We start from the raw sequence: 288,358 nt of genomic DNA on the forward strand, positions 1-288,358 counted from the left end.
CTATTCTTTTCCGGAAGATTTCACAGAGAGTTGGTATGTATTTTGTATAACAGTGTGTGGTAATTACATGACGGACAGGATTGCGCTACGAACGTAACTTCTTTGGGTGAAAATTGAATCGGTTGGTTGTGGTTAATTTCCTCTTGCATATGTTTCAACGTTCTTCGTGTGTTATTTTATGAATGCAGTGTTGTATGCAGTCTCCCAATCTTGACTCCATATTTAATGTGTTCCGTAAGATTACAAACTCACATTTTCACAGTCCTAAATAAGGCACCAGCTTAGTTATGATTCAAGTTTAATATGCTGAAATTTCAATGATAAATGTTAAAATAAATTTCCAAATGTAAACTGATTTATTTCTTTTTATTTAAATTCTCTTATATATATATATATATATATATCACCAGTTATCGTATGACTATTAAAATATTATAATTAATGTTAGTCTGGTTGGGAATTTGGTAAGCTAGACTGGATACTTGGTGAAACAGTTGCTCAGTAATGCAAGGTTAACTTCCCCAGACAGCTCACAGCTTTTAACCCGCTTTTATTGTCTATCAGCACCGCTTTCATAGCAAATTAAAGCAACAACGTTACAACGTAACATCAAATATGTAGTATATACTTACATTAAACTAATAATAAAGCATAAAACCTATTAAATACGCGAATGTTAGGAAAAAAATTAGCCTCGCGAGACACGAACCCTCGTTCTACCATCAACCTGATCGTTGACACTACTCACTACGCTAACGTGGCAACAACTTATGCGTGGATAATTCTGATACGTTACCACACGCTAAATGCTTTACTCGTAGCTATGTTACTACCTGAAATTTAATTATAACAAATTGTACTAAGAACAATGGATTCTTTGTGGATCCTCAGTGTGTCGCTACCTTCAAATGACATACTCTCATAATGCGCAAGTTACAGTAATTCTTTTGCGAAGAATATGACGTTTCTCATTATTTTATTGCAACGAATCACACAATTAATCAAGGGGCTTTCGAGTGATTCTCAATTTTCTGGGGCTCAGAAACGGCATATATACGAATAGGCTTGAACTACATGCCAATATGGCACCTCTCACCTATGTACTGAATGGAGATGGCGTGCGTGTGACGTAAGTGAGGTTGTGCCATCTGATTGGCCAACGCTCAGACACACGCTGAGAATATCTGACATGCTAGATATTGCTCTGCACTTTCGGAAAGACTGTCGAACGTGCTATTCCACGCTATGACGTCAGAAACTCGGCACGCTCAACGCTCAACGTTCGGATGCACGGCCCGTGTGCCGACGGCTTTAGGCTTCTGCGGCCAGAGGCAGTAGACATAAAAGTTTTCCGGGTATGCTACCGCGTCATAATGTATAAAACTACTGCTGCTGGAGAAAAACCAACGTTTCGGCCACGTTTGCAGAGGCCTTCTTCTGGGTCTTGGTTTTTCTCCAGCAGCAGTAGTTTTATACATTATGACGCGGTACCAAACCCTGAAAACCTTATGTCAACAGCGTAAACATTCCACTGCAAAGTGAGAGATTGATTCTGGAAACAATCCTCTAAGATGTGGCTGAACTATTGCTCTGCAGTGTCTTTTATTCCAGGAGTATTAATGTAATAAAGTACCCAGGAGAGCTTCTATGAAGTCTGGGAGCCATGGGAGAGGTGTACAGTTGTGTTGGCTGGTCTTGAGACATACCTGGATAGATTAGCCGCCACAACCGGTACCTGCTAGATTCCAGTTTCGAGTGCAGTCTGGCAGACAGATTCATTCCAGAGAATATTCGACATAGTACCTTAGAAGCAAGGAAAGAAGATTAGGGTTCAGTGTCCTAATGGCGATGTCACTACAGACGGAAGAGAGGGAAGTGTTGGAGAAGGACTGGAAAGGAATTTGTCCGTCCCCTAATGTGCTACGGTGAGTATTTATGGAAATGAGAGACATTCTGAATATGTGTGGCTGCGTAACGGCGTGGATCTAGGCAAACGGGCTTGAGGCCATAAACAGGGCGACTCGTAGCAATACGCCGGCAAAATATTGTGCCACAGCAGCCATTGCCGCCCACTTGTTAATCAGTGTTCGGCCAGTTGCCGAAACCAGAGACCATTCGTCATTCGACATACGTGACGTTTGCGGCAGCAACACCACAATAAAACTGTTTTGGCATGTACAAATACTGGTCATCCGGCGTGAGGTACAGTGCCGGCTTCCGGCGTGACGCTACTCTGCTCCACTGTCATCATATCTTGAAACAAGAAGTTGAAACCTAAGCTATTTGTATCTGTAACTCTAGGATTTGTACTTGCAGGTCAGCGGTCACAAATTTTATTACAACTCATGGAGAAGTGACACCACTGTGCTCCACTGCCATCTTGACAGGACCGCCTGATGGGCTGATGGTCCAACTGAGGCCTTTCCTAGCTACAGGACTATTGACATCGCCACTCGCCACTAGCTTCCGATTTCATACTCAGTGGGCGGTGTCAGCCTATTGCATCAGTCGTAACGTAGCTCGGTAGTCAGCAAGGGATGTTGACTAAGCAAGGCCGCTCCTGGCCTGGGCCGCGTGAGCGTGGCAGCTGCAGGTGATCTGCTACAATGCCTCGCCGCCAGGTCAGGGGTCGAGGCTCACCTTCCAGTGCTGTCAGATGTGGACTTTAGCTTGTCATGAGAACTATTGGAGTGATAAAGGGATTACACTGCCTTCGAAGGGTTTCTGACTCACTTCAATCTACTACCCTCCACCAGAGCACACTGACATCCTCTTCAAGTGGAGTCAAAAGAGGGATTGGAGAAAGAGCTACGATGGTCGACAGTGGAAATAAGTACATTCTATAACCATATGCAGGGTCCTTGTAACTATTATTCCTGTGTTTCAGATGGTTCAAATGGCTCTGAGCACTATGGGACTTAACATCTGAGGTCATCAGTCCCCTAGAACTTAGAACTACATAAACCTAACTAACCTAAGGACATCACATACATCCATGCCCAAGGCAGGATTGGAAACTGCGACCGTAGCGGTCGCGCGATTCCAGCTTACAACCGCTCGGCCACATCAGTCGGCTGTTCCTGTGTTTATCCTCTTGCTACAGAGCTATTTCATGCCTGTTACAACTCAAATAATAACGTAACAAGATAATGCAATGACAAATGGCTCTGACAAATAAAACACTTTGTGTGTTTAAAATTAGCCCTTATTCTAATGAACATGTAGTAATTGCTGAGCTTTTGCTTCCTAACGGTTTTAGTTAACATTTTTTGCTAATACAGTTACATCTACACGAATACTCTGCATTCACACTTAAATGTCTGGCAGAGGGTTCATCACATCACACTGTTTATCTAACGTTCCACTCTCTAGTAACTCGCGGGGAAAACGAACGCTTAAATCTTTCCGTGCTAGCTCTGATTTTTCTTGTTTTATTACAATGATCATTTCCTCCTATGTAGGTGGTTGTCAGCAAAATATTTTCGCATTCGGTGGAAACGTTGGAAAAGATTTCGCAGCAAGGAAAAAAGCCTGAATTTGCATATCATATCAGTGACAAAACGAGCTGCTCATCTTTGAACTTTTTCGATGTCCTGCGTCATTCCCATGACGTGCGAACCCCCTACTGCACAACACAGTACGAACTAGAGTACTGTAGGCAGTGACTTTAGTAGACCTATTGCATCTTCTAAGTTATTCTTCCAATTAATCTCAGTGTATGTTTTGCCTTACCCGCGACATTATCTATGTGATCATTCCTATTTAAGTTATACGTAATTGTAATTCCTAGGCATTTAATTCAACTGAGAGCCTTTAGATTTGTATGATTAATCATGTAACCGAAATTTAACGGACTCCTTTTTGTGCTGATGTGGATGGCCTCACATCTTTAATTATTTATAGTCAGCTTCCACTTTTCACGCAACACAGATTTTTTTTTTTTTTGAGTCATCGGTCATCTGACTTTTTTGATGCTGTCCGCCACAAATTCCACTCCTGTGTCAACCTCCTCGTCTTACAGTAGCACTTGCAACTTACGTCCCCAATTTTTTGACGAATGTGTTCCAATCTCTGTCTTCCTATACAGTTTCTGCCCTCTACAGCTCCCTCTAGTACCATGGAAGTAATTTCCTGATGTCTTAACAGATGTCCTATCATCCTGTACTCTTTGTCAGTGTTTTCCACATATTCAAATGGTTCAAATGGCGCTGAGCACTATGTGACTTAACTTCTGATGTGATCAGTCGCCTAGAACTTAGAGCTACTTAAACCTAACTAACCTAAGAACATCACACACATCCATGCCCGAGGCAGGATTCGAACCTACGACCGTAGCGGTCGCTCGGTTCCAGACTGTAGCGCCTAGAACCGAACGGCCACTCCGGCCGGCTTTTCCACAAATTCCTTTCCTCTCCGATTCTGCGCAGAGCCTCCTCATTTCTCACCTTATCAGTCCACCTAATTTCCAACATTCGTCTGTTAGCACCACATCACATATGCTTCGATTCTCTTCTGTTCTGGTTATCCCACAATTAATGTTTCACTGCCATACAATGCTGTGCTCAAAAAGTACATTCTCATAAACTTTTTTCCTCAAAGTAAAGGCAATGTTTGATAGTAGTAGGCTTCTCTTGGGCAGGAATGCCCTTTTTGCCATTGCTAGTCTGCTTTTGATGTCCTCCTTGCTCCGTCCCGCATTATATTACTGCCTAGGTAGAAGAATTCGTTAACTTCATTCACTTCGCAACCATCGATCCTAATGTTAATTTCCTCCGCCGGCCGGGGTCGCCGAGCGGTTCTAGGCGCTACAGTCTGGAACCGCGCGACCAGTACGGTCGCAGGTTCGAATCCTGCCTTGGGCGTGGATGTGTGTGATGTCCTTAGGTTAGTTAGGTTTAAGTAGTTATAAGTTCTAGGGGACTGATGACCTCAGAAGTTAAGTCCCATAGTGCTCAGAGCCATTTGACCCATTTTTTAATTTCCTCCCTGTTCTCATTTCTGTTACTTCTCTTTGCTTTTGTCTTCCTTCGATTTACTCTCAATCCATATTCTGCACTCATTAGACTTTTCGTTCCATTCACCACATCATGTAATTCTTCTTCACTTTCACTCAGGATAGCAATGTCATCAGTGAGTCGTATCATTGATATCCTTTCACCTTGAATTTTAACTCCACTCCTGAACCTTACATTGATTTCCATCATTGCATCTTCGATGTACAGATTGAACAGTAGGGGCAAAAAACTACATCACTGTCTTACACCCTTTTTAATCCGAGCACTTCGTTCTCGGTCGTCCACTCATATTATTCCCTCTTGGCTCTTGTACATATTTTATATTACCCGTCTCTCCCTGTAGCTTACCCATATTTTTCTCAGATTTCGAACATCTTGCACCATTTTACATTATCGAAGGCTTTTTCCAGGTCGACAAATCCTACGAACGTGTCTTGATTTTTCTTCAATCATTTCTTTTTCGATTTCTTCACACATTTTTCTTGCGGCCATTTTGTCTTTGCTTCCCGGCACTTCCTGTTTATTTTATTCCTGAATTTCCCTGAACATTTTTGTACTTCCCTCTTTAATGATCAACTGAAATATCTCTTCTGTTACGCATGGCTTCTTCGCAGTTACCTTCTTTGTTCCTATGTTTTTCTTTTCATCTTCTGTGATTGGCCTTTTTAGAGACGTCCATTCCTCTTCAACTGTACTGCTCACTGAGCTATTCCTTACTGATGTATCTGTAGCCTTAGAGAACTTCAAATGCATCTCGTCATTCCTTAGTACTTGCGTATCCCACTTCTTTGCGTATTGATTCTTCGTGACTAATCTCTTAAACTTCAGCCTACTCTTCATCGCTACTATATTGTGATCTGAGTCTATATCTGCTCCTGGGTACGCCTTACAATCTAGTATCTGATTTCGGAATCTCTGTCTGACCATGATGTAATCTAACTGAAATCTTCCCCTATAACTCGGCATTTTCCACGTATACCTTCTCTTCTTGTGATTCTTGAACACAGTATCCGCTATTACTAGTTGAAATTTATTACAGAATTCAATTAGTTTTTTTCCTCTCTCATTCCTTGTCCCAAGCCCGTTTTCTCCTGTAACCTTTTCTTCTGTTCCTTCGCCTACAAGTGCATTTCAGTCCCCCATGACTATTAGGTTTTCACCTCCCTTTACGTACTGTATTACCCTTTCAATGTACTCATTTTCTTTCTCTAAATCTTCATCTTTAGCTTCCGACGTCGGCATGTATACCCGAACAATCGTTGTCGGTGTTGGTTTGCTGTCGATTTTCATCAGAACAGCCCTTTCACTAAACTGTTCACAGTAACACATTCTTCCGTACCTTCCTACTCATTACGAACACTACTCCTGTTGTACCATTTTCTGCTGCTGTTGATATTAACCTAGACTCATCTGACCAGAAATCCTTGTCTTCTTTCCATTTCACTTCACTGACCCCTACTATATCTAAATCGAGCTTTTGCATTTCTCTTTTCAGATTTTCTAGTGTCCCTATCACGTTCAAGCTCCTGAAATTCCACTTGTAGAACGTTATCCTTTCGTTGGTTATTCAATCTTTTTCTCATGTACACCTCCCCCTTCGCAGTCCCCTCCCGGAGATCCGAATGGGGGACTATTTCGGAATCTTTTGCCAATGGGGAGACTCTCATGGCATGCCCTGCGGATACACGTTATGTATCTTTAATGCAATGGTTTCCATTGCCTTCTGCATCCTCAAGCAGTTGATCATTGCTGATTCTTCCGTCTTGAGGGGCAGTTTCCCACCGAAAGGAAAAGAGAGTGCGCTGAACCTCTGTCTGCTCCTCCGCACTCTTTGACAAATCCGTTGGCAGAATGTGGTAACTACCACACAGATATCTTGTCTAAATCATTTTGCAATTGGCTTGAGCTTATGTTGATTTTACTAGACAGAAAAAGACAGCAGCAACTGCAAAAAATCTAAGACGGCTGCTCAGATTGTCTCCTGAATCGCTTATTTGGGTTAGGAACAGCAGAGTGTCTTGTGGGACGCAAGATATCTGTTCTGTTTTACCCGAAAACTTTCCGTCAGTTCCTACGAAATGAACTCTCATCTTTCTGACAGGAAATCATGAGTCCTCACAACTGAGATGATAGTCATTAGGAACACGTCTTGATTATAAGCCACTTGTTAGGAACTATATCAAAAGCGTTCTGAAAAACTAGAAATATGGAATCAATCTGAGATACCCTGTCGATAGTCCTCATTACTTCGTGAGAATAAAGAACTAGTTTTGTTTCACAAGAACGATATTTTCTGAATCTATGCTTACTATGTGTCAATATCTTTACATTCTAGATAATTTATAATGTTCGGAAACAGTATAGGTTCCAAAATCCTAATACAAATCGACGTTACTGATATCGGTCTTTAATTCATGAGATTACTCCTATTTCCTTTCTTCAGTACTGGCGTGTCATGTGCGACTTTACACTCTTTAGGTATACATATATCGTCGAACAAACGGTAGTATATGGTTGTTAATTAAGGAGCTACTATGTCAGCACACTCTGAAAGGAATCTCATTGGAATACAATCTGGACAGGAGGATTTGCATTTATTAAGTGATTTAAGCTGCTTTACTACACCGAGGGTATCTACTTCTAAGTTACTCAAGTTGGCAGCAATTCTTTATTCGACTTGTGGAAGACTTGCCTCATCTTTTTTGGTGAAGGGATTCCGAGAAACTATATTAAGTAGATCCGCTTTCGTGGCACTCTCATCGGTCTCATTACCTTCGCGACGCGCAGTGAAGGTATTGATCAGGTCTTGCCTCAGGTGTACCTCAAATACGACCATATGAAGACGTGACATAATATTTTTACCTAAATCAACTAAAAGAGATTGTGGGAGTTCTACCAGTAAGTCGTATAATAATCTATTTGGATGTACAGAGGTACAGTAATGTTCAAATGGGAAAGGTCCCTAGAAGACCTTATAACGGCGATCAAACAACATATCCAACAGAGCTGGTATTGAGACTAACGTAGACGTCCCGCAAGCCTCTGACTCGCTGCCGCTGAGATTCAAGACTGTTGTATCTTGAATGTGAGCACGACGTAACTGAATTTCTAATAAACATATCAAGCAAGTGGAGCAGCAGTGGTTTCGGGTGAAAGACTACGCAAGAACTAATTGTGACCTTCTCCGGACCTTCTGAAGCCGCAGAAGTGGCGATGGGTGACGTAAACGTGCACAATCCTGCATTGGAATTATGAACTTCTATACAGATAGCCATGCCGTGCCAACTGTGGAGAGATCGGTGCCACACGTCTGGTGCAATGGTCCCTATAACTTGGTCACTTTCGTGGGTCTCTGCGCAGAGAGTGCACATGTCAGAGATATACCTGAGGATACGAGAAGTAAACTAGAAATTTGCCAAAGAGTTAATCTACATACAAAGATAGCTACCGACGGTGGTGGGTGGTATGGCTCTACAACTACGCGATGGCATAGAACCAACGGATATACAGTATTTGCCATCAGCGTGAGGCGTTGCGCTCACCATCGGCGCAGTCCGCTGTGTGAATCTGCATGATCCGTTTGGTACTGCTAAGCGTCGAGAGCGAACGCTCTATTACTCTACTGAGGGAGCTCCATTGTTTCAAGGCACTGCATAGCACTTCGTGGTGAGCGGGGAGTTTTACAGTGTCTTACCCCCTAAGGATCAGATTCCTCACCATGTCCCACGTCCAACCCTTCATGCTATTGTCAGGGACCTCGCTTTGCATCATACTTGGACACTAATCCGCGTAGACTGACGCGGATATACACACTTCACCAGCCACTCGGCCAGCAGGATGGACAGGATTTACGTTTCCTGAGGTCTTCGGGCAGCGACTGTCGGTGCCGGACTGCGGCCCACAGCAATTACCGACCATCAAGCCTCCATCTGCTCCGTGACTCTGCCACGACAACAGACGAGCCGCAGTAGAGGACCTTGGACTCTCAACGTCAACATTCTCCCAGAACAGGATTGCCGTGCAGCTGTCCCTGATACCTGACACAAATGTGAGCTACGAGGCCATAGCTATGATTCCGCGACTCGATGGTGGACACACTGCGAAAAACCAAACTATTCGCTGCACGCTCATGGCGTATGGACGAGACAAGGAGCTTTGGCTCCGATCGACCTCTGAGTTTCACTACACCGTCTTGCGAGAACCAGCGTCGCAACAGCCTTCGCCAGAGCGCCAAATGACAGTCCACCAGACACAGGCACGGCTTCTGCAGATCACGGCTGACGGATTGGTCGGCACGCGGGTTCGAGCGAGACTGCAAGATTCCGTCCCAGAGGAACGTGCATCTCTTTATCGCCTCGTCAGAGAACGAAGACATTGTATGTGGAGACTCATCACAGCGGCTAATACGGCGGATTGGCAACGTGCAGAGACACACACCGCCATCTGCGTGTCCTCACAGACTGTTGTCGTATTCTCTATCTAGCAATTCAACGGCCTGACAATGACGCTGAGGACGTCCTGCACGAACTGCCACTTTCGGGTAGAGCGCAAGGCCATCACAAGAGAAAAATGTGCGTGACACTGTGGCGGGGCGCGAGAAACAAATCCCCTGAACATGATGGTCTTCCGCTTGAATTTTATAGCACCTTAAGTTTGGCGGCTGATCTGCTGCAAACTCCCGGATACAGACTTTCGCCCCCTCCCCCCCCCCCCCCCACCACCACCACATGAATTTTTGGCGGGCATGATCACCCCTGTGCCAAAACAAAACAGGGGTTGCAGACTGTAAGACTTCCGGCCGTTGACATTAGTGAATTCGGATTACAAGCTGTTTGCCCACATACTTTGTGCTCGCCTCCTCGCTACTGTAAAAATGGGGCCATTCACGCCGACCAAACATGTATGGAAGGTGGCAATAATACAAACAAGGCGTTAATCCGTCATAGAGATGTGGTGGCGCTCGTGTCGGCATGCCGCTTCGAAGGCGCTCTCGTGGCAGTTGACTCAGACCACGCATTTGACCGAGTTGAGCACCATTTCTTGCAGGCTGTCTTAGAAAAGATGGGCCTGTCCCAAGTATCAGCAAGCGTGATTCTCCGTCTCATGCACGGAGCCGCTTCCACAGTTCTGGTCGATGGCTACCGCTCGCCACCGTTCACTATTGAGCGCTCAGTGCGACAAGGATGCCGTATGTCAGCCTTTCTCTTCGCCGTCGCTCTAGAGCTGCTCTTCATGGTCTACGACAGCGTTTGGAGGCATTCACCTCCGCGATGTGCATTTTAAATGTTGAGCCTGCCGGCCGGTGTGGCCGAGCGGTTCTAGGCGCTTCAGTCTGGAACCGCGCGACCGCAGGTTCGAATCCTGCGTCGGGCATGGATGTGTGTGATGTCCTTAGGTTAGTTAGGTTTAAGTAGTTCTAAGTTCTAGGGGACTGATGACCTCAGATGTTAAGTCCCATAGTGCTCAGAGCCATTTGAACCATTTTTTGTTGTGCCTACGCAGACGTAATTTTCTTGGCGAGGTCGGCAGAAGATATACAGAGTGTTACAAAAAGGTACGGCCAAACATTCAGAAAAGATTCCTCACACACAAAGAAAGAAAATATGTTATGTGGACATGTGTCCGGAAACGCTTACTTTCCATGTTAGAGCTCATTTTATTACTTCTCTTCAAATCACATTAACCATGGAATGGAAACACAGTGCAACAGAATGTACCAGCGTGACTTCAAACACTTTGTTACAGGAAACGTTCAAAATGTCCTCCGTTAGTGAGGATACATGCATCCACCCTCCGTCGCATGGAATCCCTGATGCGCTGATGCAGCCCTGGAGAATGGCGTATTGTATCACAGACGTCCACAATACGAGCACGAAGAGTCTCTACATTTGGTACCGGGGCTGCGTAGACAAGAGCTTTCAAATGCCCCCTTAAATGAAAGTCAAGAGGGTTGAGGTCAGGAGAGCGTGGAGGCCATGGAATTGGTCCGCCTCTACCAATCCATCGGTCACCGAATCTGTTGTTGAGAAGCGTACGAACACTTCGACTGAAATGTGCAGGAGCTCCATCGGGCATGAACCACATGTTGTGTCATACTTGTAAAGGCACATGTTCTAGCAGCACAGGTAGAGTATCCCGTATGAAATCATGATAACGTGCTCCATTGAGCGTAGGTGGAAGAACATGGGGCCCAATCAAGACATCACCAACAATGCCTGCCCAAACATTCACAGAAAATCTGTGTTGATGACGTGATTGCAAAATTGCGTGCGGATTCTCGTCAGCCCACACATGTTGATTTTGAAAATTTACAATTTGATCACGTTGGAATGAAGTCTCATCCGTAAAGAGAACATTTTCACTGAAATGAGGATTGGCACATTGTTGGATGAACCATTCGCAGAAGTGTACCCGTGGAGGTCAATCAGCTGCTGATAGTGCCTGCACATGCTGTACATGGTACGGAAACAACTGGTTCTCCCGTAGCACTCTCCATACAGTGACGTGGTCAACGTTACCTTGTACAGCAGCAACTTCTCTGACGCTGACGTTAGGGTTATCGTCAACCGCATGAAGAATTGCCTCGTCCATTGCAGGTGTCCTCGTCGTTCTAGGTCTTCCCCAGTGGCGAGCCATAGGCTGGAATGTTCAGTGCTCCCTAAGATGCCGATCAATTGCTTCGAACGTCTTCCTGTCGGGACACCTTCGTTCTGGAAATCTGTCTCGATACAAACGTACCGCGCCGCGGCTATTGCCCCGTGCTAATCCATACATCAAATGGGCATCTGCCAACTCCGCATTTGTAAACATTGCACTGACTTCAAAACCACGTTCGTGATGAACACTAACCTGTTGATGCTACGTACTGATGTGCTTGATGCTAGTACTGTAGAGCAATGAGTCGCATGTCAACACAAGCACCGAAGTCACCATTACCTTCCTTAAATTGCGCCAACTGGCGGTGAATCGAGGAAGTACAGTACATACTGACGAAACTAAAATGAGCTCTGACATGGAAATTAAGCGTTTCCGGACACATGTCCACCTAACATCATTTCTTTATTTGTGTGTGAGGAATGTTTCCTGAAAGTTTGGCCGTACCTTTTCGTAACACCCTGTACGTAACGGTGATCGCGTGGCTTCAGCGATACGGCGAGGTAAATAGTAGCAACAGCAATTGAAAGATTCATACCTCATAAATTGGTAAGAGATGGAACTGATCCCCCATGGTACACAAAACACGTCCGAACGCTGTTGCAGAGGCAACGGAAAGAGCATGCGAAGTTCAGAAGAACGCGAAATCCCGAAGATTGGCTAAAATTTACAGACGCGCGAAATTTGGCACGGACTTCAATGCGAGATGCCTTTAATACGTTCCACAACGAAACATTGTCTCGAAATTTGGTAGAAACTCCGAAGAAATTCTGGTCGTATGTAAAGTACACAAGCGGCAAGACGCAGTCAATACCTTCGCTGCGCAGTGCCGATGGTACTGTTACCGGCGACTGTGCCGCTAAAGCGGAGTTATTGAACGCAGTTTTCCGAAATTCCTTCACGAGGGAAGACGAATGGAATATTCTAGAATTTGAAACACGAACAGCTGCTAGCATGAGTTTCTTAGAAGTAGATACCTTAGGGATTGCGAAGCAACTGAGATCGCTTGATACGGGCAAGTCTTCAGGTCCAGATTGTATACCGATTAGGTTCCTTTCAGATTACGCTGATACAATGGCTCCCCACTTAGCAATCATCTACAACCGCTCGCTCACCGATAGATCTGTACCTACAGATTGGAAAATTGCGCAGGTCGCACAAGTGTTTAAGAAGGGTAGTAGGAGTAATCCATCGAACTACAGACCTATATCATTGACGTCGGTTTGCAGTAGGGTTTTGGACCATATACTGTATTCAAACATTATGAATCACCTCGAAGGGAACGATCTATTGATACGTAATCAGCATGGTTTCAGAAAACATCGTTCTTGTGCAACGCAGCTAGCTCTTTATTCGCACGAAGTAATGGCCGCTATCGACAGAGGATCTCAAGTTGATTCCGTATTTCTAGATTTCTGGAAAGCTTTTGACACCGTTCCTCACATGCGACTTCTAATCAAGTTGCGGGCCTATGGGGTATCGTCTCAGTTGTGCGACTGGATTCGTGATTTCCTGTCAGGAAGGTCACAGTTCGTAGTAATAGACGGCAAATCATCGAGTAAAACTGAAGTGATATCAGGTGTTCCCCAGGGAAGCGTCTTGGGACCTCTGCTGTTCCTGATCTATATAAATGACCTGGGTGACAATCTGAGCAGTTCTCTTAGATTATTCGCAGATGATGCTGTAGTTTACCGTCTAGTAAGGTCATCCGAAGACCAGTATCAGTTGCAAAGCGATTTAGAAAAGATTGCTGTATGGTGTGGCAGGTGGCAGTTGACGCTAAATAACGAAACTCTGAGGTGATCCACATGAGTTCCAAAAGAAATCCGTTGGAATTCGATTACTCGGTAAATAGTACAATTCTCAAGGCTGTCAATTCATCTAAGTACCTGGATGTTAAAATTACGAACAACTTCAGTTGGAAAGACCACATGGATAATATTGTAGGGAAGGCGAGCCAAAGGTTGCGTTTCATTGGCAGGACACTTCGAAGATGCAACAAGTCCACTAAAGAGACAGCTTACACTACACTCGTTCGTCCTCTGTTAGAATATTGCTGCGCGGTGTGGGATCCTTACCAGGTGGGATTGACTGAGGACATCGAAAGGGTGCAAAAAAGGGCAGCTCGTTTTGTATTATCACGTAATAGGGGAGAGAGTGTGGCAGATATGATACGCGAGTTGGGATGGAAGTCATTAAAGCAAACACGTTTTTCGTCGCGGAGAGATCTATTTACGAAATTTCAGTCACTACCTTTCTCATCCGAATGCGAAAATATTTTGTTGAGCCCAACCTACATAGGTAGGAATGATCATCAAAATAAAATAAGAGAAATCAGAGCTCGAACAGAAAGGTTTAGGTGTTCGTTTTTCCCGCGCGCTGTTCGGGAGTGGAATGGTAGAGAGATAGTATGATTGTGGTTCGATGACCTTCTGCCAGGCACTTAAATGTGAATTACAGAGTAATCATGTAGATGTATATGTAGCTGTAGGTGGTCGGGAGCCGTATCAACCCGCGGAAGTTGCACTACGTGGATATGCGTAGAGGATGAATGTGAGTACTCCACTGCCCATTACCAAGTTCCCGGCGATGATATGTTTGAGGGTGACCTTCCGTGGGAACGTGCAGCCTACAGCAGAAGCTACGTATCGCAAATTACTTAATGCGATCCGAACACAAATTCGTTTCCATACCTTTCGAAAACTTGACTTGATCATGCGGATACATTTTGTCAACGTCTGCCTTGCTCCGAAAATTAATCATTATGCACACGTTCTCCCAATTGCTGCTACGGTAGCTGCGAAGTTCCAGGCTGCGTCAGGTTATTTCGTCAGCGATAAAAAGATTGTTGGAAGGATTGACTCAGCTGTGGGAAGGCCAAAATAACTTTCAGTGAAATTAAAAGTAAGGGTAGTAACGTTAAGAGGGCAACGTGAATTCCACTGTTCACTGTTAAATGCAGGGGAAAGAGCAGATAGTTGGAAAGAGTACTTTGGAGGCCTCTATGATGGGGCAGATATGTGTAATGTGATAGAAAAAACAGGTGTGCACATCTACATCTACATCCATACTCCGCAAGCCACCTGACGGTGTGTGGCGGAGGGGCCGGCCGCGGTGGTCTCGCGGTTCTAGGCGCGCAGTCCGGAACCGTACGACTGCTACGGTCGCAGGTTCGAATCCTGCCTCGGGCATGGCTGTGTGTGATGTCCTTAGGTTAGTTAGGTTTAAGTAGTTCTAAGTTCTAGGGGACTGATGACCACAGCAGTTGAGTCCCATGGTGCTCAGAGCCATTTGAACCATTTTTTTGTGGCGGAGGGTACCTTGAGTACCTCTATCCGTTCTTCCTTCTATTCCAGTCTCGTATTGTTCGTGGAAAGAAAGATTGTCGGAATGCCTCTGTGTGGGCTCTAATCTCTCTGAATTTTGCCTCATGGTCTCTTCGCGAGATATACGTAGGAGGGAGCGATATACTGCTTGAATCCTCGGTGAAGGCATGTTCCCGAAACTTCAACAAAATCCCGTACCGAGCCACTGAGAGTCTTTCTTGCAGAGTCTTCCACTGAAGTCTATCTATCATCCCCGTAATGCTTTCGCGATTACTAAATGATCCTGTAACGAAGAGCGCTGCTCTCCGTTGGATCTTCTCTATATCTTCTATCAATCCTATCTGGTACGGATCCCACACCGGTGAGCCGTAATCAAGCAGTGGACGAACAAGTGTACTGTAACCTACTTCCTTTGTTTTCGGACTGCATTTCCCTAGTATTCATGCAATGAATCCCAGTCTGGCATCTGCTTTACCGACGATTAATTTTATACGGTCATTCCATTTTAAATCACTCTTAATGCCTACTCCCAGATAATTTATGGAATTAATTGCTGCTAGTTTCTGACCTGCTATATTGTAGCTAAATGATAAAGGATCTTTCTTTCTATGCATTCGCAGCGCATTACACTTGTCTACATTGAGATTCAATTGCCATTCCCTGCACCATGCGTCAGTTCGTTCCAGCTCATCCTGCATTTCAACACAATTTTCCATTGTTACAACCTCTCGATATACCACAGCATCATCTGAAAAAAGCCTCAGTGAACTTCCGATGTTATCCATTCACAATATACGTAATTGACCTTGTGGTCAATTACCTATATTGTGAATAGCAACGGCCTTACGATACTCCCCTGCAGCACACCTGAAATCACTCTTACTTTGGATGACTTCTCTCCATTGAGAATGACATGCTACGTTCTGTTATCTAGGAACTCTTCAATCCAATGACACAACTGGTCTGATAGCCCTTATGCTCTTACTTTGTTCATTAAACGACTGTGGGGAACTGTATCAAATCCAGTTTCCATGTTTGAACTTGCTTCAACCGTGACCTTCACCCAAATTATTTCACATTTCGGATCTCCGTCAATTTCCTTCGATATTATTGCACTTTATCACTATAAACACGCCTCCCCCTTCACTGTCCAGCCTGTCTCTGCGGTATACATTCCAATCTGAGTTTAGAATTTCATCCCTGTTTACATCTGGTTTCAACCAACTTTCCGTCCCTAGTACTATGTGGGCATTGTGACCGTTTATTAATGAGAACAGTTCTGGGACCTTTCTATAGACGCTCCTGCGGTATACCTCATTAATATTGTCATTCCCTGTTGCGTTTTGCCTACTGCTACCTTGTTGCGTCTCAGGAAGCGTCTTGTCGGGCCTAGGGAGGGAATTTTCTAACCTATAAAACCCACATGTGCACTCCACACGTACTCCGCTACCCTTGTAGCCGCTTCCTGCGTGTAGTGCACGCCTGACCTATTCAAGGGTACCCTACATTTCTTCGCCCGATAGCGGAGGTCGAGAAATTTGCACCCCCGATCTCCGGAGAATCCTCTGAGCCTCTGGTTTAAGCCTCCCACTCGGTTCCAACCCAGAGGACCGCGATCGGTTCTGGGAATGACACTACAAACAGTTAGCTCAGAATCCACCATGCGAGCGAGGCTCCGCCTTCACCAACTCCGACAACCGCCGGTATGAACTGAGAATGACCTCGAACCCAGATGACAGGAGTCATTGGTGCCGACATGAGCAACAATTTGCAGTCGGGTGCACCCAGTGGTTTCTATCACCGCCGGCAGGACCTCCTCCACATCTCGAATGAGACCCCTCGGCAAGCAGAAAGAGTGAACACTGGCCTTCTTCCCTGACCTTTCCGCTATTTCCCTAAGGGGCTCCATCACCCGGCTTACATTAGAGGTCCCAATCACTAATAAAACCCTCCCCCCGTGTGCCTGCTCGGACCTTGCTGAAGGAGCGGCCACATGTCCACTCGCAGGCAGAGCGGGCGATGCCACACGGCCAGCCTCCACACTGACCCTCCGCCTCGGTTTAGAAGAGATAGGATCCAGTATTAGAGTCAGAATTTAAAAGAGCTTTGGAGTACTTAAGACCAAATAAGGCACAAGGGACAGATAACATTCCATCATAATTTCTAAAATCACTGGGACAAGTGACAACAAACGACTATTCACTTTGGTGTGTAGAACGTATAGGACTGGCGACATACCATTTGACTTTCGAAAAAATATCATCCACGCAATTCCGAAGACTGCAAGAGCTGTCAAGTGCGAGAATTATCGCACTATTAGCCTAACAGCTTATGTATCCAAGATACTGACAAGAATAATATACAGAATAATGGAAAAGAAAATTGAGAATGTGTTAGATGACGATCAGTTTGGCTTTGGAAAGGTAAAGGCATCAGAGAGGTAATTCTGAAGTTGCAGTTGATAATGGAAGCAAGACTAAAGAAAAATCATGACACATTCATAGGATTTGTCAACCTGCAAAAAGTGTTCGACGATGTAAAATGGTGCAAGATGTTCGAAATTCTGAGAAAAATATGGTTAAGCTACAGGGAGAGATGAGTAATATACAATGCGTACAATAGCAAAGAGGGAATAACAAGAGTGGACGACCAAGAACGAAGCGCTCGGATTAAAAAGGGTGTAAGACAAGGATGTAGTTTTTCGCTCCTACTCTTCGATCTGTACTTCTAAGAAGTAATGAGGGAAATAAAAGAAAATAAAGAAAAGGTCCAGGAGTTGGATAAAACTTCAGCGTGAAAGGAAATCAACGATACGATTCGTTGATGACACTGCTATCCATAATGAAAGTGAAGAGGAATTACAGGATCTGCTGAAGAGAATGAAAAGTCTAATGTGTAGAGGATATGGACTGAGAATAAATCGAAGAAAGACGAAAGTAATGAGGAGTAGCAGAAATGACAACAGCGACAAACTTAACACCAGGATTGACGGTTACGAAGCAGATGAAGTTACGGAATTCTACTACCTAGGCAGCAAAATAACCAATGACGAACGGAGCAAGGAGGATATCAAAACCAGACTGCTGTTGTTGTTGTGGTCTTCAGTCCTGAGACTGGTTTGATGCAGCTCTCCATCCTACTCTATCCTGTGCAAGCTTCTTCATCTCCCAATACGTACTGCAGCCTACATCCTTCTGAATCTGTTTAGTGTATTCATCTCTTGGTCTCCCTCTACGATTTTTACCCTCCACGCTGCCCTCCAATACTAAATTGGTGATCCCTTGATGCCTCAGAACTTGTCCTACCAACCGATCCCTTCTTCTTGTCAAGTTGTGCCACAAACTCCTCTTCTCCCCAATCCTATTCAATACTTCCTCATTAGTTACGTGATCTACCCATCGAATCTTCAGCGTTCTTCTGTAGCACCACATTTCAAAGGCTTCTATTCTCTTCTTGTCCAAACTATTTATTGTCCATGTTTCACTTCCATACATGGCTACACTCCATACAAATACTTTCAGAAACGACTTCCTGACATTTAAATCTATACTCGATGTTAACAAATTTCTCTTCTTCAGAAATGCTTTCCTTGCCATTGCCAGTCTACATTTTATATCCTCTCTACTTCGACCATCATCAGTTATTTTGCTCCCCAAATAGCAAAATTCCTTTACTACTTTAAGTGTCTCATTTCCTAATCTAATTCCCTCAGCATCACCCGACTTAATTCACTACATTCCATTACCCTCGTTTTGCTTTTGTTGATGTTCATCTTATATCCTCCCTTCAAGACACTGTCCATTCCGTTCAACTCCTCTTCCAAGTCCTTTGCTGTCTCTGACAGAATTACAATGTCATCGGCGAACCTTAAAGTTTTTATTTCTTCTCCATGGATTTTAATACCTATTCCGAATTTTTCTTTTGTTTTCTTTATTGCTTGCTCAATATACAGATTGAATAACATTGGGGAGAGGCTACAACCCTGTCTCACTCCCTTCCCAACCACTGCTTCCCCTTCATGCCCCTCGACTCTTATAACTGCCATCTGGTTTCTGTACAAATTGTAAATAGCCTTTCGCTCCCTGTATTTTACCCCTGCCACCTTCAGAATTTGAAAGAGATTATTCCAGTCAACATTGTCAAAAGCTTTCTCCAAGTCTACAAATGCTAGAAACGTAGGTTTGCCTTTTCTTAATCTAGCTTCTAAGATAAGTCGTAGGGTCAGTATTGCTCACGTGTTCCCATATTTCTACGGAATCCAAACTGATCTTCTCCAAGGTCGGCTTCTACCAGTTTTTCCCTTCGTCTCTACAGAATTCGCGTTAGCATCTTGCAGCCGTGACTTATTAAACTGACAGTTCGGTAATATTCACATCTGTCAACGCCTGCTTTCTTTGGGATCGGAATTATTATATTCTTCTTGAAGTCTGAGGGAATTTCGCCTGTCTCATACATTTTGCTCACCAGATGGTAGAGTTTTGTCAGGACTGGCCCTCCCAAGGCTGTTAGTAGTTCTAATGGAATGTTGTCAACTCCTGGGGCTTTGTTTCGACTTAGGTCTTTCAGTGCTCTATCAAATTCTTCACGCAGTATCATATCTCCCATTTCATCTTCATCTACATCCTCTTCCATTTCCATAATACTGTCCTCAAGAACATCGCCCTTGTATAGTCCCTCTATATACTCCTTCCACTTTTCTGCTTTCCCTTCTTTGCTTAGAACTGGGTTTCCATCTAAGCCCTTGATATTCATACAAGTGGTTCTCTTTTCTCCAAAGGTCTCTTTAACTTTCCTGTAGGCAGGATCTATCTTACCCCTAGTGAGATAAGCCTCTACATCCTTACATTTGCCCTCTAGCCATGCCTGCTTAGCCGTTTTGCACTTCCTGTCGATCTCAGTTTTGAGACGTTTGTACTCCTTTTCCCCTGCTTCATTTACCGCATTTTTATATTTTCTCCTTTCATCAATTAAATTCAGTATTTCTTCTGTCACCCAAGGATTTCTACTAGCCCTCGTCTTTTTACCTACTTGATCCTCTGCTACCTTCACCACTTCATCCCTCAAAGCTATCCATTCTTCTTCTGCTGTATTTCTTTCTCCCATTCTTGTCAATTGTTCCTTTATGCTCTTCCTGAAACTCTCTACAACCTCTGGTTCTTTCAGTTTATCCAGGTCCCATCTCCCTAAATTCCCACCTTTTTGCAGTTTCTTCAGTTTTAATCTACAGTTCATAACCAATAGATTGTGGTCAGAGTCCACATCTGCCCCTGGAAATGTCTTACAATTTAAAACCTGTTTTCTAAATCTGTGTCTTACCATTATATAATCTATCTGATATCTTCTAGTATTTCCAGGGTTCTTCCATGTATACAACCTTCTTTCATGATTCTTGAACCAAGTGTTAGCTACGATTAAGTTATGCGCTGCGCAAAATTCTACCAGGCGGCTTCCTCTTTCATTTCTTAGCCCTAATCCATATTCACCTACTATGTTTCCTTCTCTCCCTTTTCCTACTCTCGAATTCCAGTCACCCATGACTATTAAATTTTCGTCTCCCTTCACTACCTGAATAATTTCTTTTATCTCATCATACATTTCATCAATTTCTTCGTCATCTGCAGAGCTAGTTGGCATATAAAATTGTACTACTGTTGTAGGCGTGGGCTTCGTGTCTATCTTGGCCACAATAATGCGTTCACTATGTTGTTTGTAGTAGCTTACCCAAACTCCTATTTTTTTATTCATTAGTAAACCTACTCCTGCATTACCCCTATTTGATTTTGTATTTATAACCCTGTATTCGCCTGACCAAAAGTCTTGTTCCTCCTCCCACCGAGCTTCGCTAATTCCCACTATATCTGACTTTAATCTATCCATTTCCCTTTTTAAATTTTTTAACCTACCTGTCCGATTAAGGGATCTGACATTCCGCGCTCCGATCAGTAGAACGCCAGTTTTCTTTCTCCTGATAACGACGTCCTCCTGAGTAGTCCCCGCCCGGAGATCCGAATGGGGGACTATTTTACCTCCGGAATATTTTACCCAAGAGGACGCCATCATCATTTATCCATACAGTAAAGCTGCATGCCCCCGGGAAAGATTACGGCCGTAGTTTCCCCTTGCTTTCAGCCGTTCGCAGTACTAGCACAGCAAGGCCGTTTTGGTTAATGTTACAAGGCCAGATCAGTCAATCATCCAGACTGTTGCCCCTGTAACTACTGAAAAGGCTGCTGGCCCTCCTCAGGAACCATACGTTTGTCTGGCCTCTAAACAGATACCCCTCCGTTGTGGTTGCACCTACGGTACGGCTGTGTCGCTGAGGCACGCAAGCCTCCCCACCAACGGTAAGGTCTATGGTTCATGAGGAGACCAGCAAAGGCAAAAAGAGCATTCCTGGCCAAGAGAAGTCTACTAGTATCAAGCATAGACCTTAATTTGTGAAAGAAATTTCTGAGAATGTACTTTTGAATCACAGACATATACGGTAGTAAAACGTGGACTATGGAAAAACCGTAATAGCAGAGAATCGGATCATTTTTGATGTGGTGCTACAGGCGAATGTTAAAAATTAGGTGGACTGATAAGGCAAGGAATGAGAAGATTCTGCGCAGAATCGGAGAGGAAAGGAATACATGGAAAACACAGACAAGGAGAAAGGACAGTATGATATATCTGATAAGATATCAGGGAATGACTTTTATGATACTAGAGTGAGCTGTAGAGGGCAAAAACGGTAGAGAAAGGAAGAGAGTGATATACATCCAGCAAATAATTGAGGACGAAGGTTGCAAGTGCTACTGTGAGATAGAAATTGGCACAGGAGTGGCGGGGCGCATCGAACCAGTCAGATGAACAGAAGACTGACGAGGGCAAAAAAGCATCGGAACACGTTCATTACGATTAGTAAACAGAATACTGGGCGGTCCATTGATCATGACCGGGCCAAATTTCTCACGAAATAAGTGTCAAACGAAAAAACTACAAAGAACGAAACTTGTCTAGCTTGAAGGGGGAAACCAGATGGCGCTATGGTTGGCCCGCTAGATGGCGCTGCCAGAGATCAAACGGATTCAACTGTGTTTTTTTACATAGGAACCCCCATTTTTATTACATATTCGTGTAGTACGTAAAGACATATGAATGTTTTAGTTGGACCACTTTTTTCGCTTTGTGATAGATGGCACTGTAATAGTCACAAACATATGGCTCACAAAGTTTCGACGAACGGTTGGGAACAGGTAGGTTTTTTAAATTAAAATACAGAACGTAGGTACGTTTGAACATCTTATTTCGGTTGTTCCAATGTGATACATGTACCTTTGTGAACTTATCATTTCTGAGAATGCATTCTGTTACAGCGTGATTACCTGTAAATACCCCATTAATACAATAAATGCTTTAAATGATATCCGTCAACCTAAATGAATTTGGCAATACGTTTAACGACATTCCTCTCAACAGCGAGTAATTAGCCTTCCGTAATGTTAGCACATGCATTGACAATGCACTGACGCATGTTGTCAGGCGTTGTCGGTGGATCACGATAGCAAATATTCTTCAACTTTCCCCACAGAAACAAATCCGGGGACGTCAGATCCAATGAATGTGCGGGCCATGGTATGGTGCTTCGACGACCAATCCACTTGTCATGAAATATGCCATTCAATACCGCTTCAACCACACGCGAGTTATGTGCCGGACATCCATCATGTTGGAAGTACATCGCCATTCTGTCATGCAGTGAAACATCTTGTAGTAACATCGGTAGAACAGTACGTAAGATATCGTTATACATTGTACCATTTAGATTGCCATCGATAAAATGGGGGCCAATTATCTATCCTTCGTCCCATAATGCCGCACCATACATTAACCCGCCAAGGTCGCTGATGTTTCACTTGTCACTGCCACCGTGGATTTTCCGTTGCCCAATAGTGCATATTATGCCGCTTTACGTTACCGCTGTTGGTGAATGACGCATCGTCGCTAAATAGAACGCGTGCAAAAATCCGTCATCGTCCCGTAATTTTTCTTGTGCCCAGTGGCAGAACTGTACATGACGTTCAAAGTCGTCGCCATGCAATTCCTGGTGCATAGAAATATGGTACGTGTGCAATTGATGTTGATATAGCATTCTCAACACCGACGTTTTTGAGATTCCCGATTCTCGCGCAATTTGTCTGCTACTGATGTGCGGATTAGCAGCGACAGCAGCTAAAACACCTACTTGGGCGTCATCGTTTGTTACAGGTCGTGGTTGACATTTCACATGTGGCTGAAAACTTCCTGTTTCCTTAAATAACGTAACTATCCGGCGAACGGTCCGGACACTTGGATGATGTCGCCCATGATACCGAGCAGCATACATAGCATACGCCCCTTGGGAATTTTGATCACAATAGCCATACATCAACACGATATCGACCTTTTCCGCAATTGTTAAACGGTCCATTTTAACACGGGTAATGTATCACGAAGCAAATACCGTCCGCACTGGCTGAATGTTACATGATACCACTTACTTATACGTTTGTGACTATTACAGCGCCATCTATCACAAAGCGAAAAAAGTGGTCCAACTAAAACATTCATATTTCCTTACGTGCTACTCGAATATGTAATAAAAAATGGGGTTCCCATTTAGAAAAACGTAGTTGATATCCGTTTGACCTATGGCAGCGCCATCTAGCGGGCCAATCATCGCGCCATCTGGTTTCCCCCTTCAAGCCAGACGAGTTTCGTTCTTTGTAGTTTTTTCGTTTGATGCTTATTTCGCGAGATATTTGGCCCGGTCACGATCAATGGACCACCCTGTATAAAACGCTAAAATGTTGCTAAGTACCTATGTATCCAGCACTACCAGAAATTGTGCTTCAACCGACATGTAGAACAAGTCTGCAATAATTCCATCTCATTGTATAATATATGAATAACAATTGGAAAGAGGAGGTTTCACCTCCCTCCTGCAGGAGTGATACGTTTGTGTAACTACACTTTACTTGAAAGGCATTCCACGGCCCTTCGATGGTTTAGTGCAACGAAACAGAACAATGAAATCGATAGGTGCTTGCGGCACTACCCCAACAGATGTACTTTTCTTAATTATGGGGTTATGTTCAGTAGACTTGATGATAAGACAGAGGGCCGTAATTTATTAGCTTCAACGTTTCGAGTTTATCAGAGTAGAGCAGATCAGGGGCACAATGTCTCTAAATATTAGAGAAATAAAAGATCGCACATTACCTGTTTGGATACAAGAGTAGGATAATTCAAAAACAACACGCGTTGTTTGTGAGCTATTGCCTTTCTGTTAGAGAAAGATTAAAATTATAGCATCTTATACCAGAAAAAAGGTCTCGTGCACTTCTTGTCCGGCCATGGAGCCTATCCCGTGCAGTTTCACAGGATAGGGAAAAGGGAAAATGCACAATGCGAATGCTGGCATCAGGTGTGCACCGCAGAGCATATCGTACTCCGGTACCCACTGGATGCGCAGTCGGCAGGCTTCGACGATAGAAATTATAGAAGACATTATCAGTAGCCCCAAACAACTTGTGATACTAACTGAATTAATAGAACATTGTCCTTAGGAAAGCAGCAGTCGGTAAAGTTACATTAAAATTATTTCATTTAAACAGTATTTATCGCATGTATGTTGTAAATCTTTTGTTTCGTGTCCGCCTGTTTAGGTGAATGGTAACGTGTTCCATACCCAACCGGGTTGGGGATTATCTCCGCTTGTGGACTGCGTGTTGTGTTGTCATCACCATCACCGACACGCCAGTCGCCCAATGTGGCATCACCTCAAATAATATTTGCAACCCACCACCGAACTTCCCGGATGGGGCTTCCCAGCTAACAATGCTACACGATCATTTCATTTTTTCCTTTCCTTCGATGACCAGTTTCGGTCTTTTATAAGACCATCATCAGACCGTTTTTTACTCCTTGGTAAGAGCAGAAGCCGGTGATGTGAAGCGGGCCGCTATGGAGGAATGTGGAACACAGACTACTTTAATGAAGTAATTTAAATTAAAAGAGAAAATCTCCTACGCAGCTGGAATACCAGAGAAATTTAAGGCTCCACGAAATGTAGGAGAGAAAAGTCGTGTGTGCTGAGACGGGATGGCACGCCGTGGCAGCAACGAAACGGACAACAAACTACATATTTCAATGACCATCGTTCTGGTTAGCAAGGCGACATTGTCTGGCAGTCGCCAGGAGACATAATAATCCTCAGTTCCATTATTATCTTGGAGTGCAGTGGAAGTACGGAATAAAGTGATTTTACAGGTGGCTGGATATATTAAAAGTACAAGTAAGTGTAAAACTGTACTGTGAATTAACAATATAATATTGAATAATTAGTAACTGTAGAACTGTTTAGAGAGCTGACAGTGATCACGCAGATGGAGTCCCCGCTCGCCTCTCTGTGCTAGAGACGTATACAGGCCCTGCTTGGAGTGTTTGCCAAGTGCGGAATATTGTAATTTAAATGATAAGTTAACAACTGTAAACGCTAGATCACTGCAGAAGAATGTAATAAATAGCTGTTGTGTAGCAGCAGTAGTAGTCGATCTATTCTTAGAATACATAGAAGAAAGACCACGTTTGTAACTAATTAATGTAAAAAGAATTATATGAAATGTCGTATTTCATGATATCAGGTATAGTTTCGGTTGGGGTACCTGGAAAAGGCACAAGGGATGAACCAGAGAAACTAGTTGTATTTACGCAGTGTAACCTACCAAACCATAAGGCTACACGCGACGATCACATGGCGTGGTATGTTGCGTACGCTGGCAAAGAGTGAATTACACCGGACAGTGTAAGGAGAATGCTTGGTTGAGACGCGGAGATCCGTGGGTACTGCGGAAGTTTAGACCAATGTAGGTAGCAGGCGACTGATGGCATAGTTTGTTTTAAATAGTGTTGTGGTGCGAATTATGAATTTACTAGTGCTGCAGGAATCTACGGCAGTAGAAATGTGGTTTGACGCCCTCAGAGCGCCTGAGTCGTATGTTAAGCTTTTCTGTTGCTTTCAGTTTCCGTGCCTCACTCCCTTTGCTTACTCAATTCTCTAGTGTCGAAGCTGTAAACCGTGGTAAACACTGACTATAGATCAGTGTCGTGATAGTATTTTATGGCTTGGGTTTTTTGTCTTTCCATCATGCGACGCTGGCTCAGAGCGGCATAGCAACGCACTGAGATACCATGGATGCGATAATGTCTCAATTGTGTTTGTGCCATCATTGTCAACTGAACGGAGTCTCTCGGAAAATTTTTAGAAGGTAAAGATATAAAGACCAAGTTTGAACCTTATTTTGGAAGATACAATTCCGGTGCGATTCGAAGGAGATCATGTCATTGCTCAGATCAGCTGTACTAAATGTACATAAAACCTGCGGCAGCAGGTGTTCACTCACGGTGCTGCGGAGACTGACCTCTTTATTGTGCAGTCAGCTAAATTCATTTTGGACCGTAAATCAACGGAGAGGTGCTCTTCACAGACGAATCTCTCTTTAATCAGCATGAACAGTTTCATCGCAAATTCGTCTGTATTCGTCGAAACAATCTCCAAACCTTCGTGGAAAGGCAACATTTTGGTTGTGTTGAGCTCCTGGAGTAAGGAGACATCATTTTATACTGGTGGAAAAAAAATCGCAGCACCAAGTAGGAGTTGAGCGACGTAAACGAAAGTTGGTAGGCGTGTTTGTACAGCTGAAAGATGATGTCTTTCAAAATTTCGCGCCAGTCGCACGAGAGACGCTAGTGGCGCCACTATAAGAATGCAAATCAGGTTTGCTTTAAATACACGCTGTAACGGTCCTGAGCGTTAGTTACCTTTTAGATTGAACTTGGGGAGCTGATATTAGTCAAGAACGCCTTTAAGACGACAAAGACGTCATTACCAACACTCATTGAGTTTGGACGAGGTCGTGTAATAGGGCAATGAGAATCTGGATGTTCCTTCTGAGATATTGCAGAAAGACTTGACAGAAATGTAGCCACTGTACATGATTGCTAGCAGCCGTGGCCACGAGGATGTATAGTCGCAATAAGACCGGTCGCCCGATGGTCACGTGGCACTACCGAGAGGGAAGACCATCGTGGTCGGCGTATGGCTTTGGCGCACCGTACTGCATCTGCAGCAGCAATTTGAGAATCAGTTGGCATCACAGTGACACAACGAACTGTCACGAAACGGGTACTTCCAGGACAGCACCAACCAAGACGCCCTGTTGCGTGCATTCCGCTGATCCCAAACCACCTTTATTTGCGACTTCAGAGCTCAATGGAGAGCAGAGGTCTGTTGTGTAGTCTGATGAAAGCTGGTTCTGCCTCGGTGCCAGTGATGGCGATATGTTGCTTAGAAGGAAGCCAATTGCCCGGCCTGCTTGGGTGCTAGGCACACTGGACCTACGCCTGCGGTTATGGTTAGCGTGCGACTTCGTATGACAGCAGGAGCGCTCTCGTGGCTAAGCCACACAATCTAACAGCAAATCTGTGTGTCAGTCCGGCGATTCGACGTGTTGTACTGCCATTCATGAACAACAGTAAAGTGGTGTTTTCCAACAGGATAACGCTCACTCACATACCGCTGTTGTAACGTAGCATACTTTATAGAGTGCCGACAGGTTGCCTTGGCCCGCTCGATTATCAGCTCTGTGTCCAATTGAGCACATATGGGACATCATCGGACCACAAATCCAGTATTATTCACAGTCAGTGTTAACCGTCCCTGTATTGATCGTCCAATTGCAATAGGCATGGAACTCCATCCAATAACTTTACATCCGGCACCTATGCGACATAATGCATGCACGTTTGCATGCTTCCATTCAGTATCCTGGCGGTTACAATGGTTATTAATGCACCAGGATTTCACATTTGAAACGGCTTATCTCGCGATCTGCGATCTTGTTTATCACTTACATATGTTACCTAGACAAATGTATTTACGAAATTGCATTATTCTACATTAATTATTGTTTTATGTTGCTTTTTTTGTTAGTGTATATTTCATTGAAATGATGAAACCCTCACTGGGATGTAGTGATCGCAGTACTGTTGGTAATATAAAAAAATTCTGCCTCGATCTCAAGTTATTTTCTTAATATGTGACAGTTTGAATGAATTATGCACGTGTTTCCGTTACAGGATGCTTGGCTACGAATAATACGTCAACGTGATCTGCAATATCTTAAAAAACAGCCGCGTAACCAAGCACTCGATATCTGATGATAGCGTACAGGGTGTAACAAAATGGTATGACCAAACTTTCAGGAAACATTCCTAACACATAAAGGAAAAAAACATGTCATATGGACGCTGGTCCGGAAACGCATTGTTTCCACGTTAGAGCTCAATTTCTACTTCTCTTCATAATCATATTAATCACGGAAAAAAACAAAAACAGAACGTGCCAGCATTACAAAGAATGTTTCTTACATGGTATGTTCAGAATACCCTCTTGGTTATGCTTGGTTAGAATGCACAATATGTAGTACTTCTTAGGTTCACTGCCAGTTTTTATTGTTCCAAGTGAACGAAGTTATTGTTAACATTTGGCTCATTTCACTGATTTTGTGGACTTGCGCTAACTTCACTGCTCTACAAGAATAGCTCGCGACAGATGGATATTTAGCCGGGGACCAAATTCTTGGCCGCCACGCTCTCCGGACCTAAATACACTAGAGTGTTATTTGTGGCCGGCCGGTGTGGCCGTGCGGTTCTAGGCGCTTCAGTCTGGAACTGCGTGACCGCTACGGTCGCAGGTTCGAATTCTGCCTCGGGCATGGATGTGTGTGATGTCCTTAGGTTAGTTAGGTTTAAGTAGTTCTAAGTTCTAGGGGACTGATGACCTCAGGTGTTAAGTCCCATAGTGCTCAGAGCCATTTTTGTTATTTGTGGAAGCATTTGACAGCTCTTGTGTGCAGAAGAATAATTCGTGACAGACGGATATGTAGACGGGGACTAATTTCTTGGCCTCCACGCTTTCCGGACCTAAATACACTAGAGTGTTATTTGTGGAAGCATTTAACAGCTCTTGTGTGCGGAACCGCGTTACTAGACATACGCACTCTTCGTGTCCGTATTGTGGCAGTCTGTGAAACAATACGCAGTTCTCCAGGGATACATCAGTGCGTCAGGGAATCTGAACTATGGTCGGTTGATGCATGTAACCTTCCTAATGGAGGGCATTTTGAACATTTCATCTAAGAGAGTGTTTCGTACTATGCTTTTCCTGCGCGTTTCCTATGGTTAATGTTTTTATAAAGAGAAAATGAGCTCTAATACAGAAATAACGCGTTCCCAGACCAATGTCTACGTAACGTATTTTCCTCCTCTATGTGTGACGAGTGATTTCTGAAATGTTGGTGATACATTTTTATTATAATATTAGTAATAACGGGAAATCCTCATATACTTTGAAGAATCGAATTCCCATGTATAAAACAGTTTCAAACGAGTGATTACTTTACAAATGAGTTAACGTATGAAATATTTGACGTTAAGCATGTAAGCGAGAAGTTTAGAAAAAGTTTGAAATTATGTTTAAAGTTTGTTGGTAGTAGGTAAGTGCTGAACTACGTATCGTAGTGTGATACAGTTTGCGGGTATTTTCAGTGGTATACGTGGATATTGCCTGGAAAATGTGTTACGAATGGAGTTAGCAGTAAATAAGAAATAAATTAAAACGTCATGTCTAATACTGAAGTGTCACTGCATGGACAGCAAAAATGTGGTAAGCGACAAACACTTTTTTGCTTTCAATATTTTGTACGGGTTTGTCGGGGAGAAAAATTTACGTAAAGGTTTGAAATTATGTGTAAAGTTTGTTGTATGTCGCTAAGTGCTCTGATGTTCATGTAGTGGATGCATATAGTCTTGGTATTTGTGCGCAGTGAGCTAAGCTGACTCCGGACATGCAATTTCTAACCGCAATACTCACAGTGTCGAACCTCTAACGTAAGATTATATCTCCTAATGAATAGACTATGCCAGCATTTTAAACTTCTAAATTCCCCCGGTAATTACGAGAAATACTGAAAACTAAAGTTTTGTTGCCCCTGGAAGCTGTGAGATTCGCAACCTGCTGTTGCGACTGGGTGACACGAAGCGGGTTAGCCGTCTAGTAATACCTTCCTATGGACACAGAATATATTTTTATGCTATGAATTACAAATTTTCGAAGTGAAAGCCGCAAATAATTTTTTTAAATTTTGATTATTTCACATTATCTTGATGATATCTGCTACGAAGTAATACAAATACTTAAACTATATCACTTACTAAGCTTTATGGCATAATGTCTTAGTTTTATGATCTTATTTCCTCTTGATTATTATGAAGATGTAGTTATTTTACCTACACGTTCTGTATGTTTTATCATTTACAAAAAATATTTCAACGGTATGTTGTGTGCTTAGGGCAATCACACTAATCAAGAATGTTTTTATGATATGGAGATGGCTTGTGTGGCACTGAAATTACCAAACAAAATAAAAATTCATTTGTGATTTTGATTCAAGGTTTTTCAATCTTTAATTCAAAATTTAGAGAGATGGGTTGTCTCCAAAGTTGACGATGTCAACAAATATGAGAGAACATATCTACACTACGGTAACAAATATTCATCATTTTGATTTGCAGCTCCTTGTGTTGGGCGTGTTTGCAGTTAAAATTTTTGGATGTGAGGTCCGCCAGTTACGCAAAACACCGTTTTTTCTCAGTACCCAAACATGTTTCGGCACCACTGTGCCATCATCAGTGGATTTTCGTTTTTATTTATTCTGCAATGTGAACATTTTCGTTAAATGGTTATAAAATTATTTGCATCTTTAGTTCAAGCAACAGATCGTTTCTTTTTATAATGAAACCACAAACTTTTCACATGGCGAGGCACTGAAACTCGTACAGTGAAAGCGCTGCCTCCTGTCCTGTGCGCAAGATAACTGTCGTGTGCATTATAAGAGTGTTATCATTTTCAAGACTCAACATAAACTTGTTTGAAACGACTGTTAAGATATTGATTATTCTTTGTTAGAGGTGATTAAACAGAAAATATGCGTTCCACAGTCATTATTTATTCATATCATATTCATGATAACGCCACTATCAAAATAAAACATTTTTTAACGTAGCCCATTGGGTCAGATTGGCAGGGACAAGTTGACGACTTTATCTTCTATTGAGCACTGCTATTCTGCTGGAGTATTAGATTATTCTTCGTGTTTTACTGCTCTTTTAATATTTATCGCTAAAATGGAAATCACGGAAGACTAATTTGGGATCACTCTGTCGAATGGGAACGTACATTGTCAGTTGTTTCTAATGGGAAACAAACCTATGCTTTCTGTCGACATTAGACGTCGTATGAAAAATGGTATGAGCACTATATGTTTGTGCTCACAACAGGTACACAATGAAAAGACTGAATTGTAAACATTTGCCGCAACACCAGTGAAAATGAGCCTGACGACACTTGGGAGAGAGACCCTGATTGCCCGTACCCGTTCCAGATAATTCTTAAACGATATTTCTTTCCGCAATAAAATTAAACAGTTAAAGCCGTTGTTTTGATGTTACTTTGTTATATTACAACCAGCTTCAGAGATTTAATACGCGATCTTCATGCCTTAAATTACGCAGAGGTGGTAAAGTCCAGTCGTATACACGATCCTGTCGGTTGGCTATATCTATAAACTGGCTTATGTAGAATACTGGAAAGGCGATGTCGTGTCTGCAGGCATCGACTACTAATGTTGTAGCCGGTCGGAGTGGCCGAGCGGTTCTAGGCGCTACAGTCTGGAACCGCGCTACCACTACGGTCGCAGGTTCGAATCCTGCCTCGGGTATGGATGTGTGTGATGTCCTTAGGTTAGTTAGGTTTAAGTAGTTCTAAGTTATCTCGGGACTCAGAGGGAGTGGGGTGCAACTTCACCGATCTTGACAACGCACCTGATTTGACCGTAGAATAAGTTTAGTTGTAGGACTTAATTTTTAGACACTATCTATAGAAACCTGCAGCGATCAACATCTTGGCCTGCCCAGTGTCAGGGGCACGCTCATTGGGGTTAGCTCAATGAGCAAGGCTCTATAGTAGGTTTATATTTCAACTGACACATATGTAGCGCTGTAGGCCTTAGTAACTAGTCTATAGTTAGGTTACCTGCTTAGTAGTTAAATAACACACTAATTTGCCCATTGCATTTATCCCATAGCTCACATACTGACTAGTTACAAAAATATAACTTAGAATAGCTGCAAGTAAAACTATTGTATCACCATTTCGGCCCACTAATCACATAAGGTAGTGGGTAAAATGGCTCTGAGCACTATGGGACTCAACTTCTGAGGTCATCAGTCCCCTAGAACGTAGAACTACTTAAACCTAACTAACCTAAGGACATCACACACATCCATGCCCGAGGCAGGATTCGAACCTGCACCCGTAGCGGTCGCGCGGTTACAGACTGTAGCGCCTGGAACCGCTCGGCCACCACGGCCGGCAGGTAGTGGGTTAAATTGTATAATTAATAAGTTTTTGGAAATAAAGAATTTTTTAAAAAAAAATAAGTTATAGGGGACTGATGACCTCAGAAGTTAAGTCCCATAGTGCTCAGAGCCATTCGAACCATTTTGAACTAATGTTGTAGACACAGCATTGCTTTTACGGTATTCTATGGAAGGCAGTCCATAGATGTACGCCACTGATGGGGTCTTGTGCACGGTTGGAGTTCACCGCCGCAGCGTCAATGAAGTCCTGAAGATGGTGCATTGAATCACTGAAACGGATTGCAATAATAACATCAAAACAACGGCTGTAGGTGTTTAATTTTATTACGTAAGTGAATGGCGCGAGTCCCACATACCGACAATCACAAGGATGGACATACAAAACCTTTCTTTCGTATTTCTTTTTTTTTCCAGTAACTTTTGCGCAACTGCTGTGCCTGCGCCCTTGCCCCCCCCCCCCCCCCCCCGCCATCCCCCCAACCATGAATGGCAGTGGGTATTCCGCGCAACCTCACTGAGAGTGCCGCTGACAGACATCCTGCCTGCCTAGCACAGCGCTCTGGCCGGTTCTGCCGCCAGAGGAGGACAGTTCCTTTGCTCTTCTTCTACAGGTCCCCCTGCGGAACAGCAGATGAAGGGGCTTTTGCGGCACGAGAGCGCGCGGGACTGTCTAAGACAGAGCGGCCGGCCGGAGAGCGCACAATGCGGCCTGGACGCGGACCTCCCCTCTCCCCTCCCCATGCTCGGCTTTTAATCCCGCTGGGCGCTAATCAGCCGGCGCCATTGTGCCGGGTCGCGCTCCTTCTCTTAATCCTGGGGGCCCCCGCGACCCGACTGTTGTCTCGGCCTGTTTGCGGAGCGGACAATTCCATATGACATTTAATTCCGCATACATCGCCGCCCCGGCACGAGGACTTGATTAAAATCCCGGGTCCGGCCCCTCGGCCCGCGGGACAAAGCGCGCAATTGACCCTGGCGCGGCCGTAATCTCCGGCCGGGCCCCGCCTGGCGCCGGCTGCGGCTGCCCGCCCGGCGCACAACGGCTCAGCTCGGCCGGCCCACCACTCGCTGCTCGCCGGCCCGGCGGATTGTCCGGTCGTTATTGGGTTACAGGCGCAGGCAGGCAGCACGGCAGCGCGCCCGCCATTCCGAGAGCCTCCCGCCTTTCCCGATATTGACGTGAAGAGGAACTTTTCTTTCCGTTTTCTTCTCGTCCCGTTGTGCCAGCCGGCTCCCCGCTCCGGACACACCGAGATTAAGACTGGCCGCGGGCCACGCCAGATTAGCTCGTCCCGTTTCAGACCGCCCTCGCTCGCCCCCCCCCCCCCCCCCCGACCCTGCCACCGCCGCCACCACCATTGCGACCGGCGGAATTCACCGGGAACTGATACAACGACGGCAAATCCAATCGCGCCGTCTGTGCTCCTCTTCCTGAGGGAAGTTGCTCGCTGAAAAGCTACCGGGCCGTCGGACGACGCTCAGATCTTTTACTCGCTAGTTAGAATATTCCGACCTCGTCTTCTATATGGCGTTCGCTGAATGCAGCTTTGTGTGAGAAATAGGACGTGATGGTACCGTGTGCCGTAAGATGAGTAATCAGATTTACCTTCCATAACTGTATCTATCACAAATATAAAAATTTTCTGCATCGAAATCGTTTGTTGTCTGTTGTCATGCCTACCTGAAAGATACCAAATCCTAGAACAACCTATACTACTAAACGGCTAACCCTGTCCATCGTTATGGTCCACAGCCCCACAATCAGGTTTCCTGTCTAACTGCTTCCAGTGGCAGCAAAAATTTGATTTTCAGTGTTTGATACAATTATTGATCGACTTTAAAACTTTTAAAGTTTGTCATAATCGCATCATTAAGAGGTACAGTGAGATTAAAAGTCACCTCCTCTCGCCCAGCGTAGCGCAGCAGCTCGATGTCGCATGGACGCAACAAGTCTTTGCAAGTCCCCTGCAGATATATTGAGCCATGCTGCCTCTACAGACGTCCGTAATTGCCGGTGTGCGACTCTGTGCTCAAACTGACCCTCAATTACGTCCCATGAATGTTTGATGGGATTCATGTCAGGCGATCTGGGTGGCGAAATCATTCGTTCGACTTGTCCAGAACGTGTGACATGGTGAATTGTCATACATAAACATTCCATAGTTGCTTGCGAACATGAAATCCAAGAATGGCTGCAAACGGTCTCCAGGTAGCCGAACGTAACCATTTCCAGTCACTGAATGGTTGAGCTGGACCAGACAACACAGTCCATTCCATGTAAGCACAGCTCACACTATTATGGAATCACTACCAACTTGAACAGTGCCTTGTTGACAATCTGTGTCCATGGCTTTGAGGAGCCTCTGCTACACTCTAACAGTACCACGAGCTCTTACCAACTGAAATGTGTGCTCCCTGCCGCCGTTGGATAAGCAGCTGCAGCAGCAAGTCGTATACTCCTAGCTCACTCATTTGTTACATAGTTTAATTCTTAATTTCTTTGCGTGTTTTTGGTACTTGCATTGTTTAATTCATAAATTTCGGGCGTATTATAGTATTTGAGAGTTGTAGCATCGCGTTTTAGTACCTGAATAGTGTAAATTCGCGTAGTCTTCTGTCTTCTGTTTTTGTTTTGAACGGCCAGTGTCGGTTGGTCACAGTCAGTGTGCTCCCTGCCGCCGTTGGATAAGCAGCTGCAGCAGCAAGTCGTATACTCCTAGCTCACTCATTTGTTACATAGTTTAATTCTTAATTTCTTTGCGTGTTTTTGGTACTTGCATTGTTTAATTCATAAATTTCGGGCGTATTATAGTATTTGAGAGTTGTACCACCGCGTTTTAGTACCTGAATAGTGTAAAATCGCGTAGTCTCCTTCCGCCGCCGAGCAGTGTGTCAGCAGTGCGCAAGTAGCAGCATTACTGCACTTACTAGGCAATCTTGTATTTTAATAACCGTTTAAATTTTGTGTCGATTTGTCTGCGCTCTCTGTAGATTAGTTCAGACGCTCTTTGCACAACAGTTTTTAGCATGGATAGGGACTGCAACTGCTGTGTTCGGATGCAGGCTGAGCTGGCATCCCTTCGCGCCCAGTTTCAGGCAGTGTTGGCTTCGGTCACACAGCTTGAGGCTGTTGCCAATGGACATCACTGTGGGGATCCGGATGGGGGTTTGTCGGGGACGGCCAGCTCGTCCCACGCATCCCCCGATCGGACTACGACTGTGGTTGCCCTGGATACTGCCCGCATTGAGGCTGATCCCTCACCTGTGGTAGAGTGGGAGATCGTCTCAAGGTGTGGCAGGGGGCGAAAGACATTCCGGAGGGCTGAACGGAAGGCCTCTCCAGTTTGTCTGACGAACCGGTTTCAGGCTCTGTCTCAGGCTGATACTGATCTTCGGCCTGACATGGCTGCTTGTCCTGTTCCAGAGGTTGCCCCTCAGTCTGCAAGATCCGGGCGGTCGCAGAGGGTGGGCTTACTGGTAGTTGGGAGCTCCAACGTCAGGCGCGCAATGGGGCCCCTTAGGGATATGGCAGCAAGAGAGGGGAAGAAAACCAATGTGCACTCCGTGTGCATACCGGGGGGAGTAATTCCAGATGTGGAAAGGGTCCTTCCGGATGCCATGAAGGGTACAGGGTGCACCCATCTGCAGGTGGTCGCTCATGTCGGCACCAATGATGTGTGTCGCTATGGATCGGAGGAAATCCTCTCTGACTTCCGGCGGCTATCTGATTTGGTGAAGACTGCCAGTCTCGCTAGCGGGATGAAAGCAGAGCTCACCAGCTGCAGCATCGTCGACAGGACTGACTGCGGACCTTTGGTACAGAGCCGAGTGGAGGGTCTGAATCAGAGGCTGAGACGGTTCTGCGATCGTGTGGGCTGCAGATTCCTCGACTTGCGCCATAGGGTGGTGGGGTTTCGGGTTCCGCTGGATAGGTCAGGAGTCCACTACACGCAACAAGCGGCTACACGGGTAGCAGGGGTTGTGTGGCGTGGGCTGGGCGGTTTTTTAGGTTACATGGCCTTGGGCAAGTACAGAAAGGGCAACAGCCTCAACGGGTGCGGGGCAAAGACAGGACATGCGGGGACCAAGCAGCAATTGGTATTTTAATTGTAAACTGTCGAAGCTGCGTTGGTAAAGTACCGGAACTTCAAGCGCTGATAGAAAGCACCGAAGCTGAAATCGTTATAGGTACAGAAAGCTGGCTGAAGCCAGAGATAAATTCTGCCGAAATTATTATAAAACTTCAGACGGTGTTTAGAAAGGATAGATTGCATGCAACCGGTGGTGGAGTGTTCGTCGCTGTTAGTGGTAGTTTATCCTGTAGTGAAGTAGAAGTGGATAGTTCCTGTGAATTATTATGGGTGGAGGTTACACTCAACAACCGAGCTAGATTAATAATTGGCTCCTTTTATCGACCTCCCGACTCAGCAGCATTAGTGGCAGAACAACTGAGAGAAAATTTGGAATACATTTCACATAAATTTTCTCAGCATGTTATAGTCTTAGGTGGAGATTTCAATTTACCAGATATAGACTGGGACGGGTGGTAGGGACAGAGCATAGAGTGACATTATACTGAGTGCACTATCCGAAAATTACCTCGAGCAATTAAACAGAGAATCGACTCGTGGAGATAACATCTTGGACCTACTGATAACAAACAGACCCGAACTTTTCGACTCTGTATGTGCAGAACACGGAATCAGTGACCATAAGGCCGTTGCAGCTTTCCTGAATGTGGAAGTTAATAGGAATATAAAAAAAGGGAGGAAGGTTTATCCGTTTAGCAATCATGCAGATTTCAGACTACCTAACAGATCAAAACAAAATTTCTGTTCCGACACTGACAATGTTGAGTGTTTATGGAAAAAGTTCAAGGCAATCGTAAAATGCGTTTTAGACAGGTACGTGCCGAGTAAAACTGTGAGGGACGGGAAAAACCCGCCGTGGTACAACAACAAAGTTAGGAAACTACTGCGAAAGCAAAGAGAGCTTCACTCCAAGTTTAAACGCAGCCAAAACCTCTCAGACAAACAGAAGCTAAACGATGTCAAAGTTAGCGTAAGGAGGGCTATGCGTCAAGCTTTCAGTGAATTCGAAAGTAAAATTCTGTGTACCGACTTGACAGAAAATCCTCGGAAGTTCTCGTCTTACGTTAAATCTGTAAGTGGCTCGAAACAGCATATCCAGACACTCCGGGATGATGATGGCATTGAAACAGAGGATGACACGCGTAAAGCTGAAATACTAAACACCTTATTCCAAAGCTGTTTCACAGAGGAAGACCGCACTGCAGTTCCTTCTCTAAATCCTCGCACAAACGAAAAGATGGCTGACACCGAAATAAGTGTCCAAGGAATAGAAAAGCAACTGAAATCACTCAACAGAGGAAAGTCCACTGGACCTGACGGGATACTAATTCGATTCTACACAGAGTACACGAAAGAACTTGCCCCCCTTCTAACAGCCGTGTACCGCAAGTCCCTAGAGGAACGGAAGGTTCCAAATGATTGGAAAAGAGCACAGGTAGTCCCAGTCTTCAAGAAGGGTCGTAGAGCAGATGCGCAAAACTGTAGTCCTATATCTCTGCCATCGATCTGTTGTAGAATTTTAGAACATGTTTTTTGCTCGCGTATCATGTCATTTCTGGAAACCCAGAATCTACTCTGTAGGAATCAACATGGATTCCGGAAACAGCGATCGTGTGAGACCCAACTCGCTTTATTTGTTCAGGAGACCCAGATAATATTAGATACAGGCTCCCAGGTAGATGCTATTTTTCTTGACTTCCGGAAGGCGTTCGATACAGTTCTGCACTGTCACCTGATAAACAAAGTAAGAGCCTACGGAATTTCAGACCAGCTGTGTGGCTGGATTGAAGAGTTTTTAGCAAACAGAGCACAGCATGCTGTTATCAATGGAGAGACGTCTACAGACGTTAAAGTAACCTCTGGCGTGCCACAGGGGAGTGTTATGGGACCATTGCTTTTCACAATATATATAAATGACCTAGTAGATAGTGTCGGAAGTTCCATGCGGCTTTTCGCGGATGATGCTGTAGTATACAGAGAAGTTGCAGCATTAGGAAATTGTAGCGAAATGCAGGAAGATCTGCAGAGGATAGGCACTTGGTGCAGGGAGTGGCAACTGACCCTTAACATAGACAAATGTAATGTATTGCGAATACATAGAAAGAAGGATCCTTTATTGTATGATTATATGATAGCGGAACAAACACTGGTAGCAGTTACTTCTGTAAAATATCTGGGAGTATGCGTACGGAACGATTTGAAGTGGAATGATCATATAAAACTAATTGTTGGTAAGGCGGGTACCAAGTTGAGATTCATTGGGAGAGTGCTTAGAAAATGTAGTCCATCAACAAAGGAGGTGGCTTACAAAACACTCGTTCGACCTATACTTGAGTATTGCTCATCAGTGTGGGATCCGTACCAGGTCGGGTTGACGGAGGAGATAGAGAAGATCCAAAGAAGAGCGGCGCGTTTCGTCACTAGGTTATTTGGTAACCGTGATAGCGTTACGGAGATGTTTAATAAACTCAAGTGGCAGACTCTGCAAGAGAGGCGCTCTGCATCGCGGTGTAGCTTGCTCGCCAGGTTTCGAGAGGGTGCGTTTCTGGATGAGGTATCGAATATATTGCTTCCCCCTACTTATACTTCCCGAGGAGATCACGAATGTAAAATTAGAGAGATTAGAGCGCGCACGGAGTCTTTCAGACAGTCGTTCTTCCCGCGAACCATACGCGACTGGAACAGGAAAGGGAGGTAATGACAGTGGCACGTAAAGTGCCCTCCGCCACACACCGTTGGGTGGCTTGCGGAGTATCAATGTAGATGTAGATGTAGATCAGTGCCCGCAGACGGCCACGGAGTACTGCAGGTAGCCTTGCTCGGGACCTTACCGCAGCCACCGGAACAGTCTACAGACGACTGAAAAGACATGGTTTATTCGCCCAAGGACCTGCAAGGTGCATTCCACTGACCCCTGGTCACAGGAGAGCCCGTAAAACCTGGTGTCAAGAACACAGTTCATGGTCATTGGAATAGTGGTCCCAGGTTACGTTCATGGACGAGTCCAGGTATAGTCTCAACAGTGATTATCGCCGAGTTTTCACCTGGCGTGAACCAGGAACCAGATACCAACCCCTTAATGTCCTTGAAAGGGATCTGTATGGAGATCGTGGTTTGATGGTGTGGGGTGGGATTATGATTGGTGCACGTACATCGCTGCATATCTTTGACAGAGGAACAGGTCATGTGTATCGGGACGTCATTTTGCACCAGCATGTCCGCCTTTCAGAGCTGCAATGGATCCCAAGTTCCTCCTGATGGATGATAATGCACGGCCCCACCGAGCTGCCATCGTGGAGGAGTACCTAGAAACAGAGGATATCAGGCGAAAGGAGTGGCCTGCCTGTTCTCCAGACCTAAACCCCATCGAGCACGCCTGGGATGCTCTCGGTCGACGTATCCCTCCACGTATTCAAACCTCTACGACACTTCAGGAGCTCCGACAGGCACTGGTGCAAGAATGAGAGGCTATACCACAGCAGCTGCTCGACCACCTGATCCAGAGTATGCCAACCCGTTGTGCGGCCTGTGTACGTGTGCATGGTTATCATATCCCACTCTGATGTCGGGGTGCATGCGCAAGAAACAGTGGTGTTTTGTAGCACCTGTGTTTCGGGACGGTTTTCTAAACTTATCACCAATACCGTGGACTTACATATCTGTGTTGTGTGTGTTCCTAATGTGCCTATGCTATTAGCGCCAGTTTTGTGTAGTACCACGTTGTGTGGCACCACATTCTGCAATTATCCTTAATTTATAAGCATGAGTGTACATCATTTCCTGCCCTGGCCCTGCTGTGAAATCGAGTTTATATCCTATTACAGGTATGATTCGCCCTGGTCCCCGCAATCACAGTGGTTACAATAAGGATGGAAGAGGATAGCACAACTCTGGTTAAATAACAGTCGATCAGAGACTCAGTTAAATATGTATGTTTTCGTAAATGCTCACAGACATATTAACACTGAAGCTAACAAATAGAAGAGGGCGAAAAGGCACTGAAATGGGTGGCAAAAGTGCCTGCATAAGAGAAAGTATTACTAGATCGGTAGACAACGTTCGGTCAATCAAGAAAACCCACAGACGTAATTAGAGGACACAAGGTGAACAAATAAGACACGTAACTCATACCGAGTGAGAAAGATACTGTCTAATGATGGAACATGGCAGTATAACATGGTAGATCACCTTAGCGGCAGCATAGGAACGTCGGTGATCATGATACAATCATGAATACGCATTATCGTAATTCCGGATGATCTGATTGTCGCAACTAGGAAGCAGCAAAATCATTAACAGTTTCTCCGACTAATCGGCAGTCTCTTATCACCCCATCTGGTACCTATAGCGCTCAGTTAAACTGTCTCAACATGGTACCTAAACGGTACGACCATATGATCTGAAGACCGTGCGTCTTTGTGGAACTCAGGTCCCAGTGTGCTGTAGCTGTAGCTATTGGGGTTGTTATAACACCTTGGGTTTCGAAGGAAACGGCCGACTACGTGGAAGACATCAGTTCTCACAAGCAACCTAACCGTGCTCGTTTGCATAGCTTTGTGGTGGTGGCTTAGCTGCATTATTTCTTCTAACAGCGAAAATCACTTCTCCGGCGCTTCTATGGTGTATTCATACCTGAAGGATCGTTCAAATTCAACAAAAAGGACTCCTTTACACCATATTGACAAAAATGCTATTTATGAGTTTACACATTGGAGACTGGCCTCAGTCACCCTGAATGTGATAGTAGGACTTCTGGTTTTAACAAATCTTTCGAAAGTCACTGTGGATGTAGTAAATGTGTATGAAATTTCATTTGAAACAGTGAACTTGGTTGATCCAATATTACAAATATTACTCTGAAATATTAAAATTAGCAGGTATACGAATTGTTTTTGTGAACCAAGTTTTTATTCCGAAGAAAAGTTTGTATACATCGTTCTTAGACACTATTTGCCTGAATGTGATATGGTCTGGAACATTAAAACGTACAAAGAGCTATGTCACAGTTTGGACACCACCAGGATTCTTCTTCTTTCCGTTTTGGCCATCTGAGCACGTTAATTCGCGTCGCCTTTGTTTCTTCTGGTCTCCTTGGCGATCATTCTCTCAAAAAATGTTCAAATGTGTGTGAATTCCTAAGGGACCAAACTGCTTAGGTCATCCGTCCCTAGACTTACACATTACTTAAACTAACGTAAACTAACTTGTGCTAAGAGGAACGCACACACACCCATGCTCGAGGGAGGACTCGAACCTCCGGCGGGAGGGGCCTCGCAGTCCGTGACATGACGCCTCAAACCGCGCGTCCACTTCGCGCGGCGGTCATTGTTTCATTCTCATACTTTGCTACCTTCTTCGCTCTTCTGTCCACGACGATTCTGTTCTAGGTCAAGTTCCGTCTTGGAAACCTGTCAAACACTGAATTTTTAATTTAAAAATCACTCAATTGTGTATTCCTGGTTCTTGTGTTCTTCTTCCAGATCCCTTTGTGCTATTTGGATCCAGATTAATTTTGTCCTCTTTTTCACAGGAAACTGTGTTATTTTCTATGTCAACCTCACCTGGTCCAATCTTAGCATGTGTCGGAAGAACACGTTTCTTCTTTTCCTGGCGATGTCCGAGATTCTTTCTATCTAGAGTCCTAGAGTGCTCGGTTCGCTCGTCTCCTAAATTGACCGTCTTCTTTTCTTCGAGGTCCCAATATCCTCTTGATAATCTCAGATCTAATCTATTAAGTACTCTGTTCTTATTGCGCTAAGAGTTCCTGGTGCGTATAAGGCTTCAGGGAGGATCACTGATAGATAATGTCTTAATTTGTCATTGATCGAAATATTCTTTTTATTGTAAATGTTCGTAGTTAGTTTGTATGCTAAATTCATTTTATTTATTTGGCCCTTTCCTCAGACCATCTTCAGGATTTTCACCGTCATTAGGCTGCTGGTTGCGGCAGACGAAGTGCTACCACCAGCAGTGGCCCGAAGATGGTCTGAGGAAAGGGCCGAAACCGGCTGCTAACAAATAAAATCTGAAAACATGATCGAGACTGCTTTTATTTGATTTTTAGCATTTTATACCGATCGCTGTGATCCAATCACAGAATGCTTCCTAAAATAACATCTAGGAGCTGCCTTGATGTTGTTTTTTACTGCCACTTCTCGATGAGCGCTAGAGGCCTGCTTTAGCCACTTGCCTCTGTAGTTGCGTAGTTTGGTTAAGCGCTTCTTCTAATGATTCCAACAATATCACAACATCGTCAGCGGATTCTAGACAGTCTACCCATACTCCTATTTTTATTGCACCCCTGTCTGATTTCACACACTCCTTCCATTTATCACCGCCGTTCTCTGGTCACCTTGCCAAATACACAGTTAAAGAACAAAGGAGTGAGTCCATCTCCTTGTCTGACTCCGGTTTTAATCTTGAAGGCCTCTAAAGGCTTTCCTCTGAACTCGGTCTTAGATGGTGTGTTGTTGAAGGTTTGTTTAATCAATTCACTGGATTTTTTTTACCAGACTCATCTCCTGTAAAATTTGGGCCAGTGCTTGTCTATGTAACTGAATCAAAAGCTTTCTTGAAATGTACGAATGTGAACAATGAATTCCTTCTCCTCTTTTGTTGATATGCGATTACCAGTTTCACATCCTAAATTTTTTATCACGCATGAGCACCCCTCACTCAATCCTCGTAGACACTCAGCAGTTTGAGGATTTAGTTGCTTTTCCACTCTGTACATCAATGCTTTTGAGAATACTTAATAGGTAACCGTTATTGACGATACTCCTATACAGTTCCCAAGCTGCAACGTATCTCCTTTTTCGTAAAAGTGCTGAAGTTCTAAAGCCATAATTTAAGATGAACAATTATATTAGTGAAATGACGGTTGGACACTGTGCGATGTATGCAGGAAGCAAAGAGTCCATAATCTTGCAGAGAGATATAGACAATACTATCATCTCTGAGTTATATATAACCTTTTTTGTTGTCTGGAATGTTAATTGTTCTGACTATTGTTCTTCGAACTATTGTTTTTGTTAAGATTATCTTGCAACTACTACAGCTCAATAGGTACAGTACATCGTGTCGTTTTAGAATAAATAAAGGAACTCGTCTCAACGGATTAATAGGTAAAACTAGAAATGAATTATTCTACAATTGCATTCTCATGAATATCTAGAGAGTTCCAGATACCTACGTTTACGTGCATTTTGAAAGACGCTGGAGACGTGGTGAACGAACCTGCAGTCACACGGCGACTATTTATAGACTCAAGAACTCGCAATTAAATAGCGTTAACAGCGCTATACCAAGATTTTGTCACTCAACATACTACGCAAACGAGTTTAGTTAACAGTACAAATCAAAATCTCGTCCATATATTAAACGAACACAACATAAAACACCACAACAAATAAAATAATATAACAACGTGCAAGCTTCTGGAAGCTACTCTATTTTCCAACTTTTACTTGTAATATGTGTCAGTTCGTATTCTCTGTAGCACAGTTCAAGAGTTCTGCAATGATCCCGTATTCCACAGGAGTTTTATTATTCTTCAAGGTATTTACGATGCTCCTAACCTCGTCTGCAGTTATTGGTTGTGAGTCGAGATTTCGTTCTTTCTCGTTGTAGCTGAATTTCTCAGACGGCGCTTGACAATTCAGGAGCTCTTCAAAGTATTTGGCCAAAATCTGTTTTCCAGGTCTGCATATATTAGCTTTCCTAGTTTGTTGTTAAAGCTGGGGTTTGGGCGATCTTATCTGCTTAAGTTAATTTTGAATGTTCTCTAAAAGTGTCGTGTACTGTTCTTCCGGAAGTCTTTTCTTATCGTCTCTCCTTCTTTTCTCAAGCAGAACTGTTTCCAATGTACAGTTAATTAGTGCATCTCTTAACTGTTCCCATCCTTCTTAATCCTGATTCTAGTCCGTCTTCAAATCTTTGCTATTTCTAAGTCGTTTCTTTTTCGGCATTTTTTTCCCCACTTGTAGCTCCTATTGACATTGGAACACGCATTGTAAACACATGTTGGGCCCTTACGACATCACGATCAACGTGTTGTGTGCAATTTTGTATCATGCTTCATTCTACCAGAATTGTTTTACGAATATTTATTTTGGCGATACGATATTTCAAACGTTTCAGTGCGTTATGTGCTTTTATTTGTTGCTTAGCTGAGCATCCAGTAGCACAGTAATGTGTTTTAACATGAGAACTGGAGTCGCCGATTTCTTGTTCCAGGGCACTGAACACATGGCTATCGTCCATATGCCCAATGACGAAACAGTGTAGGCCGCGGGTAGTGGCCAACAAGGATTCTGACAGAAGACGAAAGCAGTATGGGTTTCAGCACAAAGTAAAACCATACAACACGCATTTGTGGAGCAGAGATAGCTCAGAATTGGAAAAGTACGTGATATGATAATTGAGAGACCCTGCCTTATGCAATTTACATCGACAACAATAGAGGGTAGGAGTTGCAGGGTTAGCTACGAATTTTTACAAGACTCGGGCGCCCCCGCCTGACTTCCGCTGATCGAGTCCTACCCGAGATCCGTCCATAACGTGTTAATTGAAGTTACCTACAGTACCTCTATACTGAGGCATCATTACTGTCTATATGGCATCTGTTATTCGACCTCGCATCCCGCATAAAAGCACGATTCAAACTATAGTGAAAATCGGTTAATATCATTGCTAGTCTGAAGGACTTATTAATCTCTAGTTAACCTAATTCTGATGTGGTAACAGTAGTTTGACTCCCTGAAGACCGTAACACCACAAACTCATGTTCGTGCCGTCTGTGCCGCTTCAAAGGTTTTCGTGACATTAGCCGGAATTTGGATTAAAAATAAATCGACGGTTACAGGCGAAAATTTGTGTTGGTACGGGACTCAAACCCGGATCTCCCACTTATCGTGAACGAACGTCTTAATAGCCTCAGCAATCCCACACAAATTCCCAGCCTGTGACACACTACAAGCGTAGCGTCACCTACTGGTAAACCCCTCAGTCGCCATTTCGGACTTCCGCAAGACATCGGGCTTGCTGTGCACCCAGACTGAAAGAATGGAGCTTTGGTCCTCGCACCTTATTGATGTTACCGGCATTGTGTGAAATCCAGCAGCCATTTTAATGCCTATGTAATGTACAGAATGCCTAAAATTGAACGTCGGAGTATGAAAAACTGACATTTTATACATTGCTATTGCAGGCTGTGTGGCTGTCTCAGCGTATTGTAAGCAGCAGAATGGTTCGGTACTCACGTCGGGATCAAGCGTCTCTCTGAGAGGACCCATGATCAAGCAAACTCCCTAAAAGGGCTTAAAATGTTGTGTGATGTCGCACGTGTCTGTGACGGTACTTGTTTTGGTATAGCTGTGGTGCTGCTCGACCGTTCGAATCTGCTTGCCCATACACAAACACCATCTCGGCTTGTTCCCGACTTGAGTACCGTTCCATTCTGCTGCTTACAGTACACTGAGACAGCCACACAGCCTGCAACAACAAGGAACACACGGCACGTGATCAGAGGAACTTTCATTCGTCAGCGGCATCTACCGTGGCAACGATGCATTTCCGAACTGGCATCGGCAGTAATATTCGTTTCTCAGGGCTGAGCTTACAGAGTTACAAAATGTTTTTAGGACGGTGGTCGGCGGCCGATAAGCACGTGCCACGTAGGAGTGCTGACGCCTCGTCAGCGTGGCGTGACGTCATCCTACAGGTCAGTGAACCTGGTTTGCGTAATGTGCTGGTGGAACCGCAGGGATGAGAAAGCATCACCCACCCAGAGGTTCTGAAGTGCAATGCGGCTCCTACCCCAGCGTTCTCGAAGACGTTCTGTCATATGTTCAGGTGAAGACAGCGAACTGTGGTCCAGGATGTCAGTTGTTTAGTTGTTACGGAGACTAGGTCCTGAAGATCCACCATCGATCGACCAAGACTGCAGCAGGTGTTCACGAGTTGGCCATGAGACTGTGGGGATGCGCTGTGCCTGATAGGTGTGGAGACAACAGCTTGCAGATCATCCATGATGACCCTTAGTGGAGGACGGCTGGTCGCACAGCAGTCTTATCTTCCAGTAGATAGCAACGGCAGACCATGGCTGTGGTATGCACCAGGTTGGTTGAAATCAGCAAGCAGGCAGCAGGTAGACATCACCAGTAAGCTTATCGTGGTTTCACTGAAACTCTACAGACAGTAATTCACTCTGGTTTTAGCGATATGGACGGAGTGGCATCACAACTGAATGGGCCTTTTCAGCTCCAAAAGCCTCATTATTTACAGAGCCTACTACGCGGTGGCAAGCTACATGGATAGAATTGCATCACAACTGAATGAGTCTTTGAGCTCCAAAAGCCTCATTATTTAAAGGGCTTATGATGCAGTGTTCCATGCGTTTTATTAAGCAACCTTCGGCGGGCCTGATGAAGTGATATTGCGGATCGGATCCAGCCCATAACTGCAGCTTGGTGACTCCTGATCTAGACAGTAAAATTTCCATGGCTCTGTAATTGAACGGAACAGGTCAGAAAGGCGCCAATACTGGTACGAATTACCTTCAGCCAACACACTGTAAAGGGACTTATTTATGTAGGGGAGAATGGAGCAAGTTAGTGAGCAGGGAAAGATGACCGATCACTTAGTCTTGGTTCATGCTTTAAGGTAGCATGATGATAATGAAACCACTAACTTTTCACATGACGAGACACTAAAACTGGAACGGTGAAAGCGCTACCTCCTGTCCTGTGCGCAAGATAACTGTCGTGTGCATTATAAGAGTGTTATAGTTTTCAAGATTCAACATAAACTTATGTGTAATTATTTATTCATATCATATTCATGATAATACCACCCGCAAAATAAAACATTTTTAACGTAGCCAATTGGATCACGTTGACTGCGGCAATTTGGTGACCTTGTCGTCTATTGAGCACTGCTTATTTCAGAGCAACTATAGCCGGTACGGCAGTTAATGCATTCAAATAATGTAAGCTGGAACGTTATGATCTACCTTTTGTTTAATTGGCATCATTTTGCTGTAGTGTAAATTACAGATCATGTCATGCTTACGGACAATGCCAAAACTGATAATGCTCCTGTTCAGGTTGCAACACCTGAAGGTCAACCCAAAGAAACACTTGATGAATATCCTAATGAACATCAAGTAGAGGTCATTAAAGTACCAGATCTTTCAACATGTGCTTTTTCCATTAAGCCAAATCAAGGCCAAAGTATTTTACATTTTGTACCGTTTCCTAAAGAAAGGCCGTGTATGAAAAGAAAAAAATCACAAAACACAAAGGTCAAGTGTTTTAATAAGCTCACTTATTAAACCAATATTGGTGGATAAGAATGCACACAAGATAAAACTAAATCATTTAAAATGACAAGTAAGACCTTTCAAAGAAAGTATAATGCTGTGTCCTACATGTGGGGAGTTTTAGTTTGACCCTCAACGAGGAGACTGGACAGAATGTTGCAAATGCTACACGTGGTGGGACGCAGATAGCTCGGACTCTGATGGAAGAAAATCTGTGCCTGATTTTTGTCGATGAAAAAGACTGATCTAGAGTTCTGTTAATTGTCACTGCAATAATCCTTTCTTTAATATTGTTCAATAAGAAATCCATAGCAATGTTTAATTAATATATTGTCTTCAGCTTTCCAGTGATAAAAATGTATCCAACTTTTAACATTGCTCTGAACTGTAGTCTAGACGGCGTAAGAAGATCCCTGAGAGGTTGCAGCACTGATGCCAGCATTAAACAGCGAAGCACTGACGAATACAGGTGCAAACAGTAGCCATCTACACACCTGTGACAACACTGAAGCGTTGCCATAGAGACGTCTACAAAATCGCGTTACGCAACCGGTAGCTGTGTAAGAAAAACGAACTACAACCAAAAATAAATTTATTGAAAATAGTTAACCACTAACATTGTTAAATTGCTCTGATCTCCATTGCGTGTAGATGTACGCATTTAGATCCATAATAAATTCATTTACAAGCAGTGGCGGATACAGAAAAACCTCAAGGAGGGGGCGCTAAAGATATCTTGAGCTACCTTTACGTTTACCATAATAAAAAATATTCAAGTCACATGCAAAGTTTAAGAAAGTTTTATTGAAACTGATTATACACATATACAAGACAATGCCATCTTATGATATAAAAAAGTTAGAATTGTGGTTCTCTTCGTTAAATGATGAATTCTATGCGCCTATTCTTCTTGGGAAATTGGTTAAATACATAGTCAATAGGACAATCAACGTCAGGGTGAGTGTTCAGCAGAGCTAAGCCATTAAGTCGATCCTCGTTCATTGCTGACCATGTCTTTGTATGCCGCAATGTTGAAAAACTACTTTCTACTGTAGCAAAAAATGGAGGTAGACAAGCAAATATTTTGTACAGCGTGTGCAAAGTAGGACAGTCAGATACAGGACAAAGAGACAACGCTTGCATAACAGATTCACGATCTTTAAGGGATTTTATGCTCGTTTGCTTGTATTGAAAAATCTCTCCCATTACTCTCTTTATAATCAAAAACAGTAGAATATTCACTACTTTTCTCGAACAAATGCCAGACAGAATAACGTATCGAGATCACTAGAATGGGCGCGACTTTTCTCGTTGGTATGTGTTAGCTATGTATGTGCCATACAGAAACGTACAAAATACAATGACGCGGACGCGCTTGCTACATAGGAAAGTACAACTACTCGGTAACTCGATTCAGTCGAGTCGACTCATGAAAGAAACGAACGAATAGCGTGCCGGCTGACTCGCGGGGGCATCGCGGATGGCAATGCAGGCGGCCCCGCAAGGGGGGGGGGGGCGGGGGGGGGCGCCTCGTATGTGTCCGCCACTGTTTACAAGTTCAAAAAACGGCTCTGAGCACTATGGGACTTAACATCTATGGTCATCAGTCCCCTAGAACTTAGAACTACTTAAACCTAACTAACCTAAGGACAGCACACAACACCCAGTCATCACGAGGCAGAGAAAATCCGTGACCCCGCCGGGAATCGAACGTGGGAACCCGGCCGTGGGAAGCGAGAACGCTGCCGCACGACCACGAGCTGCGGAGTTTACAAGTCAGAAATTATCTGTTTTGTCTCTCAGGAAACATACTGATAACGAAACGAAAGACGACAGACAGAAGGCCGAAATACTGATTTGGATTTCCAGAATTGTTCTACTGCGGAAGAACGTAATGCAGCTACTCCTTCCAATCATCGCAAGAGCGCCGAAAACGCAGGTATTCAGAGAAGTGGCTGCGGAAGAGAGATTCGGCTGAAAATAACAATGGAAAGGCATCCGGTCCTGATTAAACAGATGTACGACTCTATACGGTGCATTGGGATGAACTTGCTCCTCTTCTGGCAGCAATCTGTCGTAGGGCACTAGAACAAAACCTGTTCTTAGTCATTGCAAAATTAGCAGGTTATTCCCGTTCTTAAGAAGGGATACCAGACATAACTATAGTTGTACATCGCTGGCGTCGATCTGGAGTAGAATTATGGAATACATTTAATGACTGCGTATTAAGAACTTCCTGGAGACCGAAAATTTCCTCTGTAATAATACATTGATATTAAATGGAGCAACCTCTGTTCGTTCATGACGCCCAGAGGCTGGAGATAATGATGTTCATGTTGACGCCGTGTTCCTTGGCTTCCGGAGGTAGTTCGATTCCGCCCCAGCTGTCGTTTAGTGAACAAAATACGAATTTGAGAAACATCGGTCCAATATTGTCTTTGAACTGAGTATTTTCTACCATACGGAACTCAACACGACTATTCTACATCAGTCTACTTGTATTCTCCGCAAGCTACCTTCAGGTGCATGGCAGAGACTATTTCTCGTGTCAGTAGTACGAGGGTTGCTCAGAAAGTAACGCACCGCATTTTTTCCTTCAATAATTCTGTATTGAACATAATGAGAATTACATTCACGAAAGAATGGTGTTTTATCTACACAACCTATTTTTCCACGTAATCTCCATCCCGTTCTATGGCATTCCTCCAGCGCGAAACAAGGGCGTGTATGCCCTCTCAGTACCAATCCTTGTCCTGGTGGCGGAGCCGGTGCTTCACTTTGTGAGTCACCTCCTCATCGTCCTCAAAATGTCTTCCACGAATGCGTCTGTCCTCGCGAGTGCAACATGTCAGGTGTGACAGCCGTGGATGGTCTCCCTGACCGCTGCAAAACGAGGAGCGCCGCCGAACCGCCTTCTGATAACCTCACCCTCCGTGTCCAGAGACTAACTGTACTTCTGTCGACAGCAGATGCTCCATAGACTTTGGACAAGCGTTTGTGAATGTTCGCCGCAGTTCCTTTCCCTGCAGTGAGAAATTCAATGACAGGACGTTGCTTGTAACGTGCGTCACCTACAGAAGCCATTTTAAAACTGCCGTGCAGCTACGCTATCTGTCGGAAGCAGCGAAAACTTGGCACACTCACTCAGGAGACTTCAAATAGTGTATCCGTAACGTTTCGCATTCGTAGCACTGATTTCGGCTGAGAAGAAAATGCAGTGCATCACTTTCAGGGCAACCCTCGTATGTTTCCCCTTCGTCATTCTTAACCGGACAACATCGTCAGATGAAAGAGAAATTTCTGGCTTACTCCAAGGGGGTTATGCATTTAATAATGATTTGAAAGGAAACATTGCAAGCTCCATGAAATAGTTCACTGACGTTGGCGTTGTACATAGGAAAGTTGCAATGCAGTGAAGTGCAGGAAGATCTGCAGAAAATTAAGGTTTGTTGCACGATCCTTGCTGGTAACCCTCAACGTAAATAAATGTAATGTTCAAATGGTTCAAATGGCTCTGAGCACTATGGCACTCAACATCTTAGGTCATACGTCCCCTAGAACTTAGAACTACTTAAACCTTACTAACCTATGGACACCACACACACCCATGCCCGAGGCAGGATTCGAACCTGCGACCGCAGCAGTCCCGCGGTTCCGGACTGCAGCGCCAGAACCGCGAGACCACCGCGGCCGGCAAATATAATGTACTGAACATTACTTTTCTACTACACAGTTGCTGCTAAATCATTGAAAATATAAATTACCACATAGTAATTAGGACTATCCATCTGTGACGACCTTAAGTGGAATGACCAACCAACACCAGCTTTAGAAGTAGCAGACGCCCAACTGGAAGAATGCAATTCATCCACGGAAGAAGTTATATGCAGATCGCTCGTTCGACCGATTCGTGTGTATTTCTCTGGACTCCTTAACCAGATAAGGCTGGCACAAAAAATAGAAATGACCCAAGGAAGAGCAGCACTTTTGATCGCAATTTTGTTTAGTACGTCTAAATTCGAGAGCGTTATGGAGATGCTCCTCAAACTCCACTGTCAGGCGCCACCTGATGGAAGTTGTGGATTACAGAGAGCTTTGCTGTTAAAATACTGAGAGCATACGTTCCAAGAAGTCAGGTACTTTGGATATCACGTCCTCTGTCTTTTGACAGTTTGCACATTCGGCGAGTCGTGACTGAGAGGGTACATCCCGGCAGTAGTGATTAAAAAGCTTTTTTTTTTAAAAAAAAAAGAGAAAAAGAAAAGAAATTCAGAGGCAACTGTGTGCGCGCATCTTGTCGTAAAATTAGCAACCAAACCGGCAAGTGTTTGAAAGCTGAGGAGGAGGGCCGACTGAGCCATGCAGGGCTCAGCACCTGCACGAGCTTTGTCGGGTCTTCAGTAAGCGGCAGCACACTTTGAAGCGCAATGACTCACAGACGCTCCGAGTATGAGAATTTTAGACTGCATGTCAGGTAAATGGAGGCCTTGGCCACGTGGTCGAAAAGACACGGCCGTTGGAGTGCCATGGCCGAATTAGCAGAGCAAAATAAAATAGCAAATAAGACTAAATCTAATAAAAACTGAACCATACTAGTGACAGAGAAGCCAGCAGCATGGTTACAAATTAAGACGAGTGCCTGGGTGAAAACGTGTTCTCGGTATGAAGAGTAGATTTTAGGTTATTTCATTCTAAACGTTTCAAGTATATGGCGTACTTAAGAAATTTTTATAAACAAAGTGTCCACAGATACGTCCCAGTAAGAGCTGTCGAAGTGTTACAGTAGATTCTTTATAAATATTGTCTATTTTGAATTACAGGCCAGCATGTGCATTACACACATAAAAACCTGAATTTTCATAAAAAAGAGATGTTAAATACTGAAAGTAGCAGCAGCACTACTGATGAGATGTAATTAGGGACTTAAGAGTGTGCTTAGTTTTAACTGTCTATATTTATTAGTAATGTAACAACAGAAAGTAGCGTTCACATGGACAAAAACATTATTTGTGAATAAACTATTTAAGTTAGAGAGAAACTAAAAATAACGCAAGAAAGTTGAGGAAATTTGTGAGCAAATTCATATATGATACATGTATTTATTACCAGATTTATAGTTTTAAGTATGTTTTGGAAATCAGACGTGGTCTGAGGCGTCTTGTCACGGCTCGTGCGGTTCCTCCCGTCGGAGGTTCGAGTCCTCCCTCGGGAATGGGTGTGTGTGTTGTCCTTGGCGTAATTTAGTTCGAGGTACATTAAGTAGTGTGTAAGCCTAGGGACCGACCAAAAAAAAAGTTCAAATGTGTGTAAAATCTTAAGGGGGCTTAACTGCTAAGGTCATCAGTCCCTAAGCTTACACACTACTTAACCTAAATTATCCTAAGGACAAACACACACACCCATGCCCGAGGGAGGACTCGAACCTCTGCCGGGACCAGCCTCACAGTCCATGACTGCAGCGCCTGAGACCGCTCGGCTAATCCCGCGCAGCTAGGAGCCGATCATCTCAGCAGTTTGGTCCCATAGTCCTTACCACAAATTTCCAAAATATCAGACGCATGTGAGCTGAATTCACGTCATTGTGAGGGCTTAAATAGCTGCGGCCATTTTTGTGCAGAGGTTTTAGGTTTTTTGGCATTTGTCTGGCGGTTGGGACTGAGAACTGGGACAGGACATATGTGCAGCAGGAGGGCGCATCACGAGTGAATTGTAATAAGGACTTGTCATAGTCTAGCGTACCACAGTCGAGGTTTCTAAAATATTTTCAACGTGTGGAGTTTTAACATTTTCCATTTGGCAACCTAGTCTGAACTATTAAAACTTTTCTGTGGTTAATTCTGGGAGTGATCTACACTCAGAACTGAGTTCACAACTGTATAACTTCAACTCTATATTGGTGCTAAGAGAATTCTAATTCTTTTTCTGTGATATTTCGAAAGTTTACATGGACATGTGATACCGTTTCATTTTATTTAAGATTTCACTCAGACTATCATTATTACAGTGACGAATAATTAGTTATTGTGGTAAGTGTTTCTTTATTTGAAACATTCTCAGTCTTGCTAAAATTTAAAGTGCTGTGAGTAGTGAGCATCATTTTCACCACAAATTCTTTCCTAGATTTATTGGAGTTTGTGACTGAATTTTTTTAGGGTTAATGTGACAGATGCGATGGCTGGTCCCTAGACTGTGGTTTGCCCCTGGACTGCAGTATAAACAATACCTGAAAATCCAACCGCATATTTCAGAGGCCATATTATGAGTGACTTCTTGAGTTACAATTTTTTTATTCAAGCAGGTGCATGAGTGGACTTATGAGCGATTGAATGCACAGTTATTTGATGGAAGTAACAAAATTTTGTTTCTCCATTCTGTAATTATTTATCCATCGAGTCTCAAATGTTGGGCTCATCCAGTATCAACAAGAGTTAACAATGAACAACTTGTTTGCATGATACATGTAAGTGTATAAAAAATTACCAGAAAAATCTGTATGTATAGAAACTTCAGTTTGCATTAGTGCAAATGACATATGTGCCAGAAGATCTCACAGTAGAAAACTCTCCAAATTTTGTACCTAGGGTTGACAGAACAGAATCAATATGCACAACGGCCATAGTAAGCCAAGCTTGCCTAGCAGTAACATCAGTCAATGCAAATTCAATGCGACGACCAAGAAACACACTTCGACCGTGTAGTACATCAACAATTGCAGCTGTGCTGACATTACAGTCTGTTTCCACATCCAATATAGTCTTTCAAATGTTAGGATACCATCTGTACACACAGTGAATTGCACGGTGCAGAGGTATCTTAGTGAATGAGCAGTTATGTAACCGAGAGTGTGTTTATACAGTAAGCAGCAAATATGATGATACCATACTGAGCGATAAGAAGGAAGTGGTCGAGCACGTGCAGTCTCTTGTAAATCTGGAGAGGCCACTTTGTTCACGTGCTTCCAGAGCTCAAGGACACCACCTTGCGGTAGCTTACGGAAGCTATTGAGCACCCAAAGAGGCGTGCAAGGAACAGGACACTGTGCCGAGGGCCCATAGTAGCTACAACACTAAGAAGAAATCGCTTCTCGGCTTCAGACAAGATCAATCTACATCTACATCTACATCTACATATATACTCCGCTAGCCACGAAGCGGTTTGTGGCGGAGGGCACAATTCGCGCAAAGTCATATTCCCCCCTCTGTTCCACTTGCGGATCGCGCGAGGGAAAAACGAATGTCTGAACGCCTCAGTACGAGCTCTTATTTCCCTTATCTTTGAATGATGATCATTAATCGATTTGAAAGTTGGTGGTAATAATATATGCTCTACATCCTCGGTGAAGATTGGATTTCGGAATTTAGTGAGCAGCCCCTTCTGTTTAGCGCGTCGTCTATCTGCAAGTGTGTCCCACTTCAAACTTTCTGTGAGATTTGTAACGCTCTCGCGATGGCTAAATGTACCAGTCATGAATCTTGCCGCTCTTCTTTGGACCTTCTCAATCTCTTGAATCAGACCCAACTTGAGAGCCGGCCAAAGTGGCTGAGCGGTTCTAGGCGCTTCAGTCTGGAACCGCGCGACTGCTACGGTCGCAGGTTCGAATCCTGCCTCGGGCATGGATGTGTGTGATGTCCTTAGATTAGTTAGGTTTAAGTAGTTCTACGTTCTAGGGGACTGACGACCTCAGATGTTAAGTCCCATAGTGCTCAGAGCCATTTGAACCATTTTTGAGACCCAACTGGTAAGGGTCCCACACAGACGAACAATTCTCTAAGACTGGACGAACTAACGTATTGTAAGCTATTTCCTTTGTTGAAAGACTGCATCGCTTCAGGATTCCACCAATAAACCGCAATCTAGAGTTCGCCTTACCCGTTACTTGTGTAATCTGATCATTCCATTTGAGATCATTTCGAATAGTCACACCCAGATACTTGACTGATGTTATCGCTTCCAAAGACTGATCATTTATTTTATACTCATACAATAATGGGGATTTTCGCCTTGTTATACGCAGTAGGTTACACTTACAAATATTGAGAGATAACTGCCAGTCATTACACCACGCATTTATTTTCTGCAAATCCACATTGATTTGTTCACAACTTTCGTGTGATACTACTTTCCTGTAGACTACAGCATCATCGGCAAACAGTCTAAGGCCGCTGTCAATACCATCAACCAGATCGTTTATGTAAATAGTAAAAAGCAGAGGAACTATTACGCTGCCCTGGGGCACACCTGAAGTCACTCTTGTTTCTGTTGAAGTTACCCCGTTCAGGACGACATACTGCTCCCTGTCTGTTAGAAAACGTCCTATCCAACCGCATATTAAAACTCATAAAGTGCTACATCAACACTCACAACATGTATTAGCCGTGTGGAGGAGAGCGGATGGTTATTATAATATATTTTACAGAATCCTCTTGATGTAAGCAAGAGTCGAAAACGTCTATACATACACCATGACCCTGGCTATGTCTCCCTTACTTGTACAGGTTGCAGCAGAAAGAACTTCCTTATTTAAGAGCATGCAGTAGGCAGCGACAGAGTAGAGTGATGGAGGGCGTGCCCATGAATAGCTGCATACCTGCCGTTGTCAGTGTAGACCATGGCTTGGTCAGGAGAACATCACGCTTTTGTCGTTCAGCAATTTATTCAGAATGACAGATCGTCAATAACTACTCGACGTGCCTTCCGCATTCACTTCGAGCTCGGTCGACGGGACCATGTTCCCGATAAGAAAACCATTTACTCGTGGGTTTAGAATTTTCGAGAGACAAATTCTGCATTGGAACGTAAACCACAAGGTCGACTGCTACAGGCCCAGAAAATGTTGATGCAGTGAGAGGTTCAGGTCAACAATTTCCTCAATGTTCCACAAAATCCATACAACACTGTGTCAAGACATGCTTCGGAACGTTCACCGAGAAGACGCGATTTTCTCAGACAAGACGCATTTGCATCTGTCAGGTGCAGTAAGCCAACAAAACTGCAGGCACCGCTCTGGAAATAAACCCCAGGAACCCCACCAGTGACCACTCCATAGTCCCATAGTAACAGAGTGGTGTGCTGTAACAGTGTGGTGTTCTGTTTTTAATTTTGGTCCGCTTTTCTTTTTGAAGAAAATGGTGAGTCTTACAATAAACAGAAATCTGTACTCTGCCGTGCTCTGTGCCTTCCTACGGCGAAAGATGAACTGTTTGATCACCTTGAGAATGTGTGGTTCCAACAAGATGGCGCTACAGCCCACACAGCTCATCAGTCACTGGCGCTGGCGAGGGAAATGTTTCTGGGACATGTTATTTCTTTGCCTGGTGATATGGTCGCCACATTTGGCACAGTTGACACCATGACACTTTTTTCCGCAGGGATATCTCAAGTTCACGGTGTATCAACAACGCCCTCAAACCTTAGCAGACCTCAAGGAAATGATTACTCAAGAAGTTGAAGCAATCACGCTCATCATGACTCACAGAGTAATGAACAACTTCATAGAACAAGTCAATGAATGTGTCAACAATGGAGGCATCCATTTGAGTGATGTACTGTTTAAAACACATTAATATTGCGTTTTCTTAAACTGCATCATGTAAGTCTTATATAACAAAACTGAAAATGTCCTATCTTACTTAGTTTCGTTTCTCATAATTTCTCTGCTAGGGGAGATCTTTCAGCCACGCCATGTATATTATGTGGCGCAATATGTGTATCCATATGTGCTATAGTATACCAGACCTTTTGATATGGAATTCTCATGCTGTTTATGCCACTGCCATATACTCTGAGATAAAATCAGTATTATTTTGATCCAGCATTCATACAGACACACACATATAAGCAATATGGTCAAAATAAAACTGATCTGGAAATTATTTTCCAGGTCAGTTTTATTTTGCCCTGGCTGTTTGTATACATACACTAAAACTATTTCTTGCAGATATTTTAAGTAAAGAAGGGTCTAGATGCTACTGTCCAGGATGAGCACATGGTATGTAGACAATGTCGAATCGTTTCGTATAGAATTACATCTGAAAAGACAGGATTACAACCATCAGGTGTACCAGAGAAAGAATGAATATCTGTCTTCCATCAAAAAAACATTTCACACACTTAGCCATGCAGGAACATTCTAGTTCACAGGTAGCTAGTTCAGTCACAGTGGCAGAATTCTTATCATCAAACTAACTTCACACATTAAATGCAATCTAATGCAAACATCAAGCAAATATGCCTCAGGAGGTTGACAGCAGCTGAAGGAAATGTGTTGCAGTCAACTCTTCCTGACTTTAGATAAAGAGATCAGTTTCTTCAGTTATGTCTGAGAGCATCCACCAGTATCTTTTGGAGAAATAGCAGTGTTCTTGATAATCGGTGAAAGACATAGCCTCTATTGCAACGCGTGTTCACTTTCATCCCCATAATCATCAATTCATCAAACTGAACTAAATCATAAAATTACACTTAAAATTCACTTAGTATCATACATAGAATTACTCATCTGCCACATTGCATTTAGGTTGGGGAAAAGCAGTGGCAAGCCAACTGTAGTAAATTTCTACACTGTGCTGAGAAAAAAGAAAATTCTGTATCACCAATGATCAGCACTGAAACAAGTAGTGGCAGAATTGCATGCCAGGTAGCATTTACGAGTGAGTGGATTTTATTGTACTGTACCTATATTAAAATAATTGTTTCAATAAAAATAAATTTTTGATATGAGTTGTTTTAAAATAGTGTTAAAAAGTATAAAATGATTTCTCCTAGCCTCACATATTCCTAGCCTCATACTGACAGGTTTGAATATTTGTGATTGTAAATTTGTAATAGCTATGAAACTACTTGAACATTTATAATGAAGTATGTGGGGTACATGCAATATATAAATAGTTCACATCACCTTACAAGTATTTTCATAGCTCTTAAAAATTAACAACCACAAATTTTTAGAACTATTTGTTTGGGATCAGGAAGCTGTATGGGGCTAGGAAAAATTATTTTATACCCATTAGTCTTATTTAAAAATGTATAACATTAAATATTTAAATAATTATTTTCTCCTTTTTAATGATAATTAAATAGACACCCTAGCTGCAAGCAGGCGTTGATACACTTCATTGGGGACATGTTGAAAATGTGTGCCCCGACCGGGACTCGAACCCGGGATCTCCTTCTTACATGGCAGACGCTCTATCCATCTGAGCCACCGCGGGCACAGAGGATAGTGCGTCTGCAGGGACTTATCCCTTGCACGCTCCCCGTGAGATCCACATTCCCAACATGTCCACAACACTATATTCATAGTGCGCCTAATAGATGTTTGCCCATCATACTCATTACTCGTGCCAGATTAATCTACCAAGTCCCGTACGAGTTCGGGCATAGCGTGTGCGTTCGCACAAGAAGGTCAAAGGCCGGGAATCCATATTTTTAACTATATATGACGGTAGTATCTGTTCCCGAAAGAACAGCTAGGGTGTCTATTTAATTATCATTTCATTTCTAGCAAAGCTGCATGGTCATCCACGGTAACTGTTCTTTCGGGAACAGATACTACCGTCATATATATATATATATATATATATATATATATATATATATATATATATATATATATTTAAGCTTTTTGATGGGATCGTAAGAAGGCTGTACATTATATTTCAGGATTATTTCAGTGTCTTTTACCTCATCATAGCCGAAATATAAGTTTCGTGCCTACGTAATAATAATATATCAGTCTCTTTAGTTGTTATTTTTCTAAAACATAAAGTAAAGAAGGATGCAGTAATAATTTTGTATGATTTTATGAGATTTTCATTTTTATTGTTGCAAGCTCTTGTGACCGGAATTTGACAAGGATCGGAAGCGAGGCCAGAGCTCGGAATTTCATGTAAGGCGTAAGGTGGGCTAATTATGTCACATTTGTGTTAAATTTCACTATAATTATGCCCAGCGCCAGCGTGGACGAGTTACATGGAGGGAAGGTCGTCGTACCCCGTCTAACCCAAATTTCACCTCTTCTTTTGACGCCTCTACGATAGCGATGGAAATTAGAACAGTGGCGCCCGACATTAAAATCATGCGTTTCCTTACCAGTGGCTGAGCAAGACATTTCAGACACATCGCTGCTCAGAATCGTCACGAGAGGCCTCAGTGGGTGGCATAAAGGGTGTCAATGAGACCATTCCTTCAGTTGGGGTGTAGATTCCCATGTACTTCGCAGTCAAAAATGGCAGTTGGCAGTGAGATGAGTAACAGGACGATGTTCTTGACAATCTTTGACACTGATCACACTCCCAAATGATTCAACCCTTCTCTAAGGACAATGTGTTCCAGCAGCCCCACTAAACATGACGTCACCCCTTTGAAGTGTAGAGTGATTGCAATTTTTGCTCTGGTGTACAGTGTGGAGCCACTAGGGACCATTCAAAACCATTCAGAGAAATTTGAACGCGATTCGGAGCAGCAAAAACTGTCTGTACTTTTACAACCCTCCTTTGGCGTGGTTACAGAGAGGTGTGCAGTGACACATTCATGAATAAAAAAGAAAAGGGTCCTTCTAAGACCTCCTAGTTCGGCAACATTCTCGGTGCTAACTATCCAATTCGTTTACTTTAAAAATGTATCTGTACAGAGCTAACCCACGATGAGTGTCCTAGGTACTTTTTGGGTACGCAATCCCTTCGCACCCCTCCTTTTCTACGTGCCCACTAGCAGGCACAAGAGCACTATCGTAGCCTACCTGCAGTCGTCTAGGACTCTCATCATGTGTTGCCTCTGTGTAGGTACATCCTTAAAATACTCAGTGTGAAACCTCTCTGTGGAGTCTTTCATAGACGCTTGTCTCACTGGATTCTGTGCATCTTATTCTGTCCACCGCCTGATTGCGGTTTAATTTATTATCTCTCCCAGAAAGACTGAGCAATCAAAGTAAGGCTTATTAAATTACATTACGTTTGATTTTTTTGTGTTTCATAGATTAAATTAGATTAGATTTACTTTCTTTCCAATTGATCCTTAGTAAGGAGGTCCTCCAGGATGTAGAACATTTCAGAAAAACAACAATACATGACAAATATTTACAACTCAAGCAAATAAGCTAATGTACCATTCCATAGGTCCCAAGTGGAATGATCGCCATTTTTTAATGAACACTATATGAAAGAATCATTTTACTAATACTAATGCACTGAATTTAAAATAAAAAGTTTTTTTATTTATTTATAAGGTAATAAACGTGTAGTACAACTACTATAATACTTATTTACAATGGACACATTACAGCACTGAAATGGTGCAGAAGTTAGATTGTACTTACACACACACACACACACACACACACACACACACACGCACACACACACACTTATTTACAATGAACACATTACTGCACTGAAATAGTGCAGAAGTTATATTGTACTTATATATATACATGCACAAATCAGTTGGTTCTACTGAGAAATTCATCAATGGAGTAGAAGGAGTTGGCCACCAATAAATCCTTTAGGCGTCTCTTAAACTGAATTTCATTGGTTGTTAAGCTTTTTATAGCTGCTGGCAAGTTATTGAAAATGTGTGTTCCTGAATAATGCACACCTTTTTGTTCAAGACCAAGTGACTTTAAATCCTCGGGAAGATTATTCTTATTTCTAGTATTGATTCCATGAATTGAGCTGTTGGTTTGAAAAAGTGATATATTTTTAATGACAAATTTCATTAAAGAATAAATGTATTGGGAAGCAGTAGTCAGTACCCCTAGTTCCCTAAACAGGCTTCTGCCCGATGTTCTTGAGTTCACACCACATATAACTCTTACTGCACGTTTTTGTGCCCGGAAGACTTTAGCTTGACTTGATGAATTACCCCAAAAAATAATCCTATATGACATTATGGAATGAAAGTAAGCATAGTATGCCAGCTTTTTCATTTTTATATCCCCTATAGGAAATCATGACCTGTATTTATTACGTGTTTCCCTTCACGCTACCCTATGTGTGCGTGAATTTGACTGAATGAGTGTTTTTACGAGTGGTTTCGGGTTTCTTTTGTGGGGGACGCTGAGTTGGTTGTCGTCTGCTAGGAGCAGGTGATGCTTGCTTCTCACTCCTTTTACTCTGAGGTTGGTTTGTCTATCAGGTTGGTGGCGGAAGCCTACCCCTCTGGTAGCTTCTGTTGCACCGGTAGTTAAGCGAAGCTCGCTGGAGAAAGGACACTCTCCAGCTAGCGGTTGATGAGTACAGTTCTTAGCTCCTAGGGAGGCTTTCTGCTGATAGGAAGTAAGTTCAATTAAAAATTCCCTATGTTAAATTCATGGCATATTTAAGTACTTCAGCTTAACTGAAGCGGGTGTAGTTATGTATTTTCGGAATGTGGCATAATTATTTTGTTAAAAATCGGCGATGATGGTGGTTGAAATTAAAAGTGTGGAAGTTGCTTTGTTCCTTTAGGACAGTCGTGGGTATGTAGATGGAATTATTGAATTATTGTGTTCCACATCCCTTTTGTGTGTTTTTCCTTTTTAACTGCGCAATTCTACCATTTTTCGCGAATTATTTAGTTAAACTTTTTTATTCAGGCACTAGTCATGCGTATTCATAGAATGTGCATCAAATTCAGCAATGAAATAAATGTGCTACGTAAAAGATAAACTCTGCTGCGACCTTTACCTTTTTCACTGATGCCAGTTTTCAAATTAATTCTCTATTCTCTGATTTTTATTTAAGTTAATCTGCTTGCTTATGATGAACAAAAATGGGAGTAAAAAATCAAAGAGAATGGAGTACTGTCTCAAAATTAAGAAATTATCACATTTAATTAAGCTCATTGATATACGACATAAAACGCTGTTCAACTTGTTAGTTTCTTTAAAAAATTGCATTCTTATAATTAAATTCTTAATTTAATTAAACTGATAATTTCCAGTTTGGTCTTTTCTTAATTGTTAGGAAGGGCTTGGGCTGGTGGCGACCCTGTAATTTTTTAATTTATAATTGTCCTTGTGAGGTGGCTTAACCAAAAATTGCGAACAAGGGTTACACTCCATTATTCGTGGTACGTTACGTATGTCCAGCCTTAGCTAGGATCCGTTTACAGTTCTACAGACATACTTTACAAGTGGACTGGACAGGTAGCACAAATTGTGTTATCGAAGTGGGACGGGGTAGGGGGCCCCTTTGCCATTTTATTCTCGCATGTGTCAATATCTTACTGCTCCATAGTCACGCCACAGGAGGACACGAAATGGGAGGGTCGAAAAACCATGGCCACTGATTTCTGCATTGTATAAATTTCGTTGAATGGCTTTGAACGCTCTCTAATGATTCCACCCTGTACACCAGAGCAGACCTCATGATCGCGATACACTCCAAAGTTGTGAGATCACTTTCAATGAGGTTGCTGGACCACGACGTCCTTAGATAACAGTTGAATCATTCGAGGGTGTCAGCAGTGTCAAAGGTTGTCAAGAGCATCGCCCTGTTGCTCATCTCACTGCGAACTGTCATTTTCGATTCCTAGGTATATGGGAATCTACACACCAAGGCAAGGGTGGTTTGTTTGACGCCCTTTATGTAACCCTCTGAACCCTTTTCATGCCAATTCTGAGTGGCAATGTGTCTGAAATCTATATATCAACAACGCCCTCAAACTTTAGAAGAACTCAAGGAAATGATAATTCAAGAAGTTGAAGCAATCATGCCCAACATGATTCACAGAGTGATGAACAACTTCATAGAACAAGTCAATGAATGTGTCTACAATGGAGGCAGCCATTTGAGTGATGTATTGTTTAAAACACATTAAGACTGCCTTTTTTTAAACTGCATCATGTATGTTCTTATATAATAAAAATTAAAATGTGCTATCTTATTTGATTTCGTTTTTCATAATTTCTCTGCTAGGGGAGTTCTTTCAGCCACACCATGTATATTATGTGGCGCAATATGTGTATCCGTATGTGATATAGTATACTTACCAAACCTGTTGATATGTAATACTCATGCTATTTATGCCATTTTCTTATACTCCTCGGCAACCCACAATAAAACCCCGTTATATCAACGATGGGTGTCATGATTCTGACCTTTATCGCGGAGGTGTCAAAAGAAGGCGTGAAATGTGTGTAAAAGGGGGTGTGGGGACCTCCCAACCATGTGACACGGTCATGGAGGCATTGGGAAAAACTGTCGTGAGATCTGATACGAATTTAAAATTGTTAACCCACCTTACACCTCAAATGAGCTATTGGGCTCTTTTTTTTCTATCTGTCGGGTCTTTGCTGTTTGAATCTTCGCCGAGCCTGAGAGTGATGGCGCAGCGCGCCTTGCTTTTGTACCATTGCAGAGGGAGGTTGCCGGCACCTTTGCGCCAAATTTCAAACTTCTGTATAGCAAGTGGAAACAACTACGGAGTTTCGAAAAAGTGATGTTTTAATTGTATTAACCAATTACACTAGCCCCTCTCCTCATGTTCGGTCTGTGGAATCGATTCGTCAGTATTTGATGTGGTTTACGAAATATATCCAGCGGTAACGTTAGGTGAATCACCCTGTATTTAAATCATTTACATCTACATGATACTCCGCAAGTCGGAGGGTACTTTTGTACCACTAACTGATTCCTCCAACCCTATTCCACTCGCGAATAGCGGGTGGAAAGACTGATTTTAGGTAAGCCTCTGTACTGGCTCTGTTAAGTGCGCGTGTTGAGTTCTGTCTGCAAGGTAGTCTCAAATCCAGTAGCAAGTTGCTCCGATACTCGATAAGCTCGGTTTTTTCCCCCCTAGCCGGCAGTGCGGGACGATGGCAAATGCTTTCCTGAAGTCAGGGAACACGGCATCAACCTGAGCGCCGTTGTCTACGGCGCTGTGGATCTCATGGAGTAACAGGGCGAGCTGAGTTTCGCAGGATCTCTGGTTGCGGAATCCATGTTGATTTTTACAGAGGAGATTTTCATTCTCCTGAAACGTCATAATTCTTGAGCATATAATATGTTCTAGAAGTCTACAGCAGACTGACGTAAACGGTATAGGTCTAAAATTGTCTACATCTCTCCTACGGCCCTTCTTAAAAACGGGAATGACCTGCGCTTTCTTCCAGTCGCTAGGTGCGCTTCGTTACTTAAGCGATCTACGATAAATAACTGCTAGAAGTGGTGCAAGCTCTTCCACACAAGCTTTGTAAAATATTATAGGTGTCTCATCTGGCCCTGACGCCTTTCCACTAGTAAGCGATTGTAGTTGTTTTTGTATTCCGCGATCGGTTATCTCAATATCTGCCATTTCGACGTTCTTACGACTATTGAAAACAGGGACAGTATTACGAACTTCCGCGGTGAAACAATTTCGGGAGACCGAATTCATTATTTCGGCTTTCTCCCTGTTATCTTCCGTTACGGTGCCAGTATGGTCACTGAGTGAATGAATAGATGATTTCGACCCACCTACTGATTCTACATACGACCATCAGGTCGTTTGAAAATGTTTTACTTTCAAAGTCATTGAAAGCTTCTTTCATTGCTCCCCTTACGCTCATTTTCGCTTCGTTCATCTTTTGTTTGTCAGTCAGGTTTTTACTTTTCTTGAATCTGAGATGAAGTATGTTTACGTAGCAGTTTTCTAACACGACTATTAAACCATGGTGGATCTTTCCCATACCTTACGACTTCACACGGGACATACTTGTCTAGGGCATATTGCACGATGCCATTGAATTTTTTCTATTTCTTCTCTGCATATTCGTCCTCGTCACCGAGTATTTGATAAGGACTGCTCAGATACTCTGCAATTTGTATCCTGTAACTCTTGCTAAGCAAAAATATTTTCCTACCTTTCTTCTCATTCTTTGTAATACCCGTTGTCACAGATGCTACCGCAGCCTTATGATCACTGATACCTTACCCTACGTTAATTGATTCGATAGGTTTAGGTCTGTTGGTTGCCAGGAGGCCCGAGACGTTACCGTCATTAGTTCGTTCTCTATTTTCTATTTCTAAAATTTTCCTCAGCATTTGAGACAGCTGGACTGTATCCAATTATTCACCAACTGCTCTGCTTCTGGTGATATCTTCTCCTCCAGTAGGTCCAAATCTTTTTCTGCATACGCATTTGTAAAGAATGATATTAAGTGAACACTCACCAGTTTACCTGTGGGAAAAGCGACATCATATGGATCATTTCGATAAAATATTCAAAATCCTTCACAAATGAGTCTGTCTTTGCAACTTGGTGTCATAATTTCTTAGACAGGCGTCGTATCAACAGGTAAGTGGTGGGTTGATTCCACTTACAAAGGGACACATCCTGTGTTATAGATCTCGGATAGGCCTAAATTCAGAATTGTACAGCAATTATGGAATGAAGCAGTGAACAATACTTCAAAATATTCGACGTAGGATTGGAGTTTACGTTGCACTACGTAGAACTTGACACGAATTTTAGAGTAGAAAATATGTTCACAAATACTCTTCTAGAAGGAATACGTGAATCAGTTTGGCGGAGAAAGATTCTCTTTTTGTGATAAGTTACTGTGAGGAAATTGCGTAATGACTGGGGGTAAGACATGTGTATTACGTGAGACTTTGTTAACGAAAGAACAGTCCATGGCGTGGAGGCAATCATTCTCACCCCACAACAGTACTGGAACAGATTGGAAGCATTGTTGGTTCATTTTTACGGTTCCAGGCCTCAATCTGTAAAAACGGAACCGTTACAGGTCCCTTGTGGTGTAAAAATTTTAAGCCTCTAAGTCAATGTAATCACAAATTACGACAATTTATGTCACATATTTTGACACTCGAAAAATCACTCATCAAAACCTATAGGGTACTTCCCGTTGACCTAGAATCATGAAATTTGACAAGAAATTACGTTGCACAATACAGTCTTCAGTTAAGACCCCTTTCTCTCTGGAAAAGTTTGGTATATCAACTACACATTTTTGTCACGTAGTAAGGTCTTTGGTTCCTTGGCGGCGTAAAAAATTTAAGCTTCTATGTTAATAAGATGAAAAGATTCCAGCATTTATGTGCCATATTTTGGAACTCGTAAATTCACTCACCAAAACCTATAGCCTATAGGATGGTTCCCATTGACCTAGAGTAATCGTGAAATCTGGCAAGAAGCAACGTTCCATACTACAAGTAAAGGAAAAAATCCGAAAATTGTTGATTTGTAATTATAACACACGAAAAAAAAACATTTTTGTCATTTTTTATCCATCTGTCTGTCTGTTCGATTGTTAAGATCCCTTTTCTCTGGAACCAGTTGACGTACCACGTTCCATTTTACATCATATATAAAACGTATTGCCTCTTGGAGGTGCAAAAAATTTAAGCTTCTAAGTCAATGCGATGAAGAGATTCAGCTATTTACGTCACATATTTTGAAACTCGTAAGCCCATTCATCAAAACCTCTAGGGTACTTCCTGTTAATTTAGAGTCATAAAATTCTTCAAGAAGGAAGGTTTCGCAATATAGGGATAGGAAAAAATTCCGAAAACTCTTAATTTGTTATTATATCATACGAAAAAATATTTTTGTCTGCTTGTCTTTTAAGACCCGTTTTCTATGGAACAGATTGGCGTATCAAACTCAAATATATGTCAATACTTAAGTTTATGGTCCCTTGGCGGTGATAAAAAATTAAGCTTTCAGGTCAATATAGTCAAAAGATTCGGTCATTTATGTCTCATATTTTGATACTCGCTAACTCAATCATGAAAACTTATATGACACGAAGCAAGGTTTCACGACACAAATAAAGTTAAAAAAGAAAAACTGAAACTTATTAAATTGTAATTATCTCATATAAAATACATTTTTTTGTCATTTAAACATACATTGCAGTCATCATGCGTCGGAAGCTTAAAGACGAAAATTACTGTATGCAGATATAAAATGTAAGTTGTTGTCATGTTTTACTAAGTAAATAAAAAATGTTTTCTTAAATCTTCTCTCTCTACGTATATAAATTGTAGTCCATGCTCTTAGAATTCTCGGGACCAACTTGCCAATATCGATATTGACAATAGGCAACAATCGTTGGTTTATATACAGGGTTATTACAAATGATTGAAGCGATTTCACAGCTCTACAATAAATTTACTGTTTGAGATATTTTCACAATGCTTTGCACACACATACAAAAACTCAAAAAGTTTTTTTAGGTATTCACAAATGTTCGATATGTGCCCCTTTAGTCATTCGGCAGACATCAAGCTGATAATCAAGTTCCTCCCACACTCGGCGCAGCATGTCCCCATCAATGAGTTCGAAAGCATCGTTGATGCGAGCTCGCAGTTCTGGCACGTTTCTTGGTAGAGGAGGTTTAAACACTGAATCTTTCACATAACCCCACAGAAAGAAATCGCATGGGGTTAAGTCAGGAGAGCGTGGAGGCCATGACATGAATTGCTGATCATGATCCCCACCACGACTGATCCATCGGTTTTCCAATCTCCTGTTTAAGAAATGCCGAACATCGTGATGGAAATGCGGTGAAGCACCATCCTGTTGAAAGATGAAGTCGGCGCTGTCGGTCTCCAGTTGTGGCATGAGCCAATTTTCCAGCATGTCCAGATACACGTGTCCTGTAACGTTTTTTTCTCAGAAGAAAAAGGGGCCGTAAACTTTAAACCGTGAGATTGCACAAAACACGTTAACTTTTGGTGAATTGCGAATTTGCTGCACGAATGCGTGAGGATTCTCTACCGCCCAGATTCGCACATTGTGTCTGTTCACATCACCATTAAGAAAAAATGTTGCTTCATCACTGAAAACAAGTTTCGCACTGAACGCATCTTCTTCCATGAGCTGTCGCAACCGCGCCGAAAATTCAAAACGTTTGGCTTTGTCATCGGGTGTCAGGGCTTGTAGCAATTGTAAACGGTAAGGCTTCTGCTTTAGCCTTTTCCGTAAGATTTTCCAAACCGTCGGCTGTGGTACGTTTACCTCCCTGCTTGCTTTATTCGTCGACTTCCGCGGGCTACGCGTGAAACTTGCCCGCACGCGTTCAACCGTTTCTTCGCTCACTGCGGGCCGACCCGTTGATTTCCCCTTACAGAGGCATCCAGAAGCTTTAAACTGCGCATACCATCGCCGAATGGAGTTAGCAGTTGGTGGATTTTTGTTGAACTTCGTCCTGAAGTGTCGTTGCACTTTCATGACTGACTGATGTGAGTGCATTTCAAGCACGACATACACTTTCTCGGCTCCTGTCGCCATTTGTCTCACTGCTCTCTCGAGCGCTCTGGCGGCAGAAACCTGAAGTGCGGCTTCAGCCGAACAAAACTTTATGAGTTTTTCTACGTATCTGTAGTGTGTCGTGACCATATGTCAATGAATGGAGCTACAGTGAATTTATGAAATCGCTTCAATCATTTGTAATAGCCCTGTATATATACATACAAACGAATATACTGCGTCGTACAATTAAAAATCAGCTACGTTTGTTTTACTCAATACAATGATTTCCCTCGTAGAAGTATTGTAGCTCTACGGCTAATTACATGTTTTTGACTGAGAGACATTTCATCCTTCTAAAACCACGCCATTCCCTGACCGACTGTCATATCTTTTTGCACCTGAAAGCTTTTCTCATTTGTAAAAGATTGCGGGATGACGAATCTCTTACCACAAGGTTATCAGTAAAGGTGGCATCGTTCTTCGATGCTGCGCTATCAAATGTTGAGTCTCGTTACAACCAGTTTGTCAACACGTGTGGTAATTACGAGAACAAGTCAATAAGTAAGGGAAATTTTTCTCTGCTCCACCCACTGACAGCCCTGACTTAGCGATGACATGCCTTGAAGCCACCGTTCTTCTTGTGCATTAACTATTCGTAGTGCATTCAGAGCACATTATTATGAGTGCCCCGTTGTCCGTTTGCTCCAAAGAAGAAATGAGGAGGGCGATATTTTTTTTCTGTAGTCTGAGGCTGTGAATATTATTCGCGGAATGTAGCTGCAGTATGGTGATCGGCTGATGCCAAAACTATGTTTAAAGAGAAGTTCTGCAATCCTCGACTTGAACCGGAGGCAGATTACAGTCATGGCAAGTTTAATGAGTGGCCAAGGGAATTTCAAGAAGCTCCTACGCACGATGGGAATACAGAAAGAAGCCCAAAAAAAGTGCAAACTGTGTGATCAAGGGGATGAAACAGCATCACATTTAATAAATTTCTTGTGGTGACCATTTCCGCAGCAGCTGCATATAAATTGCAATAGTTCACAAGAAAAACATCTCTTGCATTGTTCCACATTTAATCTTACAATGCGAAGCACTGGAGGCCAAAAGACACAAAATATTTGGGGTCTCTAATTCCTGAGGATACTGCGCCTAGTCTTCAAGGTTACTGGCTGGCTGTATTAGAATGGCAGGGAGAGATACAGCAAACTTAGTTTTGATGTGAGCAACAAGGGGTTAAGTCCACCGTTCTTTTCTCTCCCTCGTTAAATCAGATTAATCAAACGGGTAATAGCTGCTTTAGTACAAAAAGAATAATTGGTCAGTGAATAAATCGCTTTAAAAATGAACAAATAATTTATTGCGACGAATAGCGTTCTGCTAGGCTATCCTCTTCGGAAACGTACATCAACATCGCGACAGTCGTCTTAGAACTGGTGATGTTGTGAAAATTAGCCGCGATTCCGTATTTTCAATCGTCCTTGAATCTCTACACTACGGTGGCGTTTTTGTTCGTTGATTATTACGTCAACTGACAGACAAACTAAAACTTTTGAAAATGTCGGAAACGCATTTAGGGCGTATTGAAGAGGGAGGGGAAAGACTTCGTCAGTTACATCGTAGCCACTGATGGAACACTGGTCCAGTATTACGAAACCACAAAGCGAGCGGCAGAGCACATTGTGGAAACATTCATCTCCACCTTCAAGCAAGAAAGTTCAAATCCAAGCTTCTACTGGAAAGCTGACAATGACATTATTTTAGGATATGAAAAGTTCACTGCTGATTCATTGAACTCCTACTGACAGCTAGTGCTAGATCTGAAAATCAAAGCCAAAATGAAAAGGAGAAGTAAGTTCTCGAGAGGTGTGAGTTTGCTTCAGGGTAATACTCGCCCTCATATAGTTGGGAAACAACATGATAGATGCAGAATCTTGGTTTCGAGCTGCTGGAGCACTCACCACACAGTCTTGCGTAGCTCCAAGCGATTTCCATCTTTTTTTACGATGAAGGAGCACCTGCGTGAACCCAAGCTTTCGTCGGTTTTGGAGGTGGTGCGAGAGAACATGCATGATGCCACAAATTCTTCTTCCCAGATGGAATTAAGAAGCTCATGAAGAAAGGAACCAAGTGCATGGAAGTTAATGTAAATTAAAGAGCTGTTATACGAACAAAAAAATATACTATAAGGGATTTCTTAATAAAACTGGTAGTACTACACAATGAAGCGAATGGTAACACTCTAAATCTGTTACAACAACTGGAAATATACTTTCACAAAATCAAAAAATCGGAATCTATGTTAAATGAACAAAGATTTCGTTAGTCATAGTTATTTCAGTAATTTCAAACACTTGTTTTAAACGTTTTCCTTGCATGTGTAAACTTCTTAATACTCAGCTCTCTGACACTACGGAATAAGCTTCGTCTTAAAACATCTGTGAAGTGTTTTTAAAATATGTAAACAAATGTGTATCTTGAGTGACATGATGTGCGACGACAGAACGAATAAATCATTGTGTAATGGCCCCGAAAGATCATAAATTTTCTTACTTGTTTGTTAGGTAAATTTTCACTGTTTCTCCAGTGTTTCTCACATATTTTTTGTAGTTTATTCACGAAATATAAAACCTAAAATCTGCTTTTCTCATAAGAAGAATATGCATTTTATCTAACTCAAGAGGAAACGTAAATTATGAATTAGATACATTCCCCCTTAAGATGGGCCCACGAGGCTCGAAAGCCATCTTGTAATTTAATAAGACACGAAAAAATTGTAAGTGAAGGCGTTTTTATTCAAACTTCCTTTCACGTTTACAGCTGCAAAATATGGATAAAATTACAATAACGGATTTTGTTTAGGACGAGAGGTGGTAGGGTATGGGTCATGAAGGGCGACCAGGTGATCGATACTAACAGCCACTGTCCACTTAACTGCACGTGTGTGTACTCTTACCGCGATGCATATCTACGCACACACGGTCAATGCCCTGGCTGCCTGCAGTTTTAAACCCGGGCAGACGTCTGCGGAGGCGATGATAGTGTAACCAAATCTGATCCAGTGTGGAGAGCCTTTATTCGTTGCCTGCGCCCTCGCATGGGATAAGCTGACGCGGGAATGTGCGTACTGACGATTAGAACGCCACAAGTGCCATTAACCTGATTTCCCAGTGGAAGAGGGGTCAAAATAGGCTAACATGTATCTCGACATACCAAGAAAACCATGGTCAAAGCTTTCGAGGTAACTGTATGTGCCTTTAGCTATAAACAGTTCAGGCAAAGCGGGGGTGCAGTGGCTATTGTCGCGGCCCACACTTTTGCGCCCCCTGTCCGAATCCGAATTTTATTTTTATTTTTGTTTTTCATTTATCTGCCCACGTATGTAGAGGTTTACCATACGAATGTTTTCCAATATATTTTGTAATAACTTATGGTATGGTATGGGTGAGATTCAGACGAAGAAATGTCGCTGTGGCAAACATGCCTTCGTGTGATGCTGGTGCTAGTCGAAATTTCTCTGTTGCAAATGTTTCCACGATCGCTTTCATCCAAGGCAATGCAGCAAGCTCAAATGGCTCTGAGCACTATGCGACTTAGCTTCTGAGGTCATCAGTCGCCTAGAACTTAAAACTAATTAAACCTAACTAACCTAAGGACATCACACACATCCATGCCCGAGGCAGGATTCGAACCTGCGACCGTAGCGGTCGCTCGGTTCCAGATTGTAGCGCCTAGAACCGCCCGGCCACTCCGACCGGCAATGCAGCAAGTCTTCCTGAAGAACAAACATAAGAATAAAGTATATGAATTAAGAATTTATATAAGAATGAAATGTGAGAATACGAGAATTTAAAAAGATTATAAACCCTGAAAATACCACACATACGTATATAATAATTGTATGACATAGTGAAAATCAGATTTGTAGATTCACAATTAATATAACGTCCTTGTATCCCCCAACTTGATAAGAAACAATTGTGTAGTAACCTTCTACGGGCATGAGAAGATAAATGAAATATATAAAAACAGTAATCGAGTTTCGAACACGGGACGCGAAAACGAAACATAACTAGACTAGCCACCAGTTGGGCTGAGCTTACTGCGCGGTGAGACATCTAAATTACGTCGAAAACTTTAGCGGCCGTTTTCTCAGAAACGATCGAGTGTCTACGGATAAACTGAGACATGTGGTCGCTTAGTTTGACTCCTCTCCCACTGAGCGAAATTTATGGAAAATCTGGCATTGGCGCTTGCCGTTATCTCCTCGTGAGCGGTTCGAGGCGAAGACTCTCGCATCCTATTTTATTATATTCCTAAAGCTCTTACAGCATTTACTTCTTTATACGCCGTCATATTTTGTAACTGCACTTTGTTTGAGAACAAATTGCATTATTCCATAATTTTTTTTGTTTCTTCAACTCGCCAGCGGAACCTACTTTCATTATACCCATCGCAACAAGTGCTGCCGTTTAGAAATGTGTCCACACGTTTGGTTCGTTCTGAAGATACATCATTCTCATTACGAGTGTCTCTGCAGAGTGTGCCGACATTAGTGGATACGAGGAGCCCTGAACGGGATGTGTAGCTACTAACAATAATTTAGCAGCTGTAACTTCTCGGACCCCGTCAGGCGCTTACAGACCAGCGGCTTATGTAAGGACACTCGAGTGGCTGCGACTTATCTAAGCCGACAGGCCGTTCTCTGCACGAGGCCGTTCCTGTGACGTGTCGCCCAGACAGGACCCAACGGCTTCGATTATTCCGCGAGTCTTCCGCGGGGTCCATAAAACGGGTGCGTGTGCCAGTATGACCGCGCACGGACGTGCCGCATTAAGGCGAGTGGCGTTTCGACTAATCTCCATAAACCAATTGAGCGAGGCCCGGAGGCCTCTTTACGGCCCGGCGCGGCTATTTCTATTTTTATTTCTCGGGCGGGCCATTGGCGTCTCTCCGGGGGCCGTTTTAGCGGACTCCTCGCGCCGCGGCCTCCTCCAATCGCAGTAATGGAAGCGCCGCCCGCCGCCGGCCGCAGTCGTAAAGCGGATTTGCATGCGGCGGCCATTGTGGAAGGCGAGCGTCTCCAAAATAAAACAAGGGCTGCCGGGTAATAAGCGGTGAAAGCTTTCCCGCGTCCCCGCGGCCGAATGCATGCAAATCCGGAGCGCCGGCCTCTCGGCGCGTCCGCAATGCGCATGCGCCGCGCCTGCCGTCCGATTGGCTGCCGCGGCTCGCGGCTCCGACGTTGCCCGTGGGACACGCTTTTACGAAATAGAAAAAATAAAACCGGACAGCTGTTGGAGCACTTCTTAAGTGATCACACGCGACATCTATCTTCAGCGTTGCCAGCTCTTTTTAACGCGTCAGTTTAAAATTGCATCATTTCATTCATTCTGGAATTAAATAATTGTGCCTGATTTACGATGATTACACTAGGGCCTTCGTGATTTTTGTTTTCTGGACCGTGATCTAAGGCATAGGAGGACTGATCAAAAAGTATCGGGGATTTTTCGATTTCGCGGACTTTATACACCTGTTTTCAATTTTTTTTATCTTGTTGGTACACATGTTTCTGATGTATGTTTGCGTTTCCAGCAGTTTTGAATATTTAGTTCATTGATGACAGTCGAAAACGTTATGCATGTTCTCGTGTGCTAGGTTTTCAAAAAAGATATATCAAAGAATTTGCATTAAATTTTGCGTGAAAAATTGAATAAACTGCAGTACTGGATTCTAAATGTTGACTGTAGCCTTTGGCGAATCTACTGTGAATAATACAGGAGTTTACAAGGGGTATAAACGATTCAAAGAGGGCCAAGAAGATTCTTCGGGCATGGAACGTGTAGCATCAAAGTTTGTTCATAAATTGTTGAATTTCGACCAAAAAAGACGTCGCTTAGACATCGCTCAAGATTTGCTGAATGAAATCGACAACGATCCAAAACTTCTACAGGAGGTTGTAACAAGTTACGAGACATGGGTATGTGGGTATGACGTCGACACCAAAGCCCAATCGTCCCCATGGAAATTGTGAAAGACAGAAGACCATTCGACGAGTTCGATCACATGTGAAGGTTCTTCTCACTGTTTTCTTCTATTATAACGGGATAATGCATCATAAGTTCCTGCCTTATGGTCGTAGGGTCAATGAGGAATACTGTCTAGAAGTTATGCGTGAAGCAATCTGAAGAAAACGACAAGAAGCGTGGTAAAACCACTCGTGGAAACAGCGTCACGGTAATACTCCCGCTCACACCTCAGCGCTTATTCGTGTTTTTGATAAAAAAACAAACCGCAATGTCGTCTCAGCCATCGTTTTCGCCGTACATCGCCCCCTGCGACTTCTTTCTATTCCCGAGGCTGAAGAGAACTATGAAAGGACATCGTTTTGCCACCACTGATGAGATAAAAACGAAGTCGCTAAAGGAACTGAACACCACAACGAAAAGTGAGCTGCAGAAGTGCTTCTAAGATTGGAAAAAGCGTTGGCACAAGTGTATTACAGCTGAGGACGGTTACTTTGGAGGGGGAAGAGTTGATGTTGATGAATAAATAAAGATCTTCAAGAAAAACAAAAATTCCCCTTACTTTTTGACCACATCCCGAATTTCTCTGGCTGATGATTCGTCTTCAATGCTGTAGACGTCATGAGTGGATATAACGATACAGAACGCAGTTACAGTCTTAAAGAAGCTCAACAAGCCGAACAGTTTATGTGTATCCCGCAGCAGCCGGTTCGTGCCAACATCACATCGTCGCCTAAGATCGCCGATTCGCGTCGACGTGTGTTATAGTGCTTGTATTGGGAATGAGTCCACCCTGTTTGATTTATTTAGCACAGCTTGTTTAATTTTTGTCTTTCTCCTTTTCTCTTAAAGTTGTTTCTTTACTTTTGAATTTATCGGTCCTCTATGTACATTCTAGCAACGTAATCTTGATCACACCATAGTATCCAAGAAATCAGTTTGGTGGCTCCATGGTCCCACTACATGCGTGCTGTGCTACTGTCGATTTATCCGTGGTTTTCCAGACGACAATTGTTCTTGTAATCCTTGAGGCGAATGTTAATGCTTCTTTTTGTAGTTCCTATAAAAACTTGACCATATGTACAGGGGATTTTATATACTGCCTGCTGCAGTGTCAAGTGGGGTGCGGGGGGGGGGGGGGGGGGTGAGGTCTTCTGCAGTGTACAAATAATCGCGTACCTTTCTTGTACGTTTGAACACTGTGTCAATACAGTGTCTTCTAGGTACTCTGCTGACCTGCTGATTGTTTTTACGAACTGGAGGAAAACTCTCCCTTCAGTTCGTTCTCTTTCATTAGAAATTCCGTGTCATTTTGGGCGTAGTGCCCAGTTTATCTCTTTGCCAGAGTCACCGTTTCTTCTAAAAGACGGTACTTCAACGATAGAACTTGGCCTCCAAATACTGTGGTTCACAGATTCTCATAGGATTGTCCACTAATGTTTTGACCATTCCCCTTTTCTGCTAGGGATGGTGATGGGAATTTCTGTGAAGCTACAAATCCTTATCAGTGGGCTTTCTGCAGGCTTCGCTCCCTACAGTTCCGTCAGGTGTTCTAAGCACCTGTACATCCAAAGATTTGACCTCATTTCTCTTTTTCCGTGCTAAACTTTACATTAAGATTGATATCGTTCACAAAATTTAGAAATTCTGAGAGTTCCTTTCCTACATGAGGCCATGTAAGGGAAGTATCAACTACCGATACCACCCCTTAGAATAGACGTTGTGTGATCTCCCTCAAGCTCTCTGACGCTTAATGCCTCCTTGGCAACTGTACGTCACCATAGTCTGTGACAGCGTCGATGGCCTTTGAGCTGGGGATGCGCAGTAGATAGCTGTGCAGCTAGCTAATCAGCATTCAGTCAGTTTCCGTGTTCCGTACTGTGTAAACTTCCGTTTTATTTGACAGTTCTATAGTGTTTTACGTGAACAAAACTACGATTGACTGATTTCTGTGGTATTCTGTGTGTTCTGTGAGTTTTCTCATAATGGCTGAAACCTCTAGAAGGCGCCAATTGTTTCACAAACAGGGAAGAGACCTTATTTTTAAAGTGCCCCCGTTCTTCAATTGTGAGACAGATTAAGGCGAGCCGGTCTACGACGTTGCCAAGTTGCAGAAACGTAACGCACTCGTAATTGCTGTCTACGCACTTTCAGCTGAGTTGACAACGCAGCATTCCTTGTGAGCTGTGTGGCCTAAGGCCACTAACGCTGTCGCCGACTATAGATGTCAACAATTTAGAAAAGGTGCACATGCTGTGCTGTGGGGCAATCGTTGTGCTTGAAGATGAACACACTTCATACGCCGCGATCGCAGTGTAGACACTTTTATAACTCCAAGATGACCGATTTCAACAGTCTTATGTTGCAATCATCTGATCTTCTGGAACTTGCTATAAAATTTCCGTGTTACATTAGATGAAGTCAAAACTTAAAAGGCATTCCCCACATATACATGTCTTGATAAAATACACACAGTTGATAAAATGCATACAAATGATAAAAAGTGCACAGTTAAAATTCGTGTAAGCTGGTGGCGATCATGATTCTGACAAGTCTGTTGCACAGCTGCCGGCGAAGTGTAAACGTAGATGTGGCATACCTGCTACAAAGTTTATCTCACTTCTGGATGGCGATGCATTTTACCAGCTGTGTGTACTTTATCAACTGGATCTTTATCAAGACGTGGGGAGTGTCTTCTACACTTTGACATCATATGATGTAACATGCAATTTTATAGCAAGTTCCAGAAGATCATATGATGGCAGAATAAAACTGTTGAAACCGGTCATCTTGGGGCAATTGAAGTGTCTACACTGCGATCATGGTGTTTGAAGTGTGTTCATTTTCAGTTTAGGAAAGGAGTAGAATAGCAGGGTAATGGGAAACTGTAGCTTGTCTGCAAAATCATTCCAAACAAAATACAAAGGGCGTTCAAAAAGTTTTGCATAGTTGTCTCTATTTTTTTATTTTTTGCAGGAGGAGAATGAAATACTTTGTGAACATACTTGGAACATTTAGCTATAAGTTGGTATATAAAAGTATTTTCTTTTATTTAGAGGTGAGCCATAATGGACCGTGAAGTATATGTCAGGTTGTGACAACGGTCGGTGCTGGAGTTCTCTTCAAGACCAGCGATGACTCTGCCAGATCTATTGGCAGGAAGTGCTCCCTGTTTATGGGGAGGACACAGTGGATCGCATCAGTATCCAGCGGTGGTTGCAAAGGTTTAAAGAAGGTGATTTCTCTCTACTGGACAATCCATGATTCGATAGACCATCGACAGTAGTGAGTGGTGTGAATAAGGAGACCATTGATCAAATCATCCAAAATGACAGATGTGTGACGACACGACAGCTTGCTGAAATGACTCGTTTGTCACTGGGTAGCGTGGTATCACTGGTACAGTCACTAGGGTACAGACAAATCTCAGCGCGTTGGGTGCCTAGATTATTGACAAGAGAAAGGAAAACGATGAGGAAGAATGTGTGCGAGGGTCTCATGAAGACCTTTACTGAAAAGTGGAATCAATGTTTTGTCGGCGTCATTAGTCAGGATGAAACATGGTTGTTTTTGTCCGAACCTGAGAGCAAAACCCAATCCATGTAGTGGCGTCACCCGGGTTCCCCTCGGCAAAAGAAACCGACTTTCACGAACAGCAGGTCAAAAGGTGATGGCCTCTTCCTTCTGGGATCAGTGTGGTGTCATTTTGATTGACTTTTTAGAACCTGACTCCACAATTAACCGGGACCATTACTGTTTGTCATTGGACAAGTTGCGACGTGCCATCAAGACCCACAGACCACAGCTTCAGGGGCAGCTCATCAGACTACACCATGACAATGCCAAACCCCATACAGCCCTTATGACGCAGGAGAAAATCAGGATAATGGGGGAAAGTTGTTCCTCAGACTCCCTACATTCCGGACTTGGCTCCATCTGATTTTTACCTCTTTGGCCGTCTGAAGGCCCACCTGCGCAATAAAACGTTTGATAGTGAGAAAGACCTTATTTCCTGTGTCAAGCGATCCTCAGAATTTTATCAAAGTTCATTTACATCTTGAGCAGAACGTTGGGCCAGATGCGCCACAGTTGATGGAGGCTACATTGAGCAGGCTCAATATATAGCTAAATGTTCCAAGGATGTTCACAAAAAATTTCATTCTCCTCCTGCAAAAAATAAAAAAATTAGATGCGACTTTGTAAAACTTTTTGAACGCCCTTTGTACTTGTACAGCCCATACTACAGTACCGCATTTCAGACCGACAGCAGGACGGTAAGGGTAGTCACACGATAAATGTCGCAGGAATGTTGAAAAGTCTTAACACGGAGAATGACTTTGCTTATACTGCGAGGACCTGCTTATAAAACATCAAGAACCATTTTACAAGTGAGAAACTATAATTATTCTTCAGCCTCTTATACATCACGTAGAGATGACTGAGTCAGGTGTCGCAATTGTTAGCAAACGGGAGCATGTGGGAGGAGACAGTTGAAATCCCAACTGACCATCCACTTACAGGTCTTCTGTGACTTACCTGAATCGTTTAAGGGAATCGCCAGGATGGTTCCTCTGAAAGGGCGCAGCTGAATTTCTTGTCCATCCTTCTCTTATCCGAGCTTGTGCTCCGTCTCTAATTATCTCATTGTTGACGGGACGTTACATCATAAAATTCTTTCCTTCCATACAGACGATGGGGATAAAAAGACAAACAACAGCTCATTCAAAACGCATAGTTAGTCATTCTTCTCGGGCATCAAGTGTAGAATTTTTGAAATATGATACAGTAGAAAGCACCATCTGCCAAACACTTCAGAGTAATGCGTAGAGTATACATCCATACGAGGAGGCTAAGAGACGATTACGTATGTATACGATCAGAGGAAGATCTACAGTTTTTTATAAAGACATGTGTAAAAGTGGGAAAGGAGTATGAAATGAAAGTAAATTTGTAAGTAGGCTGTTTAGGTTTCTATGTTGGTAACGTCATGTAGTGCTCTATATGAAAATCACTGACTGTGCTGTGTGCAGTCTGTGGCTGGTTTGCATTGTTGGAATTTGCTATTGTAGCGTTGGGCAGTTGGCTGTTAACAGCGCGTAGCGTTGCGCAGTTGGAGGTGAGCAGCCAGCAGTGGTGGATGTGGGGAGAGAGATGGCGGAGTTTTGAGAGCGATTGATCTGGACGTGTGTCCATCAGAGACATTGTTTGTTCTCTATCAAAATCTTTCATTTGCTAACTATGCCTATCAGTAGTTAGTGCCTTCAGTAGTAAGAATCTTTTATTCAGCTGGCAGTATTGGCGCACGCTGTATTGCAATAGTTTGAGTAACAAAGATTTTTGTGAGGTAAGTGATTCATGAAAGGTATAGGTTATTGTTAGCCAGGGCCATTCTTTTGTAGGGATTTTTGAAAGTCAGATTGCGTTGTGCTAAAAATATTGTATGTCAGTTTAAGCACAGCCATTTATAATTTTTCTAAGGGGACGTTTCATATGTTGACACTTAGACGAGGATACCTCACTGGAATCTTCTAATTTTTTCTTGTAGTTTGTGTAATTAGTGTAGCTATTGTTTATTGCTAGCGCATAATTATAGAGAGAATTTCCTTTGTAGTTGTAGTTTTTCATTATTGTACAGTAAAACAGTTGTGGCATGCATGCAGATTTGCACCACGTATTTCGCAGCTGCACTATCAATTAACGAGATATTATTTTCAGTGCTATGCTAATGTGTTTTCTTATTTTGCTCTTCAAATTGTGCTTTTCTGTGTTATCGTGTGAAATATTGTGACAATAATGGCGTGTGAAAAACGTAATACTAGGCTCCAAAGTAAACTGAGAAATGATGGTGAAGACGAGAGCAGTGTGTTAGCGCCACCGTGTAATGAATTAACTAATGATCAACATAGTAATTTGGAAATTGTGCATAGGGAAATGGAGCGGGCGGCAAATAATGGCGTAGACAGTGAAAGAATTAGTGAACAGGGATACATTATCGCTCGATCGGTCGGCGACAGCTCGCCTCAGGAATCCGAAATGACAGGACACAATCTCGCAAATACTGTAGATTCAGGTTTTGGGTCCTCACCGTTTTCTCAAATATGTCAAGACACATTTTCTGCGTTTCAAAATGCGAATATTGCCGGTTCAAATGCACTGCCGAATAGCACTGAGGAACATGTTTCAGACACCAGTGCATTGTTATTACAATTAATGAAACAAATGGGACATAAGCTTCAAAAGTCATAATATATATATCAGTTCATGACATCCAGTCTTACAAATTTACTGTCTCTGATGGACTCACGTCCTGAACATCCGCTCTCAAAACTCCGCCATTTCTCTCCCCACAACCACCACTTCTGGCGGCTCACCTCCAACTGCGCAACGCTACACGCTGTTAACAGCCAACTGCCCAACACTACAATAGCAAATTCCAACAATGCAAACCAGCCACAGACTGCACACAGCACAGTCAGTGATTTTCATATAGAGCGCTACATGGCGTTACCAACATAAAAACCTAAACAGCCTACTTACTATGTTTTAAAGTTAACTATCCAGTCAAGAATCCAGGGAACTTATTTTGACAAGTAATTACAAATGCATCGTTATAGTGAACAGAGGACACAGTGGTACTGTGTGTGTACATTCTTGCTTGTTAGTTGCACTATTACGTAATGACTATAAGGCTTACATACTTAGAACATATACTGCTAATAAGATTTTAATGCAGCATTTTGGTTTACTTGAAAAGAAGTACTTTCTGTGAGATTAAAGATGACTTAGTATTTGATTTTTTTTTTTTTGTTTTTGTTTTACAGCTACACGATTGTGTCACGACGCTACTGAAGTGTGGCACAATTTACATTGTTGCTTTTGTGCTGTATCTGTTTGTAATAACTTTTGTGGTATAGCTACAATGAGACAGCCTTTTTCGTAGCACAACAATGCGTTACAGTATAGTACTTTCTTGATCACGGTACTGTACGTAATAACTACGATATCTATATGCAAAGCATTTCACTTTTGTTTAATACGAGGTAAGTACATTGACTTCTACAGAATTTTGCTTATGGATGACGATAATTACGACACTTGGCACATTTTTTTACCCTTAAGTAATGACAGAGTTTATCTTACAACAAGACGCACAGTTTAGCGCTACAGTACACGTATTTGAGTGATTAATTTTGTACTTAAAACATTTATTTTTAAAGATTTTTGAATTACTATGATACAAAGGTTTTCCGTGATACATTTCAATCCATTGCTGTAATCTGTAACACCTGAGGGTATAGTTACATTAATCCTCAGGGGGGTACACGCTTACTTTGTGTTCCATGTGTCTGGCAAGTACAAGGAGCCCTAGCTAATATGGTATTTGCTTATACAACTTTACACATCGGTACCATCCTTCCCTGACACATAAATTACACAGCTATCTGATCATTTAACTGAGAGAGACAAACATTTATTTTACTACATCAGTGACAAATGTTTACGTAATTACACAGTTGGATAACTTCACACTTATGAAATTGTATTTTGTCTGTACTTTGTGAACTGTTCATATTTTTTCGGAACCATTGTGATACTATTAGAGCATTGAATGATGTATTTGGTGTGGGATCATGATTTTTAAAGTAAATTTGAGGTAGATGACACTATTGAAATAAGCAGAGAACTTTTTTCTTTAGGTTTTGAAATTATTACAGAAAGCTACAACGTTTTTGAGATTTGACTGAGGTGTTATGATGTTATTATTATGACGATGATGTGTATCATGCTGTTGAGGTATGTTTATGATCAATGACCTGATGCTATATGAGGAATTTGATTATGCTATGTATTTATTATGATGAAATATTGAAGAAGTGTCAACAAATATATATGTGTGTAATAAGTGTGAGGAATAATGAGTAGTGGTTAGGGACTCTGATTTGTGAAAAAGGATGTTGGAAACCAAGAATCGTACTTTAAGAGTTATGAAATGTGTGTAAATGTGTGAATGTATCACAATGCCCCCGAAAATTTTTTGGACTCTGTTATATTTATAGGATTTTGTTTCTACACATTTGTAACGCAAATTCTCGACCTGTAAAATTTTTTATATGAGACTGTCACTGTAGCACAAACTGCTGTCGTAAATATTTCGGTAAGAAAGGTAAGTGACCTTGACGTAATGCGTTGTGGGCGCCCAGCTGAGAGATAGTCGCCTGAAAAAGACAGCTATTAGGTGGAGGAAAAAAGAGGCCATTATCCTCGCTATTGACATTTCTTTGTAGAAAGCATTGCAAATACGACACGCTCAAACTTGAAAACGTATGATTACACTGTGGAGCTCTTAATTTATGATATTTACTAAAATGCCTAATGAAATGATGAGAAACATTTTTACATCTATTGTCTTTCTATATGAGAGATTTTTCTAGTGCCTTTGGAGACGCCATTTGCCTAGTGAATGACGTTTCATGCATTGCTTTGTATATATACTTGCCTATTTTGTTTAATATCTAGTTTCTAGCTGCACTGCAGCATTGGTTAAAATAAAATTTAATAGCTGTACTAATATAGATATTTCATGCCTACAGATCCAGTAAATAATAATTTTATGATCTGCTTCCAAATAAAATGAGGGAGCACAAAAGACATTTCCCTTCACAGGAATTGCATACATAATTTTTGTCAATGACTGGGTAACTTGTTTCATAGAGTAAGTCAAGATGATACATCACTCTAGTGTTAAGATGTGACATAGTTATTAAACATTTCCTATCTTTACTGTAATATTTTTTCTGCTTGAGCTTTGTCATGTTTAAGTATAAGTTATAGCATTTGCTGCTGCTGTTTGCCAGGCATAGTGCTACTAAATTTCACTTTGTATTACTCTGTTAAGCCAGTTTTACTACTGATTTATTTTTCTTGTTTGCTGCACAGTGCCTTATATTAGTTGTAATATTGCAATTGCTTTACTAATTTAGATATACTGCTGCTTGCTTTGCCAATTTGCATTTTTTTGTCATTGCTGTTTGTGTTAATTGTTTTGTGCTGCTGTATTGCCTCGTACCTTAGTATACATATCTGAGCTCAGTAGATTTAAGTTAGCTTAAGAGGGGGTAGACTATTTAAGCAACTAACCATGAAGAATAGGGAAAGAAAGCATTGAGAAGTTATATGAAAAAGATTTGGGCAAAAATGAGTATTGTGCAATGAGCAATATTTATTTTGAAAGAGGATACGAACAAAACAGTAGGGTTTAGGGACAACAGGGTTAGATAGGATTTTTTTTTTTTCTTTGCAGGAACAGATGTTGAAATAAGAGGAAAGATCTATGGAATGAGGTTTTGCGTTGGACTGCAGTACCAAATGTTACACTGAAAACAAACCCTGTCCTTTCCTTTTGTGTTATTCCGCTATGTGTTTGTGTACTCTTGTGTGTTTGTGTTTTTCCTGACTTTATGTGTTTAGCTGATACGAGTTATGTTGTAGAATTTTTCTAATAATACGTTATTTTCTTTGTAAAGACGTTTAGACATTATTTATTCTGTTCTGTTTTAATGCTCATGTGTGAAATTAATGTTTCGAAAACTATTCTCATTATTTTATATATTTACTAATGTCATAATTCCTGTAACACTGATGTATATGTCTATTTCTGTTCTTTTGTAAAGTCTGTATTACTACAAATGTTATCTGTATTATTATGTTTTAATGATGTTTTCCTGTATCTTTGTAATTGTATTCTCATGTTACAAAATTGTAATGGACATCAGTTCATCAAATTAAGTAACTTGTAAGCATACATTTCACTGCACACATTTCTGTTGGTCATAGTATATGCACAACATGTGAGAAGTTGGGACTGTTAGTGTTTGCATGTTTGTTAATACACTCCTGGAAATTGAAATAAGAACACCGTGAATTCATTGTCCCAGGTAGGGGAAACTTTATTGACACATTCCTGGGGTCAGATACATCACATGATCACACTGACAGACCCACAGGCACATAGACACAGGCAACAGAGCATGCACAATGTCGGCACTAGTACAGTGTATATCCACCTTTCGCAGCAATGCAGGCTGCTATTCTCCCATGGAGACGATCGTAGAGATGCTGGATGTAGTCCTGTGGAACGGCTTGCCATGCCATTTCCACCTGGCGCCTCAGTTGGACCAGCGTTCGTGCTGGACGTGCAGACCGCGTGAGACGACGCTTCATCCAGTCCCAAACATGCTCAAAGGGGGACAGATCCGGAGATCTTGCTGGCCAGGGTAGTTGACTTACACCTTCTAGAGCACGTTGGGTGGCACGGGATACATGCGGACGTGCATTGTCATGTTGGAACAGCAAGTTCCCTTGCCGGTATAGGAATGGTAGAACGATGGGTTCGATGACGGTTTGGATGTACCGTGCACTATTCAGTGTCCCCTCGACGATCACCAGTGGTGTACGGCCAGTGTAGGAGATCGCTCCCCACACCATGATGCCGGGTGTTGGCCCTGTGTGCCTCGGTCGTATGCAGTCCTGATTGTGGCGCTCACCTGCACGGCGCCAAACACGCATACGACCATCATTGGCACCAAGGCAGAAGCGACTCTCATCGCTGAAGACGACACGTCTCCATTCGTCCCTCCATTCACGCCTGTCGCGACACCACTGGAGGCGGGCTGCACGATGTTGGGGCGTGAGCGGAAGACGGCCTAACGGTGTGCGGGACCGTAGCCCAGCTTCATGGAGACGGTTGCGAATGGTCCTCGCCGATACCCCAGGAGCAACAGTGTCCCTAATTTGCTGGGAAGTGGCGGTGCGGTCCCCTACGGCACTGCGTAGGATCCTACGGCCTTGGCGTGCATCCGTGCGTCGCTGCGGTCCGGTCCCAGGTCGACGGGCACGTGCACCTTCCGCCGACCACTGGCGACAACATCGATGTACTGTGGAGACCTCACGCCCCACGTGTTGAGCAATTCGGCGGTACGTCCACCCGGCCTCCCGCATGCCCACTATACGCCCTCGCTCAAAGTCCGTCAACTGCACATACGGTTCACGTCCACGCTGTCGCGGCATGCTACCAGTGTTAAAGACTGCGATGGAGCTCCGTATGCCACGGCAAACTGGCTGACACTGACGGCGGCGGTGCACAAATGCTGCGCAGCTAGCGCCATTCGACGGTCAGCACCGCGGTTCCTGGTGTGTCCGCTGTGCCGTGCGTGTGATCATTGCTTGTACAGCCCTCTCGCAGTGTCCGGAGCAAGTATGGTGGGTCTGACACACCGGTGTCAATGTGTTCTTTTTTCCATTTCCAGGAGTGTAATTCAGAAAGGGACTGCTTAACATCATTGCTGGTCCTAAGGACATTTCAAAACATTTTTTGTGAGTGCACAAGTGGTGGTTCATGGACTTGCTATATTGTCTGCAAGACTCTTCGATGGTGATTGTGCACCTGCACAGTCGCGAGAGATGGCTGTTGACCGTCTCTACAAGGACTGCAGTGGGTCTGCACCTCTGGTGGCCCACCAATACCGTAATCTCTACCAGGACTACAGTGGGTCTGCTCTGCGATGACCTACCTACCAATATTCTCCAAAACTTCGACTGACTCTGCGGTGTGTTTGCTCTGTTGTGGGCCATTACCTGTCTGCATGTCAAGAGTCAGCACTGTCTTTCCGTTGGAAGGACAACACTACTACTTCAAGACTGCATGAAAATCCACTACTTCCGTGTGCATTTTCTTTTACTGCTCAGACTTTGAGAAAAAAAAACATTGCAATTTTACTGTAATGAATGATCAGGACTGTCTTTATGGACTGTGAGAAAATTTTAGCTTTTGACTAATCTTTTTTGTGGGGAGCATGGGGGCTATGTAAATAGGCTGTTCAGGTTTTTGTGTTGGTAACGCCATGTAGCGCTCTATATGAAAATCACTGTGTGTGCTGTGTGCAGTCTGTGGCTGGTTTGCATTGTTGGAATTTGCTATTGTAGTGTTGGGCAGTTGGCTGTTAACAGCGCCTAGCTTTGCGCAGTTGGAGGTGAGCCACCAGCAGTCGTGGATGTGGGGAGAGAGATGGCGGAGTTTTGAGAGCGGATGATCTGGACGTGTGTCCATCAGAGACAGTAAATCTGTAAGACTGGATGTCATGAACTGATATATATATTATGACTTTTGAACACTATTAAGGTAAATACATTGTTTGTTCTCTATCAAAATCTTTCATTTGCTAACTGTGCCTATCAGTAGTTAGTGCGTTCAGTAGTAAGAATCTTTTATTCAGCTGGCAGTATTGGCGCACGCTGTATTGCAGTAGTTTGAGTAACGAAGATTTTTGTGAGGTAAGTGATTCATGAAAGGTATAGGTTATTGTTACTCAGGGTCATTCTTTTGTAGGGATTTTTGAAAGTCAGATTGTGTTGCGCTAAAAATATTGTGTGTCAGTTTCAGGACAGTCATTTATAATTTTTCTAAGGGGACGTTTCAAATGTAAGAAGAGGAAAAATGGTGAAGATCAGCAAACTTAAACGTTCCGTCAATGTTTCGCAAGAAAGAAAGCCCTTGAAACAGGCAATATCTTTTCTCTTATGTGCCGTGGAGATTGGACTATCGAAAATGTTGAAATATGAAGCAGAACATATAAGGATTTATTTTTAATCGACAGGACTCTCGACAAAAAAAAGTTCGATACAACTAGGAGAGAACTTCGTAATAATGTGTTACCTGCAATATAAGATTATATGGCAATAATCATTAGTCAAACAAATAGAAAAGAAATTTTCGGATCGTTTTGAAAAGTTGTTGTGAAGAAAACTATCAGGTGAAACGGGATGATTCATCTAACAGTAAGGATGCCTTCCCTTCCTTGATGTGTTGATCATAAGGAAGACTGGCGGTACGTTGGGACATTCTGTTTATAGGAAGCTTACTCACACTGACTTGTATCTGCGAGCTGATAGTTGTCACCATCCAGCTCAACGTGAAGGAGTACTTCGTACCTTGGTTCACAGGGCCCACGTTATCTCAGACCCTGAAGTTTGACAGCTGAGCTATCACATCTCGAAGTCACCTTCCGTCAGAATGGTTATAGTGAGAGACAGATCAAACGTGCGTTGCGCTATCAGCCTTCTGTGCAACGGGTGAGCAACGAAGTGGCAACTAAGTCTACGGCCTTTTTGTCTTACGTAGGAAGCATTTCCAACGGGATTGGCCGTATTTTGCGGAAATATGATGTGAAATGTGTTTTTCGACCACCTTCTAAGATTAAGGCCCTGTTGGCGTCCGTAAAAGATGATCTTGGTTTGCGTAAGGCTGGAGTCCATCGCATTCCTTGCAGTTGTGACATGTCATATATTGGTCAGACAATCAGGACTGTGGAAGACCGGTGTATTGAACATAAGCGTCACACACGCTTACAACAGCCGAGCAAATCCGTTATTGCAGAACACTGCCTTGACACCGGTCATCCTATGGAATACAACAACACGGATATTCTGGCTTGCACGTCCAGCTATTGGAATAGTGTTATTAAGGAAGCTGTTGAAATCAAACTATCAAGCAACCTTATTAACAGAGATGGTGGATATTGTTTAAAGGCTGCTTGGAATCCGGCTCTGTCTCTCATCAAAAAACAGAGGGACAGGATTAGTGCTACCTCACCTGTTGATTAGTCAGTATCGATATTTCTGGTGTTGGTCATCTTTGTTTGTGTTGACACTTGTTCTATGTGTGGTATCTTCCTTGTTTCTCCTCTGTGAACCGAGGTATTAAATTTCCTTGCACATTTCTTCCTCCTTGCATTTGTGCCTTGAGAATGGCAGGGTGTGCTCCTGTCGAAATATCGGCAGTGGTCGACGACGTCACCCGGCAGCAAACCCGTAAGTTGTTTGAACATTCAACTCGCCGAGAAAAGTTAAGGTTTCACAATAAGAAATATTTGTTAAAAATGGGAGAAGGAAGAAGATTAAAGAGATTTGTAGAAAAGTGGAAAACATCTTCGGTGGTATATAAATTGAAGAGAAACTGAAATATTCATCGAGGGAGAATCCCAGCGAAGAGCGGGAGAGGAAGAAAAATGACTGTAATGTTGGATAGGATAAAATCCACGAAGTTCGAAGTAGAATAAGGAAGAGGCACAGGATAGTAGAAATTGGACAGCATCCAGTAGAGACCTATGGTGAGACAGAAATACTGAAGAAAAAGACTACAACTTTCCTTCCTAATGTCTTCTGTAAGAGGACCTTCTAGCTCATCTACTTAAAACTATACTGTCACAGTCATCAGCAATGTTTATGACGGAGCATAGAGAAGACGGGATCTTTTAGGGATGGTATGGGTTTCCCGAAACTCCAGTTCTGAAGGTTTAGCAAGGTGTCCTCAGCAATCGGCGACTCACTCGCATAGACATAAGTAATGTTAGCTCCCGAAACGAGAACGTCCTGAAGAAAATAACTTAACCCCGAGTTTCCAAGTGGTTAAAATCAGTAATTCCAGTAAGTCGTGTGCTGTGGAAGTGGCGGTAAACGATCAACAGTTAATTAAGTAGCATAGTTAAAGCTTTTTATTGGTTTTCCTTTATTATTTTATTCTTAATTTCACTAGTTATTGTAAAAGGTTAAACGACTGTTAAATCACAGTTTTATACAACTATCTGTTGTTACATAGAAGTATAATGTGCTTTAGATTGTATCTGGCGGTTATAAAATTGTAAAAAATTAGTATAATAATACCGTCCGGGATTAGCACTCTCGGAAGGTGCTAGATACAAATCTCTGTCTGAAATACAGTTTTAATTTAGCAGCATGTTTCAAACCAGCACACACTCCGCTACAGAGCGAAAGATTCACTTCTGAAGCAGAATTATATTTGAAGAGCGCGTTCCTCCACGCAGGGTTCAACCTCGACGTTACTGTCTCCCAAGTAAATGGGCCACTATCTGCACTGCCGTATGTGAGGCCCTCACTAGCGGATATTTAGCATACTGCTGTATCCTTAGTCGATAAGCAGAGCAAAAGTGTGGGTTCAATTCGAGGAAGTTTTCCAGGATGTTAGGATATGTAACACAAAGCAAACAATTATTAATAACTTGTATTAAGAGAAATAAACAGATCACGTAACTTCTGATATGTTGAGCGGAGCAAAGTACAGGATACAATGTTCATAGATAATTGGTTCTTTTCCGCTGGCTAGCTGGTGTACGTCTGCTGTATGGCTCGTCGTCTTCTCAGCAGGAAGACTCGGTGCTCTTCTTTTATTGGCTGCCGCGTTGCGGGGCGCCCTCGCAGCCCGCAGCAGCTTTGCTGCCGACCTGCGTTTCTTCTCGTGCCAGGCGCAGTATCGCAGCTATCGATATTGCACATACCAACTGCCTGCTCCAAACCTCTGATACACAGAATGACTGCAATTGCAACTCCTAAGGCACCAGCTCCTAATAAAACCATTTCGGACAGACTTCATTGAATTCTGTTGTGCTGTTATGATCAATCATGATTACTCTTGGTTGACTCTGTTTTTGCGTACGAAAAACATTCTCTGTCTTTAAACCTTAGCCAAAATCTTGAAATGATATTTCGCACAACGTTCAACGCTTTCAGGGGTGCAGTCTCTCTCTCTCTCTCCCTCCTTCAAGGATTCTGTTAATGCTATACTGCAAAAAACGCGTCCAAATGGCTTTTACGTGCCATTATGCTTCCCGAAGAAATTAAGAATGTACAATCACTATTGAGACATTATGGGAGTGATGCTATATTTTGCGGTTTTTTTTTTTTTTCATGTTCCGATACAAATAAGAGAGATTAGAGCACTAGCGACTAGCTTCTTTTTGAAATTACAGTGAAATCCAGATCTTTAGCTGCTTAAGCTGCTTACAGTCGTTGATAAATATCAACGGGGAGAGTTGAAAATCTGTGCCCCGCCCGGGTCTCGAACCCGGAATCTCCTGCTTACATGGCAGACGCTCCATCCGACTTTTTTTTCTTTCTTTCTTTTGCATTTTGTTCGTTTTTTTATCGTTGTGTTTGGTCGTTGCGTACGTCACATGACATCCGGTCAAGTTCGTATGTTGATACTTCCACTCAGTTTTTTTTATTACAGAAACCAACCAGCTCTCTGACCGAACACGCTACCGTGCCGGCTCATACTGAGCCATCGAGGACACAGAGGATTGTTCGACTGCAGGGACTTATCTCTGGCACGCTCCCCGTGAGACCCACACTTCCAAGTTACTGTCCACACACTACATTTGTAGTGCCCCTGCCCACTATACTCATTACTCGCGGCAGTCAATCTACCGATTCCCGTAAGAGTTCGGGCAATGTGAGTGCATCTGCACTGAAGAAGATCATTGGCCAGTAAGCCTTATCTATATGAAGATGATATCTGTTCTTTCGGACATGTCCTACAAGAACAGATACCATCTCCATTTTGGTTCCTTTTTGTGCAGATAACGTTTGTGCGTAAACCTCGACAGTCATTTACAGTAGTTGTTCTCCTTTCTCTGTTTCTTGTTTTCCTCTTTTCTGGATGCGCTGTGAATGGCAGAGGCTATTTCGTGCTACATTTAATCACTCTCCGTATTATTCCGTTTACATAATGAATGTGGAAATAATTAATTTCTGTATGCGTCCATATGCACCCAATCTATTTTGTCTCACTCTCATCGTCCTCACGCTAATCGTAGGATGGATTTAACTGAATTGTTACGTAATACAAATATCGGCTTCCTAAATTTGCCAATAGAGTTTCATAAAAACAATGTCGCGTTTGTTCCAACGATTCCCATTCTATTTCCCTGAGCACCTCTGTTAGAGGCCTAATTTCGTATGACGATATTGATCAGCTACGATCTTAGCTGCGTGAGTCCTTCGATGTCTTTCGTCTGATCGGCGTAACAACAGTATTAAACATTGTAATCGGTTCCGTATGGGTGATTTCCTTAACGGAAGCACTACACTTCCTTACAAGTCTTCAATTCGCTTTCCTTACTATTGGATTAGCGTATTTGTTCTAGTTTATTTCGCTTCGTAGTGTAAGCCTTGCGTTTCCCAACCATATAACAAGATCGAGAAGCTAATATCTAGTGTTCTAATATGGCCCTTCATGTTTGTAGATACCAGCGTCCTCTGTGAACAGTTTCACAATTCTCCAGAATTTGGTTGATAAAATAGTTTCACATATTTATTCAGCCCGCCGACAATAACAAAATTTAGGTATACAATTGTCGGCTGCAGTTGCAATCTACACTTAGCTTCTGATTCAGTGTTACGAGGATTCTTATGTTACAACACTGGAGCTAAAGATAACTGTAGATTTCACCTAAATATGGGAATAGTATAAGTAAGATCTCTGGCTTTGGGTCAAATGAAGGCAGAAAAAAAGAATTATTGCATGGAACATGGCGTTCTCCAAATCGACTATTATGCTGCATTTCACAAAATCGTTTTGCTTCCACCAGTCATCTTCAGCAAGTGTTTTTTTTTTAATGGATGACTAAATTTTCGAAAATATCTTTGAATGTAACTTCACCATCACATCTCATGAGAAACATTTATTGATAAAAAAGTATTCCCAATAATTTGCTTATTCTTATCAACGGAAAACATTTGTAACCGAGCAGGGCAATAAAGCCAGTTGTGCAATGTGCTGCTGGTTTGGCCAGTTTCATTTCATTTTAACCCTATAGCCCTAACTATAATAGGCTTTCAGCTTGACTAATTAGAACAACAGCTGTTTTAGAATGTACACTAGGTAAAATGTATAACTGTTTAATAACTAAATGAGTACACTTATCTTACAATTTTTTTGTCTATGGTTGTTCCTTCTTTGTTTTGTTTTCAGTATTTTTGTAACCGTTAATGTAATCTTCAAGGTCCATTACCCTTTCTGAAGAAGACAATTTAAAACTGTCGAAACCTAGGTCAAGGTTCCAAAAAACATTTATTTTCAATTGGTTGGCTGATTGGCTGATTTTTTTCAACCTCGCCGTACAGTAGGTGAATTTACAGCATATATATATATATATATATACGAACTGACGAAATAATGTCTATTATATTAAAAAACATAAAAATAGTTTCACATACTATGTACATCATATTATATAGTTTTATAGTGGTACAGGTTCACACGCCACACACACCATCCACAAAACTCTTTCAGATCTTGGTAAAGGTACCACCCCTTAAATCCTACCAAACTCTTGATATACTAACAAATAGCAGCTGGGATTGGGTGTTCTGGCTAAAATAAATTGTTGTATTTTGGTTACAATAAATGGTTATGTTCTGGTTATAATAAAAGGACGCGACTGCAGCCTCTTTAAATTTCTTTAGAATCTTTGTAAGATGGCTATAATTTCGCACCTTACAAGCACTCATCTACATACTTTGCCGTGATTTACAACCGGAATTTGGGTATCATTTCATAGGTTGTACATCGTATATATGATGATTTATAGAAGACTGACATTGTCACGTACACCTTGTAAATAGTTGTTAACGCTTATTGCATGAAAAGTGATGGAGTGTTGGTTGGTTGGTTTGGGGAAGGAGACCAGACAGCGTGGTCATCGGTCTCACCGGATTAGGGAAGGAAGTCGGCCGTGCCCTTTCAGAGGAACCATCCCGGCATTTGCCTGGAGTGATCAGAACGGCGTATTAAATGATTGCCTATATTAGTAGAGGTTGGAACGCCAGTGGAAATGAAACGGCAGGCGTAACTCAGGCCCTGGGTGGAAAAGCCCGGACAGACACCTGGCTTTTCACCCAGGGCCTGCTTAACACAGGATCAACAGACACCTGGCAAGTGACACCAGTGTCTGATTATGTCAAGAGTGTTCACAAATTCCAAGTGAGCAGATGTAGTAGGGTCATGGACAAAGTCCAGGACAGCTGGCCCTAGGTGAGCTGGGATAATGAACAACCATTTGTAGTACATTGGGAGTCCCTCTTATACAATGTTTTGCTAATTAATTGGAATTCTCCTTTGGTCATCTCCTCCATCTTAGAGGCTTCTGTGGTTTTCAGCAGCCCTGGATGTTTGCTCTGTTCAGCAGCAGTATCATTTAAGGCTGTGATGACTGACACTTTATCCACGCTGCGGTGATCCAGCAAATGATCCCTTGAAAGGAAGTCGATGTCCTTGTGTTTGTGTCCGCCTTTGTATATCACTGTGACATCATACGCCTGAAGCTTCATTGCCCATTTCATCAGTTGATCTGTTGGGTCCTACAGGCTAATGAGTCAGTGGAGAATGGCAGTCCGTCACAACCGTGAATGATTTCAAAACTAAATACAATTGGAACTTGTTGATAGCCCAAATAACTGCAAAGCATTCTTTCTCGGTTTATAGTAATTTATCTCGGACATGGGGAGTACTCCGAAAGCATAATCTATCACGTTTTCAGCACGTCCTATTCCAAAACCGCTAGTGTTGGTGGGAAGTCCTGTCTCGGCGGTTGTTTAATGCAATGTTAGAACTGGGGAAGACGTTAGTGCCTCCTTAAGGACAAGGGAAGATCTTTCATGCCCCTCGTTCCAGGAAGATCTCGTGTCTCCCTACAGCAGTCCTTGCGAAGGACCAAGGGAGTGCCTTGGTATAGAAGTTTTTTTATGAATCGACAGTAGAACGAGCATACTCCGTGAAAACATCTCGCTTTACGAATTTGATAAAGTGTCGGAAAATCTGTAATAGTTCTTATTTTTTCTGGGTCGGGACACAATGTATCGCCATGTACTAGGTGCACCAAGGTTTTTATATCTTATGCCATGAAGAGGCACGTTCTTCACATTCAGGCGAAACCTGTAGTCTGAATGGGCTTCAGCTTGATTGTCAGGTGACTTAAATGCTCTTCAGATGTCTTCGAGAAACGATAGTGTCATCCAGATAGCAAAGACACATAGTCCATTGAAAGGGTCGAAGTAGGTTGTCCATCATACGTTCGAAGGTGACTGTCCAAGCCGTGTAATATCGAACTCTGAAAGGCCATCAGGAGTTATGGAGGCAGTCTTTCCCTGCTGAGCCTCGTCAACCGTGATTTGCCAGTAGCCTTGTCTCCTTGCCCATAGTTCAGAAATACTTTGATCCTTCTGAGCAGTGTAGAATCTCATCACTGCATGGCAATAGACATTTTTCTTCGTAATTTTGTTCAGTCGTTAGTGATCGACGCAGAAAAGCCATGTGCTGTCCTTCCTCATCACAAAGACCACAAGGGACCAAAAACTCTCTGAATGCTGAGTTATGTTGTCTTGCAGCATCTCCTCCTCTTCTTCCCAGCTTATGCATAGTTCAGCCATCGATACCCCATATGAGCGCTGGGTAACTGGAACATAATTCCCAGTGTCGATAGGGTGTTTTATTACAAAAGCCACTTTGTCTGTCTCTTCTTCACTGCTGATTTAGGAAGCATCTGAAAATTGACGCAGAACGGTTATCACTCGTCGACGTTGTTTCTAGGTCAGGTCAGATCCCATTGGCAGTTCTTTAGAAGCTTCCTCCCTCGCACTGTCTGTTATGGTAGCAGAACACGATACTTCGTTGATGATACTAAGCTACCCTTCCCCGATTAGTTCGGATGTCCTGATGCTCATAGCTTTAGGGATGATTTGTGGCTGCTCATGACAATTAGTGATCCAAAATTCTCCTTGACCATCTACAATCCTTACGATCGGCGCTGGCTTGTAGATTTCTTTTGTCAATCTGAATAAATCTTTGCTGTCGACGAAAGTTTCCATTTTAATTGAGAATTTCCATCAATGACAGTGACATAACAACCTCTCCAACGGCAGACAGCTGCCCAGAGCAGTATTTGTTATGTGTTCTTTTTTGAATGGCTTCGTCAGTCTGGAGCCCTAATGTTCGACAGTCTATGATTGCTTGTAATGTTTGCATAAGTCCCATCCAGGAATAACATTCTGTATACATTCTGATAAAACGACAAATTCGCACGGCTGTGTTCTGTCATCGATAGCTATTCTCAATACGTGTTCCTGTCGCTTCTTTAGCTGACGGCGGGAAGCATCTGGTATTACAGGAAAAGAATCCTCTGGATCAACTTGCTCCTGGGTAGTTGGGCAGTCGATGATGACATCAATGAGATTTTCCGCCATCTAGGTCACTGTCGTCCATGGAAGATTTTCATCTGTTGTAATATCACCTCCATAGGCGGTCACCTCGCTTAGTTTTCCTGAATTCAGTGGCTAGGCGAGTGGGTGGTACCTCTATACGACAGTGGTAAGCAGCTACCGTGTGTTGGGGAGCGACCTTGTCCAGCGTACGGCAATGGTTACCATCCCAGAGGTCGTCTATAATCGCTGCAGTCGACTGACGTGGATAGGACTGTCGTGATAATTGACGTCTTGCAGCGTAATAGCCATCGAACACTCGTCTTCTCTTGCCCAGGTCGTCCACAGTGAAAACAGATCAAGATGTTTTTCCCTGTTCCCCAGATGTCTGCTTTTTCCGTGTGACGTTCTACTTAGCGGAAGACTTTGTTATACCTGCGTCGGCTGGATGCTGGTTTGCTGTTTGACGGTTGCGGCTTAAGTCTGAGCTGGCCAAGCCCATTCTTCATGGCCCGTTCGACTAGCGGCAGAGATTGATGCCTATAATCAGTACACCTCTTCTTCAATATTCTCTAACCCTTGGGTGTCTACAGTGGCTAGCATAGCACCATTCTCGCTGCTGTTTCCTCTCTGAGTGCTTATTTACTCACTACTTCTTTTGGCTTTACTTTAAATTTGTTAGTTTTCAAATCAATTATAACCTGTTAATATTACAACTGGCAATGGCAGAATGCAGAATGAAGCTTTGTTTACATACAGAAGGGACCGCAGGTTCGAATCCTGACTCGGGCATGGCTGTGTGTGATGTCCTTAGATTAGTTAGGTTTAAGTAGTTCTAAGTCTATGGGACTGATGACCTCAGATGTTAAGTCCCACAGCGCTTACAGCCATTTGAACCATTTGAAGGGACCCAAGGCGTCCGACAATACTCGACTCTGCATAACCGACGCATTTGAACCGTCATTATACAGTCGCGTTACAGTCATATTGCATTGATACGTCTGCATATTCTTAGCGTCTTCTGAAATGGGTAGTCATCGCGCAATATGTTATCGATGAGTATGCTCAGTTGGAAAACGTTTGATAAATAACTTGGTTCAGTTCTGTCGAAACTAAAAACGGATATGTCTTCTTCGTTTTAAAAATGCAGAAATAGAACATTTCAGGTTGACAGGTAACAATGAAAGAAAATGAGGAACTGCGAAGAAACCTGCATTTGTGATCTGAACCCTGACTCCAGTTACTTGATCGTAAAACAAAGGTTTTATTTTGATTTCGTATGCTTCTCTATAGGAGAATGTGTCGATTGCGAATGTATTACACGTTCATTTCAGTTAATAGACAGTAAAACAATAGCTTTCTTTTTCGTTTGCTACACTTTCCTGTGGAATAACATATTAAAACCGAATGTATCGTTGTCTCCTAAAATGAGCACAGCTGCATTGTTCGACCGCAGAACAAGTTTTATTTTCCTATTGTTCGTTTCGATGCTTTTTTTTTTTTTTTTTTTTTTTTTAGAACAATGTGTTAACAGAATGTATGTTTGTACATTTTGACTGAATGCAGTCTTTTCGCTCGTGGGTCATTCCATACAACCAATAGCAAAACACGTCAACTGATCATAGCGCGCTCAGCTAAAATGGCAGTAGTGAACAGGTTATACATAAATGAGCGAATAAATTCAATAACATAGGTAATGTTTTGAACAAAACCAGGTGGCACAGACTGAAAAAACTTACAGTCAGCATCGTGAGCTTATGACTCCTGGTGTCTTTTCATTTAACTGTATTTTTCTTTAACTTCTAGCTTCGGTTTGTATCAACGGCGTACGAAGAAGAGAAACACCAGGCAGCTATACACTCCACATAGCAGGCGGCAGTAGCAGCGCATGTGGCGCGCAGCTGCCAACCTTGTGGCGGACAATCTCCGGTATATCTCTCGTAGTTTCTCGAGAATGAAAAGAATGATCACTCTCCGTCAAAAACAATTTTGATACGTTAGTGACATATCGTATGCAGTAATGTACGGCTCAAAGCGCATCAAACGTAAACTGGCCAGCGAATACTTTTTTCACTGAAAACTTTCCAAAATACATGCTTTAAAGCATTAGAATAACTAATGGCCATGACGAAATCAAGCTTCAATGTGTAGCTACAACATGCGGAAAAATAATTTTTTTCTTACCTTCTACTTTTCTCAAAATCGATAAGAAAGATTGCATAGGGGAGAACACCCGTGAATCCCAAAACAGTGATTTTTATTTTTTACGCGGAAGGTAAAAGTTTTACTGAGGAACTAACTACAGAGATAGATGCACTTACACAAAGTTTTCTTTATTTGTGGCGCTGAAGTGGTACCGAATTATCTCGCGTGCACATTTCTCTGTTTCTTTTTCACACTCCTTAAGCTTGGAGTTGTTTTTATCCTTTTGAAGTTGTTTCCACATGGAACACTTATCTCCAGCAAATCTCTTCCTTGATTTTTTCCAAGGCATTTGACCATTTCGTCTTTCATAATTCTTTCATGACTGTTCTGATTGTTTGGATATTATTCTTTTTTCATCTTCAGTAGCATTTTCTAGTCGATTTATTATATCAGCTTGCGTTTCTGACATGAGGGGTGGATACCTGTACAATAACAACATTAGTTTGTGCATGAGCATGAACAGTAGATATCTGTTCAATTTTAGTCAACATTTCCGTTTTCGCTCCGGGTTATGTAGTCAAAACATTGTTCATACAAACAGGTGAAAGTTTCAAGTTTCGTAAAAATTTTGTTAACTTGATCTGCGGGAAATATGACAGTCTGATCTCCTTTTGTCCATTTCTACTGAAAGTAAAACTAAAAAAATAATAAACAGTCACTATATTGTAGGATTAATAAAACAGTACTACCCATAATGTAACGATTCCTGTTAAAATAGTCGTGTAACGGCTGTCGATCTACATGGAACAATCTCGGAGAGCCTTGCCTTCTACAAGCTCCACGCGCATTTTTCTCCGTCGTTACGTGCAATAATGAAGAAGGTAAGTAATAACGAGTTTTCATATGAAAAATACTAACTGCTATCTGTACACGTCATTTTAAATACTACTACTCTGTGCAGTAACCCAAACGAATGATAATAGTTCAGGTGTGACCCGTAATATTTCCAGAGGCGAAAGTCGTGTTCATCTCGAACACCCGATTGGAACTTCTCTGTTTTAGTTTGTCCTTGGTTTGCTTCCTTCCTCTGTCTCACTCGTTTCCTTACAATTTTGGTTCTTCCATTAACCATGACAAACAGGAAAACACATATACTACATATAAAAAAATTTACAATGAAATTCTTTTACATTATTTATCACACACTTATTTTTAGATATCAAAGGCGGTCACCAAAGACGAAGTGTCCGTCAATTAAATATAGTATAGTTAAACAATAGATACAGTAAACTGTTATTTCTAATGAACGGAATTAAACTGGACCATGCTACGGAAAGAGAGATAAACTCACATCGTATAAAACAAGCACAAGGCGGCAGATTCACATCAGCGATTCAACATCATCTCTTACGAGGATAATACATTTCCAAACAGAGATCAATTAATCAAGTTAAAATTACACAAATTTACTTCAAAAATGGTGCTGGATGCCATAATATCTACTTGGGAAAGCAAATTAAAAATATCCTCTGTTAAAAACAGTTCATGATTTCTAGAGTTCCTTCCTATTTTGGTGATATTTAGTATTCACACTACTCTATTCTCTGAAAGTTCTGAAGAAGGTGGCATTGGTTTGCTGTTACACGCGTGACTGCATAGGCTTACTAGTTACGTTTACACACTCGCCGTTAACGTGCAACTGGACTCGCATTCGGGAGGACGACGGTTCAATCCCGTCTCCGGCCATCCTGATTTAGGTTTTCCGTGATTTCCCTAAATCGCTTCAGGCAAATGCCGGGATGGTTTCTTTGAAAGGGCACGGCCGATTTCCTTCCCTATCCTTCCCTAACCCGAGCTTGCGCTCCGTCTCTAATGACCTCGTTGTCGACGGGACGTTAAACACTAATCTCCTCCTCCTCCGTTAACGTGCAGAATTCGATTTTCATTATCGTAATGGCCATATAACATTTCTGTGCACTTTCACTCAAGGTTTTCTGATGTTCTGATGCGTAAAATGAACATGTCGACAACATCAACAACAACAAAAATCTCGTAATGAAAATGAATCTCATAAGTTAGGTGACTGGCCACAAGCGCCGTTTGCAATGACTGCTGACGAATGTGACACTCATGAGAACATGGAAAGCGTGACAGAATTCGTTCATTGGCTGGTCGTTGCTATAGTAGCTGATCTGTAGCCACTCTAGCTGTAATGTAGTCTGCTTTCCGATACAATATAGGTGGCACATTGTTAATTTTTTCATCAGTTTTCAAACTGGTTTGGGGTGGCCGGCAGCGAGTTCCTCTCCTCTGACAATCTCTTCGTAACAGAGTAGATGCTACTCCTGTAGAGACCCAGGGAGCTGTTGTCTCTCCACGTGTGTCTCTCCATAGTTGAAGTCGTCAGATGAAGAACAGGTGGCACGGGATGGAGCAGTGTCGACATGGATTGTCTGTAACTTACAAGACTCTCATACCGACTGACGACACTTGACTGACTACTGACGACGAAATGAAGACATCCATTTCATAAATGGTTAAGGAATTCAGTATTCTGAGATAACACAGTGTCAAAAAAGAGAATACCAAGTTTCAGGCATTACCTCTCACCACGGACAACGCAGTGGCCGACAGCCTTCACTTAACTACGGAGAGCAGCGGGGCTTTTGCAGTGTTGTCATTGCTAACAGACAAGCAATACTGCTTAAAATAACGTTATAAATCAGTGTGGGAGGTGGAATGAACATGTCCTAACGGGCAGTGCAGCGAAATTTGGCGACAGTGGTCTATGGCAGCAGACGACCGACGCTACTGCCTTTGGTAATAGCATGACGTCGCCTGCAGCTAGTGACAATATCGGTTGGCCCTAACCGACTGGAAAACCCTGGCCTAGACAGATGAGTCCCGATTCCAGTTTGTAAGAGCTGATGGTATGGTTCGTGTGTAGCGCAGACCTCAGGAACCATGGATCTAATTGTCAACAATGCACTGTGCAAGCCAGTGGTGGCTCCATAATGGTGTGGGCTGTGTTTACATTTTATGGATTGGGTCCTCTAGTCCAACTGAATCGACCATGACTGCAGCTGTTTTATTTCGGCTACTTGGAGACCATTTGCAACCATTAATTGATTTCATGTTCCCAAACAACAATGCACTATGCCACTGAACCACAATTATTGATTTGAAGAGCATTCTAGTTAGTTTGGGTGAAAGATCTGGCCACCCAGGTCGCCCGACATTAACCCCATAGATTATTTATGGGACATAATCAAGAGGTCAATTTGTGCAACACTTCCGCAACAATGGACGGCGATAGAGGTACCATGGCTCACAATTTTTGCACGGGACTTCCAATGACTTGTTGAGTCCAAACCTTGTCGAGTTGCAGCACTACGCTGAGCAATAGAAGGTCCGAACGATATTAGGAAGTATCCTACGACTTTTGTGACTTCAGTGCACATCGCACTGTGGTGTCCAAAATTTGGCTTACAGATCTTCAGCTCAGCATTTCATGCCACGTCTGTGTGTTCTGGCGGCGCTCTTGCAAGTGAGTTACGCGGTCTTGACTTCATCCTGCGGTGCTGTTCGGGGCTCAGGAAAAATATCGAGCCTGCAACGAACTTGTGACGTCACACCAGTTGGCTAGTCCACCAAGCTTCGTGAACGCTAGGCTCAGTGCAGGGCTTGCTTTAAATCAGTACGTAATTGGAAAGTTGTAAGTAGACTGTTGAGGTTTTTATGTTGGTAACGCCACGTAGCGCTCTATATGAAAATCACTGACTGTGCTGTGTGAAGTCTGTGGCTGTTTTGCATTCTTGGAATATTTGCTATTGTAGTGCTGGGCAGTTGGATGTGAACAGCACGTAGCGTTGCGCAGTTGGAGGTGAGCCGCCAGCAGTGGTGGATGTGGGGAGAGAGATGGCAGAATTTTGAGAGCGGACGATCTGGACGTGTGTCCTTCAGAAAGAGTATATATACATATATATATATACATTGTTCTCTATCAAATTTTTTCATTTGCTAACTATGCCTATCAATAGTTAGAATCTTTTATTTAGCTGGCAGTATTGGCGCTCGCTGTGTTGCGGTAGTTCGAGTAACGAAGATTTGTGAGGTAAGAGTTTCATGACAGGTATAGGTTATTGTTAGTCAGGGCCATTCTTTCGTAAGGATTATTGAAAGTCAGATTGCGTTACGCTAAAAATATTGTGTGTCAGTTTAGTGTTGATCAGAATAAGTAAAGAGAGAAATGTCAGTACGTTCAGTTCTGCTCAGCTGTTTGAAAATCAAATAACGTAAGAGGTTTATTAGCACAGTAATTCATAAATTTTTCTAAGGGGACGTTTCAAAGATACCCACTTAAGGTCTTAACTTTATCGTGTGCTGTAGAGAGCTTGCGTGCATTTAAAAGGGGACATAAGAATAATTAAATTCATCTGAAATAGTTGCTCACTCCCCGCCGCAGACGGCTGCTAGCATTCGTAAAACCTCCAGTATCACGTGCTGTGACGTACGCGCCGCGGCGTGTCTTTCTCGCGGGCCTCGGTGCTACCAGAAAGACATGTAATTGTGGTCTGCACCTTCTGCTTGATAGTTGTATGGTAATTCCCCAATTGCAGGCCTCGTTATTTACAGTATTGGCTTTTCTGCCCGGTTCATTCTGATTGAGACACTCCACTTGCGCCTGTCTTGGCTCGGTTCTGTGCTTGCTGATGAAGAACTTTAAAAATGTTACGTTCGCCCAGAATTCTCTTCTGCGGTGCAACACAACAAACATGCTCTATTATTTCAAACAATGGGAAATCCAGGATGGAATATAACAATATGATAAAAAGGATAGTTGCTATTCACCGTATAGTTGAGATGCTGAGTCGCAGATAGGCACAACAACAACAACAAACTGTCATAAATAAGCTTTCGGCCAGCAAGGCCTTCGTCAAAAATAGACGACAGACACACACACACACTCGCGCAAACGCAACTCAAAAAAATGGTTCAAATGGCTCTGAGCACTATGGGACTTAACATCTGTGGTCATCAGTCCCCTAGAACTTAGAACTACTTAAACCTAACTAACCTAAGGACATCACACACATCCATGCCCGAGGCAGGATTCGAACCTGCGACCGTAGCGGTCACGCGGTTCTAAACTGAAGAAACGCAACTTACACACACATGACTGCAGTCTCTGGCAACTGAAGCCACCAGGCGTGAGTGAGTGTGTGTGTGTGTGTGTGTGTGTGTGTGTGTGTGTCGTCTGTTTTCGACGAAGGCCTTGTTGGCCGAAAGCTTATTTGTAACAGTCTTTTTGTTGTGCCTATGTGCGATTCAGCATCTCCGCTATATGGTGAGTAGAAACTTCCTTTTCACTATACTGATACTCTATTATTTGTTGTATACATTCCAATCTCTGTCTTCCCCTCCAGTTTTTGTCCTCTAAGGCCCCCTGCAACACATGTCCTATCATGTTTCCCTTATCTAGTCAGAGTTTTCCGTATACTTATTTCCTCGTTGACTCTGTGGAGAACCTCTTCATCTCAACAGTGCACTTGATTTTCAGTGTCCTTCTGAAATACTGCATCTCAGACGCTTCAATAATCTTCTTCTGGTTTCCCACAGCCCATGATTCATTTTCTTACCATGTTATGCTCCAGAAGTAAATTGTTAGACATTTATTCCTCAAAATGAAATCAGTATGTGATACTATTGGAATTCTTTTAGCGGGGAAAGCCTTCTTTGGCTGTGTTGGTCTGCTTCTTTCATTCCTGCTTCGTCTGTCAAGAACTATTTTGCTTCCATGGTGGCAGAATTTCTTCACTTCGTCGACTACTTGGTCCCAAACTTTGATATTAAGTTTATCATCAGTTTAATTTCTGATACTCATCAGTGCTTTTGTCTTCCTTTAGTTTACTCTCAGTCTTTACTCCTAGTCCCTATTATGTCATTATTCGACTTCACGCTGCTCAACAGCTCCTGTAATTCTCTTTTTCTCCGAGAACAGCAATGTCGTCATCGAACCTTATCATTTATATCACACCACTCTTTACTTTAATCCCACTCGCGAATCTTTCTTTTGCGGTCGACATTGCTTTTTTGTATGTACAATTTGTGTAGTAGAGGAGAAAGGCTACATCCTTCACTTAAGCGTTTCTATGTAAATGGTCTTTCATTCTTATCGTATGATTGCTTTACATATTTTATATAACCAACTTTTCCTATACCTGATACTTATGGTCCTAAGAATTTCAAAGTATCGCACCATTCTACGTTGTCGAATACTTTTTCTTGGTTGACAAATCCTATGAAAGTGCCTTGATTTTTCGTAAGTCTTGTAACGTCAGAAATGCCTGTCTCTTGTCTTTACATTTACTAAAGCCGAAATGATCGCAGTCCAATAGATCGTCATTTATCTTTGTCGTTCTTCAAATTATCCTTGTCAGATCCTTCGCTATCTTTGGAATTCTGTGGATGATTTTCTTTCCAAAGTAAGGTGGTATGTCTCCAATTTTGTAGACTGAACAATTGTCTGGTTACTGTTCCCCCCATTCATTAGCAAATTAAAGTCGTCTTCAGGAGGACGCGGTTAAAAATCCTGTCTTGATCCCAGGATTTTTGTTTTCGGTCATGTTTTATTGTGCCTCTCTATAGTTAACCAGTACGACTCAATGCCACTGATCAGATGACTATAATGGTACAGTCAATAGTCTTTGAAGAAAGTACCGTATTGCAGTATCGCAGTACCCAGCTGTGGAGCCCCACCTGCATCAAATATACTGAAGTACTACTTAATTCTGATTCCTTAATTCTCAGTTCTGCATGAGAATGAACAACTAAATTTAGACGACTTACATGTTCAACGTAAATTAATCTCATTTATTTTCATCAAAGACCAAAGCTGGTGAGGTTAAGCTGGCGTATTGCCAGAGGGGGTTGCGAGGAGTGGAGGAAGCAAGGCCAGCCGCCATGTACACCACGAAGGGTTGAGGATTTGTACAGGAGGAACAGGCCACGCCTACATTCCGCGGTGTCAACACCTACATGCTTCTGCGACAGCAGGTGTCACACATGAGGTTAAAGATAGCTTAAATGTTGTATGTAATCGAGACAGAAATCATCGTATGGATTGACATGTTTAACAAAGATCTTAACTGCAACAACCACGAAGGGTTGAGGATTTGTACAGGAGGAACAGGCCACGCCTACATTCCGCGGTGTCAACACCTACATGCTTCTGCGATAGCAGGTGTCACACATGAGGTTAAAGATAGCTTAAATGTTGTATGGAAATGAAATGAGCGTTTGGCGTCAGTGGCCGGGAGGCCCCTTCGCGGGGCAGGTCCGGCCGCCATATCGCAGGTCTTATTACATTCGGCGCCACATTGGGCGACCCGCACGCCGGATGGGGATGAAATGATGATGAACACAACACAACACCCAGTCCCTGAGCGGAGAAAATCTCCGACCCAGCCGGGAATCGGACCCGGGCCCAGAGGACGGCAATCCGTCACGCTGACCACTCAGCTACTGGGGCGGACAATGTTGTATGTAATCGAGACAGAAATCATCGTATGGATTGACATGTTTAACAAAGATCTTAACTGCATCAATTACACATATTTATCACTAGTAAAGGAAACAGTACGAAACGGAGTGAAGTGCAATACAGTAACACAGCAAAAAATAATTGCTAACTGGTGCAATACTGTAAGCTAGTTAATGTTGGGTGCATCTAGAAACAAAGTACTACCAGCGAAAATCTTCTGACTTATATGGACTGTTACCAATTCAGCACTAAGGAGCTGATCAGCCAACTTACAGTTAACACACTGTAATGACAGTTTTCGTGTTTTTAAAAAACAATTACGAGTTGTACTCACGCCCCAGAAAATCCTGCGATCTACGTGAAAGGATTCATGCACTTTAACTTACCTTCGAGATTACACACATTCACGAGCACCCGAGACAAGAAAGTTGAAAGACAAACGAAAAGAAATTTGCTAAAATTTCCTTAATCAGCTTTTGCAATTACATTTAATGTACTTATTCGTTTATGGTGGTGCTGCAGCTGTCGAAACGTCCCTTTCGGGCTGTCAGGCACAAAAAATAATAACACTGGAAATCGCCACTGTAGCGACTGCTGCATTGTAAAATCACTTTGAAGAAACTTGAATTACTGTTATTTTATACGACATAATTTGCTGAGATCGTTTTTAACATTCATTTTACGAGGTATTTTCTATGGTAGTTAGGTCAGATGACAGTAGTTTCGATTACTGACATGTTTTGAGTGGAATCTTCATTATATGTCAATACTTCAAAGAGACATCGAATCTAAATACAACGAAGAATCTGTTTCTTAATTTGACATTTGAGTAAGATCGGTGCTTTACTCCTTTTTTAATCTATCTTTCCAGGCAGACCTCTTTCTTAGGAGCTCAGTTGTATTTACAAATAAAAGAAGTTTGATTTATTCTACTCAGCTTTCTTTTTTATGCCCTTTATATTTACAGAAAGTTACAGATTTTAACGTTACATAATTCCATCCGCAGAAGAGGAGGATTATGTGTTTACGGTGAACGACCCGTCGACAACGAAGTCATTACAGACGGAACACAAGATCGGACAGGGAAGTGTGGGGAAAGGGAAGAAAATCATCTGTGGCCTGTAAAAATCAGCAGTCCCGCATTTGCGTTAAGTGATTTAGGAAAATCGCGGAAAACGTAAATATGGATGGTCGGACGAGGATCTGAACCGCCACTCTCCCACATTTGAGTGCAGCATCTTCCCACTGCCCCAGCTCGCGCGGTCCCGTACCCAGACTTCCACACCACTGTTCACGGCCGACTGATTTTGGGGCCATACGCCGTTTGAGGATAAAACTACCTGACTGTGAAATCGATGACACAACCTGAATAAGAACATCATAAATTACTTAGTACTTTTATTATTATTATTATTATTTATTTTGTTAGTGACACTGTCTCAAGAACATTTCTGAATTTAATTTGTTGCACTGATCATCTTCAAACTCTAACCACACCCCTAGCATATCATGACACCTGGTACTCAGTGCGCTGACCGCTCCTCGGTTGAAATCGTTTACTTTGTGAAACGATCTTGTATCAATGACAGAATAGAATGAGATTTTCACTCTGCAACGGAGTGTGCGCTGATATGAAACTTCCTGGTAGATTAAAACTGTGTGCCGGACCGAGACTCGAACTTGGGACCTTTGCCTTTCGCGGGCAAGTGCTCTACCCACTGAGCTACCCAAGAACGACTCACGCCCCGTCCTCACAGCTTTACTTCTGCCAGTACCTCGTTAGAGCACTTGCCCGCGAAAGGCAAAGGTCCCAAGTTCGAGTCTCGGCCCGGCACACAGTTTTAATCTGCCAGGAAGTTTCATATCAGCGCACACTCCGCTGCAGAGTGAAAATCTCATTCCGGAAACATCCCCCAGGCTGTGGCTAAGCCATGTCTCCGCAACGTCCTTTCTTTCAGGAGTGCTAGTTCTGTAAGGTTCGCAGGAGAGCTTCTGTAAAGTTTGGAAGGTAGGAGACGAGATACTGGCCGAAGTAAAGCTGTGAGGACGGGGCGTGAGTCGTGCTTGGGTAGCTCAGTTGGTAGAGCACTTGCCCGCGAAAGGCAAAGATCCCGAGTTCGAGTCCCGGTCCGGCACACAGTTTTAATCTGCCAGGAAGTTTCAATGACAGAATAGGTCAGTCACAATCTCTGCTGACAGAATGTCGGTTTTTTTCCAATGTTCTACATTTCAAGAAAGCTATTAGCAACCTGAGCACTTAACATTCTTAAAACTATCATTAACTGGTTTTCCGTGAATGGTCTCGCCCTCAATTTTAAAAAGACACAACATACTCAGTTTTGCATATCTAGGAGTACTACACCATGGTAATCATAACACATGGTGAGGAAACAATAAACAGGGAGGAACTTCAAAATTCTCAGGTGTCCTTATCGACGAGAATTTAAACTGGAAAAAGCACATTTTATAACTCCTAAAACAGCTTAGTTCAGCGACAGTTGCACTTAGAATCCTTGCAAAACCTGGGGAGAGACAAATCAGGGTGTTGATGTGTTTTGCATATTCCGTTCAATAAAGTCATATCGAATGATGTTCTGGGGTAACCCGTCTTTAAGAAAGAATGTCTTCATTGCTCATGCACATACTGTAAGAATAATATGTGGTGCTCACTCACGATCATCTTGTAGATATCTGTTTAAGCTGCTGGGCATTCTAACCACTGCTTCACAGTACATTTGTTCACGAAGTTCGTTGTGAGTAGTCCACCACAGTTCAAAAGGAACAATGATGTACATAACTGCAATTCCGAAAAGAAAAAATCATTACTCCACGTTAAATTTGACTTAAGCGCAAAAAAGGGTGCACAATGCTGCAACAAAAACTTTTGGTCACTTATCCACTGGTGTAAAAAGTCTGACAGACAGCAAAGTAAAATTTGAAAACAAACTGAAAACGGTTCTCCGTGACAACTCCTTCCATTCCGTAGAAGAATTTCTATTTTTGTAGTGATGGGCAGCAAAAGTAACTCACATATGTAGATCTTTTTCGTTAAAAAAAAAAAGTCTTGTAAATGTTCAGCACGAAACCATATGTACAAATAAGTTTGAGATGTGGATGTAATATTACTCGTGCCGCGTCGTTATGACTTATATTGCAAAACGATCCATGGAACACGAAGCTAACTAACTAACTAAGTAGCTGCAGAGTCAACACTTTCCGGAAGTGCAACAGAGTAAGCTAGTTACTATTAAAAAGAAAAAGGCAACGAAGTTTAATAATTTGTTGTGTGTTTGAGGTGATTGGATGTAGTTTCGATCACTCACTGTAGTGAGTGGAATTTTATCATATGTGACTTCCGTAGGGTGTCAGAGATTTGTACGTAGCGGACTCGCGCGAACCGCCGCTATCTCGGAATGTTGACCAATACCTTGTGTCAGTACAAGAGGACGCCGGCCGCATAGCGGCTCCAGACTGAGTCGCTGGCCAGCTACACGCAGTAAAGCTGTCGTAACTAGCGTGGCTGGGACGCGGAATAAGTACCTTAATCTCCTCATAATGGAGCGTCTCGATAAGTCCATAATTACCCGGGGCTAGGGTAACAGACACAGTGATGACAGGACGCTGTAGCGTGTGCTTTACTATAAACTACTTTCGGGAATAAACTGGTGACGATTGCTTACTTCGTGTTCACGTATTTCTGTTCGTGACGGACCTAATGCCTACATACTCTGATAACCAGTAAGATGGGCCGTGTGGCTAGGAGAGCCATCCTATTCGTTAATACATTCAGTCATCAGTACCAAGAGGCATCTGAACCAAATATATCGAAGAATCTGTTTCTTAACTTGTCATTCCAGCTACTCTGAGAAACAAGGGGTTCGGAACTGTAGTTTTTTCCTATCTTTCCAGATAGAGGTCTTATGCGTTCAAGTACCGTATGTTTACTTGTAATACGTTTTTGGAATATTCCATGCAGACATCTGACAATGAAATTATTTAACTCAAAAATCGATGACGTAACGTAAATACACTCTAAGACCACAAAACGACGCACCACGAAGGAATTATGTGAATGGGACGGAAGTAACTGGATCTGATATACGTACGTCTACACACGAACAAATAATTACAGTTTCAGAAAAATTCGTTTATTCAAGAGAAAGAGCTTCACAAATTGAGCCCACATACAAGCAGTTAATTAGCTTCCCATTGATTGACAGAAATGTCAGATGTCCTCCTGACGGATACCGTGCCAAATGCTGTACAATTGACACATCACATCGTCAAAATCCCGAGATGGTTGGAGGGCCCTGTCCATAAACTCCAAACGTTCTCAATTGGCGACTTTTCCTGCCAAGGTAGGAGTTGGCTAACACGAAGACAGCCAGAAGAAACTCTAGCCGTGTGCAGGCGGGCAATATAAGAATGAAATGTAAGCCCAGAATGGTTTCCATGAAGGGCAACAAAACGGGACGTAGAATATCGACGACGTACCGTTGCGTTGTAAGGGTCCACTTGGAACCTCATTGACTGGAGTATAACTATTTTCAGTGATGCCTCTGACCTCGAGGTGAGCCCCGACGACGAGCGAAGACGTCTCTGGAGACGATCCGAACAGTGGCGATGTACCAGCCTGGCTGCCTTCCGCCACACGGTTCGTCAACCAGGAGTGATGGTCTGGGGTGCCATTTCTCTTCATATCAGGCAGGACCCCCTTGGTTGTCATCGTCGCCGGATCTTTGCCCAATTATGAACCTTTGGTACATTAGGGGCAGGGCTTTGGTGCATTATGGACAAGGCTCTCCTACCACCTCGGGTTTTCGACGATCTAAGGCGTCAACTGGACGGAATTCGGCACGATATCCCTCAGGAGGACATACAACAACTTTATCACTTAGTCCAAGCGGAATAACAGCTTGCATAAATGTGATTACGTAGGCTTTCCCGGCGTAATAAATCTTGAAAGTCTCTTCGGGTTTGCTGCCGGATCATAAAATCAACTTGACTCGATATTTCGGCGGTCCAACTGTTCGCCATCTTCAGGAAATGCTGCTTCTGCTTATGAGTCCCGCTGAGAACTGACGCCAGGTTGCAAATCGACGTCCTATATAGACCACCGTTCAGTACACGGCGCAAACGCCGCCCATCACAGATTCTGCCTTCCAAAACAGGGAGGTGGCGCCGCCCTTAGTGAAACACTGCTGGCAACGATGTATCGCAATGAAGGCCGCACCAAAGATCGTTCAGTTTTTATGCGAGATAATACAGGATTCCACGTTTTACTAAGAGGAAACCCATTGTCTCTGTTGATTAAATTATCAGCCAACGTAATTTCAATCGCCTCTTTATAGACACTGTTCCAAAAACCGGAAATGTTGGCAACCACAACAGTTTCCTCAAATTTCATTTTGTGTCCCTCATTTAGGCAGTATTCTGCCTAAATGATACGGGGTTGAAGACAGTTGAAGTGGTCCAAAAATCTGTTAAGAGCATCACGTCCATGCGGCCAGACGAAAAAGGTATCGTCCACGTATCTCCAGAGGAACGTTGGTTGCAAAGCTGAAGAACTTCGAGGCCATGACACTGAGGACTTCAGCTTTGCAACCAACGTGCTTCTGGAGATACGTGGACGATACCTTCTTCGTCTGGCCGCATAGACGTGATGCTCTTAACAGATTTTTGGACCATTTCAACTATCTTCATCCCCGTATCAAATTTACTATGGAGGTTGAAAATGATGGGATGCTTCCATTTTTAGACGTAATGGTTTATAAAAAACCAGATGGAACGTTGGGACACAGTGTTCACCGAAAGCCGACACACACAGAATGGTATCTGCACCCTAAGAGTTGTCATCCACCACACCAACGTAGTGGCGTCGTTAGTACTCTGTTACGGAGAGCATATGCCATTTCCGACGCAGACAGCTTAACCCAAGAACTTGAGCATTTGTTGACCGTTTTTAAGGAAAATGGATACACCGAGAAACAGATTCGTCGGGCTATGGAGTTTGGACCATCTCCGGAGGTGTACGAAGAGGAACATAGATCTGTGGCCTTTCTTCCTTATGCTGGAGGCTTATCGTTTAAGATTGGACGAATTTTAAGGAATTTTAACATTAAGAGTGTGTTCCGTCCACCTTCTAAGATTAGGGCTCTTCTCGGCTCTGTGAAGGATGATTTGGGACTTAGGAAACCCGGGGTGTACAAAATCCCGTCTCAATGTGGGAAAGCTTACGTTGGCCGTTCTATTCGTACAGTGCATGACAGGTGTGTGGAACATCGCCGTCACACGAAGCTACAACAGCCGGAAAAATCGGCGGTAGCAGAACGCTGCCTAAATGAGGGACACAAAATGAAATCTGAGGAAACTGTTGTGGTTGCCAACATTTCCGGTTTTTGGAACAGTGTCTATAAAGAGGCGATTGAAATTACGTTGGCTGATAATTTAATCAACAGAGACAATGGGTTTCCTCTTAGCAAAACGTGGAATCCTGTATTATCTCGCATCAAAACTGAACGTTCTTTGGTGCGGCCTTCATTGCGATACATCGTTGCCAGCAGTGTTTCACTAAGGGCGGCGCCACCTCCCTGTTTTGGAAGGCAGAATCTGTGATGGGCGGCGCATGTGCCGTGTACTGAACGGAGGTCTATATAGGACGTCGATTTGCAACCTGGAGTCAGCTCTCAGCGGGACTCATCAACAGAAGCAGCATTTCCTGAAGATGGCGAACAGTTGGCAGCCGAAATATCGAGTCTAGTTAATTTTAGGATCCGGCAGCAAACCCGAAGAGACTTTCAAGCTTGCATAAATGTCAGAGATGGATCAATGCTTTACTGACTTTCTCAATTTTCGAAGCTCTTTCTTTCGAATAAATGATCCACTTTTTCTGAAATTATTATCATTTGTCCGTATATGTACATCAAATCTACCGATTTCATTCCCATTTCGGAATTCCTTCGTGGTGCGTCGTTTCTTTTTTTGTATTAGCGTGTATTTAGGTCATGTCATCGATTTTGTAATTAAATAATTTCATCATTATAAGTCTTTGAGTCTATGACACTATTTCAAGAACAGTTCTTTTTTGTTTTTGTTTTTGAGTGTATGACACTGTTTCAGGAACAGTGGAGAATGTGAGTAGTTTCAACAACAAATTTTTCATCTTTGGACTCTAACTACATAAAGTACGTACAGTGACACCAGGTGCACTGTGTACTCACTACTCTTTGGCTGAAATCGTTTAAATGGCGGAGCTCTCTTGTGTCCGTAACAGAATTTGAAAATGTATAGTAAGTGTATCACAATCTTCAGTAGCCGAATCTCGTTTTTGACAAAGGTAAGTCGACAGTCTCCTTTTGAAACTTCAGGCAACCAATTTGGAAATTAAAACTAAACTAAACTCCTCCCGAACAGGCCATGAAGGCCCAACGGAAATTAAGCTGCAGTGTTAATATTTGTTCTAAGCGTACACGGGCAATAGAGAAAGCTTGTTACAGTACTAAGAAGAAGATACCGTACTTTAACAGCGTGTTGTGTGTCGAAGCAGGCTCACTGTTGCGTGATGTCAGATCTCGCACAGTGTGCCCCCCTGCGAACGAGCTTCCGAAATTCTCACTCCCTGTCAGGAGATGTCAGAGGCCGCGCGTTTCAAACCGTCTCGGCTCGAAAGGAAATCTCGTAATTCTTCGCACCCAAGAAGCAACAGGAATGCGTTTCCGCTGCGAAAGACACCGCCCCGGAAAAGGAAGGGGGAAAAAAAACGCAAGACTGGATAAAAATCACGGGGCGGCAGAAAACGGTTCCGCTTTGCCGCTCGGCCGACCGCGAGGGCGTTAATCACGCGAGCAGCGACGGGCCCCGCTCCGCGAATACTCAATAACAACACCTGCCGGCACACGACTAGGCGCGCTTTTTCCGTTTCCCTGTACGGATGACTCCTTTCTTCTCCCGTAGAGACGGTTTCCTTTCTTCTTTCTCCCCGCCGACGCGGCCAGAATGCGCACAGTACAAAGGATGAGGGAGAGAGAGAAAAAAAAAAGATGGTTGAGGAAATATGAAAAGCGCACAAAGAGCCGCGAAAATAAAAGAGAAAATAATAAATGAAAAGGAGGGCTGTTTTCGTCAATTCCTTTTGCGGGGCGCGGCTGCCGCCCGATGTTTGTGCCGTGTTTTCGCGGCGGACAATGACATTCCGCACTCGCGGATCGCAGCGTAGCGTCGCGTCGCGCCGGCGCCACCAGAGGCCGCGCCGCTGCGGCAGGTGGAGGAGGAGGGGGAGGAGGAGGAGGAGGCGCGAGAAGTCGAGCAGGCGCGCTGTCGCGCCCACAAACAACCCTTGTCCGTAATTAATGCGGTCCGCGCCGCTCCGCGCAAATTACAACAGAAAACAAACGCGCTACCCTTTTTAATTTTCCTCCTTTCGGCAAGTATCTTGAGCCACACGGCCCCAAACGAGCGACGCGCACTGCAAGAAAGCAGAAAATGCGGTTCTCTCCTCCTCAGCGGCGCGTGCTCCGTGCTCCACGCCCCCACCTCGAGCTGCAGAAGAGGAGAGGGGGAGAGGCTACCGCTTACTGCGTGGCAAACCCTGTCCCCCCCACCCCAACCCCTCCTCCCCCCCCCCCACCACCACCACCAACACCACCAACACTTTCCTCCCCTAGCACCCTTTCCCGTCGCATAATGGAGACAAAGCCATCTGCCTTCCCTTATACATAGACTGCGTGCTGAGTAATTTTTGTACTGTAGGTGGCTCGCCGGCTCGGAAGGATAAAAGGACACGCAATGCCTCGCTGCTTTCGTGCCGCCTTGTCTGCGAGAATATCAGTCACGTTTTCTGGAGCGACGCGCGACTGGAATATTCTCGTTTTGAAAAGAGGTGCGAAGGTGCCGGCTCCGAGGTGCGATGCGCCGCCTCCGGAGACCATCAAATTCTCTTTTGATTTCGATGTGAAATGACTCCACAACAACACGGTCTAGGTGCACCGCATTTTTTCCACTGTGCGGACTAAAATCCTTAGCAGTGCCACAACCACAGCAGTGAACAGTGCTGTGATTCCATTTCTTTGCCAAGACAGACAGGGCGGAACATTGCAGTTTAACGCTAAATGCTGTGACTTCCACACTTGTACACCGCTACTAAAAGTTCCTGATGGCATCGGGTACGCAAATAATAGTAAAGTGTTGTGTAAAACAGCCTGTTATATACAATACAGAGTGTTTACAGTGGTATTCGTTTGTGCTCTTTCACACATCTATGGATCCATAAATCGTGCATGAAGAATGTACAAGTGATAAACCCGCATTGTGAATGTGGCTTTGTTCAGTGCAATGGATGAGACAGTCCAGTCAAGAAATATAACGCCAGTACTGAAAAATTCGTCTCAGATGCGCTGCAAGAAGAACTCTTAATGGTTAAAAACTATATTAAAAATATTGAATCACTAATGAATACACTGAGTGTCGATATAAATTTTACGTGTTTGAAAAACGAACAAAGTCCTATTTACAACATCTGTACGGAAACGGTTTGTGCTAGACAAAGTGCTTCAGTATATGCTACAAATACGAGCAACACATTTTAACTCCGTACGCACGAGAAACATACGCAAAAGAAGACTGAAACCGCAAACAGCTCAAGTATTTTAAGTGATGTACGCGCGGCACCGAAAGTTTCAAAACAGAAGCAAACGAATAGTATACAGAGCAACTCTAAAGGCGTTAGAAGTGTAGTAAATGGCTTAAAACCCAATTTATGGCCAGAAAAACAAAATAAGTTACTGAGAGAATAGGCAACAAAACCAAAAATTAGCATTTTCTCTGACAGCCATGGGCGAGATTTGGCCACTGTCCTTATGAATAATCAATCGGATAGTTACAGGAACTGTAAAACCCGGGGCTCCCCTCCAGGAAACAGATGATAGATAAACTCAATTGGAAGACTCTGCAAGAAAGATGCTCAGTAGCTAGGTACGGGCTTTTGTTGTAGTTACGAGAACATACCTTCACCGAGGAGTCAAGCAGTATATTGCCCACTCCTCCGTATATCTCGCGAAGAGACCATGAGGATAAAATCAGAGAGATTAGAGCCCACACAGTGGCTTACCGATAACCTTTCTTTCCACGAACAATACGAGACTGGAATAGAAGGGAGAACCGATAGAGGTACTCAAGGTAACCTCCGCCACACACCATCAGATGGCTTGCGGAGTATGGATGCAGATGTTGATGTAGAAAGACTGCAACTCACATCCAAATGGTGTCTGTGTAGTTATTGCTGGCGCTAATGATGTATATAAAAATGAGTCAAAAAATGCAGTCAGAGCATTGCGCCAAACGCTGGAAAGAATTTCGCAACAAAAAGCGAGCGTCGTTAGCATTCCATATAGACATGACATTAAAAGTTCATGCGTAATACTGAAACTAGTTTCACAAACAGAAAGTTTCGAAAAATAGGTAAAGCATTCAAACATGTCAAGTTCTTGGACATTAGCTCCGAAGAAAGAAGCTACTTTGCTCGCCATGCAATGCACAGAAACCGCCGAGGAAAACATGTACCTGCTAATGCATTATTAAGAGAAACGTCAAAGCTATATGAAAACACCACTAATCGCACCTCTGCCTAATGGAACTGTACTGTTGGAAGAAAAAGAAACAGCTGTGTCAAAATATCCACTTGCAATTAATCAAGAAGCAGATAGGAAAACTTCACCTACAAAAACACAAGAAACTTGTTGCGAATTGTTACACATTCAGAATTTGGATGCCGCTTTTCAAACAATAGCTCAACAAGAAAAGTCTACGAGATCACAACATACTCCCACTGCATCATATTCATCATTGGAGTCACATTTATTCTGAGAGTACTTCAAGCAGCAAGATCTCAATACCTCCGAGAAGATCCTCAAGAAAAAGAAAGGATCAGCTAATAACGAAGATTTTCATGGTCAAGTCACCTCTTTCTCCAAGAGGGCACAGCAGACATAAATCCTCCTCACGTAGAAGAATGTGACAACCTTAACATATACTGTCACAATGTACAAGGATTGAGAAATAAAGTAAGTGAACATGAAATTCTTACGAGTGATGCTAATGTTTTGTCAGACATGCACTTACTGTGCATTAGCGAACAGTGGCTAAAAGAGTCAGAATTACTTTATCAGTATATTCAAAACTTAAGATTAGTTCACCACTATTCTAGGAAAAATATAGATATATACTAGTGGTAACTTTTCTGTATTCCACAGAAACTTTGAACTATTGCTAGGAAAAGTATTTCACAATAACTCGAAGAATGTAATAATATGTGGTGATATCAACATTGATTTCCTTGAAGAATTTGCTCGAAAGTCGCAATTAGTAAATGTAATGGTGTCACTCAAATTAAATATGAAAGTTATATGTCCCACGAGATTAAACAGCTGTCTTGATCAGGTTGCTACTAGCACTGATTGCATTGTAAAAATTATTGATGTTGGTTTTTCAGATCACAGTGCACTAACAATACATTTTAATCCACCAGTCAATGTACTCCCAACAGGAAAAACAGTTATTAAGTGTAGTAGTTATAGTGACAGTAACATAAATACACTTTGTACTTAGCTTAAAGAATTTCTTTCTGGCAAAGTGTATTTACTTCTTCAACTAAAAATGAAAATTATTACAATTTTCTGCACATATTTGATTATTACTTTAATTGTCATTTCCCAGAGAAAACAAAGAGTATCACTAGCAAAAAAACAGAACGCTTTGGTCAAAGAAGGTATTAAAACTTCATCATAAAAGATGAGGCTGCTGCACAGACTTAGCAAACTGGACAGTGGCAAATCCAAAGAGTTCAAAGTATACTATAAAAATTACAAATCCACATACACGAGAGTTATCAAATGGGCTAAAAAAGCTCATAATGATAAAACAATTAGGTGCTCTTCCAACAAATGTAAGATAATCTGGGGTATAGTAATTGAACAGACCTGTAGAAAGATAAGGATAAAATCCCACTAAATATAGAAGGCCAAAAGACTGAAAATGCGCATAAAATTGCCAATAAATTCAACAGCTGTTTTTCAGAAATTTCCACAAATTTCCTAACCAACTCTTCAAATACTTTACACTCTCTCCCTACAAATCTCATGACCATCTCTCCAAACACTGTACAATACTCCTCTGAATTCATTCTTCCTATCTCCTACAACACCATATAAAATTGAAGATATTGTTAAAAGATTTAAAAAGATTTATTCAGCGGGACGTGATACCATACTCTGCTTCTTACTTCATAAGTGCCCAAATTACACAAGTGCACCACTGACAAATATCATAAATACCTGAGTCCTAGAGGGAACATTTCCAAACCAGCTAAAACTCGCTAAAATTATACCTCTCTACAAGAAGGGAGAGAAAACGGACATAGCAAACTATAGGCCAATTGCTATACTATCTGCCTTCTCAAAAATATTTGAATACTGTATGTCAATTAGATTAGAAATATTTTTAAATTCTAACAATTTAATCACATCTTCCCAATACGGATTTCGTGAAATAGGTCCACCATACATGCTTTGTATGCATTTCTAGAAAGGTGCTCAATTTTCTTTGACCATAAACAGTCTGCTGTTGGTATATTTCCTGATCAGTCCAAGGCATTTGACATGGTCGACCACAAGCTGCTTCTTACGAAACTCCAGAAGTATGGGATTAGAGTGTAGCCCGCAATTGGTTCCATAGCTACCTTAGTGAAAGATAGTAATATGTAAAAATAAGGAAATCAAAGACATCCAGACACTGCAGGTCAGATATACTATATACAACAAATGGTGCCCCTCAGGGATCTGTTCTTGGTCCTGTTCTTTTCATATTGTTCATAAATGATCTCCCAGAACACATATCAAATGCCAGGTCGTTTCTGTATGCTGACGACACAAATCTTCTGATAACCAGTAGAGGTGACACATTTCGAGATGCAGTTGATGAAACTACTTGTCAATTACAATCTTGGTTTGAGGCAAATAGACTACTCACAAATACTCAAAAAAATGTAGGTATGAACTTCCACACTAGATAAAGTCTTACACCCTTCAATACAGCTATAGTTATTGCCAAAGATGACATTACAAACACGCAGGACACCAAATTTCTTGGGCTAAACCATTAGTAACACACTAAATTGGAAACCACATATTGACGCACTGTCTCAAAATCTTAGTAAAATATGTTATTTATTAAGATCATTAAAAGACAAAGCCAGCGTCGATACCTTGAAGCTGGTGTACCATGCCATGTTTGAGTTTGTCTTCAGCTATGGCCTAATCTTCTGGGGAAATAGCTCTGAATCTCTCATAATTTTCAAGTTATAAAATGGTTCAAATGGCTCTGAGCACTATGGGACTTAACATCTGAGGTCATCAGTCCCCTAGAACTTAGAACTACTTGAACCTAACTAACCTAAGGACATCACACACATCCATGCCCGAGGCAGAATTCGAACCTGCGACCGTAGCGGTCGCGCGGTTCCAGACTGAAGCGCCTAGAACCGCTCGGCCACACCGGCCGGCTTTCAAGATACAAATACAAGTGGTAAGAATAACGAAATGTAAAAACAGAACTGAACACTATAAACCATTGTTTCAACAGTTAAAAATCCTGTCACTGCCATGCCTCTCTATAATGGAACTAGCTTGTTTTACAGTACAGCACTTGGTATCCCTCCACAGAAATGCAGACCACCACACACGACACCAGAAACAAAACTCAATTACAAATTATAGCTCACAACACAAAATTATATGCTAATGGGGTTAAGTGTATGGGCATTAAAATATACAGTCACCTCCCAACAGACATAAAAACAAGCAAAAACCCAAAAATAATGAGAATTAAATTAAAGGAATTACTACAAAATCACTGCTTCTATTCTGTACATGAATTTCTTGTAATAAAATTTTAATTACTTCTAATAAGCTGTTTATTCACTTGTAGATATTTCTACTTAGTAAGATAATTTAACTATTCTATCTTATTTATATTCTGTTTGTATCTCGTATATGTATTCTGCTGTGTGAAGTATGTACCACAAAATTTTAATTACAACTTGTTACAAGATGTTTATTCACTTGTAGGTATTTCTGCTTAGTAAGATAATTTAATTATTGTATGTTATTTATAATCTGTCTGTATCTGTTATATGTATTGTGCTATGTGAAGTATGTACCACCACTGTCATCTCTCATCACACACCACCTTTTTTTATATTTTGTGTATATATCCTATATATGTATTCTGCTATGTGAGTGTGTGTCACTACTGTCATCTCCCATCAAACACCGTCTTAACATAATTTTCAAATTGACTTGTCCTATATCATGATGTGTTTTGCTGTACGAAATGTATGATCTACATCACTAATAAATATATAAACGACAACCTCGGTAACAGTGATCGTCGGTGCAGCCTAGTGCGGCGGTGATGGAGGTTGAGATCGCTGCAATCCTCGTTGGGGAGAAGTGGTAGCGTCCGGTTTCTTCTCATCAGACTGTATGCTAATGCTGGTAATTAGATACCAAACATCTCCATAGTTGAAAATACTCATATTTCAGACCTACCAAGAGCTGCTGATGATACAAAACTTTACAAATGGCCAGTGTCGATTATATGGTCCTCATCAAGTACCACAATATTATTTCCACCAGCTTTCATGAATGTGTTCTTATTGTCGCGCCTGATCTCTATACCGCATCTGCGTGATTCTAGAGGAGGGACGACCAAGGCTTGTCAGACTTCACACGGGCCGTGTGTGTAGGCCACGGCTCGGCCTGTCGCGGCTTTGCTCGTTTCTTCCCGGAAGTACTCTCTGCAGCGTGACATTTCCCTTAGTATCGCAGTGTGGCATTATTCCGTCGGTACAACTCTCTTCACTTAAACGGAATCGTGCTGTCGGTGCTATTTACCTCCGCTGTTTGTGCGTGGTATCAAAGACGTTCACAGCTCCAGTGGCTGTTTGCACAAAATGAGGCAGACTAGCATTCCGTGGCTACAAGCCTTTAAAACTGATTGGGACTAACAGAAGAGAGAGATGAGAATTCTCAATATATACGCTGAAGAGCCAAAGAAACCGGTACACCTGCCTAATATCGTGTAGCGCCCCCGCTAGCACGCAGATGTGCCGAAACACGATGTGGGATGGGCTCGACTAATGTCTGAAGTAGTGCTGGAGGGAACTGACACCATGAATCCTGCAAGGCTGCCCATAAATGCACAATTGACATGAATGGTTGCAGGTGATCAGACAGGATGCTTATGTACGTGTCACCTCTCAGTGTCGAATCTAGATATATCAGGGGTCCCATATCACTCCAACTGCACGCGCCCAACACCATTATAGAGCCTCCACAGCTTCAACAGTCCCCTGCTGACATGCAACGTCCGTGGATTCATGAAGTTATCTCCATATCCGTACGCGTCCATCCGCTTGACACAATTTGAAACCAGAGTCGTCAATCCAGGCCCCATGTTTCCAATCATTTGCAGTCCAATGGCGGTGTTGACGGGCGCAGGCGAGGCATTAAAATGGTTCAAATGGCTCTGAGCACTATGGGACTTAACATCTTAGGTCAGCAGTCCCCTAGAACTTAGAACTACTTAAACCTAAGGACATCACACACATCCATGCCCCAGGCAGGATTCGAACCTGCGACCGTAGCAGTCCCGCGGTTCCGGACTGCAGCGCCTAGAACCGCACGGCCACCGCGGCCGGCGCGAGGCATTAAGTTTTGTGTCGTGCAGTCATCAAGGATACACGAGTGGACCTTCGGCCCCGAAAGCACGTGTCAATGATGTTTCGTTGTATGCTTCGCATGCTGACACTTGATGGCACAGCACTGAAATCTGCAGCAATTTGTGGAAGGGTTGCACCTCTGTCACATTGAGTGGTTCTCTTCAGCAGTCGTTGGTCCCGTTCTTGCAGGATCTTTTTCCGGCCACAGCGATGTCGGAAATTTGATGTTTTACCGGCTTCCTGGTATTCACGGTACCCTCATGAAATAGTCGTACTGGAAAATCCCCATTTCATCGCTACCTCGGAGATGTTGTGTCCCACCGCTAGTGCGCCGACTACAACACCACGTTCAGACTCACTTAAATCTCGAAAACCTAGACGCTTGTTGTCTTATATAGGCGTTGCCGACTGCAGCGCCGTATTCAGCCTGTTTACATATCTCTGTATTTGAATACTCATGCCTGTACCAGTTTCTTTGGCGCTTCAGTGTGTTATGCAGTCCCATACATGACAGGTACTGCAAATTTGCTAAGAGATGATATTACAATACGAGGCAGAAAGAATTTAAAGACTTTGTTGACAATTAAACAGCAAAAAAATACAGCGACCGACAGACGGATTCTTTGTTCTCTACGTCAAGAAGCACTTTTTGCTAAATTTGCAGGCTTGCATCACGTGAAGAAATTGGTGGTATGTGTTACGATGACGCCGAACGAGTCGTCGCCAATGTTGACAGGTGGCCAACGCTACATAGAAACATATAAATCGCAGCAGGTTTGTCAGTAACGTCGAAAAGGTGCTGGGTGCATGGTCGGGATCTGCAACGACTAAAATAATTAGAAGTCGTTGATAAAAAATAATATATATTGTACTTAACTGGTTGAACAGGATTATTCTTGGCTGCATACATATAATTATAAACAGATAGCTCTTGAGGCCTCACTTAGGCCATAAGTTACTAAGTGCATTGTTAGAGGTTGCTTCCTAACAGCTGAAGGCTATTCTACTTTACTTCTTGACGCCCCGAGCAAGAGTGGACGAGAGCTCGCTAGAAACTCGATACAAGTCGCGGAGCAGCGCTAGCGGCGCTGGTCGCGACTCGAGCGGTCCAACGGTACTAACACGGACCGCGGTCGATAACTGCAACCCCTAACAAGTGTGGTATCGAACATTGATACCACAGTATGAATAGCAAAATTTCTGAAGACAAGAGTATTATTCTGTTGTCACTTGCAACAGTTTTCGATGGAATGGTGACTTTATATATTACTTGATTAAGTCTCGGGGCATACCTGGAAGGATTTTTCGATTTAAAATCTGCTGTTGAATTTGTCAAGAAAAGGGGGTGCATGAACGGAAATTAGGATTGCAGACCTCGCGTTTTGCGTGGACTTGACTGCACACTGCCCACAGTAAGACACTGCAAGGTAATAAACAGCTTCCTGGTGGTTTGTTGGGGATGCATTTATAAAGAAAATCGCGTTATAGAAGGGCACATTCTGATAACACAGTCCATTTACCTAAGGTCACTGCCGTTAAAAGAAACGCTAGGTTTGTGGCCTTAAAAGAACAACGAGGCTCGTTTCCTAAACGTTTTTAGTATATTGCCAATCTCACATCTGTTTTACAGCTGTTTTCGAGACTATTCGTTTCAGTTGAAAGAGCCCTTGTACATTTGCAGATTTAAACGCTTGACCTGCAAGGTATTCCCTTTTTAATGACAAATTGTTACACGTTAAGACTCTCCAGGACATCTATGTTGTTTTCCTAAGGTAGAGTTTCCCCGTCTCCATCACGAGGTTGGAAAAGTGCTACAATATTTCGACTGACATATTTCTGTGAAAGACGTTTTTCGATTATGAAACTAAATAAGTCACGATTACGTGCCAACCTTATCATATGTCCAGCTTGAGCACTACAGTACCAAAATTAACTTTGCAATATGGCCCATTAGTCACTGATGTAACCACTTTGAGGGAAGCGTATAATGGCTTACCTAACGAGCAATCAAAGATCACTGAGCCAGGTCCCAAACTAGACCTGAAAGTAGACAATTTCATTGTGGAACATGAATCTAAAAGTCAACGTCAGTTTGACAAGCACGGAGAGAGAGCTTTGACAAAGACTATAACGAGTGAATAACAATTAAGGAAATGCACATTCATGAAAAGTTAAATGCAGAGTTACCACGGGTTGTACTGCAAACAGTTGGTGAAGTGTTGTCGCAAAAGGCCACAACAGGAAAGAACATTAATACCGAGCTAGAACACATTAAAGTAGAAGTAGACAAAGACCTGCCGAAATTGCATGAGGGTTTACAGGAAGAGTAAATGATGGTCAACCGGAAGTTTACTGACATGTCATCCTCCGCTGTTCGTGTATAAGGTAAACAACTAAGTCCTTCCTTACTTAACGAAAGCTATGATAATAGCATAAATAGCACAGGAATGTCACCTAACCGTGCACTGTATAGAGTGAAGGAGCACCGCCTTTCTTCTCTGTAACATTATACGAAAGTCTAATGGATCTAGAAAATATAGAGCCCTTACCTTTGGTGGAAGTAGCTACCAGTTTTGCGTGGTAACTTCAGGCATATTCATAACCGCAATAGATACAGTACTTGCGCCTGGACCACTCGACAATGTTACATTATTCGTCGACAATATCCCGATAGCCACGCACATCTGGGAAGGAAGTCTATAAGAAAGACACGCCAGGAATTCTGTGAAGCAGGAGTAACTGCAAACTTAAGGAAATCGAAGTTTGCGAGGAATTAAGTAAGTTCCTTAGACGCATAGTATCTTCTGAAGGAATCGCACTTGACCCTGATAAAACCAGTACCACACAACACTCTCCTTATCCCAACAATAAATGGCAGCCCAAGACGTTTTCCGTTGTGTTCGTTTCTTTCGAATATTCCTACTGGCTTTTAAATAGTACTGCCCTTTTGAATCTGTTGTTGAAAATGCACAGTGAGTATGGACCTATGTGCGTAAAAAAGATTTTGATGCCATAAAAGACGCATTGGTTACCTCAAACATACTACAACATCCTAACATGAACAGGACTTTTGTCTGTCCATTGATGCATCATATTCCGATCTTGGAACTTGTCTGTTTCAAATGAATAATGTATGTCGAAATCAGAACGTTTGTGTTATTAGTTTCACAAGCCAAACACTATCAGAATGTAAACGTGTAAACTCTTCCACAGAGTTGGAAACATTAACAATAGTGTGAACATTTAAAAAGTTTAATTATTACATTTGTGGGAAGAAAATTAAAGTTTGCTTTGATCATCAACTGTTAAGCTTTTTGTTGTCTTGCAAGTTACTTCATCTATGCTTAGTACACTTGTCCTTGTTTCTACATGAGTACTATTGCAAGGTTATACATATTTACAGTGATAACATCGTAGGCGATGCTCTATCAAGATTACCTCAGAGACTACCAGATACACAGGAGCCGCTTGGAGGTTTCAGTCCTCCCTCAAGCGCATGGATGGGTGTGTGTTGTCCTTAGCGTAAATTAGTGTAAGTTAGTTTAAGTAGTGTGTAAGCCTAGGAGGGACCGATGACTTCAGCAGTTTGCTCCATTAGGTATTAACAACAACAAAAATACACTGGACTCATTAAGCAGTTTGATGACTACCATATTATAATTGCTACAATACCTAACAGTTTTCTGCTGCTGAATTTCTCTTCCAAACGGCATTACAAACGAGCAAACCAGTTGAGTCCTTACCTGCGCTTACTCGTACTCGAGAGCGTGCACAAAAAGAAAGCGGGTTACCTGTTCATGGCGGCTTGATCCGTGGTGGAAAATATCGCCTTGTTATTTAATGAGGCAGTTGGTGAGGCGCTGCGCTCACAGAGTCAAGGCTCTCACCCTAAAATCTTTTTTACACGATTTTACAGAAACTATTCATCAAAAAAATTGATTTTTACATTCCACGTAGCTTTACATGTCACCTTCATGTTGAAGTGTCTACCATCTCACTAATGGTGATACTTTTTATGATTTTCTCATTTAAGTAAGATGCTGCGTGAAATTTGAAAAATTTGCCATGAAGATAGAGGTCACTATGATTTTCAGTTTGGTGTATATTACACCACATGTTGCTCTGAATGAAATTTAGCTAAAGTATTGAATTTTTCTTTAGTTTTGGGAGTAGGTCTTTATATGTCCTCAATCTCAAGAAAATGGAATTTATGTAGTACATTCATCTCCGACCGCATGCATGTGAGAGTGAAATATTCATAACTCACTCCTTTTAAACTGTTTGAGATATAATCATGAGATTTTGGTGAATGATACTTTATTTTCCCCCCCTGAAACTGAAGTTAAATTGTCGTGACTGAGTAATATCTAGTTACTTGAATGGAAACCTTTCGGCGAGAGAAATCGCTTCCCCAATATTTTTACAAAATTATCTCCCACTTTTCCAAGTATAAAATTAATTACTATACCTGTAATAAATTCTCTGTGGCTGTGCAAAATTCCGGCGATCGTCGACTCTGAAAATTCTTAAAATAATAAGAGGCGCAATCGTACACCGTGGGGAAGCCGTCTTGGGTGCTATCATGTACTCACTTTGCTGATGTACTCACTTTGCAGCATGGGCATCAGTGCCCAAGTTGTGTATCAATGTCAAAAGAGTCCAGAATTTAATCCCTTAAAATAGAGCATAAATGACTGTGGTGCAGGCTCTACTGATTTTCCGGGATATAAAGTTCCGTATGAGTTACGACACCATATAAAGTTCTGAGTCACAAACAAGAGAGAAGATACGGTAACGAAAGAACTGAAAGCGCCTTTTCCATTCATGATATTATAATTGTCCATAAACGATTTTCTTAGCTACATTCCACTATCATTATCCTCTTGTGTGAGACGAAATGTTATCACAATTACTCAAATTTCATTCCATATTCAAGATGGCCGCTTACAACAATGCCGCTAATTTCAGTTCCACTGTGATCCTACTCTCCGCAGTTCTAAATCAGGAGCAAGTCCATTGTACATATAATGTTCCACATTATATCCAAAGAGTCCCTATGTCACGAGTCAGAGATAATCTATCTCCCGTAGTCTAAGGAGTCCATTTTTAAGAATCTCCGACGGCTACTGAAAAGATAATTTGGTAGTATGAAAATAAACGTGAAATTTTACATCTTACATTACTGAAATCTGCACATGAGGCCTGGTCGCCTATTGCTTGTTTAATAAGATTGTTTCAAGATTCTGTTGCAACAGCTATAGCAAAGTGAGTTAGTGCAGTTTATACTGTGTTATGACAAAAAAGCGAAATTTAATCTGCCAACAGGAGAAATATAGCCGTTCCTCATAACTGACGAAGCTTCTTCAAATGAGAAATGGTTCACACTTCATACAATTCTGCTGCAATTTCATTGGTATCCTCTAACCTACCGTATTTTCAACAGCGAACCATCAGAATGGAAATTTACCAAAGGATTTTCACCCTGTTTTGCATCTGAGAAATATGAAAATAATTCTCAGCAAATAGTGTACCATATTTCTGTCCCTATTCTCATTCAGAATGAAGTGGTGAACTTCTCAACCACAACTACCTTTTAATGTGTTGAAGATAGCGTACATATATTTACAATGTATTTTAACCTTCATGACTAGTCTAAAGTGGTTCATAAGTTAATGACTATCCTGTTTTTGTAACACTGTTATCCACAGGCAGCAAATTTATTTCTAATATAATAATACTGCATTTTTGCTGCAGATTAGAACTGACCCAATAAAACTCGTTCGTAACTCTGAAGCTGTGAACACACGGACGACTTGTAGAACCTTGTCAGGTGTTCATCAGAGTAGTATTGCTGATGAATTTAAAAAGGTATTTTCGGTAAGAAGATCCACTGTCTCACTTTGTTCAGGGCTAGGAATGGGTAGATCGTTCGCTTTTTACCGTACTTTTTCACATGTGAAATGTGACAGGTGTAGAAAGCAAATCACAGAAACTTTCGGGAAACAGACATTCATTACATCATTTCTTTCCCTTTCATGAAATAAATTTTTCAGCCCCTTATTCTCATTATCAAATTTCTGTACGTATTTTACCTTTCTTGCGCCCTTTATACAGTACTGCTGCTTAAAATTATTTCCCGTTTTATCCTTGTATTGTATTGAACTGGGGACCTAGAAACGACGGAGAGGCTTTGTCCACGCCGTAGCCCTCAGTGGTTCACAACCCCACAACAGGCTACAGCAGTCTACTCACCTCACCGCCGCCCCACACCGCACCCGCGATTATTGTACGGTTCGGCCCCCAGAGGGCGCTTTACGGAAGGTATATTTACGTTTACTCGTCAATGCATGTAATTCAAAAGTTCATACCGGAACGAGTCTCTCGCCGTACGAGGTAATATATCCGCGGAAAATACCGTCGCCTTCTGATGTAATACAACCTAAACTGGGTCCACAGGGCGAACCACTAAAACAATTTTGCAAGGAAATTGAGAAAAATTTGGCAGTGGGTAAAGTGGACCAACGTAAAAGCTTTAGAGAAGCAAGAACGTATCGGGTGACGGATGAGCAAACTGCCACGATACAGAATAGGATAACGGGTATTACTGGGTATTCCGTATACCACAACGAGCAAAATGAAAAGGTTTTTGACAAAATGTAATGTACCGTACCAAGTTATCGATATGACTTCGGCAGTCAACTGACAGTTGTCAACTAGAGCTTCTACAGTCCATACAAGTAGAGTAAAACCGTTTCAAAGTGAGACTGATGCGTTGCCACAGATTGCTTCAAGCGTTGAGGAAAAAGAAGAATTACGAATGATAGAGGAACATCAGAGAAACGTACCTGATGCAAAAAGCACAAATTTAATGTGAAATGCAGTTATGATATTTGTTAGTTTCTTAGATTATTCTTGATTTTCTTTACTTGTTATGTTTTGTATAAAGGAGGGATTGACAGTACTTCCCTTTCTCAAAAAAATTTAAACTTTCTTATGAGAAACTGAGGACTAAACTGCAACAGTTAACGTAAGTAGTACCACAAACGTTAATACGAAAGAAACGAGGTTGGTTAGACACAGGAAGGAAGCCGTTTGGAACAGCGGATAGTGACGATATTAATAATTTAAATCGCACAACTGAAAATGTACGAGAGTTAGCGAAAGGTACGAAAGCAAAAGTAGACTGGCACACAACACGCATAGGAATCATGGAGCAGGGAATACTCAACGTTACTAAAACAGTACGGAACTTAACAATGGGATTAGAAACATATGTGCAGAACACCAGGAAAGCCTTAGATAATGATTTAGAGAAAATACAAACCCGGTTAAGCAAACTAGAAGAGGAAGTGTTAATAGCTATATTGTTACGAACCTTAGCAGCTACATTAGACGATACACGGATTGAGGTCGAAACTTTGCAAGAAGCAGTCCGTGGACAACTGAGTGCAACTTTACTAAATCAACAGCAAATTACAGAAGGTACAAAGAGACTTTCCAGAGGAACTACAACATGTTGTGTCTATAACAAGTAAGAATATAGCTTTATTTGATCGCATCTGGTATAAGAGTGGATACTGATCAAGTAAAATTGCACACTAAAATACAGTTTCCGGTACCAGAAATAAACACACAATACCAGTGATAAACGAGACAAATATATCCGATTAAATGTAATACAAAAAAAATTGGCTCTGAGCGCAATGGGACCTAACTTCTAAGGTCATCAGTCCCCTAGAACTTAGAACTACTTAAACCTAACTAACCTAAGGACATCACACACATCCATGCCCGAGGCAGGATTCGAACCTGCGACCGTAGCGGTCGTGCGATTCCAGACTGTAGCGCCTAGAACCGCTCGGCCACCCTGGCCGGCTTAAAAGGAATATAATCTGGAAATGAATTCAGATATAAACTCACGAGGTAGTATTAGTTTCTAGACGGAGAAATGCTCATTTCGTTATGTCTGTAGACTATTTAAAAGATTTTATTAGAGAAAATGTTCTAAGGGATAAAGGTAGCACTGGAGTGTGAGAAAATAGTATTAGCTCTTCAGCCAAAATTCTAGAAAATTGGAAATCGCTGGATTTACTCCATATTTACACCTGAAATAGTAATTATCAATTGCTATAAAAACTCTAAACCAACGAGTATAATGAAACTAGAATTACAGCCAAATGGATTGCAGATTAATGGAAACCAGATGTGAAACAGCAGAAAGACAATTCCACCTTGCCCCTTTCCAGCATGGGCACAACAATGATTAACGTGTACCGACCAGTCTTGTTTTCGCCGGAGGAACCACCCCACATACTGCGTAACCAAAACCTAATTTTTGTTAACGGCACCTTAGATTCCAATTGCTACATTCCCTAGACAAATTAATAACTTCAGAAAGTGACAAATAGTGGAACATGTGAAACAATATCATGAGAAACATAGACAAAATACAATTATTTTTAGTGTATCATCGACAATGATAATCTTTGTTCTAGGGTTTATTTATGCAATTTAGTTTTCTATAAAGCGTAAGATATCTCATTAAAATGAGGCAATTATCCATTACCTGTTGAACGGATACGAACTCGTAATGAGTAATGTAAATGGAAAGTGTAAACAGTATATGCAACCAGGACAGAATGACAAAGTAGTTTAATTTCAAGACTTAGGTTGAGAAACAACCCAGAAAACTTTTTTGAAGTATCTTTCTTAAATGCCAGGCATGCACAGTAATAAGTAATAAGTGAAAGAAAGGGAAAATTCGGGACGAATTTTTTTAAAGAAGAGAGATGTGTTATGGCATGGAATAGTAAGGGGTAGTAAAATCAACATTACCACAGGCAAAACCAAGTCATACCAGGCACAGAGGCGGAAGCCGGAAGCAAGCCGGTATGTCGCAAGTGAGTCAGAACCTCGACACATACGACACCTTCTGTTGAGTGAGATTATGCATTCAGCATAAAGCTGACTGTGACAGAAAACCAAAAGAAGCGATATGAACATATTCGTTAGCTAGTAACACATGATACAAAAACTCAGTCTCTTACACAAGACCACGCAGCGAGGAGCTGACGCACCAGTTAACACAAGTTTGATTGAAATCGACCCAGGAGATTAGGAGGCCATTTTTACCCATGACTTTGCCCACGCTCACACTTGTCACTTGACGATCAGTTGTAGAATTTTGGTACACGTATTGTGTGCGAATATAATGACTTTTCTGGAGACTAGAAATCTACTCTGTAGGAATCAGCATGGGTTTCAAAAAAGACGGTCATGTGAAACCCAGCTCGCGCTATTCGTCCACGAGACTCAGAGGGCCATAGACACGGGTTCACAGGTAGATGCCGTGTTTCTTGACTTCCGCAAGGCGTTCGATACAGTTCCCCACAGTCGTTTAGTGAATAAAATAAGAGCATATGGACTATCAGACCAATTGTGTGATTGGATTGAGGAGTTCCTAGATAACAGAACGCAGCATGTCATTCTCAATGGAGAGAAGTCTTCCGAAGTAAGAGTGATTTCAGGTGTGCCGCAGGGGAGTGTCATAGGACCGTTGCCATTCACAATATACATAAATGACCTGGTGGATGACATCGAAAGTTCACTGAGGCTTTTTGCAGATGATGCTGTGGTGTATCGAGAGGTTGTAACAATGGAAAATTGTACTGAAATGAAGGAGGATCTGCAGCGATTTGACGCATGGTGCAGGGAATGGCAATTGAATCTCAATGTAGACAAGTGTAATGTGCTGCGAATACATAGAAAGATAGATCCTTTATCATTTAGCTACAAAATAGCAGGTCAGCAACTGGAAGCAGTTAATTCCATAAATTATCTGGGAGTACGCATTAGGAGTGATTTAAAATGGAATGATCATATAAAGTTGATCGTCGGTAAAGCAGATGCCAGACTGAGATTCATTGGAAGAATCCTAAGGAAATGCAATCCGAAAACAAAGGAAGTAGGTTACAGTACGCTTGTTCGCCCACTGCTTAAATACTGCTCAGCAGTGTGGGATCCGTACCAGATAGGGTTGATAGAAGAGATAGAGAAGATCCAACGGAGAGCAGCGCGCTTCGTTACAGGATCATTTAGTAATCGCGAAAGCGTTACGGAGATGATAGATAAACTCCAGTGGAAGACTCTGCAGGAGAGACGCTCAGTAGCTCGGTACGGGCTTTTGTTAAAGTTTCGAGAACATACCTTCACCGAAGAGTCAAGCAGTATATTGCTCCCTCCTACGTATATCTCGCGAAGAGACCATGAAGATAAAATCAGAGAGATTAGAGCCCACACAGAGGCATACCAACAATCCTTCTTTCCACGAACAATACGAGACTGGAATAGAAGGGAGAACCGATAGAGGTACTCAAGGTACCCTCCGCCACACACCGTCAGGTGGCTTGCGGAGTATGGATGTAGATGTAGATGTAGACGTATTGTAATGTAATAAAATAAAAATAGTTGGGACTCTTTTTCTTTACTATCGGTTTAATGTAATGCAATGAATATGAGTCGTGACCTATATAAAAAAGAAGAACACATTAATGCAATGGCTCAGCATAAAAGAGAAATAACTAGCGTAGGAGTATTATTAACAGTGTAATATGTTGTTTAATTTAGCCTGACGTGTATAAGCAATCAGTAAACTAGCTCAGTTCTCAGGGGTTACGGAACTGTAAATACCCATTTGTTTAACTATTAAAACACCACAGATATTCCTCAATATATGCCTAGTGAAAGTCAAAAGTAGGGTGCTTATAGCGCCAGAGAATATTACACCAGTCCGTTCACTGTACAACAATAAATTCCGTAACTCAAAATCGTGGTTTCGTCTTGATTCCCAATATAAGATAACAAGCGTAGCATTTGCAAATGAAATCTATACCAGAACTAGAATCTTGTGACCAGGTCTTAAGTGAATATTATTAAATTATTTGCAGCGGCCATCAGGCTCGTAGAATCTGACAGAAAGATTTAGTTTTCTAACCGGCGGCACGTCTCGACGATGAGCTAAAAGAAAGTTCTTAATTATTTTTTAAGATGGCGCCTAACAATGAAGAATTTCTGTTAAGGCCCATGTCTACTCCAGACAAGCAAAGTTTGGGATTACAAATGATTTCAACACGGACACAATTTTTAAGTCACAAACAACTCTATTTTCGGTTTTATTAATAACTTACATTGGCTGATACAGCGAGATGAACCTTCATTAAACGCTCCTTACGGTTCGCGTCCACATCATAAGCCAAGAAGAAGCATAGGAATGGCAAAAGAGGTCAGAGTTCAAACACAGAATCTCAATTCCGTGGAATAGGCATACATTGTAGCATAATATATTGTTCCTTGGTAAAACTCGCAAGTTACTCATACAATACTTCTCGTAAAAACATGTAATCTATACATTTCACATTCATGTCTACCCAGGAGAAATAGTACAGTATTTCGCATATATTTTACGTTTTTCAGACATATTTGTACATACATTTCACTTTGTGTCTAGCAAGTTTCACCCAGCAGTTTAGTTTTCACAATCCTCGATATTTGTGGCGTCATTTGTCCTGAAATATATGTCGCAGAGTGATCTGCAATTACACCCAGTGGTACATGCCGATAGTGTCTGTGAAATGTGCTGGAAATAGTCTTAGTCGAAAAGAAATAAAATTAAAACGAGATCCTTAATGCGACATTATGCTGTAAGAGCAGCAAAACTGTTGTAAGCGACAATTGTTTTTCCTTTCGTTATTTTGAGGAGGTTGTCAACGAGGAAAAGCTTCGTAAAGATTTGAAATAACGTTTAAAGTTGATTGCAAGTCACTAAGCGCTCTCATTCTCAAATACTGGACGAGTACAGACAGGGATTCTCTCCTAAAGTTGTTAGGCGTATTTTCTCTGATGTTTGAGCAAATATGTGCAAATTTAGTTTCTGCATTGTGTAGCCGAAGTAAATCCAGACAAATAATGCTCATCACGTCTTTCATGCGACGCCCATTGTCGATGGAAATCTTGTTTCCTGTTAAAAACAAAATGATTTTTAAAACAGAATTCGATAGAGCAGCCACAAATTAGTCTAGTATGATATCTGTTTCGTCGATATGTGTTAACAGTGACAGCAAAACTGGAAGAATAACCAGTACTGCGGCAGCGACAGCACCGCCCTGGCCCCCGTTGACTGCTGCCGCCAAGCATGCAGCGCTGCTCAGTCCTTGCTGGTTCAAATAAAAAAAAAAAAATTCAAACGTCTGTGAAATCTTATGGGACTTAACTGCTAAGGTCATCAGTCCCTAAGCTTACACACTACTTACACTAAATTATCCTAAGGACAAACACACACACCCATGCCCGAGGGAGGACTCGAACCTCCACAGGGATCAGCCGCCCAGTCCCTGACTGCAGCGCCCTAGACCGCTCGGTTAATCCCGCGCAGCAGTCCTTGCTAGATTGGTGTTCATTCTTTCTGCTTTCTTTCTTTTGCTTACGCCATAGTCCCGCAGGGATCGCAGGGTCGGCGTGGTTACAACGGATTTGGCAGTGTTAGTTTAGGGATGGCCGGACGCCCTTCCTGCCACCACCCCATACCCCCTCCCCCCCCCCCCCCCCCAGAACGGAATCAGTGTACCGCAAGCCGGCCGGCGTGGCCGAGCGGTTCTAGGCGCTACAGTCTGGAATCGTGCGACCGCTACGGTCGCAGGTTCGAATCCTGCCTCGGGCATGGATGTGTGTAGCGTCCTTAGGTTAGTTAGGTTTAAGTAGTTCTAAGTTCTAGGGGACTGATGACCACAGCAGTTAAGTCCCATAGTGCTCAGAGCCATTTGAACCATCAGTGTACCCCAACTGTCTGCATCTAGTGTAAAGCATGAAATAGTGCGGACGTGTTTCAAATGTCTGCGACGCGTGTAACGAGGCGGAACGTGGGGACCAGCCCGCTGTTCACCTAGCGGGATGTGGAAAACCACCTAAGAACCACATCCAGGCTGGCCAGCACACCGGCTCTCGTCGTTAATCCGCCGGGCAGATTCGATCTGGGGCCGGCGCGCCTACCCGAGTCCAGGAAGCAGCGCGTTAGCGCTCTCGGCTAACCTGGTGGGTGCTGGATTGGTGTTCACTCTTCGTGTTTTAGTGTACCTGTTAAAACATGTCGAGCAAATGAATATCGTACTAGACTAATTTGGGACCTCTTTATCAAATGGGCACGTAAAATTCCGATTTAATATTAATTCTGTTAATAATGTAAAACAAACCGACGTTTTCTGTAGGAACGGGACGTCGTATGAGATACGTGCAGAGCAGTAATTGTTTGGGCTGCTTCCACCTAGACAATGCAGTAGCGAAATTGCAAATATCTGCCGAAACACCAGAGAAAAATAGCCTGACGACTCTTAAGAAAGACTCCAGGTATAGTCTGGTCATTTAGGTGTTGTGAGCAACGCGACTTTTTCACCCCTATCCCTTTGAGAGGTACGCAAGTGGTTCTCTCCAGACAGAAATTGATATGTGTACTAAGTTGAGTTCAAATCGATCTAGTGGTTTAAAAGGTGATGTGGAACATAGATACACAGATATGCTTTTATAATATGTATGAATCAAGAAATACACTCATTCTCATAAATTAAGGATAATTGCAGAATGTGGTCCCACACTACGTGGCACTACACAAAACTGGCGCTAATAGCATAGGCACATAGGGAACACACACAACACAGATCTGTAAGTCCACGGTATTGGTGATAAGTTGAGAAAACCGTCACGAAACACATGTGCTACAAAACGCCACTGTTTCCTGCACGAGTACCCTGACATCAATATGGGATAAGATCACCATGCACACATACACAGGCCGCACAATGGGTTGGCATACTCTGGATCAGGTGGTCGAGCAGCTGCTGGGGTATAGCCTCCCATTCTTGCACGTGCCTGTCGGAGCTCCTGAAGTGTCGTAGAGGTTTGAAGACGTGCAGCGATACGTCGACCGAGGGCATCCCAGACGTGCTCGATGGGGTTTAGGTCTGGAGAACAAGCAGACCACTCCATTCGCCTGATATCTCCTGTTTCAAGGTACTCCTCCACGATGGCAGATCGGTGGGGCCGTGCATTATCATCCATCAGGAGGAAGGTGGGACTTACTGCACCCCTGAAAAGGCGGACATACTGGTGCAAAATGACGTCCGATACGCCTGACCTGTTACAGTTTCTCTGTCAAAGACATGCAGGTTTGTACGTGCACCAATCATAATCCCACCCCACACCATCAAACTACGACCTCCATACAGATCCCTTTCAGGGACATTAAGGGGTTGGTATCTAGTTCCCAGTTGACGCCAGATGAAAACCCGGTTGTTCAGACTATACCTGTACTCGTCTGTGAACATAACCTGGGACCACTGGTCCAATGACCATGTACTGTGTTCTTGACACCACGCTTTACGGGCTCTCCTGCGACCAGGGGTCAGTGGAATGCGCCTTGCACGCCTCCTGGCGAATAAGCCATGTCTGTTCAGTCGTCTGTAGGTCTGTAGACTGTGTGTCTGGAGACAACTGTTCCAGAGGCGCGGTAAGGTCCCGAGCAAGTTTACCTGCAGTACTCCGTAGCCGTCTGTGGGCATTGATGGTGAGATATCGGTCTTATTGTGGTGTTGTACACTGTGGATGTCTCTTACGGCAAGGCCTGGACACGTTCCCTGTCTGCTAGAATCGTTGCCATAATTTGAGATAACACTTTTTGGCACATGGAGGGCCCGTGCTACGACCTGCAGTGTTTGACCAGCCTCCAGTCACCCTATTATACTACCCCTTATAACGTCATCAATGTGTGTTCTTTGAGCCGTTTTCAACACAGAGTCACCATTAGCATGTCTGAAAACGTCTGCTCACTTACTCCCTACACCGTACTCTGACATGCACCAACACACCTCTGCGTATGTGAACTGCTGCCAACGCCACCGTGCGACTACTGTAGCTCAAATGCAACGCATGGTCATACCCCTAGGAGATTTTAACACACAAAGCGCCCACCAAACCGTTGTTTCGCCATGTATCAGCATTATCCGTAATTTATGAGCATGAGTGTATATACATATCTTTCCAGCCTGTAGCAAACGCGATCATTGTATCAGTCACCTAATCTTCAACGATGCTGACTCCACTACGTTGTTGGCGCGTGAAGACCCTCTGCCGCAGTCTCCAGCCTCACCCATCCGCAACCGAGAATACTGTTGCGTTCGGCATCTTAAAACTGTAATCAGGCTGATTAATGGCCACACTCGTTGTGGAGTTTCCTGGTTCCTCCTATGGTATATTCGCGAATGGAAAAGGAAGAGAGCGAATAATAGTGGTAGCGGAAATACCCTCCGCCACTCACTTTGCGAGGGTTTGCCGAACACAGGTGTGGGTGAGGACATCGTTCGTTAAATTTATCAAGGCTGAAGAAGTTTCTTGTACGTCTATTGATGGCAAAGCCTGCATTAATCGAAGCAGGTGGCGCCAGTGTGGAAGCACACCCAGAAGCAGCAGCAGCAGAGGACGCCGCCTACACATCTCGTGGGTCAGAACCCTCGGCCGCCGCCTCCGCCTCTCCACGGGCAGCGCAGGTGAAATCCGTTTTCCTCTCACGGCCGCCCGGAGGCGCCACCTGCCGAGTATGTTTGGCGTTCGCCAGGGCGCTCGGAAATCAGATTGTTATAGGACTTCGCGGGCGGTCGTAATGACATTACCGAGTCGATCTCAGGTGCAGAGCAGGGGCGGCGCGGCCGTTCCAATTTCCGGGACGGAGGGGCGGCAAGGCGAGGAGGCGACCGCGGCGTTTTCTTCGGCGCGCGAAGCCCGCCCCTGGCAGCCTGTGTGGACACAGGAAACCTTGTCTGCCGATTACATTAAAATCGCCCACCCCGGCAGCTCGCCGCCTCTCTGCTGCGCAAACAGCTCCACGGGCCAGTCCGTCTTCTCAAAGGCGCCGATTTCGACTTCGATAATTAACGAGGAAGCCGTAGCTGCTTCTGGCCGGACGGCTACTGAGGAGTGTCTTTCAACTGTGCCACACGCCCGAACCGACGACAGCCACCACAAAGACCTTCCTCCACTTTAATGGTTTCACCCAGCTATCGGCGTTGCCCACATCTGTTCGCGTTGGCTCCTGCTCCACGCCATTTATAGATATAGATTGTCTGTGACGTTGAACATTCGCGGGTCTGTCGGACAGTCGACAGAGAGGGCAATAGAGGGCAATGAACGACAGTATGTCATGAACTGCCTGAGACATTACCCTGGAACTGCTGTCATGCAAAATGTGCACTACTGGGGTGCCATAGAAATGACAACTCTTTCCTCCTAGACTGTTACAAAAAGTATTTGTTAATTTATTTAGTATCAAGATTTCGACTATTGTCAACTGTTACACGTGGTGTACGAACAGTAATAGGTAAGAGTGCAGTACGACATGAATTCAGGAGAAATTACTACAGGAAATATGCAAAATAATGTGAACAGTGGTAGTAATGGGATGGTCGGTTTGACGGTCAACAATGCAGTTGAGGGACTTGCCGCGCTGAACTGCACGTGTCCAATACCGGCTAGGCATCAGTGCACGTGAAATGATAATTAATTCAATACCTTACGCTGCCGACAGGCATTGATATACATCAAAGTGGACAGTTGAAAATGTCGAACCAGGGATCTCCTGCTTACATGTCAGACGCTCTATCCATCTGAGCCAACGAGGGCACAGAGATTAGTGCGACTGCAGGGACTTATCCCTTGCACGCTCCCCCTGAGACCCTCATTCCCAACTTAATGTCCACACACTACATTCGTAGTGCCCCTGCCAATTACACTCATTACTCGCAGCAGACAATCTTACTGAGTCCCATAAGCGTTCTGGCAGTACGTGTACATCCGCACAGAAGAAGAAGGTCAACGGCCGATTAGCCACAACTACACTACTGGCCATTAAAATTGCTACACCACGAAGATGACGTGCTACAGAAGCGAAATTTAACCGATAGGAAGAAGATGCTGTGATATGCAAATGATTAGCTTTTCAGAGCATTCACACAAGGTTGGCGCCGGTGGCGACACCTACAGCGTGCTGACATGAGGAAAGTTTCCAACCGATTTCTCTTACACAAACAGCAGTTGATCGGTTTTGCCTGGTGAAACGTTGTTGTGATGCCTCGTGTAAGGAGGAGAAATGCATACCATCACGTTTCCGACTTTGATAAAGGTCGGATTGTAGCCTATCGCGATTGCGGTTTATCGTATCGCGACATTGCTGCTCGCGTTGGTCGAGATCCAATGACTGTTAGCAGAATATGGAATCGGTGGGTTCAGGAGGGTAGTACGGAACCCCGTGCTGGATCCCAACGGCCTCGTATCACTAGCAGTCGAGTTGACAGGCATCTTATCCGCATGGCTGTAAGGGATCGTGCAGCCACATCTCGATCCCTGAGTCAACAGACGGAGACGTTTGCAAGACAACAACCATCTGCACGAACAGTTCGACGACGTTTGCAGCAGCATGGACTATCAGCTCGGAGACCATGGCTGCGGCAACGTCTATTGACGCTGCATCACAGACAGGAGCGCCTGCGATGGTGTACTCAAAGACGAACCTGGGTGCACGAATGGCAAAACGTCATTTTCGCGGATGAATCCAGGTTCTGTTCACAGCATCATGATGGTCGCATCCGTGTTTGGCGACATCGCTGTGAACGCACACTGGAAGCGTGTATTCGTCGTTGCCATACTGGCGTATCGCACGGCATGATGGTGTGGGGTGCCATTGGTTACACATCTCGGTTACCTCTTGTTCGCATTGGCGGCACTTTGAACAGTGGACGTTACATTTCAGATGTATTTTGACCCGTGGCTCTACCTTTCATTCGATCCCTGCGAAACCCTACGTTTCAGCAGGATAATGCACTACCGCATGTTGCAGGTCCTGTACGGGCCTTTCTGGATACAGAATATGTTCGACTGCTGCCCTGGCCAGCACATTCTCCAGATCTCTCACCAATTGAAAACATCTGGTCAATGGTGGCCGAACAACTAGCTCGTCACAAGACTACTGTCACTACTCTTGATGAACTGTGGTATCGTGTTGAAGCTGCATGGGCAGCTGTACCTGTACACGCCATCCAAGCTCTGTTTGACTCAATGCCCAGGCTTATCAAGGCCATTATTGCGGCCAGAGGTGGTTGTTCTGGGTACTTATTTCTCAGGATCTATGCACCCAAATTGCGTGAAAATGTAATCACATGTCAGCTCTAGTATAACATATTTGTCCAATGAATACCCGTTTATCATTTGCATTTCTTCTTCGTGTAGCAAATTTTAACGGCCAATAGTGTATATGTCTGAAAGAACAGATATCATCTTCATATCAGTGCAAGTTGGCCGGCCGCTGTGTCCGAGCCGTTATAGGCGCTTGAGTCCGGAATCGCACTGCTGCTACAGTCGCAGGTTCGAATGCTGCCTCGGGCATGGATGTGTGTGATGTCCTTAGGTTAATTAGGTTTAAGTAGTTCTAAGTTCTAGGGGACTGATGACCTCAGATGTTAAGTCACATAGTGCTCAGAGCCATTTGAACCATCGGTCGGTACAGCTTGTTTACGAGTAATGCACTCTTCGTATTTTCATTCAGAGGGTGAGGTCGACGTGCAATGAAAGATCTAACAGAGTTCCAAAGAGGGCAGATTGAGGGGGCCCGATTGGCTGGAGCATCAGTAACCAAGACAGCCATCTTATTGAATTTTTCTAGAGCAACTGTTATAACAGTCATGACAGCCTACACAAAACATGGGAATACATCATCGCGTAAACGTAATAGTGGGCGCAAATCAAAACTAAATGACAGAGATCGTCGTACGCCAATACGAATTGTGTCAAAACAACACAAACCTACGGCGGCTAAAGTGACTGCAGAGCTCAGTGCCCATCTTCGAGACCCCGTATCAACCGACACTGTCCCCCGAGAACTCGCCAGTCACAGTGTTTAAGAAATGGAAAGGTATAAAAATTCCTACGTTAGCTCTATTAAAACACATCCTTTCTTTTCCATAAGCTATTCATGTTATTCTTCCCGTAATACACAAAAATAAAAACTTCCGTATCCATGAACATGGTATAAGGCAGCCAATAAGGACATCGTCTTATAAAAGCTTCATTACAAACTGTGCGATACAAAATTACATAGTTCTCTACATAAGATAAAATTATTTAATCATTCTCACTTCTTAGAAAAGTTCTAACGTCATTCTACTTGATCACTGTTCTTACTCAGTAGCAGACTCTGGGGATAGCCGCGCGGTCAGAGGCGCCTTGTCATGGTTCGCGCGGCTACCCCCGTTTGAGGTTCGAATCCTCCCTGGGGCATGGGTTTATGTGTTTTCCTTAGCGTAAATTAGTTAGATTAAGTAGTGTGTAAGCCTAGGGACCGATGACCTCAGCAGTTTGGTCCCATAGGAACTTACCACTATCTATTAGAAAACGGGAGGCGAACCATCAACATGTCATGTTTTATATTATTATTCTGCGTCTTTCCTCATCACACTGCAACAACCATAATAGATTTATGACCATACTTTGCACCTTACGATCTCTTGAAACCTTTATTCGTAGATATGTTATTAAGTGACATTAAATTATAACTAATTGGACCAAGAACAATGCGTTTCTGATGGATCCTCAACATTCCGATGCCTTGAAATGACATTCTTTCATAACAAGCAAGTTACAATAACTCTTTAACCATCAATATGACGTTTCGCGTCACTTTATTGCAACAAATCGTACAATTAACGAAGTGTTTTCGAGAGATTCGCAATAATTTGGTGGCGCTTGGAAACGGCATATATACATATGTGTTTCAACTGAAAGCCAAAATGGCGTCTCGCGACTCTGTAATCGAGAGAGATGCTGCCATCTGACGTAAGTGGCGTCCTTCCGTCTCAATAGTCTACCTTCAAATGCACGTATAGGACATCTGAAATACTATATATTGCCCTGCACGTTCAGAAAGACTCGCCAAGGCGCTTTTCCGCCTATGACGTCAGAAACTCGGCACGCTCAACGATCACCGTTGGAATGCTCGGTCCGTGTGCCGACGGCTTAACACATGTCCGTGCAAAGCAGACGAAGAATAGCGCAGTTATTTAAAGTGAAATTAAATGTTTAAATGTTCTTGCACGACTTGGTCACATCATGTAAATTTATCCCAATGTAAATTATTTTAGTTTTAGCATAATCTGATGATTAGTTTCCTCAAAAATTCATTTTTTACTAATTTCCAACATCGTGTAATAATAAAAGGTAGAAAATTGTAATTTGGGATTTAGGTCCAGTTTTATATAAAAGTATTCTCCGCCACAAAACATGCCTTGATTCTCTCCGTGACCGTGTCCGCTAAGCCTCGGATGGCGACAAAGACCACAGATATAATTATTTTTTCGCTCGAATTAGATATTGCGCTTATTTTGTGCAACTGTATAAAAGTGAATACCCTTGGATTAAATAATTTACTGGAAAACCCCTGTTCCGTTTTCGAAGTTGTGTTTCATGCACGTGGTGCAATTTATTCACCAGTTTTAAGGTGAACGATTAACTGTACCTAATTACCAAGACATAGCGGTAATCACCAATACTTGGAACTTGGAGTGAAAGTTGTCTCTGAACTGTGTCGACTACTGAAAACAATGCGAAAACTTAAATGTACTAAAAATTATTTTTTATCCACAAATACCAGAATATACTGATTCGTTGAACGACAGTAGACTTTTATGTATCGTAGTGGTTCCTGACTCCTTTGAATTGTACACAAAGAGTTGAACATATCATTTCAGTTCCATGGAGCTGACTTGTGAACTGGAGATTATGGCAGCACGTTCTCCATCGCTTCCTGGCTGTCCGCACAAATAATTTTCAAGATGTTGTGAAAGACAGCGGTGTTTAAAAATCGCAGCAAACAAACCAGATTTTCAACAAAAATAACCGAACAATATACTAATTAATTTTACCCGTCGTCTCACAAAGTGCTACGTCCATTTATACAGATAACGAGATGTTCTGTCATATATCTTAGATACGCCCCACGAAAAAAAATTTTAGCACCCAGAAGACATGGCCGGTTGGCAGTTCTCTGTGACAGATAGAATAGTCACCAGAGTGCATTAGTGTTGTTCGTGTTTAGGTCTACCAGGCCTGATAGGGTATAAAGCGGTGTGAGCAGCGTCAGATGTTGAGTGAAATAACAGTCTTGATTTTTTTTAATTTCTTGGTGCATTATTCCCTTTCCTTTTTTCTCTGCTCTGTTCTGTTGTTTTTTAGTATTTATTCTGTAATAGCTCGTCTCCATCAACGTATTGGACATGAAACATAAAAACAGACAAAGTACGATATCCTGTCGCCATTATAATTCCTCTTTCTCTTGAACTTAATATTAATGGTCGATTGTATTTTATTACTAGCAAGAAGAGAAATCGGAACTGTCGTAATGGTGGGAGATGAGGCGGAGATCGGCGCAATCGGTGATCGTTGATTCGTTACTAACAGGGTGATGCACGACCGTAAGAACAAATACCAAAAGGATTCAATCGCGGGGTTTTTTGTGCATTCCAGAACTTAGAGTAAATGCAGGTTCTTTTATTGATCATGTGATCTACGTTCAACGCTGGAGCAAAGGCGGCCGACCAATAGCATCACCATGTTATTAATATCGAACTTAACTCGACGCTCACTGTTAAAAGAAGCAGCTAAAACATCAACGTTAGGACATCTAATAAAGATTATACTAATTAGAAACATTGTATCTTTCAAATGCATATTATTAGTCTAATTTACAAAGCGAAATAAAGAGATCACCTTATCAGAATGAGATTTTCAGCCGGCCCGAGTGGCCGAGCGGTTCTAGGCGCTACAGTCTGGAACCGAGCGACCGCTACAGTCGCAGGTTCGAATCCTGCCTCGGGCATGGATGTGTGTGATGTCCTTAGTTTAGTTAGGTTTAAGTAGTTCTAAGTTATAGGGGACTGATGACCTCAGAAGTTAAGTCCCTAGTGCTCAGAGCCATTTGAACCATTTTTTTGAGATTTTCACTCTGCAGCGGAGTGTGCGCCGATATGAAACTTACTAGCAGATTAAACCTGTGTGCCGGACCGAGACTCGAACTCGGGACTTTTCCCTTTCGCGGGCAAGTGTTCTACCAACTGAGCTAACCAAGCACGACTCACGACCCGCCCTCACAGCTTCAATTCTTCCAGTACCTCGTCTCCTACCTTCCAAACTTCACAGAAGCTCTTCTGCGAACCATGCAGAACTAGCACAGCTGGAAGAAAGGATACTGCGGAGGCATGGCTAAGCCACAACCTGGGGGATGTTTCCAGAGTGAGATTTTCACTCTGCAGCGGAGTGTGCGCCGATATGAAACTTCCTGGCAGAGGTCTCCGAGTCTCGGTCTGGCATGCAGTTTTAATCTGCCAGGAAGTTTCATATCGGCGCACATTCCGCTGCAGAGTGAAAACCTCGTTCTGGAAACATCCCCAAGGCTGTGGCTAAGCCATGTCTCCGCAATATCCTTTCTTGCAGGGGTGCTAGTTGTGCAGGGTTCGCAGTAGAGCTTCTGTGAAGTTTGGAAGGTAGAAGACGAGGTACTGGCAGAATTGAAGCTGTGAGGGCGTGTCGTGAGTCGTGCTTGGGTAGCTCAGTTGGTAGAGCACTTCGAGTCTCGGTCCGGCACACAGTTTTAATCTTCCAGGAAGTTTAAGATCACCTTATGTTAGCATTCATAAGGGAAAGGTCCACAACAGAAAGTGAATAGTAAAACTAACCAAGACTCAGGAACTTTTTTTTAACAAAAATAGAACCAAAATTTCTATCACAGATTCTATACAGTGCACAAATATTTTTAACATTATCAAAGAACTTGTTAGGTTTTTATGGTTTCTACATATTGCAGAGGATTGATGATTGATGCAGGTATTAACGCTCTGGGCACACAGAGGCGAAGAAACCCACTGCTGTACGATTACGCTATTTCTGACGAACCATTGCAAGCAGTAACTGCCGTGAAACAACTAGGAGTAGAATGATCTGAAGTAAAACGGCCACATAAAACAAATCATAGGTAAAGAAGATGCCATGCTCACATTCCTAGGAAGAATCTTAAGGAAATATAATCCCTCCACGAACGAAGAGCTTTCAGAACATGTGTTCAGCCGATCATTGAGTACTGGTCAGACTAAGACCCTTAGCAGGTTGTTTTAAGTGAAGAGATAAAGAGCATCCAACGAAGAGCGGCGCGATTCGTCTGGGTATCGTTTAGTTGACGCAGGAACATTACGGAGGAGCTCAAAACTCTCCAATGGCAGACGTCACAAGAGTGGAACTGTGCATCACGAAGAGGTTTGCTATTCAAATTCTGAGAGAGTACGTTCAGGGAAAAGTCGGATAACGTGTTACTTCGTCGCAAATGCGTCTCGGTAAATGACCACGACGAGTACGTCAACGAAATTAGAGCTAATACGGAGGTTTAGTTGCAAACTTCTTCCCGCGAACCATTAGCGAAATGAACACGGAAGAGAGGAGTGGAACCACAAGCACCCTCCGTCACATATCGTAACGTGCGTGGTTCGCGGGGTAGAGATGTGCGTGTATAAATTAAATCGGACTGTTTCCTAGGCAACATTGTTTAACTGAAAATGTTAGAAAATGTCAACAGCGGACAGTAAGCTTGAATACTATTTAGGAACGTAAGAAAAAGTTTTGTCTCCACTGCAGTTGTGCAGTTGTATTGTCTGAACTCGAATTTTTATACAAGACAATTTAAAAGAATGCACAGTCATTTAACAATGAGACAATAGATACTGCAACTTGTAAGAGAGATTTCTTGACATTATTCTTGCTACAAATTCTTTCATTTTATGCCTTCATTTCTAGGCTTCACGCTAAAATAAGGATATTTTTGGTGTTTGGTAATGCTCTGTGACTCCTTCAATGCAGCTTGAAGCTGTGACTGTAGCAAAGCCTTTAGATAATGTTTAATAGGGTACGCCTTCTAGAAAATTACTGTACTGGTGGTATATCTATCCTGCCAGAAGATGCTCACCGTTAACCGCATTTTCTGCACTCACAGGAATAGGGCCTTAAAATCCAAGATGATTTACAAAGAAGTCTTGTTCTTCAGGGGCGAGACCTGACAAAATACTCGATCTATGAAGCGTTTCATTAATTACAATGTTATCTGAATCAAAACCCCTGATGCCTTGTTTCACATGCTCAAACAATTCGTTCTCTGATCAGTCAGCACTTATGCCTCAGTAAAAATTCATGTTGAAAGTTTTAAATACAAATATAATACAACAACTTGATTTCCAACTATGGCGTTGCCATTGCCTGCCTTCACGTTATTGTTCGCGTAAACAGATATTTAACAATTTACAAATCAAAATCTGGTCATTTTCCAGAGGCATCTTTAGCGATTCTCCTCCATCAAATCGTTTAAACTTCTAGCCTCCATATCTCAGGATAGGAAATCATACAAATACTGCCTCTCTGAAAGCTTGACTGACGCACTTTCTACCAGTAACAACCGCTTATCGTTATCCGAAAAGTGCTTCAGAAGACTTAAAAAGCGGTGTTATAAAAGATACACCGTGTCACATTCAGAGATATCGCTAAACGTTGCACACAGAAAGAATGCTGCTTACCCGATTCCTGTCATAAAGTCGGTAAATTAGTAAAGTAATTCGGGTGTTTTTGACATTCTCTCTGTCAAGCTACTTCGAGCTCGTTTTCCGGTGAGATTTTGGTTGACATTGATGGATTAGCTGCTGGGATATAGTATCCTTTACGTGTTCGCTCGGCAACTACTGTGTCAACAGATAAGGCAAAGAACAAGCGACAGCTTGTGCTTTGTAACGGAAATCGCCATTCTTACGTTCTAAAGGTGTGTAGAGTCTTTCCATTGTATAAAAAAGTTGTTCGAAAAAGATGGTTTTGCAACACTAATTGGTAACTGAACATCGCTACCCCGATTTAAATCAGGCAGATATATGAAACGATTTGGTTTCCAGTTCATTGAAATTTTGCGGAAACGTATAATGAGTTTACATTTCTCTGTAATATTAGATTCGGGAGATTCAGGTTACCGTTTAAACGACAGATCTCCACCAGCAGTGTCTTATTTCTCCTCCATCGATCATTGCAGAGGAATCTGAAATTTTTCCCATGACATTAGTTCAGTCCAATGTCTTGAGCTATAAGTCGCTGTCCTTCATCTCCTTGCTGGTCAAATACTTCGCACGTGTGAAGATTTCTTAGCAGTCCAAACATAATATTTAAATTGTATCACAACGTGTTGTATTCTATAAGTCTTTTCAAGTACATGCAAATACCGTCGGCGGGCTGGATGAACTGACGTCCCTGGCCGAATCCGGCGATAGTTCGTCTCACGACATATATATACGTGTGCAGTCACAGACGCGAGTGCATTACAACAGCACATTTTGAGTTCCGGTGTTGCTTTCGCCAAAAGATGCTCTTTTTCCTCCTCTGTAACCACGGAACATCCTCTCTGCCTGAAGACAGCAGGGAAAATGGAGGTCTGTCGATGTGAATAAGTTTTACAGGATAGGAATTTCAAATGTTGAAACACCATGATCCATACACTAATATCACGTTCTTGAAATCTTCCTTTAATTTTGGACCTCCATTTTCCCTGCGGTCTTCAGGCAGAGAGGATGTTCCGTGGTTAGAGAGAAGGAAAAAGAGCATCTTTTGGCGAAAACAACACCGGAACACAAAATGTGCTGTTGTAATGCACTCGCATCTGTGACTGCACACGTACATGTATGTCGTGAGACGAATTATCGCCGGATTCGGCCAGGGACGTCAGTTCATCCAGCCCGCCGACGGTATTTGCATGTACTTAATTTCAATACGATCGTTTTTAAAACAAATAAAAAACACTGCTAAAATTAGTGTGACATGAACCTACTTAACGTCACGTAACAAAAAATTATGTGTACAAAAACTCATTTTGCTTCTTCTGGTGTTTTAAATGTTTCCAAAAATATGAGAATAATTCACTTTTTGCTTGTTGTCTATTATTTAACGTTATTTACCGCTTAGTAACTAGAAGTCACGTGGCAGTGACGATTAGCAATCTTGGGCTTCGGGGGAGTAAAATTACTTGAATCTTATACGATCTTAGACATTTCTAGTGGTTCAATATTATCTAAATACGTCAGTTTGCATCTGCAAGACTTGCTTTGATCGTGTGGTTGCACCCTGAGCCTCTTGTCTGCATCTGATAACCATCCATTTAACTAAACGTTCTTTAGCCCGATTCATAGGCGTAGGTATAACAATGTTTTCGACGGTCAGAGATATACTGTCGTCCTTCAGCATCTTTCAAGAAAAATAAATTACGGAAAATCTGCCGCTGGGCACAAAGATTCACTAATAAAAATACAGCGCCAACAAACGTATTCTTCGGAAAACAATGACAGAAACGAGGTTAACTAAGTGCGGACTGGATAACTCAAAATTTAAAAAAAATCAACTGTTAGAATGATGCAAGACGAAATTTCCTCTAATACGTGCTGGACCTGCCTCCTCTTAATCCTGTACACGTTCACGGCAGTTCCAAATGAATACAATAATTATGAATGGCTGTAACTAAACTACTGGCCATTAAAATTGCTACACCACGAAGATGACGTGCTACAGAAGCGAAATTTAACCGACAGGAAGAAGATGCTGTGATATGCAAATGATTAGCATTTCAGAGCATTCACACAAGGTTGGCGCGGTGGCGACACCTACAACGTGCTGACATGAGGAAAGTTTCCAACCGATTTCTCGTACACGAACAGCAGTTGACCGGCGTTGCCTAGTAAAATGTTGTTGAGACGCCTCGTGTAAAGAGAAGAAATGCGTACCATCCCGTTTCCGACTTCGATAAAGGTCGGATTGTAACCTATCGCGATTGCGGTTTATCGTATCGCGACATGGCTGCTCGCGTTGGTCGAGATCCAATGACTGTTAGCAGAATATGGAATCCGTGGGTTCAAGAGGGTAATACTGAACATCGTGCTGGATCCCAACGGCCTCGTATCACTAGCAGTCGAGGTGACAGGCATCTTATCCGCATGACTGTAACGGATCGTGCAGCCACGTCTCGATCCCTGAGTCAACATATGGGGACGTTTGCAAGACAACAACCATCTGCACGAACAGTTCGACAACGTTTGCAGCAGCATGGACTTTCAGCTCGGAGGCCATAGCTGCGGTTACCCTTGACGCTGCATCACAGACAGAAGCACCTGCGATGGTGTACTCAACGACGAACCTTGGTGCACTAATGGCAAAAGGCCATTTTATCGGAAAATCCAGGTTCTGTTTACAGCATCATGATTGTCGCATCCGTGTTCGGCGACATCGTGGTGAACGCGCATTGGAAGCGTGTATTCGTCATCGCCATACTGGCGTATCAGCCGGCGTAATGATATGGGGTGCTATTGGTTACAGGTCTCGGTCACCTCTTGTTCGCATTGACGGCACTTTGAACAGTGGACGTTACCTTTCAGATGTGTTACGACCCGTGGCTCTACCCTTCATTCGACCCCTGTGAAACCCTACATTTCAGCAGGATAATGCACGGCCGCATGCTCAGGTTCTGTACGGGCCTTTCTGGATACAGAAAATGTTCGACAGCTGCCCTGGCCAGCACATTCTCCAGATCTCTCACCAATTGAAAACGTCTGGTCAATGGTGGCCGAGCAACTGGCTCAACACAATACGCCAGCCACTACTCTTGATGAACTGTGGTATCGTGTTGAAGCTGCATGGGCAGCTGTTACCTGTACACGCCATCCAAGCTCTGTCTGAGTCAATTCCGTGTAAGGCCGTTATTACGGCCGGAGGTGATTGTTCTGGGTACTGATTTCTCAGGATCTATGCACTCAAATTGCGTGAAATTGTAATCACACGTCAGTTCTAGTATAATGTATTTGTCAAATGAATACCCGTTTATCATCTGCATTTCTTCTTGGTGTAGCAATTCTAATGGCCAATAGTGTGTTTAATGCATAGCGGTACAGAGAAAATAATCACAGAGAATGTAAAGGAAAATTCAGCAAACTTTTTTCACAGAGTGCTACATAACTGACAAAATCGCGAGCAAGGTCTGCAAAATCTTTCTGTACAGTACTCGCAAGCCAGAAAGAAAACTCTGTAAAAAAAGTTGACTATTCCTTGTCAATCGTGGGTGAGTGACACAGAATGGACAAAAAATAAGGACAACCAGTACATTTATTTACTAAAAATAGTTGTCAAAGAAGGCGACATGTAAAAAAAGTTACATCTGACATAGTGCGTACATACTGAATCTAAAAAACTAAGCAACAAAAAGGGTTAGTTAAATTTTGTGAAACTGTTGTTTGGCCTTTAAGATATCATAAGCGTTTGATTTGGTATTGCTATATCCAACCTAGAGAACTAATTCCAACTGTTCTTCAGTCAGTCTTGCTCCAAGTGCTGACTTCTCGTACTTCATTTTTGAAAATGTAGTCTCACGGTCATAAGGTGTTCCAAACACTGACGCTACACCAGCGGCAAATTTCTTTATGTTCCAAAACTTAACATCAGATAAACAGCAGTAGAATTTAAAAAGTTTTCCTTCTCCATGTTTCTTTTTCAAAAAGTCATTTGGTTACAAGTCAATGAGTTCCAACTGTAGTTTAGCCGACACCTCATCAAGGTTACAATAGAACGTACTCTGGAAGAGAGGAATGTGACTCAGTTCTATCAAAAGCTGAAAATCTCTTCCTCAACCGACCGACACTTCCCCTTACGACCCATGTTGGCAGGCTAACGTGTACTAACGTGCACTAATGTGCGCTAACGTGTACTAAAGTGCACAGTGCATGACGTCATCCAAGATGGTGACGCTAAATGGCGGGAAAACCACTCTTCCTACGCTAAACATAAATCTTTATTTTGCAGACAGTGTCTCCACGACGAGATCTAGACTCCAGCTGACCTAATACACACTACTGCCACCAGATGGTGTTGTCATCCCTCACGTGACGTAATCCAAGACCATGGTCTGGAGGCGAAAATAGTGTGTAAATGACTCAGGTTGCGCTGGGTTGCTGGATAGAGTAAGGAAGGAGTGCACTCTATTTATTTTCGAACATCTAATTTAGCCATTGAGTTTATTTATCACACTCACGCAAAAGACTCGCCCTAATGTGCTTGGCGTCACAATACACAGTCTGCAGACACGCAAACAAATTTTCCGAAATAATTTCAGTACAGACCTGCAAGCTGCTCCTAAATAATACAGCACAGTGATGGTTCAAATGGTTCAAATGGCTCTGAGCACTATGGGACTTAACATCTGTGGTCATCATTCCCCTAGAACTTAGAACTACTTAAACCTAACTAACCTAAGGACATCACACACATCCATGCCCGAGGCAGGTTTCGAACCTGCGACCGTAGCGGTCACGCGGTTCCAGACTGTAGCGCCACAGTGATATGTAGTCACGCTAAGTACTCGTAAACTGTCCAAATAGCGAACATCACAGCCTACAGACCTGGTCGCAAAATAATTTAATCAATGCGTGTTAGCACCTTCCGCCACACCCTGTCCACAGGACCGCGAAGTGACGCGGCCGTCAGCTGTCAAATCATGCACAGCTCCCGCTCTGGTCCCGCAAGCATGAGGCGGTCACATCCCTTTCATAATTCATTTCTGACAAATTCCTATTCAAATACGTGTTCATCTACACACCGGTGCAGACGCTCCCGGGATGCGCACAGCTTCGAGCCGACACCTGACGCATGTGAAATTTCCCGCTAACGGAACATACGAGCTACGTTCAGCCGTGCGTACCCGCAAAATGTCCACGGTGCTACTCGCCATCTAAAATGTTCTCAATCTTACTCTTACGGCACATGGCTTCGTAAAGAAATAACAGCCAACTCCACCTATCTGCAATTCTATACTGTTCCAGAAAGAGTTAACGCTCGATTTCTTCATGTCTCACCTTGTATGCATGCAAATTCTTGCCCTAACAGAACCTGTTTACGAAAATTAACATCGAATTCACTCGTCCCAGCGCACCTAACATGATACCTTTCCTGCTCTCAACATACGCAAACGTCCTCAACGCTATGTAGAGGCTCCTATATACCAGCACAAAGGATGTGAATCAATCGAGCATTATTATTCGCTCTTATCGAATTTACCCATCGAATTACTGATACCTCCGATATCGAAGCACTGTCCGCCTGTTTTCCTTCTGCAGACGAGACTTTCAGCGGTTATTTTCCACTGATCACCATATTGCACCGACAACTAAACCTCACAAATTGCCATACATATCGTCAAATGCGGAAAGACTCTTACTCAATTACACTGCTCTCCCACTGAGGACAGGAGCTTGAATATTGAGCTACAACAGCTACACGATAGAATGAACTCCAAGTGGTATATTTCAAGGGAAGAGTGTCACATACATTAACGTACATAAACGTATACTAACGTGCACTAACGTGTACTAATGTGAACTAACGTGTACTAACGTGCACTCTTTTCCCCTCGGTACAATCGCGTTACTGTTTCTGCTCCGAACCTGCTTCCTTGCTTGCTCGCTTTTCTACGCACATCTCGAGACTCTGGGATTACAAGAACACACATATTTTTACCATAATATTATACCATTTTCGCGGTACTTCTCAAGCACTAGGCAGCATCCTACCGATCGCTAGCGCAACATAATTCCAAAGATATAGACTGGAAATTATTTCTCTACAAACCCCAAACTTTAGCGACGTGCAGCATGCTGTAAACCACTGAGTAACTAGAAACAAATAGAGGAAACTGATATTTCCACTCTCGAATACCGATGTCGGTGATGGAACAGATTCCAAATCACCCCTATAATTTACAAGCCAACTAAGGTCTTTCCTAAGTCTAGAGAACAGGCAAACGTGTCTTCCACATGCTAGAAGCACACACGACAATCGATCTTCTCCCAACAAAATAAAGGCGCGAAATGAGCAGAAGCAGTCAACCAAACAATTTACATGGGAGGGAAGAACGATGGCCCAGTGAAAACGCACCTCCATACACAATCTTCTCAAATTTCCACTTGATCACGAAAGCCGCCCAACACATACTATGTATTAGTTCGCTATTCGGTCGTCTAGAGGACGACAAAGTTAACTCGGATAGATTCCTACACTCTAACAGACCTCTGGATTCGGACGGCTGCTGCCGTTAAAAGGAAACGTGAATCATTCCCATCACAGGCCATGCATACACGGAATCATTCTAGAAAACAGGTCACATATATATTTTATCATTATACTTACAATTAAATCTTACGATCGCGGTCTCAATTGAACAGCATTCGACAACGAGCAAAGTATCGGAAATACACCCTGCTGTCGGCAGTGGCTCTGGAAATAGAAATATCACTACCATTATTATGACTTGACATACTATTCCCTTTGCTATCATAGTACTCCAAGTCAAATCCATATCCTCCTTACGGCTGGACATAGCCATTTCCTTCCCAAAAACAGATACTTTATAGGCCTGATGCTCAAACGCGAACCACTCATCCATCTCCTACTACTAAGTATAATAATTCATCAATAACTCAGTGTCTACGGCACTAAATAATAGTGAGAGAAAATCAGCGATCGGTCGACATGTCTAATAAATTTTTTTCTTGCGAGTGGTACCACTCTGTCTTAGAAAGATAGACTTAATCGGTCAGATGTTAAAAAAACCAGATGGCAACAACTACTGTATGTTACTGCCACAAGCGGTCTCGGTTCTACAGGTGTGCACTAGTATCCATGTTAAAACTTATGTACTTGCTTTATAAATCTATGTACGACATTACCTCTGAATAAGGTGGATTTTTGTCCAGACAAATACTGAGACGGTGATCGTAGGAATGTGTATTATCAGACCAACACTTAGCCCACGATGCAACCTCGTGATAAAATCGGTGAATTTTGAAAGTCATTCAGCTAAGGAATGCGGTATGTGACTGGTATTTGCAACTCCCTCACGCCGCTAGATGTTTATCCAGTATGTGTAACATATGCTGTCTCGATACCAGGATCACAAACAGTAGTAAATCTTATGTTTATTGAGGTCGTAAGAAAATATGTACACTAGCTTTTCACACCTCTAGTGTTACGCTATCCGCTATAAATGATGTCTATGATTTGGAGTCAGGTCCTCCGATTCAGCCACATACCTGCGCTGCATCACAGCCACAAGTGAATCATATTTCTGGCGCTCTCACAAGTGGAAACGAGTCACCTTTCTCGAACGCATCTGCTACAGTAAAAATCCAACGTGGTCTTAGACAGTCCCTACCCATCTTGCAACTTCTTCCATTTTTACAGCTTTGTGCATGTGATCATTCCATTTTAAATCGTAACTGAGCAGAAGTCGGACAAAGCCATATCCACCACATTCTGCAACCCGACTAGAAACAGAGTGAGCTGAGTTAGTGCGACAGGACCGTGTTTTGACCATTCGACGGAAAGCGCGCATTGTGGTGCGTTCCCAAACTACATACAAGTACTACAGATCCACGTCCATTCAAATCTATCAGCCAAACATGCTATCATCTTTATTCTCTAACCCCCCCCCCCCCAACAGAGAAAAATTAACAACTATAGAAGCTCAAATAACTCATCCGATATAGAACTCACGTAGACACCATTACTCGCGCGATGACGCAAAGCTGCGTTGGGGGTCCAGCGCGGAGAGAAAGAAAGAGGGAGAGAGAGAGAGATTTCACAATGCTTCCGAGAATAGCACAGCGCGCAGCCCTCCAAGCATTCCTAACGGCATACTTCGTCCCTCACTGACTTTACCTGTCGAACTGCTGCTGCTACTGCTCCCTGTGTGGAACGAACCTATTAAGTACACACATATTGATACACTACAGACGGTAGTTTAACGTTTCATCACCTCTACTCTAGGAGAATGATCGTATCCCACATACTATACTGTAAATCACAAGAAACGCCCCCAGTGGTCCTGTTTAGTTGTTTGAAACACTGTTTTCTAACGTGCTTTGTTCACTGCCAAACATTTCGTTTTTCTGCCACGACTTCGAGGCCTGCACCAGGTTCCAAACTGACATTGAGAAGTTCTGATCCACGGGGTTTCGCAGGAAACTAGACCTTTCACGGTGTAAATCATGTTATTAAGGCTGATACCATAACATGCCACACATCGGATGATTTTAAATAAAAGACAGCTACAACATAAGGAAACCGGAAGAGTTTGCTCGCGTTGTGTAGAGTCTCCAAATTAAGGTCCGAAGGTGATTCACGAGCTCTACATTTAGACTCATCTCTCACACTGACGGAATAGCTGATAACTCCACGTACCGTTTCGACTCATTCATCATACTGCATTCATGTACGCAATCACCGTTTCGGTGCTATCCACCCCAGAAGGTATAGCCCAGCCGCCAAAACTCTCCCTCCAACTCAAACAAGCATTGTCACTCAATCATTATTTCGTAACCAAAAGATGTCAGCGGACGGATGGGATGGAAAAGACACCATCGATATACTCTAATAATAAGCATCATAGTTGCTAGTGTGAACAATTTTAACACTTTTACACTAATTTCAACACCGACCAATGATGTGACAGAAAGGCCCCCAATTTCAGTATCACAGCTAAATCACCCTTTTTACATCACTCTGCGAATATGATTGCGAATGTGGATAGATTACTGTGCAGTACGTCCATTCATTGTTAACTCTCGAACACATACATGATCGAAGTACATCTATCTCTATGCTGCTGGTAGTCACAGAGCATTCTCACAGTTTTAGGGTAAAATCAGACACTGAAAGACCCGCCCCCCTCCCCCCCTCACACTGTCACTGACCACCCGCCCTGCAGCACCGTTACCGATTTAATCTGCAACCGACCAAAATTAGACCACTAGATTCGACGTCTCGCGAATGAATGAAGTTTACCGAATCCTCACCCATCCAAATGCACAATATTTGAGGAGATGTGCCCATGTCGAGGAGGTTAGCACTCCTTATCGATGTATATTAACATATTTTAAAGTGTCGTCATGTAATAGCAGACAGTTAAGAAGAACAAGAAATGCATGATTTTTATGCATGATGGAGCTCCAGATGGATGGAGTTCGACACATTTTTACCTGAATCAACCAAGCTATAAATTTTAAAGTATTATCCCAGAGTCTAGGATCATTACCTGGCGGGTATAGGTAAGAGAGACCATAAACACACACACTCCTAAGGCTACAACGTTCTGCAATTACAACAGGCTATTATGCTAGATCGCTTGCGGTTCCGACCTATCGCTCGTATGGAATGCAGCGCTGTTAATATTCTAATGTAAGAAATATGTTTCAAGCGCATGACATACATCCTTCTTCCAGGTTTCTCTATGATAAACTATGTTATCGAACCGTAAAATGAAATGACTACTCCCTTAAAACATTTGCTCTGTGTGATATGAGCACAATATAGCTTTCCAGAGATGTATAGTGTCCACTGTTCACTTCCGATCACGGTGCAGAAATTGTACTATGCATGCCTCAGCCCTATATAAAATGATCGTTAGTGACAGGGAATATCTCTTACAAGGAAACAGATAAATGCAAAGCAGCAGCGTTCAACATGTGAAGATTACAAGTCATTCCGCCACTAACTCTGTAAACAGCACATCTGTCAGGTAAACGTATACATTAGAACTGCAGTACCTCACAAGCACATATCGCTAAATTAGTTATGAAGCTGAAGTGGAGATTTTACACCCAAGATGCGATAGGGGAATGGAGTCCACTGCATAAATCAAAGTTCGTTTACAGAAATGTCTCACACTTCAGCACACATGAGATGGAAGTCCTCTGATGACGGGGAAGTTCACCATTAAAGTTCGCAAATAGACGGTGCTTTACATCAGATATAGAACACGTGGCTGTATACAAGTCGAAAGCAGGCTTCTACATGCGACTGATGCATCCTGACAGAACAATGGAAAAATTGACCTGTAGTAACTCCTCCCTCACTCTCTGGAATGCATCATCAGTCTACCATTAAATCGTACATCGTTACAACTCCATCTCAATCGATCACCCTGTCCACTCTATGTTATCCTTTAACGCAGATGGATGTTAGTTTAGAGGCTGATGGTTCTCTGTCTTCCTGAAAAGCGTGAAACACAGTAGTCAACTGGCGTGTATCACTGGTACCTCAATAGACGTACAGTTGAATGCTACCTAGACGGAAAAAAGTGACGGGTCCCTGATTCCCTTTGCTTCCATGTCGACATGTTCTTGGATTCCTCCTGCTCCCGCATACTTGCCCCCACGTACAAACTGTTCTGCGTGAAGCAGAAGATACGCAAGTACTTCCTCAATATCCCCGCATTTCGGTGTATATTCGTTCAAGTTAGACCCATTCCACGTAATTTATCGCAATTCTATTGATTTTTTTATATCAGGTCTATCCATGCGATCATGACATAACCTGCTTGTAACTGTAGCACAACTGCCAACACCTGGCCCAAATGCACTGATCGGGAGCCGTCACATCTGAGATAGGGTTTGCAGGTGGACCAACCAGGCGTTACGTCCGAACACATATTCTATAATCGATGTCTGGTCCACCAGCAGAGGGGACAGGGTCGTGGGAGCCACCCGCAACACATGCGTATACACTGAGATACATAAAACAGAGCAACGCACTCCAAATGTGGGCATGACTGGGTACAATGGAGTACAGTGCTATAATACGATTCCCCTAAGCAGGGACCTGTGCGTGGTTAGACAGCTGACGGCCGCGTCACTTCGCGGTCCTGTGGACAGGGTGTGGCGGAGGGTGCTATGACGCGTTGATTGCATTATTTTGCGAGCAGGTCTGTAGGCTGTGATATGCGCTATTTGGACAGTTTACGAGTACTCAGTGTGTCTACACATCACTGTGCAGTATTATTTAGGAGCAGTTTGCAAATCTGTACTGAAATTATTTCGGAAAATTAGTTCGAAAATGGTTCAAATGGCTCTGAGCACTATGGTACTAAACTGCTGAGGTCACCAGTCCTCTAGAACATAGAACTACTTAAACCTAACTAACCTAAGGACATCACATACATCCATGCCCAAGGCAGGATTCGAACCTGCGACCGCAGCGGTCGCGCGGTTCCAGACTGTAGCACCTAGAATCGCTCGGCCAGCCCGGCCGGCAATCAGAAGTTGTTTGCGTGTCTGCAGACAGTGAATTGTGACGTCAAGCACGTTAGGGCGCGTCTTTTGCGTGACTGTGATAAACACACTCAAGGGCTTAATCAAATGTTCGAAAATAAATAGAGTGCACTCCTTCCTTACTCTATCTAGCAGCCCAGTGCATTACGTCACATCAGGGATGACAGCACCATCTGGTGGCAGTAGTGTGTACCACATCAGTTGGAGTCTAGTTCTCGTAGTGGAGACACTGGCTGCAAAATAAAGACTTATGTTTAGCACAGGAAGAGTGGTTTTCCCGCCAGTTAGCCCCACCATCTTAGTACATGTTAGTGCACGTTAGTGCACGTTAGTACACGCTAGCCTGCCAACATGGGTCGTAAGGGGAAGTGTCAGTCGGTTGAGGATCGTGGTGTAGACTCTATTTCCTTTTAAGTCCAGGTGGGCGTGGTATTGGCGAAAATTCATTCCAAGACCACAGTAGCCCACTCTGGTGGTGTGAATATATACTAGGATTTGTGGTGAACACATTGTATGCTGCCATCTTTAATAACGTTACTAGCGTCATCACCTGACGTCACAGTAGCGCCCTCTGGTGCCAGTACTGTGTACTAAGTCAGTTGGAGTCTGGAGCTCTTGGTGAATACACTCGGTGTCGCCATCTTGGATTATGTCACAGTTGAGAGCGCCCTCTGCTGGTGGCTATGTGTACTAAGTCAGTTGGAGTCTTGACCTTGTGGTGAACACACCTGCATGGAATTGTTTAAATTAAGTCTTATTTCCAAGTACTTTTCACACGAATCCTTAGGAGGTGGTGGCAGTCTGGCGACTGAGGTTAGTACGTCTTTTCTTTCGCGCCATTTTGTTAGCTTAATAGACATATGGGAATTGAATTTTGTTTACCGCCACAATTAAAAGTTGGTGCCAGTTCGTATGAAGAGGTGGCAGTCGAGTGACTTAGGTTAGTGGAGGTAGACCAAGTGAGCTACCTTCCTGTGATTTTCTTTGCTTAGTAGCGATAAACGAGGTGTGATGCATTATCCTGTTGGAATTTGAACTTCTTGCCATTTTTCAGGGGGAGGGAGTGGGGGGTTAGGTTAGTGAAGGTAGCCCAGTTGACCTATCTACCCGCCAAAATCCGCCATCTTGGATGACGTCATGCACTGTTGCCAAGTCTACATGATGCCATCTTGGATGACGTCATCACTGCCACCTTGGATACATCTGGCAACAATAGAATGTGTGGCAACACCTGCTTTGCCTCCTACTCACGCACAATATCTTGTAACTTGTAAGGATTACAGATTCCATCACAGCAAACTTTCTCATTTAGGTATTTCTTTGTGTTCCTAAACTTTGTTTCATGGGCTCATAGTTATCAGAGTGTAACTCTCCAGAAAAACTTTGGATGTTGATAGATGTTTTGTGGAATAGTGCCATCGAAGACCGCCAAGACGTTCGCTGCAAATTATGCAAGTAGTTTTCTGGACCTCTTATTCCACAAACAAGTTCTTGACTCCCCATTCTTCATTGAAAACGCGAGACTCATCGTCCACTTTTCTTTTCTTAGTAGTGAAGTAAATGACACCTGAAAATTAAAAAGACGCTGAATAACAAGCATAATTAAAAGCGTGGTACGTCGTGAAATAAGCAAACATTACAATAAAAAAGAAAATCTAGACACTATAATTTGAAACGGAACATAGCAAATTTAAGGCGAATAACAGCCAGAAGATCTCCGCACGTATGTTTTATAAAGAAAATGCTAGTACCGTCGGTGTCCTTGATGAACTGACATCACGTGCCGGATCCGGCCCGTGGGCCTAGTTTGATGATCCCTGAACTGTGGGGTAATTCATCTCACGCCAGGCATTCTAAGAACATGTGCAGTCACAGACGTGAGTGCATTGCAAACATATACTTTGAGTTCTGGTATTGTTTCGCCAAAGGAGGTGCAGATACTAAGCGCTTCACATAGCCCCTTAAAAAGAAATCCATGGTTGTTATATCCAGAGATCTAGACTAGAAAGGGCAGAATGCACCGGTTTCCGATTCTTTGCGCCTGCACGAGCACCAAAATTTTTAACTTCATTTTTAAAACCCAGTAACTTTTATCGATATCATTAATTAAATAATCACTACATTCATTTTGAACTGTCCTGTGTCTTAAAGCACTAAATATTTCTCTCACTAGCCTCTGTCTTCCTTAAAGCACTTGTAATCTTATACCAACGATAGAACTAAAGGGTGCGTTAAGGACGTCCAAAAACATAAACTCCCCGGGGGAAGACAATCTCCATATGTAGTTATCTAATTATGTTTCGTGAACATTACTCTTAAAGACACCACACCAGAAGATTGGCAAATTGCGGTTGTTATCCTGTTATCCTGTTATCCTGTTATTTAAAAAGGGGACGGCAGGATGTGTGATACTTATTGAAATATTAAGTCTTTTGAAATCTTGATACAAGATATAAGCAAAGCTAATAAAAAGTAGGATACAAATACTTTCTGAAGCGTCTCTTACAGGAGAACATAATAGGCATCGGATGGGAAACCTCGATTGGATAGTATTTTTCCAGTCTGCCAAACTATTGAAAAACACAGACAATAGGCTCACCCCACATACATAGCCGTTATCGATTATGAGAAAGCATTTTATAAAGCTAACAGAATGAAATTATCGGAAATTTCAGAAAAGAAAGGTACACCTCAGCTTGTATAAGTGTAAATCAAATTATGAACAGTGCCAACTAAATAAAGTACAAAGTGAAGTATAAAAAGGAAAATCGTGTGCGAGATATCTCTCAATGAGAAAGATATATGTTGATGATGTCGCAGAATGTGGCAGAATAAAGCACTGTACCACTATAAGCTTAATAATAAAGTTATAAATACACCCCTGATTGCAAATTATGAAATAATTCTAACTGATAATTGCGTTCCATAGTAAGGAGCATTTAAGAACAAAAATAAAAACTGATGATAAATCGCTAGAACAAATAAATACGCACTTTTAAAAACCTGGGAGATCTCACATATTACATGCAATGATCAAGAATTCAAATTACAAGAATTTCAACAGTTGGTAGGTAGGGGAGAGTGTTTAACCTATAGGACAGTGTATCTAGAAACATATGATGTTTTCCAGGTCGGTCTCTCAATCTAGTACCTGATTTTACCGCCATAAGTAGTTTCCAGCTTTTCGACTGTTTTTGTTGTCATGAGACAAGAGGTTCTGTTTTGTGCAGCATTTGCAAGTGTTAGGAGTTCTATACATTTAAGTACTGTATAATATATTAAAGCTGTGTGGAGGATATTGTAAATTCTTCAGTTACAGAGTTTTATAGTAACAAAAAAATACCAGTTACATCACATGCAGATGGTGAAGCCATACTTCATCGTTTGTGCGCCTTCTTGTACCCTCAAAGAGAAGAAGGTATTCTACCATGCTATATGAAATATTTGCAAATAAACAGAGTTTCATTGATGTACTGACTATTCTTCCTGTCTTAAAAATGGAATTTATCTTAGCTGGCAACAGTTCTGGCATCATAATGTTCTTAACTTGTAACTATTTCTGATAATACTTCTTACTTTGCTTTCACCTACCAATACATGGCGTATAGGAGATTAATAATGTAACATATAGACTGTTAAATACTGTATTTAGATTTCATCGTTTGCAACGCTTTCAAATTTCAATAGATTTGCTGCTAGATACATGACCATGTTATACCTTGGAACAATTTTTCACATTTGGAAAAACCTTACCTTTTTTGGAGTAACTTTTATAATTTCAGAAAGAGACTGCAGCAGACATAAGGTGAATGCTGTCATTTCAACATGGAGTAAGAAAATATAGTAAATTTTTAATACAGAGCTGGCTAGAGGCAAACATCTGACTGTGTTCCAAGGTGCAACTCTCTCCCCTACTATAAATCACACTCTCCCCAAATAAGTTAGAAAAGAGACAACACCAAAATTTTATAATGTGGTGACAGTATCAGCATTGTATGCGTCAGAGACATGGAATCTAGCTGCCAGTCAATGAAGGAGGGTTGAAGCAGCAGACATAACATTCCTGAGACCAGTAATTGGTCACAAACTCAAAGACTGAAAAAAAAAACAGTGAAGCTAGAAACGAACTGGGTGTCAAAAGTATACTGCAAAAATTAGAGGACTACAAGAAAGAACGGCATGAGCACATTTGAAGGATGTCATATGAACTGATAACAATATTTATCTGTTATATGTATAAAGCAGAATGATTGTATGTATGTGTGTATCGATTTCAACCAAATTTGTCATAGTAACAGTAGGCCTCATCCATATCAGCAGTGTGTGGTTTGCAATCTCCTAGTTCCATTAGGAATGGATATACAGCCTAAGATTAGGTTTTCTTTTCAGCCTCTGATGAAGAGACTGCACTGCAGAATGGGCATGTTGTGTGGGAACAACATTGGCATGCTAAATCAACCAGCTCTCCAGGGCAGCTTACATGTCAGGGGCAAGATGTTGGTAGCCCTGAAATGTATGCTGCCCTGCATGACAGGTGTGCTGTATTGGACTAGTATTGGTCTGCTTTATCGCCACGCTTTGCATGGTGGCCTGTGTATCAGGGACAAACATGATTTTCAAGATCCTGAAGTGAAGCTTACCATGCGTGACAAGCACGTTGTGGGAGTAGTATCGACATGCTGTACTGAACTGTATTGTAGGAGCTACATGTGCCAGTGAGCGTGGCTGGCTACAAGTTGAGTTAAATAGAGGAGGGGTTGGACAGAACGATGGGGAGGAGGAAGGGATAGAAAGAGGGAAGGAGGGGGAGATGCAAGATGCAGGTGAAAGGTGTAGAGGGATGGTGGGCAGATGAAAAAAGGAGAGGGGGAGGCGGAGATAGAGAGAGAGAGAGACGGGGAGGAGGATATTGTCAGAGGGAGGGTGGAGGAAGAACGGGCAGAGTAAATGGACAAAGAGTGGGGTACAAAGAGCTGAAGAAAGAGAGAGTGAAAGAGAGGGGAGGAGGAGACAGACATATAGCCATAGGGGATGAGGTGGACAAACAGCAGGAGGAAGAGCTGGGCACAGAGAGGGGGAAGAGGAGATGTGTTCAATATATGAGTCGAACCCACACTCAGGCGAAGCTGAGAGGAAGTATACAAAAATACACTAGAAGAGTAAAGAAATGTTGGATGTCCTCAGGAATGAAAAGATTAGTTGCATTCTACTTTGTAATAGGAAAGGATGCCCAAAGCAAAACTGGACATGATGACGATGTTGATGACAGTAGAGGCGTCGTCACACTTCGCTGAAGCACATCCAGAATGACGCCTTTAGCTGTGTATGCCCGTCACCTGCGCCTGTTATTGTAGTCAGGTGGTGGGAGCCTTTGTCGGCGGGCTGCGGAGGGATTTGCCGAGACGCGGCATCAAGTGGCTGCGCGGCTTGTTGCGCGCTGGCCGCCGCGCCGGCACGCTGCCGCCATTGTGGCGCCCACAATGCGCGCCCGGCACGGCTGCTCGCGCCGCCTCGCCGCCCATTCAGCTCACCTCTGGCGAATCTGCTGTGTTCTGCTCCAGCCACAATCACACGCACACACCGCCCGCCCAATAGGTTGCGCCCGCCCGAGTTGCCAGATATGTATTGTGCCGCGCACAGCGGGCCCATTGTGTGCCGCCTCCGCTGGAACCGAGGCCCGCTGCGTAGCACAAGGAGCTGGCCGCCGTTGCTCTTAGGATAAAGAACGGAGTATCTGTTTGGCGAGTACTGGTAATTAATTACAGATCCGACTGAAGAGACATAGGATCAAGGTGAGAAGTGTTGGGCACAGCCTAAGGATCGTGTCGACTAGCACAGGGCTCAAAAAATTACTCATGCCCTAGAAGATACCACGCAAATACCGTGTAACACGGCCATTTGCCTCACCAAGTCGAGGAACAGAGACCACAACTTCCAGCAGCTATGCCGTACCCAGCTGAAGCCACTCATTGATGATTAGACCCCCTAGAGACACCAAATCGTGGGGAATGTTCATTGTTATGTTTCACCTGCTGTTCCGTATAGTCTCGGAAGTTTTCTACGAGCTTAATGTCGCTTGATTTAGCAGCATAGTCAAGGTGCGACAGGGTACCGTAGTGTTCGTCAAGCCACGAACATATGCATCCAGCTCTGTAAACACTGCAGTTGTCATCTTTGAGGACAGGAGCAATCAATATCGTAATGATCATGAAGATATAGAAGAAAGGGCATTGCTTCGTCACAGAGAATACTGAAATAAACATCCCGGTTCATGTTCACGGCAACCTGAATGAGTGGATCCATGCCACAGTACAATCATCATCATCATTTAAGACTGATTATGCCTTTCAGTGTTCAGTCTGGAGCATAGTCCCACTTATAAAATTCCTCCATGTTCCCCTATTCAGTGCTAACATTGGTGCCTCTTCTGATATTAAGCCAATTACTTCAAAATCATTCTTAACCGAATCCAGGTACCTTCTTCTTGGTCTACCCCGACTCTTCCTACCCTCTATGCTGAACCCATGAGTCTCTTGGGTAACCTTGCTTCTCCCATGCGTGTAACATGACCCCACCATCTAAGCCTATTCGCCCTGACTCCTACATCTATTGAGTTCATTCCCAGTTTTTCTTTGATTTCCTCATTGTGGACACCCTCCTGCCATTGTTCCCATCTACTAGTACCTGCAATCATATCCGTAACCTCAACCTTATTGATAAGGTAACCTGAATTCACCCAGCTTTCGCTCCCATACAACAAACTTGGTCGAAAGATTGAACGGTGCACAGATAACTTAGTCTTGGTACTGACTTCCTTCTTGCAGAAGAGAGTAGATCGTAGCTGAGCGCTCACTGCATTAGCCTTGCTACACCTCGCTTCCAGTTCTTTCACTATGTTGCCATCCTGTGAGAATATGCATCCTAAGTACTTGAAACCGTCCACCTGTTCTAACTTTGTTCCTCCTATTTGGCACTCAGTCTGTTTATATTTCTTTCCCACTGACATTACTTTCGTTTTGGAGATGCTAATCTTCATACTATAGTCCTTACACTTCTGATCTAGCTCTGAAATATTACTTTGCAAACTTTCAATCGAACCTGCCATCACAACTAAGTCATCCGCATATGCGAGACTGCTTATTTTGTGTTCACATATCGTAATCTCACCCACCCAGTCTATTGTTTTCAACATATGATCCATAAATAATATGAACAACAGTGGAGACAGGTTGCAGCCTAGTCTTACCCCTGAAACTACTCTGAGCCATGAACTCAATTTACCGTCAACTCTAACTGCTGCCTGACTATCTACGTAAAGATCTTTAATTGCTTGCAAAAGTTTGCTTCCTATTCCATAACCTCGTAGAACAGACTATAACTTCCTCCTAGGAACTCGGTCATACGCCTTTTCTAGATCTATAAAGCACAGATACAATTCCCTGTTCCATTCGTAACACTTCTCCATTATTTGCCGTAAGCTAAAGATTTGGTCCTGACAACCTCTAAGAGGCCTAAACCCACACTGATTTTCATCCAATTTGTCCTCAATTAATACTCGCACTTTCCTGTCTATAATACCTGAGAATATTTTACCCACAACGCTGATTAAAGAGATACCTCTGTAGTTGTTACAATCTTTTCTGTTTCCATATTTAAAGATTGGTGTGATTACTGCTTTCGTCCAGTCTGATGGAACCTGTCCCGACTCCCACGCCATTTCAGTTATCCTGTGTATCCATTTAAGACCTGACATTCCACTGTATTTGATGACACCCGACTTAATTTCATCCACCCCAGCCGCTTTATTGCACTGCAATCTATTGACCATTTTCTCCACTTCCTCAAATGTGATCCTATTTCCATCATCATTCCTGTCCCATTGTACATCGAAATCTGAAACATTACTGATCGTATTTTCATCTACATTGAGCAACTCTTCAAAATATTCCCTCCATCTGCCCAAGGCATCAACAGGACTCACCAGCAGTTTTCCTGACCTGTCCAAAATACTTGTCATTTCCTTCTTACCTCCCTTTCGAAGACTGCTAATTACACACCAGAATGGTTTTCCAGCAGCTTGACCGAAGGCCTCCAACCTGTTTCCAAAGTCTTCCCAACATTTCTTCTTGGATGCTGTAATTATCTGTTTGGCTTTGTTTCTTTCTTCAGCATAACTTTCTCTGCCTACCTGATTTCTAGTATGTAGCCATTTTTTATATTCCTTCTTTTTCCTTTTACAGGCTGCCTTGACTGTGGCATTCCACCAAGCTGTTTGCTCCATCCTACCTTTACACACTACTGTTCCAGTACAATATAACCCTCAAAACATCCCAGCACCAACTCCGGCTTAAACTGCACCCTCCATACACTGCCGGTTAATCGCCTCATTGGACCGTCAAAGTACTTGACGCTTTGCTTTGTTTGAAGAGAGACATTATCTTCCCTCGAAGCTACCCGTGAGCTGTTGTCCATTTCTGTGTCGCTTAACTCAGTGAAGATGTGCAGTTTTATGTTCGTTTTACGGACTCCAAATGTCCATTGTGTACAGCTTTCTTCGCAATGTTCTCTCGACAATTGATTGAGATGGACCTGTGTTCACCGACAGCAGTTATCATCGGGCTCGAAACCAACTGTTGTTGACAAAGCATGACATTCGTCTCGGGTCCGTGTAGATCAGACTCTTTTGACGACCACTGTTCTTACACTGATACGAATTGTACACCTTAGACAGATCGCGCTGATACACTAACAAATTGAGCGCCTTCATTCACGGCTAGGTGCATATCCAAGCACGATAGCTCCTTCCTGGCATTCATTCAAGTCCCCACGTCGACCCATCTTAATACATTGATCCATACAACGACTGTCGCATATTTGCCACTTCACTGCCATGCCTTACGTCAGAGGTGGAAAGTCACATGACTCTCTTGTCGACTACACATGTATGTGATCCGCAATAACGTAATTCAGTTATCAATGTGGTCTGCGGAGCAATTTTGTTCAAACGTCTTTCAGGTAACCTCTGAACTGTAAGATACCTCACTTGTACCATCCCAAATGAAGGCTAAGATGCGCTTTGTTCCCATGGTGAGTTAACGAGCATTTCGCTCTCATTTAAATACACTCCTGGAAATTGAAATAAGAACACCGTGAATTCATTGTCCCAGGAAGGGGAAACTTTATTGACACATTCCTGGGGTCAGATACATCACATGATCACACTGACAGAACCACAGGCACATAGACACAGGCAACAGAGCATGCACAGTGTCGGCACTAGTACAGTGTGTATCCACCTTTCGCAGCAATGCAGGCTGCTATTCTCCCATGGAGACGATCGTAGAGATGCTGGATGTAGTCCTGTGGAACGGCTTGCCATGCCATTTCCACCTGGCGCCTCAGTTGTACCAGCATTCGTGCTGGACGTGCAGACCGCGTGAGACGACGCTTCATCCAGTCCCAAACATGCTCAATGGGGGACAGATCCGGAGATCTTGCTGGCCAGGGTAGTTGACTTACACCTTCTAGACCACGTTGGGTGGCACGGGATACATGCGGACGTGCATTGTCCTGTTGGAACAGCAAGTTCCCTTGCCGGTCTAGGAATGGTAGAACGATGGGTTCGATGACGGTTTTGATGTACCGTGCACTATTCAGTGTCCCCTCGACGATCACCAGTGGTGTACGGCCAGTGTAGGAGATCGCTCCCCACACCATGATGCCGGGTGTTGGCCCTGTGTGCCTCGGTCGTATGCAGTCCTGATTGTGGCGCTCACCTGCACGGCGCCAAACACGCATACGACCATCATTGGCACCAAGGCAGAAGCGACTCTCATCGCTGAAGACGACACGTCTCCATTCGTCCCTCCATTCACGCCTGTCGCGACACCACTGGAGGCGGGCTGCACGATGTTGGGGCGTGAGCGGAAGACGGCCTAACGGTGTGCGGGACCGTAGCCCAGCTTCATGGAGACGGTTGCGAATGGTCCTCGCCGATACCCCAGGAGCAACAGTGTCCCTAATTTGCTGGGAAGTGGCGGTGCCGTCCCCTACGACACTGCGCAGGATCCTACGGTCTTGGCGTGCATCCGTGCGTCGCTGCGGTCCGGTCCCAGGTCGACGGGCACGTGCACCTTCCGCCGACCACTGGCGACAACATCGATGTACTGTGGAGACCTCACGCCCCACGTGTTGAGCAATTCGGCGGTACGTCCACCCGGCCTCCCGCATGCCCACTATACGCCCTCGCTCAAAGTCCGTCAACTGCACATACGGTTCACGTCCACGCTGTCGCGGCATGCTACCAGTGTTAAAGACTGCGATGGAGCTCCGTATGCCACGGCAAACTGGCTGACACTGACGGCGGCGGTGCACAAATGCTGCGCAGTTAGCGCCATTCGACGGCCAACACCGCGGTTCCTGGTGTGTCCGCTGTGCCGTGCGTGTGATCATTGCTTGTACAGCCCTCTCGCAGTGTCCGGAGCAAGTATGGTGGGTCTGACACACCGGTGTCAATGTGTTCTTTTTTCCATTTCCAGGAGTGTATATGGCCGAAAGAGTCAACCTTCAGGAATTGTGAATCGAACCCTGTCGTCCAGGACTGTGTGCCACAAAGAGCGCAGATTCGCCACGAGATGGGGAAATTCACAGGCGTCTATTGTGCTGAATGAGACCTAAGAGCTGTCGTGTGCGAGTGAGACAGACGAGAACCTGCGTCATAGGGAAACCCCGTAGGAGCCGCTTGTGTCCAGGGAGACGTAGCAGTGTTAAATATGGAGGACCTAAGATGGCCATAAAGGGAAGCATTTATGAAAACTATTTAAGTCTGTTGTACTTCAAGGAATGAAGCCACAGTAATTTTAATCTCCCATCCTTCATAAAATTTCATGGTGATCCCCATAAAACTTGAATATTGATCATATCTATAACAGTTTAGGATTTACTGTTGAAGTGAAATTAACATGTTTTGTAGCAAAGACCTGAATGCTAAAATCTGAACGCTTTGGACGATCTTAACGATCGGCATTTCATATAGAAGCACATCATTAAAATGAAAAACATTGTAAATAAACTCTGTAACTTTACTTGTTTAAAAATATATAGTGAATTTAAATTATCGGTATTTTCAGTTAAGTATCAGAGCATAATTTCCTCCACACAAAACACATTGGACGATGACAGCATGACACCTTATTGAAACATTAGGTAATATAATATTTGTTGTAATGTTTCGTGCATAATTGTTACTTTTATTCTTTATTTATTTATCAGAAAGCACATTGGTACAAGGCTATTGGCCGTGACATTCAAAGTTAAGAAGGAAATTGTATTGGTTTTATGTAAAGGAATTTAACAGTGGATATTATTGTTATTTAATTCAGAACGTGAAAGTGGTCAAGCTTTGATTATTTAAATATGTTAAAATGTAAAATAATGTAGAATAAGCTGTAACCAATCAGATGGACGGCTTCAGGAAAGGGAACTGCCCTAGTCTGTTGAGCGAGGATATTCGGCGTCCGGGAAAACGCGGCCGGAGACGGGCAGAGGGCACGGCTGGTGCAGACGCGAAAGCGGACAGTTCGGCTGGAGACACCAAAGCGGACAGTTCAGGTGAAGACGCAAAAGGGGACGGTCGGTCTTAGGTAGCTAGGAAGTGAAACGACTTAGAAAATTTCGCGTTGTGTGGTATCGCGGGACTTAGTCTCTGAGCGGTGAGCAGCCGCGCGTAGTTAACGAGGTGGAGTACTGGACTTGTAATTCGCGATGAGATTGTGAATGATCGAACTGTGTCAAATGCATACGCACTCGAGTGTAACAGTAATTCTAAATACGACGACTTTCGCTATTAGTTTGCTTTCTGAATAAACATTATTCAAACCAAATCGCAACTGTGTGGCCTACATCATTTATGGGTCGTTAATTTAGTTCCCGATATTATTATCACTGTTATTATATGTTATATTAACTTTGTATTTCGCAAACTTGCCATCAGCCAGACAATTTAACCAAAGGGCCGCAAGAGTCTAATTTAGGGCGTGTAATGCGACACATGCAGTTCAACCCCTAGACGAGTTTGAGCCAAGACATTTCGACGAAGAGGAACCGCATGTGAGCCCGAACATCTTTGGGAAGTTAGCTCACACCATCTAACTGATAACCTACCTATCTCCTTTTCAACAGTCAGCTGTTTCCCCTCTGGACATACCACGCCCTTTTCTCATATAAATTCAGCTGCAATACCTTCCCAAACAGTTACCAGACGTCCTCATCACCACCTTCACTGTAGCTGATTGTGCGCAAAGCATCCAAAGTCGTTGAAGTTTGATAAGAAATACACTCTTCCATTAGCAACAGTTACGAGATGAAGGTTTGAATTCAAATGCTGACGTATTTCTCTTGCAGACTATCAACAATAACAGCGTTCGAAAACTGCAATCACAAAACGAAAATATTGAGAAAGAACGGGAAACGGTAGGCATGCACTCGTGATTGCTAACATCGTTAGGACGATCGAAAATTTATTGTGAGAACGGTGTTAACTATCAAACCCAGAACAAGTTATCTGAACAGCGATTTTGCGTGATTATAATTAAAGTAACCGAACAGAGTGACTAAACAGAACGACAATACATTTCATCGTACTCCAAACAGACAACGTGTCTGAAGTGCCACTTACTAGTTACTGTTATTGTGTAAATTAATCAACTGATAACAATGAAGCCCACATTGCTGTGTCCTTCTGTTAGAATATACTTGGATCTTTACCAAATATTTGTGGTCGTCATTGTTCGAATGCTCCTGCATCCTGCAACTAATTAATAAACATTCCAGTATAACCTTTAGTTGGCTGTGGCACCATCAAGAGAATACGGAAGTGAAAGGTACGTACGATTTAGGCACATGGTCATAAAATACCCGACCCATGTGCCTATGTATTACGTAACACTGTATGCGGCAATCGTATGTGTCATTAAGCGTGTTTTTAACCTCCGGGGCGTTTACAACCTCCACTGACGGAAACGGGAAGTGTTACACCAGGCACGAACGCTGCCAAACAGATACTCAGAAGACGTGCACCTGCAGCTTAGCATTATCTTTGGAATTCTGCGAAAGGTCGGAACACTGACATGAAGGATGTGGGAGTAATAACTGCAGAGTGAGTGGTGACGAGATGGACTTAGGAAAACGGTGTGACAAGAAGAACAGGCCGGAACCTTCCAAAAGGCCGGCCAGAGTGGCCGAGCGGTTCTAGGCGCTACAGTATGAAAGCCGCGTGACTGCTACGGTCGCAGGTTCGAATCTTGCCTCGGGCATGGATGTGTGTGATGTCCTTAGGTTAGTTAGGTTTAATTAGTTATAAGTTCTAGGTGACTGATGACCTCAGAAGTTAAGTCCCATAGTGCTCAGAGCCATTTTTTTGAACCTTCCGAAAGGGCTACACCATGAGGAGACCTTACAATTGGTCAACTCGCTCTGTCGAATAGGGGGATGTCAACAACTGAAATCCGGAATAAGGTTACAGGCAGAGAGTAACCATCTGGAATAGATTCACTACAGTCTGGAGCCGCGCGAACGCTACGGTCGCAGGTTCGAATCCTACCTCGAGCATGGATGTGTGTGGTGTCCTTAGGTTAGTTAGGTTTAAGTAGTTCGAAGTTCTAAGGGACTGATGACCTCAGAAGTTAAGTCCTATAGTGCTTAGAGCCATTTGAACCATTTTTTTTAATAGATTACTGGTGGTTGGTTTGAGATACCTATTTCATACACATCGTTTACTGGCGATTCTGTACCAGTACTGTGCACAGCCAGACTCTACTGGACCCCGAGTGGTAATCAGCCCTCTTCAGCGATGAATCTCGCTTCTGATTGTGGCGGTCAGATCGACGTCAGCGTCACTATAGACGAAGTGGTGAAAAGTCACAGGAAACATTGATTCTCGAGAGCCATACCTCGTCAATTTCTGGAACCTGTGTGTGGTAGGTGACCAACTATTATTTCCCGGGATCTCCCGTATTTTTCTTTTCTTTTCTTTTTTTTTTAATTCTTCTACTTTTTAATTCTCCTGCTTCCCTTATTGACCCCACTGTTTCCCCGGTATGTTTTGTCAGTGATCAGTGTTAAACTATTGATCTCTCGAGGTACTACCGATAGTTCAAATTGCCTGGTCGACAAATCTCGAAAAGTTTTTGTTGGGTCTTGCCCTCTCGTCTCGTATAGGGTGCCTAAGGGATGCTGCGTTCTCGGGATGCTATACAACTCAAGCAAATAACATAAGTAGTTTTATTTCTATAAAGCAAATTGACAATACTTAACTTGTGTTTAGAACATGTGTCGCCAACGAAGGGCGACATACAACGTAAGTCCGAGTTCTTGCTATAAATGATGTTCCTGCAAGTTGACACACGTCACTGATAACTGATCTGCGAGTGCCGGTCTACAACTGTGCCTATAATGTCCACTAATGTCTGTGTATCGAGCCGATCTGAGTGACCGAGACTGTTTTTTTTTTTTTTACTTTATTGTTATTTTAAAGCCAGTACAACAGGCAGGCTGTCAGCAGCACACTACGCTGCTCTTCAGCCATAGAAGACACAAGCAGAAAAAACAGTGAGAATACACAAGTTACAGAACGGTGGGCAATAAAACAGGAGACACATAGAGACAAACACGGAGCCGTTCACACTCGTCGATAATCCACACTGCTAACTGATGAGACGACGCACGAACACTGAAGATGACGATGGCACTGGTGAACGAGGGAGTGTGACGGTGAACACTGAACACTAAACACGACGGCACACACGAAACACTGATGGCGGTGATCTCGGGCGCGCGAATGTCCACGTAGCGTGTGCGAGTCCAGGGACCTGCCAAGAGGGGAACAGGGGTGAGGTGGGGGAGAGGGGAGAAAAAGGATGCCAATGGCTGAGGAGACGGGGGCAGGAGGAGAGGGACAGGGGAGGGGAGGCCTGGGGGAGGAGGGGGGAGAAAAGGAGGAGGGAGGGAAAAGGGAGAGAAGGGAGGGAGGGTGCCCAGAGGAGCAAACACAGGAGGAGGGCGGGAGGATCAAAGTTGGTAGGAGGGGTAGATGGAGGGGAGGAGGGCATCATCAGGGAGGGGGAGCTGGCGGAAGCCACCCTGGGAGAGGGTAAGGAGGGTGGAGAGATGGAGACCGGGTGGGACGTGGGAATACAGGCGCGGCAGTGGGCGGGGATGGGAGAGGATCGGGGAGACGAGCAGGTGAGGAGGATCGAGTTTGTGGGAGGTGTACAGGATCCGTATCCTTTCAAGGAAAAGGAGGAGATGGGGGAAGGGGATGAGATCGTACAGGATCCGCGTGGGGGAGGGGAGACGGATGCGATAGGCAAGGCGGAGAGCATGACGTTCAAGGATTTGGAGGGATTTATAAAAGGTAGGGGGGGCGAAGATCCAAGCCAGATGGGCATAACAAAGGATAGGGCGGATGAGGGACTTATAGGTGTGGAGGATGGTGGAGGGGTCTAGACCCCACGTACGGCCGGAGAGGAGTTTGAGGAGACTGAGTTGGCTTGGATTGTCCGGAGGTGGGGAGTCCAGGTGAGGCGACGGTCGAGGGTGACGCCAAGGTACTTAAGGGTGGGAGTGAGGGTGATAGGATGGCCATAGATGGTGAGATAGAAATCAAGGAGGCGAAAGGAAGGGGTGGTTTTGCCTTCAATGATCGCCTGGGTTTTGGAGGGATTGACCTTGAGCAACCACTGGTTGCACCAAGTGGTGAACTGGTCAAGACGGGATTGGAGAACGTGTTGGGAGCGCTGTAGGGTGGGGGCAAGGGCAAGGAAGGCGGCGTCATCGGCAAACTGGAGAAGGTGGACGGGGGCTGACGGCGGCGGCATGTCCGCCGTGTACAAAAGGTACAGAAGGGGGGAGAGGACGGAGCCTTGGGACACACCGGCAGAGGGGAAAAAGGTGTAGGAATCTGTGTTGTGGACGGTGATATAGGAAGGACGGCGGGAGAGAAAGCCGAGACTGCCAGTAGCGGCGCTTATATTCACTTCGGCTTGGGGGCGCTCCTGTCGTGGTGCGGTCCTAATCAGTGCGCCATTGGCCGACGTCGTTTCACCGCCTTCTCTGGTCTTCCGTTCCTCAACTTCGTTTCGGCGCTTGTGGTTACGCCAGAACAGTTTTCTTATAATAATCGATGGTATTGTCGAATTTTTTTGTTCGTGCTTCTAGGGAAAGAAGACGGTTTGGCTCAAGAGAAAGTGAGGAGAGGGGAAAGAATGACACAGACGCGTCTAGTGGAGTAGTGAGAGAGGGAGGGGTGGGGGATATTTTCTTGTTTATCGGTCGCCACTGACATCCCACGGGTGCGGTCACCTAGTATTGATCATCAGCTATGATGTAAATAAAACACGAAAGTAATAAGGACACGCGAAAGTCGATTATAGAAATGTTCATGGTTAAACACACTTGTTAAATTACTTCTCAGCTGACTCAAGCAACACAACAACATTTCGCAACGCTTTGAAAGAGCCAGTACTGACAGATAGCGTAAGTTGGCAGCAATCGATGAAAGAGGGCAATTAACACGAAATGTTCCGATTAGAGCAGTCTTCTTTTCGTAATTATACACTACTGGCCATTAAAATTGCTACACCACGACGTTGACATGCTACAGACGCGAAGTTTAACCGACAGGAAGAAGATACTGTGATATGCAAATGATTAGCTTTCCAGAACATTCATACAAGGTTGGCGCCGGTGGCGACTCCTACAACGTGCTGACATGAGGAAAGTTTCCAACCGATTTCTCATACACAAACAGCGGTTGACCGGCGTTGCCTGGTGAAACGTTGTTGTGATGCCTCGTGTAAGGAGGAGAAACGCGTACCATCACGTTTCCGACTTTGATAAAGATCGGATTGTAGCCTATGGCGGTTGCGGTTTATCGTATCGCGACATTGCTGCTCGCGCTGGTCGAGATCCAATGACTGTTAGCACAATATGGATCGATGGGTTCAGGAGGGTAATACGGAACGCCATGCTGGATCCCAACAGCCTCGTATCACTAGCAGTCGAAATGACAGGCATCTTATCCGCTTGGCTGTAACGGATCGTGCAGCCACGTCTCGAACCCTGAGTCAACAGATGGGGACGTTTGCAAGACAACAACCATCTGCACGAACAGTTCGACGACATCTGCAGCAGCATGGACTATCAGCTCGGAGACCATGCTTACGGTAACCCTTGACGCTGCATCACACACAGGAGCGCCTGCGATGGTGTACTCAACGACGAACCTGGGTGCACAAATGGCAAAACGTCATTTTTTCGGATGAATCCGGGTTCTGTTTACAGGATCATGATGGTCGTATCCGTGTTGGGCGACATCGCGGTGAACGCACATCTGAAACGTGTATTCGTCATCGCCATACTGGCGTTATCACCCGGCGTGATGGTGTGGGGTGCCATTGGTTACACGTCTCGGTCACCTCTTGTTCGCACTGACGGCACTTTGAACAGTGGACGTTTCATTTCAGATGTGTTACGACCCATGGTTCTACCCTTCATTCGATCCCTGCGAAACCCTACATTTTAGCAGGATAATGCACGAATGCATGTTGCAGGTCCTGTATGGGCCTTTCTGGATACAGAAAATGTTCGGCTGCTGCCCTGGCCAGCACATTCTCCAGATCTCTCACCAACTGAAAACGTCTGGTCAATGGTGGCAGAGCAACTGGCTCGTCACAATACGGCAGTCACTACTCTTGATGAACTGTGGTATCGTGTTGGAGCTACACGGGCAGCTGTACCTGTATACACCATCCAAGCTCTGTTTGACTCAATGCCCAGGCGTATCAAAGCCGTTATTACGGCCAGAGGTGGTTGTTCTGGGTACTGATTTCTCAGGATCTATGCACCCAAATTGCGTGGAAATGTAATCACATGTCAGTTCTAGTATAATATATCTGTCCAATGAATACCCGTTTATCATCTGCATTTCTTCGTGGTGTAGCAATTTTAATGGCCAGTAGTGTATTATTTACAACTAAATTAATTAAGGGATAACTATACAGGGAAACAGTAGTTATATGTCCAGTTATCTGCATATGTTCCGGATTTCTGTTTTTGATTTTACGCCATAAATGACTCTTATTACTCGCTTTTGCACTCAAAGACTCTGTAGCTACACCAGAAGGCGGTACCGTATGTCATAAAAGAGTAAAAGTAAGCAAAGAGTGAATGATTTTTTTAATAAGGGGTGTGGTAAAAAAGTAAAGGAATTTTTTTTTAATTTCGCGGGTTTCATAATCTGTTTTTCAACTATTTTATCTTGTTGGTAGACGTGTTCCTGGTGTATCATTACAATGTCAGCTTTTTAATCGTTAGTTTATTGTTGACAGTCGAAAAAGTTGTACGTATTTTCGTGTGTTCGGCGAAATTTTAATTTCGACAAAGATGGATAAAAGAATTTGCATTAAATTTTGCTTGATAAATGGAACAAAGTGCAGCATCGCATTCGAAATGCTGACTGTGGATTTTGGCGAATCTGCTTTGAGTAAGACAAGAGTCTGTGAGTGGTAAAAACGTTTGAAGACGACTACCGGCCTGGACGTCCTAACACATCAATTACAGACGACAATGTGGAAGAAGTAAAGAAAATGTTTCTGAAAAATCACCGAATCATCCTCAGAAGTTACTGATGATGTCGGCATATCCTTTGTCTCACCCTAAGCAATTTTTTCTCATGTTTTGGGAACGAAACGTGTAGCAGCAAAGTTTGTTCCGAAATAGTTGAATTTCGACCAAAGCAAAACATCGCGCTGTCATTGCTCAGGAATTGCTGAATGAACTCGACTAGGATCCAGATCTTCTAAAGAAGGTTACAACAGGTGAAGAAACATGGGTATACCGGAAATCAAGGCCCTATCATCTCAATGAAAAGTATCTGAAGAGCCAAGACCGAAAAAAGTTCGACATGTTCGATCTGATGTGGAGGTTCTTCTCACTGTTTTCTTCGATTAAAATGGGTTATCGCATCAAGACTTCATGCCTTATGCTCGTACGGTCAATGAGGAACGCTACCTGGAAGTTATGCGTCATTTGCTTGAAGCAATCCGAAGTAAACGACCAGAATCGTAGCCAAACCACAAGTGGAAATTGCACCACGATAATGCTCCCGGTCTCTCCTCAATGCTTGTTCGTGATTTTTTGAAAAAAAAATGTTATGTTGCCTCAGCCACCGTGTCCACCGGACATGGCCACCTGCGATTTCTTTCTATTCGCGAGGCTGAAGAGAACCACGAAACGACGTCGTTTTGCCACCACTGATGAGATAAAAAGTGAGTGCCAGAAGTGCTTCCAAGACTGGGAAAGCTCTGGCACAAGTGTATTACATATTAGGGGGGATTACTTCGAAATGGACAAGGTTGGTATTGATGAATAAATAAATATCCTTTAAGAAAAACAAAAATTTGTATACTTTATGATCACACCTCTTATTTATATCTACATTGTCACCTAGTCCAAGGAAATGCGCTATAGTGGTGCAGTTTACATTTATTGCGACTAAATCTTCCTCCAACCTTCCTTAAAATCTTGATCGGATGTTGGTCATCTCCCTTAAAACAACGATCAAATGTTGGTCACCCTATTGTCTGGCGACCCCTTGTATATGTCCAGTCACGATTCCAAAGGGAGTGGGGGGGGGGGGTCACAAGGGCAGTGAACACACCGCCCACTTAGAAAAAGAAAAGAATAACTGAATTTCCAAATCTCACAGCTACCGTTCAGAGAATAAAGTAACATGAAACTGAGAGCGACAGTGACATGTAAGTCTAAAGCATTCAAGCTACGACTAAGGCAGGTTACTTTTCAGTTGCCTCAGTGAGGACCTACCGCGTGGATGTGCTTGGGTCCTTATCGGTAACACTCCAACCAGGTAGAAGTGCACACTCACGACCTGATTGTCGTTGCTGTCAACAACAAAGCCGACTCGGTTTCTGAGTCCACAGGTAGAGCAACAGGAAGATGAGAAAGGGAAATAAACAGAAGGACTGAGTTCCCCAAGCAAAGGCGAAAACGACTGAAAGAAAGAGCTCTCGACTCGACGTACATGCTCTAATAGTCATAGTCTGAGTCGATAATCGTACTTGTCAGTGGAGTACTGCTAACGGTGACTGTGAACTTCGACTTCATGTTACGTAAATAATCATGGTGACGGAGTTGTGAACTTTGCTGTTTCTATATTACTTAAATTAATTGCACGACATGCTTAGTTCTGAAATTTTCGGATATATCCATTTCAAATGATACGGATGTATCAAAAAGACTAATTTTATTTTAAAACAATCGTAACTACTATGTTATTTGAGACATGTGCGTGAAACAACGTACTGATGGAAATAACAAACTCTCGATTTTTACGTGGTACCCGCTAGGCAGCAGCAGTGTGCGCCCCCTTCAGTTTTAGTAAAAACGGTGTCGGGACAACAGAAAGCGTTTTGTGTTCTACGTTTTGCGCATTGCGGGTCAGTAATAACTGTTCAGCGTGCTTTCGTACTAGGAATGGCGTGGATTCTCCGACAGCGCAGAGCATTAGACGATGGCATGAACAATTCCGAGAAAAAGGTTGTTTGTATTAAGGCAAATCGCCGGGCTGACACCGCGTTTCTGACCCATACGTCGAACGCATCCGCCATAGTTTCACAAGGAATCCGCAGAAATCCGTCCACCATGTAGCTCGACAGCCCAACATGCCCCCGATGTCCGTCTGGCCTGTTTGCGTGGACGTTTAACTGTACAAATTTCAGCTACTGCAAGTTCTTCGTGAAAGTGACAACAACAACGTGTGGATGATAGTTTTCTTCCACGCTTAGTGTTAAGTGACGAATCAACACCCCCTGCGGGTTCGGGGGTTAGAATAGGCCCGCGGTATTCCTGCCTGTCGTAAGAGGCGACTAAAAGGAGTCTCAAACGTTTCGGCCTTATGTGATGGTCCCCTGTCGGGTTTGACCTCCATATCTCAAAATTTTTCCGAAGAGCGAGCCGATTGGGGAAGGGCGCCTTACTTGGTGCATTGTGTTGAGAACTTTCGCCATCTTATTCGTCGTTGCATTGCAGTCTTGCCCGCTCTCCATCGCTTCGGCAGGGATGCGCTCCTGCGTGCACTTTCTGCCAAGCACTGTGCAGGGCCATTTTCTGCACTGACGACGCCCATGGACCACATGTCACCTAACATCCAGCACGGCAGCCAGTCCGTTGTGGTGGGGCCGCCATGTACGCTCTTGGTTGTAGCCCCCTGACAACATAGGGATCGCTCTACTGATGCCTGCGCCGTTCACTCCCCACGTATGCCAAGAAGTAGATTCCCATCTCCCTGGGGCATCAGGACTCCCAGCAATGGCCATCCTGCCAGGTGGCTATTGCTGTGGCTGGGTGGCGCCCGTGGGGAGGGCCCTTGGTCGGAGTAGGTGGCATCAGGGCGGATGACCCGCAATGAAGCGTGGTACATCATCTATCGCTGGTGGGCCTCCACTAGCAGTCTCTAAGCGATCGAGGTCTAACCTCAACGGGAAGAAATTTGATCAGAGATCGTTTCCCTCCCTAGCTACTCCATGGGAGGAACGTCTTGTTCAAGAAGGCAGTGGAGAATATTCACCCCGGTAACTCGTGTGTACGTGGGTTGATGGAGAATCGTTCATGTCGACCAAGCCCCAGTTTTTTGTGGACCATTTAGAGGACAAGTTCGGGGAGGTGGAGGGCTTGTCCAAGATGCGCTCTGGTTCTGTGCTCATCAAAACGGCATCCTCTGCCCAGTCACGGAGGTTGCTCCATTGTGACAAGTTGGGGGACGTTTCCGTTAGCATCACGCCGCATAAGAGTCTCAACATGGTCCAGGGTATTATATTCCACAGGGATCATCTTCTGCAGTCCGACGATGAATTACGCGCCAACCTCGAACGACGAGGTGTTCACTTCGTCCGGCGCGTCCATCGAGGTCCGAGGGATAATCAGGTAGCCACCGGTGCCTTCATCTTGGCCTTTGAGGGTGATGTCTTACCCGAAAAGGTTAAGGTGATGGTTTACCGTTGTGATGTGAAACCATATATCCCTCCTCCGATGCGGTGTTTTAAATGCTGGAAGTTCGGGCACATGTCATCTCGCTGTACTTCCAGCATCACGTGTCGGGATTGCGGACGTCCTTCGCATCCCGATACTCCATGTGCTCCGCCTCCCATCTGTGTTAACTGTGGAGAACACCATTCCCCCTGCTCACCGGACTGTCGGATCTTCCAGAAGGAAAGGAAGATAATGGAATATAAGACCCCGGACCGCCTGACCTACACCGAGGCAAGGCGGAAATATGAGCGGCTACATCCAGTGCCCATGACGTCTACCTATGCTGCTGCTGCAACAACAGTTCGCTCTCAGCTCTGCCAGAATTCACCGGCCCCCTTGGTTGCGGGGGGCACTTCACTCCCTGTTGCTCCTGCTCCATCTACTTCAGGAGCAACACCACCCCAACCACCGGGGACATCTGTTCCCCCTTCACAGCCGGAGAGGCGTGAGCCTTCTTCGGCTCCTCTCGCCCGGAAGGGGTCCCTTGGGGCCCACCCATCCCAGGCTTTGCCCAGTGCCAAAGCGGGCACCCGCAAGTTTGTCAAACAACCACCAGTCGCTGGTCGTAGGGCGTCACGGTCGTCTTTGGTCCCTGAGACTGACCCAGTGAGGCCCTCCCAGCCAGACCCACCTACGGCACAGCGCGCAAAGCAGTCGAAGAAAAAGGCTCCCAAGCATCCTGAAATTGCGGTGGCACCTGTCCCACCGCAACCTTCTCCCTCTGCGTCCAAAGATGAGGTGGAGATTCTGGCGTCCGCTGAGGACCTGGATCTCACCAGTCCCTTGGACACAATAGATGGCTGTTGTCCAGGTGGTGACTCAGTAGCAGCAGGGGCCCCGGAGGCGTAATCTGCCTCCCGAGTCCCTTCACGCCTTTCCCATCCATGGCCAATAACATCCTCCAGTGGAACTGCAGCGGTTTCTTCCACCATCTAGCTGAGCTCCGCCAACTTATCAGCTTTCATCCTTTCCTTTGCCTTGCTCTGCAGGAAACTTGGTTTCCAGCAACGCGAACCCCTGCCGTCCGTGGCTATCTGGGTTACTTTAAGAACCGGGCAGCTTATGGCTGGGTGTCTGGTGGCGTCCGCATATATGTCCTTAACTCTCTTCACAGCGAGTTTGTACCTCTACAAACAGCTTTAGAGGCTGTTGCTGTTCGGGTGTGGACGCCACAGGCTATTACCATCTGCAGTATTTACCTTCCATGTCCTGGCTGCTCTGATCGCCCAACTGCCGCCACCTTTCTTGTTGCTGGGCGATGTCAATGCTCACAACGCTCTATGGGGTGGGACTGTCTCTGATGACCGCGGTCGTGCCGTGGAGCATTTGTTGGCTCAGCTCGACCTTAGCCTCTTGAACACCGGTGCTCCCACGTATTTCAGTGTAGCCCATGGCTCGTTCTCGGCCATCGATCTCTCTCTTTGCAGCCCCGGACTTGTCCCATCCCTCCACTGGAGAGTGCATCCTGACCTGTGTGGTAGTGACCATTTTCCCATCTATTTGTCACTGCCCCAGTGTCATTCTTCTGGGCGCCTGCCCCGCTGGGCTCTCCACAGGGCTGACTGGCCGGGTTTTACTTCTGCAGCAACCATTGAGTCTCCCCCACAGGGTGACGTTGTCGAGGTGGTCCGTGTGTTAACCACATCAATCATGTCGGCGGCCGAGGCTGCCATCCCCCGCTCTTCTGTACTCCCTTGGAGGAAGGCTGTACCCTGGTGGTCGCCGGAGATTGCTGAGGTTATTCGCGACCATAGGCGGGCCCTCATAGGCGGCACCCGTCTCTCGAGACCCTCATCGCCTTTAAGAGGCTCCGTGCCTTCGCCCGTCGTCTTATTACACAGCGTAAGCAGGAGTGCTGGGAGCGGTATGTCTCATCCTTGGGCTCCCGTGTCTCCCCCTTGCTCGTGTGGTCCCGGATACGGCGGATTTATGGACACCAGACCCCTAGGGGTGTCCCTGGGATCTCTTTGGAGGGCGCTGTCTGCACGGACGCTGCCGCCATTGCTGAACACCTTGCTGCGCACTTCGCTAAGAGCTCTGCGACTGCAACTTATCCCCCCGCCTTTCGCTCTCTCAAGGAGCGTGCCGAGCAGACGCCGTTATCGTTCCGCACGCGTCGTTCTGAAAAATACAATGCTCCTTTCAGCGAGAGGGAATTCCTCGCTGCCCTCGCCGATTGCCCTGATACAGCACCAGGACCGGACGCCATCCACGCACAGATGCTGAAGCATCTCTCCAGGGACTGCCAGCGACACATCCTCACCATCTTTAACCACATCTGGAGCGAGGGCGTGTTCCCATTGCAATGGTGAGAGGGTCTTATTGTCCCCATCTTGAAGCCCGGTGCGGACCCACTGGCGGTGGACAGCTATCGTCCCATTACCCTCACCAACGTTTTGAGCAAATTGCTCGAACGTATGGTGGGGCAGCGTTTGTGTTGGGTCCTTGAGTCGCGCGGTCTCCTCACTCCATCCCAGGGTGGCTTCCGCCGGGGCTGGTCTGCAGCGGACAATTTGGTGCGGCTGGAATCTGCTGTCCGTATGGCCTTTGCCCGACGTCAGCATCTCGTTGCTGTATTTTTCGATCTGTGGAAGGCGTATGACACCACATGGAGGCATCACATCCTCGCCACGTTGCATGAGTGGGGTCTTCGTGGTCGGCTCCCAGCTTTTCTTCAAAGCTTTTTATTGCGCCGCTCTTTCCGGGTGCAAGTCGGTGGCATCTCAAGTTCCTCTTATATACAGGAAAATGGGGTCCCGCAGGGCTCGGTGTTGAGTGTCTCCTTATTTCTAGTGGCCATTAATGGTCTGGCTGCAGCAGTGGGGTCGTCGGTGTCTCCTTCTTTGTATGCCGACGACTTCTGCATCTCATTTAGCTCCACGACTACGGGAGTCGCCGAACGCAGGCTGCAAGCCGCCGTTCGCAAGGCAGCATCATGGGCTCTGACTCATGGTTTTCAGTTCTCCGCTGCCAAGACTTGAGTTATGCACTTCTGCAGGCGTTGGACGGTCCACCCTCATCCTGAACTTAACCTCGACGGCCACCTGCTTGAAGTGGTGGACACTTGCCGCTTCTAGGGACTCGTGTTTGATTCCCGGCTCACATGGGTTCCTCATGTTACTCAGCTGAAGCAAAAATGCTGGCGGCACCTCAACGCCCTCCGCTGCCTTAGCCACATGTCTTGGGGTGCAGATCGCTGCACGCTGCTGCGATTGTACAGAGCCCTTGTGCAGTCCCGGCTTGATTATGGGAGCCTGGCCTATGGGTCTGCATCACCCTCAGTGTTGCAGTTGTTGGACCCCATACACCACTGTGGGGTTCGGCTTGCAACTGGTGCTTTTCGTACCAGCCCCGTGGATAGTCTACTGGTGGAGGCCGGGGTTCCCCCACTGCGGATTCGCCGCCATCGACTGCTCGCCGACTATGCTGTCCACGTGCATTGCTCGCCAGGCCATCCCAATCATCGCCTCCTTTTCCCTGCCATGGTCCTCCATCCACCCGAACAGCGACCTAGGTCTGGGCTTTCCGTAGCTGTCCGTGTCCAGTCCCTGCTGTCGGAACTGGGGTCATTCCCTCTTCTGGCTCCCTTCCGGGTGCTTGCACCTACGCCTCCCTGGTGTTTGTCCCAGCCGTCTGTCCGTCTGGACTTGGCACAGGGACCCAAGGACTCGGTTCCGCCTGTGGCCCTCTGTCGCCGTTTTCTTGCGCTCCTCGCCTCATTTCCGGACTGTGAGCCTGTCTACACTGATGGTTCCCTTTTGCTCATGCTGCCCATGTTGAACAGCACTCCTTGCCGGCTGGCTGCAGTATTTTTACTGCAGAGCTGGTGGCCATATTGCGCGCTCTTGAGCATATGCGTTCCTGCTCAGGTACGTCCATCGTCATCTGCAGTGACTCCCTGAGCAGCCTCCAGGCCATCGACCGCTGCTATCCCTCTTCTCCCCTGGTGTCCTCTATTCGGGAGTCTGTTTCCACCATTACCCACTCTGGTCGTTTGGTGGTCTTTGTTTGGACGCCAGGTCACATTGGCATCCCGGGGAACGACGCCCCAGCTTTGGAGATCGGCCTCACGGCTCGTGATCAGCAACTGGTGTTGCGCCGTAAGGTGCTTGGGATGTGGTCTGCTGAGTGGCGAGGCATGACAGCGCTTAATAAACTGCGGGCTGTCAAGGAGACGACCAATGTGTGGCGCTCCTCCCTGCGGTCTTCTCGCAGGGACTCTGTTATCCTGTGTCGCCTCCGCATCGGCCATACATACCTGACGCACGTCCATCTTTTGCGTCAGGAGGATCCCCCCCTGTGTCGGTGTGGGTCCCGGCTGACGGTCGCCCACATTTTATTGGAGTGTCCCCGACTGCGCCCCCTCCAGCAGTCTTTTAATCTGCCGGGCACTTTGCCTTTGATTTTATGCGACGATGCCTCCATGGCTGACAATGTTTTACATTTTATCCGTGCTAGTCCTTTTTATGGTTCTATTTAGGGGGTCCTGCACCTTTCCCGTTCTGTGTCTTTTGTCCTCGTGTCTCCCAATATTTGTTGCTGTTTAGGTGTGTCGTCGGATGGTTGACTCTTTCCCTTTTTTTGTTCTTGTGGTCAGTCAACCAGTCTCCGGCCATCTTCTTTTCTTCTGTTCCTTTCTGTCTGGTGTTCGTCTGTACTCTTCTTTTCTGTAGTGTTCGTTGCCTAATTTGTGTTCTTTAGCACCTGGGGGGGGGGGGGGGGAGTCTCCTTCCCCTTGGGGTTTTATCTGCTCTGCGACATTGTCTCGCCTGTTTTTGGAATGGGGGACTGATGACCTTAGCTGTTTAGTCCCCCTTAAACATCCCAACAACCACCACCACGAATCAACATTTCATTTAAATGAAAAGGTGAACCGTCATAATGTGAGAATATGGGGTACGAAACAACCACATGAAGTTGTACAACTTGAGAGGGACTCTCCAAAATTTAATGTGTTTCGTGCAGTGTCACAGGAAAAGGTGTATGGTCCATTTATTCTTTGCCGAGAACACTGTTACAGGAAGCACATAACTCGATAAGCTTGAGAACGTTCTTTTCCCATAGTTGAAGACTGATTCGAACGACTTCACTTACCAACAGGATGGAACACCGCTACACTGGTAACTGGAAGTGCGGGATTTTTTAGATCACAGGATTATTGAACGATGGATCGGTCGCACTGGACCAAATGATCCAGCCTTACATTACATGCCTCCAAGGAGACTGGACCTGACTGTATGTGATTATTTGTCGTGGGTGTTTATGAAAGACTCTGCTTATGTATCTTCGTTATCAGCAACAATAAATGAACTGAGACATAGGATAACACCTGTGGGAGCCGTAACTCATACTCGCAGCGGTGTCTGAACAATTTGAATACCGCATTGACATATACCATGCATTCCAAAGCGGGCGTATTGAGTAACTATGAAAAGGTACGAAAAAAAAAACTTTTTGAGTTCCCCGTTCATCAAAACCCAAAATTCATTGTATGTGTTTATTAGTTTCAGAGATAAAGACGTGAAAAATCGAATGATTCTTTTTGATACATCCTGTATATCTCCAATTTACAATTTCTTGGACATAATGCTAAAGCAGAGTAATAAGCAGTATTACAATGAGGTGACAAAAGTGATGGGATACATTCTAACATCGTTTGGGACCTGCTTTTGAACGGTGTAGTACAGCAACAAGACGTGGCGCGACTCGGCAAGTCGTTGGAAGTTCCCTAGAGAAATATTGAGCCATGCTGCCTCTATAGCAGTTATCGGTGCAGGATTTTGCTCACGAACCGATCTCTCGAATTCGTCCGTTAAATGTGCTGTGGGTGGCCAAACCATACGCTCGACATTGGTGCAAATGGCTCTGAGCACTATGGGACTTAACATCTGAGGTCATCAGTCGCCTAGAACTTAGAACTACTTAAACCTAACTAAGGACATCACACATGCATCCCGAGGCAGGATTCGAACCTGCGACCGTAGCGGTCGCGCGGTTCGCGACTGAGCACCTACAACAGCTCGGCCACACTGGCCGGCTATGCTCGAAGTATTTAGAACGTTGTTACAACCAACCGCGAACGGTTGTGGGCCGGTGACATGGCGCAATGCCACCTAAAGAATTCCATAGTTGTATAGGAAAATGAAGTCCATGACTGGCTGGAAATGGTCCCCAAGAAGTCGAATACAGCCATTTCCCGACAATGATCGGTTGAGTGGACCAGAGGACCCAGTCCATTCCATGTAAACGAAACCCACACGTTTATGGGGCCACTACCAACTTTACTGTACCTTGTTGACAACTTGTGTCCACGGCTTCGTGGGGTCTGCGCCACGCTCGAACCCTACAGTCAGCTCCTACCAACTGAAATCTGGACTCGTCTGACAAGGCCACGGTTTTCCAGTCGTCTAGTGTCCAACCGATATAGCCATGAGCCTGAAATTTGACATTCACAGCACGCTCTTTGACATTGTGTATCTCAGAATACTGAATTCTCTAATGATTTCCGAAATGAAAGTCCCAGACGTCTAGCTCCAATTACCATTCCGCGTTAAAAGTATGTTAATTTTCGTCGTGCGACCATAACCACGTCGGAAACCTTTACCTCGACCAATGCACTGCCCTTTTACACCGGCCGTTGTGGCCGAGCGGTTCTAGGCGCTTCAGTCCGGAACCGCGCTGCTGCTACGGTCGCAGGTTCGAATCCTGCCTCGGGCATAGATGTGTGTGATGTCTTTAGGTTAGTTAGGTTTAAGTAGTTCTAAGTCTAGGGGACTGATGACCTCAGATGTTAAGTCCCATAGTGCTTAGAGCCATTTGAACCATTTGGGATACTACCGCCATCTGCTTATGTGCATGACTTTTGTCACCTCAGTGTATGATGGTGTCGATGATGGACCTGTTTCGAATGGAACGGAAGTTTAACCATTTAGTACTCGTTGTGTGATGAACATTTCCACGAAGTTTGATAAATATTGGACAGATGCTTCATGGTGTAACACTTAACAGTTCCTGTGGTTGGATCACTTCCAGGTCTCCTAGCTGCCGCATGCTCTGAAAACTGCTGTTAACCCAGATACTAACTGACCGCGGCAGTAATGACTGTCTCCATTGCAGGGAACAAGTGTTAAGTAGGAGCGTGGAAGGACGAGAAACGTGGGCGTTGCACGAAGTAGTTGCAGCAGCCACAGCCCCGAATGGGATGTGGCGCCAGAACGGAGAGCAGAGCAGGGCAGGGCAGGGCAGCACGGCAGGGCAGGGGTTTCTCCCCGCAGAGGTGTGGCGCCGAGCTGTTTGGCGATCCTTTTTTCGCACCCCCGGCCAGGCGCCAGGCGAGGCCAGAGCAGCGGCCGTCTTTATCTAGGGCGGCGGGGCGCGGCCTTTGTGCGGTCGACAAAGCAGCGGCAGATTGCGCGGGGCGGGCAGCGCGCTGATGCGTTTGACGTGTCGCTAATCAGACACGCCACAATGCGCGCCCCTAACAACGCTGCCAGCAGGCATTTACATACGCCGCCGCCGCCGCCGCCGCCGCCGCCGCCGCCGCCGCTGTCTTGGCCAGGGCACTCGCGCCCTCCCCCACCTCGCTGCCTCCTGTTGACGCCCTCGCAGCCAATTACTGGCGCTACCTGCAACTCCCACTGTCTCGGCCGTCACTCTCTCCGCGCCGCGGACTCCTTGCTGTGTACCCACGCTGCAGCAGTGGCTTCCTGTTGTCTCCTTCTGCGCCTAAGTCTGCCGTAGGTTACGAAAGAACAGGACGTTTTGATCCTAATTACACTACTGGCCATTAAAATTGCTACACCACGAAAATGACGTGCTACAGACGCGAAATTTAACCGACAGGAAGAAGATGCTGTTATATGCAAATGATTAGCTTTTCAGAGCATTCACACAAGGTAGCGACACCTACAACGTGCTGACATGAGGTTTACAACCCATTTCTCATACACAGACAGCAGATGACCGCCGTTGCCTGGTGAAACGTTGTTGTGATGCCTCGTGTAATGAGGAGAAATGCATACCATCGTGTTTACGACTTTGATAAAGGTCTGATTGTAGCCCAACGCGATATCGGTTTATCGTATCGCGACATTGCTGCTCGCGTTGGTCGACATCCAATGGCTGATAGCAGAATATGGAATCGGTGGGTTCTGGAAGGTAATACGGAACGTCGTGCTGGATCCCAACGGCCTCGTATCACTAGCAGTCGAGATGACAGGGATCTTAATCCGCATGGCTGTAACGGATCGTGCAGCCACGTCTCGATCCCTGAGTCAACAGATGGGGACGTTTGCAAGACAACCATCTGCACGAACAGTTCGACGACGTTTGCAGCAGCATGGACTATCATCTCGGAGACCATGGCTGCGGTTACCCTTGACGCTGCATCACAGATAGGAGTACCTGCGATGGTGTACTCAACGACGAACCTGGATGCACGAATGGCAAAATGTCATTTTTTCGGATGAATCCAGGTTCTGTTTACAGCATCATGATGGTCGCATCCGTGTTTGGCGACATCGCGGTGAACGCAGATTGGACGCGTGTATTCGTCATCGTCATACTGGCCTATCACCCGGCGTGATGGTATGGGGTGCCATTGGTTACACGTCTCGGTCACCTCTTGTTCGCATTGACGGCACTTTGAACAGTGGACGTTACATTTCAGATGTGTTACGACCCGTGGCTCTACCCTTCATTCGACCCCCGTGAAACCCTACATTTCAGCAGGATAATGCACGACCGCATGTTGCAGATCCTGTACGGGCCTTTCTGGATGCAGAAAATGTCCTCTAGATATCTCACCAATTGAAAACGTCTGGTCAATGGCGGCCGAGCAACTGGCACGTCACAATACGTTAGTCACTACTCTTGATGAACTGTGGTATCATGTTGAAGCTGCATGGGTAGCTGTACCTGTACACGCCATCCAAGCTCTGTTTGACTCAATACCCAGGCGTATCAAAGCCGTTATTACGGCCAGAGGTGGTTGTTCTAGGTACTGATTTCTCAGGATCTATGCACCAAAATTGCTTGAAAATGTAATCACATGTCAGTTCTAGTATAATATTTTTGGCCAATCAATACCCTTTATCAATTGCTTTTCTTTTTGGTGTTGCAATTTTAATGACCAGTAGTGTATTTGAACACGAACGCACGTCTGGAGAGTTAACGTTCTCGTGATACGGCATCAAAGACCGAAGACTATGTGCTATAGCATTCCGCGTTGGTGGCCGAAAGAACGAAAGTAATTTAGTGTGGCTCCGTTAGTTATGAGATCTGTAGATTGTAAGCTACCTACGAGAGGCGTTCAGTAAATAATGCAACACATTTAACAGTGGGTTGTTTCATTCACGATTCCAATGCACCATATTATTATGAAGATAGTTACTGTTCTCGGAAGAACAGATACCATTGATGACCGTGCAGCTTCTCTAGAATAAATGGTAATTAATCGAATCCTCAGCTGCAGAGAGATGTTGTTGATGTACCTCATTGAGGACAGCTGAAAATGTGTACCCCGACCGGGACCCGAACCCGGGATCTCCTGCTTACATGGCGACGTTCTATCCATCTGAGCCACCGAGGACACAAGAGAATAGCGCGACTTATCCCTTGCACGCTTCCCATGGGACCCACATCCTCAACTGACCACAATCTACTTCGTAATGTTCCCAATAGATATTTGTGGGGGCACACATTTTCAGCTGTCCCCATTGAGGTATATGAACAACACCTGTCGGCAGCTAAGGGTTCGGTTAATTATCATTCACCATATTATCCCCCACCTCCCTGAATACAAAACCGTTTTTTTTTCAGCAAAATCTCCGTTCAGTGCGAGTACCTTACGACACCTTACTAGAAGAGCCTGTATGTCTTCATGGTGCCATTCTGCTGCTCGACGTTGGAACTAATGTCTTGCTGCTTCAATAAACTCCCCATCATCCACACACTCTTCCCCGCGGAATGCATCCTTCATTAGATCACACAAACGGAAGTCGGAAGCTGCGAGATGCAGGCTGTAGAGTGGATGAAGAAAAACACTCCAATGAAAATTTGTGAGCTCCTCTCGGGTCCGCAGACTTGCATGAGGCCTTCCGTTCGTTTGCATTTTTGTGGCGGTGAACACGCTGAAGCCCAACACTGCAGGAGGCACAGCTGTGTGCGGCCGGTTGGTACGAGGGAGATCGGACAGATTTGAGCGACCTTGTTGCGATGATGACTGACACCCGACGACTCGCTGTGCTTTTGTTCACTGCCATGTCTCCATAGGCACTCTGCAAGCGCTTATAAATATCTTCAGTGCTCTGGTTTTCGGACGAAAGGAACTCAATGACTTTCCTCAGCTTGGAACGCATGTCAGTTACAGACGCCATTTGCAAGGCTACCAGTAGCGCCGCCACTTATCGGAACTTCAAGAAATTAACAGGGGCTGCAGAGGGAATGTTCTACGATGGTCCACAACAAATTCCGCATTTTTTTCAACCGAAATTGGACGACAAAAATTTGTTGCATTACTTATTGAACACTCCACGTACCTTCTTTCTTACATTCGGATTACACGGAATATGTATTCTGAAACAGGTCCCCTCTTCTATATAAAGTTCAGACCAGCAAAATGATATAATAACTCTATCTGACTACAATTTCTTAAATAAATAGAACAAGAGAAGTAAAGCAGTAGGTCATTTCAAGCAATGTAGTGATACCTGACATAAATAAACACTACTGAACTCAAACGAACTTACTGATTTTGTTACGATCATATGGTTCAAATGGCTCTGAGCACTATGGGACTTAACATCTGTGGTCATCAGTCCCCTAGAACTTAGAACTACTTAAATCACCGGGAAACCCTGAAGAGTTACTTAAACCTAACTAACCTAAGGACATCACACACATCCATGCCCAAGGCAGGATTCGAACCTGCGACCGTAGTGGTCACGCGGTTCCAGACTGATGTGCCTAGAACCGCACGGCCACACCGGCCGGCTACGATCATATGGCCTCGCATCAATAACGTGTAAGGTGTAAGTAACTCAGCTTGTAGCCAAGATACGAACAGTCAGCAAGCTTGACTGAACCTATTAGCCGAACTTTTCAATTCAGAAATCTCAAATTCAATAACACAAAGCAACCACATTGTATACAAAATGATGAACCGCCAGCTCTGCCTGCAACTCTAACTCCTGACTTATCTTCTACACTGTAAGACATGTAAAGAAATAGTCGAAGCATACTACGGACTGCAGTTTTGAAAACTGCATACTCTGACTGTAATGGTGATTAAAATCGGTATCTCTGCTGAAGGTCGAAAAACTACAGTACTCGGCACCGATAGCAAAGCGCATACCCAGTTGTAGAGATATTGGAATTTTAAAACAGGATTCACGAATTTACCTCATAATCTTTGATCAAAAAATATAATTGCATTTAAAGCGCAATTATGGCCCTCGTGATGCTTACAGCATCCGTGAGTCGAACACGTCGTACGATAAATCACCACAAGTCACAGATTCAAACAAAAAGAATTTCATATGTATCAGAAATTACTGAAAAAGCCTCGCCAAACTAGGATATGATGAATGCAGCTGCCCTAATATTCGCATAGTCTCACGTAAAACCGAGTCTGTTCCGTGTTTCGAAAACTGCAGATCTCGCCAAAGAACAAAAGTACAGTTTGAGCGTTTAAGTGCTCTTTAATGATCTGGAAATGCTGCAGTCTTCGAGTACGAACTATAAACTAGAAAAATATTGAAAGCACGAGATTTGAGAATGAACTACAGAACCTGACTTCATTACTACTTACTAACTTAATCGAAGCAGCATCTCTGCACACCAATCCACGAGGACCGACAACGCCATACTAGTGCACCCTTTGTGCGTTTAAATGAGACTTTCCCAGTGAAACGCACGGTTCTTTCGCCCCTGAATTGCCGCCGTAACCATTTGTCAAATTGTTTTCTCGTAAACTCCGACTCAGTGTGTCAAAGGTAGCTAAGTTTTCAGAGATCGTTTCCTCGGCAGAGATACATGTTCGTAGAGTATATCCGACTTAGGAAACGAGAAAACAAAATCAGTACTGACAGATACGATAGTGACAGACAGGTGTCAAGCTTTCTACCTTCCTTCAAATAATGTTAAAAAAACATCAAACACCGACCACAGTTGTAGTTATTTTCATTAGTGTAGAAAGCACTTGTCTAGTTCGATGGATGTCAGAAGGTAAATATACAGATAGAGGCTTCAAACCTCAGTCAACTCTAGCATTCAATCTGTCATGGATTCTTTCGCCTCCGGCAACCATTTGCATATGAGCAAGTGTGCCCAGATGCTCTATGATTTAGAGTTCACGATAAACTATTGAGCCTCCTATTATTGACTAGGTAAGTAAACTGATGATCGAAGGAAGGCAACGATATACCCCTCCAACAGGCACATGCCAAGAAATGCACTGTGATGTTCAAACCGTCTTTCCTGTTGAGGAGAGCTTTGTTTTACGCATCACATACTCAGATGATAATACAACATGGACCTAATTTACATAATTGTACGGGGAGCCCTTTCAATGTGTATGGAAACTCAAGCTATGTACAGATAATACTGCAAGAATCGAAAAGTTGTGTATCATTTTTCACGCAAACCAATATTTATGGAGCTGTCTTTGATTTTCTGTAGTTTTGCTTGGATGTATCCATGTTACATGGATCTGGAAGAACTGTGCGACTGTCTTATGAATTTCATTAAAAGAAAGTCAGTTTGTTACTTCAGTCACGTTTAATAGCAATAGTTGTATTGTATTGTATCGAACTGGGGACCTAGAAACGACGGAGAGGCTTCGTCCCCGTCGTAGCCCTCACTGGTTCAGAACCCCACAACTCGCTACTGCACCGCCGACCCACACCGAACCCAGGGTTTTTGTGCGGTTCGGCTCTCAGTGAACCCCCGCGGGAACGTCTCACATCAGACGTGTGTAACCCCAATGTTTGCGTGGTAATCATGGTGTACGCTTACGTGGAAACGGTGTTTGCGCAGCAATCGCCGACATAGTCTAACAGAGGCGGAATAAGGGGTAGCAGCCAGCATTCTCCGAGGCAGATGGAAAACCGCCTTAAAAACCATCCACAGACTGGCCGGCACACCGGACCTCTCGACACTAATCCGCCGGTCGGATTCGTGCCGGGGACCGGCACGCCTTCCCACCCGGAAAGCAGTGCGTTAGACCGCACGGCTAACCAGGCGGGCAATAACAATAGTTACTGTAGCGCCACAGATACGATGTTTTTGTTGTGTGAGTCAATGAGACAGCTATTTAAATTCTGTTCAACATTTATTTGCATAAGCGTGCCATATATTGAAGGAAATAATATACCGGTATTATCTACGTTTGTAGCGAATATGCATTCCATTTTTTGACACACAGGTCACTAAACAAAAGCAATAACGTCGCTTATGGTTCCACAAGGCTACGTTAATACTGAAGGAAAAGTTGACTGCACTGGTGAGGTACTGAAGTTGAGCACAGATATTATTATTCTAGAGAAACACTAAGACAGCTATTATCAGAAATCTATAATTTAAAATTTACAGTAGAATACGAAAAGAACAATACAATCAAGTTCCTGAACGCAGGTGTCAGCAAACACAGCAACAAACACACTTTACGAGTCCAAAGAAAAGCTACGCCACCACAACACACAGTTCAGTTCACAACCCATATCACACAAACATGCTGCTCATGTGTCACTCATTCAGAGAGCCAACAACAGAAAAGTACAATCCGACAAATTTCATTAGCCAATTACACATTTGTAGACAGTCTCATATGCACTGACGGAAAACAAATCGCAACACCAAGAAGAAATTGTGCGACATAAACGAAAGTTGGTAGGCTTGTTTCTACACCTGAAAAATGTAGTCTAATAAAACATCGCACCAGTCGCATAAGAGTGGCGCCAGTAGCGCAACAATGAGGGTGCAAATCAGATTTGCTGTAAATACGCGCTGTAACGGTCGTGAACGTTAGTTACCTTTGAGACTGGACTTGGTGATTTGATGTTGGTTAAGAATGCCTTTAAGGGGACAAAGATGCCACTATCAGCTCCTCACTAAGTTTGAAAGAGTTCATGTAATAGGGCTGCCAGAAGCTGGAATTTCTTTCTGCAATATTGCAGAAAGACTTGGCAAAATATAGCCACTGTACATGACTGCTGGCAGCGGTGGTCATGAGAATGCACGGCCGGAAGAAGATCGGGCTCCGGACGGCGACGTGCAACTGCCGAGAGGCAAGACCATCGTGTTCGGAGTGTGGCTCTGGTACTCCCTACTGCTCCAGCAGCAGCAGTTTGACAGAAGTTGGCACCACAATGACACAAAGAACTGTTGCAAATCAGTCACTTCAAAGACAGCTCCACGGACGCCCTGTAGAGTGAATTCCACTGACCCAAACCACCACCATTTAGGACTTCATTGGTGTCAAGCGAGAGCTCATTGGAGGGCAGGGTGAAGGTCTGTAGTGTTTTCTGATGTAAGCCAGTCATGGCCCTCTGTTGGTTATAAGGAGACAGTTGAGGACCTGCAACCAGCCTATCTGCGTGCTAGACACGTTGGACTTAGACCCCTCGAGTTATGATATGGTGTGCGATTTCGTACGAAAACAGGGGCACTTCCGTGTCTATCCCACGCATCTGCGGGCCCGAGAGGAGTTCACAAATTTTCATTGGGCTGTTTTTCCTCATCCACTATACAGCCCGCATCTCGCACCTCCCTACTTCCGTTTGTTTGGCAGTCAATCTGGTGATTCGACTTGTTATGGTGCCATTCATGAGCATTCCAGGGGAAGTTTTCCACAGGAAACGCTCGCCCACATACCACTGTTGTAACCCAACATGCTCTGCAGTGTGTCATAATGTTGCCTTGGCCTGCTCGATCACCACATCTGTCTCAAATCCAGCATATGTGGGGCATAATAGGACAACAGCTCCAGCGTCATTCACAATCAACCCGAACCGTCCCTGTATTGACTGCCTAAGTCTACACGCTTGATACTCCATCCCACAAACTGACATCCATTACCTGTACCACACAACGCATGCACGTTTGCATGCTTGTATTCAACATCCTGACGGTTGCATCAGTTATTATTGTACCAGCGTTTTACATTTGCAATGGCTAATCTCGCGCTTACACCAACCTGTGAACTTGCAGTGTTAATCACTTACATATGTTACGTAGACAATGTATTCCAGAAATTTCATTACCCTCCGTTAATTCTACATCTACATCTACGTTTATACTCCGCAAGCCACCCAACGGTGTGTGGCGGAGGGCACTTTACGTGCCACTGTCATTACCTCCCTTTTCTGTTCCAGTCGCGTATGGTTCGCGGGAAGAACGACTGTCTGAAAGCCTCCGTGCGCGCTCGAATCTCTCTAATTTTACATTCGTGATCTCCTCGGGAGGTATAAGTAGGGGGAAGCAATATATTTGATACCTCATCCAGAAACGCACCCTCTTGAAACCTGGCGAGCAAGCTACACCGCGATGCAGAGAGCCTCTCTTGCAGAGTCTGCCACTTGAGTTTGCTAAACATCTCCGTAACGCTATCACGGTTACCAAATAACCCTGTGACGAAACGCGCCGCTCTTCTTTGGTGTTGCGACTTTTTTCTGTCAGTGTACACGAGGGTCACTTCAAAAGCCCTGCACACAGCGAATGAGCGACCGTTACGGTGGCGTAATCAAGTTGAGATTCATGTCACTTGTGAGCGACACTTTTGCCCTGACGATCGTACATGCGTTGCTTGTTAATGGAGCTGTGTCGTGAGTAATTCATATTTAAAATGGAAGCTCAAACCAAATCAAATCGCATTACATGTGGTGTCCAACGTTTCTACCTCAAAATCGAATCTGTACATGTAAAGAACCCAACTCGGAAATTTACACTGCTTTGAGAGAGGTGTGCGGGAATAGTGTAGTGGATCGTAGCACAGTATCACGGTGGTCTGTTTGTTTCTGTGTGGGTGTGGTAAGCACTGAGAACAACCCAATAAGTGGAAGACCATCAACTGCAACGAACTACACCTCTCATGTTATTGTTAATGAAATTTTGAGAGAGATCGATGTCTGTAACAGAAGCGTACTACAGACTATTTCTGGAGTATTTTTTGCGCCAGAAAGGAGGGCTGACATTCTTGCAGCTGGCGTCCTCATTTTGCACGATAATGTAAGACCACATAGTGCCCAAACAGTGAGAAAAACACTACATATATGGGCGGGAAATACTTCCCCAATCAGCATGCAGTCCTGATATGATCCCACCAGATTTTTATTCGTTTCCCAAATTGATGAAACAGCTCCATGTAATACGTTCTGATACAATTAATGAAGCTTCCAATGAAGTGATCCGAGTAATCAACTCAACAATGAAGGTCTCCTATCCGGAATACAGAAGTTGTGAAATCGCTAGGAGCTGTCATAAGCAAGAATAGAGACTATAACTGAAAGCCTATAAAGGTATTTTCTAAAATAAATTATTTTCTTCATTTCTATCTTGCAGTGTGCAGGACTTCTGAAATGACCCTCGTAGAAGTAAAAGCAACAGGAAGCCAACAGACACACGGAACATCAAAAAGAAATCGACCGTCTGAACACCCTTCATCGGAAAATTGTGGTAGTTCATATACTCTGACCACACAAAATCAGTGTTACTTTCTGTGGCGTCGATAGTTACGATGCCACAGCGTAGGTGCACGCTCTCCTAAGATGGCACTACGAGAGAAGACTAACTACGCCAACCACAGCGCCCTCTGGCCGACGCTGTGGAGCTCAGCGAGTGCCGTCTTGATTCTTGGCCATTTCATCAAGAGCAGACGGCGTGGAAATGTCGCTTCTACTACCAAGCTATTGTGACTTTGGATTAGCTACGTTCACTTAAAATTTTGGACATCAACGCTTATTTGTTAGTTTTGAGATTATGCAGAACAGTCATCCTAACTTCACGGGATTAAACAAGGACTACGGCTTCACACCTACGTGCTCATCCTAGCCAAAATTATGTATGCATTTGATATTAACTTGTGTTTTTGACTCTATTGAAAGTGTTAAAGTTACATGCAGTACCGAAGTGTTTCACCTCTCCTGCTCCTAATCGCTTCCTTCACTCTCGGCCTATATTACAGAAGCAGTTCACAGGAGCAGACCCACGCACAGCCTATCCAGGCGGGATACAAAACTTTCAGAACAAGTAAAAAAAATACAACACGTCCTCAGACATAAAATAATACATAGACTGGTATATTCACACGATCTGACAGGTACTAAATTGTGTTACATATCAAGATCCGAAGATAAGACAAACAGGGACAGTTTTTCGTAAAATCTACAACGAACAAGTGTAACCACGCTGCTAATCGATCCTACTTCACAACGGACAATATTTGGAGTTGGCGATGCAGTGACAGTGCGCTCTATGGTTTCAAGTCGAACAGAAATGCTTTCTCGTTATGCTCCGTTTGAACATACTAAAGTACTATTTCCGTGTCGTACCATACCTTTACCGTACGGATCTACAAACGAAAGATGCATACCACCTCAACTATTACACCCAATCAGAAATATCAATGGTTCAAATGGCTCTGAGCACTATGGGACTCAACTTCTGAGGTCGTAAGTCCCCTAGAACTTAGAAATACTTAAACCTAACTAACCTAAGGACATCACACACACCCATGCCCGAGGCAGGATTCGAACCTGCGACCGTAGCGGTCGCGCGGTTGCAGACTGTAGTGCCTAGAACCGCTCGGCCACTCCGGCCGGCTCAGAAATATCCACCCACATTAATGAAACTGGACACCTGGGCACGGATACTGAAAGTGATCTTCAAATATTGCATAGAATTCACAAATGTTACCTAATGGATTCATATGACAAACTCGAAATCTTCGTAAATGACACAACGTACGAAAATAAGTTGAATGACAAGATGCACTACTGTTTCCAAAAAAGGGACATACACAGACACAGTGGTCCGCAACACGTCACGATAAGACGGCCAGTAGAACATTGGAACCATAATAAGTGATTTAAATGGCAGACAGGTGGCGTGCACGAAGGCCCTACAGCGCCCCCTTTTGTGTGACGGGACATGTCAGTGTTGTGCAACACTCAGTCGGGGCGGAAATCTGCAACGAAGTGACACGAGGCCTCGCCGACATCACAGTGTGGAATATCGACATGTGAGTTCGAATGAGGAGGAACGACTGGTCCGCAGGAGGTGGGTCTGTTGTTCCATCACACTGTGGTTCGTATGGGGCACGATGCTTCAACAGTGAAGCATATGTGAAACCAGTGGAGGGAAGAGGGCTGTACACAGAGCCGACAGGGTACTGGACGACACAACGTGACCTCAGAGTGAGATGACCGCCGTCTTCCCCGCTTGGCCGCAACGGGTAGAACAGATTCCGTCCACAGTATTGGCGTGACACTGGAGCACTGCAACTGACGTGGATATGTCTGGGTCAACGGTTCGGTTCGGCGCCGTCTTCTGCGGGCTGAACTGGTGCACGCATATCATTCCGTCGGCTCCCACTGACTAGAACCCACCAACGCTGCAGACCGCAACGGGCAGGCTAATACCGACACTGTCGTACTGAGTGGCAAGAGTAATGTTTTCGGCCGAGTTCCGCATCAGCTTGTTATACAGTTAAGGTCGCAAACGTGATCGAGGCCGCCGCAGTGAACGCTATAGCGCAAATTGTATTCTTGGGTGGCATAGCGGACAAACGCCAAGTGTGATGGTCTGGGGTACCTCTGCTTATAACATGGGATCCCGCCTCCTACACTACGCGATCAAATGTATCCGGACACCTGGCTGGAAAAGACTTACAAGTTCGTGGCGCCCTCCATCGGTAATGCTGGAATTCAATATGGTGTTGGCCCACCCTTAGCCTTGACGACAGCTCCCACTCTCGCAGGCATACGTTTAGTCAGGTTCTTGAAGGGTTCTTGGGGAACGGCAGCCCATTCTTCCCACCGAGTGCTTCACTGAGGAGAAGTATCAAGGTCGGCCGCTGAGACCTGGCACGAAATCGGCGTTCCAAAACATCCCGAAGGTGCTCTGTAGGATTCAGGTCAGGACTCCGTGCAGGCCAGTCCATTACAGGGATGTTATTGTCGTGTAACCACTCCGCCACAGGCCGTGCATTATGAACAGGTGCTCGATTGTGTTGAAAGATGCATTCGTCATCTCTGAATTGCTCTTCAACAGTGAGAAGCAATAAGGTGCTTAAAACATCAATGTAGGCCTGTGTTATGATAGTGCCACACAAAACAGCAAGGGGTGCAAGCCCCCTCCATGAATAACACACCACACCATAACACCACCGCCTCCGAGTTTTATTGTTGCCTCTACATACGCTGGTCGATGACGTTCACCGAGCATTCGCCATACCCACACTCTGCCATCGGATCGCCACATTGTGTACCGTGATCCGTCACTCCACACGTTTTTCCACTGTTCAATCGTCCAATGTTTACGCCCCTTACACCAAGCGAGGCGTCATTTGGCATTTACCAGCGTGATGTGTGGCTTATGAGCAGTGGGTTATGAGCAGCCGCTCGACAATGAAGTCCAAATTTTCTCGCCTCCCACCTAACTGGCATAGTACTTGCAATGGATCCTGATGCAGTTTGGAATTCCTGTGTGATGGTCTGAACAGATGTCTGCCTATTACACATTATGACCCTCTTCAACTGTTGGCGGTCTCTGTCAGTCAACAGACGAGGTCGGCCTGAACGCTTTTGTGCTGTACGTGTCCCTTCACATTTCCACTTCGCTATCACATCGGAAACAGTGGACCAAGGAATTTTTAGTACTGTGGAACTCTCCAGTACAGACGTATGACACAAGTGACACCCGATCACCTGACCACGTTCGAAGTCCGTGAGTTCCGAGGAGCGCCCCATTCTGCTCTCTCACGACGTCTAATGACTACTGAGGTCGCTGATATGGAGTACCTGGCAGAAGACGGCAGCACAATGCACCTAATATGAAAACGTATGTTTTTGGTGGTGTCCGGATACTTTTGATCACATAGTGTACGTCTTGAGGACAATTTGAACAGCTGTCGCTACATCAGGGAAGTTTTACATCCCGATGCACTGCCCCTCGTGCAGACAGTCCCACATACCATATTTCAGCAGCACAAAGCCCGGCTGCAAATGGCGAGAAATATGCGAGCCTTCTTCGAAGAACGACAGATACCACTGCCGCTCTGGCCTGTCCGTTCGCCTGACACGCCGTCCATCGAACATGTCTGGAATATGATCGGTCGGCAACTTGTTCCTTCAGGTCCTCCTGTAGCCACGGTTAATGTTTTGTGGACGCGCCTACAAACTGGGCGGCAGAGTATTTTCCAGTAACATATTCAGGCTCTCTTTGATTCCATGCCACGACGTCTAGCTTCTCTGATTGCAACACATGGTGGCGCTACCCCATTCTGAATTTCCACAGCCACAGTGCGTTTACAGGTCCGTAACGCTAATCATTTGTGTAGTGTCATGTCCCAAATCGCTGGAATAAATCACATTGAGATCACATCTCTCGGTCTGGAGTTTCACTTTCTCCGAACAGTAATATAGAAAACAATACTGTGATGTTTTTTTTTAACTTTCCCCATTGATTACTTGTTTCAGTAACATCGCAAACTCCCGTTCAATTTCTAAGCCTCTCCTTAACAAATAAAATGTTTTTTATCGAATGTGATATGTCTGCGAATATTGTAAAAAAATTCAGTCAGGACCTTAGTTGTCTTAGTGTAGTTCAAGTACAATAATATCTGTGCTCAGCTTCAGTATCTAACCTGCATAATCCTAGTTGACTCCTACATAAATATAGCCATGTGGAGCTGTAAATCGCGTTATTATGTATATTTAGTGTACACGTGCCAGAAACTAGAACGTATATCCGCTCAATACGTAAGTAATAGATTATTTCCATCAATAAATGCTAGTTTTAAGTAAAAAAATGTTGGATAGTCGCCCACTGTAAAGTTCTTGGCAGAATTTCTCTATCCAACCTCATTGGCACGCACATTGTTTCTGCAGGATACATAATCACACAAAATACTGAGTAATTAATAAACGTGCACTGAAGATAGTAACATACTACCGAAATGCGAAGTGTTGAGGAAAGTGCTGTTATTAAACGTGACTGAAGCAGTAAACTGCGTTGTTTGCAAAATACTCAGTCTTTGCAAAAACAGACATAATGTCTTATGGGACAACCGCAATCAGTGATTTTATAATGTTACTTAAAATCCGTCTTGATTGCAAATTTTTTTTTTATTATTCATACGACCGGTTTCGGTTCATTCAGAACCACCTTCAGACCTGTAAAAATAATTATACTAATTTACTATTTCACGAAAGCAAATCTTTTTCATCCTATCTTATCAACATCAAATGTACCAGAACGTACCTGATATTTAAGTTACAGGAGTAACCCGTCCAATTCAGCAACTTTCACATGATACGTCACATAAAATTGGTTGGCAGAGTGCACGTCATTTATATTAATTATAACACTATTACCGACAGGTGGCGTCTGGTACATTTGTTACATTTTTAACCTAGGTGTAGATTTTAATACTGATAACGAAACGGCGTATAAAAAGTTGCATACTTTTTGTGAGAGGGTCGTGAACTTAACTGACATAGAATTAACAAAAGATGAGCAGAATCTTTTAAATAAAGGCCTGCAATATAGCCTAAATCCCGCAATTAACTCAAATACAATAAAAAAGACTGTCGCAGAAGTGAAAATTGCATGTGATATCGCAAATATGAATAGATACGAACAGACAAACACGCCAATTAGAGTAAAGAAGTCGATTATAGATGAAATGCACTCTGCTCACAAGAACAGAAACGAACTTCTAACTCTTAAGGGCTTGAATAAGAAGTTAGAATCACGTAAGGCTATCGTCACAAAGGCAGATAAGGGCGGCACTATGGTTTTAATACACGATACAGACTATATAGAGAAAACTGAAAAGTTCTTTATGGAAAACGGAATAGTAGAAGTCAAGAAAGATCCAACCAAGAAATTTCAAACAGAAATAAGGAAACAAATAGATAACAGTGTGTTTCTATTCACAGAAGAGGAAAAGTTTAAACTGAAAGTAATGAATCCGCGAATCCCCGAATTACGATCACAAATAAAGCTCCATAAAGTTGAAAAATCGATTCGCCCAATCATTAATAACACCAGCAGCCCAAGTTATAAATTAAATAAAGAGCTAAATAACAGACTGAAGGCGGCATATACATATCGTCGGACTTTCAACATTAGCAACAGCTACGAATTTGCCGAGCAAATTAAAGACGTACTTATACCTCAGAATGCGTCACTAGCTTCATTGGATGTCACCAATCTGTACACAAACATTCCCGTAAAAGAAACGATTGAGATCATTAAGAACAATCTCCTCACTCATGGTAAATTGGCACTGGGGGAAGTGATTGAACTAGTGGAAATGTTGGAACATGTCTTGTCGTTCAATTACTTTACTTTCAATGGTAAAATTTATCAACAGAAAGACGGGCTGGCAATGGGGAACAGTTTAGCTGGGGCGCTGGCTGACATTTTTGTAAATCACTTAGAAAACAAATTCTTTGATGAAAATCCTAATATCGCTGAGAAAATTGTATATTACAGGAGATATGTGGACGACTCCAATTTATTATACAAAGGAGATAAAAATGATATCGAAAACTTAGCACAAAAAATGAGCTCTCAACACCCGAAAATTAGATTCACCATGGAATTTGAAGAAAACAACCGTATAGATTACTTAGATTTAACACTAATAAAGAAAAATGGGAAGCATGAATTTAGCATATTCAGAAAACCTACGTGTACAGATCTAGTTATCAACGAGCGCTCTTGTCACCCACCGCGATACAAATGGGCATATTTTACTTCGATGGTATACAGGTTACTAAGATTGCCACTCAGCCAACACGAAGTAGAAAAGGAGTTAAGTATTTTAAAACAAGTGGCCGTAGCGAACGGATATACGTGTAAGCAGGTGATGAATATTTATAGGAAGATAAAGAAGAGGCAAATGGAACAAACAGAAGGAAGGCAAGTAGCAGTTAAGAGGAACAACAAGAAAAAATATGTAGCTCTCACTTACAATGGAAGAATTGCAGACAAAATTGAAAGATGCTTTCGTAAATCCGACGTTAAAATAGGGTTCCGAACAAATAACACGTTAAAATTGAAGCTCCGGCATAGAATGTGTAATAGTAGGAATAAATTTCAGGATTCAGGTGTATATAAAATCAAATGTAATGACTGCTGTAAGCAATATATAGGGCAGACTGGTAGGAACTTTGAAACCAGATTCAGGGAGCACACCTACTCTCAAAACAAAACAGCTTTTGGGGCGCATATGGCTCCGACAAAGCACTCAGTCACGAATATTGAAAACAACTTAGACATCCTGCATAGAGCTCACAAGGGACGGTTCCTTAACATTTTAGAAGAGATCGAAATATACACCCACAAAAATAAAGATCCGGATTTAATCCTCAACGAACAAAGCGAATTCAATCATAACGCCTATTTTAGCATTTATGACGACCTACTAAGATGACAACTGTTGCGTATGGAGATCCAGGCCGAGGGATGAGAGATGGTGCGCGGTGGAGAAGCCGGAAGACGCGTGCAACGCCTGGCGTCGTTGACGGGGCCCTCTTGTGCGGCCCTCTTGCCCGCGGCGATGGACAGCAGACGACTGAGCGGACCGCGGCACAACACCAAAGTGGCGGGAACCACGGAAGCAGACCGTAGAAGAAAACAAGTTCACACCAGCACCATAGATATATAAATCGCCCTATGCCTGTTAGATCGTATAAAAATGATAATTTTACTGTTTTTTAATCCTGAAAAGTACAGATTTTAGCTTTGACATCTACATATTTTAATTAAATATTTTTAATATAAAAAAGATCTACTGAATACAGTATGTGCAGATGGAATGTAACAAATGTACCAGACGCCACCTGTCGGTAATAGTGTTATAATTACTATAAATGACGTGCACTCTGCCAACCAATTTTATGTGACGTATCATGCGAAAGTTGCTGAATTGGACGGGTTACTCCTGTAACTTAAATATCAGGTACGTTCTGGTACATTTGATGTTGATAAGATAGGATGAAAAAGATTTGCTTTCGTGAAATAGTAAATTAGTATAATTATTTTTACAGATCTGAAGATGGTTCTGAATGAACCGAAACCGGTCGTATGAATAATAAAAAAAAATTTGCAATCAAGACGGATTTTAAGTAACATTATAAATACTCAGTCATTCACAAACAAACTGGAACATCATAAAACGAATTTATGTGTAAAAGGATCACAACACAAGTGTTTCATGATGTTGCTTCGTCTAAGCGAAGCATGTTGATCGTAAAATGCACTTAAACTTTCATTTCTAAACCTAGCCAAAGAGGGTTCTTAGTTCGGGAACACTCTACTTCTCCCGGTTTTGGTTGGGATCTCTACTTAGTGAATCTCGTCAAGTGTGTGTGGCATATTTTTTTCTTGTACGAATTCGCTCACCACCGAGCGAGGTGGCGCAGTGGTTAGCACACTGGACTCGCATTCAGGAGGACGACGGTTCAATCCCGCGTCCGGCCATACTGATTTAGGTTTTCCGTGATTTCCCTAAATCGCTCCAGGCAAATGCTGCGATGGTTCCTTTGAAGGGGCACGGCCGCCTTCCTTCCTCGTCCTTCCCTAATCCGATGAGACCGATGACCTTGCTGTTTGGTCTCTTCCCCCAAACAATCCAATCCAATCCGAATTCGCTCCTTATTGGCAACACGAGCCAGGGTAATCCCGTGGGCGGCAACTTGTCCCAACCAAAGACTGCTTCCAAATGTTATTCTCATAGCCAGAAAAGTGGGGCATTGATAGCAGCTAAACAGTTGGTTAAAAAAACAAAAAAACAAAAAAAAACTTAGGAAACCCTTTCGTCTGAGAATTATCTGTACTTCCGCCATGCGACAGTATAATAGGCTTCGAATAGACATACTGTGTATAGAATAATTCTGTACGTAATACTCAGACTATTCGTCATTATAAGAAAGTGCTGTATGACTCAATCCAGTCAACTGTCTGGCCATTAGTTTCATGAAGTGCATGCAGATCACGCAAAAGTCTTCCTTCCAGGCAGTCCCTTATGAAGTGACTGGCAGCAAGCATAATTCTTTCTACCTGATGCCCCGATTGTGTTTGACAGAGATGCACAATCCCCGCCAAATGCAGTACTGGTTGAGTTGTGTCCATGAATTCCTAATAGTCATACACCAGGAGAATTAAGTGGTTGACTTCGTACAAAATGGTAATTATGAGGCTTTACCTTCTGCGTTGCCTCTTACTCACACTAAAAACCAACTTCTAATACTCGCATGGCTTCCTTGTGTCATGGCCTCCATTTCAGCCTTTTTGGTGGCAGGATCTCAAGCTGCGCCCACATTCTCATGAGTAAACCACAAGCAGAATTCTCTTTGCGAAAGTGGGTTGGACAAATAATTGAGAGTGCTGAGACGATAATTGTTGGGAGATTCCGTCAGTTGTCGTCGTACCAGCACTGAGCAACACAGTAATCTGAGCAATGTGAGTACATCCCATACCTCCTAGCAAACATCACTATGCAGAAAATAAACCGAGAACAAATGTCACCATTTAAATCACTGCCTTAATACCACCTACACATCCGAAGAGTTCGGAAAGAGAACCTTCGAATACGCTGTACACTCTTAAAATGGTTGAAAATCTTTGACAGAGTGTGTTTTTCGTTATACTGTATAGTAAGTTTCTCTTCAAACACGTATGAAGCCAGACGACGAAGACTGCTTTATATGGCTATTTTCAAGCTGTTTCCAGGCTACTTTTATCTTCACGGTCTTTAGAGGAACAGCTTGTAAGGAGTGAAGAATATTCATGGGATATATACCGACAACTGGTTCTTCAATTCTTTTAAGGAGACTGTTGTTAGATGTTATGCATCTTGCATCAGATATCGACGAATTCATTTTTCCCCATTCTAACAAGCCTCAGATCATTTTTGCTCATTTTCCTATACACCTGGTGTCTCTTAATAGCCCAATCTGATAAGGATCCCACACACTTGATATACATTTCAGTATAAGCCCTACAAGTGATTTCTAACATGCCTACTTGTGGATAAACAGTTTTCCTCTTAATACGAAACTACAGTCTTTCTTTGCAGTTCACATTTAATGGAGCGTGCAACAACGTGAGCATATCAGGCTATACATTCGTCACCACCAAAAGACATGACGCTAATACAGTGTAATACAGCCTGTAGCCTTTATACTTCAGTTACAGTATGCCGGATTTTACGGTCTAAAGAAGTGCCACGTGGGAAAAGTGTCACACTATATGGAGATAGAACCCCGCATTTTTTTACTTCAATAATGGTAATCGAAACCAACTCCTGTATTGTAATCCAACGTCCTTTATTCAAAACATACTACCAATTTCGACGCAGAAAAGCGTCATCTTCAGGCCCCAAGCGTAATCTGCCATCAACGTACGAACCACAATGACAAAAACCAGCAGAGTCTTCAAATGGAAACACTACAACTTATTAAGCATTTTACGCCAGCATGTGCAACCAACAAAGCCGAATGCGCACTCGACAGCAGTTGGCGAGTGTGGTCCATTTCTATTGCACACTTAGTTCTGTTGCCTACTAGTGCCGCGCATTTTGCACGCAAGTCCTTTACTCCCAGTCCACCTTCATTTAAGCTGAGGGTGGAAGTCTGCAGAGAAACCTTGAAGATTTCACCCCTCCATATAAACCAATAAATCGCTTACTGTATAGCCTTCCCTAATTTTCTGGGCTTCAGGAGGACCTGAGCTAAGTACCACGCTTTTCCGATTATTTTTGTGTTGCTTAGTTTGACTTTCTGTCATAGCACAATTTCCACCTGCATCATTTTTACTATTGTTCTTATTTTATGTAGCGCCGTGCGCAATTGAGAGCCTCCACTCTTTGTAGGTTATTTGTCATAATGACCCCTAACACATTGAGCTGATTTTTGGCTGTAAACCAGTTCCGCTGTATATTCCACTTTTTTAGTCTTTTTGTGGTTAACAATTGCACCTGTAGTTTTTTCGCACCGTCAGAATGACCCGAGAACATGGAACGGATATCTATCGTCGAACTGAACAACTCGTAGAACGTTCCCAAGAGAACTGGTGATTTGTTGGAAAATAGTGTCATGTATTTGTGTCACTTTGAAGTGTAAGACAGCATTCGATCATTCGATAAAAATTACTTGGTCTACCATAATAATGTATAACTTACTTTACGAAGGCCCCTTCTTTCCAACAAAATGTTATTTTGTCATAGTGTTGCTGAATATTACAATTGCATTTCATTGCGTAACGCTTTCCCATATGTAAATGAATATTACAATTGAATTTCATTGCGTAACGCTTTCTCATATGTAAATGAAGCGTCGGAAAAAATCAGTAACATTAATAATAATGGTCGACACACGTTTAGCCGGCCGTGGTTGCCCAGCGGTTCTAGGCGCTTCAGTCTACGGTCGCAGGTTCGAATCCTGCCTCGGGCATGGATGTGTGTGATGTCCTTAGGTTAGTTAGGTTTAAGTAGTTCTAAGTTCTAGGGGACTGATGACCTCAGATGTTAAATCCCATTGTGCTCAGAGCCATTTGAACCATTTTGACACACCTTTCCTCAGGGTACATAGGAAATGAATTATGTATCTATATCCAGGACATCGTCCTGTGAGATGCTAGACAAATAGCCAGTAGCCGCATTTCCACATTTGACTAGAAAATTCATGAGAACCATCATTATTAGACATCAGTGCGGCACTCAGTTGTATGGAAAAGCTTTCTGGAAGTTGAGATTGTCTGACTGAAACAAGCTGTCTGCCTTGTAACCCGGAGGTGTTTTCTTTTTTTCAATAATGGCAATGTTAGTGACGACGATCTCAGTAGGTTCATTACATTTACAATAAAATATATTGCAAGAATTGGCTATTTCCTGTGCCACTACTGACTTGGAAAGGGTTCCCTATGTTCGATGACTACCGCAGTAAGTTATGAGAAAAATCTGAAATTGTATTTTCCTCAGTGTGTCTTCTCATTTTCCGTTATTTTTCTACAAAGCAAATTATTATGCTTGCACTTCTCATCAGTTTCCGAATTTCGATGATAGATGAGCTTCTAGAACTATCGTTTTAGTACCATAACTCATACGTCAAACAGTCAGTTTACAGCACACCACAAAAAACTCAACAATATGTTTTTTCGTACTTTCAATGTGGAAATGAGAATGTGTATTTTTCCGTATTTCCTTCCAATGACCTACTCAATAAATTCCGTCAAATTACTGTGCACTACATTGTCTACATAATGGCTGACACACGTTCCCTCAAGATACATAGGAAATGAATTATATATCTGTACCCAGGATATCGTGCTGTGAGGTGCTAGAATTTGTAGATTTAGAAAGTCGTAATCGGTAGCATTCCTCACTTTCTTCCGTCTACAATCTGCTCTAATAGAATGCTAACAACAGTGGCTTTCTTTCACTCCACCAGAGGTTGAGGCCAAGATGTTATCAAGAACCGTTTTTTTGCGTTATCTGTGTGAAGTGTTAAAGGTAGAAGATATAAGTATTGTCTAACTATCAGGTTTCTAAAAATAAGTTTCTTTTATTTTTTAAAGAGTTGACGAATCTCGTTAAGAAAATGAACACCTTATTATGAAATAAGAACTGGAAGAAAGAACAAAGTTTATGTAATTGACCTCAAGGTCATTGCAACCGGATCGCTATCTCGAGAGCAAAAGCAATCAGTTGTTTGCTAACTGAATAAAGCAACTGGGTGCTTTCATAATGTAATTCAGGGAAAAACGGATGCCAAGGGGCCAATGAAACGTATAGTACTCAAGTGTCGCACTGTGCATTCGGTATATCTTTCTTCCCAGATGGTTCGCTTCCTGCTACACAGCTACAACAACATATTTTATCATGTAAGATTTTGATTTATTTGTTTACTGGCATCTGATTTACATACCACGCAGTATGGGTTTTATTGAATACGTTGGTGCGCTGGTGTCCAGAGAAAGTTCACTAAAGTTTCACATCGCTGAAGCTCGACTATATTCCACGTTATGTTTGTAAGATGGGCGTTGCCTCGCTGTGTTACTCGGACGTTAACAGGCAATGGATTAGTTGGTCACAACTCTGATATTAATAGAGTCGTCGTGAATCCCCATCGCTCTTTCATCCAGCAGACGCGAGAGTGTGGAACCCGTTTGTTCCTGTAGCATGGAAACACTACACTTCCGAAAATTAGTTCTTATTTAAAATGAAGTTCTCTCGAACCGTACCAATAAACCTCAAACAGCGCGATGTGAACTTAGAAACATCCTCTAGATACAGTATCCATTTTTCGGGTGTGGGACAGTAGTTGTCAGACTATATCATTAATAACCGGTAACTCTCAACCACTTTTACCGTACTTAATAAAATACAACAACGCGTTTCAACTGATATTTCCTACACCATCAGGTTGTCAACACCCAGCACAGTTAAAACACTGAAAACGATAATTTTTGATGTCATAAAATAAAATAAAGTAGAAATATGTGTCGGCGTCTGACATTGTCCACTTGTGTAGCTGCACATAAAGTGGTGAATCGGGTGTCCAGTTGACGCTTCTCCTAGTGTCCGGACGTATCAGCTCACAACTACGTCCAGGCGCTTGGAGGAGTGCCATATGGACACTCTTGAGGACCTCAGAGAGGATATGGCCCGATGTGTGGTTGCAGTGTGTGATGGGAGGTGTAAGAATAGAAGCGGATGTTTTTAAGAGAAGATGAACAGGGAAGAGTCTATTTATTTTCATTTATGACGTCACATATATCAGTGTTTTACCATATATAGTGTAGACAAACTGATCATGTGAGCACTGTTGTCTAAAGTCGGTACTGAACTGTGTGAAGCACAGCAAAAGTGGTTGAATGCTACAATTATTATAATTATCAGTGATCCTGTAGATTTAATAAGTGTACCCTAACAGGTACTACCATTTATTTACTGGTATCGATATGAGGCACTAAAATATTACAGAACTTTCATCGGCGTCATGGCACTTTCACTAATCGATGGATTGGACGTGTTAGTATGCTACCATTTCTTTCTTGTAAAACTGGCAGTAAACATTATTTAGACGATTTCATCAGCTAATTATTCGTGAAGAACTGTGGTTCCTGCACGGCGGTAACCCAATAACTTTTGCATTTCCAATCCGAGGCCGTCTCGAACCAGGAAAATGTTGTGACCACCTTCGACACGAACACTGCCGTTATCGATAAGGTCACCAAGGTTCATCAATAGCGGCGCTTGTCTCAACCATAACTGTAAGTCACGCAGCGCCACCGCCCGAACTGTAAGGATCGTGAAAGGTACCCGTCTCTGGGTGTGGATCGCCATCCCTCCAAAACTTTCCAAATCCCTTGAAATCGCCAAGAGACATACACTCCGACTCACCTTCCGCATCCGCCCCGCCTTCCCCAACTCACATCATTTACCAACTCATTCAGTACCCAGACCGTCTCTCCCCACAACACTTTCGAAGCCACTGCGAAAACCGGAAATACAAATCACGGCACCCCAGAGTCAACCCTCTTATCTCATTACAATTATATTACTTCTTCAATGCACTTTTTATGTCTTGTGTATCATCTCCTCCCGGAATTTCAACAAATTCTCACTCCCTAATCATGAACTCCGTCCCAACATATAGCCATCCTGCAACTTTCCATCCGATCCATACACTAGCGTATGCTCGTTCGCCCTACTTCCCCCCACTGGGTATTACGTCGACGAAAATATGGAAACACCGAAAACATAACACATTAACACAGCCAAAACGTTGCAGGAACCGTTGGCAGTTCAAAACAGCTTCCAGTCGTCTCGGAACGAATAAATACTGGTGCTGTTTGTAGGGCATCTCATATCATTGCCCTTTCAAAATAGCACCAAGTCCGTGTAGCGACGATGGAGACAGAAAGCGAACATACATCCTTCTCTCCAAACTTGACCACAAAGGCCAGTAATAATGAGATATGGTGACAGTGGTGGGTAGGGGAGATGTGACAATTCACCCCCGTACTCAAAAAACCAGTCCTCAGTTATGTGAGCAGTGGCCCTCTCTTCTTACAACAAAGCACCACCACTGGGGAACAAAGGTTTTACTATGGGATGCAACTGATCACCTAAATTGGCCACATAATCCTTGGCAGTAGTGTGTTCTTGCAGCGTACCAAGGAGCGCATGGAATACCACGACATGGGTACCCAAATAATCACTGACCCCCGCTATGTTTCGCTCTTGGGACGCAAATTCGGTCAGAAGTTGGAAACAGTGTGCAATAAGACTCGTCCCACCAAATGACACTCTTCCATTGCTCCGTAGTCCAGGTTTTAGGTCCTCAGCACCACGTTTTCCTGTCGCGGGCATTTGCGTCACTGATGAGTGGTTTTGAAATTCTAGCTCACACTGCAATATCCTGCTTATGAAGCTTCCTTCGTGTTGCTTTGGTGCTGAGAGGGTTCGCGAGTGTGACATTGAGTTCTGCAGTGACTTTAGCAGTCGTCGTCCTCTTATTTTTCGAGATAGTCCTCTTCGACGACAGTCTGTCACGATCACTCAACACTCACTTTCCTCCACGTTGTAACTTACCGGATGATGTTTGCCCCCTTTCTCCGATACGGTGCCTCTTGAAATACCAAACACTTCGGGTGCAGTGGTTACGGAAGGTCCTACTATACGATTACAAACAATTTGGCCACTTTCAAATTTATTTAGATCTGACATAATGCACTCACAGCTACACAGAACACTATGTTGACCGTGACTGACACTTCCCACACATTGAGGTCAATGCACAGACGCCGTTCGCGATCAAACACAACTCAGCCCGAAGGCTTGGCTACAATCTGCATTTTTGTCCAATCCCTGTAGGCTACAAGTCGCCAGCAGTTCATTGTCTTTTATTGCAAACATTTTTCATTCTCATCGCAACATATTTGTTTTTCGTTATTTTCTATTGCCTTATCGTCCTCAACTGCTTGTAATATTCTGTTGCTAGGTTTCACCCGTGGTCTAGGGGTAGTGTCTTTCACTAGTAATCACTGTTTACATTTTGAGTAAAAATCATCGCAAGTCGGCCGATGATTTCCGGCCTAAGATTTGCTAGCGGCCTTGTCAAAGAGGGAGGACGAGGGAACAGAAGTTCAGGGCGCTCTCTTGCCCTCCGGGTGGGGAAATCCCCCTAAAAGACGGAAGCATCAGCAATGATCAACGTATATTATCCCTTCCTTTCTGTGGTTATTAATTATTATTATTATTACTACTAAGTGAAACACGAGAAAGGGATAATATAAGAAATACATATATATTGATTTGTAGGTCGGCAAAGACAAATATTAAATATTAAATTATGTTTCAAATGAGCACAAGGCGCCCTGCAACTTATTTCAAATGCTTTCTACGAAATGTAATGCAGGTTAAGTTCACTGACGTAGAATAAATCTATCTTTGAAAGTATGCATTTTTTGGGGAAATAAAATTAATGAAGCTTTGCACTTTAGTTAATTGAATAGCTTGAAATGATTCTTTCTGCTCCGGCTGTGGTGATGTGTTACACACAAAAAAAAATTAAATACGCCGCATAACGGTGGCCAATTGTTGCCAGTCAAAGATCACCGCTGCTTGCTTCGCAAAGACTGAAAAAATTCTAAATAACTTCTTGCAGTTATTAATTCAGGAAGAATCGTTTGCATGGGGTCTTTAAGTAACACAATGCACTCACTTTTTGTAAATATATTTACACTAAGCGCAGAATACACACTTGAATTATTCGCTACGTACGAGAACAAATAGAACAAAAGCTACCGCTTTACAATAGCAAGCGTACCTTACATACAGCAGAAGAAATGATCTGACTCGAAGTGATTTTAAATATCTTTTTTCTCTTATATATAATGACAAAGATAATAATGTTAGTTTCGAGAATGTTATGCACTACGATCTCATCTAATATAAACAATGTCTTTGTATTACATTGCAATCGATATAGTCTATCTTTGAAGCTAATTAAATACATTTTCATAATTAATTTGTCGTTTATGTCCATATAATATTATTCAGAGTCCTTTTATTATTTACTTCAAATATATCGGCTTGAATATCTCAAAAGGGACACTATAAATGGCGTTATCATCAGAATCGACAGCAAACCATCACCGACAACGATAGTTCAGGTGTGTATGCGGACGTCGCAAGCAGAGGACGAGGAGGTGGAGAAAGTATGGTATCGATAGCTACGACGCCACGGCGTAGGTACAAGTTCTCAGGTTGGCACTACGACACCGACACCGTCGACAGCGTCCTCTAGCCGGCGCCGTGCAGCTCTACGACCGCCGCTCCAGATTCTACCCATTTGATTCCGAGCCGACGACCAAGCAACTGAGCTTCTACTTCATAGGAGGCTAGCCATTACATACTTTGTTACTTCAGTTACTTCAATGATAGTTTGTCGAACTACTAGTAGCTGTTAGTGTTGATACCTGTACGGCTTCGCACCTACGTGCTCATCTCAGCCAAATTTAAGTTACCATTATGTAAATCATAATTTTGACTATTAAACTTGTAAAATCTACAAGCAGTACCAAAGTACTTCACCTTTTCTTGCTCCTATTCGCTTCCTACATTCGGCCTACCTTTCAGTTTACAGGAGCAGACCCACGCGCCGCCTATACAGGCGGGACACAAAAGAATGTATATGGGAATATTGAACGGATAATTCAATACGTAAAGGGAAATGACAGGGAGGAGAAAAAAGAGTTACGGAAGAATATGGGCTTCGTAGTAGAAACGAGAGACGAGAAAGATTGAGTTCTGCAATAAATAATGGTAAGTAATAGCGAAAACTCTGTTCAAGAATCACAAGAGGAAGAAGCAAATTTAAAAAAGGCTTGGAGATAGGGAAAGATTTCGGTCAGATTACATCATGGTCAGGCAGAGATTCCGAAACCGGATATTAATGTGTATCCAGGGAAAGATATAGACTCAGATCACAATTTAGTAACGATGAAGAGTAGGCTTAAGAGAGTACTCAGGAAGAATCTAAGGAATGAAGAGACACGCTTGAAGTACTCTGAGGCTATAGATAGGGCGATAATGAGTAGCTCAGTAGGCAATTCAGTTGAAGAGTAATGGATATCTCTAAAAAGGACAACCACGGAAATCGGAAAGAAAACTGTAGGCACAAGGAGGGCAACTGCGAAGAAACCATGGATAACCGACGAAATACTTCAGCTGATCGACGAAAGAAAGAAGTACAAGAATGTTCTAGGAAATCCAGGTATACAGAAATACAAGTCACTTAGGATCGAAACAGCTGCATGAAAAATGCAAAGAAAACGAAAAAGAAATGATTATCGGAAGTATGGGCTGAACATATAAAACAGTCAAAACAACTTTCGATGAAATTAAAAGCAAGAGCAATAACATTAAAAGCGCAATGGGAATTCCGCTGCTAGATGCAGAGTAGAGAGGATAGTGGAAAGAATACATTGAAGGCCTCGTTCAGGGGAAAGTCTTCTCTGATGACGTGACAGAAGAAGAAACGGAAGTCGAGGCAGAGAGATTGGAGATCCAGTATTAGGACCGTAAATTAAAAGAGTTTTGAAGAAATTAGATCAAATAAGGCAGTGATTTATAAAATCATTGGGGGAAGTGGAACAATTCATGTTGGTGTGTAGAATGTATGATACTTGCGATACGCCCATCAGACTTTCGGAAAAAAACATCATCCACACAATCCTGAAGATAGCAAGAGCCGACAAGTGTGAGAATCAGCTTAACAACTCACGCATCCAAGTTTCTGATAAGAAGAATATACTGAAGAATGGAAAATAATATTGAAGATCTTTGGCTTTAGGACAGGGTGATAATGTGGTTGATAATGGAAACAGGACTGAAGGAAAATCTATACACATTCATTGGATTTGTGGACCTGGAAAAAGCTTTCGATAATGTCAAATAGTGCAAGCTGTTCGAAATTCTGAGCAAAACAGGTCTAAGCTATAGGGATAGCGTATGATTGTTAGCCGCGCGTACCGTATGCCGCAGTGAATATACAGAAATGAAACTCAGTGAAATACAAGTTACTAATGTGTTGATGATTCATTTTTACTTACAAATTTTCACATTAAATGTTGAAAGTGTCCCCCTTGTTGTGAATACACAATTCAATTCGTCTAAGCATGTTTCCAAACACAAGCTGTAACATTTCTTCTGTAACAGAAGCAGTGAAAGTGGATATTGCAGTTTTCAATTCATCGATGTATTTTGGACTGTTTTTTTAGACAGGTGCTTTCGCTGCACCCCAGAAGAAAAAGTCAGGTGGTGTTAGGTCAGGCAATCGTGGAGGCCAAAGTTCCTGTGAAATTATGCGATCACCAAAAACTTCAGCAAGCGGTGACATTGGAACGCGAGCTTTATGCGCGGCTGCACCATCTTGTTGAAAATAACGGTTCAGTATTTCACTTAACACAGGTTCTCCTATGAATGGGTACAGAATATCACTGCAGTATCATTGTGCGTTTATTGTTTCGTTGAAAAATATGGGACCTACAAATCGACGTCTAGAAATTGCAGTCCACACTCCTGTTTTCGCAGAATGAAGTGATTCCTCATGAATACTCGATGTATTTGCAGTTTAGATTAGATTAGATTAGTACTTGTCCCATAGATCATGAATACGACACTTCGTAATGATGTGGAACGTGTCGGGTTAATAAAAGGTGTCTATACAAGATATTACATTACACAAAATATTACATGACACTCAATATTTTTAAATTTTTTTGTGGGTATTGGGGAAATTGCCCACTTACTATATCCAAAAATTCATCTAATGAGTAGAAGGAGTTGCCATTAAGAAATTCTTTTAATTTCCTTTTAAATGCTATATGGCTATCTGTCAGACTTTGATGCTATTAGGTAAGTGACCAAAGACTTTTGTGGCATCATAATTTATCTCCTTCTGAGCCAAAGTTAGATTTAACCTTGAGTAGTGAAGATCATCCTTTCTCCTAGTGTTGTAGCCATGTACACTGATATTACTTTTGAATTCGTTCGGATTGTTAATAACAAATTTCATAAGTGAATATACATATTGTGAGGCTACGGTGAAGATCTCTAACTCTTTAAATAAGTGTCTGCAAGATGATCTTGGATGAGCTCCAGTAATTATTCTGATTACACGCTTTTGTGCAATGAATGCACTTTTACTCAATGATGAATTACCCCAGAATATGATGCCATACGAAAGCAGAGAATGAAAATAGGCGTGGTAAGCTAATTTACTTAAATGTATATCTCCAAAATTTGCAATGACCCTAATAGCATAAGTAGCTGAACTCAAACGTTTCAGCAGATCCTCAGTGTGTTTTTTCCAGTTCAACCCCTCATCAATGCATACACCTAGAAATTTTGAATATTCTACCTTAGCTACCGATTTTTTATCGAAGTCTATATTTATTAATGGTGTCATTCCATTTACTGTGTGGAACTGTATATACTGTGTTTTTTCAAAGTTTAATGAGAGCCCATTTGCAGAGAACCACTTAATGATTTTCTGAAAAACATCGTTTACAATTTCACCAGTTAATTCTTGTCTGTTGGGTGTGATAGCTATACTTGTATCATCAGCAAAAAGTACCAGCTTTGCATCTTCGTGAATATAGAATGGCAAGTCATTAATATATATTAAGAACAGCGGAGGACCCAAGACCGAACCTTGCGGCACCCCATTCTTGATTGTTCCCCAGTTTGAGAAATCACCATTTTTTTGCATATTATGTGAACTATTTAATTCAACTTTCTGCACTCTTCCAGTTAGGTATTATTTAAACCATTTGAACACTGTCTCATTCATACCACAGTACTTGAGCTTATCTAGAAGTATTCCATGATTTACACGGTCAAAAGCCTTTGATAGATCACAAAAAATCCCAACGGCTGACTTCCGGTTACTCAGTGCATTTAATATTTCATTAGTGAAAGTATATATAGCATTTCCTGTAGAAAAACCCTTCTGGAAACCAAACTGACATTTTGTTAAAACCTCATTTTTACAAAGGTGTGAAGTTACTCTACAATACATTACTTCTTCAAGAATTTTGGATAAGGCAGTCAGTACTCCACGTAAGAGAATTTTGCGAGTTCATGTAACCGGATAAATGAAACCACCCCTCATCATTGAAGAAGTTTCATTAAGAATATCCCTTCCATTTTGTTGAACGAAATTTTTGAATCATTCACAATAATGCAGTCTCTTGCCATGATAAGTATTTTTCAGTTCTTGCACGACTGTCACTTTGTATGAGAAAAGTTCTAATTTTTTCCTTACAGCTGTGTTAGACGTTCTGACATCGATATCCTGGGTGAGTTTTCTTACTGACTTGTTCGTACTCATGGACATTTTATCGGAAGTATCGATTAGTTCATCCTCAGACAAAACGCCTGGGCGACCACTCCTCGGTGCATCTGTCGCTGAACCCGTACTTCGAAATTTGTTAATCATATCTTGCACAGTATCACGATGTGGGAGTGTTGTCTCTGGGAAAACTGAATTAAATGTTTGACGAACAGAAACTGTACATTTACCGTCAGCTTTGAACAGTTGTTCGACTAAAAACACAGGTTCTTCAATGGTTAGCATTTTAACAGTGACAAAAACGAAACAAATGAACAAAGGAACTAAAACGTTCACGTCAGCATGTAACGATAAAACCAACGATGCTACTGACGCTGGCTGACATAAATGAAACAGCGGAATGTTGCGAGAGTCCACTTGAAGGGAAGTAATCCAGGCAGGTGAAAAATAATACGGCACGCGCGGCCAAAGATCATACGGCACTGCGAAGAGACTTTTTGAACTTTTATAATGTGTACAAGAATCAAGAGGGAACAATAAGACTGGAAAACGCAGAACAGCCCGCTCGGATTAAAAAGCGCGTTAGGTAGGGATATAGTCTTTCATCCTTACTATTCGATCTATACATCGAACAAGCAATGAGACGACCAAAAGAAAGTTTCAAGAGTGGAATTAAAATTCAGAGTGAAAGGATATCAATGATAAGATTCGCTGATGACATTGCTGTCCTCAATGAAAGTGAAGAATCACACGGTCTGGTGAATGGAATGAACAGTCTAATGAGTACAGAATATGGATTGGGAGTAAATCGAAGAAAGACAAAAGTAATGAGAAGCAACAGAAATGAGAATAGCGAAGAACTTGACATCAGAATTGTTGATCACGAGGCAGATGTTGTTAAAGAGTTCTGCTACGTAGCACTCCTCGAACACCCGAGTCGTGCAGTTTCCGAAATATTCGTGCATCACAATCGGCCCTCAGTCAAAGTCAGTCAGTTCGCACGCCGTCTCCTTTTTACATATGGACAGCACGTGCACTGACACTATACATACGTATACACTACTGGCCGTTAAAATTGCTACACCACGAAGATGATGTGCTACAGACGCGAAATTTAACCGACAGGAAGAAGATGCTGTGATATGCAAATGATTAGCTTTTCAGAGCATTCACACAAGGTTGGTGCCGGTGGCGATACCTACAACGTGCTGACATGAGGAAAGTTTCCAACCGATTTCTCATACACAAACAGCAGTTGAAAGGCGTTGCCTGGTGAAACGTTGTTGTAAGGAGGAGAAAGGTGTACCATCACGTTTCCGACTTTGATAAATGTCGGATTGTAGCCTATCGCGATTGCGGTTTATCGTATCGCGACATTGCTGCTCGCGTTGGTCGAGATCCAATGACTGTTAGCAGAATATGGAATCGGTGGGTTCAGGAGGGTAATACGGAACGCCGTGCTGGATCCCAACGGCGTCGTATCACTAGCAGGCAAGATGACAGGCATCTTATCCGCATGGCTGTAACGGATCGTGTAGCCACGTCTCGATCCCTGAGTCAACAGATGGGGACGAACAGTTCGACGACTATTGCAGCAGCTTGGACTATCAGCTCGGTGACCATAGCTGCGGTTACCCTTGACGCTGCATCACAGACAGGAGCGCCTGCGATGGTGTACTCAACGACGAACCTGGTGTACAAACAGCAAAACATCATTTTTTTCGGATGAATCTGGGTTCTGTTTACAGCATCATGGTGGTCGCATCCGTGTTTGCGACATCGCCATACTGGCGTATCACCCTTCGTGATGGTATGGACTGCCATTGGTTACACGTCTCGGTCACCTCTTGTTCACATTGACGGCACTTTGAACAGTGGACGTTACATTTCAGATTTGTTACGCCCCGTGGCTCTACACTTCATTCGATCCCTGCGAAACCCTAAATTTCAGCAGGATAATGCACGACCACATGTTGCAGGTACTGTACGGGCCTTTCTGGATACAGAAAATGTTCGACTGCTGCCCTGGCCAGCACATTCTCCAGATCTCTCACCAACTGAAAACGTCTGGTCAATGGTGGCAGAGCAACTGGCTCGTCACAATACGCCAGTCACTACTCTTGATGAACTGTGGTATCGTGTTGAAGGTGCATGAGCAGCTGTACCTGTACACGCCATCCAAGCTCTGTTTGACTCAATGCCCAGGCGTATCAGGACCGTTATTACGGCCAGAGGCGGTTGTTCTGGGTACTGATTTCTCAGGATCTATGCACCCAAATTGGGTGAAAATGTAATCACAAGTCAGTTCTAGTATAATATATTTGTCCAATTAATACCCATTTATCATCTGCATTTCTTCCTGGTGTAGCAATTTTAATGGCCAGTAGTGTACATACACCGTGCATGTGTCTTACTACCAGTCATTCCTCACAAGGTGACGCTGCTATCACCTGGACGGGTTTATATCGATAGTAGATCGCTGGTCATAACGTCCTGGCTGTACAGTGCATAACTTAAACTGCGAATTTTGATAACACTCAAGTGTAGATACGAAAACAGACAAATGCAATATGTTAGCTTCACAAATACTTCAATCACCATGAGGGCTGCTCAGTTTGCTTCTGTTAGTCCCAGCAAAGAACCCGTGACGTAAGGGAACGTCATTGCTTTGTCGCGCGAACCCATAAAGGGGTTGGACATTGATCACTCAGCCTTATCTCCAAAACAGGCTGCAAAGTCTCAATAACATTGAGATCTGGTTAATCTGTTGTGACCAAGTGAGATGCGGCAATTCATCCTCGTGCTCACAAAACCAGTCCTGGACCATGCGAGTAACGTGAACAGGATCCCTGTCGTGTTCGAAAACCATTGGTGAACAAATATTGCACCATAGGTTGGAACATATCAGCCAGAACGGATACAGATTCCCATGGCAATAATCTAACCTTACAGAGTATCCATGGGGCCCGTGATGTTTCACGATATGGTTATTCAAATTATGACCGAATCCTCGCCATGTTTCACTCTTGGTATGAAGCATTCTGCGTCGTAGGCTTGTACTGCCGTACGCCAGATGTAAACTCGGCCAGAAATAGGAAACAATATGCAACAAGACTAATCCCATCAAATTACTTTTTTCTATTGCTCCATAGTCCAGGTTATATAACTTCGACGACCGGTTTTCCTTTTAAGGGAATTTTCGTCACTGATATTTGGCTTTGGAATTCCAGCTCTCCTGCAATTTTGTTCTGGTGCTGACAGGTTTCGGGACTGTGACATTCACGTATGCGGTGATTTTTGCTGTTGTCTTTCTCTTATTTTTCATCATAATCCTCTCCAATGACCGTCTGTCACACTCACTCAACACACTCTTTTGTCTACGTTGTGAATTAGCTGGTGATGTTTTTCCACTTTCCCTGTATCCGGTAAAATCTTCGGTATGGTGCCTCTTGAAACGCTAGACACTTCGTTTACCTTTGTTATAGAAGTACCCGCGATACGAACACAAGCAGTTTGGTCACGTTCGAATTCACTCAGCACCTACAAAATGCACTCACAACTACACAGAACACTGTTCTGACCACGACCGACAATTGCAACGTTTTGAGGACATAGCACAGGTGCCGTTCATCGTCCAATGCAGCAGCACAGCCTGCAAGCTTGGCTAATATCCGCATTTATGTTGAAGCTTGCATTTCTCGCTGTGCTTCCATCCTTTTGTCCAGCCACAGTATGTATGAAGGGCTTTGTTTCAAGGTCTGATCAGTTGCAAAATTAATACCACAGTGAAAAACCCGACGAATGTGTTTGGACATATGTGTTATGCAAATGTCTCCAACATGCGCGTCGATCGAGTCATGTCGCATTTGTCATTCTGAGCACACTGTGAGCACATAAAGATGCCTAGAACAATAGTCTCTCACCAACTGGGAAGTGCTTGCTAGGGGATTCTAACTGATTTTTTACAGACCACATAATGCAGCTGTCGGCAGTATAGCAACGTACCTCCAAGGACAGGTAAACATAGTGGTGACACTCCCTCCCAGTGATATGACGGTGCTATATAACTGATAAGCAATACCAGTACAGGCAAATACCGTAGACAATATAAGGGGGTATCAGGTTACACACCCAGTATGAGGTTATACACTTGGGCTCCTTGGTGTCCCCACTCCCTCTCCTCTGGGAAAGCACTGGCAACTGATCAGGGTCACCCAAGAGAACCTCACAGGCAACTGTGCAAATTATATTCAAGGGCAGGCCATAACTCGGTATTGGTCACGTAACGCTGCCCACACTCCTTAAGCAAGTGAACTCGATACTGATCTTGTGATATAATATTGGTGAGAAACCCCACACAGCCAATGGGAACACAATAAAATGGAAGGAACCCTAATGGAAGGAACTCTCATAGATAATATAAGCGGGTATCAAGTTACACATCCAGTATCAGATTATACACTTCTTCGTGTCCCCACTCCCTCTCCTCTGGGAAAGCACTGGCAACTGATCAGGGTCACCCAAGAGAACCTCACAGGCAACTGTGCAAATTACATGCAAGAGTAGGCCATAACTCGGCGTTGGTCACGTAACGCTACCCACACTCCTTATGCTATACTGGCTAGCTTTTTTTATATATAAACTATCCAACTTTGATACTGTCCCAAACCTGCCAAGATATGTACTTATTCCAAGAAAGGTCAATATTAAGTGCCATAATCAACGCTAACACATACACACCACCACACACACATACACACAAACACACGCGCGCGCGCGGATTACTTATGGGTGTACAATGCTGACGTTATTCTGTTGTAAACACACCACAAATATCACAGTTATTCTATTTCGTGTCTTGGCTTCCAGCAGGGGTCCCCTCTCCACCAAAGAAGAAGGTGGTGGCGGGGCAGCAGGGAAGGTGGCTGCAGTGGTGGGGGAAGGTGGTGAATATCTGCAAAACATGTGTAACAGAGAATACATATGACATTCTTTGACAGTGGCGTCTGATGGTTTGTGTAGTGAGTTATAGATGCCAGTTGCGATGCACAGAGGTCTCAAAGTGTTGGTAAATTCTTCTTACTCATTGAACAACAGAAACAGATGACTTGCGATGGACCAGTGTGCGCATCTGCACTAAAATACATTCCATACTCAAAACCACAGGGGAAGGACCTACGCAAACCAAGCTTCATCATGCCTAAAATCGTGTGACTAAAGATATGAGTTGGTTGAAATAAGCAAAGGAATGTTGTCAAGTCACTTCAGTGCGAGAAATCATTCCAGTTTGACACTTGCTACCACCAGCAACAGCGCCGATGGAATCAGCAGCGATAAAACGCTATAGAGGAACTGATGGCTTATCAGGGCTAGTAAGCTACCCCGATTTGACTCCAGAGATCCTACAACTATGACGACTATTTTTTTTCTTTTTCACATATTTGTGTGTATAAAAAATGGCTACATACTAGAACTCAGGTAGACAGAGAAAGTTATGTTGAAGAAAGAAACAAAGCCAAACAGATAATTGCAGCATCCAAGAAGAAATCTTGGGAAGACTTTGGAAACAGGTTGGAGACATTGGGTCAAGCTACTGGAAAACCATTCTGGAGTGTAATTAGCAGTCTTCGAAAGGGAGGTAAGAAGGAAATGACAAGTATTTTGGACAGGTCAGGAAAACTGCTGGTGAATCCTGTGGATGCCTTGGGCAGATGGAGGGAATATTTTGAAGAGTTGCTCAATGTAGGTGAAAATACGATCAGTAATGTTTCAGATTTCGATGTACAATGGGATAGGAATGATGATGGAAATAGGCTCACGTTTGAGGAAGTGGAGAAAATGGTCAATAGATTGCAGTGCAATAAAGCAGCTGGGGTGGATGAAATTAAGTCGGAACTCATCAAGTATAGTGGAATGTCAGGTCTTAAATGGCTACACAGGATAATTGAAATGGCCTGGGAGTCGGGACAGGTTCCATCAGACTGGACAAAAGCAGTAATCACACCAATCTTTAAACATGGAAACAAAAAAGATTGTAACAACTACAGAGGTATCTCTTTAATCAGCGTTGTGGGTAAAATATTCTCAGGTATTGTTGAAAGGAAAGTGCGAGTATTAGTTGAGGAGCAATTGGATGAAAATCAGTGTGGGTTTAGGCCTCTTAGAGGTTGTCAGGACCAGATCTTTAGCTTACGACAAATAATGGAGAAGTGTTATGAGTGGAACAGGGAATTGTATCTATGCTTTATAGATCTAGAAAAGGCATATGACCGGGATCCTAGGAGGAAGTTATTGTCTGTTCTACAAGATTATGGAATAGGAGGCAAACTTTTGCAAGCAATTAAAGGTCTTTACATGGATAGTCAGGCAGCAGTTAGAGTTGACGGTAAACTGAGTTCATGGTTCAGAGTAGTTTCAGGGGTAAGACAAGGCTGCAACCTGTCTCCACTGTTGTTCATATTATTTATGGATCATATGTTGAAAACAATAGACTGGCTGGGTGAGATTAAGATATGTGAACACAAAATAAGCAGTCTTGCATATGCGGATGACTTAGTTGTGATGGCAGATTCGATTGAAAGTTTGCAGAGTTATATTTCAGAGCTAGATCAGAAATGTAAGGACTATAGTATGAAGATTAGCATCTCCAAAACGAAAGTAATGTCAGTGGGAAAGAAATATAAACAGACTGAGTGCCAAATAGGAGGAACAAAGTTAGAACAGGTGGACGGTTTCAAGTACATGCATATTCTCACAGGATGGCAACATAGTGAAAGAACTGGAAGCGAGGTGTAGCAAGGCTAATGCAGTGAGCGCCCAGCTACGATCTACTCTCTTCTGCAAGAAGGAAGTCAGTACCAAGACTAAGTTATCTGTGCACCGTTCAATCTTTCGACCAACTTTGTTGTATGGGAGCGAAAGCTGGGTGGATTCAGGTTACCTTATCAACAAGGTTGAGGTTACGGATATGAAAGTAGCTAGGATGATTGCAGATACTAGTAGATGGGAACAATGGCAGGAGGGTGTCCACAATGAGGAAATCAAAGAAAAACTGGGAATGAACTCTATAGATGTAGCAGTCAGGGCGAACAGGCTTAGATGGTGGGGTCATGTTACACGCATGGGAGAAGCAAGGTTACCCAAGAGACTCATGGGATCAGCAGTAGAGGGTAGGAGGAGTCGGGGCAGACCAAAGAGAAGGTACCTGGATTCGGTTAAGAATGATTTTGAAGTAATGGGTTTAACATCAGAAGAGGCACCAATGTTAGCACTGAATAGGGGATCATGGAGGAATTTTATAAGGGGGGCTATGCTCCAGACTGAACGCTGAAAGGCATAATCAGTCTTAAATGATGATGATGATGATGATGATGATGATGATGATGATGATATTTGTGTGTGTTCATTATAGCTGCATTGTGATGATTAATTTCTTCTTCTTGTTCTATTGCACATGTACTGGAAGTGTTCAGACACAGAGATGTGCCTGCAACTACTCCACAACCGGACAAGATGATGAATTTGTCACCCCATACCGATTCATCTACAGTGCATTCACTGTACCCGCAAACACCATTTCTTTATAGACTGATGACAGCCGCTCATTTGAAAACTCAGTTGTGTCCTCTGAACCATCGTTTCCAACTAGACTCAATGCTAATATCGCGATGGATCGGCGGAATACGATATTACATGACATTGCTGGAAATAACGATGCGATTAGGGGTTCCTGAGTTTATTTGGACGTTTCTAATTTAGAATGTGACTAAACTGTTATTAACGCCTGCATATATTTCGTTTTTTTTTTCTTTTTTTAATTACACACGATGCTTAATGTCTTTTTCTCCTTTTATCTGTGCGGATGATATGGATGAGCTGATGACTGTACGTGCTACATGCACAAGGGCTTGCCCCTGCAGCAGCTGACATGACTATGATGTGTTCGTTGCTCCAACCCAGTTCACCGATAATGTATTCGCTGTGTCCGCAGACACTGGTGCCGCTGGGTCCATCATCATCATTGTGGCACAGGCTGACGACATCAGCTCGTTTACCGACACAGCCGCATCCTCGACTGTCTCGCCATTATCGTCATGAATCTTGATGGTATCAGACATTGCTTCGACATCACCTGGAGCTAACAGCAACAGCCTGCTCCGTTAAGGATAACCAAGTAAGTTCCACAGACACATTGGACTACTCTGTGGTTGCTGGCTCTTCTGGGGACAGGATATCACTTGCCTGCGTCGACAATTCGAATGTTGGATACCGAATCCTAGCACTTTTATCGACGCCTGTCAAGATGTTTTGAAAAGGTTCTTCCTAAAATCGTCAATGACCCACGGTATCCTATCATTAAGTGTCACACAGTTCAATACTGTGAGCTCACTCAACCCCAAAAGAGGGCAGCAATGCTGGTGTGGAGAAGAGCGTTGTTCAAATGTGGGACGGAACAGGCGTAATAACGCAATACTATTCGATCGCAGAGTGATTCATAACTTTTGTCAAGGGCGTCATACTCGGTCATTTTTCCAACATGCAGGAAAGAGCGTCTGGTAGACACTCAGCCACGTACTCAATCTTGATATATACTCACATGTCTATGATCCACTTAATGGGGAGTCCACTTTCATCCCTGCTCTATAAAATATTGAAGCTAAACAAGGATATATTAATGTCCAGAATCCAGGTTAGATGGATGTGTATTGCCTTGCATGTTCCCTTCTGCCTAGCGATAGAAATTATGGTGTTCTCCTGAACGCACAAGTAAATATGAAATATCTTATGTCTGTAGGCGTTACAATTTCGAAAGGCATCTCATTCCCTGTAAAATTCGAGGACGCACCAAAATTCAAGAGGCAGAACCGTGATTATTCATTTCACATGTGCACTCAGGCAGTTGATAAGCCATATGATGAAGACCATGAGCACACTATGCGGAGTAAAGAAGTCAGGCATAAAGTAGCTAGGATCCTCTATTTTTCCAAATTAACCATGAAACGGCCTAAACTTGTAGACCTGCTGCTAATCTCTGAGGGTGATGAGAAACAATACATATGGATCAAAAACATGTCCTGCCTAGTTTACTCCCAGCTGAGTAAAAAGCACTGTACAAGACATGTGTGGAAAGAACTACAGAGAATAAGAAGTTCTTGAAGTTTAGGAATGCCCATCACCAGGAGCGATGCCCCTTCGTCGTTTATGCCGATTTTGAGTGCCTCGTGGATCCTGTGGCACGTCATGAACGCAACCCTCTGCCTCCCACACCACCTTCGCAGAATGGCATGTACCTTAGGTGACCATGTATCAAGTTGTGTGTAATTAAAACTACTCAAAACAAATTCGAGACGGTTGCTCGCTGATGTCGTAAAACTTGTGTGGGATGTGGATCCTATCTATAGCGACAACGTCTCCATGACAAATTTAGGAGAATGATGCATTCTACTAGCAGGTAACTGAGTATCATATTAGTGAGCTGCTGTTGGGTAGAGATGCAGAACTACACGTACAGGCCATTATCAACTAATGGAGAAGTTCTGCAACGCACCTCACAGTGCATGCAACTTAAAGCATCAATTGCCACAGCACATACCCAGTTTTTTCCACAGTTTGAGCTGGTATGATGCACATTTCCTGGGTGATTTCGGTTTGGAGGATGGTAAGATCAGTGACATTCTTGATAATACTGAGAAGTACATTTCGTTATCCAAGAGCATCCGCCAATAATAACACTCTGCTTCCTGGATTCACTCTATTTCGTGAAAGTGTCTCTTGAGAAACTTGTTGAGACGATGCACCCAGAGATATGCATCCCACTTGTGTTACATATCCTCATGATGCAAAGTTTCAGCTTGTGATGAAGAAGGTCTTTCCATACGAATACTTGGGTTCGGCATAGAGACTCAATGTAATCAGTCACATTGTCCGACATAACCTCTTTCTTCAGTAAACAAACAGGCGCTGCCAGAGTTGATGCAGAGGATGAGGACATGGTGAATGTTTGGCAGGAGTTCGATATCATTAATTTAGACGAATATGCCAGATTATATATGAATACTGCTGCACATCTGGTTGTGGACAGTTGGAGAAGTTCAGGAGTGTATGCCTCTTTCACTGCCCCTGAGCTCTCATAGATAACAATGTTAAAGAAGATGTGTGTCAGCATCGGCCTGTTGACTAATGCCGAAATGGTGCTCTTCTCCAAGCATGGGTTTCATGGGAGATTTTGCCAGTGCATGCACAGGTGTGCCATGCCAAATAACCCATGAATGAGTGAGGAGGAGTAAAGGCCATCTGATGATGCAAGCCACATTCTTGACCTGGACATAATCACTCTCTATGGGCAAGGCATGCAACAAAGTTTGCTGCTTGGTGGGTTCTATTGGCTGGTCAAAGAGGCAATTGACTGAGGAAAAATATCCATGATGTGTGAGAGAATGCTGGTAACAGATGTGTTGTGGAGATAGAGCTGGAATATCCCATTCAATTTCACGATGAGTGCAGCGACTTGCCTTTACATATACTCGTGGGATGGGCCTTACAACGCAAAATCAAGTAGCCAAACCAAATTTCAAACAGGCCACCATCTTCAATGAATGACTGCGTAAATGGCCAAGGTTTCAGCGCAGTTCATGAAACATGTCTGTATCAGTTTGTGTGTCCTGAACCTCTCAAATGTCACATGTATCGCTTTCACTATGACTTTGCTAGGCAAAAATTCTCTTATCCCAAGTTACTTTATATGGGTACAGATTGCTTCATCTACTTGGTGAAAGGCTGAGATCCATATGAAGTAATTAGGTACAATCATGCAGAATTCGACACATCTGGCTATGTGGCTGTTAATCCTTTTGGAATAACACCTCAGAACAAAAGAGTTATCGGTCTGATGAAAGGAGAGGCGAGTGGTTTTGAAGAAAAAATTGTTCAAATGGCTCTGAGCACTATGGGACTTAACTGCTGTGGTCATCAGTCCCCTAGAACTTAGAACTACTTAAACCTAACCAACCTAAGAACATCACACACATCCATGGCCGAGGCAGGATTAGAACCTGCGACCGTAGCTGGTTTTGAAGACTGTGGAGTTTGTAGGACTCAGATCTAAGATGTACGCCTACTATATAGATGCAGGTGCCAGCCAAAGGTAGGCTAAGGATGTGCATCATGTGGCCTCAAAGGCTGTTACGCTCGAAGATTGTAAGTGGAGGGTATTGGCTCCACAAATGGTGTGTCAGGTAATCTTTATATCCAGAAGCCATGAGGTACATGCTACACTACAGCTGAAAGTGGCCCTTTGCTATCATGACTACGAATGATTCATCTGTGACGTCAGAATCGCAACCCTACTGTACTCATATTATTCATTGGAGTGATTGAGTATGTGGGTTTGTGTTTACTTGTAAACAGTTGATGTGTATATGTGCAAGTGTGTGTGGAGTATTTTGATGAGCCATTTGTCATAGTTTTGTGTGTACAAGACAGTTTCAAAGTATTTGTTTGTTTGTGTGAGTGAGTGTGTGTGTGTGTGTGTGTGTGTGTGTGTGTGTGTGTGTGTGTGGTTTTCCGTCGCATGAAGTTGTTAATCCCTGTTTCCTTTGTATAGACTGCAAATAGAACCGTAACCATCAATTGAAATGCAAATACTGCAAACACGAAAAACTGATTGAAGTGTAAATACTGTATGAAAGAGTGTATAGAATGAAAATGAGAAATGTAATATTTAATTTCTTTTAGTTTTAGTATCTTAGGTTATTAGTTTTAAAGAACTGATAGAAAATATGTAAATAAAAGTGATTAACGTAAATATAGAGAAATAAATGTAAGTATTGAAACAAACCAATGTGTTGATTATAAGTGAAACATTTTATTTAATTTCTTTTAGTTTATTACATAAGATTATTCGTTCACAAGAAAAATGTGCATGAGCAAATTGCAAGAAAAATTATTTATTTATTATAAGCATGTAAACAAAATAGAAAATATTATTGTTAATAAAAGGAAAAATGTTAATGAAAAAGTTACTGCCAATAAACAATAAGTTATTTTTCATCTCAGTGTTATTACTTGCAAATCCTTTCACTATAAAGCACAACTGACTAGGCTCATGAAGAAATTGAAGTACATAGAGAAATTTATTATTCATTCCTTTATACCAAACCTGTATCTCTCCCCATGATGCTCAGACCTTGACTGAAGAAGCCTACTCGCAGTTGAACCAGTTATAACAGTTCATAAGAGGGAGGAAGAGTAGGTGCTTAATTCTCTCTGGACCATCGAGGTTCCCACCATTTTATTGAGCTTCCATTGCCTGAGAGGTGTTTTCCACCAGTTTTATGTCACATCATCAGTTGCATGGGGGCTTCATTAAATAAATTTGAAAATACTTTTTTAGTTTTTAGTAGCTGTAAGTCCGATTACGCTGTATCGTAAACGGTTGGCCCTGACTAGTATTATTACGCAATCTGACTGCATAGAACAACAACAAAGAATGAAATGAAAATTTTCATTAACACAATTAATTAATTAAGTCCCCAGCAACTATAAAATCTACTAAGCCAACAAAGCACAAGTGTAGCTGTTCTGTATGTGGTAGTATGACTCAACGCACATCTGGCACGGTTCTTCTTCAACAAGACAAGAATTTTAAATACCAATTATACTGACGTGATAAAAGAAAATTAGAAAAACTATAATTACGCAAGAAAACCAGAATTACACTCTAATACAAGAACACAAGCCAGATGCTTTGTTGACTGAACCTGTAATGATGCATTATTTGAGACACACGAATAATAAAAGAACATAGTGGTTTTTACCTTCATATATATTGACGAAATGCACTCTGATCATTACAATATCTACATTAGAATAACATCTGCTATCTCTCCCATCAAATAACTGAATAAAACATGGAACAAACACTCCCTACTACCACATATCCACTCCGACTTCACGACAAGCAGAGCCCACCGCAACTTCTCGGCAAGAACTGCCTGCCGCTACCTCTCAATAATCACTCTCTGCTACATCTCAACACAGACTACACCGAGTCCTCGACAGGCACTGACTGCTACGAGTTCTTAACAGGCACTGACTACTACGAGCTCTCGACAAGCACTGACTTCTACGAGCTCTGCCCACGCACTGACTATTACGAGCTCTCAACAAGCACTGTGGAGGCGGCTTAATAATACTCTTTGGCGCAATCTCTGGCGCAGTGGCTCAGTGTAGCCACATTTCATATGCCCCTCCTCCACAGGCCAGAATTTGATGGTATTTTTGCTAGCACTGGTGGTGAAAATACCACCAAATTCGTCCACAAAAATACAGACAAAAATAAAAGATAATATTAATACCTAAATATCACATAATTAGTTAAAATTTTGGCTTTGCACTGACCTCTCAATAACCTAACATATAAAATACAGTAGGCAATACAAATTCTTTCATACATGTGGCTTTACATAAGAGTTCACACAATACACAAAAAATCAGTTTATACAAATGTTCACATAAAATGCTTTCAATGATTAGTTTATACAAAAAAAGGACACCAACAGGTAACATCTTTTTAGTAAAAGCGGTCCATCAGTGGCACCCAGTAAAGTTTAGCAGGTACACCCAGCAACAAGTCACATTAGTTCAGTAGAAGCAATCCATCAGAGGCACCCAGCAATGTTGAGTAGGTGCAGACAGCAACAAGTGACTTCATTTCAGTAGAAGCAGTCCATCAGTTGCACCCAGCAATGTTGAGCAGGTGCAGACACCAACAAGTGACATCATTTCAGTAGAAGTAGTCCATCAGTTGCACCCAGCAGTGTTGAGCAGGTGCAGACACCAACAAGTGACATCATTTCAGTAGAAGCAGTTCCATTAGTGGCACCCAGCAATACTGAGTAGGTGCAGACAGCAACAAGTGACATTATTTCAGTAGAAGCAGTTCCATCTGTGGCACCCAGTAAAGTTGAAGAGGTACACACAGCAACAAGTCACATTAGTTCAGTAGAAGCAGTCCATCAGTGGCACCCAGCAATGTTGAGTAGGTGCAGACACCGGCAAGTGACATCATTTCCATGGAAGTAGCTACATCTGTGCACCCAGTAAAGTTGAAGAGGTACACACAGCAACAAGTCACATTAGTTCAGTAGAATCAGTTCATCAGTGGCACCTAGCAATGTTGAGTAGGTGCAGACACCAACAAGTGACTTCGTTTCAGTAGAAGCAGTTCCATTAGTGGCACCCAGCAATGCTGAGTAGGTGCAGACAGCAACAAGTGACATTATTTCAGTAGAAGCAGTTCCATCTGTGGCACCCAGTAAAGTTGAGCAGGTGCACACAGCAACAAGTCACATTAGTTCAGTAGAATCAGTTCATCAGTGGCACCCAGCAATGTTGAGTAGGTGCAGACAGCAAGAAGTGACTTCATTTCCATACAAGTAGTCCATTAGTTGCACCTAGCAATGATGAGCAGGTCCAGAGAGCAGTCCATGATATTCACTATCACTGATCACACTGTTCATTAGAGTATATAAGCACAAATTAAACATGTCCTAGTGGCACCAATCATGTAGAAAAGGTACAAGTAACAATCGATAATATTCACTATCACTGATCACACAGTTCAGGCATGAACAATAGTTTGAATGCACATACAAATGCTTTTACAATGCTCTTACACTAAACATACAAATTCTAATAAACACAAAAATGATATCAGATAATTGTCATATTAACTATTACAAATACACAAATACCAGTAAACCTATAATATTTATGGGTGTCAGTGCAAGCCACTACAAATAAATAAAATAATATTTACGAGATAGGTGGGTAGGATTAGGAAAGGAAAACACACAAAACACACTCATTCATCTTTCGTCCACATTAAGTACTACTGTGTAATTGAATAGTGTTAACTGTGTAAATGCAATTCTGTCAAAATCTGATGTTCATCATGTGTATCAAGTAGTAGTGGCAGCAATGTATAACAGTCAATAATAGTTAAGTCAACGTCATAGTCATCATGTCAAGACCAATGTTTGCCAAGCCAGATCAAATGTACTGTTGTTGAACAACTGTCAGTGAGCCAAGACATGCAAATACTTCCTCTCTTCAAAAAAAAGTATATACTGCTTAGTGATTTAACAAAGTGTGTGTATAGACTAGCTTCCTTCTACTTTAGTGTTCTAGTCTGCTATCTTCATCCTCCTTGTTCCATTAAGACCAACAAAAAAAAAAAATATGCTTCTCACTTACTTTACCTCTTATCCACCAAAACTCCAATAATCATCAACTTCACACAATCTCAATAATACCTCAATAATACCTCTTCAATACGTCGATACATATAAACCTTATTGCCAATATATGCTCCTCACTTACTTTACCTCTTATCCACCAAAACTCCAATAATCATCAACTTCACACAATCTCAATAATACCTCTTCAATGCGTCGATACATATGAACCTTATTGCCAATATCATCTCACTTCCAACACAACTCTTTCCTCTAGCCAGTCTCCTCGAACAAGTACAGATAAAATCCTAATGCAAACCTCATCATCCCATACAATCCGAAGACACATTGTCAACACACAAACTCTGTGTAATCCATCTGAGCCAAATCTTCTACTCATTATGAATTATAAACAAAAGAAATGCATACATGACCTCTAACAGACTTAGTTCGAATAACTCTCAGTAATTAAGTACGATTACAGAGTGTGAATGATCATAATATTTCACAGTGTGTACATCACTTCAAGAATTATGGCAAACAGAAGCAAACATGTGGAGTGTTTCTTGTGTCAAGTGTCACTTCCTATTTCAATTGCTCGCGAAAAATGCAGTGTAATATTTGTTAATGGTCTAAACCTAGTAATGGTATGTCATGTCGTTAGCTTCCTTCCTATTAGCATAAATTTATACAGCTTCCATAAAACCTCCAGCTCATGTGACTTCAACGAAGTTCTTTGTACCAATGTCGTTCGTCGAATTATAGCAGTTCATTTTCTTATCTTAAAAATATAAGGCACTGAGCGTAAGCAAAACAAGCAATAGCGAGTAAATATACCAATAGAGAACAGAATGTCAACAAGTGGATGCAGCACAATTCTTACAACGAGGCTCTGCCAAACGAACAATCTATAATTAATACAATAGTGTGACCTAAACTCTCTGTTTGTACACCTTATATCAACATTTCTATATACTAAATTAAAGAGTAGTTATGACAACAAACAGAAATGTATAAATATGCAATCCATATGCATAGCAGCAAACAGGTCATTAGCATCATATCAGCATAAGCAAATAAATATTCATATGTCATCTTAATAAGTAAACATGAAGGCGCAAGCAGATAAATCACAAAGTATAACTTACATACCTAACCACATCAGCACAATTAATCAGGTTACAATTATAATTTAAATAATTAAGCACAGCAGGCACATAGTTAAAACGTATGACATCAGTGAAAAAGCAGTGCAGCCAAGCGATGCATAATATACACAAGTTACAACCCAGTTCATTAATAATCATTGTCAAAATCAGTTAACGTACGCAAGCACGTCGCTTCACAAGTAATTTCATAGAACATGAAATTTAGCACAAGTATGAATCACGTAATCGCGAGCAGCAAATTACGTCTAAAGTACGTACCTAAGTGGAAATATGTTACCTGAAAAATGAACTCAATTAATAGTTACCCTTTTTAGTTTATTAGTTTCTTCTTCGAAATTACATTCTTCCTGAAAATTTCTCGATAGCAAGTCGTCTTAACGTCGGATACCCACAGAATTTACCTGAAGTTCTTAAATATTTTATAGAACCGTATCCTGAAAAATACTGAATGTTAATAACATAATTCATGAAGTCACTATAGCTTTATACTGAATTTAATCGGAGAAATTAAACTGTGTATTTGTTTACGGCTGTCAGTGCATTCGCACTGAGCGCTCGATCAGCTGTAGGCGCGTGACGTAGGAAGCAATCGTTTGCGGTCAACGACTGCCTTGTGCGGCGCGCAGACTTGACTGTTGCTTTGAGTATGTGCCGCCACCAAAACACAGCGCGGTATCCTTGTACTCTCCGCATGTTTACATCTAGCTGTTGGTTTCTCAAAAGTATGTCATTCCACAAAAATTTTTCAAAAGTTTATCATTCCACAAAAATTTTTACGTTAGATATATGATGTATTCCTTTAGAGCATCGAGATTTAAGAGTTTCTACTTCGACAGTGTTATCATGAATAATTTTGCGAATTCTATATGGACCGTTATAAAGCAGAAAAAATTTGCAACACAAGCCTTTTCCTTTGTGCGACAAACGATGAGACTTAATTAACACCTTCTGACCAACTGACAAGATTTTTGAACGACCAGGACGCTTAGCTGATTTCTCTCTTCTAGCAGCCGCAGATGCAATATTTTGCAGAGCTAGGTTGACAACTTCAGAATGACGCAGTTTCCGAGTAGGTGGAAAAGGAACGATTTCAGATATGCGATTTGTCGGCGCTTTGTTTTTTAATATCAGTAAAGGCGGTAAAGAAGTTGAATCATTAGAGAGTTCATTCAGAATGTTTTGAAAAATATGAAGATACTGATCCCACGTTCTGTGATTCTGATGACAATAAAGTCGACACAATTTATTGATTTCCTTCATCCATCTCTCTGAAGCGTTAGATTGAGGGTAAAAAAGTGAAATGAAAATTGGTTTAATTTTACGACGCTGCAGAGTACGAAGCCAAATTTTAGAACGAAACTGTGATCCATTATCTGATATAACCTTATCAACATGACCAACTTCTTTAAGAAAATGTTTGATGAAAGCGTTAGATACTAAACGAGCTGTTGCTTTGCGTAACGGTGTAAAACACACATATTTTGACGTCAACTCCACTGCTACGAAAATGTACGCAAAACCATTAGTAGAACGAACCACTGGACCGAACAAATCGACTGCAGCCATCTCCTTTAATTTCGCTGGAATGATAGGAAACAACGGTGCTCTGTGAGAAACTGTTGGCGGCTTAGCCTTTTGACATAATTTGCATTTGGCAAGAACAGATCGAATACGTTTTTCCATATTACTGAAGTAGCAATTTTCTCGTAATTTGTGAAAGCATTTTCTGGGACCAAAGTGTGCATAACTGAAATGCGTATACCAAATCAGCTTATTAACCCACTCATCAGGAATACAAACTAACCAAACAGAGTTGTCGACCGATTTTCGTTTAAAAAGAATGTCATTGCGAACTGAGTAGCATCTAGTTTCTCTGGATCAGGAAGAATACCTTCTGTAGCAATAATGTGACCGAGAAATTTCACCTGACAACGACCAAATTCAGATTTTTCCAAGTTCACAGTAATGCCAACTCGTGCAAAAATACGTAATAATGAATCCAAAATTTTGTTGTGCTCACTCCAAGAACGTTTAGCAATAAGAATATCGTCAACATATGAAGTAATGTTGTCACGAAGATAAACAGGTAACATTTCGTTTAAACTACGAATGAATGCTGCAGAAGATACAGTAACTCCACATGGTAATTTCCGAAATCACATTTAGGTAAAATAGTCATATGCGGTTATTGTTTACTGACTCACTAGATAGATTGATAGTCGAAGAGTTGTTTTGACAGATGCAAAGAATAGTAAAAGAGTAGGCAGCAGTGCAGAAAACTAAAAGGGAAATAGCACCACTACAGCTCGGGGCCCTATGCTCGCTACGGCAGATATTCACTTAGAGTAGTGAATCCCTTGAGGACTAAATAGTCATATCCGGTTACTGTTTATCTACTGTCTAGATAGATTGATAGTCGAAGAGTTGTTTTGACAGATGCAAAAAATAGTAAAAGAGTAGGCAGCGGTACATAAAACTAAAAGGGAAATAGCACCACTACAGCTCGGGGCCCTATGCTCGCTACGGCACATATTCACTTAGAGTAGTGAATCCCCTGAGGACCTTAATAGCCGCACATAATTTCAAGTTTGTGACTTAGTGGCACATCTGACGGAAGTGCGTACGTAAATTGATCTAACCATGCACATGGATGTATGTCATTCTTAGAGTTACGGAAGATCTTAAATTTCCGAACAGTCAAAAAGTGTTTATAATCAAAGTTTTCGCCTCGTGGCGACAAAGACCTGCCGCGCCTGTCCCTGTCCCAATGACGATCATTGTCAAATTCACGCGCCTGGCGCTCTCTTGTTGCATCACATAAATGAAACAAATTATTTTCTTCAAATCCTTCTGCTAAACTAACACTTGTCAATTTATCTGAGATCTTCTCAACTCTTTCCGATGAGTCACTTAATTGTTCTTTCTGTTTATTTACGTCTTCCGTAAGTGTCGCGACTCGGGTTTCGGTGTTGTCACATTTAGTAGTTAACTGTTCACACTGTTGCGTATTTATTCTGTCATTTGGTACGGATTCCTCGATTCTCTCAAATATATCTTCCTTATCGTGTGCACGTTGTAAATTTAATTCTGAAAATTTTTGTACTATCACGCGATCTTTTTCTTCCTGTTCTCTGTCCTGTTCCTCTTGTCTGATTTCTGTTGAAATTAAACTATTATTGTGAGCATTCAAAATCAGTTGTACTTCTTCTCTAATTTCTTTCTTTGATTCATCATTCGTATTTTTGAAACATGTCTCTATTCGTGAACTTAACCGTGTTGCCATTCCTTCCATCTCTGTTTTTAATTCAGATCGTAACTGTGATCCCATTGTTTTTAATTCAGATCCCACTGTTTTTAATTCAGATCGTAGTGAGTCTAACCCTGTTTTTAATTCAGATCCCAAATTTAATATTGCATTCATCAACTGCTCCATTTCTTCTGTCGTTAACCACGTAATCTGTGAATTTTCTGATTGAGAAAAATTCTGAACTGTTTCCTGACTATTTTCCCGACTTATTACATTGTTTTCAACACCATTATTCATCATACTGTTATCCTGTGTTGGCGAGTTCGCCATGTCAACAATTTCGTTATTTTGACTATTCATCATTTTTGCCTGTTTCATTGATCGCGTAATCCTTTACAAAACATAAAAAATTCGTCACTGTACGAAAATTACACACAATGACTCTTTATCTCCAACAATACCATACACCCGAGATGTTTCCCTCAAACACGATTAACGAACAATTGAAATAATTGCACTAAATTGTCAAACCCATAGACAAGACAACAAATTTAAATTTTAGAAAATACCATTAGAAGAATGACAATTACCAAATCTACACATGCAAAATAGACTACAATTACTAAACTCCAGATTACTACAACAATACTACTGTCTACTATTTTTACAGTCAGAAGATTCCAAGGGACGATCCGAAACAGCGGTCGCCACGTGCATGGGGGCTTAATTAAATAAAATTGAAAGTATTTTTAGTTTTAGTATGTCCGATTACGCTGTGTCTCGTAATCGGTTGGCCCTGACTATTATTATTACGCAATCTGACTGCTTAGAACAACAACAAAGAATGAAATGAAAATCTTCATTAACACAATTAATTAATTAAGTCCCCAGCAACTATAAAATCTACGAAGCCAACAAAGCACAAGTGTAGCTGTTCTGTATGTAGTAGTATGACTCAACGCACATCTGGCACGGTTCTTCTTCAACAAGACAAGAATTTTAAATACCAATTATACTGACGTGATAAAAGAAAATTAGAAAAACTATAATTACACAAGAAAACCAGAATTACACTCTAATACAAGAACACAAGCCAGATGCTTTGTTGACTGAACCTGTAATGATGCATTATTTGAGACACACAAATAATAAAAGAACATAGTGGTTTTTACCTTCATATATATTGACGAAATGCACTCTGATCATTACAATATCTTCATTAGAATAACATCTGCTATCTCTCCCATCAAATAACTGAATAAAACATGGAACAAACACTCCCTACTACCACATATCCACTCCGACTTCACGACAAGCAGAGCCCACCACAACTTCTCGGCAAGAACTGCCTGCCGCTACCTCTCAATAATCACTCTCTGCTACAACATCTCAACACAGACTACACCGAGTCCTCGACAGGCACTGACTGCTACGAGTTCTTAACAGGCACTGACTACTACGAGCTCTCGACAAGCACTGACTTCTACGAGCTCTGCCCACGCACTGACTATTACGAGCTCTCAACAAGCACTGTGGAGGCGGCTTAATAATACTCTTTGGCGCAATCTCTGGCGCAGTGGCTCAGTGTAGCCACCTTTCACAGTGCTGAGTCCACTTACATAAGTAGTGTGGATAGCACCACATGATCACTGTCAAGTTACGTCATGACATTGAACATGACTCACAAATGTGTGGGGGTTTCCCTGGTTGACCTTGATCAATTCCCAGTGGATTCCCAGGGGATAGGGAGTGGGAGCACCAATGAGCCCATGTAGAGACGTAGCTGAAGGGTGTAGCTAAATTCTGCAAATAAAAAATGTTGGTTTTCACTGTGATTTCCATTTCAGGACCAAACTGATCTTGAAAGAACAAATAGCCGTCGTATCTCATCCTGGACCTAGATATTGGTGTTATTTAGTAGTTGACAGTGATAGGAAAGGAAATACAGCCTGTAAACTTTGTAGAGGGCCCTGACATCATAGTTGTGATCGGTGAATATCGCAGCTTTCCCCAGTTTGGGTGCCACAAGCTGCACATGGAGCATGCGGACTCAGCCTGGGCCTGGCTCAGCTTTCTGCATTTCAGAACTTCGTATTAGGCATCCTGCTTTATGATTAGGCCTTCTTAAATACTGTTAGTAATGCAGAATTCTTTGATTACTCATTTTCTTATTCTTTAAACTTCTTACAGAATTCTGAGAAGTGTTCTACAAATTAAGCCCACTTGCTATTCCCAGTCGCGAAAGTCCCAAATAACGGTAGTAAGTAATTGCTGATGGACTATTTTTTAAAAATATTTGTATATGACTATTGACTCTCGAGAAATTTATTAAACTTTAATAGTTAACTTCCTGCATCATCACATTTGGACATCTTAATTACCCTGTAGGCTCCCATCCTTGGTGTTTCTCTTCCTGCACTTTTACTTGTAATTGCCATGATAATGCAATCATTGAATTCCATGAAGAACGGGCTGTCAATCCTCCTCCTCCTCCTCCTCCTCCTCCTCCTCCTCTCTCTCTCTCTCTCTCTCTCTCTCTCTCTCACACACACACACACACACACACACACACACACACACACACACACTCTAACAATACCACCACTTGCAAATTAGTTTAGAAATCAGATTAATAATGTTCGCTTTATCGGGCAACAACAAAGTTATTGACTGTGGATGGTATCGTCAGAATGGAAATAATGAAGTCACTGTAAAAAGTCATTAATTTTTGCACTTATCTCTGAATGGATTCCCGCGTACATTTCGTCGAAGTTGTTAGGACTCATCTTGTTGACTCTAGGGTGATTCCACTTTGACTGCTAGAAGGTCCAGATCTGTATTTTATCAATATTTGAAGACCTAACAAACGCGTTTTTCAGGAAATTCTTAATGATCAAACAATCCCAGATCCGAACAATGGTATGGTAGAAATAATTTTTGACTTGGTGTTAACGATCCACATTTTTATTAAACTTCTTGTAAATTCACATATACTTCTTAATTGTCACATCATCAAGAAAACAGTTTTGTATCAATCTCCTTCCACTTTAGCCAAACACAATACTTGACTGTTCTTTTAGAAAGCGAAATAACAACTTAACTTTTGCAAAGTGAAACAAAGACTGCTCTGTGCGCATTCGCGCCAAAACGGTTACAAGTAAGTCAAAGATTATGACAGTCTCACAGAAATGAATACACACAAGAACCATATCACTGTAATATGTCGATACATCGAAGTACCTATACATTAATAAAATCAAATGTGATTATTGTCACATCAATATGTCTGTTACTTCGCAAAAAAGTAGTACGATATTACTGTTATCGAGAACTGGGGTTGGAGTGCCGTAATTGTCACGTAAATAAAGAACCATTACAACACTCTCACACTCAGAATAATCAAAAATAAATAAATTAATAGAAAACTTGCTCCTATGTATTTCAGGATTTTTCGATTTTGTTTTCCTAATTGATGTATCTGAATCTCCTCCTACATTATTTTAATAAGTAATAAATAACTTCTCAGGCAGTCTAACCCTTCACAACCGTCTCCCTGTATATATCTTTATTTTTCTTTTTTTTACTATTATAGTTGTTTTCCACTTTTCACCACTCATCACTCCGCCTTCTTATCTCGGTTTTTTATATTCAAGATTGGGAGTAATTTTTGCTTAAGTGTCTTCAGTAGCCGCAGATGATCAACGATTTCAACTACACAATCCTAACTGGGAGTCCACCAATTTATCTTTACACCACTTTGCTCTATGCTTTACAGTTCTGGCTGAGATTTATAGCTTATTGTTAGATTTTGACTTTGAATGTTAATTTATTCTTGCTCTTGAGAAAGACTTCAGACTTAGATCAACAATTTGGTGTGTGTTTGCCATCAGCTAAACATGGCTGCTGGAGTTGGTGCAAGATGTCTCTGGGTGCAGTGACGATCCGCTGCAGTTGCCACACACCCATGGCTGGCCAGTCGCCTCCATACCGCCCCTCGTGCCAGTCGCATAGAACCAGAAACTGAAACTTAGCTGCCGCCGCCAGCCAGCGGTTATACACTTACAGCATGATAGTGTTTTTCAAAACAAAAATTCAGTCTGGGAAAACATTATTTTCTTTAATTATATGAAATATTTGCATGTGGCTGGTCTGAGACTTTGCACGCGGGTAACGTGCTGGGGTCGGCAGTGGAGTGTGCAAACTGGTTACCACACTTCAGCCGATTGAAGTGGCACGGTGGTTAGCACAACGGACTCATATTCGGGAAGACGACGGTTCAGACCACATCCGGCCATTCAGATTTAGGTTTTCCGTGATTCCCCCAAATCACTTGACGCAAATGTTGGGATGGTTCCTTTGAAAGGGCACAGACGATTTCCTTCCACAACCTTCCCTAATCCGAGTTTGTGCTCCTTCCCTAGTGACCTCTATGTCGATGGGTCTTTAAACACAACCTCCTCCTCCTACCACATTTAATCATTCAACACATAGGTGTTATACAAGCAGATGTACGCCTTGTACAACATTAAAACAACAAGTTGCGCCGGTTACAGCGATGCATTCTCTCTATAATCTCAACACTGAGGTAAACACAAATGTGAACCATTCTCATTATTTGCATAAATGAATTACATTTTCAACAGAAAACATTATATGTTCCAAGTAGAGGCACCTGTTTCACAATGGACGACTCAGTGAGACAACAATGCAAAAAAAAGGTAATATTTTGTTTCGAAATTAGGGTACCCTGACCAGAACAGTTGTAGGAAAAATTACAAAAGCAAAACCGCTCCTAAGCATTAACGTATGAATTTATTTTTCTCTCTGTATCACAATTAAAAAATTTACAATTACATTTCCGAACAGAAGTAAATATCAATTCACACAATTATGTAAAAAAATGACTGCTTACTTGAAGCTCAAAAATCTAATAGACATCAGAATGAATTTACTACACTCCACATTTCATGTGAATTGGACTTAACTGATTAACAAAGTCAATTCCACAAGTGAATACACGTTGATGTACGCAAAAATACAAAAAACTACTGTTTGATTGAAGATCAATTTGTACAGAATGTGTTGTTCACAGCTAGTAGGTACTTCACGCTGTATGGAAGTTTGCTACAGAATCGCGGTTGGCTTTCCCAGGCTGTGCAAGTCACAAAGGCAAGGTAAATAGGACAGAAGATTCAAGTAAGTGAAACTGATAAAGAAGCAAGGTGCATGGTCGAGAGGTCATATGCATACCTTATTCATTACTTTCACGACAGTGGCGAATAAGAATTTCCATGGACACATCAAAACGCAGGGAGCCTGCCAGAACTTCTCCACCATCGCTAACTGTATATAAATAATTATTTATATTAATTATAATTAGAGGTTACATTTGCTGCGTCGCTAATCATTGACTCAGACTTTCGCGCCACAGCGCCGATGTTGCTAACCAGTATGACCGGATCCAGAATGTAAAATACTGAAATTTTCTCACATTGGAGACGGAAAAATGGTGGTTTCACGTGTTTACGTCAGCCCACAGGATGACCCAGATTCGTCACCCCAGCAATACTCAGGGAACCTACGACCACTATGCTAGAATATCAAAGACCCATGCCGATGTGCGACAAGGGAAGAACAAGTGCAGCTCTGACCGAGCAGTTCTGCCAAACCGCAGCCCCGCAGGAGGCTGGAAAGTGCCCAGTATTCAAAGCGCCAACACAACCAAGTCTTTTCACAACACATCCGCACTGGTCCCCCTCAGGGAAGAGAAATTTAAGAAACTTTCTTCAGAAGCGACTGGCTATGTATTTCCCTCCATCAGCGTTAAGAAAATGCAGCTACTTTCTTTTCTGTCACATACTGTAAAAATATTATGCCCAAATGACTGCAGTCTTTTAGAAACTGCCGACAGTAATTTTAGATATCTGCCAGATAGCATTCAAGCCCGCTATACCAATGTGGCTGTCATAGGCTGTGTTAGCACGCTAAGACACTTAACTAGCGGAGTTGACACCATAGGCAAATTGCGTGGGCAAATCCTCTGGTCCTTTATGCACAATAATGCGTGTCATTCGGTAGGCCACAGCCAGTTTGCTGTTTGAAAAGCCTTTGGTCAGACACCACACTACATCGATCCTGCCATATGTTACGATTCTTGTTGGTTTACGATTGAACATGCAGACGTTCGGGAGGAAACTTATTTGCAAGTTCCTGCAGTCTCAGAGATTTGTAAATTATATGACTGGACAGCTATTCTCAGGCTCACGGCAAACTTCACTTCAGTTTCTGGTTGTGTGTAAGTCTGAAAAGTATTTTGAGCATTTTCTTGCTCATGAGAAGTTTCCCGAAACTGTGCTTGTGACTGATCGTAGGACAGTTGCTGTTGTTGTCTGGCAAGACAGCCAATCCCCTAGGAGGAAGCCGAAAGGCACGCCTTTAAGCTCACGCAGGCTGGCGTGAGGTCTGGAACAGGACAAGGGAATTATACTAACAAAAAACGTACGTAGCTGCTGGAATACTTAACTTTAATCCATAATTGGTGAACATCGCTCTTGACGGTACATATTTTACAGCATCAATAGTAACTGGTAATGGCGCCTTGCTAGGTCGTAGCAAATGACGTAGCTGAAGGCTATGCTAACTATCGTCTCGGCAAACGAGAGCGTAATTTGTCAGTGAACCATCGCTAGCAAAGTCGGCTGTTCAACTGGGGCAAGTGCTAGGAAGTTTCTCTAGACCTGCCGTGTGGCGGCGCTCGGTCTGCAATCAATGATAGTGGCGACACGCGGGTCCGACGTATACTAACGGACCGCGGCCGATTTAAAGGCTACTACCTAGCAAGTGTGGTGTCTGGCGGTGACACCACGGTTGCCTTTCCCAGTCATTCATCTAACAGACTCACAATGTATGTGTCCTGTAGGATACTAAAGTAATAAAATCGATGTCTGACACTCAAATGAATATACATTGCCAGAAAAAAATGCAACACCAACAAGAACAAGGCCATCTCATTAATAAATGAGGTCACAGATACTTCATAGTAGGGTGGCGAGGAGAGTCCCGGGCAAGAACGCTGACACAGCATCTGTCAACACTTTTTTCCAAAGCAGCTAAGACAATCGTGCATGTCAAGTTTCGCTGGCAGCAGAGTCAGAATTTTCTTAACTCCAAGGCCATTCCAGAAACCGCATTCCAAGGCCAAGGAGGGGAGGTGAGTGGAGTGGAAAGGAGGACCTTCCTACCAGCAACGCCACTGCAATTTGCGTCAAGTACCCCCGTCCCAACATGAGTGCCACCATTCTGCAGCCAATGGAGTACAAGCTAAGTTCGCCACACCTTGTGCATTTTCTTTAATAATATGATTGTGTGCACATCATCATTTGCTATCCAGCATGAAGATGTGCCAGCAGCAGCAACAGCAGCAGCAACAGCAGCAGCAGGAGCAGCAGTGATCAGCTGGAATGAAGAAAAAGACTACTTGTATGTATTAGTCACCCCCCCCCCCCCCCCCTCTTATTTCCTTTCTTTCTTTCTTGGGGCCTTTATCTCACTTTCAACGCAGGGTCGGTCATGTTACTATTGATTTGGCAGTGTTAGTTGCAGAGGGTGGCCGGATGCCCTTCCTGCCACCACCCCGAACACCACGAGACAGAATTAGTGTACCCCTGCTGTCTGCATCTAATATGTGCCACAGAATACTGTGAACGTTTTCAAATGTCTGCGAGCCGTGTAACTGAGGCGAAACGTGGGGACCAGTCCAGTATTCACCTAGTGGGATGTGGAAAACCGCCTAAAAACCACATCCAGGCTGGCCGACGTACCGCTCCTCGTCCGCCAGGCGGATTCTATCTGGGGCCAGTGCGCCTACCTGAGTCCGGTAAGCAGCGCATTAGCGCCCTCAGCTACCCTGGCAGGTCTCACTCCACCTCGTATTATCGTTATTATTATTATTCTTATTATTATTATTATTATTAAGTGTGTATGCTTCATTACAATTTATTTGCTGTAATTGTTACAGAGACGCAGCAGCAGCTGCAGCCCACGTGATGTTCAGCGTGTTACATTGTGCCATAGCATGAGCAGAGTAGCTCCAGACAGCGCCTGACCCAGTGCTGAATGAGGACACTCAGATGTTTCCATGCTCGCAACCTACATGATGTATTCCCGACCTTTTGGGCCTGATGTCATCTGACTATGTAGCAGCACAATTGCAGCAGTCAAGTCCCACTAGATGACCAGGATTATAACTGCAGAAAATTATGTCTTTGTTAAAATACTTCATTAAGCAGACAAATAGACAGACTGAATGTAACTAATTAGGCCGCCTCTTGGTGTGAAGTCACAACAAACCCTCAAATAAATATTTCCACATTTAAATTCTACAGCACCATTTTAGGAGAGACAAAGATAATCCATCACGTTATTCACTACACAAAATATAAATGAAGCTATTGATTACTAATTATTGCTATTATTACAAATGACACTGGCCTATTGAAGCCTATGTCAATAACAGCAGTGCTGCTGAACGAATAAGTACAGGTATTGATTTGGAGAACTCTTGTAAATTTCATGCAGCTATGGCTGGAAGATAGTAGTTAAGGAACAGATTCTCACATCGAATTGCAGGCATGGGCAATGTTGATATTTAGCAAACAATCCTATAAGACAGGTTTACAGCACCGCTCGCAGGCGATAAGGCACATCCCGGCGGGCACTGTACACGTGTGTGAAGTAATCAGGGCAGCACATGGCACTGACGTGCTGTGAATAATCCATACGTTGCAGTTACAACAGCGCCTAGTGACCTGTGAGTAGGGGCCAGAGTAGACTGATGAAAACCATACCTCTTGGTCGTTCTGGCATATTACAGCCCCTGAGCTTGGGTGCTGCAGCAGCAGTATTGCAGTCAGACGTATGGTGGTAGAACACAACAGAGTCGTAAATTAATTATTTTTAAGATGTAGAAAAATTCTAAAATTTCTGCGAAATACGTAGGCACTGGGTATGCAGGACCTAGTCGAGATTAATACGCGAAAAACTGCTGTAAGATTCAAATCAATTAATGCGACAGCACATGAATCTACAATGTAAAAGAAAGTGTGAGTTAATTTCCACATATAAGCATATACACCAAATCAGCGCTCAAAATTCTACATATGTTCCCCATATCTAATAACAGCTGACATTTTAGAATTTAGGCCTAATAATTCGATAGTGTAAAACGAACTTAACCAGGCTTACGACTGCAGAAAAATATGTTAGCTAAAATACTACACTAAGCAGGCAAATAGGCAGACTGAATGTAATCATTAGACCCACTCTTTATGTAAGTCGCAACACGCCCTCAAAGTAAATACCGAGTATTAGACGGCTCATTGTCGCCCGCCAATCGTCATCTGTTGTTTCGAAGCTTTTGCGACTACATTTTGTATTGTTAGTACGATAACCTTCGTGACTTGGTTAACACGGGTGCAGTTGTTGCGTCGACTCGTGGTGAGCAACAATTTGAGTGCAATTGATGAGCAATCTGTACATGGGGCCGGTTTTTCGAGCACCACCCTCTATTTCCACAATGAAATTATTCTGAAGCTCCAATTTAAGAGGCGGAGAGATAATACATCATGTTATTTACTAAAAAAAAATTTATCGATGATAATGATTGAAAATTACTGCTGTTATTACAAATTATGGAGATCTACTAAAGGCTATATAAATAACAGCAGTTTGCAATGAAAAAGCTCTCTAAAAGCTGTATAGACTGTATTTGTCCTATATTATTGCTCACAATATTCTAAAAATATTTCAGTAATGTGAAAGGTGCGATGTTCATGTCGCAGTGGTATCTAAATACGTAAGGTATGTATTTAATCTGTGCAGTTGCATTTCGGGAAACAACGGCTAATGATAAAATCTGTTACGACCTACACCACCATAAACACACGCAAAACACAATTTTCCTTTTAGGAAGGAAGGTATAAGGTGCTTTCATTATGCAATATCACTTAAACTGCAGAAGGATATAGACTACTTGCATAGACACGACCGAAGAAGGTAGCTGTGAGACCTCTGACATTTCCAAAGACAATGTCACAGTCGATATCTCAGAAAATAAACACACTTTGCACGCATAAATTAAATGTTACTGTGCCCAAAATTGTCTCCTAGAGCTCACTAAAGTATATACACTACTGGAAATGGAAAAAAGAACACATTGACACCGGTGTGTCAGACCCACCATACTTGCTCCGGACACTGCGAGAGGGCTGTACAAGCAATGATCACACGCACGGCACAGCGGACACACCAGGAACCGCGGTGTTGGCCGTCGAATGGCGCTAGCTGCGCAGCATTTGTGCACCGCCGCCGTCAGTGTCAGCCAGTTTGCCGTGGCATACGGAGCTCCATCGCAGTCTTTAACACTGGTAGCATGCCGCGACAGCGTGGACGTGAACCGTATGTGCAGTTGACGGACTTTGAGCGAGGGCGTATAGTGGGCATGCGGGAGGCCGGGTGGACGTACCGCCGAATTGCTCAACACGTGGGGCGTGAGGTCTCCACAGTACATCGATGTTGTCGCCAGTGGTCGGCGGAAGGTGCACGTGCCCGTCGACCTGGGACCGGACCGCAGCGACGCACGGATGCACGCCAAGACCGTAGGATCCTACGCAGTGCCGTAGGGGACCGCACCGCCACTTCCCAGCAAATTAGGGACACTGTTGCTCCTGGGGTATCGGCGAGGACCATTCGCAACCGTCTCCATGAAGCTGGGCTACGGTCCCGCACACCGTTAGGCCGTCTTCCGCTCACGCTCCAACATCGTGCAGCCCGCCTCCAGTGGTGTCGCCTCCAGTGGTGAATGGAGGGACGAATGGAGACGTGTCGTCTTCAGCGATGAGAGTCGCTTCTGCCTTGGTGCCAATGATGGTCGTATGCGTGTTTGGCGCCGTGCAGGTGAGCGCCACAATCAGGACTGCATACGACCGAGGCACACAGGGCCAACACTCGGCATCATGGTGTGGGGAGCGATCTCCTACACTGGCCGTACACCACTGGTGATCGTCGAGGGGACACTGAATAGTGCACGGTACATCCAAACCGTCATCGAACCCATCGTTCTACCATTCCTAGACCGGCAAGGGAACTTGCTGTTACAACAGGACAATGCACGTCCGCATGTATCCCGTGCCACCCAACGTGCTCTAGAAGGTGTAAGTCAACTACCCTGGCCAGCAAGATCTCCGGATCTGTCCCCCATTGAGCATGTTTGGGACTGGATGAAGCGTCGTCTCACGCGGTCTGCACGTCCAGCACGAACGCTGGTCCAACTGAGGCGCCAGGTGGAAATGGCATGGCAAGCCGTTCCACAGGACTACATCCAGCATCTCCACGATCGTCTCCATGGGAGAATAGCAGCCTGCATTGCTGCGAAAGGTGGATATACACTGTACTAGTGCCGACATTGTGCATGCTCTGTTGCCTGTGTCTATGTGCCTGTGGTTCTGTCAGTGTGATCATGTGATGTATCTGACCCCAGGAATGTGTCAATAAAGTTTCCCCTTCCTGGGACAATGAATTCACGGTGTTCTTATTTCAATTTCCAGGAGTGTATATATATATATATATATATATATATATATATATATATATATATATATATATATAAGCAAAATCGCAACGAAAATTCGATTTTGTATGCCTTGCAAGTCTAACGCCCAAAGTAAGACATTGTCTGACCACCTTGTGTTGATAAAAATACTAAAGAACGCCACAACACATAGGAATGTGATACTGTTCTCTCTAACGTACAGATATGTAGGTGTATATGTGCAAGTTGCCGTGTTCTGGCAAATGACGTTAAAGATTCTACCAACCCTTGATGCTGCCTCAGCTGAAATATAATATATACTTCATATAAAGCCCTCAGCCACATCGTTCAATCGTTCATGTTAGGACATACAACAAGCAAAGCTTAAACAAAATGGCTGTAACTATTATGAGGGATGGCGCCTCAACATTATAGTGGGACAGCGTGGCAGGGCCGGTTTGCAGTGACGGAGATATCGACGTCCTAAAACACGAAAAACAGAAATGAAATAATGCTATTACAGCAAAAATAACAGTGATCAATTACCAGCAATTACCGAAATGGCGTTATTATATTCCGCAACAGAGTAGTTGAAAAACCTGTTATGGTGTATTTATGTAAACAGTCTTGCACAGAGATCAAACACTCGATCCATCCTGTACGGGTCTCCAGCCTGATAATACCTTGTTCTTTAGCCAAGGAAGACAAAAAAAGTTCCCTGTGTCACGTGTCTAGTTGCCTTCCAAGGTCTATAAGGTGGTTACCAATAACGTCGCCCGCTCCTGGGCTTGTAATTTGACGTATGTAATATATTGTGTAAGTTTTACTCTACAATTGGAGGTCACCTACGTTAAACAGTCAACCCTAACTGTCTCATCATATAGTAAAACGTTAGTACTCACTGTAGATGCGAGGTCTTACATCCAAGCGAACATTACGCTCCACCTGGAAAAAACTTTATATAAATACCGAAACAGACTGGATCTGTTAATGTAGACTTATAGCGTAGCTTCATGAAGCTGAATAATAATTGAATCCCACATGCACTGCTCATAGATTAATGATGACATAGCAAGTACCACAAAAAGTGGCGGCTAATAATAACGTAATAGGACAATTTAATAGTACATTCCACGGTTTGTGTAACAGAGTGGATTGTACCACTGACGGTATTGTGGAGAACAGTGTTCTCCCCCAACCCCCTCCCACTCTTAATGTAGCACTTTCGTCAGAGCAAAGTAGCTTATTATAGCCCTATGCAGATACAATACAGTTAATGGTTTACATGCGCACCAGTAGACAAACAACAGAAACGTCGTTAAATATCACAGTGTCAATGGTCTGTAAGTTACGCCACGCGGAAGTAATTGGCACAGAGCGGAGTGAAGCACATCATAGATACTTATATAGTGTTTAATATAATTAAAGAGTCTTCCTTGCATAGGGCCAAAGAACATCCTGTTCCCGGCTATAAATTTCCATTGTGCCCTTCATTCTGATTCTAACTGCAGTGCTAAACTATCCAAATACGTACGAGCTGCAAGTAAAGTTCTGGCAATAACAACATGACAAACGTTTGCAGAGTTTAAAACTGATGGAATACCAGCTTGCAATAGTGATTCGGAAGTGCTCCATAGCAGCCTGCTGTCATATTCCAGTGGTGAGCCTCTCTCCATACAGAGAAAGTGTCAATCTACGTGTGGTGTTCCGCAGTTTATATACTGGAATAATAAGCCCCTAAGCACAGTTAGTGTGTGACGTATATGACAGAAAGGAGACAGGAAATATAAAAGGGAAATATTTTTCTCCGCAAAACCGGAAATATAGGGGGTTACTACGCTTCCAAATACCTAGTTTCAGCTACTTTTGAAGGTCATACAACGCCCCGCATCCCACACACGTAGATCAGCGTAAATCGGAGACGTTTTAGGGTTTTTTTTTGCCAGGATAGCCAATAAGAAAGCTTAATGCTGGGTTGGTGCATGAGTTCATAGCCCTTTTCCTTAAGTTCAGTAAATACAGCAGATACACATAACAGAGAGTTAAATCATCAGTAATATATTCTCCCTCACTATTTACAACGTTCTGCCATCGCTGGGTGGGTGACTTCTCGATTCCGCGATTGTAGAAAACATATGGTTTTTAGTTCAACTCGTCCAGCCATGTTCAGAGCGCATTTTCATCCTGAAAGGAAGTGCTTTGAAGGTTCTTTCAGGAGTGCTAGTACTGCAAGGTTCGCAGAAGAGTTCTGTGAAGTTTGAGAGGTAGGAGACGAGGTACTGGCAGAATTGAAGCTGTGAGGAGGTGTTGGGAATCGTGCTTGGTTAGCTCAGCTGGTAGAGCACTTGCTCACGAAAGGCAAAGTTCCTGAGTTCGAGTCTCGGTCTGGCACACAGTTTTAATCTCCCAGGAAGTTTCACCGTACTTTTTCTCCTGCTTAAGTATTTTGCAGAAATTATAGAATCACCCAACATCTTAGGTGTGGGAAACATTTAATTTACGACTCTGTTGCGTTTTACCACCATAGGTCTGACTGCAAACTTATATTGTTTATAATTGTACAAATCCTTCAGTTTGCCTGTCTCATTTGTAATAATAGCAATAACTGGTAATCAATAGCATCGTTTCTATTTTTTCAAGTGAATAACACGATGTATTATCTTTGTCCCTCCTAAAATGGTGCTGTAGGATTTAAATGTGGAAATTTTTATTTGAGGATATGTTATGACTTACACCAAGAGATGCCCAGTTAATTACGTTCAGTCCGTCTGTTTGCCTGTTGAAGGAAGTATTTTAGCTAAGACATATTTTTCTGATGTTATAAGCCTGGTGCTCTTGTGGGACCTGGCTGCTGTGGTTGTGCTGTGGTACAGCCAGGTCTGAAAGTTTGGCAAGACATCCTGCGATTTGCGACTGTGGAGGTATCTGAGAATCCTCATTCAGGACTGGATCAGGCACTCCTTGGAGTTGCTCTGCTCATGCTTTAGCACAGTCTAACAATGCCAAACATATTGTGAGCTGCAGCCAAAGTGTGTTTCTGTAACAGCTATAGAAAAAAACTAAGCATACACATTTAATAATAATAATAAGAGGTAGAGTGACGTAATACGAGGGTTATTCCAAAAGTAAGGTCCGATTGATTGCCAAATTGAAGCCACAGTGAACATCAGAAATGTTTTACTTGTAACAATTAGCTACACCTTTCAGCTACTTCTCTACGTAGTCGCCGTTCTGACTTAGACTTTTGTCATAGCGTTGTACCAACTTTTCAATAGCCTCATCATAGAAGGCAGCCGCCAGTGCTTTCCGCCAATTCTCCACGCTGGCCTACACCTCGTTGTCTGTGTCAAAATGTTGTCTTCAAAGACAGCGGTTCATGTGACCAGAGATGAAACTCAGGGGGAGACAATTGCGGACTGTATTGTGGGTAATCTAACATTTCCATTTGAAAACGATGCAGGAGCCTCTTCATTGCCCCTGCAGAATGCGGCTGAGAATTGTTGTGAAGACGAAACAGCACGACAGTTATGTAATGTTGGCTGCATAGCTTCAGGCGAAATTTCTCACCAGGCCCTCGTACTTGGCGGCAGACACTATTTTCTAGACATCTTTACGCACTCACTGCGAGCTCAGAAATGAGAAGAGCGACGTGATGCTAACTGGGGTTATACTAGAGACACTACCCAACACATCTGTGCAAAGCTTTATCGGATTTTCATAGTCGTTTCCATTTCGCGACCGATCGGACCTTACTTTTGGAATAACCCTCGTACATACCGATAGTCTTCTTCTTCATCCCAGTTGATCGCGAATGCTACTACTGCTACTGGTGGCGCTTCATATTGGATAGCAAATAATGACATACATGCAATCGTATTATTATACAAGAAATTCTAAATGGGTGGAGAGCTTAGCTTGCACGCTGTTGACTGCAGAGCGACAGCACTCATGTTGGAGGTGGGGGGTGGGGGTGCTTCATCCAAATTACAGTGTCACAGTGGGCGGCAGAGTCCTCCTCTCCCATCCACCCCCTCCTTGGCCTTCATACGTGGTTTCTGGAAGGACGCTGGAGGAAGTTCTGATCCTGCAAGCAGAGATGTCCCAGCTGCTATACGACACAGGAATAAAAAAATGCTGACAGATGCTGCGTCAGCGTTTCTGCCCAGACCATTCCTTGCTACCCAACTGTTCATTATTGTAGGAGTATATGGTAACAAATTCAGACCAAATGAGACACTCACGTCACTGTGAAAGGTGACCCAAATAGTTGCATCAGCACACAGTGTACCATCCTCTGGGCCAAGACAGGCATGGATCCTCGTATGAAAACGATCATAAATGTGCTGAATGACATCCTGTGATAGTGCCCCAAGGATCTTGCGCCTTTTATTGCAATTCGGTAATAGTTGTTGCAGACCTTAGAGAACGAGTAAATTCCTGCTTCGTCACGTCCCATACGTGTTCAATTGGCAAGAGATTGATGAACATTCTGGGCAGGGCAGCTGGTGTATACTGTGAATTTCAGCAGCCTACGTGGACGTGCACTGTCCTGCTGAAAAAGCACGTAACCTTCTTTTCAATGAAATGGCAGCAGTGCAATGAAGTGGGCACTGGTTATTTTACCAGGCACAAAGACCAAATGCGACTAAGAGTTGTGCCTGACAGGTCCCCACACCATGAAGCCTGGGATGGGGCCTAGTGTCACAGGCGAATGCACTCTGCAATAGGCAGCTCACCAGGTCTATGCCGCACACTTACACTTCCATCAGTCGCACACAGACAGAAGCTACTTTCATCACTGAAGACAACAGAGCGACATTCCACTCTCCAGTCAACTCCCTCACGATATAACAGCAGCTACGCTTGGCGATGTCGTGGTGTCAGCGGTAGCGTGATCAGAGGCAAAACTGGTCGTAATCTTGGTGCAAGCAGACGGTTCCTAACGGTCCTTGTCGACGCAGCATCCCTGGGCGATGTTTGGTCTGCCACCGCCGCTCACACAATGCATCGACCTGAACGTGCTTCTTATATTACGTGGACGTCCAGAACCTGGTCTACAGGTGTGTGAGGGTTCCACAGATCATTGCTGAACGCAGCAACACGTAACTGATACATTGTGCCCAACTTGTGCAACAGTCCACTGACACGCCCTTCCAGCTACCATCAGGCCCACAATGCATTCCCATTTTTATGCGTTTAACTGCAATTGCCACATTCAACTGCATATTGCGGTGCTTGGTAAGTTAATATTTAACTCGCGTGTTTCACACTTGTGTGAGTTGGTCGCTCAGCTGTTAAGTGCCTCACTATGAATCCAGCATTCTTACTTGTCGCTTATTGCACGTTCGTTAACGTGAAAAATCTAAAGTTTATCGTGGTTTGAAGTCCACATTAAACTGTACGTGCCCCTAAGGCTGGGTAAGTCAGTTCGAAGGTCGCATACCACACAAGAGTAATTCCTACGAGAGACAGGGGAGGGCAGCTGCAGTCCCCTACCATCTTCCACTCTTGACCTTCAAGGAAAAGGTCTTTTCAAATTGAACTTCCACTTTGTCTGGTCTGACAGACAAACGTATCAATTGAGTATCACTATGAAAATAATTGGAACTTGTAATGGGTGTTTACTAGAAGGAAGTGCACTCAGTCATCAGTCATGAAATCTCGAAATTGCCATTCACCGTGAATCTAATGTGAGTTCCCCTCCCCCTTCCCCTTCTTAACTTCGATCCTGTGTACGCTTGTACACCACATCTAGAACAGCGTCGTTGTGTTCAAACAACCTTCAGATTCGTGACAGCCCTTCTTTGTATCATCCTTATCTACCCAATAAGAGAATGCACTTTTATACAGTACTGCGTGTATGCAACGTAGCGCGACTCCAATGCTGGTATATAAGCACCGACATGTGGGTTAGGGATTAGTAGGGTATTCGCGTTTTTCCGATATGCGTGCGGTAAATGTGGAAGCGTGAATTGTGGCGATGTTATTAGCAAATGCGTCCAAACAAGGCCAACGTACTGCTGCACTAGTATCAGTTTTAGTCGTAGGAAAGGAGAATTTTGTTAAAATTCAGTATAGGCGCGGTCGGGCGATGAAGTCAGTGGCTGCTGGCAGTGTGTGGTAATAGTAGGTAGCCAGTAGGCCAGGCAGAGTAAACATGGCGCAGAGCTGCAGCGGTGTATTGCATGTACGATTTGTTTGGAATAAAGCAACAGAGAGGCAGGGAACTGCAGCATTGTTTAAAGTTATTGCTGTGTCTGATGTGGGGCATTAGGGCAGAGCCAGGGGGGCAATGTGTAAGTGGCTGACATATGGGAATTTACCCCTGCCATAGTTTCTGTCTCTCTCTGGCTCTACGTCAGAAGCAAGGGGAGAAGCAGTATAAATAGTCCGGCACTGTTAGATTGAGAAATGTGTGTCAGGTCAGTCGACAGTCAGGTCAGACTTGTGCTGGTCTACGCTTGTAGGAGCCAGTCTGGCAGCGATTTTGTAAATATTCTGTGTAAATCTGTACTTTACTTCTATATATTCCGCCTCCAGGGACACAACACCGGGGTGGGACGGAACAGTATCCGGGTACTTGGAGATTGCACGGTCTGTCTGAAGGAGCGCAGTGACAGCAGTCTTCAGCGGGTCCACGATGGGCCACGTTCGCTTCCCACGTGGCGTACCGGGTTCCGGGCGAGGCGTACGCTGCAGGAAGCGCGGCAGCGCTGGAGCAGCTCCAGGGATGGCGGCGGGTGTTGCCAACTGGCAAACACCACCAGCAGCAAGTTTCAGCACAGCGTCCAGGAGGGCGCGGGTTCGAGTCTGGTCCTATCCTGGGAGCAGCGGCGGCCCGAGGGCCACTGGTGACCAATACATCCACCTTCGTCTCATGGTCGGGCAGAGCAGGCCAAACGGGGCGGAGGGCGGCGAGGACCAGGGACTGTAACAGTCTCTGGAATCGTGAACAGCTACGCGGCACAAGACACGATGCCTCGGCAAGCGGCGACCGGGTAGAGTACGGCCGACCTCCAGCTGAACAGCCTTGATAATGGAGTAGCGGTGTCGGCATACCAGGAGTTGCTGAGCTGGCTGGACTCGTGGAACAACGCTGCGGGCAGCATGCCGACACTGCGCTGTACCCATCGTAGTACTGTAAATTATGTGAATAAAGCAATGCTTCCGAATAGCGCTGTATCACTCTGCACTGCCCTGAAGCTATTGAACTTGCTCGTCCTCCTAAGGAAAAGGGGCGCGGTGGGTCCCGGCTTCAGCTCGGCCATCTGGAATTCTGGGTTCGACCATCGACGCCCCGCAACGGTACTGTTTTTCTTCTCTTGGCTGCCGAAGAGCAAACACCAGTAGACGTAGTTTTGTCGCAGGGTAAATAATGTATATGACGTAGCATGTCTGTCGAAAACCACAGTTGTGTAGTGGTGTGCAGTTCTGCGACCAGTTGTGCTGCTGCTTCACGATAATGCACTCCCCCATATCCCAAATGTCGTAAAGCAGAAGTTCTCCGACTCAAGTGGAAGACAACCGAGCGCCTGCCTTATAGTCCTGATCTCTACCAATTCTATTATCACACCTTTGGTCCCTTAAAAGAGGCCTTGAGGAGCCGACGATTACAGTCAGACGATGATATGCAGCAGGCAGTTAGACTTCTCCACGCAGCGGGACACAGTGTTTTGTCAAACGGGTATTTTCAACCAGGTGCATCAGTGGTATGATTGCCTCAATGTTCATTGCGCTTTTGCCAGATTAGCATACCGATTCTGGAGTGAAATGCCTTCGAACGGAAAATTTTGATCGCACCTTATAAACTTTATCTCATTTGATACAGTAATACTACGGACTGAGGGTCTTTCTTATTCATGTTGTTCTCTACCCACTCCTGGCAAGTGCTAGACGTCTCCAGTAATACAAAGAAAACAGAAAGCAGTCACAATAGTCACAATACTACGGACAGTGCCGGTTAAGGCTTAGCGACAAAGGCGCCACATGGGACTGCAGAGGCGCCCAAGTGCTAGGTTTGCGTACACTTTGTGTCCTACTAGCAGCAAAAAGTGACACGAGTGAAGGCGTACAAGTGAGGTAGACGAGGGTGGCGCCCCCAAATGATATGTCGCTTCTGTCGAAAAATGTTCTCGAATCTGCCATGACTACGGGCATTAATTTTTTCTCATCCTTTCATATTCACAGCGCTATCTAGCCACTTCTGACAATGGCTCGCTGTCTGCAATCTGCGGTATAACTGCAGGAAACAGAAAGCAGTCGATATTGTTTATCTAACTCGGCTGTTGGATCTTCATTTCTAATACCCTGAATTTATATTGCAATACTGGCGCTCAACAAGGCCAAAAATAGCCAAATGAGCTTTGTATTAGAAAAATAAAGTGATCGTATGGCTTTAATGAGCGGGGAAGTTCGATCGCCTAATGCGAGTCTTTCTCTTTGACGCCACTTCGGCGAGTTGCGCGTCGATGAAGATGCCATGAAATGATTAGGATAACATAACACCCCGTCCCCAAGTGAAGAAAATCTGCCGACCCGGCCGGAAGTCGTACGTGGTTTCCCGCGTTCTAGAGGCAGCGGCACTAACCTATTTTTTTTCTTCTTTATTTCTATCTCTTTCTTCGTCGTCTTTCCGTCAATGATTCTGTGCCGATGTTCAATGACACCTTTCAGATTTCATTGATGAGAACTTGACAACCTGACAAACCTTTTTTTATTACAGATGGTGACCAATAGGGATGGGAAAAAAACCAACAGATTAAAACCGATACCGGTGTTTTAGTTTTGAATAGCTGATACTTTCCGGTATTTGTTTGGTCTCGTTTATAACAGGCGTTTTTGTTTCTTACAATTAACTGGGCAAAGAAACAGAAGCATCAATTAGCCACAGCAACAGTCCTAAAATTTTTCGACTTTTAAATAAACTTTTTTTAAAGAACAAGCAATTTATTTTGTCAAATTTGCATTGCTTCGAAATATTGCATTATTACAGAAAATGGGGAAAAGCGATTAATGCCGACAGAAACGAGTAATCAACACATGACATGAGGCTTGGTTCAAATGGCTGTGAGCACTATGGGACTTAACATCTGAGGTCATCAGTCCCCTAGAACTTAGAACTACTTAAACCTAACTAACCTAAGGACATCACACACATCCATGCCCGAGGCAGGATTCGAACGTGCGACCGTAGCGGTCGCGTGGTTCCAGACTGAAGTGCCTAGAACCGCTCTGCCACAGCGGCCGGCCACATAAGGCTTGTTACAGCGTTGTTGATACAATACTGTACCTGTTACCATGTGGCGTGGTCTATGAGGTGGTACGCGTATATACTGATGAGCCAAAACATTATGACCGCTCCTTTATAGCTTGTTTGTCCATCTTCGGAACGAAAAATGTCACTGATTCTGCGTATCAGAGATTCAACAGTTTGTTAGTAGGTTTGTGGAGGTATGTGACACTATATGTCTACGCACAGGTCATGTAAATCGCGCATAAATTACGGGCCACGGATCTGCGCACGTGGTGATTGTGCCCGATAGCGGCCCGGATGGGTTCCATAGTACTTACGTCAGGCGAATTTGGCCGCCTAGACATCAACTCGGTTTCAGTGTGATGCTCCTCAAACCACTGTAGCACGGTTCCGACTCTGATACACAGACAATTATACTGCTGAAAGATGACATCGCCGTAGAGGAAGACATCAAGTATGAGGAGATGCAGGCGGTTTGCAGCCGTCAGCGTGTCTTCGATTACTATCATAGGTCCCATGCAAGCGCAAGAGAATTCCTTCCATGGCATACGACTGCTCCCACCAGCCTGCGTCCGTGGCGCCCTGCACGTTTCGAGCCACCGTTCACCTCGATGACGGCGATGGTGGGGAGGACCATCGACCTTGTGTAGCAAAAATGTGATTCACCCGAAGAGCCGACACGTCGAATCCCGATGGTCCCGTGCCCACTGCATTGATGATGTCGCTGGGTCAACAACTGGAAGCAGTTAATTCCGTAAATTATCTGGGAGTACGCATTAGGAGTGAGTTAAAATGGAATGATCGTATAAAATTGACCGTCGGTAAAGCAGACGCCAGACTGAGATTCATTGGAAGAATCCTAAGGAAATGCAATCCGAAAACAAAGGAAGTAGGTTACAGTACTCTTGTTCGCCCACTGCTTGAATACTGCTCAGCAGTGTGGGATCCGTGTAGATAGGGTTGATAGAAGAGATAGAGAAGATCCAATGATGAGCAGCGCGCTTCGTTACACGATCATTTAGTAATTGCGAAAGCGTTACGGAGATGATAGATAAACTCCAGTGGAAGACTCTGCAGGAGAGACGCTCAGTAGCTCGGTACGGGCTTTTGTTGAAATTTCGAGAACATACCTTCACCGAGGAGTCAAGCAGTATATTGCTCCCTCCTACGTATATCTCGCGAAGAGACCGCGAGGATAAAATCAGAGAGATTAGAGCCCACACAGAGGCATACCGACAATCCTTCTTTCCACGAACAATACGAGACTGGAATAGGAGAACCGATAGAGGTACTCAGGGTACCCTCCGCCACACACCGTCAGGTGGCTTGCGGAGTATGGATGTAGATGTAGATTTAGACCATGTGAACACGTAGGGGTGGTCTGCTGCGGAGCTCTATGTTCAACAGTATACGATGAACGGTGTGCTCCGAAACAAGCTCAAAATAGCTGCTTTCTGAAATAAGCAATTTTCAGATTTTTACTCCTATTATTTCCCCTGTAGAAATCGAACAAATATTAAAAAATTTCGACTCCGTGAGTTTCAAGATATAGAGAGAGAATCGAAATATTAAATTAAATAGGTAAAGCACTCCAGCTTCAGGCCACAAGTGGCCCATCGGGACCATCCGACCGCCGTGTCATCCTCAGTTGAGGATGCGGATAGGAGGAGCGTGTGGTCAGCACACCGCTCTTCCGGTCGTTACGATGGTTTTCTTTGACCAGAGCCGCTACTATTCTGTCGAGTAGCTCCTCAATTGGCATCACGAGGCTGAGTGCACCCCGAAAAATGGCAACAGCGCATGGCGGCTGGATGGTCACCCATCCAAGTGCCGGCCACGCCCGACAGCGGTGATCTCAGGGGAACCGGTGTATCCACTGCGGCAAGGCCGTTGCCCAAATTAAACAGGTAAATAAAAGAAAATTTAATCCGTCCACCATTCGCTGCTTTCCTCGAAAACTGGTAAGTGGTTGACTATTGCAAAGAAACGGCAGTATTCTCCCTTTCATTCTAATTTTTTGAAACTCTGTTCAAAAATGCTGTTCTATGTGGAACCATGCCACTATTTGGACATTACGAATAACCAATGCTAACGGGTGAAAATTGAGATTGAGGTACGCTATTTTTCGTGTTAATTTGTCCGGCTTAAAGGGATAAAAGCAGATAGAGGCATATTGTGTAGACACAAGCAGCAGATCAGTTTCTTCCTATTTTTACTGTAGAACATGAGTGAACTGTTAAGTTTTAAGTTTTCTCCTTATATTACGTCGCAAGTTTGTTCTTAGTCCTCCCGCTTTTAATGTTTTAAAGCAAATGGAGCATTGTACTCCACTGATATCTACTTCGTAAAATATGCAATATAACTGCTGCCTGACGACGACAGTGGAACTACCATATAGACCAGACGGGGCAAACCTTACGCACAGCCTGTACACTAATAAGCGAAAACATTATGACCATTGCCGGCCACTACGTTGGAGGCCGCGTGGTGGCGTTCCGGACACTTGACGAAGTAACAAAATTGTGTAAGCGGAGCAGATCACCCTAGCGAAGATATGAGCTGCAAATGGGGAAATCCATTGAGATAAGCGACTTTGACAAAGGGCACGTTATTATTAAGCAGAGCTTGTGAACGAATATCTCTAAAACGGCGAAGTTGGTCGAATGTTCAGGTGCTACTGTCGTGATCATCTACAGGAAGAGGTAGAAGGACAGTTAAACTATCACTAGGCGCTGAATGGCAGAACGTGGGCTTCGAAAGGCCTGTCTGCTCCGTAAAGTAGGATAGATGGTGATCTGTGGCGTCTCTGCCGAAAGAGCACAATGCTGGTGTACGCGCGCTGAAAGAAAAAAAAAAAAAAAAGAAAAGCGATATAACCGGAGGCCGGGTGTTTCAGCGATAACCGCCATTGCAAGTGGCCAGTACTGTGACCGAACACGCCGAGCTATCGTGCCGGCTCCACTAGACAAAGAACAGCAGACAGTTGGATGTCTCTGTGTGACGATTTAGTGCCAGTTGTTCGCACCAAAACAATTCTCTGTATAATTATTTCGGCTGTGGGAACGAAAAAGTGCTGCTACGAAAAGGAGCAGGCGTAAACCCCAGATTTTCGCGAGCTCCTACCGGCACTGTCAATTCGTAAACGAGCGCTGTTAGACCCTTATTTCACGTACAAAGAAATAGTGGCAGTACGCCCGTAACGATATTCTGTTGCGTCGTATTCTCAACAATGAAGAGGGCTCGAAATGCGCCGAAACACGCAAATTCCCGTTCGCACACACCGGCCGCGAGCTCAAGACTGCGTACGAGCGCTGCTATTAACAACAAAACCCGTCGGATAAAGGATTTTTAAAAGCGAACAGCTCAATGAACCTCATTATTTTTCTCTCCGACTTGCCTATTTTTAGCAGCCGTGCATTACGAGCGTAACGAGAGAGTGCGCGCACGCGAGACGCGAAGAAGAGAGAGAGTGAGAGGGAGAGGGAGAGAGTAGGAGCGCGTTCCCCAAAACAGAGCCGGAGTTCAAGAAATAATTGTCTCTTGATTGGATAAACAGCATTGCGGCAGCGCGAATAATGCGGCCGTTAGCGTGGCAGGGCCGGCACAACGCCCTCGTTTATCCGGTATTAATTAAAGCCCGAATGGGCATCGGAGGCCGCGCTGGCCGTCTGAGCGGCAACAACGGCGCCCCGGCCCACAATAAGGCGACCCGCTGCTTCTAACGAGCGGCAGCGGCAGCGGCTGCGGCGCCGAGCAGCCGTCCGTTTTGGCTGCTAATTAACGCGGGTAATCAGTGGAAAATCCGCCGCAAATACGCGCGGAAAGGTGTGCGCGCGCCGTGCCGACTAATGACGCCTGCCCCGTAATTGCGACGCCGGCCGGCGCGGCGTGGCGGCGCGCGCGTCGCTCCGGCCGCCGCGCCAAATGGCCCGACGCCAGCTCTGCGCCTCATTGGTCACTCTGCGGCGAGCGCTGGCCAAGCCGAGGCCGACAGGCCGAGTCCCGATTCCTCCACCACGACACACTTCTGTGGTAGGTGTTGTCGTGCTTCTGGCGTTATGCCATTCTGGAACACTTTTTGTGTCCGCATGTTGAGAACTTTCAGGAAACCGAAAATCTGCATTGTAGAAATTTACATGAATAAGATCTTGTCTTTCGTCTACGAGGCACAGAAGGCAGTCTCGTACTGTAGCCTAATGTACGAAACACGAGCGTATTCTTACAAGAGCAGCTTTCAGGACTGGATTGATGAATCCAGCACAGCATGTTGCTCTTAAAGGAAAGAAATCTTCAGGTGTAAAAGCATTTCGGGCGTGCACCAAAATAATATTGTAGAGCTACTGTAGGCGCCCCGGTGGTCCCGGTCGCCTACTGTGGACTGGAGGCCGAGCGGTGACCTCTCCAGTTGTCAGGATGCTAGGAAATGACTGTGGACGCGTCAGAAACGCCAAAGAAACATTATTAATTCATAACACCATTATTAATTCATAACACCATTATTAATTCATAACACCTTTATTCCTGCTGATTACAATGTGGCTTGGTGATATCAACGACCTTCCCCGAGTCCTCGCTGACTCGTAGCGATGACACCAGATCCGGGCCCACAGTCTTGCTAGCGCAGCGCCACGTGCTGTGACATAGCGGAGGAATGTCCTTACTTCGGCCGCGCGTGGCTGGCGGCGCCCGGCTGGCCGGCCGGCTTGGCTGTGGACAGCAAGCCGCTGTGCGTAGGTGGCTCCGGGTTGGATTCCCGGCGCTGTCGGCACGAGAAGCGTCTTCGTAGTGTGGAGTGTACTCTGTCCAACCCCGTCTTCTCCCCTGCTCCTCCTGGTGGCTCGTCCGCGGTGGGCGGGTGGAACAGGCTGCAGTCCCCCAGCGTCTTCGGATCACCCGGTTGTGATGGCAGATGCACAGGGCCTAGGCCCCGTACGATCTCGACGACGGCTCACTGATGTGGTCAGCATTGGCGCGGCGAGCGAGTCTGCCGCGATGTCTGCTAATCCTGGGTTGATGATTGACAGCGGCAGCAGAGAGGACCAGAGCTGGTCCCCTCACGTCTGCTGCTGGATGGGCCGCCCTTACTGCAACATCTCCTTAATAAAGATTAACATGTCGATCACCGGGCTGAGCGCTACGCAGCGACCCAGCACACATCTAACTGCAAGTCTAACTGTGAGTGCCTTGTTGCTATCAAAGCTGGCGTATTTAAAGGAAGCATGAGCGACGTCCTGCCGTCATGCTCGTTTGTAATGAACGCATTCGTTCCACTTATACTGCTGATTCATCTGTCGTACTCGCCCCTTAGGTGTACTTGAGAGAGAGTTACGTGTTGTTACGACAGACTTACGCGAAGTTGTGAAATGCTGGGCCATCAATAAGTCTCAGCGTGCGAACCGTTCAACGAAACGTTATCGAAATGGCCTTGCGGAACCGATGCTTTACCTCTGTCTTACACTCTACGAAAGTCTCCGTCTAACACAAACCCGCGTGCTAAGCAATTCTCTCTCGCCTGCTGTGTGTAACCAGGCCATTGCCCCTGCGTGACGACACATTCCATACATGTGCAATCCCCTTACCTATTGGCTAAACTACTGCCTCTGGCTCTTGGCATAGGCAACGAAACTTTGACAATATTCCGCGTTTCCAACTCTTTACTATTCCGCGACACTACACTACTACTGTTGACACTATAAACACTGAAGTGCAAAGCTTGAAGACGAATGTAACTTTCGTATGATGTGTCGGTGCCACATAACAGAGCTCGATGGATCTTGCTCCATACATACAATGAAGCGCCAAAGGAACTTGTATAGGCACACGAATTCAAGTACAGAGATGTGTAAACTGGCAGAAGACGGCACTGCGCAAGGCAACGCCTATATAAGACAACAAATGTTTGGCGCACTTGTTAGATCGGTTACTGCTGCTACAAATGCAGGTTATCAAGACAGAAGTGAGTTTGAACGTGGAGTTGTAGTCGACGCACGAGCGATGGGAGACAGCATCTTCGAGACAGAGATGAAGTGAGGATTTTACCGTACGACCATTTCACGAGTATATCGCGAATATCAGGAATCTGGTAAAACATCAAATCTCAGAGATCGCTGCAGCCGGAAAAAAGATTTTGCAAGAACAGAACCGGCAACGAGTGAAGAGAATGGTTCGACGTGACAGAAATGCAACCTTCTGCAAATTGCTGCAGATTTCACTGCTGGGCCATCAATAAGTGTCAGCGTGCGAACCGTTCAACGAAACGTTATCGAAATGGCCTTGCGGAACCGAAGGTCCACTCGTGTACCCTTGATGACTGCCCGACACAAAGTTTTAAGTAGTTCTAAGCTCTAGTGGACTGATGACCTCAGATGTTGAGTCCCACAGTGCTCAGAGCCATTTTTGAACGAGTCTCGTTTCAAATTGTATAGAGAGGATGGAGATAACCTCATGAATCCATGGACCCTGTATGTCAGCAGGGGATTGTTCAAGCTGGTGGAAGCTCTGTAATGGTGAGGGGCGAGTGCAGTTGGAGAGATATGGGACTCCTGATACGTCTAGATACAACTCTGACAGGTGGCACGTACGTAAGCATCGTGTCTGATAGCTGCATCCATTCATGTCCACTGTGCATTCCGAGGAACTTGGACAATTCCAGCAGGACAATGTGACACGTTCAGAATTACTACAGAGACTAAACACTTCCGCTGGCCATCAGACTCCCCAGACATGAACATTATTAAGCATAACTGGGATGCCTTGCAATGTGCTGTTCAGAAGTGATCTCCACCCCCTCGCATTCTTACGGATTTATGGAGAGCTCTGCAGGATTTATGGTGTCAGTTCCTTCCAGCACTAATTCAGATATTAGTCGAGTCCATGCCACGTCGTGTTGCGGCACTCCTGCGTCCTCATGCGGGCCCTACACGATATTAGGCAGGCGTACCAGTTTCTTTGGCTCTTCATTGAAGAAAGAACTGCTGCAGTATGGTACATAAGACAATTTAATGTGCAGTTGCACGAACAGGAACGACGCTTTTATTCAAAGACAGTATTTACATTGAAGTCACCGCTATTTACGGTGTCCTGAATATATACAAAAGGCGGTATATGGTTCTTAGCAGAGTGTGTGATCACGGCGAACGGCAGCGTCAGCTCTACAATGAGTGCCAGCGCTGGCCACGAGCTTCGTAAGGAATTATCATGATGGAGCTTTCCATTCCCATACCAGCGCTGGATGATCGTTGGTGCATGTGGACGTGCTGCAATAGGTCCCCGCAACGCATGCCACACGTACTCGATGGAATATAAGTCGGAGGAACGCGCAGGTCAGTCTACTCGCTGAGTATCCTCTCGTTCTGAGAGGTCCTCCACCTGCGCTGCTCGATGCGATCTCGCGTTCTCCTACATAAAAACGATGTCAGGGGGCGAATGCAACGTCCATGCGGAAGGAGTGTAACGTCCATGTGGAAGGAGTGCAGTGACACCGTAACATTAATCGGTGAGTATACCATGTTCAAAGATTTGGAGATCACTACGTCCATGCAGCCTTACGCCTCCCCACACCATAATATCTGGAGCACCAAAAGAATCATTTAGACAATTTTCTTGGACGCATTACGTGTTCGCACCTCTCGCCGTGTCCGCCCCGAAAGCTGAATAGCAATTACACTGCCCTGATTCGATTCCCGGCTGGGTCGGGGATTTTCTCCGCTCAGGGACTGGGTGTCGTATTGTCTTCATCATCATTTCATCCCCATCCGTCGCGTAGGTCGCCCAATGTGGCGTCTAATGTAATAAGATCTGCATCAAGGCGGCCGTACATGCCCCGTAAGGGGCCTCCCGGCCAATGACGCCAAACGCTCATTTCCATACCTCTCGCCGTACATCACTATTCAGACTGAATATGCTCTCATCCGAGAAGAGCACGGTACACCACTCCTCGCTTGTCCAATTCCTACCGCCTTGACTCATTGGAAACGGTGTCGGTGTGCACTACACAACCTGCCGGTCGTCGAGAGGAGGGCCCACCCGCGTGCAGTCGGCGTACGCAGTGGAGCGTGAGATTCCGTGCCTTGCAGCCCTGTTAGATGTGGTTGCAATTACACTCACTGTTTGACGTGGTTCCCTTCTTGTGTGTTGCACAATGTAGCGGCCATCTACTGCTGTAGTTGACCGTGTTCGACCAAGTCCTCTCCTTCGGGCACTGGCTGCTGTGATTCGGAACACTCTCCATACACGTCAAACAATGCTGTGAGCAGTATCAAACTCATGGCTACACTTGTCACACTACGATCTTCTTGCAGTTTCCCGACGATTCTTCCCCGTGTGAAGTCACCCAGGTGTTATTTCATGACCATGTTGTAACGAAGAACACTATAACAGTGCCCCACAAGTGATCGATAACTGACACACACCGTCTTCTCCCGTTACTTCAACTGGCTCGTGTTCCGCCGCTATAGTTACGCTCGACTCACGCCCTGCGACGTCAAATTTTCTGTGCGAGACTAGGAGACATCTGGCAACGTTCTCCCACGCTTTTATTCATTTACACAGAGTAGTTAACGTCTTACGTTACTTTAGCAGCTCGTCCTTAACCTTAGCAGAGCAGTATAGAAGTGGGTGCTGTTGTAGCGGAGCCAAGGTAGCCCCTGACGCCGGCAACCCATATAACACCACAAAGGACGAGGTTGTCTATGCCCAAAGGCGTACCCAAAAGCACCAGGGTAAACACTGGCAATTTACACACAAGATAATGGAAACAGACATTCCGAGCACTACTTCTTGCAGGGAGAGCTCGAGCCACGGCGTGCAGGAAGTATCACTACGCCGAAATCTGACTGGCTGGAGACAGCTATTTAGGGGCTAGAACCAGGCTCGAAGTTCAGTTCACGCTGGATGCCGACCTCGTATACTGCTACCATCGAAGTACGTCTTCGTCTCGGAATTGGACTATTACTAGTGGCCGGCCGGTGTAGCCGTGCGGTTCTAGGCGCTTCATTCTGGAACCGCGTAACCGCTACGGTCGCAGGTTCGAATCCTGCCTCGGGCATGGATGTGTGTGATGTCCTTAGGTTAGTTAGGTTTAAGTAGTTCTGGGTTCTAGGGGACTGACGACCTCAGAAGTCCCATAGTGCTCAGAGCCATTTTTGTTACTAGTGTGTGAGTGTGTTACAACGAACCTTTGTGGAAAAGAAGAAGTGTTCTTTTGTTTGCCTCAATTAGGAGACTTTTTTTCGTTAATGTTACCTTTCGTTTGTATGTTCAGTCATCAACCTTGTGAACTTACATCAATAAAAGTGGTGTTATGAAAAACTGCGGATTGCCAGTCACAACGCAAGTGGCGACGAGTTGGTGCCTGCGTGTGTCTTCCTCATGGCGAAAGTTGTCCTTCAGCAGCTGGTCCAAAGTGTGCATGACTTAGACCTACTACAAGGTTTTCAACAGTTTTGCAAGCACTCGCTGGATACGCAGGAACGTTTATTTACGGAACTCTTGCGAAACTGCCCGGTTCCACCGCCCCCGCCGTTTCCCACTTTCAGCGAGGATGCTGAAGACTGGGAAACATAATACGAGAAGCGGCTCCAGCAGCATTTTCAAATCCACCAAGTTGGCCAGGAGGCTGCTCGTCGTTCCTACTTTTTGTCCTGGAACCAGTCCAAAGTGTATGTTCTCTTGACGAAATTCCAACCTCGACCTTCGGATTCTTTGTCTTTCTCCCAGATTTGTAAGGTTCTCACGGCTTACTATCGACGACGGTTCCACATGTTGGCTGCCCATGTCGAATTTTACCAGTGTTGCAAGAAGGCTGGCCAATCCTGTGGCCAGCGCACAGCGGAACTGCAAGATCTCAGCCGGAAATGTCACTTCAACACACGAGTCTCCAAAGAATCCTACGCGGACGAGATGATCCACGACCACCTCATCCAGGCCACCCCTGCGTGGCTTTCCGGCGCGACGCCCTCAGACTCAAAGATCCTACTCTGGACCAGATCATTGATCTAACATTCAAGTACGAAGTCTCTACGGTGGCTGACAAGCATTTGGAATCCCGGGCGGAAGTGGCACCCCTCCACGACCACGACGCCTCAGAGCCCATCGCGTCACTGGCGGAGGTCGAAGATGTTCCTGCCGTCCGTTCCGATGACCAGCGCAGGCCATCCTGTTCTGCACAGGGTCGACAGGGCAGCCGCTCTGTCCAGGAATTTGCGCCCTTGGACGGCTCCGCGTGTCCGGTGCAGACCGTCAGTGCATGGAGGCCCCCGCACCCGTGCCAGCACTGCTAGCCCCTCCGGCTGTCATCCTGCCCAGGATGCTTTAAGAACCATGGCACAGGAAGACTGCCCTGTCAGGTGGGCATATTGTGCCGTGTTTACCCATAACGGACATGTCAGCTCGGTCTGCCAATCTCGGCAGCTCCCTCCTCTTACGGCCAATGACCATCGGGGGCCTACACCCATGAATGTCAACCAGGTGCAGTCTTCAGGATCTTCCAAGCTGATGATCGACATTCAGGTCAACGGTCGGCCGCTGCAGATGCAGGTGGATACTGTAGCAGTGGTCACACTAATCAACTATTCCTCTTATGTGAAGATTGGAGCGCCCCCCTCCCCCCCCCCCCTGGCGCCCACCACACCTCGGCGCCACCTTACTTATAATAAGCAAGTGATCACCCTCTTGGGTCAATTCACAGCTTTCATCTTGTATAAATTGGTTCGCCAGGAAGTTACCTTCCTTGTGGTCAACAATGCACCCACAGTGGATCTCTTTGGGTTGGGTGCCTTCCAGGCTGTTGGCTTCACCATCGACGACAGTGTTCATCTGGTGTCTTCCCAGGTTCTGTTCCCGGCAGTTGATACCTTGTGCTCAGAATTCCAGGATCTCTTCTCGCTGTGCTCAAGATATTCATGCTTCGCTCCAGCTGAAACCGTCTGCCTGCCCGAAGTACTTCCAGACCCAGCAGGTTTCCCACACCCTCTAGCAGCCTCTTCAACAAGAAATGGGCCATCTCACCATGGAGGGAGTCGTCACTCCGATCCATTACAGCCCATGGGCGACACCCTTGGTCATCCTCAAGAGACCAGATGAGCATCTTCGAGTTGGTGGCGACTTCAAGGCTAAGCTTAACCCTCAGATACAGGTTGAAGACTATCCCCTCTCGCGTGCTGAAGACATGTTTTCCAAGCTCTCTGGGGGACAATTTTTTTCAAAGATCGACCTTGCCGATGTCTACCTCCAAATACCTTTAGATGAGCCTTCTGCTGTCTTGGCCGTCGTCAACACCTCGTTTGGGCTGTTCTGGTTGAACTGCCTCATGTATGGCATCGCTAGTGCACTAGCCATCTTTCAACATTACTTAGAACAACTCTTGGGGGATGTGCCAGGCCGTATAAACTACCTCGATGACATCGTCGTCACCAGCTGTACAGTGGATGAACATCTCAGTCATCTACGACAATTATTCCTTCACCTGCGGACTGCGAGCCTAAAATGCAACTTTGCTAGATGCTCCTTTTTTCAACCTGCTATTTCCTACCTGGGTCACATCATTTCCCATGATGGCATATCGCCTACCTCCTCCCACATCGCCACTATAATGGCCCTTCCTCGTCATCGCAGCGTCCCTCAATTTCAGTCTTTCCTGGGTAAAATTGCTTACTATCGCAAGTTCGTTCCCTCTACCGCCCACATTGAGGAGCCCCTCCATCAACTATGCCGAAAAAGCGTGCCTTTTCATTGGTCCCTGACTTGTGAATAGTATTTCCAAACCTTAGAGCCGAGGTTGCACTCTGCAGAGGGTCTCATGCAGTATAGCCCCTCTCTTCCTCTCCTCTTGGCTGTGGACATCTCAGACTATGGTGTTGGAGCTGTCCTTTCACACCGTCTACCCGATGGATCAGAACGCCTGGTGGCGTACATATCTAAGTGCCTTACCGAGGCCCAATGCAAATATTCTCAAATGGAGAAGAAGGCCCTAGCCATCGTGTTTGCCTGTACCAAATTACTCCCATACCTTTACGGTAAGTCTTTTCTCTTACTCACTGACCAGAAGCCCCTCGTGGCCTTATTTTCTCCGTCAGCCCAGTTACCCACGAAGACTTCCCACCGCCTGCAGCGATGGGCACTATTCCTTTCATGTTTTAGGTACACCATCCATTTCCGGCCCACCTCCCAGCATGCCAACGCCAATGCCTTGTCTTGGCTCCCCTCCGGCCAGGATTTGGCATTCGATTCGTCGGATCTCCTAATTTTTCCAGTCGATGACGACATAAAGGATGCGTTGGCTGCATTCCCAGTCACAGCTGAGAGGGTGGCCGCAGTGATGACCACCGATCTGCTCCTCCAGCTGGTGCGCCACTATGTTCTCTGCGGCCGGCTGACACTTCCTCCGCCTCGCGCCCAGGCTGACTTCCAAATCTTCTTCTCCATCCGTCATCAACTGGTGACCATCAACGGGGTGCTCCTCCTTGTGGAAAGTGACGCCACTCCACGAGTCATCGTACCAACTTCCCTGCAGTCCCAGATTCTCCACGTCTTACATCAAGGTACTGGGGTATTTCACAGATGAAAACCCTCGCACGTCGCCCTGTCTTCTGAGTAGGCATGATAGCAGACTGGAGTGCATGGTTTGGGGTTGTCAGCAGTGTACCCAGGCCCTTCCCGCACCACGCTGGTCCTTCCAATCCTGGCTGGCCGCTTCCCTCCCATGGGAACACATCCATGTGGGTTTTGCGAGACCCTTCCTTGGCACTTACTGGTTACTCGTCATCAATGCCTACTCCCACTTCCCTTTCATTATCCGATGCTCCTCTATCACCACAGAGAATACCATCATGGCCCTGTCAAAAGTATTTTCCATTGAAGGCTTTCCCATGACCTTGGTATCAGGCAACGGCCCACAATTTCGCAGTCAAGAGTTCGCCAAATTCTGTCACGATAATGGTATCCACCAAGTCTTTACCCCTCCTTTCCATCCCCAATCCAATGGAGAGGCAGAGTCCCTTGTTCGCACTTTTAAAACTCAGATGAAGAAGTACACGTAGGACTGTTCCCCAGAAGAAGCTCTTGCGTTATTTCTCAGTACCTACAGGGCTACACCGGTGGATGATAAGAGTCCAGACGAACTGCTACATGGTCGCCAGCCTGGGACCCTCCTCCATCTTCTCCTGCCACAAGTCGGACCTCGTGCCCCGCCAGACGCTTCCTGATATTCAGCCAGCGCCAAGGTTTCGGCTCGTGGTTTTGGGCCCCGGCCCAGCTGGTTTCCAGGGGTCGTTATCTGGCCCTGTGGTGAACAACTGTTCGACATACGTCTGGATGACAGGGTGCTTTCGTGACAGCGCAACCAATTGCATCCTCGTTTCCTTGAGTAGCCGCAGCCCCAAATGGTGACTCTTCTCTCTCTCTCCCATCGCCGGTCCCTTCCTTGGGGCTTATGTTGATACCCTCTCCTCAGTTGGTGGCTGATCTTCCCAGAGATAGCCACCAGATGCCAGCTGCTAGTCCCACGCCGCCGCATACTCCGGACTCGGGACAGCTCCAGGACCTTCCCATGAACCCACCTCCTGGCACCTCTTCAGCGCAGCCCAGTTGGACGACAGAGATGCCCCCATGCCGTTTGCCCAGCCTGGTGTCGCCTCTCAACTGCCACCGCTGTGGAATTCCAGCGACATCGCATGGAAAGCGGCACGCTACTATCTGGCGGCTGGGTTCCACCACATCCTTCAGGAGGACTTAGCTGCAAATCAGCCTACGACACCAGGCTATATCGGTACTCTCCCCCCATGGTCACCTGTGCCGCACTAGCTTTTCCAAGGGGGGAGGAGTGTTGTACCTTAGCAAAGGTAGCCCCTGAGGGCCGGCAACCCATATAACACCACAGAGGACGAGGCTGTCTATGCCCAAACGTGTACCCAAAAGCACCATGGTAAACACCGGCAATTTACACACAAGATAATGGAAACAGACATTACGAGCACTACTTCCTGCAGGGGAAGCTCGAGCCACGGCGTGCAGGAAGTATCACTACACCGAAATCTGATTGGCTGAAGACAGCTGTTGAGGGGCTAGAACTAGGCTCGAAGTTCAGTTCACGCTGGATGCCGACCTCGTGTACTGCTACCGTCGAAGTACGTCTTCGTCTCAGAACTGGACTGTTACTACTGTGTGGAAAATAAGTACTTTTGTTTCACTCAATTAGGAGACTTTTTTTCGTTATTGTTTCCTTTCGTTTGTATGTTCAGTCACCAACTTTGTGAACTTACATCAATAAAAGTTGTGTTGTGAAAAATTGCGAATTGTCAGTCACAGCAGGTGGTGATACAGGTTATTTTTCCTGTATTACTATGCCATCGAGCAACGACATAAGGTAAGTATCAGGTAGCAGACAAAATCTTTCTTTACGTTATGTTCATTTTTTGTAACAACAGAAGCATGTATTTATTTGTTGTGTGTTTTATGAAGCGGAGAGCAATTAAGTGCCCGGCAGACTTTGACTCCTTCAAGCCGACGACCATGGGAAAGAAGAAGATGCTGGACGCCACACTAACCTGCTACTTATGGAAAAAAAGTTATATGTAATGAAAGTTCTGTCTGTATTGAGTTTCTGCCTGAGCTACATTAGCGAATACGTATACAATATGTTACTGGACTTAAAAAGTTTTTACATAGCACATATTGCACTCTTTGGCGGAAATAAATCAGCTTCAGATTATTAACAAGTAGCACTCGGAACTTTTATTTTCATTTGAGCTATCAGAATTATTCAAATGAAGATGGATTACTTTGTAACGAAAAGAGCTTGAAAGATTTAATGTTACGGATAATGCACAGTTACTTATATCTCTGATTGCAATTTCACGAAGAAGTAACTTTTGATGGATTATTTTATATCCTCTAGGAGGAGGAGGACTACTTGCTGCGTAGTAGTGTTGTTTTATCTCTGATTCTTATGGTTACAGAATCAACTGTGCTCATTAAACGCCGCATGTTACGTGATTAGAACTGAAAACAGTTATCTAGTACAGATAGGAATTAGTTCCCACAGTTCGTCCGCTGGAGCGAAATGATCCTGCAGTGTACAGGGTGAGGCATAAAGGATGAACGGTTTTCAAATGAACAATACATCGTTAGGAGCGCTTCAAAAAAAATTTTAATTACAAAATAAGACACAAATAATGTTGCCATTTAAAAAAATTAATGCTTGACAATATCATCTCCCAGGTGACGGCCGGTTTTAGCGATGCACTTCTCAAGGCACTCTCGGAAGTTGGCTTCAACTCTCTGCAACTGCCTCTGTCTATTTGGACGATTTCCACACAAACAGCTTCCTTCAGTTCTTCAAGTGTACGTGGTTTATGAGGCCAATGAATGTCCCCGAACCAAGAAATAACTCTACCACGAAAAACAGTCTTAATTGCTTCCATAGTTCACGAGGCCAATGAATGTCCCCGAACCAAGAAATAACTCTACCACGTAAAACAGTCTTAATTGCTTCCATAGTCAATCTTGTCGTGTGAGCTGTAGCTCCACCCTGCTGAAACCACACTCGCCGGATAGGAATACGTTTTCTTCTTAATTCAGGTAGGAAGCATTCAGCGATCATCTCTCCATATCGTTCCGAGATTACTGTTACAGTGTTTCCGTTCTCGTCTTGGAAAAAGTATGGACCATTAACATCTGTACCTGTCACAGCACACCAAATTCACCTTGGAACAATGTAATGGTTTATCGTGCAGTAGTTTTGGGTTTTCACTGGCCCAATAACGACAGTTCTGCTGATTTACCATTCCATTCAAATGGAAATTAACTTCATCACTTATAAGCAAAATAATGCTGTCGTTTTACTCAAATATGGTCTCCATTTCTCGGGTAAAATTTAGCTGCTGTTCATAATCTCTTGGGTTTAATTTTTGCACAATGGCAATTATTGCACATTTTGTAAGGATGAAATTTTACGTTAGTATGCAAAATACGCCTTACCGAGCGATTACTGAGGCGTAGTTCAGCAGAGTGTCTTCTAGCAGACCGACCAGGAGTACGGAGTATGGCTTGCCGAATTCTTTCCACATTTTCTTGTGTCCGAACTGGGCAAGGAGCTCCTGGTAGTTTTTTGTTCATAACTGTTTCTCGTGTTCGAAATGATTCTACCCAACGTTTTAGGTTAGAGGGACCCCCCCTTGGGCGAAACGATAAAATACCTGACGGCTTACCAGAGAGGACATTATCATCGTTGATAAAGAACGTCCGTCCTCAGAGACCAAAAACAGGAAAAGTTAACGTAATATTGGTAAACTGCAGGAGTATCCAGGGCAAGGTTCCTGAATTAGTATCTCTTATTGAAGGAAATAGTGCGCATATAGTATTAGGAACGGAAAGTTGGGTAAAACCGGAAGTGAACAGTAACGAAATCCTAGACACAGAATGGAATATATACCGCAAGGATAGGATAAACGCCAATGGTGGAGGAGTATTTATAGCAGTAAGGAATTCAATAATATCCAGTGAAGTTATTAGCGAATGCGAATGTGAAATAATCTGGGTTAAGTTAAGTATCAAAGGTGGGTCAGATATGATAGTCGGATGCTTCTATAGACCACCTGCATCAGCAACCGTAGTAGTTGAGCGCCTCAGAGAGAACCTGCAGAACGTCGTGAAGAAGTTTCGTGATCATACTATTGTAATAGGGGGAGACTTCAATCTACCAGGTATAGAATGGGACAGTCACACAATCAGAACTGGAGCCAGGGACAGAGACTCTTGTGACATTATCCTGACTGCCTTGTCCGAGAATTACTTCGAGCAGATAGTTAGAGAACCAACTCGTGAAGCTAACGTTTTAGACCTCATAGCAACAAATAGACCGGAACTTTTCGACTCCGTGAATGTAGAAGAGGGTATCAGTGATCATAAGTCAGTGGTTGCATCAATGACTACAAGTGTAATAAGAAATGCCAAGAAAGGAAGGAAAATGTATTTGCTTAACAAGAGTGATAGGGCACAAATCGCAGAATATCTGAGTGACCACCATCAAACGTTCATTTCTGAGGAAGAGGATGTGGAACAAAAATGGAAAAAATTCAGAAACATCGTCCAGTACGTCTTAGATAAGTTCGTACCGACTAAGGTCCAAAGCGAGGGGAAAGATCCACCGTGGTATAACAATCATGTACGAAAGGTACTACGGAAACAAAGAAAGCTTCATCATAGGTTTAAGAGTAGTCGAATCATAGCTGATAAGGAAAAGCTGAACGAAGCGAAAAAGAGCGTAAAGAGAGCAATGAGAGAAGCATTCAACGAATTCGAACATGAAACATTGGCAAACAATCTAAACAAGAACCCTAAAAAGTTTTGGTCATATGTAAAATCGGTAAGCGGATCTAAATCCCCTATTCAGTCACTCGTTGACCACGATGGCACCGAAACAGAGGACGACCGAAGAAAGGCAGAAATACTGAATTCAGTGTTCCGAAACTGTTTCACTGCGGTAAATCGTAACACGGTCCCTGACTTCAGCCGTCGCACGGACGCCAAAATGGAAAATATTGAAATAAACGATTTCGGAATTGAAAAACAACTGCTATCACTTAGTAGCGGAAAAGCATCCGGACCAGACGAGATACCCTTAAGATTCCACAGTGATTATGCTAAAGAACTTGCCCCCTTTCTATCAGCAATTTATCGTAGATCGCTGGAAGAACGTAAAGTACCTAGCGACTGGAAGAAAGCGCAGGTCGTTCCCATTTTCAAGAAGGGTCATAAATCAGATGCGAATAATTATAGGCCTATTTCGCTTACGTCAATCTGTTGTAGAATAATGGAACATGTTTTGTGTTCTCGTATTATGATGTTCTTAGATAATACAAATCTCCTTCATCATAACCAACATGGATTCCGCAAACAGAGATCATGTGAAACTCAGCTCGCCCTATTTGCCCAAGAAATTCACAGTGCCGTAGACACTGGCGAGCAGATTGATGCCGTATTCCTGGACTTCAGGAAGGCATTTGATACGGTTCCGCACTTACGTTTAGTGAAAAAAATACGAGCTTACGGAATATCGGACCAGGTTTGTGATTGGATTCAGGATTTCCTAGAAGAAAGAACACAACATGTCATTCTTAACGGTTCAAAATCTGCAGATGTAGAGGTAATTTCGGGAGTACCGCAGGGAAGCGTGATAGGACCTTTATTGTTTACAATATACATAAATGACTTAGTTGACAACATCGGTAGCTCCGTGAGGCTATTTGCAGATGACACGGTTGTCTACAAGAAAGTAGCAACATCAGAAGACTCGTACGTACTCCAGGAGGACCTGCAGAGGATTAATGAATGGTGCGACAGCTGGCAGCTTTCCCTAAACGTAGATAAATGTAATATAATGCGCATACATAGGGGCAGAAATCCATTCCAGTACGATTATGCCATAGGTGGTAAATCATTGGAAGCGGTAACGACCGTAAAATACTTAGGAGTTACTATCCGGAGCGATCTGAAGTGGAATGATCACATAAAACAAATAGTGGGAAAAGCAGGCGCCAGGTTGAGATTCATAGGAAGAATTCTAAGAAAATGTGACTCATCGACGAAAGAAGTAGCTTACAAAACGCTTGTTCGTCCGATTCTTGAGTATTGCTCATCAGTATGGGACCCTTACCAGGTTGGATTAATAGAAGAGATAGACATGATCCAGCGAAAAGCAGCGCGATTCGTCATGGGGACATTTAGTCAGCGCGAGAGCGTTACGGAGATGCTGAACAAGCTCCAGTGGCGGACACTTCAAGAAAGGCGTTACGCAATACGGAGAGGTTTATTATCGAAATTACGAGAGAGCACATTCCGGGAAGAGATGGGCAACATATTACTACCGCCCACATATATCTCGCGTAATGATCACAACGAAAAGATCCGAGAAATTAGAGCAAATACGGAGACTTACAAGCAGTCGTTCTTCCCACGCACAATTCGTGAATGGAACAGGGAAGGGGGGATCAGATAGTGGTACAATAAGTACCCTCCGCCACACACCGTAAGGTGGCTCGCGGAGTATAGATGTAGATGTAGATGTAGATGTAAAATGGTGTTGCAAGTGGGAACACTATCATGTCTAGCAAGACTGAAATAGCGACGAAACTCACGCTGCACTGCAACGATAAACTCACTATTGCGCACAAAATTATGGTAGCTAAACACACGATGTTGCACAGTCCACGGCTCCATGAACTGACTAAACAAAATTGCAGGAGCTACCTATCACGTTGCTACTTCACTCCCCCCACTCCGACCGCCTGAGCCTAGCTGTTCTAAAAACGTCCGTCCTTTCTGTCTCACCGTGTACATAGACTATGCTTGAATCTTCGAATGTCAGTTACATGCAGTCTTCGGAACCAAGTAGCGAAACTGAATCTGAAATCGGCAATAAGTAAGACACATACCACTAAATCATTCAATACGCTACTGTACCAAAACATGGTCTCGTCGCTGCAGTACAAGTGGCATACGCGTATATTGATGATCCAAAACATACGTACTTAAGAGCCTGCTGGACCCCCTTATTGAAAACAGTACAGCAGCGATTCTATGTAGCATGGATTTGACAAGTCTTTGGTACGTTTCCTGAGATATGTGATACCAGATGTCTACGTACAGGTCAAGCAATTCCCACACAGTACAGGCTGGTTATTTGTGGATGCAGAACTGGAGCCTGATACTGTCCCAGACGTCTTCAATCGGGTTCAGATCAGATGATTTTGGAAGTGAAGACGTCTGTTTTAGTTCACTACCATGCTCCTCAAACCACTGCAACGGGATTCTGGCTTTGTGACACGAGCATTTATCCTGCTGTAAGCTGTCCTGGCATCAAGAATGGCGCGTAATGATGTTCATGTAGTCCACAGCTATCATGGTGGCTTCAGTTGCTAGCACAGGGCCTATTGAAGCCCAGAAAAACCTCGGAGGATCCTTGAGACTGGCCCCGAAAGACGCTGTCGTCCATAGGAAGCTGCAGTGCCAGAAGACTATAACGAAATGCAGGAAGGTCGGCACAGGTTCGACGATTAGTGCTGTGGCTGGCAGTTGACCCAGGTCGTAAATACGGAGGAACAAAATAAAAGAGGGTGCTTCAGAAATGCTGTGATAAACATCTAGGGCAGGTGCGGCCCATCATAAAGGTTGAGAATTTCATAGCAACCCTTGGCCGAAAACGTCGTCGTGCGCCACTTGGGTGGTGCTCTAAAAAACTTATCACACCTTTCTAGAACAGGTTCTTCCCGACTTGCTTGAACATGTTCCAGCAAATATGAGGGGTAACACGCGGTTCCAACATGATGGAGTCCCTGCTCATTTTGGAACAGCTGTTCGTAGGCATTTGAGCAACTCATTCCCGCAGCGATCGGTTGGGCGTGGTGGACTGGTTTCCTGGCCCCCAAACTGTCCGAGTTTGTCGAGCCTTGATTTCTTTCTGTGGGGAGCCGTGAAATCCCTCATGTGTCGCAATCCTATGGAGTATGAAATGGATCTTGGCGTAAGGTTATCTGCGCAGGTGCTACAGTTAGACAAACTCCCGGTGTCAATAAAATTTTTCTGGGCTCGAAACGCCGGTAGTTTTACATATTGACAATGAGGTCACAAGCCCAGAAAAATTTCATTGACTGTGACAATGGCCGCGGCAGCCTACGTTTATACAAACTCATGGTGTGTTGGTGCTCCGTCAGTTTCAGGCGCACGTGCCGTCTGATAGTGGAAACTTCGAGCATCTATTATTATAACACTGGAGCTGTATTCACGTAGTAAACCATGTGAACTCTTTTTGTCTAATAAATTTTTCGAACAAATCACCATCTTGTTTCCTTTCTGATCTTCGATGTCTGCTACCATTTACCCCTGACGTTTGCGATCGTGGGTTGCAATGCAATTCTCAATCCTTATGATATGCCCAATCTCCGCTAGAAATATGTCTCAAAATTTCTTGGACACCTTGTATTTCATACTTTACGATATACAACACAACTTACATCATCCGCCCTGGAAACATGAAATTTTTTCTGAGCCAGTTTTATTTTCCCGCCCAGTGTATCTATCATCTGATCTGAACCAGACTGAACACATCTGGGACACTACCGAGCCCCAGTTCTGCTTATACAAATAACCGGCCTGTAATTTACGGGAATTGCTTGACCTGTTCATAGACATTTGGTAACACATACTTCTGGAGACCTACGTAGGACATGTCACATCCATGCCCCGCAAAATCGCTGCTGTATTGCGTGTTCAAAAGTGGACCAGCGCGCTATTAAGCAGGTGCTCAAAATGTTTTTACTCACTGGAATACGCATCCTACACTTTGAAACACTTTTCCCAAGGACATATTGGATCCTCCAGCGATCGATGCCGAGTGATAGGTGGGTAGATAGAAAGAAGAAATAATCAGCCGCACACGCAATCTGAATAACACAATAACTTCACTTAACTCTAACAGAAAGTGCTGAGGGAGAGAGAGAGAGACCGTTAATCAGAGCCAGTCGTCACACATAGACACCATTACAGATACACTACTATAAACTAGTGAGGCTTCGGCTGACTCCACTACTTGACTAGTAATCGACTGAGCTGACCTGGGTGCGGCGTCTCCCTGTGCGGTATTAGCGGTGGTGCTTCGCACACGTGCAGCTGGAGGTGTGGTTACGAGATGTCAGCAGATCGGCGGGGCCGTCACATCGTTTACCGCCAACCTCGGGATGCGTTCTGCTTGGGGTGTTATCGATAATGTATTATGCCACAGGGCACATTACTAGGATAACTAGGTTTAAAAAATGGCTCTGAGCTTTATGCGACTTAACATCTCAGGTCATCAGTCCCCTAGAACTTAGAACTACTTAAACCTCACTAACCTAAGGACATCGCACACATCCATGCCCGAGGCAGGGTTTGAACCTGCGACCGTAGCGATCGCGCGGTTCCTGAGTGTAGCGCCTAGAACCGCTCGGCCACCCCGGCCGGCTTTGTTTCCTGTCAAAGACGGAAAACAAATTATTGCACAGTACTCCAATTCATCAATGGGCTGCCGCACTTTAAGAAATTCTCCTCTCCTGTCTGTCTTCTGTCGGTTTGGCACACATTTTGTAATTGATTTTGAACTAATTTCCTGATGAGCTAGAGACCTGAATTTTTAACATAGTTTCGAACTGGATCACAATGCAGTATTGATACTCTTTATTTGTTATTTTCTAAACAGTACAAGCTGCACTTAAAATGTTTATTAGCCAAGCCGGTATCCAGGCGTATAACCCATCATCAGTGACACCTTTTATAGAGGAACAAACAAGTGGACATCATCAATTTCTACAACATTACAACTCTATATATAAAATCAGAAACATAAGCCTACATAAAGTATGTATCTCTATATCAGTGACATGCAGAACGCAACTGGACTTACGTTTGTGCTAATGTGTACACAGTTGTCGTGTTGTAAAAACTGAAGTACAGACAGTTGTTTATCCCTCTGTATCAGATGCCACACCCAAATGCTAGTTGGCTAATACAGATTTTAAGTGCAGCTCATGGTGTTTCCATGATGTCCTTTTACAAATATCTAAAATCTGCAGAGCACCAATCATTCAAGATTTTTAATTCACTTTATTGTCTGTCTGATCCACCCAGCTTCCATAGGGTTAGGGTTAGTTACATAGATTGGCGTGTTGTGTGAGTAGTATCGCAATGTGTTCCGGGTGGTATGTGTGGAACTCGATGATGGTCGCTGAGCTGCACTGTTGTTACCTGGACCTCTAGTATCACCTCTGCAGCGATGGCCTCCTGGTGTCGCAGGGCCATGCCCACCTTGCCGGCCCATTGGCGCTCACGACCGCACATAAAGCTAGCTGCACCATGCCTCTACCTTCAATTGTGTATTCGCTGTGCTCTCATATCGTTGTCATTACACACTGCAAGCTAGCCTATGGTTACGGCAGTTCTCTGTCTGCCAAACGACAAAAAAAGTCGTAACCACCACACCCAAAAAGTGCCACATTTATCAAGGAAATCTGACATTAAATAATGGCCACCGTATGGATCCCCTGAGTTGGCTAACTAGACAAAAAATTAATTTAATTACGTCAAACCCACAACAAAACAAATTACATCCTAGGGAATGATAATGGGTGTTGAAAAATTAATAACGAGGACCTACAGTATCACAAAGAGATTTATTAACTAATATCAAGGTCAAGAGAGAACAAACATGTAAACAGGAACTTCAACTGCGTAACATTTCATTAACACGAACTCACGTTGGTCGGCAATAGACTTGGGGAACCTAACTGGAATTCACATGTAAGTGAGTCTGGCTGCCGTGAGTGGAAGAACGTCAATCCAAACAAGGACACTCTGCTGTATCGTTCCACTGATTGGTCTCTCGTGCCAAAATACAATTAAGCATGCAATGGACACTGGGAGTGACTACTGCGAGTACAAGGCTGACATGAAAAAAGATAATTGTGAAAATGATTTGATAGGCGTCTGAATTTGCCGAAGCTGCGCAACGTTACCGATATAGCCGGTGAAAGACGAGATGCTGACGTCTGCGTTCGGGTGCTGCTGAAGCGTCATACTACAGGAGATGACCCCACGTCCGCCGGTGATTGTCTCATGTCCGCGTAAATATAGTTTCGGTTGGATGTCCCAACGTCTTTACAACTAACTGTTCTCTCTGTAGAATCGGAAGAGCTCTAGTGACTGTACACCGCGACGGTCGAGAAGCAAGTCCCCACCTCTCCCTTTTGCTCAAAATCTTCCGAAAAACAGCCGTTCCACCCAATGTTCTCGAATAAACTTGTCATGGGCCAGCAGTGGTTACCATTCCAATCACATTTTCTAGCAAGGAGACTCGATCTTCCTCAACCAATCACTGCAGTGCAGTACACATTCTGTTCTCTGAGAAAACAGTACACAGTGCCTGGAGGTCCTGAAGCCAAACCCGCGGCGCATTTCGCAAGATTAGGGAAGCTTCCTAGCGAAAACAAGCTCCGTCTCGTCCATAAACCGATATAGTGGGCGCCGTTTTGGAGGGGCGCGCCGGCATCTAAGAAACATCTGTCGACATTCGTCGTCCCAAGGTACGCTGTTCTTGTAATAAACACATCAGCCGGGCGCCAGCCCAACACCACTTTACTTGGACCCGCACACGGAATAAGGAGACCAGACTCGCACACCGCGTCCACTCACTAATAAAGCGGTTAGGCTGCCGCCAGGATGCCCGGCGCCGCCAATTTCTAAAGAAGTGTCATTTCGCATTCAGCCACAGCATTCCCACCCTCTTGCTTGGCCACTAGCGGAACAAGGCCGGCCGCCAGTACGGCGGCCCATAAACCACTGCCCTGCCAGGCCAAGGCCCGTTTCGGTGACTCCAGAGGAATCCGCGAACTGGCATGCTGCTTGAGGAAAGTTCTAAGGCCGCCCCTAATGCAATGGTCACCTCCAGCGTCCAAAAATCTGTCTCTATAGCCAAGTTTAATTCTACTACTGCTGGTCAAGTCATGCAAGTACTGTGAGATCAATCAGTGGTTTACACTAACCCTAATAGTCCATCTGATTAATACCAATCAGGGAAAATTTCGATACACCAAAGGCGAATGAAATTGTATCATAATCACCAAAAGAAAATTAAATGGGAGGTGCCTGATGGGTATTACCATGGCAGTGGCCTGCCCGGAAGGCACCGCCATCTTTCAACACCATTGGGTAGGTGTCAGATTCCGCTATGCCTTAGATTTCCGCTTTTGGGTTACTTGTTTGGACTTTGTTATTCTGCTATACTGTCTCAGTCGTCCATTTTTCTTTTGATGTTGTTCTCGTCTTTAACTCGGCTAACCATTGTTGATAGCCCATGGCCAAGTGGCCAGTTTATGCTTGTTCTTTGAGTCGTTCCAGATCTTTGTCAGGTACTGGTCACAACAGTTTGCAGCAATAAAAATAAAAGTCTTGCAAAAATCATACAAAAGTAATTAACATTAAATGTATTCGCAATTGCAAACACGGACAACCATCGGCTGTAGAATGAAATGATGACAATGAAAAATTGTGTCGGATCGGGACTCGAAGCCGAACTTCCCACTGACCCCAAGCGATCGCCTTACCATCTGGCCACCCATGCACCACTGGCGGCCACACCCAAACTTCCATATGTCGTCAACTAGACATTTTACCTGAAAGTCGCTTGCCCTCTGTCGGTGGATAAATACTATATTGCAGTGCCTGTCTTATTCTGAATTACAATATAATGTACCTCTGGACATGCATGTATGTACGGGAATATACATAATGGATATACGAGTACAGGTTGTAGACACATGGTTGATGACATATGGAAGTTTGGATCTGATTGTGCATCGTGCATGGATAGCCAAATGGTAAAGCCGTCGCTGGCGATAAGCGGGAAATTCGGGTTCGAGTCCCGGTCGAACACAAATTTTCATTGTCGTCATTCCACTCTACAGCTGATCGTTGTGCATATTCGCAGCTACGAATATATTTAATGTATTTCACAACGGCTGTAGTCGCTGCAGTGCCTGTTCCTTTGGACACACATGCATGCATTCGGAATAACACAGACACTGTAGCATCATCAAAATTAATTTAGCTTGCTTCTTTACTTTACCAATTAGAAAAATAACAATTAAAGAGTTTGATACATTATTAGCAGGTAGGTATAACACTTTTGTATTTCAAACATGATCGGGTCAAACAACACGGAAGTAAACTTGAAACTATAGACATCTCTCTCTTCTAATCTCATTAAAATGTTTAAAATCCAGTGAGAAATTTCACACAAAAAAAATGGTTCAAATTGCTCGGGGCACTGTGGGACTTAACTTCTGAGGTCATCAGTTCCCTAGAACTTAGAACTACTTAAACCTAACTAACCTAAGGACATCACACACATCCATGCCCGAGGCAGGATTCGAACCTGCTATCGTAGCGGTCGCGCGGTTCTAGACTGTAGGGCCTAGAACCGCTCGGCCACCCCGGCCGGCGAAATTTCACACACACAAAACTAAAAGGTATAAAATAATTACTTAAATAGAAATAAATTTTTAATATAACATGTATTTAAATCAGACTATAAAGTATAAATCTATTTCTCCAAGTCCCATACAGATTCCTAACCCCATAAAAATAGTTCAGAAAATTTGTGATTGTGAATTTTCAATAGCTGTGAAAATAACCGTAAGATTTATAATGAAGAAGGTGAGGTGCATGAAATACATAATCGGTGCATGAATAGTTCACCTCCTAACTATTCTCTACCACATGTGCCTCACCTTTTCAAGTATTTTAATAGCTATTAAAAATTTATAATCACAAATTTTCAGAACTACAGTACCTGTATGTAATGTGCTGATTACAGTTCACGAATAAGAATGGAAATATTGTTCTGGTTTAACATCCTGTCAACAAGTTCATTAGAGACTGAACACGAACATGGATGAAATGAGCATATGGCAATGGTGACCGGGAGATCCGTCCGGGGAAGTTCGGCGGCCAATTGCAAGTCTTATTTCAGTAGACGCCACATTGGGCGACTTGCGTGCCAGTGATAAGGATGCAACACAACACCCAGTCCACGAGCGGAGAACATCTCCAACCTGGCCGGGAATCGAGCCTGGGTCCGCTGCTTTGGAGGCAAGTATGTTACCACTCAGCTAAGCAAGCGGACACGAACATGGATGTAGAACAAGGATAGGAAAAGAAATCGGCAGCGTCTTTTTCGAAAAATCTTCGCAATTAAGAGTTAGGGAAAACCGCGGAAATCCTAAATCTCGATGGACAAAGGAGGCTTAGACGCTGCTCTGCTTAATGGGAGTGCTGTGTCTTAATCGCTATGCAACCTCGATAGGTGGTTACAAATTTCTTGAATTTATAGCCTCATCGAGCCAAATATCATTTTAAAAAGTCCTTGTCTCGTATTATCCCTTCGCACGTAGTCAGGCCAAAGGAAACCATCTCGGCTACAAAAGATGGTCACTACCACTTCCCCTGAGCTGAGTAATTATAAAAATCAAATCAATTGCTTTTAAACATGAGTAATGCAGTCTCCGCTGTTCAAGATCATCTGAAGACGAAACGCTGTTTTCTATTTTTGTTACATTGAACCACTGTTGCTGCATCCGCTCAAAATGGAGAGGAGTAATGTGCTGTGTCTGATGGAAATCAAATACAATGCCATTTCATGGACTGGTGCTAACTTTCCGCTGTTTTGTGCAAACTCTGTGTATCGACATCAGACACAATGTGATTTTCAAAACTCACCGTGGTGCCGGCTAGGCATGCAAATTTTTGAAGCTGTAATTATTAGCAACACTTTTGTAAAGATTACTTGAAGTTTCAGGAAAAGCTGTACGCGTTAAAATCGGTGTCATCCAGATCTTTTGGTTAATTCTTTTCTTCATACTGTCAGTGAAAAGATGTAATCGTAATAAACCTTCGACTTCTTTCCACTGAACTTCAACGTCGTGCTAAGCGAGTGGCGATTATTCATTATGGAATCACAATTCACTTCCGTTATTTACTTCGAAATCCTGAACTTTTCGGAATTCAGAACGCGTGTGACACTCTCATCCTGACGGTAGCGATCAGAAACAAGGGAGGAACAGGATTAATAATTAGCGTTCTTGATTCAAACAGTTAACAAAGAAACATCTGCAGAATGTCATTAATCTCAAGAGGTTAACATAAATTGGACAACTACACGGAGAAACATGTTCTCCAACTTGGAGGAAAGCTTCAGTTAGAACGCAAATTAACACGAAACAGAGAACTAAGCAGCTCGTAGGAAGCTAATGATTTTCTTCAATAAAATATTGATGTTAAACTGAAGCTGAGTCATATTAGAGTGATCTTCCAATCAGAGGAGTAGCAGCTCGTTAGCTAGTTCACTAGTTACATCTTCCATAAATCATTTGAACGATTATTTTATTGAAATGGTGTGGAACGATGCAGTTTCCAGGATATATGTACATGATTAATGTTAGCATTAATGAACAATCCTCATACAAATAGACTTAAAAACATTTTTTATGGGCTATCAGTTTATAAATAGAAATTCGTTCATGGGATAGAATAAGTTGTCCAGTGGAAATGATAGGTTAAATAACAAATTTGCTTTGCTACCTCTCAGACCCTATGTTATTAAGCAAATGCTCAAAATCTTTTGATGCTTCATGTTGAATTCCTTTCTGAACCACTGACAGCTTTAAAAATGGGCAATAAATGTCATTTTTTTCCTCTAGTGTTATAGATGTGGAATCACTATTCTTCTCAAATTGTGAGTGATTATTTATGACGACTTTCATTAGCGAGTATATGTACTGTGATGTTGCAGTTGAAATGCCTAACTCCTTAAAGAGATACCTTACTGCTCGCTTCCTCTATGAAAAGCAAAAGTAGCTGAGCTCAATTATCTGAGAAGCTAAGTAACATGTTTCTTCCAGGTTAAGTTTTTATCTGTACAAACATCCAAAAATTTGGAGCATTTTACCCTACTTGTCTTTACTGAGTCCCATTCACATGGTACATCAATTGTTTGTATGATTCTAGTTGTTGTACAGAACTGAATACAGTTAGTTTTCTCAAAATGAAGGCAGTATTCATTTTCAGAGAACTGCCTAATTATTCTTAGAAAAAGAAATTAACAATCTCTTCTAATGATTTCTCTTTAATGGGATGTATTATAATACTACTATCATCTGCAAAAAGTAGTAATTCTGCATGTTGAATGCTAAGAGGAAAGTCTTTCAAATATATACAAAAAATAGGAGTGGATCCAAAATTGAACCCTGTGGGGACCTTTTGTGATTTCTATCCAGTCAATAAAATTTTCTAATTCCAATATTGTTTGAATTATTCAGTTTTTGCATTATGTACGTTAAGTAGAAACTGAATAGGAAAAGAAACTGGAATAAAATCTCCAGTAGAAAATGAAAAACGAGACATAGACACAAAATATTTGCTAGGAGCACTGGTTGACAGCAGTACAAGCACAGTGTTGCTGGCGGCATAGGAGCTATGTAAACCGTGAAGAATCTAACAACTATATTTGACTTGCTGGAAGGCTGGTGCGTTAATTATCATGACACTGGGTCAATAAAAGTAGATATACCCAGAAAGCATCTGCGATAACAGTTCGTGGGATAAAATGAATGTCAGCTTGGTCATGTTAGGATTACTGGGTCTATAAGGTGCTGTATCCTTCCCAAGAATGTCCAACAATGTACATGAGATCTCACCTGAGTATCGTTTTCTTTGACGATCGCACAAGGAGGGTAGACATGTTCAGTGTAGTACTTCGTAGTTCAACGCCAGTGAGATGTGCTCATCCAGAATCGCAGTGCCCACACATACTGTTCATGCAATACCAAACGGCCTCTCCAGAATATTAGTTACATTTGCTACCAGATCATCAGATGGAGCATACGAGAGACGTCATGGGGATGGATCTGGGTCTGATCTGTATTACACGCTGCGCCTCTTCAGCAGTTGCTGCTACATGTAATTTATCATATGGTCAATGTAGTGAAGTGGAAAGAAGACCAGAATTTCTGGCCAGATGAGTATAGGGTAATATCAACAGCAGCAGAAAATTGTATAATAGGAGTAGGATTCGTTATGAATGGGAAGTAGGGTAGAGATTGTGTTTCTGTGATGAGAGACAGCGAAAGCGTATGAGGATATTGAAAGGGTAAAACAGTATGTAAAGGGGCATGAAAATCTAATAGTCATGGGGGACTGGAATGCAGTTGTAGGGGAAGAAGTAGAAGGAAAGATTACAGGAGAATATGGGCTTGGGACAAGGAATGAGGCAGGAGAAAGACTAACTCAGCTCTGTAACAAAAGTTTCAGCTATTAATAGCGAATAGCCTGTTCAAGAATCAGAAGAGGATGAAGTATACTTGGAAAAGGCCGAGTGATACGGGAAGAATTCAGTTAGATTACATAATGGTCAGACAGAGATTCTGAAATCAGATACTGGATTTTAAGGCGTACCCAGGAGCGGATATAGACTCAGATCACAATATAGTAGTGATGAAGAGTAGGCTGAGGTTTAAGTCGTTAGTAAGGAAGAATCAATACGCAAAGAAGTGGGATACGGAAGTACTAAGGAATGACGAGATACGCTTGAAGTTCTCTAAGGCTATAGATACAGTAATAAGGAATAGCTCAGTAGCCAATACAGTTGAGGAGGAATGG

The sequence above is a fragment of the Schistocerca piceifrons genome, chromosome 2 (genome assembly GCF_021461385.2).
Source record: "Schistocerca piceifrons isolate TAMUIC-IGC-003096 chromosome 2, iqSchPice1.1, whole genome shotgun sequence".
NCBI lineage: Eukaryota > Metazoa > Arthropoda > Insecta > Orthoptera > Acrididae > Schistocerca > Schistocerca piceifrons.